This window comes from Ranitomeya variabilis, chromosome 3 (assembly GCF_051348905.1).
Source record: "Ranitomeya variabilis isolate aRanVar5 chromosome 3, aRanVar5.hap1, whole genome shotgun sequence".
Lineage (NCBI taxonomy): Eukaryota > Metazoa > Chordata > Amphibia > Anura > Dendrobatidae > Ranitomeya > Ranitomeya variabilis.
Genome location: NC_135234.1, coordinates 242,482,328 through 242,770,685, shown reverse-complemented (window position 1 = coordinate 242,770,685; position 288,358 = coordinate 242,482,328). Strand labels below are relative to the sequence as shown.

The 288,358-nt window shown below is 44.1% G+C and overlaps 1 long non-coding RNA gene and 1 other non-coding gene across 2 annotated transcripts; one reads left to right on the top strand and one right to left on the bottom strand.

The window, feature by feature from the left end:
* Nucleotides 1-92,115: 92,115 nt before the first annotated feature.
* LOC143764080 (U6 spliceosomal RNA) lies at nt 92,116-92,224 on the top strand. Its single transcript, XR_013213054.1, has one exon. It is a non-coding gene; the product is annotated as a U6 spliceosomal RNA (small nuclear RNA).
* Nucleotides 92,225-92,644: 420 nt separating this feature from the next.
* Nucleotides 92,645-238,268, bottom strand: LOC143818124 (uncharacterized). Its single transcript, XR_013224329.1, has 3 exons — nt 238,229-238,268; nt 227,714-227,766; nt 92,645-92,929 (listed from the first exon to the last, which is right to left on the bottom strand). It is a non-coding gene; the product is annotated as an uncharacterized LOC143818124 (long non-coding RNA).
* Between the last annotated feature and the right edge of the window lie 50,090 nt (nt 238,269-288,358).

Here is a 288,358-nt window from a genome sequence, read left to right as displayed (position 1 = left end):
CTTCTATTGCCACCACCCACCACCGCTACTTGTATCCCTGCCATACTAAAACAGGGACTCCCACTTTTGACAAACTATCACAGATAGCCCCAAGTGTTAGGTGTCAAGTTCCCACCACTGCACAGGGGGAATCTCGATCCACCTCAGCTGCTGTCTCCCATTCTTCTTCAGCCACAGTGGAGCCTGCTTAGTGGAGACGTTGATCCCAGCAGCTGGCTCAGTGAGATACTGTGCGCTTAGTTACTGCTGATCTTCCAGGCTCAGCCTTTGTAACCAGCACTGTTCAGCGGTGGGCAGATGCTCCTGGGACTAAGTTCTGCTTTTCCTCCACTGAGCATGCCCAAGGGACGACCTCTCATTGGAGGTCGGGGGTCACATGGTCAGGTCCTGAAGCCGTTCCTATTGGACCACTAGGAAGGTCCTGGAGAGCTTTCTCTATAAAAGGTTCACATGGCCGCACGGCCATGCGCTAGAATTAACTTATGTTCTTGTGTATGAGCCTGGCTACTTTGTGGCCTGTGTCAGCATGTGCTCAGTGTCGGCTGTATAGCCACTAGAATTCCGGCACCTCCAGAGAGGAGTTTTTGTGTGTGAATTTACGGCTGGCGTATAGCCACTAGAATTCCAGCACCTCCAGAGAGGAGTTGTTTGTGTGCTGTTGCTGACTGTATGACCACTGTATGCTACCTGCTCCGTTAGTGAGCTGTGATCCTCTGTGAGGTTAACAGAACACAGCGTTACCTTTAATCCCGGCGACTCAGTGAAGCAACAGAGTTCGCTCCTATACAGACCGGGTGATGGAACCCGTGTCTATTCAGGCCTAGTACCACCATATAGTGCCGCCATTTACTAGCAGCAGGTTCCACTCCTGCACGGTGGACCCTGGGCTGCGAACGCACCTATACTATCTCCATATTTACTCGGTGTGTTCCGCCAGCCCTAACACCAAGTTTTTAATTTTTCTAAGGGCTAATAGGAATTTTTTTTTACAACATACTGAGGTCCATTTTTTCCTAAACATGCCAATACCCTACACGTAATCGAGAAATATTTTTCAGGCACAGTGCAATGCTCAGAATGCAAGGAGCACCAGATTTTTCTGTTATGGTTTGCTGGTTTCATGACCCATTGGAAGAGCCCATGAGATACCAGAACAGCAGAACACATTTTACAAACTACATCTCTCAATGAATTCATCTAGGGGTGCAGTGATCATATTGACACTACGAGTGAGTCACAGAATTTAATGCCATTAGGAAGTTAATAAAAAATAACTACATTTTTACAAACAAAATTTTGTTTTAGCCTAGATTTTACAGGTTCTCACAAGAATTGGGTAAAATTGGCACCACAATTTCTACTGGACATGGCAATACCCCATATGTGGCTGTACAGTACTACATTGCCATATGGAGAGACTAAAGAGGAATGGAGCACTAATTGCCTCGTGGAGCGCAGATTGTCCTAGAACAGTTTGCAGATATACAGAGTTCCTAGTTGCTAGAAGAGCAGAATCCCCAACCCCCAAGTGACCGCATTTTGGAAATTATACCCCTTTGGGAATTTATCTACAGATTTATTTCCTCCTCTGTTTTGCAAGTCAACAAACTAGCTGGCCTGGACAATGTGTAATCAGCATATCAGCAAACATTGTTGTTCAATGACGCTGCATGACTGTCTTGCAAAGATAGCAGACAATAAGTGGTAGTAGCTGATATAAGATGAAAAACATTAGTCATTTATGCATTTACAAATACTGTATCAATTTAACCTACAAGAAGAGTCATCATTTCAGACTCTTGACCAACAAGAAAGAAAAACATAAATTCAAAAGTCAACATATAGATAACACTCTATTCCTCCTGGCTTGCTGAAAATAAATGTCTGATTATTTAAGAAAAAATGCTGTGTCATCACAAGGGGTAGCAAGGTTGATTTCATATTAAGTATGTGACACAATTTGAATTTGGTTCCAACAGGGGCGGACACTGACAGCTTGGGTCCCCTGTGGAAGAAATGTGTCTAGGCCACCCTCCTTTTATAGCGACAAAGCTACAGGTATAGCTTTATGTTATTTTGTCATTGTTTTCACTTGTTTTTAACTATTATTCTCTATATTTACTTCAGAATGAGTCCATTCATTTAAGCATTCCTTTCCAGTCTTCACAGGGAGAACCTCCACTTGGGATGTGGACCATATTGCCAGTGTCCAGCGGAGCCTCTGGATATTTACATTTTCACAGACATCACAAATTTCTTGGGACAAGAGAGGAAAAAATTGGACATTTAAACCTTTAAGGGGACGTCACATGACTAATAGTGTTGAGCATTCCGATACTGCAAGTATCGGGTATCGGCCGATATTTGCTGTATCGGAATTCCGATACCGAGTTCCGATATTTTTGCGATATCGGAAATCGGAATCTTAAGTGTGCAGTGCGTATGGTTCCCAGGGTCTGGAGGAGAGGAGACTCTCCTTCAGGCCCTGGGATCCATATTCATGTAAAAAATAAATAATAAAAATAAAAAATATTGATATACTCACCCCTCAGGCGGACCCTGGACCTTAGCGATGTAACCGGCAGCCTCCGTTCCTAAGAATGAGTGAGTGTAGGGCCTGCGATGACGTCGCAGCTTGTGATTGGTCGCATGAGCGGTCACATGAGCGGTCACGCGACCGATCACAAGCCGCGACGTCATCGAAGGTCCTTCACTCTGCATTCTTAGGGAACGGAGGCAGACGCTTGGACCGGTGAGAGCCGGGGCCGTCAGAGGGGTGAGTATATCAATATTTTTTATTTTTATTCTTTATTTTATACATGAATATGGATCCCAGGGCCTGAAGGAGAGTTTCCTCTCCTTCAGACCCTGGGAACCATTCCGATATTTTGTGTCCCATTGATATGCATTGGTATCGGGTATCGGTATCGGCGATATCCGATACTTTTTGGGTATCGGCCGATCCAATCCGATACCGATACCTTTGCATATCGGAAGGTATCGCTCAACACTAATGACTAATACTATATTATATTTTTAGCCATATTTAACTGTCATATTTCTAGCCTTAAGGAGATTTGATTGTCATATTATATTTTTAGATATTGTATTCCCCTTTGTCATATATTGATATCTTTCCTTATTAAGATTTAATCTTGCCATATGCTCACTAATAGCACTTCTATAATATGTACTTATAATTCCTTGAACTTTATGCACAATAAATCACTTTATTGGCACCTTGCTCATTCTTTACTATTCTCTCATATCTACACAAGTGGTCAAAATTTGTGTTACCCCTCATTTAATGACAGAAAAACCCACAATGGTCACAGAAATAGCTTGAATCTGACAACATAATAATAATTAAAAAATCTATGACATTGAACAAATGAAAGTCAGACATTGCTTTTTAACCATGCTTCCACCAAATTTTTAAAAATATAAAACTTATGCTAAAACTTCTCATCTAGCGGCTACGAACTGCAATAGACTAGGCTAATATACAGTATTTGGATTTTTGACGTGTCTAACAACTACTAATCTTGGTCATACTGTATATGAAGTAAGGCATATATACAGTATATATATATATATATATATATATATATATATATATATATATATATATATATAGCCACACATATAGGTGTGTATCTTACATACACTATGTTCCAAATTATTATGCAACTGACATTTTTATCGGATTTTCCTAAATGGTTGGTGCAAATGACAGTCAGGCTAATAAAAGTCATTACCCGTTAGATTATACATCGAATTTTATTGAAGAAACCTCCCAATGATAACAGTATAATCTCCGAAATGAATAAAACCTCAAACTGCACTGTTCCAAATTATTAGGCACAGTAGAATTTCTAAACATTTGATATGTTTTAAAGAACTGAAAATGCTCATTTGTGGAATTTGCAGCATTAGTAGGTCACATTCACTAAACAAAAAAGCTATTTAACTCCAAAACATCCTAACTAGTGTTGAGTGATACCGTCCGATACTTGAAAGTATCGGTATCGGATAGTATCGGCCGATACCCGAAAAGTATCGGATATCGCCGATACCGATACCGATACCCGATACCAATACAAGTCAATGGGACACCAAGTATCAAATGGTATCCTGATGGTTCCCAGGGTCTGAAGGAGAGGAAACTCTCCTTCAGGCCCTGGGATCCATATTACTGTGTAAAATAAAGAATTAAAATAAAAAATATTGATATACTCACCTCTCCGGAGGCCCCTGGACATCACCGCTGGTAACCGGCAGCCTTCTTTGCTTAAAATGAGCGCGTTTAGGGCCTTCCATGACGTCACGGCTTCTGATTGGTCGCGTGCCGCTCATGTGACCGCCACGCGACCAATCACAAGCCGCAATGTCATTCTCAGGTCCTACATTCCTAGAATGAGGAGTTTAGGGCCTGAGAATGACGTCACGTCTTGTGATTGGTCGCGTGGTGGTCACATGAGCGGCACGCGGCCAATCAAAAGCCGTGACATCATGGAAGGCCCTAAACGCACTCATTTTAAGCAAAGAAGGCTGCCGGTTACCAGCGGTGATGTCCAGGGGCCTTCGGAGAGGTGAGTATATCAATATTTTTTATTTTAATTCTTTATTTTACACAGTAATATGGATCCGATACCGATTCCCGATACCACAAAAGTATCGGATCTCGGTATCGGAATTCCGATACCGCAAGTATCGGCCGATACCCGATACTTGCGGTATCGGAATGCTCAACACTAATCCTAACAGTCCAAGTTACATGGTAACATAGGAACCCTTCTTTGACATCAACTTCACAATTCTTGCATCCATTGACCTTGTAAGTTTTTGGAGAGTTTCTGCTTGTATTTCTTTTCATGAAGTCAGAATAGCCTTCCAGAGCTGCTGTTTTGATGTGAACGGCCTCCCACACTCACAGATCTTTTGCTTGATGATACTCCAAAGGATCTCTATAGGGTTGTGGTCAGGGGAAGATGGCGGCCACACCATGAGTTTATCTCCTATTATGCCCATAGCAGCCAATGAGGTATTATTTTCAGCATGAGATGGTGCTTTGTCATGCATGAAGATGATTTTGCTCCTGAAGGCACGTTTCTGCTTTTTATACTTGGAGGAAAGTTGTCAGTCAGAAACTCTATACAGTATACTTTGCAGAGGTCATTTTCACACCTTCAGGAACCTTAAAGGGCCCTACCAGCTGTTTCTCCATGATTCCGGCCCAAAATATGACTCTTCCCCCTCTTTGCTGACGTTGCAGCCTTGTTGGGACATGGTGGCCATCCACCAACCATCCACTACTCCATCCATCTGGACCATCCAGGGTTGCTCGACACTCAACAGTAAACAAGACTGTTTGGAAATTAGTCTTCATGTATGTGTGGGCCCAATGCAACCATTTCTGCTTGTGAACACTGTTTAGGGGTGGCCGAATAGTAGGTTTATGCACCACAGCAAGCCTTTGAAGGATCCTACACCTTGAGGTTCGAGGGACTCCAGAGGCACCAGCAGCTTCAAATATCTTTTTGCTGCTTTGTAATGGTATTTTGGCAGCTGCTCTCTTAATCCAATGAACTTGCCTGGCAGAAATCTTCCTCATTATGCCTTTATCAGCATAAACACATCTGTTCTCATAAACAGCCACAAATCTCTTAACACTACGATGATCACGCTTAAGTTTTCGGGAAATTTCTAATTTTTTCATCCCTTCATCAAGACATTGCACTATTTGATGCTTTTCGGCAGCAGAGAGATCCTTTTTCTTTCCCATGTTACTTGAAAACTTTGACCTGCTTAATATTGTGGAACATCATTTTTAAGTAGTTTTCCTTTAATTAGAATCACCTGGAAAACCAATTATCACATGTGTTTAAGATTGATTTCAGTGATACATTGAGCCCTGAGACACAATATCATCCACGAGTTTATTTGAAAAACAAAACAATTAAATCTTTATGACACTTAAATCCAATTTGCATAATAATTTGGAACACAGTGTAGTTTCCCTTATTATGTATATTGCCGTCCCTTATTACACAGTCGCCTCTTGTTATGTACAGCACCGTCCCTTACATATTATACCATCCTGTCTTGTTAGATACAGTATATAATGCAATGATGGCTGTTGGAACATGGGAAAGCTTCTTTTCTAATGGAGGAACTGATGGACTGGTCATCTGGTCACCAGCTGCTCCATCAGCAGTTATTTTATATCCCAGAAGAGAGGAGAATATGTAATAAAAGGGGGATCTGTGAATAGCAAAAAAAACCAATAATACACTATGTAATAGACAGCACTGTACATAACAGCAGAGGAAGCTATATAATAATGGATGGTACCATATATAACTAGAAAGGATCGTATGTAACAAGGGATGGTATTTTACATAATGAAAGAGGAAACTATGTAAATAATGACTGTGTTATACATAAATGAGTACACTATATACTAAGGGACTCTGCCATACATAATAAGTAAGTACACTATATACTAAGGGACAGTGCTATACATAATGAGGCTACATTCCTGTATCCTTGTGCAGTGTCGGTGTGCTGCAAGCTTTTGCAGACACATTGAGCGCGTCCAATTCAGATCCTCAAAATTGGGTCAGAACAGAGCATTCTCTGACCCTCACGGATCTTATTTTCTGATTTGTGATTTTCATGTATGTGTGAATGGACCTATAAAAATCTATGAGTTCATTTGCCATCCGAAAAAAATATCTGGAAGCACACGGACATTTCACACTAATGTGAGAATGTAGAATAAGGGATTTTACAAAAAACATTATCACTTCACATTACACAGTGCAGATACAGAATAATATTTACATGATGGTACTTACCACTGATGTCTCGTCTGATTAGAACCGTTTTCTCCTGTTTCTTCTCCATCTGGTCAGACCTTCAGGTCGACATCTACAGAAGATCAACTCTACTCTCAAGATCATATCTCACCACCTGAGCACTTGACCCGATCCCATTCCACTTCATCCCAAACCTGAACACAGTCATCATCCCAACCCTAACCCATCTCGTCAACCTATCACTAACAACTGGTGTTTTCCCCTCAAGCATTAAACATGCCTCAATCACACCTATCCTCAAAAAGCCCTCTCTTGACCCATCCTCTGTTTCTAGCTATCACCCTATATCATTTCTCCCCTATGCCTCAAAACTACTGGAACAACACGTTCATCTTGAACTGTCCACCCACCTCCACTCCGCTGAAACTGCCCTAACTAAGGTCACCAATGACCTATTAACCGCCAAGGCCAGGCAACAATACTCTGCAAAATAAGTACGTGTGCACTACCAAGAGAGGGTGCAATAGTAGGCTCCCACACCATACAATATAAAAATGAAAAACCTTGCACTCAACTTGTAACTGCTCAAGTGAAATATTTTAATGTAGTACTCCACAAAACGTTTCGGTCCAAACATACAGGACCTTCATCAGTTACTACAACCAAAGGTGAGACACCACAGATAAATACATAAAAATGCAAACCCTATAGAAAAAAACAAGAAGATAAATAAAGTATATACAAATAGCTCGATAATGGATATGATGTCTCTGAGCAAAGAACATGTCATGATATGGACAATAAAGGTATATTTTGGACTCAACGTCCTGCTTGAAGAGAGATACCAATAATATCTGGTGCCGATATAAGTGAAGAGTGAATATGGATAAGCAAAATAGGGAAGCTAAGATCATACCGTACTGATATAAAGATAGTGGGTGCACGCTATCAGCGTGTTTCTGGGCACTGGTGCACACAGCGTCTATGGCGGACAGAAAATGGGGTGATGACCACAAATTACTGTGTGGAGATGTGCGCATGCTGACAAAAAAGTCAGAGGGGAGGCATACCTGAGGTAGAACATGGGAAGAGACCAGACCTTCTAGAGAGAGGGTAAATGAGAGTCATTAAGATTTGTGTTGTAACAATCTACCGCGGCGTACCGCCGCCAGTGAAGTGCGTCTCATCAGAGGATAATTACCTGGTGTTCGTTAGTATGCAGAGATGTGCCCAGTAAGACGCGGTATCCACCGCTCGTCTGTGTGTGCCGTGGGCGTGCGCACTATACTAAGAGAGAGGGCGTGCCCAGTGCTGCCTCTCGGCGAATAGGGGAGTGTGTTGAGATGCCGGAAGTGACGTTATGAGAAACGTCCGAGCATGTCAATCAAGGCGCTGTGTAATACGTAGGTGTCGCCCTTCCCATGGAAGAAGTGGGTCCGGACGGAATGACGTCCGTGTGCTGCCTCAATGTGGATATACTAGTTCCGCCCCACCGAGGTTACGTTCATAAAGGGGGGCTTTTAAGGGAGGAAAGGCTTAAAAAAGAGACGACACAGAAAAAAGCAGTATGTAGATAATGGTAATACGTGAGGCACAGTAGGTGTGGGTGGACCGTGCCAGTGGACCCATATTCATGCGGAGAGGTGACAGCGAAAGTGCTGCACACAGAAGGCTTCAGTAGAGGCGGCTCTAAAATGAAGAGAATCATTTGTTAGAGGAAGGAACACGTAGATAATCCATGTCTACATATATCATCCTAGAGCAAATATATATACACCCATTTTTTACAAAAGTCCCTCAGGTCCTATATAAAGATCCCCATACGAGAATTAGCTACAACATTAGCAATGGATTATGCACCATAATAATATATAACAATATATATCTCTATTCGTATTGAAGGGTCAATGTTAGAGAATAAGATAAACCAAAAGGTGGTACAGATATCTTGGATAAATGGTCAAAGACGGACTTATAATGGGATCTTAATTATCCTGCGTATTTGTCATGTTAATAGTAGAGGCATACAATGTGCAGCTGTAGGGGTATAGTACCTGGATGTACAACGTGAGGTATGAGGGTACTGGAATCCAATCCTGCATCTGGAGCCTTAAGTGTAACTTAATCAGAATATACATACTGTTATGGAAGGTATGGATATTATTACAAAAAAGCTGCCAAGTCATAATCCCTATTGAGGCCCTTCGGGGATAGTGTTTCCAAGGTATGAATCCAAAAAGCCTCCCTGCGCTTGAGTCGGTTGACCCTATTGCCTCCCCTTCTTGGTGGAGGTATGTGCTCCAAGACCTGAAATTTGAGTTGAGAAATGCTGTGGCCTAGAGTGATGAAATGTGAGGGGATGGGAAGGAGCAGTTGCTTGCAGCGTATAGTAGATTTATGCTTGGAGATTCGGTCGCGGATAGCCTGCGTTGTCTCACCCACATAGAGCAGGCCTACTAGAGGACCAAGTCAACCTATGTGTTGAGCTCTTAACCATCATTCTCACATACAACCACTTTATGTTTCAGGATGACTTTTACCTCCAGATCCGCGGGACCGCGATGGGCTCCAATGTAGCGCCCTCCTATGCAAATTGCTACATGGCAGACTTTGAGGAGAGTTCCATCTATAAGAGTCCTCTCTACATCTCCAACGTTCTCCTTTGGAGACGATATATAGATGACATCTTCTGCATATGGGGGGCCCCATTGGAAGCCCTCGCTTCCTTTTTTGAGTGGCTGAATACGGCCTGGCCTGGTATTTCATTTACTATGTCACATGACCCACACCAGGTAAACTTCCTGGATACAATGGTGATACTGAAACCGGACGGTTCTATCGCCACGGATCTGTACACAAAAAGTACAGATCGGAATAGCTTACATTTTTCTAGCTTTCATCCTCCTTCCACAATAAGATCCATTCCTAAATCACAATTTCATAGAGTCAATAGGATTGTGTCTGATCCGGATCTCCGTCCAAACAGACTACAGGAGATGGCTTCAAAATTCTCCCAACGAGGCTACCCCACCGCACTACTGCAACATGCGCTAGCACCCTCTCCACCTAGACCCAAGAGAGGCTCCCAACGGGTTCCCTTTGTCCATTCCTTCCACCCTTTTTCCTACGTACTGCACAAATCCATACGCCAACATTGGCACTTACTTTCTAAAGGCCATCCTGAGGTCCCGGAATTCCGGGAGCCTTTTCTCCCTTGCTTCAGACGAGCCCCTAACCTCAAGGACACATTAGTAAGAGCAGACGTAGGTTCCAACAAGTCCGTACCTTGCCAACGATTCCTACAAAGTCCTCGTAAGGGTACTTTTCCCTGTCTTCACTGTTCTCAGTGTCACAATGTTCTTAAAGGCCCTACTTTCCACCATCCACACTCTGGCAAAACGTTCCCTGTCCCAGACTTTTTCACCTGTGATTCATCTTGGGTCGTTTATTTAATCAAATGCCCATGCGGCTTGCTCTATGTGGGTGAGACAACGCAGGCTATCTGCGACCGAATCTCCAAGCATAAATCTACTATACGCTGCAAGCAACTGCTCCTTCCCATCCCCTCACATTTCATCACTCTAGGCCACAGCATTTCTCAACTCAAATTTCAGGTCTTGGAGCACATACCTCCACCAAGAAGGGGAGGCAATAGGGTCAACCGACTCAAGCGCAGGGAGGCTTTTTGGATTCATACCTTGGAAACACTATCCCCGAAGGGCCTCAATAGGGATTATGACTTGGCAGCTTTTTTGTAATAATATCCATACCTTCCATAACAGTATGTATATTCTGATTAAGTTACACTTAAGGCTCCAGATGCAGGATTGGATTCCAGTACCCTCATACCTCACGTTGTACATCCAGGTACTATACCCCTACAGCTGCACATTGTATGCCTCTACTATTAACATGACAAATACGCAGGATAATTAAGATCCCATTATAAGTCCGTCTTTGACCATTTATCCAAGATATCTGTACCACCTTTTGATTTATCTTATTCTCTAACATTGACCCTTCAATACGAATAGAGATATATATTGTTATATATTATTATGGTGCATAATCCATTGCTAATGTTGTAGCTAATTCTCGTATGGGGATCTTTATATAGGACCTGAGGGACTTTTGTAAAAAATGGGTGTATATATATTTGCTCTAGGATGATATATGTAGACATGGATTATCTACGTGTTCCTTCCTCTAACAAATGATTCTCTTCATTTTAGAGCCGCCTCTACTGAAGCCTTCTGTGTGCAGCACTTTCGCTGTCACCTCTCCGCATGAATATGGGTCCACTGGCACGGTCCACCCACACCTACTGTGCCTCACGTATTAGCATTATCTACATACTGCTTTTTTCTGTGTCGTCTCTTTTTTAAGCCTTTCCTCCCTTAAAAGCCCCCCTTTATGAACGTAACCTCGGTGGGGCGGAACTAGTATATCCACATTGAGGCAGCACACGGACGTCATTCCGTCCGGACCCACTTCTTCCACGGGAAGGGCGACACCTACGTATTACACAGCGCCTTGATTGACATGCTCGGACGTTTCTCATAACGTCACTTCCGGCATCTCAACACACTCCCCTATTCGCCGAAAGGCAGCACTGGGCACGCCCTCTCTCTTAGTATAGTGCGCACGCCCACGGCACACACAGATGAGCGGTGGATACCGCGTCTTACTGGGCACATCTCTGCATACTAACGAACACCAGGTAATTATCCTCTGATGAGACGCACTTCACTGGCGGCGGTACGCCGCGGTAGATTGTTACAACACAAATCTTAATGACTCTCATTTACCCCCTCTCTAGAAGGTCTGGTCTCTTCCCATGTTCTACCTCAGGTATGCCTCCCCTCTGACTTTTTTGTCAGCATGCGCACATCTCCACACAGTAATTTGTGGTCATCACCCCATTTTCTGTCCGCCATAGATGCTGTGTGCACCAGTGCCCAGAAACACGCTGATAGCGTGCACCCACTATCTTTATATCAGTACGGTATGATCTTAGCTTCCCTATTTTGCTTATCCATATTCACTCTTCACTTATATCGGCACCAGATATTATTGGTATCTCTCTTCAAGCAGGACGTTGAGTCCAAAATATACCTTTATTGTCCATATCATGACATGTTCTTTGCTCAGAGACATCATATCCATTATCGAGCTATTTGTATATACTTTATTTATCTTCTTGCTTTTTTCTATAGGGTTTGCATTTTTATGTATTTATCTGTGGTGTCTCACCTTTGGTTGTAGTAACTGATGAAGGTCCTGTATGTTTGGACCGAAACATTTTGTGGAGTACTACATTAAAATATTTCACTTGAGCAGTTACAAGTTGAGTGCAAGGTTTTTCATTTTTATATTGTATGAGGCAACAATACTCTGTCCTAGGGTTGAGCGAAACGGGTCGTTCATTTTCAAAAGTCGCCGACTTTTGGCTAAGTCGGCGTCTCATGAAACCCGATCCGACCCCTGTGCTTGTCGGCCATGCGGTACGCGACTTTCGCGCCAAAGTCGCGTTTCAATGACGCGAAAAGCGCCATTTCTCAGCCAATGAAGGTGAACGCAGAGTGTGGGCAGCGTGATGACATAGGTCCTGGTCCCCACCATCTTAGAGAAGGGCATTGCAGTGATTGGCTTGCTGTCTGCGGCGTCACAGGGGCTATAAAGGGGCGTTCCTGCCGACCGCCATCTTACTGCTGCTGATCTGAGCTTAGGGAGAGGTTGCTGCCGCTTCGTCAGAAGCAGGGATAGCGTTAGGCAGGGTCCACTAACCACCAAACCGCTTGTGCTGTAGCGATTTCCACTGTCCAACACCACCTTCGGTGTGCAGGGACAGTGGAAGCTATTTTTTATTTTTTTTTCCCTCAGCGCTGTAGCTCATTGGGCTGCCCTAGAAGGCTCCGTGATAGCTGTATTGCTGTGTGTACGCCACTGTGGAAACCAACTGCTTTTTTCAAAGCACATATCCTCTTGTTCCTTCCTTTCTGCACAGCTATCTTTTTTGTTTGTCCACACTTTTTATTTAATTTGTGCATCAGTCCACTCCTATTGCTGCCTGCCATACCTGGCTTACATTACTGCAGGGAGATAGTAATTGTAGGACAGTCCCTGTTTTTTTTTTTTTTTTTGTGGAAGATTAAGATTGGCATTTCTGCTACAGTGCCATCCCTGTGTGTGCCATCTCTCACTGAGTGGGCCATAGAAAGCCTATTTTTTTTTTCCTTGATTTGTGTTCTAAAATCTACCTCAACACAAAAACACTACATCAATCAGTGGGAGAAAAATATTGGCCTCAGTCAGGGCTTGTGTGCCACTCCTGTGTGTGCCATCTCTCATTCAGTGGGCCATACAAAGCCTATTTATTTTTTTGTTTTTTTTAATATTATTGGGTTTCTAAAGTCTCCGTGAAAAAAAAAAATACATAAAAAAACAGTGGGAGAGTAATATTGCCCTTTCAGCTTGTGTGCCAGTCTTGACTCCTGGGTGTGCCACCTCTCTCTCTCTAATTGTGGGCCATAGAAAGCCTATTTATTTTTTTGCTTTTTTTAATATTATTTGGTTTCTAAAGTCTCCCTGAAAAAAAAAAAAAAAACATAAAAAAACAGTGGGAGAGTAATATTGCCCTTTCAGCTTGTGTGCCAGTCTTGACTCCTGGGTGTGCCACCTCTCTCTCTCTAATTGTGGGCCATAGAAAGCCTATTTATTTTTTTGCTTTTTTTAATATTATTTGGTTTCTAAAGTCTCCCTGAAAAAAAAAATACATAAAAAAACAGTGGGAGAGTAATATTGCCCTTTCAGCTTGTGTGCCAGTCTTGACTCCTGGGTGTGCCACCTCTCTCTCTCTAATTGTGGGCCATAGAAAGCCTATTTATTTTTTTGCTTTTTTTAATATTATTTGGTTTCTAAAGTCTCCCTGAAAAAAAAAATACATAAAAAAACAGTGGGAGAGTAATATTGCCCTTTCAGCTTGTGTGCCAGTCTTGACTCCTGGGTGTGCCACCTCTCTCTCTCTAATTGTGGGCCATAGAAAGCCTATTTATTTTTTTGCTTTGTTTAATATTATTTGGTTTCTAAAGTCTCCCTGAAAAAAAAAAAACATAAAAAAACAGTGGGAGAGTAATATTGCCCTTTCAGCTTGTGTGCCAGTCTTGACTCCTGGGTGTGCCACCTCTCTCTCTCTAATTGTGGGCCATAGAAAGCCTATTTATTTTTTTGCTTGATTTGGGTTCTAAAATCTACCTGAAAAAAAAAAAAAACACTACATCCATCAGTGGGAGATTAATACTGTCCTCAGGGCTTGTGTGCCACTCCTGACTCCTGTGAGCGCCATCTCTCACTCAGTGGGCCATAGAAAGCCTATTTATTTTTTTGCTTGATTTGGGTTCTAAAATCTACCTGAAAAAAAAACACTACATCCATCAGTGGGAGATTAATACTGTCCTCAGGGCTTGTGTGCCACTCCTGATCCTGACTCCTGTGCGCGCCATCTCTCACTCAGTGGGCCATAGAAAGCCTATTTATTTTTTTGCTTGATTTGGGTTCTAAAATCTACCTGAAAAAAAAACACTACATCCATCAGTGGGAGATTAATACTGTACTCAGGGCTTGTGTGCCACTCCTGATCCTGACTCCTGTGAGCGCCATCTCTCACTCAGTGGGCCATAGAAAGCCTATTTATTTTTTTGCTTGATTTGGGTTCTAAAATCTACCTGAAAAAAAAAACACTACATCCATCAGTGGGAGATTAATACTGTCCTCAGGGCTTGTGTGCCACTCCTGATCCTGACTCCTGTGAGCGCCATCTCTCACTCAGTGGGCCATAGAAAGCCTATTTATTTTTTTGCTTGATTTGGGTTCTAAAATCTACCTGAAAAAAAAAACACTACATCCATCAGTGGGAGATTAATACTGTCCTCAGGGCTTGTGTGCCACTCCTGATCCTGACTCCTGTGAGCGCCATCTCTCACTCAGTGGGCCATAGAAAGCCTATTTATTTTTTTGCTTGATTTGGGTTCTAAAATCTACCTGAAAAAAAAACACTACATCCATCAGTGGGAGATTAATACTGTCCTCAGGGCTTGTGTGCCACTCCTGATCCTGTCTCCTGTGAGCGCCATCTCTCACTCAGTGGGCCATAGAAAGCCTATTTATTTTTTTGCTTGATTTGGGTTCTAAAATCTACCTGAAAAAAAAACACTACATCCATCAGTGGGAGATTAATACTGTCCTCAGGGCTTGTGTGCCACTCCTGATCCTGACTCCTGTGCGCGCCATCTCTCACTCAGTGGGCCATAGAAAGCCTATTTATTTTTTTGCTTGATTTGGGTTCTAAAATCTAACTGAAAAAAAAATCACTACATCCATCAGTGGGAGATTAATACTGTCCTCAGGGCTTGTGTGCCACTCCTGATCCTGACTCCTGTGAGCGCCATCTCTCACTCAGTGGGCCATAGAAAGCCTATTTATTTTTTTGCTTGATTTGGGTTCTAAAATCTACCTGAAAAAAAAAAAACACTACATCAATCAGTGGGAGATTAATATTGTCCTCGGGGCTTGTGTGCCACTCCTGATCCTGACTCCTGTGCGCGCCATCTCTCACTCAGTGGGCCATAGAAAGCCTATTTATTTTTTTGCTTGATTTGGGTTCTAAAATCTACCTGAAAAAAAAAAAAACACTACATCCATCAGTGGGAGATTAATACTGTCCTCAGGGCTTGTGTGCCACTCCTGATCCTGACTCCTGTGAGCGCCATCTCTCACTCAGTGGGCCATAGAAAGCCTATTTATTTTTTTGCTTGATTTGGGTTCTAAAATCTACCTGAAAAAAAAAACACTACATCCATCAGTGGGAGATTAATACTGTCCTCAGGGCTTGTGTGCCACTCCTGATCCTGACTCCTGTGAGCGCCATCTCTCACTCAGTGGGCCATAGAAAGCCTATTTATTTTTTTGCTTGATTTGGGTTCTAAAATTTACCTGAAAAAAAAACACTACATCCATCAGTGGGAGATTAATATTGTCCTCGGGGCTTGTGTGCCACTCCTGATCCTGACTCCTGTGCACGCCATCTCTCACTCAGTGGGCCATAGAAAGCCTATTTATTTTTTTGCTTGATTTGGGTTCTAAAATCTACCTGAAAAAAAAACACTACATCCATCAGTGGGAGATTAATACTGTCCTCAGGGCTTGTGTGCCACTCCTGATCCTGACTCCTGTGAGCGCCATCTCTCACTCAGTGGGCCATAGAAAGCCTATTTATTTTTTTGCTTGATTTGGGTTCTAAAATCTACCTGAAAAAAAAAATCACTACATCCATCAGTGGGAGATTAATACTGTCCTCAGGGCTTGTGTGCCACTCCTGATCCTGACTCCTGTGAGCGCCATCTCTCACTCAGTGGGCCATAGAAAGCCTATTTATTTTTTTGCTTGATTTGGGTTCTAAAATCTACCTGAAAAAAAAAAACACTACATCAATCAGTGGGAGATTAATATTGTCCTCGGGGCTTGTGTGCCACTCCTGATCCTGACTCCTGTGCGCGCCATCTCTCACTCAGTGGGCCATAGAAAGCCTATTTATTTTTTTGCTTGATTTGGGTTCTAAAATCTACCTGAAAAAAAAAAAACACTACATCCATCAGTGGGAGATTAATATTGTCCTCGGGGCTTGTGTGCCACTCCTGATCCTGACTCCTGTGCGCGCCATCTCTCACTCAGTGGGCCATAGAAAGCCTATTTATTTTTTTGCTTGATTTGGGTTCTAAAATCTACCTGAAAAAAAAAACACTACATCCATCAGTGGGAGATTAATACTGTCCTCAGGGCTTGTGTGCCACTCCTGATCCTGACTCCTGTGAGTGCCATCTCTCACTCAGTGGGCCATAGAAAGCCTATTTATTTTTTTGCTTGATTTGGGTTCTAAAATTTACCTGAAAAAAAAACACTACATCCATCAGTGGGAGATTAATATTGTCCTCGGGGCTTGTGTGCCACTCCTGATCCTGACTCCTGTGCGCGCCATCTCTCACTCAGTGGGCCATAGAAAGCCTATTTATTTTTTTGCTTGATTTGGGTTCTAAAATCTACCTGAAAAAAAAACACTACATCCATCAGTGGGAGATTAATATTGTCCTCGGGGCTTGTGTGCCACTCCTGATCCTGACTCCTGTGCGCGCCATCTCTCACTCAGTGGGCCATAGAAAGCCTATTTATTTTTTTGCTTGATTTGGGTTCTAAAATCTACCTGAAAAAAAAACACTACATCCATCAGTGGGAGATTAATACTGTCCTCAGGGCTTGTGTGCCACTCCTGATCCTGACTCCTGTGAGCGCCATCTCTCACTCAGTGGGCCATAGAAAGCCTATTTATTTTTTTGCTTGATTTGGGTTCTAAAATCTAACTGAAAAAAAAATCACTACATCCATCAGTGGGAGATTAATACTGTCCTCAGGGCTTGTGTGCCACTCCTTATCCTGACTCCTGTGTGTGCCATCTCTCACTCAGTGGGCACTGGGCCATAGAAAGCTTTTTTTTTTTTTATTATTATTATTTGGTTTCTAAATTGTCCCTGAAAAAAACAATTTATCTTACTTGGTTTCTAAAGTCTCCCTGAGGGAGGGAAAAAAAAAAAAAATAGGTGGGAGATTAATATTGACATTTGTGTTTGAGTGACATTCCTGCGTGTGTGGCATCTCTGTGATTTGGTGCCACAGAAAACAGAGTGTGTAACATTGTGCCTGATTTTCCTTGTGGTCTCACCAACCTGTTAAGGGATATTGAAATCATACTGAAGTTATAGCGCACCGTGTAAGTTGTTTGACAGCAACAAATAAAGTTACTTTGGTTAAGTTTTTAAAACAATGAGGAAGTCTGGTGCAAGAGGTCGTCGTGGGCGTTCATTGTCAGCTGGTAATGATGGTAGTGGTAGTGGAGCATCAGGTGGTCGTGGGGATAAAAATATTCCACGTAAGTCTGGAGCTGTGGAGCCAGTTTCGTCGTCTGGCTACACAAGGCCTCGAACGCTCTCTTTTCTGGGAGTAGGAAAACCGCTTTTAAAGGCGGAGCAGCAACAGCAAGTTTTGGCTTACATTGCAGACTCAGCCTCTAGCTCTTTTGCCTCCTCTTCTGAAACTGGTAAATGTAAAAGCAGCGCGTCACTTGTGGATGTCCACGGTCAGGGACAAGTCGCTTCCTTGTCCTCTTCAGCAAAAACTACAACAAGAGAGAAGGATGCAGCAGGCGACACAACGGGTTACTCCATGGAGCTCTTTACACATACCGTCCCTGGCTTACAAAGTGAAACACTTAACAGGCCATGCCCATTACAAGTTGATTCTGACATGGAGTGCACTGATGCACAGCCACAGCCAGAGTACTATGCTGCTCCTTTGACTCAGACCACCACATTGCCCTCTCAGGGTACTGATCCACAATCAGACCCTGATGAGACTATGTTGCCCCGCCACGAACGCTATACCACCGACCGACACAGTGACAGACGAAGTTGCACACGAGCTCGAAGAGGAGTTAATAGATGACCCAGTTATTGACCCCGATTGGCAGCCATTGGGGGAACAGGGTGCAGGCAGCAGTAGTTCAGAAGCGGAGGTGGAGGAGGGGCCACAGCAGGCATCAACATCGCAACAGGTTCCATCTGCCGGGCCCGTATCTGGCCCAAAACGCGTGTCAAAGCCAAAACCTGTTGGAGGACAGCGTGGCCATCCGGTTAAAGCTCAGTCTGCAATCCCTGAAAAGGGATCCGTTGCTAGGAAGAGTGCAGTCTGGCATTTTTTTAAACAACATCCAATTGATCAGCGCAAAGTCATCTGTCAAAAATGTTCAACTAGCTTAAGCAGAGGTCAGAATCTGAAAAGTCTCAATACTAGTTGCATGCATAGACACTTAACCACCATGCATTTTCAAGCCTGGACTAACTACCAAACGTCCCTTAAGGTTGTAGCACCCTCGGCCAATGAAGCTAGTCAGCAACGCAACATCCCTTCCGTCACTGTAAGGCCACCGTTTTCCGCACCACCGGCAGTATTTGTGCAGGTTTCTTTGCCAGCCAAAAGCACTCAGGGTCAGGGAATCACCAGTTTTGTAGGAGGAAATATTGCATCTAGGTCACCGGCGGAAACAATACCATCTCCAACCATCTCGCAGTCTGCCATGTCCACCGGCACACCCGCAAGTTCCACGATCTCCATCTCTCCAGTTCAGCTCACACTACATGAGACTCTGGTTAGAAAAAGGAAGTACTTATCCTCGCATCCGCGTACACAGGGTTTTAACGCCCACATAGCTAGACTAATATCGTTAGAGATGATGCCCTACCGGTTAGTTGAAAGCGAAGCTTTCAAAGCCCTGATGGAGTACGCTGAACCACGATACGAGCTACCCAGTCGACACTTTTTTTCCAGAAAAGCCATCCCGGCCCTGCACCAGCATGTTAAACAGCGCATCGTCCATGCACTCAGGCAATCTGTGAGTACAAAGGTGCACCTGAGTACAGATGCATGGACCAGTAGGCATGGCCAGGGACGTTATGTGTCCATCACGGCACACTGGGTGAATGTGGTGGATGCAGGGTCCTCAGGGGACATCAATTTCGGGACAGTTGTGCCTAGCCCACGGTCTAGGAAACAGTTGGCTGTAGGCGTTCGCACCCCCTCCTCCTCCTCCTCGTCCTCCTGCAGAAGCTACAGCTCTTCCACAGACCGCAGTCGGCCAACCACTCCATCGGCAGATGACACTGTTGCACACCAGTTGTCCCATTAATGGGCCAGCTACTGGCAAGCGTCAGCAGGCTGTATTGGCTATGAAGTGTTTGGGCGACAACAGACACACCGCGGAAGTTCTGTCCGAGTTCTTGCAACAAGAAACGCAGTCGTGGCTGGGACAGTAGATCTTGAGGCAGGCAAGGTAGTTAGTGATAACGGAAGGAATTTCATGGCTGCCATCTCCCTTTCCCAACTGAAACACATTTCTTGCCTGGCTCACACCTTAAACCTGGTGGTGCAGTGCTTATTGAAAACTTATCCTGGGTTCTCCGACCTGCTCCTCAAAGTGCGTGGACTTTGCTCACATATCCGACGTTCGCCTGTACACGCCAGCCGTATGCAGACCTATCAGCGGTCTTTGAACCTTCCCCAGCATCGCCTAATCATAGACGTTGCAACAAGGTGGAACTCAACACTGCACATTCTTCAGAGACTGTGCCAACAGAGGCGGGCTGTTATGTTTTTGTGGGAGGATACACATACACGGGCAGGCAGTAGGATGGCAGACATGGAGTTGTCAGGTGTGCAGTGGTCGAAGATACAAGACATGTGTCAAGTCCTTCAGTGTTTTGAGGAATGCACACGGCTGGTTAGTGCAGACAACGCCGTAATAAGCATGAGCATCCCCCTAATGCGTCTGCTGATGCAAAGTTTGACGCACATAAAGGAGCAGGCGTCTGCACCAGAGGAAGAGGAAAGCCTTGATGACAGTCAGCCATTGTCTGGTCAGGGCAGTGTACAGGACGAGGTAGCGGGCGAAGAGGAGGTGGAGGACGAGGAGGATGATGGGGATGAGTATATTTTTAATGCGGAACCTTTCCCGGGGGCACTGGAAATTGGTTGCGTGTCAAGGCCGGGTTCTGGTTTTTTGAGGGACACAAGTGACGTAGATTTGCCTGCAACTGCCCCTCACCCAATCACAACCGGAGATTTGACAACTGGAACTTTGGCCCACATGGTGGATTATGCCTTACGTATCCTAAAAAGGGACACACGCATAACGAAAATGATGAACGATGACGATTACTGGTTGGCCTGCCTCCTTGATCCACGCTATAAAGGCAAATTGCAAAATATTATGCCACATGAGAACTTGGAACTAATATTAGCAACCAAACAATCAACTCTTGTTGACCGTTTGCTTCAGGCATTCCCAGCACACAGCGCACGTGATCGTTCTCACACGAGCTCAAGGGGGCAACAGACTAGGAGTGTTAGGGGTGCACACATCAGAAGTGGCGTTGGACAGAGGGGTTTTCTGACCAGGTTGTGGAGTGATTTTGCTATGACCGCAGACAGGACAGGTACTGCTGCATCAATTGAAAGTGACAGGAAACAACATTTGTCCAGTATGGTTACTAACTATTTTTCATCCCTTATCGATGTTCTCCCTCAACCGTCATTCCCATTTGATTACTGGGCATCAAAATTAGACACCTGGCCAGAATTGGCAGAATATGCATTGCAGGAGCTTGCTTGCCCGGCAGCAAGTGTCCTATCAGAAAGAGTATTCAGTGCTGCAGGTTCAATATTAACCGAAAAAAGGACTCGTCTGGCTACCCAAAATGTTGACGATCTAACATTCATTAAAATGAACCACAACTGGATTTCGAAATCTTTTGCCCCACCTTGCCCGGCCGACACCTAGCTTTCCTATGAAAAGCTCTTGCCTGTGAATTACTTTTCTAATGTCTAATTTGCTGCAGCTGATTGTACAGCATACGACATGTTTACACCTCCCTAAATGGCCAAACTCCCCACACGGGGCCGTGGTATCGCAACTTGGCGCAAGCACCCGTGAGACTGCTGTTTGTCTGAAGAGGTGGGTGTGCTCGCTTTTGGTTGACGGCATTGCTACTGGGTCCCTCATAGTACAATGTAGTGTCTCTGGCGGTGGTGGTGCGCACCCAACGTCAGACACACCGTTGTAACATGAGGGGCCCTGGGGCGGTCCCGCCGGCCTCAAGAGAGTTCCCCCCTCCCCCAGCTCAAACTGTGCTCTACCACGTGCAAAATTATGTCACACAGCTCCACCAATCTTTAGTCTATTCGCTGACATCATTCAATGTCTGGCACTGACAATACAAATTTGTAGACATCTATGATGCAACTTAAAGTAGTCTGTGTCTGTGTCCTATATTGGCACCATTAAATAGTTACTGCCAAATTACTATGTCAGAAACTCAGCAGATGAGCCCACCCCTGTACCTAAGTATGCCACCTTTTTTTTTTTTTTGGTTGTTTTGCGAGACATTAACATCTATTTATATTTTGGGAGTACTGGGACAGACACTCCTTGCAATACTCCTCCACTGACCACCAAGCTGCCTGTGTGTCCATGTAACCGATGTAAAACTGCCATGAGCCTATTGTTTGTTATTTTAGGCCTTTGATAGCCTGTCTGCGGTCCCTACTTTAAATACTCCTCCACTGACCACCAAGCTGCCTGCCCGTGTATCCATGTAACCGATGTAAAACAGCCATGAGCCTATTGTTTGTTATTTTAGGCCTTTGATAGCCTGTCTGCGGTCCCTACTTTAAATACTCCTCCACTGACCACCAAGCTGCCTGTGTATCCATGTAACCGATGTAAAACTGCCATGAGCCTATTGTTTGTTATTTTAGGCCTTTGATAGCCTGTCTGCGGTCCCTACTTTAAATACTCCTCCACTGACCACCAAGCTGCCTGCCCGTGTATCCATGTAACCGATGTAAAACAGCCATGAGCCTATTGTTTGTTATTTTAGGCCTTTGATAGCCTGTCTGCGGTCCCTACTTTAAATACTCCTCCACTGACCACCAAGCTGCCTGTGTATCCATGTAACCGATGTAAAACTGCCATGAGCCTATTGTTTGTTATTTTAGGCCTTTGATAGCCTGTCTGCGGTCCCTACTTTAAATACTCCTCCACTGACCACCAAGCTGCCTGCCCGTGTATCCATGTAACCGATGTAAAACAGCCATGAGCCTATTGTTTGTTATTTTAGGCCTTTGATAGCCTGTCTGCGGTCCCTACTTTAAATACTCCTCCACTGACCACCAAGCTGCCTGTGTATCCATGTAACCGATGTAAAACTGCCATGAGCCTATTGTTTGTTATTTTAGGCCTTTGATAGCCTGTCTGCGGTCCCTACTTTAAATACTCCTCCACTGACCACTAAGCTGCCTGTGTATCCATGTAACCGATATAAAACTGCCATGAGCCTATTGTTTGTTATTTTAGGCCTTTGATAGCCTGTCTGCGGTCCCTACTTTAAATACTCCTCCACTGACCACCAAGCTGCCTGCCCGTGTATCCATGTAACCGATGTAAAACTGCAGTATTTTGCTTATAAAAAAGAAAAAACTGGAGAGATACCAAATGCAGACATTTTAACATTAAAAACAAAAACACATACAACAAAAAACTGGTACAGTACAAAAATTGTCCACCAGCTACAAAAACTTTCTCCTGCAAGTAGTTAACTGAAAGGTTTTTTTCCATTGAAAACACAGATATGGCATCCACCGAGTGTTGTCCTGTCGCGTCTTCTTTATATTATTGCCAAGAAGCTGCAACTGAATAAAGCTGTGCTTCAACCTTCTGTTCCAAATTACGAATTTTAAAAATGAAATTGGCTGTTCCGGCCTACTAAAGGTGTCTGCCCCTGCCTGGTGTTGTCCTCAACTGAATAAAGCTGAGCTTCAACCTTCAGTTCCAAATTACCATTTTTAAAAATGCCATTGGCTGTTCCGGCCTACTAAAGGTGTCTGTCTGCCCCTGCCTGGTGTTGTCCTCAACTGAATAAAGCTGAGCTTCAACCTTCAGTTCCAAACATACAACCAAAAACTGGTACAATACAAAAAGTGGCCTCCAGCTACAAAAACTTTCTCCTACAAGTAGTTAAATGACAGTTTTTTTTCCAGTGAAAACACAGATATGGCATCCAACGAGTGTTATCCTGTCTCGTCTTCTTTATATTATTGCCAAGAAGCTGCAACTGAATAAAGCTGTGCTTCAACCTTCAGTTCCAAATTACCATTTTTAAAAATGCCATTGGCTGTTCCGGCCTACTAAAGGTGTCTGTCTGCCCCTGCCTGGTGTTGTCCTCAACTGAATAAAGCTGAGCTTCAACCTTCAGTTCCAAATTACCATTTTTAAAAATGCAATTGGCTGTTCCGGCCTACTAAAGGTGTCTGTCTGCCCCTGCCTGGTGTCCTCAACTGAATAAAGCTGAGCTTCTACCTTCTGCCTCTTACTAACTGCTGTTTTTTTAAAAAAAATTGGCTGTTCCGGCCTACTAAAGGTGTCTGTCTGCCCCTGCCTGGTGTTGTCCTCAACTGAACAAAGCTGTGCTTCAACCTTCTGTTCCAAATTACCATTTTTAAAAATGCCATTGGCTGTTCCGGCCTACTAAAGGTGTCTGTCTGCCCCTGCCTGGTGTTGTCCTCAACTGAATAAAGCTGAGCTTCAACCTTCAGTTCCAAATTACCATTTTTAAAAATGCAATTGGCTGTTCCGGCCTACTAAAGGTGACTGTCTGCCCCTGCCTAGTGTTGTCCTCAACTGAATAAAGCTGAGCTTCAACCTTCAGTTCCAAATTACCATTTTTAAAAATGCCATTGGCTGTTCCGGCCTACTAAAGGTGTCTGTCTGCCCCTGCCTGGTGTTGTCCTCAACTGAATAAAGCTGAGCTTCAACCTTCAGTTCCAAATTACCATTTTTAAAAATGCAATTGGCTGTTCCGGCCTACTAAAGGTGAATGTCTGCCCCTGCCTGGTGTTGTCCTCAACTGAATAAAGCTGAGCTTCTACCTTCTGTTCCAAATTACCATTTTTAAAAATGCAATTGGCTGTTCCGGCCTACTAAAGGTGTCTGTCTGCCCCTGCCTGGTGTTGTCCTCAACTGAATAAAGCTGAGCTTCTACCTTCTGGCTCAGATTAACTGCTGTTTTTTAAAAAATTGGTGGTTCCGGCCTACTAACGGTGTCTGCCCCTGCCTGGTGTTGTCCTCAACTGAATAAAGCTGAGCTTCTACCTTCTGGCTCTGATTAAGTTGTTTTTTTTTTGTTTTTGTTTTTTTTAATTGCTGGATGGGGCCTAATACCTCTGTTTGCTGCTCCCTGTTGATTGTCCTCAACTGAATAAAGCTGAGCTTCTACCTTCTGGCTCTGATTAACTGCTGTTTTTTTAAAAATTGGTGGTTCCGGCCTACTAACGGTGTCTGCCCCTCCCTGGTGTTGCCCTCAACTGAATAAAGCTGAGCTTCTACCTTCTGGCTCTGATTAACTGCTGTTTTTTTAAAAATTGGTGGTTCCGGCCTACTAACGGTGTCTGCCCCTCCCTGGTGTTGCCCTCAACTGAATAAAGCTGAGCTTCTACCTTCTGGCTCTGATTAACTGCTGTTTTTTAAAAAATTGGTGGTTCCGGCCTACTAACGGTGTCTGCCCCTGCCTGGTGTTGTCCTCAACTGAATAAAGCTGAGCTTCTACCTTCTGGCTCTGATTAACTGCTGTTTTTTAAAAAATTGGTGGTTCCGGCCTACTAACGGTGTCTGCCCCTGCCTGGTGTTGTCCTCAACTGAATAAAGCTGAGCTTCTACCTTCTGGCTTTCGGCCTATTCTATCAGATATTAAACTGCATTTGGCCTACTAGTGTGGTTGGGCCCTTGAAACAGTGTCTGCTGCTCTTGGGTTTGCTACTCCACTGAACAAAGCAATGCCGCCTGTTTAGTCCTGTTACCAATTTTGAACTGCATTTAGCCTACTTTATTCTTTGGCCCTATATCTGTTTCCTCTTCATCCTGCCCATTGCCCAGCCACTGCTAGATGAGTCTGCTGGTACATTGACCTAGACCACTACATTCCCCTTGCACTCTACACAGCCAGAATCTGACCATGCTGAAAGTAAGGTTCCCCTTCCCGCATGTTATACCACCTTACACAGGGACAAAGAGGAAGGTGCAGATGAAAGTGCAGGTTCCTTCATCAGGTGGGCGGGGGCATACTCGTTGGCGACGTCACTGGCACAGGGCCCCTCAGAGTACGCAAAAGTGTCGCTGCTGGTGGGAGGCGCCCCCGCCATGCAAACACACCACCGTACTTTGAGGGGCCCTGTGCCAGTGCCAATGCAAACAAGTGGGCCCCCCCTGCTTGCTCAGGATCACAGCACTTGCAACGTTGAAATACTTACCTTTCCCTGCAACACCGCCGTGACGTAGTCCGCATTTCCTGGGCCCACGAAAAACTTGAGCCAGCCCTACTCCCCCCACAACTTTTGCCAAATGACCCCCAATTCCCTATGCCCAACTATTATTATAAAGTTAATTAAGATTGACAAGCTTCAGAAACAAGAATGGATGTTTTTGGCATTAAAATGGGCACTGTAGGTGTTTTCCTGGCCTCCACACTGCCGACTATGCTTCCCCATTGACTTGCATTGGGTTTCGTGTTTCGGTCGATCCCCGACTTTTAGCGATAATCGGCCGACTGCACTCGACTCGACTCTGGACAAAATCGGGTTTCACAAAACCCGACTCGATCTTAAAAAAATGAAAGTCGCTCAACTCTACTCTGTCCTCCTCCTCCTCGACCTGTCCTCTGCCTTTGACACCGTGTACCATTCCCTTTTACTACTGACGCTCTCATCTCTTGGCATCACAGACTTGGCCCTCTCTTGGATCTCATCATACCTAACAGACCGGACATTCAGAGCCTCCCACTCGCACACCACCTTCTCACCTCGCCGCCAATCTTTTGGAGTCCTGCAAGGTTCAGTCCTAGAGGCCCTGCTCTTCTCCATTTACACCTTTGGCCTCAGACAGCTCATAAAATCTCACGGCATTCAGTATCACCTATATGCGGATGACACCCAGGTCTACATCTCTGTACCAGATATCACCTACCTACTAACCAGAATCCCACAATGTCTGTCTGCTAGTTCATCTTTCTTCTCCGCTAGATTTCTAAAACTTAATATGGACAAAACAGAATTCATCATCTTTCCCCCATCCCACTCAACTCCCCCAGTGGACCTATCCATTAAAGTAAATGGCTGCCCACTCTCCCCAATCCCACAAGCTCGCTGCCTCGGGGTAATCCTTGACAATGATCTCTCTTTCAAACCACATATCCAATCCCTTTCCACTTCCTGCTGGCTTCAACTCAAAAAAATTTCACAGATCCGTACATTCCTTAACCAAGAATCTGCAAAAACACTAGTTCATGTCCTCTTGATCTCCCGCCTTGACTGCTGCAACCTCCTGCTCTGTGGCCTCCCCTCTAACACTCTCGCACCCCTCCAATCTATTCTAAACTCTGCTGCTCAACTAATCCACCTGTCCCCCCGCTATTCCCCAGCGTCTTTCCTCTTTCAATCTCTGCACTGGCTCCCCATTACACAAAGATTCCATGGCATACAAAGCCATCGACAAGCTTGTCTCCTCCATACATCTCTGACCTCGTCTCCCGGTACTTACTTAGACGCAACCTCCGATCCTCACAAGATCTCCTTCTCTACTCCACTCTTATCTCCTCTTCCCACAATCGCATACAAGATTTCTCCCGCGCATCACCCCTACTCTGGAACTCTCTACCACAACATATTAGACTTTTGTCTACCATTGAAACCTTCAAAAAGAACCTGAAGACCTACCTCTTCTGACCAGTCTACAACCTGCAGTAACTACCAATCGATCAAGCCACTGTACCACCAGCTCTACCCTCACCTACTGTATCCTCACCCGGCCCTTGCAGATTGTTAGCCCTCGCTGGCAGGGTCCTCTCTCCTCCTATACCAGTCGTGACTTATATTGTTTTAGATTGCTAAAAATAATAAATAATAATAATATGTACCCCACCATTAAAAATATAAAGTGATAAGCAGCACTGTGTCCTCCATTAAATATAATCTCTGACTCCCAATAATATAAATTATTCAGTCTGTGACTATCGCCAATTAACTGCAAGGCATTGTGCACATGTAAATTAAAGTTTAACTCCATACTGCCAGAGTAAATTTGGTACTTAATGAGCAAGCCGATTTTTACAATTCAGACCACTGTCAGTTTATGAGGTTATAGCTCTGAAATGCTTCAACATATCCCACTGATTCTGAGATTTTTTTCATGACATATTGTACTTCATGTTAGTGGTAATGATATAACTTGCATTTATTTATGAAAAAAATGAAAATTTGGCAAAATGTTTTTTTTTTATTTTTGTACCCTTAAATTAGAGAGTGGTGTCACACAAAATAGTTAATAAATAACATTACTCACATGCCTAGATTCCATCAGCACAACTTTGGAAACTTAATTTTTTTTGTTAGGACATTATAAGGGTTAAAAGTTGATCAGCGATTTCTCATTTTTTCAACAAAATTTGCAAAATCATTTTTTTAGGGACCAGCTCACATTTGAAGTGAGTTTGTGGGGGTCAATATAACAGAAAATACCCAAAAGTGAAACCACTTCTAAAAACTAGATGCATCAAGGTGCGCAAAACCACATTCACAAAGTTTATTAATGTTTCAGGTGCGTCACGACAACTAGAGCAATATGGAAAGAAAAAATGAACATTTTACTTTTTTCACAAAAAAATTACTTTGGAACCATTTTTTTTTCCACAAGGGTATCTGTTGTGAATTCCACTCTTGGGCTCCCTCCGGTGGTTATAAGTGGTAATGTTGTGAGTTCTGATCTTGGGCTCCCTCCGGTGGTTATAAGTGGTACTGCTGCTCCTTTGGATTTCAGCAATTATCAGGTGCGTCCACTTATTACCAGTTCTGATTGGGCTATTTAATCTGGCTAGACCCTTTCCTTAGTGCCACTTGTCAATTGTTCTTTGGTGGATTCACATCTCTGCTTGGATTCTCCTGCTATTCTGACCAAATCATCAAAGATAAGTCCTGGCTTGGTTTTTTGCAGTCCACATGCTGTGGACTTAATAGTTCAGTGCATTTTATGTTTTCTCTTGTCCAGCTTTGTCAGTATGGATTTATTCAGTTAAGCTGGAAGCTCTGGAGAAGCAGATTTACCCTCCACACCTTTAGTCAGGTGTGGAGATTTTTGTAATCTCTGTGGTGGATTTTTCTAGTATTTTAATACTGACCGCACAGTATTCTGTCCTGTACTTTCTATCTAGCTAGAGTGGCCTCCTTTGCTAAATCCTGGTTTCATTCTGCATTTGTTATTTTCCTCTCCTCTCACAGTCAATATTTGTGGGGGGCTGTCTATCCTTTGGGGATTTTCTCTGAGGCAAGATAGCTTTCCTGTTTCTATCTTTAGGGGTATTTAGTCCTCAGGCTGTGACGAGGTGTCTAGGCAGTGTTAGGAACATCCCACGGCTACTTCTAGTTGTTGTGTTAAGTTCAGGGTCTGCGGTCAGTACAGGTACCACCTCCTCCAGAGCACGTCCCATGTTGCTCCTAAACCACCAGATCATAACAGGTATCAGGAGAAAATGGACCACAAAATTTGTTGTGCAATGTCTCCTGAGTACGCAAATACCTCATATGTGGAAAAAAGCCATTGTTTGGGCACATGGCAGGGCTCATAAGGGAGGGAGCACCGTTTGACTTTTTGAACGCAAAATTGGCTGGTATCAATGGTGGTGCCATGTCGCGTTTGGAGAACCCCTGATGTACCTAAACAGTGGAAATCCCCCCAATTCTAACTCCAACCCTAACCCCAACACACCCAGCCATAACCACAACCCTAACCCTAGCCCAACCCTAACTCTAACCCTAGCCCAACACTAACCATAGCATTAGCCCAACCCTAACTGTAACCTTAGCCCAACCGTAACCCTAACTTCAGCCCAACCCTAACCCTAACTTTAGCTCAACTCTAACCTTTACTTTAGCCCAACCCTAAGCCTAAGTTTAGCCCAACTAACTTTAGCCCAACCCTAACCTTAACTTTAGCCCAACTCACTTTTGTTCAACCCTAACTCTAACTTTAGCCTTGTTTAGTCTTGTTCTAGTATTTGGAGGTATATCACAATATAATCTGCCCCATCTTATATTTTGTCTCTTTATATTGACATCTATAGTTAAGTCCCACTATGGGTGGGAGGAGAAAATACATACAATATGGCCGTTTATCATGTTGGTAGAATAGGCTTGCGTTCCACAGTGGAATGCATAGGGCTGAGGCCGATGATTCACATCTGGTGTGTATTAGGTACGGGCTCCATATGGGGCGTCATGCAACTTCCGGACTTGCGTAACCTGCATACAGGAACTGCGTTTGCTTTCCAGATGCAGCCCACGCGGTGAGAACAAATGAGGAGCTTCCGGCTCTGCAATTATCGAAGGTAAATACATGTTACTCCTGCACCTATGAGCATCGGTGATCCTCAATGGTGCCATTTTTTTAAATAATCTAGGGGACAAACTTCACCATTGTTGTTAGCTCAGCAATGACGTATCGACTCCATTTTGGGAGGCATTAATGTTTACCTCTAGTGAATGGAGGAAGTACAAATCTTTTTCAAGGTGATTGGGATGTCTATATTTAGAAGGAATGTGGATGGTTACCATGCAGCATCCTTACATTTGAACCTCCTGATGATCCAATATGGGGAAACGCGTAGAGGTCACTGAGAGCATCTAAAAATCGTAAGCACCTCTTTTGCTTGCTATCAGAATTATTGCTATCAGAATTATTCAGCGATCATTATGTGTCATTGAACTTTCATCTGCTCTTTATTGACATTGTTTTTTGACTGCCTATTTTTGAGCATATGACTACCCTATGGGTTTATTATATAACTATTTCATGGGTTTATTAGATAAAAACTAGGAACTCTCAGGGAGAGCCATTGTGGAGCGGAGGCGCAATATCTGCTGACAAGTAGGGTGCCTACCTCCGCTGTCAGGCAGATTTTACACCAGCAGGGAATAGCATAGCGTGGTACTAATTTATATGCAGGTGTCACTTTGTTATTGTGTGGTACTATTCACCCTATGGCACATTCCTATTATTGTTGTCTACCTTTTGCTATTAGTCCTCAATTGGCAACCCCTATGTACTCCTTTTTCCTGTGTGTGTATAATTGGTTGACTATATGATTCACTAGCACAGGGCTATCAGGGAGATTTAGGGACAGCCGCCGAGGAGCGGGGACGCCATTTGTAATTTTTCTTTTGTTTAGGGTGCCAACCTCTGCTGGTAGGTAGGATTTTGAAGTAGGAGTAATTGTGTAGGGTGTAAGTAGCCAGCACGGTTGGTTGCATGGTGATTGCTTTTATGTCTTGTGTTCGTTTTATAGGTACTCAAGTTAATTTTTATCTGATATATCATTGGGATATAAGGTTTGTCATTTGGTTTTCTTAAGGCACAGATCTGGCCAAGGTTACAACAGAATTTCTGCAGTACTCAAGATTCCTAAGAGCACAGTGGCCTCCATAATTATTAAATGGAAGAAGTTTGGGACCACCAGAAGTCTTGCCAGACCTAGCCCTCCAGCCAAACTGAGCAATCATGGGAGAAGAGCCTTGGTGAGAGAGGTAAAAAAGAACCCCAAGATCACTGTGGCTGAGCTACAGAGATACAGTAGGGAGATGGGAGAAAGTTCCACTAAGTAAACTATCACTGCAGCCCTCCACCAGTCTGGCCTTTATGGCAGAGTGGACCAACGGAAGCCCCACCTCAGTGCAAGACATATGAAAGTCCTCATAGAGTTTGTTAAAAAACACATGAAGGACTCCTAGACTGTGAGAAATAAGATGCACTGGTCTGATGAGACAAATATAGACAGTTTTTGGTGATTATTCTAAGTGGTATGTGTGGAGAAAACCAGGCACTGCTCATCACCTTCCCAATACAATCCCAACAGTGAAACATGGTGGTGGCAGCACCATGCTATGAGGGTGATTTTCAGCTGCAAGGACAGGATGACTGGTTGTTATTGAAGGAAACATGAATGTGGCCAAGTACAGAGATATCCTGGTTGAAAACCTCTTCCAGAGTGCTCTGGACCTCAGACTTGTCTGAAGGGTCACCTTCCAACAAGACAATGACCCTAAGCACACATCTAAAATAACAAAGGTGTGGCTTCAGAACAATTCTGTGACCATTCTTGACTGGCCCAGCCAGGGCCCTGACCTAAACTTAATTGAGCATCTCTGGAGAGACCTGAAATTGGCTGTCCACCAACATTCTCCATCCAACCTGACGGAACTGGAGAGGATCTGCAAGGAAGAATGGCAGAGGATCCCCAAATCCAGGTGTGAAAAACTTGTTGCATCATTCCAAAGAAGACTCATAGTTTTACTAGCTCAAAAGGATGCTTCTACTCAATACTGAGCAAAGGGACTGAATACTTATGACCATGTGATATTTCAGTTTTTCTTTTTTAATAAATTTGCAAAAATTACTACATTTCTGCTTTTTTTCAGTTGAGATAGGGTGCAGAGTGTACATTAATGAGAAAAAAATGAACTTTCTTGAATTTACCAAATGGCTGCAATGAAACACAGAGTGAAAAAATTAAATACTCTGAATACTTTCTGTACCCACTGTATGTTTGGCACAGACGTCTTGCACATAAAGACTCTGAATCAATAACAAAGTTAGAAAAAAAGGTTAAAAAGCAACTTGCTGATGGTATTACAGTTGATCTGTGTAATCAGACTATGAAATGTACTAGCTGCCTAAAGGGAAAATGTAGAAAAAATCCTTTCCTAAGAATAGTACTGCAAAATCAGAACAGCTTCTAATCAGTACAGGAGTAGGATAAATCAGATGCTGCGTTCTTCTGGCTCCTCTCTGTTGCTGTAAACACGTGACAGGTTGTCATCAAATCCGCGACCCTGCGTTCATCATTTAAAAAAAGGATAGTCAAAAACGTTTGGCAAGTGAATTCTTAGTTGACTCCTGTGCCGGAAATTTAAATCTTGAATTTACAGGTAATGACAGAATATCATCATTAAGAGGGCTAATTTTTGGACCAGTTCCAAGTTTTAAAAAGCATAAAAAGCCTTCCAATGCAAGTTGTTATTAAAGGGATTCTATCAGCATGTTTTGCTATGTAATCTGACAGCAGCATGACTTAGGGACAGATACCCTGATTCCAGCGATGTATCATATAGTTTACTGCGTGCAGAAATTGTGATTTTGTACAGTTTGTTCTCTAGTGATAATCTCCTGCTGACAAAAGCGCTGATTTAATTGAAATGAAAACACAAAGCCCCATAATCATTGGATTCAGACTCTCAGCCCATAAAATATGATGCTCTCAGGTCACGTTGCAAAAATGTTCCAAAATATTACCTTTAAACAGGGTGTTTGCTACCACCAGCTACTATATGTTTATATGTTGAAATCACGTTGACATTACTAAGCTTGTGTTTCTGTTACAAAGCTTGAAAGGAGTTCAATACCGAGCTAGAAAACCTCAGAGTTTCTCTCTTGGGCAATTGGAGGGTTTGCAGTATTATGCTTCATAGCAAATCAATTCCCTGCAAAACTATTTGCAGTATTTCTTAAAGCAGTCAACCATTTTTATTGTTTATCCTTAAGTAATCATTTTTTTTAAATATCTTCAAAAACTTTAATTTGTAAAAGCTAAAATTGTTTAAAAGTTTAGCAATATATTTACTTTAGAAATGAGCAAATTATTTAAAGTTTGAATTCACCAATTTTTCTAGGCAATTAGATATGAAGCAAATCAGTTCAACACTCATCACGTAAATATGTAATATATGAAATATGAACAGCAATACTGCTCTAAATAATAAGAAATAATTGAGATATTTAGATACTGAATGGAGATACTGATTTTTTTGGCTGCTGGGTATGCATGAAATGGCCAAATTATGTGCTAAGTGTCTCCATTCTTTCGTATTAAGAGCAGTAATGCTATTCATATTTCATATATTAGATATTTATATGCTTTAGCACTACAGAGTGCAACTTTATTTGTTTGTTTACTATAACCTACAACGTTCAAGCTCTTTAATGCATACACAGCATTAATAATGTCAAAATGATCTCAATATATGGCTATGGGTGAATAAACCACAGCTAATCTTCACTGCTGTGCTATTACAAACAATCTGTATACAACTTTGGACTTTATTTTGTTTTATGCCTTTTTCTCCCTATGTATATGGCTAAGGCTACTTTCACACATCAGGTTTTCACTGTTAGGCTCAATCCGGCATATTTAAAAAAAACGGATCTCTTTTTTTCCCCATAGACTTGTATTAGTGCCGAATTGCGCCTGATGACTTGGCGTTTCATCCGGTTTTCGCCGGATCCAGCAAATCTGACATTTCCGTTTTTTTGAAAAAAACGTCCTTAGCAACGTTTTTGTCTCCGGTGAAAAAGCCGGAAGCGCCGGATCCAGAAAATGACGGATTCCGGTGCCGGATTCCGTTTTTTTTAAACTGAGCATGCTCCAAATTTTTTTTATCCAATAATCTAGATATGCTTGCCGGATCCATTGAAAAAACGGATCCGTCGCATCAGTTTTTCACAATCTGCGCAGGATCCAGTTTTTCCAACATTCACCGGATTGTGCCTGATGCAAAAAATATGATGTGTGAAAGTAGCTTAAGCTGTGAGCTATGAAGTTCTCACAATATCCAGATTAACCCAAAATATCTGCAGCATTTTCTGAATTTGCTATTGGGTCATTCCGTGTCAAGTGGACCAGTGGTCCCCACTCGACCTTCTCCGATTTTGCTGAAAATTTATAAGGATGTACATGTATGTTTGAAAAGAGGTTCTGTAAATTTTTAGGGCCAGATCTCAAATACATTGGGCACTGTTGACCTTTCACTGGAGGTTCCACCAAGCCTGCGGCTTCAGCTAAGAGGATTTTCCAAACTTTGGCACATAGCCATTAGAGTTCTATACTGGCTATGATGCTGAAATTTGGCATACTAGCTCAACTTTTGCTGCTAAACATGATAAAATTATTACCGGCTATGACAAAACAATATTTGGGCCGCAATTTTGTGTCAAAGTAGCTTGAAAAACGCGTCGCATAAAATTTATGCCAAACTTTGCCCATATATAACTCAAGACCAAAAACCAATAGTAACTGGTGCTTTGCCCTGTACACCAAACATCTACATGACTTTGCATTGCTGCAATATCACGGTCAAAGCATATGTATTTGTGGAAATATTCACACCCACATATGATGAAAAACTTAAAAAAACTGAATTTTACCTATTTTTAGGTCAAATTTCTCAAAAATCACTATTACTGAGCAATATGAGGGAAATGTTTGTTGCCGATCGGGATCGGAATGGCCCTCAAATTGGATTTTCCAAGTTTTGTGAGCTTCGGCCAAAGTGGTGCGTAACCGTTGGATCTGCTGGAACACATTCCGTTTGTGTGTGTACCATTCACCAAAATGTCAAACTAATGCTTGAGGCATGCCCAATCAATGATGACTACAAAGAGCTCATATGCAAAATTGAATCCAAGGACTGTATGCTTGGCCGTTGTGATAAATGCCCGGGTCCTGAAGTTTTAAAAGAATTTCTAGTCAATGTGTTTGTCAACATTGACCCTGAAGATATTATTGAGTTCAAACAATGGATTCGCACTGATCGAGACACGCTTGATACCAAACAACTGACTATAGAAGATTTCATTGAAGAATTGGTTTTGAAAATTTCTAAACTTTGTAGCCATCACTACATCGCCAAGCATCAAAGTTGCTATCTGAAATCGTTGAAGGAAAATCTGAGACCTGGAGAGCTTGTGATCCTTATGGACTTTGCTGAAAATTACTCATTTATTGTTCAAGATGCCATTCAAGGTTTCCACTGGGAAAATAGTCAAGCTACAGTACACCCATTTGTAATTTACTTCATGGAGTTAAATGGTGAAGCTGCGCAGAACATCAACTTGTACATAATCAGTGACAGCTCACGACATGACACAGTTGCAGTCCACACTTTCTTAACAGTAATTGTGGAGTATCTCAAGACTCTCATCTATGGGATTCGTCATATCCACTACTGCAGCGATGGATCTGCAGCCCAGTACAAAAATTTCAAAAATGTTCTCTATTTGTGCCACCACAATGCTGATTTCAATATCAGCGCTGAATGGAATTTTTTTGGTACCAGTCATGGAAAGTCACCCTGTGATGGGATTGGAGGGACAGCAAAGAGGTTGGCAGCTCGTGCCAGTCTTCAACGCCCAACTGAAAACCAAATACTGACCCCGGTGGATTTATTCAACTTTTGCAATGAGCAACTGCATGGAATCAAGTTTTTTTTTGTTCCAAAAGAAAAAATTGACGAAATACGGGTAGTTCAAGAGGAAAGGTTCAAAGATGGACATACAATTGCTGGAACAAGAGAAAATCAACAGTTTGTGCCACTTGATGACAAAAAGATTCGCATTTCAAGGGTGTCAAATGACCCATCATCTTTCATTGCCCATGTAGATAGATCTGTCAGATCAGAAATGCCAATTGCAAACCTCCAGCCAGGGCAATACATTGCCTGCATTTACGATAGGAACTGGTGGATTGGAAATATTTCTGAAATTTCTGTCGACGAGCATGATGCATTAATAAATTTTATGCATCCTCATGGACCAGCTAGCTTCTTTCACTGGCCTGTGAGAAATGATACATGCTGGATTCCCGAGCAGTCAATCATTGCAATAGTTCCAGCACCAGCTGCAACATCAATGGGCCGACAATACAGCTTCTCTGAACCGATTATGTTGCAAATTCAGCATCAATTCCAGACCACTGAGACTGAACATTATGGCTTGGGAACCAACAAAGATACCCAATATTAGGCTTGGGATCCTAGGCAAAGACACCCACCCTCAGGCTTCGGAACCTGCAATAAAGAGACCGCCCGAGGCTCGCCTTGCACGGCTATCGGCCATGGCTCCTAGGCGATGGGGCTGCCAATTCTAGAAAGACAGCATTATTACAATTCTTAATAGGATTAAAATACCAATTCTTAGGGAATTGGTTGTGGTATAAACACCATGGACCAACGCAAGGGTTTGAATAGTGCAGTTACCATTCATTGCATATTAATAAATAACACCATGTTCAGTGGCATTTTTCATTTCTTAAACTGAGAGACTCCAAAAAAAAACCCAATGACCCTTGTAGAGAAAAATGTGCTCTTTCTAATGATATAAGAATTAATATATTTTTGGGGTACCCTTTTTGAGAAATTTGACCTAAAAATAGGTAAAATTCAGTTTTTTTAAGTTTTTCATCATATGTGGGTGTGAATATTTCCACAAATACATATGCTTTGACCGTGGTATTGCAGCAATGCAAAGTCATGTAGATGTTTGGTGTACAGGGCAAAGCACCAGTTACTATTGGTTTTTGGTCTTGAGTTATATATGGGCAAAGTTTGGCATACATTTTATGCAACGCGTTTTTCAAGCTACTTTGACACAAAATTGCGGCCCAAATATTGTTTTGTCATAGCCGGTAATAATTTTATCGTGTTTAGCAGCAAAAGTTGAGCTAGTATGCCAAATTTCAGCATCATAGCCAATATAGAATTCTAATGGCTATGTGCCAAAGTTTGGAAAATCCTCTTAGCTGAAGCCACAGGCTTGGTGGAACCCCCAGTGAAAGGTCAACAGTGGCCAATGTATTTGAGATCTGGCCCTAAAAATTTACAGAACCTCTTTTCAAACATACATGGACATCCTTATAAATTTTCAGCAAAATCGGAGAAGGTCGAGTGGGGACGATTTTTAAAACTGGTCCACTTGATGTGGAATGACCCTATTATACAGTCTATGATAGTCCCACATGATTGGATTTGATTTGCCATGTGATGTGAAAGCTGAAAAGCATTATGGGGAAGCTTCCCCGTCCAAATTCTAGGTCTTGATGCAATTTACTGCGACTGCCATTCTAGATGATTGATGTGAATTGAAGCAAAAATTGTTTACATTTCTATTAGCAAATTCCTCAAAATTTTAACACAAACTTGATGTGCATTGAATTAATTTGCTCATCACTAATTTACGTCTTTTGACATCTGAATTTAACTGCTTGCTTCACTTATCACAGAATTTTGATAAAATCTTGTATTTAAACAAAACATTGCTGCATAGTCTATGTATTTTTGAAAATGGTAGGAAACATTTTCTGTGAGCATTCAACTGCAATCAGCCATATTACATGCTTTATTTTTATTTCCCTTGTGTTTCCATTGCTGCTTTTGGGAGAGTCCCCAGCTAAAACTCAAATTTGCATTTAAATTGAGATTTTTCTTTTAATGAGCAAAACTCGTGGGGGACTAAGACTATTATGTATCCTTATGAGAGAGCCTAGAATTGTATCAACTTTTAGTGTTTGAATCAGACCTTAAACATAAAAAAAATAATCCCTTTGGTTTATGTATGCTTTTCATGCATTGCTATATCAAAGCACTGTAGGAACTATTTGTGAATGAAGGAGTTAATACTCAAAATATTACTTGGACATGTAGATGACATATCAGCAATATTAATATTCATTTATGTGTACCATTATAAAGGTATGTAACATCAACCACACACGGACGTTTTTGTTAATGAAAAAATTGACAACATTTAAAAAATGAAATCCAATCTCTTTAGAAATATTTGTGTCAGAATGACTAAAGTGTTCATTACATGATATTTTCTACTTATACAATGATATTACAATATATCGTCATGCTTAAAGCCAATTTGAAGTATACATGGGACTTATTTTATTCACTTATTTTACAGACACCTTACTTTTTGCCTCTATTTTTTCTATTTAAAGAATATGGATGCCTTCTGTATTTTGAGCTAAAAACGTTTTTTGAATTTGAGTGTTATTTTTAAATTTTACACTGGCTTTTTCAAGCTTTTTATGTCAATCCACATTACTTGCAGAATTAGCTCTGAACCTGCCAGTAAACTCTCCGGACAGAGTGTGTGTAACTATTATCAGTCTTTTCCTGATTTACTAGCACCAGAGTTATGACCACATCAAAGTTTAGGTCAACTTTGATGTGGTCCGTGGTCGTAAATCTGTATAAAATGTTTTTTGCTTTACAGCTCATTCCTATTCACTTGAGCTGCACTTCACTTGAGCTGTAAAACAAGACACAGATGTTATTAAGTAGCAACACAACTAGTTATTAGGTAAAAAAACTTAATTTTTTTAAATTTTGGACAATACCTATATTTTTTACATGTTACAATAATCCCCTACCTGACAAGAACGTTATGTGTTGTGCATGGGTTTATAGAACGGGCTCAGGATATGTGATGAAGCAGCTCTGATCACTACGCTGATCTTACTATTCTGTTATTCGATCTCTGACAGCAGCATTTATATGGTACAATAGCCATGGGACATCCGTTCCTGTGCCCAAAGCCAACTCTGGAAAATGAATCACAAGATGCCAATGGGTTGTTTCCATGCCAACCAAGAGCCTATTGATAGGCACAGAAGATCAGCACTGCAGCATATACTTTAATAATAAATTATTGTGGTTTATAGTACAACCAATGACAGTGGGTTCTAGATCCTTGGGGAATAAAAAATAAGTTCAAAATAATAAAAACAAGCATTGAAATATTAACATAATATGTTAATAAAATATTAACATAAATTAAAAATGAAGCTTAAATACACCCCTTTGCAAGATAAAAAATACAAAAACACAAAACAAAAAGAAAAACAAAATAAGTTATAAAAAAACATATTTCGAACTGCTGCAACTGGAAAAGCCCGATCTATCAAATTTTTAAATTAATTAATCCATATGATGAACATAAAAAAAAATAATTGTCAAAATTTATTTTTGGTCTCTAACTCCCCTAAAAACATACTATAAAAAGTGATCAAGCCCTTTTAATTATCCTAAGATGTTACTAACCCCTTTACACCCGAGGGGGGATTTCACATTAATAACCGGGACAATTTTTACAATTCTGACCACTGTCCATTCATGAGGTAATAACTTTGGAATACTTCAATGGATCCCGGTGATTCTGATATTGTTTTTTTGTGACATATTGTTCTTCATCATAGTGATAAAATTTCATTTATATGACTTGTGGTTATTTGTGAAAAATAACAGAAATTTGGCAAAAGTTTAGAAAATTTTGCAATTTTCCAAATTTGAATTTTTATGCCCTTAAATGACATAGATATGTCACATAAAATACTTAATAAGTAACATTTCATACATGTCTACTTTACATCAGCACAATTTTGGAATCAAATTTTTTGTTAGAAAGTTAAAAGGGTTAAAAGTTGACCAGCGATTTCTCATTTTTAGAAAATCATTTACTTTTTAGGGACCACATCACATTTGCAGTCACTTTAAGGGGTCTACATGATAGAAAATTCCCAAAAGTGACACCATTCTAAAATCTGCACTCCTCAAGGTGTTCAAAACCACATTCAAGTAGTTTATTAACCCTTGAGGTGCTTCACAGGAATTTTGAAAAAAAAATGAACATTTAACTTTTTTTCACGAAAAATTTAATTCAGATCCAACATTTTTTACTTTGACAAGGGTAAGAGGAAAAAATGTACCACAAAATTTGTTGTGCAATTTCTCCTGAGTACGCAGATACCCCATATGAGGGAGAAAACCACTATTTGGGCGCACGGCAGAGCTTGGAATAATAATTGGCGACGCCATGTCGCGTTTGGAGAGCCTCTGATGTGCCTAATCTGTGAAAATCCCCCACAATTGACCCCATTTTGGAAACTATACCCCTCAGGGAACTGATCTAGATGTGTGGTGAGCACATTGAACCCTCAGGTACTTCACAGAAGTTTATAATGTTGAGCATAAAAAATAAAAAAAAACAATTTTTCCCCACAAATATGTCTTTAGCACAAAATATTGCATTTTCATAAGGGTAGCAGGAGAAATTGCACCATACCATTTGTTTTGCATTTTTTTTCTGAGTACGCCAATACCCCATATGAGGGAGAAAACTACTGTTTGTGTGCAGAGCAGGGCTTGTAAGGGAAAGAGCGTCATTTGACTTTTTGAATGTAAAATTTTCTGGATTCATTAGCGCACATCATGTCCATTTTGGAGAGTCTCTGATGGGCCTAAGCAGTGGAAATCCTCCACAAGTGACCCCATTTTGTAAAATAGACCCCCTCAAGGAATGCATTTAGATGCATGGTGAGCACCTTGAACCACCAGGTGCTTCACAGAAGTTTATAACGTTGAGCCGTGAAAATAATAAAATCACATTTTCCTCACAAAAATGTTATTTTAGCCCCAAGTTTTTAACCCCTTCATGACCGTGGGATTTTCCATTTTTCCGTATTCGTTTTTCACTCCCCTCCTTCCCAGAGCCATAACTTTTTTATTTTTCCGTCAATTTGGCCATGTGAGGGCTTATTTTTTGCGGGACGAGTTGTACTTTTGAACAACATCATTGGTTTTACCATGTCGTGTACTAGAAAACAAGAAAAAAATTCCAAGTGCAGTAAAATTGCAAAAAAGGTGCAATCCCACACTTGTTTTTTGCTTGGCTTTTTTGCTAGGTTCACTAAATGCTAAAACTGACCTGCCATTATGAATCTCCAGGTAATTACGAGTTCATAGACACCTAACATGACTAGGTTATTTTTTACCTAAGTGGTGAAAAAAAATTCCAAACTTTGCTAAAAAAAAAAAAAATTGTGCCATTTTCCGATACTCGTAGCGTCTCCATTTTCCATGATCTGGGGTCGGTTGAGGGCTTATTTTTTGCGTGCCGAGCTGGCATTTTTAATGATACAATTTTGGTGCAGATACATTCTTTTGATCGCCCGTTATTGCATTTTAATGCAATGTCACGGCGACCAAAAAAAAGTAATTCTGGCGTTTTGGATTTTTTTCTCATTACGCCATTTAGTGATCAGGTTAATGCTTTTTTTTATTGATAGATCGGGCGATTCTGAACGCGGCGATACCAAATATGTGTAGGTTTGATTTTTTTTTATTGATTTATTTTAATTGGGGCGAAAGGGGGGTGATTTAAACTTTTATGTTTTTTTTATTTTTTTCACATTTTTTTTAACTTTTTTATTTTACTTTTGCCATGCTTCAATAGCCTCCATGGGAGGCTAGAAGCAGGCACAACTCGATCACCTCTGCTACATAACAGCGATCATCAGATCGCTGCTATGCAGCAGAAAATCAGGTGTGCTGTGAGCGCCGACCACAGGGTGGTGCTCACAGCTACCGGCGATCAGTAACCATAGAGGTCTCAAGGACCTCTATGGTTACAATACTGAAGCATTGCCGACCCCCGATCATGTGACGGGGTCGGCGATGACGTCATTTCCGGCCGCCCGGCCGGATGCGGTAGTTAAATGCCGCTGTCTGCGTTTGACAGCGGCATTTAACTAGTTAATAGCGGCGGGTGAATCGCGATTTCACCCACCGCTATTGCGGGCACATGTCAGCTGTTCAAAACAGCTGGCATGTCCCGGCTTTGATGCGGGCTCACCGCGGAGCCCTGCATCAAAGCAGCGGACCTGACGTCGGACGTACTATCCCGTCCGACGTCAGGAAGGGGTTAAATACTTTTCAGGCACAGTGCAAAGCTCAGAAGGCAAGGAGCCCCAGATTTTACTGTTATGGTTTGCAGTTGCCATGTCCCACTGGGAGAGCCCATGAGGTTCCAGAACAGCAGAAAAACCATAAGTCACCCCATTTTACAAACTACACCTGTCAATGAATTCATCTAGGGTGCAGTGATCATATTGACACCACAGGTGTGTCACAGAATTTTATACCACTGAGGAGTAAAGAAAAAATAACTAAATTTTTACCATTAAAATATAATTTTAGCCCCAGATTTTACATTTTCACACAAGTAGTGGGTAAAAATGGCACAAAAATTTGTCCTACAATTTCTACTGAACGTGGCAATACCCCATATGTGGCTGTACAGTGCTACTTAGCCATACAGAGAGACTCAGGAGGAATGAAGAGCTTTTTGCCTCCTGGAGCATAGTTTTTCCTAGGAGAATTTGCGGACTCCATATACAGATCCATTCACTATAATGAGGCAGCAGAGTTACTCTGTACTCCATCTGGCTTCTGTTCAGCGATTTTATTCTTTTCAGAAGAGCACAAATCTGTGGCCGATGACACTTTTGTGCATGCCTAAAAAGTCGGACACTGCTGGATCACAGGCCAGACGGCATCCACAGTACTTCCATCTGCCTCATTATAGGGAACCTTCCGCCAGAGTTCCTGTCTGAATAACGTATTTCAGAGATTAACACAGAAACTCCGCTGTAAGCGCTAAAAGCTGAGCAGGTGAATTTACTCTTCAGGTTGGTGCGATTACAGCGATACCAGATTTATATCGGGTTTTTATGTTTGGCTAATGGCACATACTAAAAGATGCTTTTTATTGCAAAAAATAGTTTTTGCATTACCACATTTCAGAACTATAATATTTCCATATTTTGGCCCACAGATTCATGTGATGGCTTGCTGTTTGCAGGACAAGTTGTCGTTTTTATTGGTACCATTTTCGGGCACATGACATTTTTTGTTCACTTTCTATTCCAATTTTTGTGAGGCAGAACGAGCAAAAATCAGCAATTCAGGAATTTCTTTTTAGGGGGTTATACCGTTCCACGTTTGGTAAAATTGATTAGGCAGTTTTATTTCTCGGGTCAGTACGATTACAGCGATACCCCATTAATATTTTTATTTCTGTTTTGGCGCTTTTATACAATAAAACCTATTTTATAAAAAAAAATATTCTTTTTGCATTGCTTTATTGTGAGAGCTGTAACTTTTTTATTTGTCCACTGATGGAGCTGTAAGATGGATTGTTTTTTGCAGGACAAAATCATGATTTCAGCAGTACCATGTTTATTTATATCCGTCTTTTTTATCGTGTTTTATTCCACTTTTTGCTCTGCAGTATGATGATAAAGCCTTTTCTTATTATTTTTTTATGGTGTTCACCAGAGGGGTTAAATAGTGGGACAGTTTTATAGGTCGGGTCATTGCCAACGTGGTGATTCCAAATATGTGTACTTTTATTGTTTTCTTTTCATTCAAATATTTATTTAGAGATACAATATCTTTTGTTTTTTATTATTGTTATTTTTTAATTTTTACAATTATTTAAAAAAATGTTTTTTACTTTTTTCTGACTCTTTTACGTTGTCCCGCTATGGAACAATAATTTTTTGCAGGCTGATCGCTTCAGCAGCATGGAGATGAAGCAGCATCCTCATGCTGCAGAAACTGTCAGCTCTGCACTGACAGACAAACTTGCTCATCATGCATTGGGCATGATCAGCAAGTTTGCTAGGTCTGGTATCCAGGATGACATCGGGTCACCATGGCAACATTTGGGACCCTGCATCACGCCATGGAGTCTCCGATCCAAAGGCAGAGGTGCTGTCAGCCCTTTGCCGGGTTCCGGAATGCTGTGATCGTGTTCTAGTGCCGAGTGTCAGCTGTCAGAATCAGCTGACACCTGGCAGTGATCGTCCGAACACCCCCCATGCGTGTGGGTGATCGCTCAGACACAATATTCCATCCCTGGTCAAATAGGCCAAGGGCACATGGACGGAATATTATGTCCGATGTCAGAAAGGGGTTAATAATAACTTCAGCTTGAGTCATGAAAAGCAAATCCTCAAATACTTATTTTCCACCATAATTTGCTAAATAAATCTTGCCAAATCAGACAAGGTTTTCTGGATTTGTTTTCTCATTTTGACTCTCATAGTTGTGGTCTACCTATGATGTCAATTACAGGCCTCTCATCTTTTTAAGTGGGAGAACTTGCACAATTGGTGGCTGACTACATACTTTTTTTCCCCACTGTAAGTATATGCATATAAATTAAAGGTCAGTGGATAGATCCACAAAGGATGGATTTTGAGGTGATTTCCTGAAAGATGTATTTTCACGCGAAATTGAACATTTGAGACACGATTTGCGGTTCCCCAAAAATTACTTATACAGCACCATTTCCCACACTGTCCCAGCATTAGAGAGCCATCTAATGTCATTCTGTATAGCTGCGTGAGCCTCCCTAAAATGCCCTCCAGCTATAATATCTTACAAATTATCATACCTTGAATAGTTGTGGTCTTGACATGCGCCATCTGAGATCAGCAGCTCCCAATGGAACACAGTTTGCTTAGCAGAGTCATTTTCCATCTCAATAGTCACTGATCATGTCTCTCTCTCCTGTAGAGCCTGAGTTTTTATAGTCAGTAGGGTCCTCTTTCTCTTTCTTTCTCCTGTAGAGTGTAAGCTCTTATGGTCAACGGGGTCCTCTCTCTCTTCTGTAGAGTGTAAGCTCTTATAGTCAGCGGGGTCATCTATCTTTTTCTCTCTTCTGTAGAGCATAAGCTCTTACAGTCAGCAGGGTCCTCTTTCTCTCTCTCCTGTAGAGTGTAAGCTCTAATGGTCAACGGGGATCTCTTTCTCCTGTAGAATGTAGGCTTTCATGGTCAGTGGGGTCCTCTCTCTCCTGTATTATGTAAGCTCTTTTGGTAAGTGGGTTCTCTCTCCCTCTTTCTATCACTTATAAAGTGTAAGCTCTTATGGCCAGCAGGGTTATCTCTCACACCTGTAAAGTGAAAGCTCTTATGGTCAGCTTTGGTTTCTCTTTCTTCTCTCCACCATGTGTATTATATGAGTGATTGCAAGCTTTCCAGTACTGAAATTTATTTGAGGAAAATTCAAGAAAGTTGGTGAATTATAATTTCAAAAGATTGCTCATCACTAGTGTTGAGCGATACCGTCCGATACTTGAAAGTATCGGTATCGGAAAGTATCGGCCGATACCGTCACAGTATCGGAATCCAATCCGATACCGATACCCGATACCAATACAAGTCAATGGGACTCATGTATCGGACGGTATCCCTGATGGTTCCCAGGGTCTGAAGGAGAGGAAACTCTCCTTCAGGCCCTGGGAACCATATAAATGTGTAAAAGAAAGAATTAAAATAAAAAATATTGCTATACTCACCTGTCCGACGCAGCCGGGACTTCAGCGAGGGAACCGGCAGCGTTGTTTGTTTAAAAATCGCGCTATTACTTGGTTACGTGAATTCCCGGCTTGTGATTGGTCAGGTCGGCCATGTTGCCGGGACGCGGACCAATCACAGCAAGCCGTGACGAAATTACGTCACGGCTTGCTGTGATTGGTCCGCGTCCCGGCAATATGGCCGCCCTGACCAATCACAAGCCGGGACGTCACGGGAGGCTGGACACGCGCTCATTTTAAAATGGGCGCGTGTCCAGCCTCCCGTGACGTCACGGCTTGTGATTGGTTGCGCCGCGATCAACCAATCACAAGCCGGGAGGCTGGACGCGCTCATTTTGAAATGGGCGCGTGTCCAGCCTCCCGTGACGTCACGGCTTGTGATTGGTTGCGCCGCGATCAACCAATCACAAGCCGGGAGGCTGGACGCGCTCATTTTGAAATGGGCGCGTGTCCAGCCTCCCGGCTTGTGATTGGTTGACCGCGACGCAACCAATCACAAGCCGTGACGTCACGGGAGGCTGGACACGCGCCCTTTTTAAAATGAGCGCGTTTCCAGCCTCCCGTGACGTCACGGCTTGTGATTGGTTAATGGCGGCCATGTTGCCGGGACGCGGACCAATCACAGCAAGCCGTGACGTAATTTCGTCACGGCTTGCTGTGATTGGTCCGCGGCCCGGCAACATGGCCGCCCTGACCAATCACAAGCCGGGACTTCGCGTAACCATGTAAAAGCGGGAATTTTAAACAAACAACGCTGCCGGTTCCTGCGCTGAGGTCCCGGCTGCGTCGGACAGGTGAGTATAGCGATATTTTTTATTTTAATTCTCTATTTTACACATTTTAACATTAATGTTGTTCCGATACCCGATACCCGATACCACAAGAGTATCGGAATCCCGGTATCGGAATTCCGATACAGCAAGTATCGGCCGATACCCGATACTTGCAGCATCGGAATGCTCAACACTACTCATCACTAATACAGCGGGTGAAATAAGTATTAAGCACATCACCAATTTTCTAAGTAAATATATTTTTAAAGGTGCTATTGACATGAAATTCTCACCAGATGTCAACAACCCATCCAATCCAGACAGGCAAAGAAATCTAACTAGAGCTGTCCATAAATTAAGTTATGTTTAATAATGTGAAATGACACAGTGAGAAAGAATTAAACACGCTTGCTGAAATTTAATTAATGCTTTGTACAAAAGCCTTTGATGGTGATGACAGCTTCAAAATGCCTTCTCTATGGACAACCTAGTAGCATGCATTTCTCAGGAGTGATTTTGTCCCATTCTTGCACACAAACACTCTTCAAATACTGAAGGTTCTGTGAGCTCCTTTTATGAACTGTAGTTCTTTACATACATTTTCTATTGGATTCAGGTCAGGTGATTGGCAGGGTCCTCCTAACAGCTCTATTTTTTTTCTTTGAAACTAATTGAAAGTTTCCTTAACTGTCTGTTTGAGATTATTGTCTTGCTGAAATGCCCATCCTTATTTCATATTCATCATCCTGGTAGATGGAGGAGGTTTTTTCAAGAATATCTCAGTACATTTGTCCAGTCATCCTTCCTTCACTTACATGTCGTATGTTGAAACACAGTCTCGCACTATGATGTTCCCACCTCCAATTTTCACTGTTGGTATGATGCATTTGAGGTTATGTGCAGTGCTTTTTGGCCTCCAAATATGGTGTATATTATGTCATACAAAGAGTTAAATTTTTGTCTCATCTGACCAGACTATATTCTCCCAGTATTTAACAGATTTGTCTAAATGCTGTTGAGCAAATGTAAAAACCACTTGAACTTGTTTTTTGGTCAGCAATGGAGTCTTGTGTGGTGAGCATGTATACAGGTCATGGACATTGAGAGCATTACTTATTGTTTTCCTTGAAACAATTGTATCTGCTAATTCCAGTTAATTCTGTAGCTCTCCACCGGTGGTCCTTGGCTCTTGGATAATTCTTCTGATAATTTTTTTAAGGCTCTGTCTGAAATCTTGCGGGGAGCACCTAGTCATGGCCTGTTTATGGTGAAATTATGTTCTTTCCACTTCCAGATTATGGTTCCAAAAATTAAAAAATGGGAAAAAACTTTTTTTCATCAAACGGTTGCACAGTAAGTGGAATAAAACACAATCAAAAAATTGTATGTGTAGAAAAAGGGCATCACCGAAAACATCCTGCTAACAACAAGCTCTCACTTAGCTATCTAGGCAGAAAGATTAATCCCTTCACCCCAAAGCCTGTTTTCACCTTCCTGACCAGGCCAATTTTTTTAATTCTGACCACATCAATTTATGAGGTAATAACTTTGGAACGCTTCAATGAATTCCACTGATTCTGAGAAAGCTTTTTAGTGAATTATTATACTTCATGATAGGGGTAAAATTTATTTGGTATGACTTATGTTTATTTGTGAAAAAATAGAAAATTTGGCAAAAATTTCGCAATTTTCACATTTTAATTTTTATGCCCTTAAATCAGAGCCATGTCACACTAAATAATTAATTAATAACATTACCCACATGTCTACTTTACATAAGCACAATTTTTGAAAAATAATTTTATTTTGCTAGGAAGTTGTAAGGGTTTAAAGTTGACCAGTGATGTCTCCTTTTTACAAAAAAAAATGCAAAACCGTTTTTTTAGGGACCACCTTTTTTTAGGGACCACCTTTGAAGTGATTTTGGGGGCCTATATGACAGAAAATACCCAGAAGTGACAGCATTCTAAAAACTGCACCTCTCAAGGTGCTCAAAACCACATTCAAGAAGTGTATTAACTCTTCAGGAGCTTCACAGGAATGAATGGAATGTGGAAATAAAAAATAAACATTAAACTTTCTTTCACAAAAAAATTCATATAGACTACATTTTTTTTTACTTTCGCAAGGATAACAGGAGAAAATGGACCATAAATGTGTTGTGCAATTTCTCTTGAACATGCTGATACCCCATATGTGGAGGAAAATCACTGTTTGGGCACATGGCAGAGCTCAGAAAGGGAGAGCACCATTTCACAGATAGAGTCATGTGATGGCTGCTGTCACACTGAAAGATGCTTTTTATCGCAAAAACTAGGTTTGCATCCGCATATTTTGAAAACTATAATTTTTCCATATTTCGTCCGATAGAGTCATGTGATGGCTCATTTTTTGCTGGACAAGTTGACATTTTTATTGGTAACATTTTTGGGCAAGTGACATTTTTTGATTGCTTCCTATTCTGATTTTTGGGAGGTAGAATGAAAACCAGCAATTCAGGAATTGTTTTTTTTGGGTTTTTGGTATACCATTTCGCATGTAGTAAAATTGGTAAGTTTTTAAATGTTTTGGTGCTTTTATAAAATAAAAACTATTTTTTAGAAAAAATGATTATTTTTGCATCGCTTTACTCTGAGCGCTATAACTTTTTTATTTTTCTGCTAACAGAGTTATTTCTGCTAACAGCTTGTTTTTTGCAGGACAAGATGATGTTTTCAGCGGTACCATTTTTTTTTACATTTGTCTTTTTGATCATGTTTTATTGCACTTTTTGTTCAGCGATATGATGATAATGCATTGTTTTTTGCCCAGTGTTTTTTTTACAGTGCTCACTGTAGGGGTGAACTAATGAGACAGTTTTATAGAGCGGGTCGTTCCAGATGTTGTGATTCCAAATATGTGTACTTCTTTTACATAAATAAATGTATTTATTGGATTAATATTTCTTCTTTTTTTGTTCTTTATTTATGGATTTTTTAAAAATATTTTTCACTTGCAATGATTTTTTTGTACTATTTTACATTGTTCCAGGATGCAGATCGCTGATGTGATATTCTGCAATACTTTTTGCACTGCAGAGCATCAGATCAGCTCCTGCTGTGAACAGGCACATTGAAGCCACCTACCCTGAAGGACCTCCACAGGTCATCTTGTAGCTGGGAGTCTCCATGGAGACCATCAGAAAAGCGCGATTGCATCATGTTGTCCTAATATAAGCACATAGGCGGCCCTCTCCCAGTGTGAAATCTCTTCAATGTCACTGTCACTATTGACAGAGGCATCAGAGGGGTTAAATGCCCGCCATCGATGCTAGCACCTGTTGTGGGCTTTGCTGCAGAGTGTCAGCTCTCACACAGAGAGGTTATACCTGCACCCGATCATGGTGGCGCTCAGCGTGAGCCCCCTAGATTGTGGTGATGTACATGTACTGCGCTCTGCGGGACCGCAGCTCTGTACATGTGTGGTACATGTCGTGAAGGCGTTAAAAAATAATTTTATCTATAAAATTGTTCTTAGTGTAGAAAATCTGAAAAATATAACACCAACTATATGAATCTGGTATCAATAGACTCATACCAATGTGAAGAATAAAGCAGTTTTAGCACATTTTTATATAAGATGAAAAGTGTAAGAAAAAAGTTTAATAAAAGCAACTTATGAATTGCTATTTTTTGTTCATTCTCCCAGAGAAAAATCTGAATAGACACCAATTATAAATACTATGCACCCCAAAATGGTACAAATAAAAGCTTAAACTGACTTCACAAAACAAGAACTCCCACAGCCCAGTTTGCAGAAAAATTGAAGTTTTACTGTGTTAAAGTAGCAAAATAAAAAGACGTATATAAATCAGATATTGCTATAATCATACTGACCTGAAATAGAAAAGTGATCCATCATTTATATCACATGTTGAACAGCGTAATTAAAAAATATCTTGTACTTCTGTGGATTACTTTATTCTGCTTCCCAAAAATAGCATAAAAGCTCCGTTCACTTTTATCCTTTTATACTCTAGAATATGCACTTACAGTAAGTTTGGTTTGTCATGTGATTCAGGATTCATACAGAACCCCCTGACTGAGCCATTTACTAGTGAAGCAGACGGAGTATCTTTAGACTCCATATGACCTCTGATCTTATGGTGTCCCATCATTTTAGGCATCCACAAGGGCCCATTCATCTATGCTTTTGTGTACCTTTAAAAAGATTGTCACCACTGGAATAGAAGCCAGAGTCCACATTGAGTCTATTTGCCCCTCTATAATGAATGGTTCCACTGGGAGGTCTGATTTTTCCAATGTAAATTCTCACTGAATAAATGTGAAATAAGGCTCAAAATTGTTGTGTCTCGCAAAATGGTACCAATAAAACCTTAATAAATCAGAAAAAACAAGCCCCCACTAATGCTCATCATCATCTGTCAATGGAAATACACTGGAATTCCACATTATAGTTAGCACAAAGGCTCTGGAAAAGTGACATGGCTACACCACCAACAAATCTAGCAAAATCAGCACTACCAAAATCAAATTCCCCCATCGCTGCTAAGCCCCACCATGTGCATAAGTTTTAGTTATTTTTAACATATTTGGCATTACTATAGAGGGGGAGAGCCCAATTAACACTTTACAGGAATGTACATTTTCCATATCTTGAGAATCGAAAGCTTGGGGGGGCAAAATGTATTTGACACTAAGATACCATTTTTGCAAATTTCATACTACATCACCTGTGGAGTCAAATTAGTCACGACACAAATTCTCAGAGAGATGCAGCTTTGGCCCCTTATGGGTGCTGCAGGCTATTGCAGAACAATCTGTGCACCAAACTCAAATAGCTCTCTTTTCCTTTCAAACGCTGACATTTTTCTACATAGTATTATACAACCTCATTTGCGCTACTGCCGCTTTCAGGAAACATTGTGTTACAAATGTTGCTGTCCATTATATCTTACCACGTTTGTGAAAACATAAGATCTGGATTTAAAGCATAATTGTAGAGGAGAAAACAATAATTTTTGCATCCTCATGCACCAGAAGTAAAAAATTCTGTGAAGCACCTATGGTTTGAATATGCTCAGTATAACCTAGATTAATTTATTGAAGAGTGTAGTTTGGAAAAATAATATTAGAACACTTTTTCGGGGGGAAGGGAAGGGTGGTTATGCTGTTCAGGTACTGCCAAATGTAGCAAAGCACCCACAAACTATTCCTGGAAAACTCTTACTCCAAAATGGCTCTTTTGCTCTTCTGCTTCGCAAAGTGCATTGCAGTTTTTATGGTGTATTGAGGCACTGAAGAGAAATTGTGGTACAACTTTAGCTGTCCCTTTTCTCCTATTACTGCTTGCAAAAAATAAAAAATTAGGGGCTAATGCTAAATTTTAGTGGAACCCCCCCCATAATGTTTCCAGTTTCACATCCAATGCTATAAAATTCTAAAATTCTGTGAATCACATATTCAAAATGTTCACTACAGCCCTGGATTAATTCCTTGCGAGGTTTAGTTTATAAAATAGGGTCACTTTTGTGGAGCTTCCGACATTTTGGCACCAAAAGGGAGCTCTTTTCCTGCTGCACCATCTGCTTACTAAATGTCAAGATTCCTGTTGTCCTTCTGCAGTTTGACCACTAGTGTCTGCTAGTTTTCAAGCTGGTGTTATATAGTATTCTAATTTACTGAGATAATGACTTTTGGGTTTTCGTTGACTGTAAGCCACAATCATCAACATTAACAGGAATAAACGCTTGAAATAGATCACTCTGTTTGGGGTTACTTAGTTTGGAAAAATGAAGGCTAAGGGGTGATCTTATTTTAATGTATGAATATATGAGGGGACAGTACAAAGACCTTTCTAATGATCTTTTTACTCGTAGACCTGAGAAAGGGACAAGGGGGCATCCTCTACGTCTGGAGGACAGAAGGTTTAAGCATAATAACAGACGCGGATTCTTTACTGTAAGAGCAGTGAGACTATGGAACTCTCTGCCGTATGATGTTGTCATATATGATTCGTTACTGAAATTTAAGAGGGGACAGGATGCCTTTCTTGAAAAGTATAAAGTTACAAATTATATATACTAGATTCCTTGATATTGTGTTGATCCAGGAAACTAGTCTGATTGTCGTATGTGGAGTCGGGAAGCAATTTTTCCCCAATGTGGAGCTTACTCTTTGCCATATGTTTTTTTTTTGCCTTCCTCTGGATCAACATGTTAGGGCATGTTAGGTTAGGCTATGCGTTGAACTAGATGGACTTAAAGTCTTCCTTCAACATTAATAACTATGTTACTATAACTATGTTACTATGGGCGGTACCCCATAAAATATTCAGTGGGTGCAGAAAGTATTCAGACTCCTTTAAATTTTAAAAAGGAGTGGCTTCAGAACAACCCTGTGACCGTTCTTGACTGGCCCAGCCAGAGCCCTGACCTGAACCCAATTGAGCATCTCTGGAGAGATCTAAAAATGACTGTCCACCAACGTTCACCATCCAACCTGATGGAACTGGAGATGATCTGCAAGGAAGAATGGCATCCTCAAATCCAGATGTGAAAAACTTTTGAATTTACCAAATGGCTTAAATGAAACAAAGAGTGAAAAATTTAAAGGCGTCTGAATACTTTCCGTACCCACTGTAGATACCTGATCTGAACCATTGTTGTAAAAAGATAAAATACAGATTGTGCAATATAAACTAGTAGGTGACATTAAAGGGATATTCTTGTTTTTAGTATTGATGTTCTTTAACTAGGATACCTCTACAACATCAGATTGGTGGGGTGCTGACTGCTGGTATCCACACACCAATCAGCTGAAGATGCATCGGAACTGGCACAGCTTCAAACATTGCTGAGCTGTCATGGATGATACTGTAAGTTCTCCCATATTCAACCCACACACTCTAATATGCTATAGATAGATTGTCAGAATTACTGTGAATTTTCTGCAATCCTGGAAGTAACCTATACGATATTTTCTAACATAATCAGTCTAAAAGGAAGAATCCGAGTCATTAAATTTTTTCCCACACTTTTACAATTACTTTAAAATAGATTTTGTAAGTCGCTGGTCCCTGGAGAGTATAGTATACTGGATTTTTTACTCAGCTCTTTGAATGCATCTATGAAGTATAACAGCATATAGCAATTTAAACATAAAACATGCTTTATAAAATTGTTCAACTGAGGACTAAAGGAGTGGCAAATAGTCACAAATGAGAATTATGGACATACATCCAAAGCATCGAGCAATAATATTGGAAAGGACTAAGAAAGCAAACCTTTCCTTTCAGAGCTGGCTGCTGAACAGTGGGATAATAGAGATGCCATGAAAAGGATCCCCGTGGTAAAAACTATTAGAGGCGGTGAATTATAAAACTATTAGCCCAAATGTACTGTAACTCACAATTAAAAGATGATTTAAATGTGGAATCAGATGTATGAATTTTGATTAAATAGAGTGCTATTAAGAGCCCTGGGAACCTAACGTATTCTGGCCCTTCTAAAAGTTGAAAGGCAGTTTAACATAAAAAATATATAAATTAAGGTTAATATCTATACAATATGCCTGTTAGCAGTAAAATAATGGGAAATCTTTCCCAAGAAATAGGATAGAGTCTTGACTTATACAATAGAAAACTAAAGAAGAAAAATCTATTATAATTCACTTTCAATCCAAACAATCAAGTCCCAAACTGGAAGGCTAAAAATGGCTTAAAGGGAACCTGTCACCACGTTTTTGGAAGATGGGATAAAAATAGCGTTAAATAGGGGCAGAGGTGGGCGTTACATTAGTGTGTTTGTTATGCGTTTATTACCCACCTAAGTTGCCGAAATACCTTTGCAAAGTCTCCGTTTTCGCCTGTCAATCAGTCTGGTCTGGTCAAAAGGGCGTGTTGTCTTCCCCCAGATTTTGCGTAGTTTTCCGTTGGTGGCGTAGTGGTGTGCGCATGCCCAAGGTCCCGAATCCTCTGCCAGGGGATTTAAAAGAGCGCGCTGTTCGTTATTTCATTGGTGATCGGTGGGCGCGGCCATCTTCCTTTGGCCGCGCGTGCGCAGAAGCGGCGCTCTGCTGGCTGCGGCTTCAGGAAAATGGCCGCCGCGATATCCATCTGCGCACGCGCGGCATCCCGCGGCCATTTTCCTGAAGCCGCGGCCAAAGGAAGATGGCCGCGCCCACCGATCACCAATGAAATAACGAACAGCGCGCTCTTTTAAATCCCCTGGCAGAGGATTCGGGACCTTGGGCATGCGCACACCACTACGCCACCAACGGAAAACTACGCAAAATCTGGGGGAAGACAACACGCCCTTTTGACCAGACCAGCCTGATTGACAGGCGAAAACGGAGACTTTGCAAAGGTATTTCGGCAACTTAAGTGGGTAATAAACGCATAACAAACACACTAATGTAACGCCCACCTCTGCCCCTATTTAACGCTATTTTTATCCCATCTTCCAAAAACGTGGTGACAGGTTCCCTTTAATACATTTTAAGTCTGAATATTCATCAGCTCTGTGCTTAGCACTGTAGTGTTGGGGTCCTGGGTTCAAATCCCACCAAAGAAAACAACTACAAGGAGTTTGTATGTACTCCCTGTGTTTGGGTATTCCAGCTTCCTCCTGTACTAATAATGAATTTAGATTGGGAGCCCCAATGTAGACAGTCATGATGTTGTCTTTAAAGCACTGTGAAAATTAATGGTGCCATGCAATAAAATAAATAATAATAAATAAGAATGATACTATGGCTGTAACTGAAAGTGGAAGATAAAATGTATATATCAGCAAGTGATTAGTCAGTTCTATAAAATAAATATGCTGCAAGCAGTAAAAATAAGTAGGGTTAACCCCTTAGTGACGGAGCCAATTTGCAGCTTAATTTTTACAATTCGGACCACTGTCACTTTATGAGGTAATAACTCTGGGACGCTTTAACAGATCCAGCAAATTCTGAGAATTTTTTTTCGTGACATATTGTACTTCATGTTAGTGGTAAAATTTCTTCAATATTACTTGTGTTTATTTATGAAAAAAATGGAAATACGGAGAAAATTTTTAAAATTTTGCAATTTTCAGTGTATGTGCACACGTCAGGATTTCTTCAGGAATTTTAGCGTTTTTTTTGCGGATTTCCCCAATAAAAACGCTATAATTCTGCACAAAAAACGCTTACATTATGCATCCTATCATTTAGAATGCATTCCGCAATTTTTGTGCAGATGTTGCGTTTTTTTCTGCAAAAAAAAGGCAATCCACAAAAAGAATGAACTTGTTCATTCTTTTTGCGGATTTTTTGCGGATTTCCCATGATTTTGGAGTGTCAGGAGAAAAACGCAAAAAATACGCAAAAAAACACGTAAAAAACGCACCAAAAAAGCACAAAAAACGCATGCGGATTTCTGGCAGAAATTTCCGGATTTTTGTCAGGAAAATTTCTGCAAGAAATTCTGACGTGTGCACATACCCTTAAACTTTTAATTATTATGCCCCTTAAATCAGAGAGCTATGTGACACAAAATAGTTAATAAATAACATTTCCACATGACTACTTTACATCAGCACAATTTTGGAAACAAATTTCTTTGGGGGTAGGAAGTTATAAGGGTTAAAACTTGACCAGCGATTTTTACAACACAATTCACAAAACCATTTTTTTAGGGACCATCTCACATTTAAAGTCTCTTTGAGGGTACATGACAGAAAATACCCAAAAGTGACACCATTCTAAAAACTGCACCTCTCAAGGTGCTCAAAACCACATTCGATAAGTTTATTAACCCTTTACGTGCTTCACAGGACCACAAGCAATGTGGAAGGAAAAACATTAACGTTTATCTTTTTTTACAAACATTTTACTTCAGAACCAATTTTTTTTAATTTTCACACGTAAAAAGAGAAGATGAACCACAAAATTTGTTGTGCTATTTCTCCTGAATACGCAGATACCCCATATGTGGGGTAAACCACTGTTTGGGCACACGGCAGAGCTCTTCCAAGAGAAGGAGCGCCGTTTGACTTTTTCAATGCACAATTGGCTGGAATTGAGATCGGACACCATGTCACGTTTGGAGAGCACCTGATGTGCCTAAACAGTGGAACACAAGTGACACCATAACACCATAACATAGAGTTATAAAAAGAAAAAGTATTTTTTTCACAAAAATTATATTTTTTCCCCAAAATTTTTATTTTCACAAGGGTAACAGGAGAAATTAGACCCACAAATTTGTTGTGCAATTTGTCCTGAGTACACTGATACCCCATATGTGGGGGAAACCGCTGTTTGGATGCATGGCAGAGTGTTATGATCCAATGACCCTGGAGCCACATGAGACTATCTCTGGAGTAGGTGGTACCTGTACTGAACGCAATCCTAATACTGACACCGCAACTAGAAGTAGCCGTGGGATGTACCTAACCAGGCCTAGACACCTCGACACAGCCGGAGGACTAAATACCCCTAAAGATGGAAATGGGAAATCCTATCTTGCCTCAGAGCAGAACCCCAAAGGATAGGCAGCCCCCCACAAATATTGACTGTGAGTTTAAGAGGAAATACGTACACAGGCAGAAAAAACAGAGTTTAGCAAAAGAGGCCCTTCTAGCTAGATAGAAAGGATAGGACAGAGTCCTAAGCGGTCAGTATTAAAACACTAGAAAATTCCACAGCAGAAAATACTATATACTACATCTAACTAAAGACATAGGATGTTTATCTGCATCTCCAGAGAAACCAGCATGACAGAAAAATCCAAACAAGTCAAGCTGGACAAAAACACAATAGATTGCACTGCACATAAAAGCGCACTGCACATAAAAGCACACTGCATGCGTGCTACAGAGAACCAAAACAAGGCACTTTTCTTAGCTGAAATGACAGCAGGACAGTGGAGCCAGACAGAGATGCAATCCCTCCAAGATACAATGGACAACTGGCAGGGATTGATGGATCCTACAAACCTAAATACCTAATAGAGCTGCAATAAGCAGAAGCACCTGCCCTGGCCTATAATCCAGAGACCACTGCACTACCACTAACAACCACGACACGAAGCATCTCATATAAGTTTCCAAAGTCTGGTTGGTTCGCTCGGTTTGGCCATTTGTCTGAGGATGAAATGCGGAAGAAAAAGACAAATCAATGCCCAGCCTAGCACAAAAGGCTCGCCAAAACCTAGAAACAAACTGGGAACCTCTGTCGGACACAATATTCTCCGGAATACCATGCAAACGAACCACATGCTGAAAAAAACAATGGAACCAAATCAGAAGAGGAAGGCAACTTAGGCAAAGGCACCAAATGAACCATCTTAGAAAACCGGTCACAAACCACCCAGATAACTGACATCCTCTGGGAAACCGGAAGGTCTGAAATAAAATCCATAGAAATATGCGTCCAAGGCCTCTCAGGGACCGGCAAAGACAAAAGCAACCCACTAGCACGGGAACAACAAGGCTTAGCCCGCGCACAAGTCCCACAGGACTGCACAAAAGAACGCACATCCCGCGACAAAGAAGGCCACCAAAAAGACCTACCAACCAAATCTCTGGTACCAAAAATACCAGGATGACCAGCCAACAGAGAACAATGAACCTCCGAAATCACCCTACTAGTCCATTTATCAGGAACGAACAGTTTCCCCACTGGACAGCGGTCAGGTTTGTCAGCCTGAAATTCCTGAAGGACCCGTCGTAGATCAGGGGAGATGGCAGAAAGAACCACCCCTTCCTTTAGAATGCCGACCGGTTCAAGGACCTCCGGAGAATCAGGCAAAAAGCTCCTAGAGAGGGCATCAGCTTTAATATTCTTAGAACCCGGAAGATACGAGACCACGAAATCAAAACGGGAGAAAACAAAGACCATCGAGCCTGTCTAGGATTCAGCCGCTTGGCAGACTCGAGATAAATCAGATTTTTATGATCGGTCAAAACCACAATGCGATGCTTGGCTCCCTCAAGCCAATGTCGCCATTCCTCGAACGCCCACTTCATAGCCAACAATTCCCGATTGCCGACATCATAATTACGTTCTCGGTCACAAGACCTTCATCAGAAACATCTCATATGAAACTGAAATACATAATTAATAGAAAAACCACATGTTATACAACATGAATCACATACAAAAGACCAGTATATGCACACAAGTAAAACGAATCAAAGTCCAATGGATGCTGTTTGAGAGAATACAAATGTAACATATGAAAAATATGAAAAACGACAGGTGACAACCGTGACGGTCGGGACGGATCCAGACCTCAGCTCTTCTGGTTCTACCGACAGCAGGCCTGGCATCTCAAATGCTTCTACCTCCCATTCTTTTTTAGGGAACAGCCACGGTCGCCAAAGAGGAAAACGAGGCAGGGGGGGCAATGTCGCAGGGGAATCCAGAAACCAGATGTCGACCCGATCCCAGGTAAGGACCTCCCATTGGTAATCAACATTTCTTCCAAGAATCTGGACACACATCAATTGTCACTACTTCAAAAGGGCTTATCCTTCAGCCCCATGTATAAGTTTAACTCTTTTGAACTAAACATGGACCTACAGAGGTTTTTTCGTAACCTCTGGTTACGGGTCCACTTCTCAGACAAACCACCCGTATTGACTTTACCATCTCAGGGGGGTACCCCCCTTCTTGAACTCTGGGGACTGGGACTACGTACCTCCAGTTCTTTCATGCCTCCACGGGGTAACCCACCAGTCGAGACCTTTGTGTCTCTAGTGGAAAGAGACATTCATAGATTTACTCGGGAGGTTGAACAGGGGAGGTTTCATTTCCAATCTAATCTTTCACAGTCAGAGAGGTTGTCCTTGGAGCAACTTACAATGGATAACTCACTCATAATAAAACCAGCGAATAAGGGCGGGGCCACTGTGATTATGGACAAATCTGATTATTTTGAGGAGGTCTTTAGGCAACTTAATGATACATCAGTTTTATAACAAAATAACTTACAATCCACTAAATCAGCTAGTCCAGAAAATTGAACCAATTGTGGAATATCATCTCCAGGTGAGCACAATTGACAACAAAATGAGGGATTTTCTCATCAAAACAGACCCCATTACCCCAATATTCTATATTTTGCCCAAAATACACAAGAGATTGGTTAAACCACCGGGACGTCCAATTGTTTCACTCACGGACTCCATCTTGTCACCATTAGCTATTGTGTTAGAAAAAATCCTCACTCCACTGGTCAAAACCACCCGTTCCTTTCTGCTGGATACCAATGATTTTATCAAAATTATCAGAGCCCTGGGCCCCTTACCCTCCACATGCTTCCTTATCACTTGGGATGTAAACAGCTTATACACGGCCATAGTTCATGAAAAAGGCTTAGCAGCCACTGACAGACTCCTGAGTGAGGCCGGGGTGGATATGAAAATCCGGCACTTCTGTGCTGATCTCCTGAACTTAGTACTTAAAGAGAACTATTTCATGTTCCAAGATACCTTCTACGTTCAGCAACAGGGCACAGCAATGGGCTCGCACGTAGCGCCTCCATACGCTATCGCGTACATGGCAGCCTTCGAAAATGATTTTGTCTACAGCCATCCCTTGTTCATAACTCACTGTAAAATCTGGCGGAGATATATAGATGATATCTTTTGCATATGGGATGGACCCATCGAGTCACTCCTACTGTTTGATGACCATATCAATCACATCTGGCCTGAACTTAAATTTTCTATTCAGCATGATACAAATAAGATCAGTTTTTTGGACACTTTGATTTATCGAGATAAGGGGGGCTCCCTTGGCATTGATTTATTCACCAAGCCCACTGACAGGAACGGTCTGTTACACTTTAGCAGCTGTCACCCTCCGTCCATTAAAAATTCCATCCCTAAGTCACAGTTTCTTAGAGTTAACAGGATTGTCTCCAATGAGGATACCAAGAGAGTAAGATTGACTGAAATGGAACATAAATTCTTGGCTAGGGGTTATCCACAGGGTATTCTAACAAAGGCCAAACGGGACATGACATCCAGGAAATCCCCTGATGGCTGTAAAAGGATTCCCTTTGTCACGACCTTTCACCCATTCTCTCGCCTGGTACAATCTACCATTAGGAGGCATTGGAACATACTCTCGAAAAGCTATCCACAAATTCCTGAATTCAAAGTACCCTTCCTATCATGTTTTAGACGTGCTAAAAATGTAAAGGACAGATTGGTTAGGGCAGACGTGGGCTCAGACACAATCATTCCCAGGCAGTCTTTCCTACAAACCCAAAAACGTGGTACCTTCTCCTGTCTCAATTGCCTTCAGTGCAGTCATGTGCAAAAGGGTCCCTCGGTGTTTCATCCCCACACAGGTAGGGCCATACCCATACGTGGTTTCCACACATGTGAGTCTGCATTTGTAATATATCTTATTAAATGCCCATGTGGTCTGGCCTATGTGGGAGAGACCACACAAACAGTCCGGGACAGGGTGTCCCAACATAAATCGACCATTCGTTGCAAAAAGACCCATCTCCCCCTCCCTCACCATTTTGCCGAAAAAAATCATAATATTTCCCAACTTAGATTTCAGGTTCTGGAACAAATAGACCCCCCAAGGAGGGGCCAGAACCGTATTAAGATACTTAAAAGAAGGGAGGCTTTTTGGATTTTCACACTGCAGATCTTGGAACCCAAGGGACTTAATAGGGATTATGATGTCTCAGCCTTTTTATGATATTCATTATATAATGTATTGGAGCTCCTCTGCATTTTGTACTATGTACCCTTCATGATATTATGCATTTGTACTTAATGTTGTTCTCTTTTAATTTCTTTTAGAATCGTTAATGTCACGTAAACGCACTGGGCACCGTTGGCACCACCTATGGTAGAGTATATGTGCACTATAATCCTCTTAGGGATTTTATATGTACCATGCCATCACTTTGTAGTTACTAACATGCCACTGGTTGTGGCTTCCATATGTTAGGCCAGTGTATTAATTTTAATTTTATTACCTGCTACTGTCCACCTTAGCTGCTGTCCATCATAGTGTTAATACTGCTCATCTATCACACTTATGTACGCTATCAGCAGCCCTCTCCCTTCCCTGTGTTCATACAGCATTCACGCACGCGCAGTACAACTCAGCGCAGCACCACACAGCGCTCACTCCTGGCCTTCAATATTCCATTAGCTCTGCGCAAGCGCGGCTCTGTCTGCCGCTATCACATGACCCATGATGCGGCAGGTCACATGACCTGCTTCCAGGGCGCACTTATACCCGGAAGTACCGCTGACTTACAGCGATTCCCGGCTTCACCGGCCTCACAGCGCTTCCTGGACCTGGACGTATCAGGTAAAAAATAGGGCTTTAAGACACCACAGTTTATCTCTTCATGCACAATATTAAGGGATGTTTCCCACCGTGCATTTATCTTTTAGCGCCAGTTCTCTACAGCGGGGCTCTCACCTCCCCAGTGCGCCCTACCTAGTATACCTCCCAGGACTTTCCAGGTAACCAGTTTAATTTCTCCATACACATTGTATTACCCCTTCCTCCACGGTCTCTCTGTGAGTAGTAACCATCTGCCCTTATCATACTTTCCAGGTATAATCGCCCGGTCACATTTGTGCGCAGGCCACTTGGGCCTGTACATTGCGCTGCCCTGCTTCCAGGTACCATACATACATTTAGGGGCTTGCTTACATTACTATTTCTTATACTGCGATAGCAGCACTCCAATACTGGACACTACTCGTTTATCGGGTCGGTCTTTCATATATGTTGGCTTTTATACATGATGGCTTTGTTACATAATCTTGGCTGGTACAGGCTGTTAGACTCACGGTTTCACTTTTCCTTTATAGGTGCTCACTGTGCACTTCTGTTCCCAATGCCATGACTAAGCACTCGGCGATACCTGCTATTCAGTATCCTTTGGGGGCATTTAGGTTCAATTATGTATTCTTTTTTGATAACCTTGGTATATAGTCATGTCATACCTTGTGTTCGTTTTTCTTATCCACGCTCACAGCTTTCATTTTAGCTTGAGAACTCCATGACTCACGGAGCACGTCTGGATCCGTCCCGACCGTCACGGTTGTCACCTGTCGTTTTTCATATTTTTCATATGTTACATTTGTATTCTCTCAAACAGCATCCATTGGACTTTGATTCGTTTTACTTGTGTGCATATACTGGTCTTTTGTATGTGATTCATGTTGTATAACATGTGGTTTTTCTATTAATTATGTATTTCAGTTTCATATGAGATGTTTCTGATGAAGGTCTTGTGACCGAAAACGTTTAAATCATTAATCATTGAACTGGTTGCACTAATAAACGAAAAAGTTACTTTCATCTTGGAAAAAGAACTTCTGAGTGCCAAGTTTATTATTCATTTATTGACGGGTTGGAAACCTTACTTGAGCACCACCCAGGAACCTCGAATGCCGTGTGCAACTTGTATATCATAATTACGTTCAGCAGGACTTTCGGGAAAAGAAGGCACATGGTTTCATCAAGGAACCATCAGAATTCCGCTGAGACAAAACGGCCCCTGCCCCAATCTCAGAAGCATCAACCTCAACCTAAAATGGAAGAGAAACATCTGGCTGACGCAACACTGGAGCAGAAGTAAATCGGCGTTTAAGCTCCTGAAAGACAGAGACAGCCGCAGAGGACCAATTCGTCACATCAGCGCCCTTTTTCGTCAAATCGGTCAGGGGTTTAACCACACTGGAGAAGTTAGCAATGAAACGGCGATAAAAATTAGCAAAGCCCAAAAATTTCTGAAGACTCTTCACGGACGTGGGCTGAATGGCCTGAACCTTAACCGGATCCATCTCTACAGATGACAGAGAAAAAATAAAGCCCAAAAAAGAAACCTTCTGCACTCCAAAAAGACACTTAGACCCCTTCACAAACAAAGCATTGTCACGAAGGATCTGAAAAACCATCCTGACCTGTTTCACATGAGACTCCCAATCATTGGAAAAAAATCAAAATGTCATCCAAATATACAATCATGAATTTATCAAGATAATTCCGGAAGATATCATGCATGAAGGACTGAAAAACAGATGGAGCATTAGAGAGCCCGAAGGGCATCACAAGGTATTCAAAATGGCCCTCGGGCGTATTAAATGCAGTTTTCCATTCATCACCCTGCTTAATACGAATAAGATTATATGCCCCTCGAAGGTCAATCTTAGTAAACCAACTAGCCCCCTTAATCCTAGCAAACAAATCAGAAAGCAAAGGCAAAGGGTATTGAAATTTGACCATGATCTTATTCAAGAGGCGATAATCAATACAAGGTCTCAAGGAGCCATCCTTCTTGGCAACAAAAAAAAATCCCGCTCCCAATGGTGAAGAAGATGGCCGAATATGCCCTTTCTCCAAAGACTCCTTAATATAACTCCGCATAGCGGTATGTTCAGGCACCGACAGGTTGAAAAGTCAGCCCTTAGGAAACTTACAACCTGGAATCAAGTCAATAGCACAATCACAGTCCCTATGCGGTGGAAGGGAACTGGACTTGGGCTCATTGAACACATCCTGAAAATCAGACAAGAACTCTGGAATTTCAGAAGGGGGGAAGAGGAGATTGACATCAAAGGAACGTCACCATGAACTCCCTGACAACCCCAACTAGTCACAGACATAGATTTCCAATCCAACACCGGATTATGTACCTGCAACCATGGAAAACCCAGCACAATAGCATCATGCAAACTATGCAACACCAAAAAGCGACAATCCTCCCGATGGGTTGGCGCCATGCACATGGTCACCTGTGTCCAAAACTGGGGTTTATTTTTAGCCAAAGTTGTAGCATCAATGCCCCTTAAAGGAATAGGGTTCTCCAAAGACTGCAAGGGGAAACCATGTCTAGCGAATTCAAAGTCCATTAAATTCAAAGCGGCGCCAGAATCTACAAACGCCATGACAGAAAATGACGACAATGAGCAGATCAATGTCACAGATAACAGAAATTTAGGTTGTACGGTACCAATGGTAACTGAACTAGCGATTCTCTTAATACGCTTAGGGCAGACCGAAATGACATGAGAAGCATCGCCACAGTAAAAACACAACCCATTCTGACGTCTGAATCCCCGTCGTTCAGCTCCAGACAGAATCCCATCGCACTGCATAGGCTCAGGTATCTGCTCTGAGGACAACGCCACAGCGCGCACAACTCTGCGCTCACGCAGGCGCCGATCAATCTGAATGGCCAGAGACATAGAATCGCTCAGACCAATAGGCGTGGGAAACCCCACCATAACATCTTTAACAGATTCAGAAAGACCCTTTCTGAAAATTGCCACCAAAGCATCCTCATTCCATTTAGTCAGCACAGACCATTTTCTAAATTTCTGACAATACAATTCTGCCGCTTCTTGACCCTGAAACAGGGTCAACAAGGTCTTCTCAGCATGATCCACATAATTTGGTTCATCATATAATAGCCCTAGAGCCTGAAAGAAGGCTTCTACATTAAGCAAGGCAGGATTCCCAGATTCCAGGGAAAATGCCCAATCCTGAGGATCGCCACGCAGCAGGGAGATGACTATTTTAACCTGTTGAATGGGATCACCAGAAGAACGAGGTTTCAGAGCAAAAAACAGTTTACAGTTATTTTTAAAACTCAAAATTTAGACCTGTCCCCAAAAAACAACTCAGGAGTAGTGTTGAGCGATACCGTCCGATACTTGAAAGTATCGGTATCGGAAAGTATCGGCCGATACCGGCAAAGTATCGGATCTTGCCGATACCGATACCCGATACCAATACAAGTCAATGGGACTCAAGTATTGGAAGGTATCCCTGATGGTTCCCAGGGTCTGAAGGAGAGGAAACTCTCCTTCAGGCCCTGGGATCCATATGAATGTGTAAAATAAAGAATTAAAATAAAAATATTGATATACTCACCTCTCTGACGCAGCCTGGACCTTACCGCTGTGAACCGGCAGCCTTCTTTGCTTAAAATGAGCGCGTTCAGTACCTTCCATGACGTCACGGCTTCTGATTGGTCGCGTGCCGCTCATGTGACCATTCCCTTCTAGGAATTTAGGACCTGAGGGATGACGTCACGGCTTCTGATTGGTCGCGTGGTGGTCACATGAGCGGCACGCGACCAATCAGAAGCCGTGACGTCATGGAAGGTACTGAACGCGCTCATTTTAAGCAAAGCAGGCTGCCGGTTACTACCAGGGCGCGTCAGAGGGTGAGTATATCCCTATTTTTTATTTTAATTCTTTATTTTTTACATGGATATGGATCCCAGGGCCTGAAGGAGAGTTTCCTCTCCTTCAGACCCTGGGAACCATACACTGGGAACTTCCGATTCTGATTCCCGATACCACAAAAGTATCGGATCTCGGTATCGGAATTCCGATACCGCAAGTATCGGCCGATACCCGATACTTGCGGTATCAGAATGCTCAACACTACTCAGGAGTAGGAATCTTAGGCTCTAAAACCGGAGTCTGAACAATATAATCGGAAATACCCTGTACCCTAGCAGCTAGTTGGTCTACACGAGAAGCTAATCCCTGAACATCCATGCTAGCACACAGCTCCTCAGTCACCCAGAGGAAAATAGGGAAGGAAAGACAAAACAGACTGCAGAAAAAAAAATGTCTCAGGACTTTTCTTCCCTTCTTCTGAGATGCATTTAACTCATTGTAGGCCAGTTGTACTGTTATGATCCGGTGACCCTGGAGCCGCATGAGACTCTCTGGAGTAGGTGGTACCTTTACTGACCGCAATCCTAATACTGACACCGCAACTAGAAGTAGCCGTGGGATGTACCTAACCAGGCCTAGACACCTCGACACAGCCGGAGGACTAAATACCCCTAAAGATGGAAATGAGAAATCCTATCTTGCCTCAGAGCAGAGCCCCAAAGGATAGGCAGCCCCCCACAAATATTGACTGTGAGTTTAAGAGGAAATACGTACACAGGCAGAAAAACAGAGTTTAGCAAAAGAGGCCCTTCTAGCTAGATAGAAAGGATAGGACAGAGTCCTAAGCGGTCAGTATTAAAACACTAGAAAATTCCACAGCAGAAAATACTATATACTAAATCTAACTAAAGACATAGGATGTATATCTGCATCTCCAGAGAAACCAGCATGACAGAAAAATCCAAACAAGTCAAGCTGGACAAAAACACAATAGATTGCACTGCACATAAAAGCGCACTGCACATAAAAGCACACTGCATGCGTGCTACAGAGAACCAAAACAAGGCACTTATCTTAGCTGAAATGACAGCAGGACAATGGAGCCAGATAGAGATGCAATCCCTCCAAGATACAATGGACAACTGGCAGGGATTGATGGATCCTACAAACCTAAATACCTAATAGAGCTGCAATAAGCAGAAACACCTGCCCTGGCCTATAATCCAGAGACCACTGCACTAACACTAACAACCACCGGAGGGAGCCCAAGAGCAGAATTCACAACAGCAGAGCTCAGAAGGGAAAAAGCGCCGTTTGACTTTTTCAATGCAGAATTGGCTGGAATTGAGATCAGACACCATGTCGCGTCTGAGAGCCCCTGATGTGCCTAAACAGTGGAAACTCCCCCCAAGTGACACCATAACACCATAAAGTAGAGCCATACAAATAAAAAGTATTTTTTCACAAAAATTATCTTTTCTCCCCCAAATTTTTATTTTCACAAGGGTAACAGGAGAAATTATACCCCAAATTTGTTGTGCAATTTGTCCTGAGTACACTGATACCCCATATGTGGGGGAAACCACTGTTTGGGCGCATGGAAGAGCTCAGAAGGGAAAAGCGCTATTTGACTTTTTCAATGCAGAATTGAGATTGGACCCCATGTCGTGTCTGAGAGCCCCTGATGTGTCTAAACAGTGGGAACCCCCCAAAATTGACACCATTTTGGAAACTAGACCCCTTAAGGAACTTATCTAGATGTGTTGTGAGCACTTTGAACCCCCAAGTTCTTCACAAAAGCTTATAACGTAGAGCCGTGAAAATAAAAAATCATATTTTTTCCACAAAAATTATCTTTTTGTCCCCGAATTTTTACTTTCACTAGTGTAACAGGAGAAATTAGACCACCAAAGTTTTTGTCCAGTTTGTCCTGGGTACGCCGATACCCCATGTGTGGGGGGACCACTGTTTGGGCACACATTGGGGCTCAGAAGGGAAGTAGTGACATTTTAAAATGCAGACTTTAATGGAATGGTCTGTGGGTGTCATGTTGCGTTTGCAGAGGCCCTGATGTACCTACACAATAGAAACCCCCCACAAGTGACACCATTTTGGAAACTAGATCCCCCCAAGGAGCTTATCTAGATGTGTGGTGAGCACTATGGATCCCCAAGTGCTTCACAGAAGTTTATAACGTAGAGCTGTGAAAATAAAAAAATCATATTTTTTCCACAAAAATGATCTTTTCACCCCCCATATTTTACTTTCACAAGGGTAGCAGGAGAAATTGGACCATGAAAGTTGTTGTGCAATTTGTCTTGAGTACTCTGATACCCCATATGTGAGGGGGACCACTGTTTGGGCGCATGGCAAAGCTCGGAAGGGAAGGAGAGCTGTTTTGGAATGCAGACTTTGATAGAATGGTCTGCAGGCATCATGTTGCGTTTGCAGAGCCCCTAATGTGCCTTAACAGTAAAAACTTCCCACAAGTGACCCCATTTTGGAAACTAGACCCCCCAAGGAACTTATCTAGATGTGGTGTGTGAACTTTGTACCCCCTAGTGTTTCACTAAAGTTTATAACGCAAAGCTGTGAAAATAAAAAATCTTTTTTTTCCACAAAAATTATTTTTTAGCCCGCAATTTTTTATTTTCCCAAGGGTAACAGGATAAATTAGACCCAAAAAGTTGTTGAAGAAAATGTGGGAGAAAACTACTGTCTGTGCACATGTCGGGGCTCGGAATGGAAGGAGTGCTGTTTTGGAATGTAGACTTTGATAGAATGGTCTGCAGGCATCATGTTGCGTTTGCAGAGCCCTTGATGTGCCTAAACAGTAGAAACCCCCAAGTGACCCCATTTTGGAAACTAGACCCCCCAAGGAGCTTATCTAAGTGTGTGGTGAGCTCTTTGAATGCTCAAGTGCTTCACAGGAGTTTATAACGCAGAGCTGTGAAATTAAAAAATCTTTTTTTTTCACAAAAATGATTTTTAGCCCCCAATTTTTTTTTTCTCCAAGGGTAATAGGAGAAAATGGACCCCAAAAGTTGTTGTCCAATTTGTCCTGAGTACGCTGATGCCCCATATGTGGGGGTAAACCACTGTTTGGCAGACCTCAGAAGGGAGGGAGCACCATTTAACTTTTTGAATGCAAAATTGGCTGGAATCAATGGCGCCATGTCGCAATTGGATACCCCTAATAGGCCTAAGCAGTGGAAACCCCCCAATTCTAACTCCAACCCTAACCCCAACACACCCCTAACCCTAATCCCAACCCTAGCCATAACCCTAACCCCAACACACCCCAAACCCTAATCCCAACCCAAACCATAACCCTAATCCCAACTCTAATCCCAAAACACCCTTTACCCTAATCCTAACACACTCCTAACCCTAATCCCAACCCTAATCCCAACACACCCCAATCCTAATCCCAAACCTAACCATAACCTTAATCACAAACCTAACCCCAATCCCAACCCTAACCCTAATCTCAACCCTAACCCTAATCCAAACCCTAATACCAACCCTAACCCTAATCCCAACCCTAACCCTAACCCTAATCCCAACTCTAAACCTAACTTTTGCCCCAACCTTAACCCTAATTTTAGCCCCAACTCTAACCCTAACCCTATCTTTAGCCCCACTCACTTTATTTTATTATCTTTCCCTAACTAAGTGGGCAATAAAGTTGGGGTTAATTTACTTTTTTTTATTTTGAGGGGGAAGCAGGAGGACCTAGGGACACTGGGAGACACTGGTAAGTATCAAGGGAGGATCTGGACCCTATTTCTCTGTCCTCTGATGTGCGATCACATCGGAGGTCAGAGAAATTAAATGGCAAATCTCACTTTTTTTGCGGTCGCCGTTATACGATTAATAACGGCAATCGCAACCCCTTGTTATGGTTTCCAATGGCAAGGAAACGTCAGAAGCATAGAATAAGCGGACAAGCTCTCGGGTGATGGAAACTAGAGCTGACCGCGATGCTAAACCTACACACCACACTAGAAGTAGCCAGAGGGCATTCCTGCGTTGTCTCTAGATGCCGCGCGCCAGCCGGAGAACTAACTACCCCTGGTAGAAGAAAACACAGACCTGGCTTGCCTCCAGAGAATGTCCCCACAGGAGATAGCAGCCCCCCACATATAATAACGGTGAGAGCAGATGAAAAGACACACGTAGTATGAAAGCAGATTTAGCACAGAGAGGCCCGCTAACTAAATAGCAGAAAGATACCACAGAGGACTTCGCGGTCAGCTGCAAAACCCTTCAAAACACCATCCTGAAATTACCTTAACTCATGTGACAACTCATGACACCGGAGTGGTAATTTCAGCCCAACAAGAGCTTCCAGCTGCAGAGATTCACATAAGTGCAAACTGGACAAAACATACAAAAATAGACTTAAGGACTAAAGTGTCCAACTTAGCTGAGCAGAAAACTGGGAGCAGGAACATGCAACAGAATCACTCTGGATACATTGATGGCCAGCATTAGAATGACTGAGGAGCAAGGTTAAATAGGATACTCCCACATCCTGATAGGAACAGGTGAACTGAGAAGGCAAAGCTTGCAGGACACCAGTACCACAAGAGACCACCGGGGGAGCCCACGAACCGAATCACAACAGTACCCCCCCCTTAAGGAGGGGGCACCGAACCCTCACAAGAACTACCAGGGCGATCTGGATGAGCCCTATGAAAGGCACGGACCAAATCAGAAGCATGAACATCAGAAGCTGTAACCCAAGAATTATCCTCTTGACCGTAGCCCTTCCATTTCACCAGATATTGAAGTCTCCGTCTGGAAACACGGGAGTCCAAGATTTTCTCCACCACGTACTCCAATTCACCCTCAACCAGCACAGGAGCAGGAGGCTCAACAGAAGGCACAAGTGGTACCTCATACCTCCGCAATAATGACCGATGGAAGACATTATGGATAGCAAAGGATGCTGGGAGGTCCAAACGAAAAGACACAGGGTTAAGAATTTCCAAAATCTTATAAGGACCGATGAACCGAGGCTTAAACTTAGGAGAAGAGACCCTCATAGGGACAAAACGGGAGGACAACCAAACCAAGTCCCCAACACGAAGACGAGGACCAACACGACGATGGCGATTAGCAAAACGTTGAGTCCTCTCCTGGGACAACTCCAAATTGTCCACGACCTGCCCCCAAATACGATGCAACCTATCCACCATGGTATCCACTCCAGGACAATCCGAAGCCTCCACCTGACCAGATGAAAAACGAGGATGGAACCCTGAATTGCAAAAGAAAGGGGAGACCAAAGTGGCAGAACTGGCCCGATTATTAAGGGCAAACTCAGCCAACGGCAAAAAGGAGACCCAGTCATCCTGATCAGCAGACACGAAACACCTCAAATAAGTCTCCAAGGTCTGATTAGTACGTTCCGTCTGGCCATTTGTCTGGGGATGAAATGCAGACGAAAAAGACAAATCAATGCCCATCCTGGCACAAAACGCCCGCCAAAATCTGGACACAAACTGGGATCCCCTGTCGGAAACGATATTCTCCGGAATACCATGCAGCCGAACCACATTCTTAAAAAACAGGGGCACCAACTCAGATGAGGAAGGCAGCTTGGGCAAGGGCACCAAATGAACCATCTTAGAAAAGCGGTCACACACCACCCAAATGACGGACATCTTCTGAGAAACAGGGAGATCAGAAATAAAATCCATAGAGATGTGTGTCCAAGGCCTCTTAGGAACAGGCAAGGGCAACAACAACCCACTAGCCTGAGAACAACAAGGCTTGGCCCAAGCACAAACATCGCAAGACTGCACAAAAGTACGCACGTCCCGAGACAGGGAAGGCCACCAGAAGGACCTAGCCACCAAATCTCTGGTACCAAAAATTCCCGGATGACCTGCCAACGCAGAAGAATGAACCTCCGAGATGACTCTATTGGTCCACTCATCCGGCACAAACAATCTACCAGGCGGACAACGATCAGGCCGATCCGCCTGAAACTCTTGCAAAGCACGTCGCAGGTCTGGGAAGACAGCAGACAATATCACCCCATCCTTAAGTATACCCGTAGGTTTAGAATCACCAGGGGAATCAGGTTCAAAACTCCTAGAAAGGGCATCCGCCTTCACATTCTTAGTACCTGGCAGATACGAAACCACAAAATTAAACCGGGAGAAAAACAACGACCAGCGCGCCTGTCTAGGATTCAGACGTCTGGCCGACTCAAGATAAATCAAATTTTTGTGATCAGTTAAGACCACCACCTGATGTTTAGCACCCTCAAGCCAATGACGCCACTCCTCGAATGCCCACTTCATCGCCAAAAGCTCCCGATTACCGACGTCATAATTTCGCTCGGCGGGCGAAAATTTTCGAGAAAAGAACGCACAAGGTCTCATCACTGAACAATCTGAACTTTTCTGCGACAAAACCGCCCCCGCTCCGATCTCGGAAGCATCAACTTCCACCTGAAAAGGAAGAGAAACATCAGGCTTGCACAACACCGGAGCAGAAGAAAAACGGCGCTTAAGCTCCCGAAAGGCCTCCACAGCAGCAGGAGACCAATCTGCAACATCAGCACCCTTTTTAGTCAAATCAGTCAAAGGCCTGACAACGCTAGAAAAACCAGTTATGAATCGACGATAAAAGTTAGCAAAGCCCAAAAATTTCTGAAGGCCCTTAAGAGAAGTCGGTTGCGTCCAGTCACAAATAGCCCGAACCTTCACAGGATCCATCTCAATAGAAGAGGGGGGAAAAATGTACCCCAAAAAAGAAATCTTCTGAACCCCAAAAACACACTTTGAACCTTTAACAAACAGAGAATTGGTCCGCAAAACCTGAAAAACCCTCCTAACTTGTTGAACATGAGATTCCCAGTCATCCGAAAAAATCAAGATATCGTCCAAATACACAATCATAAATTTATCCAGATACTCACGGAAAATATTGTGCATAAAAGACTGAAAGACCGAAGGGGCATTTGACAGACCAAAAGGCATCACCAAATACTCAAAATGGCCCTCGGGCGTATTAAATGCGGTTTTCCACTCATTCCCCTGCTTAATTCGCACCAAATTATACGCACCGCGAAGATCAATCTTAGAGAACCACTTCGCCCCCTCAATGCGAGCAAATAAATCTGTCAGCAATGGCAAAGGATACTGATACTTGACTGTGATCTTATTCAAGAGTCTATAATCAATACAAGGTCTCAAAGAACCATCGCTTTTAGCTACGAAAAAGAACCCCGCTCCAAGAGGAGACGAAGAAGGACGAATATGTCCCTTTTCCAAGGACTCCCTAATATACTCTCGCATGGCAGCATGTTCAGGTACAGACAGATTGAATAGACGACCCTTAGGAAATTTACTGCCAGGGATCAAATCTATGGCGCAATCGCAATCTCTGTGAGGAGGAAGAGAATTAAGAGTAGATTCCTCAAAAACCTCACGATAATCAGACAAAAACTCAGGAATTTCAGAGGGAATAGATGAAGCAATGGAGACCAAAGATGTGTCCCCATGATTTCCCTGACATCCCCAGCTTAGTACAGACATTGTTTTCCAGTCAAGGACTGGGTTATGAGTTTGCAACCATGGCAATCCCAGCACCAACACATCATGTAGATTATACAGTACAAGGAAGCGAATCACCTCTTGATGGTCTGGAGTCATACGCATAGTCACTTGTGTCCAGTATTGTGGTTTATTACTAGCCAATGGTGTAGAATCAATACCCTTTAAAGGTATAGGAACTTCCAGAGGCTCTAGATCAAACCCACAGCGCCTGGCAAAGGACCAATCCATAAGACTCAAAGCGGCGCCAGAATCCACATACGCATCCGCAACAATAGAAGATAACGAACAAATTAGAGTTACAGACAAAATAAACTTGGACTGCAAAGTGCCAATAGCAGAGGATTTATCAACTTTCTTTGTTCGTTTAGAGCATGCTGATATAACATGAGTAGAATTTCCACAATAGAAGCACAAATGATTTTTGCGCCTATAAATCTGTCGTTCGCTTCTGGACAGAAAGCTATCACATTGCATACTCTGTGGTGCCTCTTCAGAAGACACCGCCAACTGGTGCACAGGTTTGCGTTCCCGTAAACGCCGATCAATCTGAATTGCCATTGTCATGGACTCATTCAGACCAGTAGGCGCAGGAAACCCCACCATGACGTCTTTTACAGCATCAGAGAGACCTTCTCTGAAAATTGCCGCCAGAGCGCACTCATTCCACTGAGTAAGCACAGACCATTTTCAAAATTTTTGGCAATATATTTCGGCTTCATCTTGCCCCTGAGAGAGGGCTATTAGGGCTTTCTCAGCCTGAATCTCCAAATTTGGTTCCTCATAAAGCAACCCCAAAGCCAGAAAAAACGCATCCACATTGAGCAACGCAGGATCCCCTGGTGCCAATGAAAATGCCCAATTTTGGGGGTCACCCCGCAGTAAAGAAATAACAATTTTTACTTGCTGGGCAGGATCTCCAGCAGAATGAGATCTCAGCGAAAGAAACAATTTACAATTGTATTTAAAATTTAGAAAACAAGATCGATCTCCAGAAAAAAACTCCGGTATAGGAATTTTAGGTTCAGACCGAGGAGCATGTAACAAAAAATCTTGTATATTCTGAACTTTAGAGGCAAGATTATTCAAATTGGTAGCCAGACTCTGGGGATCCATATTTCAACAGATAAAGTCTGAGCCATTCAGGGGTTAAGAGGAGAGGAAAACAGGAGACTGCAATTAGAGCTGGAGTGCAACTTCAGAGGAAGGAAAAAAAAAAAAAAAAAAAAGGTTTCACACAGTTCCTTTTCTCTCCTGCTTCAGCCTATAGATTAAACATTTGGGCTGGCCATACTGTTATGGTTTCCAATGGCAAGGAAACGTCAGAAGCATAGAATAAACGGACAAGCTCTCGGGTGATGGAAACTAGAGCTGACCGCGATGCTAAACCTACACACCACACTAGAAGTAGCCAGAGGGCATTCCTGCGTTGTCTCTAGATGCCGCGCGCCAGCCGGAGAACTAACTACCCCTGGTAGAAGAAAACACAGACCTGGCTTGCCTCCAGAGAATGTCCCCACAGGAGATAGCAGCCCCCCACATATAATAACGGTGAGAGCAGATGAAAAGACACACGTAGTATGAAAGCAGATTTAGCACAGAGAGGCCCGCTAACTAAATAGCAGAAAGATACCACAGAGGACTTCGCGGTCAGCTGCAAAACCCTTCAAAACACCATCCTGAAATTACCTTAACTCATGTGACAACTCATGACACCGGAGTGGTAATTTCAGCCCAACAAGAGCTTCCAGCTGCAGAGATTCACATAAGTGCAAACTGGACAAAACATACAAAAATAGACTTAAGGACTAAAGTGTCCAACTTAGCTGAGCAGAAAACTGGGAGCAGGAACATGCAACAGAATCACTCTGGATACATTGATGGCCAGCATTAGAATGACTGAGGAGCAAGGTTAAATAGGATACTCCCACATCCTGATAGGAACAGGTGAACTGAGAAGGCAAAGCTTGCAGGACACCAGTACCACAAGAGACCACCGGGGGAGCCCACGAACCGAATCACAACACCCCTGGAGTTGGTAAAAACCAACCCAAATCATGTTCTTTGGGATCTCGGCTGCTGGGGGTAGAGAAAATCTGACTCTGGGGGGCGCTATACACTTTTTCCACAGCGCTGTTAATTAACGGCACTGTGGTTTAAGTGCCTTTAACTACTGCAGTTAAAAGGAGAATCGGCTGTCATTAAGGGGTTAAGGATCTGAGTGACAAGGACCAAACTATGATTGTTAAATGGCTAGGTCAGAGCACATAAGAAACTGCAGATAACTTAAGGTGTTTGTTATATGCAGTGGATAGGTCCTAACAAAATTTGTAAAACTTATCAACTAGCAACAGAGCCATGGATGTTTAAAACAGATGAGTTACTGTATGAAAAATTGCTAATATGTAGAGATGAGCAAACCCGCAGATGTGTGGGTTCGTTCAGCTCGACGAACACACAGTAAAAAGTTTGGTTTCGGGTTCAAGATTGACCTCAAACTTGACCCCAAAACCGAACCCAATAGCAGTCAATGGGGTGTGACAAGGTGGCACAGGGTGGTAGTCATGGGCGAGCCCACTAGGTCACAGTCAGTGAGCACCCCGGCCATTTGCACATGAAAAGACAGTTCAAGTCCCAGCCCTATGGCACAGTCAAATTATCTTAAGAACTCGGTTGCTCTCCACACAGGAACAGCATTCTCTATATGCATCACACGGCACGCTCCAGTTCCAACAGTAGAAAACTTGTTTATTAAAGATGAAATGGAGATATGACTTCCTGTGCTTTCCGTAGCCAAGTCTATCACATCAGCAGCAGCAACAGCAGCTGCAGCTCCCATTCTGCTCCTGGGAGCTAACAGTCTCTTGGAGGGCACCTCCTCAGTCCTAGTGCCCATTCCAGCTACCCAGCAGTCCTTTGGCAGCACTTTCTCCCCTCCAAGAGTGTATTCTGCTCCCATCAGGGGGAATAATGTCTTCAAAGGGAGATTTGTAGTTAAAAAGATGAATTTCAGGAGAGTATAGTTGATTCACAGTGGTTTTATTCAACGCGTTTCAGGGGTCTCATGCCCCCTTCATCAGGAAATACCACACAGAATATACAGACATCACAGGTATAAATAGTTTTGAAAGGACGCTAGGTTACAAAAAAAATGAGCGCCACCAGGTCAGATGACTCAGTGTCAAAGTTCAAAGATAACACACAATTAACAATTCAAATGATTAGAGAGGTATATACAGGTCCTTCTCAAAAAATTAGCATATAGTGTTAAATTTCATTATTTACCATAATGTACTGATTACAATTAAACTTTCATATATTATAGATTCATTATCCACCAACTGAAATTTGTCAGGTCTTTTATTGTTTTAATACTGATGATTTTGGCATACAACTCCTGATAACCCAAAAAACCTGTCTCAATAAATTAGCATATTTCACCCGTCCAATCAAATAAAAGTGTTTTTTAATAACAAACAAAAAAACCATCAAATAATAATGTTCAGTTATGCACTCAATACTTGGTCGGGAATCCTTTGGCAGAAATGACTGCTTCAATGCGGCGTGGCATGGAGGCAATCAGCCTGTGACACTGCTGAGATGTTATGGAGGCCCAGGATGCTTCAATAGCGGCCTTAAGCTCATCCAGAGTGTTGGGTCTTGTGTCTCTCAACTTTCTCTTCACAATATCCCACAGATTCTCTATGGGGTTCAGGTCAGGAGAGTTGGCAGGCCAATTGAGCACAGTAATACCATGGTCAGTAAACCATTTACCAGTGGTTTTGGCACTGTGAGCAGGTGCCAGGTCGTGCTGAAAAATGAAATCTTCATCTCCATAAAGCATTTCAGCCGATGGAAGCATGAAGTGCTCCAAAATCTCCTGATAGCTAGCTGCATTGACCCTGCCCTTGATGAAACACAGTGGACCAACACCAGCAGCTGACATGGCACCCCACACCATCACTGACTGTGGGTACTTGACACTGGACTTCAGGCATTTTGGCATTTCCTTCTCCCCAGTCTTCCTCCAGACTCTGGCACCTTGATTTCCGAATGACATGCAAAATTTGCTTTCATCAGAAAAAAGTACTTGGGACCACTTAGGTAAAGTGGCTTTACCTGGGGAATGCGGCACCTGTAGCCCATTTCCTGCACACGCCTGTGCACGGTGGCTCGGGATGTTTCCACACCAGACTCAGTCCACTGCTTCCTCAGGTTCCCCAAGGTCTGGAATCGGTCCTTCTCCACAATCTTCCTCAGGGTCCGGTCACCTCTTCTCGTTGTACAGCGTTTTCTGCCACATTTTTTCCTTCCAACAGACTTACCATTGAGGTGCCTTGATACAGCACTCTGGGAACAGCCTATTTGTTGAGAAATTTCTTTCTGGGTCTTACCCTCTTGCTTGAGGGTGTCAATGATGGCCTTCTTGACATCTGTCAGGTCGCTAGTCTTACCCATGATGGGGGTTTTGAGTAATGAACCAGGCAGGGAGTTTTTAAAAGCCTCAGGTATCTTTTGCATGTGTTTAGAGTTAATTAGTTGATTCAGAAGATTAGGGTAATAGGTCGTTTAGAGAACCTTTTCTTGATATGCTAATTTATTGAGACAGGTTTTTTGGGTTATCAGGAGTTGTATGCCAAAATCATCAGTATTAAAACAATAAAAGACCTGACAAATTTCAGTTGGTGGATAATGAATCTATAATATATGAAAGTTTAATTGTAATCATTACATTATGGTAAATAATGAAATTTAACACTATATGCTAATTTTTTGAGAAGGACCTGTATAATGAAAAAAATACAATTACTTCTTTTATATTTCTAGACAATAGTTCCAAATTTGCAATACTAAGGAGGAAATAAAAAAAAAAATAACGATCTCTACTTAAATCGCCAAGAACCTGTAAGAAAAGGAGTTACTCCAGTTCAGAAGCGAATGCCTTACAGATGAACTACCGTGTGGAATCAACAAGCTGCTATTTTCTTATCGAAAATCCATTGGAATCTTTACATTGAATGTGGAATAAAATCATGTTTTATTATTTTCCATTAAAAAATATAAATATATTTATGAAGATTAATTTGTGGTGGTTTGTGGTGATCTAAAATTACGAAACTTATAATTAGTGAGTTTAAAATTGCGTCACGTACATAAGAGTAACAATTTAAGCAGTTTAAGAATTAACAGGGGAGCTCATCTTGCCATGGGCAATCCTGCTTGGGCTCTGCTGCTGCTTCTTCCAGGCTGCTAACCCAGCCCCTTTTTGTTAACCTTTACTGTCCCTGAACTAGTCATGTTCAATGCAGTACAATGTAATACAGACATGAAATCAGGTAAACATCACACAGTACATGTACAGCATTAAAACAGTAGTTCATAACAGTAATACGTTGATACATAGCCAAACTAATCAGAGCACCGTATGGGGACACATGCCCGATATAAAGGTGAGAGGGAACACTGAGGGTCTCCACCACCTCCTTACAGGAGCATGAACTTCAGTGCTTTATAATGGCTGTAAAATGATCATAGTCAGGGATAGGGGGCTGCAAAATGAAGCTGAAAGGTGGTGAAAGCAAAACTTTTGCCCTACAAACAAATGTGAAAAGGGAAATTACTTAAAGAGGTTTTGTCTAGTGATGAGCGAGCACTAAAATGCTCTGGTGCTCATTGCTTGGGTCAAGCAAATTGGAATACTCGGGTACTCGACCCAAGCAACGAGCCCAATGTAAGTCTATGGGAAACCCGAGTATTTTTACCGTGATCCTCACCGGGGGTCCTTCTAAGGTCTAAAAATGTCTGAAAATGATGGAAACACTGCTCAAATGACATGGGAACATCATGGGGATCACCCCTGGATTTCTGACTCCAAGGTCACAGCTGTAAGCAATGTTGTCAGAGTTTCACACCATTTTTACATGTGCACCAAAAAACATACAAAAACAAAACCAAAATGGATTTTGCTGGGAAATATGTTGAGGTACATCCTTTCCAGGGTAATGACTTGTATATAAGGCAAAATAATTAACCCCAGACCAAAATGTTCCTCCACCACTTGGGCTATGTTCACACGCAGCGGTTTTGATGTGTTTTTCAACTTTAACATTGCTTTGAACCAATAAAAATGCATTCACTGGGAAATGTAATTGTAACATTTAACAATCTTAGCTGACCATGTGGTGTGTGACACATAAGGATACATATCTTGTTTTATTTATGAGCTGATATTGCCTATGCAGTGAGTAGCTTGGCTGCCAACAATTACAATGCACCCCAATACCCCTTTCACGAGAGATACAGCAGGGCTTTCTGAAAAAATATTGCATTGAATGCAAGGCCTGCCCTGCTATCAAGTCATATGCACCCCAATAAGCCTTTGAACCCAGGTACTGGATGGCCACAGGAAAACTCACTTCACATTCTTCAGTTGGTCCTGCCATACTGTTTCCTTATGCATTGAATGCAAGTTCCGCCTTGACCCAAATTTGCACACACCCCAATCACCTTTGGAAGAAACATGGAGGAGGGCCTCATAAAAAAACTGTCCTGTTACAAAGGAGTGTGTCTACTAGACTTGTAATGCCCATACACTAAGTGTATGGGCTGACAAACATTTCCCCATGGGGAATACATTTTTAAAAAATTATTTATGGGGATCATAGACGCCCTTGGCAAAAATTGAATGGCTGTAGCAGCACAGAACACGTTCACCATGGTGTTCTAGTGGCGGAGAATGATGATATGTGGAGGAAGTTAATGTTAAAAATTAGGCCAAATGTTAAGGATCATGTGTCCTAGACTTGTAATGCCTATACACTAAGTGTATGGGCTGACAAACATTTTTAAAAAATATTTAGTTGGGATCACAGACACCCTTTCCCAAAAATTGACTGTCTGTAGCAGCACGGACCACAAGAACCCTGGTGATCTAGTCGTGGAAAATGATGAGAGGTGGAGGAAAGCTTCATTAAAAACTAGGCCCAATGATAAGGAGTAGAACTACTAGGCTTGAACCGACCATGCACGAAGTGCATGGGCTGAGAAACATTTCACCATGGGGGGTACCTTTTTTAAAAATCTTTTATGGACATCATAGACAGGCTTTGCAAAAATTGTACTGCCTGTAGCATCACAGAACATGTTAAGCGTAGTGATCTAGTGGTGGAGAATGAGGAGACATTGCTGAAGGCCCAATTTAAAGGAGCAGGTCTCGTAGACTTGTAATGCCCATACACTTATGGGCTGACAAACATTTCCCCAAGTGGGGTAAATTTTTAAAAAATATCCTATGGGCATCATAGACACCCTTGCCAAAAAACTGACTGCCTGTAGCAGCACAGAAGACATTAAAGGGAACCTGTCACCCCGTTTTTTCCGTATGAGATAAAAATACTGTTAAATAGGGCCTGAGCTGTGCATTACAATAGTGTATTTTGTGGACCCCGATTCCCCACCTATGCTGCCGAAATACGTTACCAAAGTAGTCGTTTTCGCCTGTCAATCAGGCTGGTCTGGTCAGATGGGCGTGGTGTCTTCCCCCAGATCTTGCTTAGTTTTCCGTTGGTGGCGTAGTGGTGTGCGCATGCCCAAGTCCAGAATCCACTGCACAGGGGAGGGAAAATAGCGCGATCTGCGCTATTCCCCTGGTGATCGGTGGGGGCGGCCATCTTCCTGTGGCTGCACGTGCGCAGATTGAGCGCTCTGCTGCCCGGGGCTTCAGGAAAATGGCCGCGGGATGCCGCGTGTGCGCAGATGGAGATCGCGGCGGCCATTTTCCTGAAGCAGAGATGCGAACTCTGCTTCAGGAAAATGGCCGCCGCGATCTCCATCTGCGCACGCGCGGCATCCCGCGGCCATTTTCCTGAAGCCCCGGGCAGCAGAGCGCTCGATCTGCGCATGCACGACCACAGGATGATGGCCGCCCCCACTGATCACCAGGGGAATAGCCCAGATCGCGCTAATTTCCCTCCCCTGTGCAGTGGATTCTGGACTTGGGCATGTGCACACCACTACGCCACCAACGGAAAACTAAGCAAGATCTGGGGGAAGACACCACGCCCATCTGACCAGACCAGCCTGATTGACAGGCGAAAACGACTACTTTGGTAATGTATTTCGGCAGCATAGGTGGGGAATCGGGGTCCACAAATTACACTATTGTAATGCACAGCTCAGGCCCTATTTAACAGTATTTTTATCTCATACGGAAAAAACGGGGTGACAGGTTCCCTTTAAGCCTGGTGATCTAGTGGTGGAGAATGAGGAGATAAATCATAATGAAATCAAACACAAATAAAAAATGTGAAACCACCAATATGTTTGTCGCTAGCAATAGCTCAGAGACATGGCTGTAAATAAAAATATAATATAAAAGTCTTCGAATAATTTTCTATTGTAGAGGTATACACTACCTCATTACAGGACTGTCCAGAGATAGGGAAAACGGGAAATATACGAATAAATGGGAATAATAGACGTACATCTCTTTTATGATATTTCCCCCTGTGGGAGTAACATTTGTTTTGGTTTCGAATTAGTAAAGGGCATCATAAAAACACCCTTGCACAAGCAAAAATTGTGACTTTGGCATCAGGTAATCCGTTCACCCTGGTGTTCTACTGGTTGTGGATGATGAGGATAAAGAGGAGGATAACAACAAACAGATCAAATCTGGAAGCGTATACCCATGCGTGGTTGTTTAGAGTTGCATGAGAATACACCTACCCAAAAAAGTGAATGTATTAGAGGTTATGTTTTGCCTTTTTCACTTGGTGCTGTACAGAAGTCTTTCCCAATCCAGCTCTTGTTCATTTTTATAAGAGTCAGCCTGTCAGCATTTCCAGTTGACAGGCGGATGCGCTATCCGTTATAATTCCACCAGTGGCACTAAAAATCGGCTCTGTCAGAACGCTAGCAGCAGGGCAGGCCAGGACCTGCAAGGCATAGAGAGCCAGTTCATGTCACGTGTCCAGCTTGGATACCCAATAATTAAAAGGCACAGAGGAATCCCGGAGGAAGTTTGGACGATCTGCAAGGTACTCCCTCAGCATCTTCCAAATATTGTACTTCTGTGACAGAACCCCTTGCCTCTCTCCCTGCACAATGGAAGGGTCTCAGAAAACTGTCCCAGAACTTTGCCATTGTTCCCCTGCCTGAGCTGGATTGTACTTCTGTCTCTCTTGCTTGGACTCCTTGGTTGTACAACCAACTCTGACATCTTCTTCGTGCATTCTCACATGGGAATTTTCTAAGTAATTCCGCTACAAGGGCCCTCTGTTACTGCAACATTTTAGTACACCTGTCTGCCTCTGGCAGAAGAGATTGAAAGTTCTCCCTGATAACAGGCAATACTTCCGTGTCCTCCCCCTGTATGGTTCCTTGATCCATGTCCTTGTGCTCTGCCTGCAATGCATCCTCTTTAATTGTGAGCAGAGAGGTTTTCAGAATGTTGAGAAGTGGGATGGTGACACTAATTATGGCGTCATCGCCGCTTACCATCTTGGTGCAGTCCTCAAAGTTTTGTAGGATGGTACATATGTTTAACATCCATGTCCACTCCTGAGGTCTTATGTGTGGAGTCTGAACTGAATATCAACGGCCTTGTTGATATCGGTACTCAACAACTGCCCTCTTCTGCTCACAAATCCTTTCCAACATATGCAGCATAGAGTTCCAGCGTGTGGGGACATCACACACCAGTCGGTGAGCTGGAAGATGCAAATGCGGCTGAAGCACGGCAAGGGCGACTGAAGCTGTAGCTGAGTTTCTAAAATGGGAAGACAGACGTCGTACTTTCACTAGCAGATTCGGCAGCTCCGAGAAGCTTTTCAGAAAATGTTGAACCATGAGGTTAAGCACATGGGCCAAGTAAGGTACGTGTGTGAGATTACTTTGCCTCAGAGCTGCGACAAGTTTCCAACCATTGTTACACATGACCATGCCTGGCTGTAGGTTCAGCGGTGTCATCCAAATATCTGACTGCTCTTTCAGTGCTGTCTACAACTCTTCTGCATTGTGCGGTTTGTCACCTATCAGATGAGCTTCAGCATAGCCTGTTGTCACTTGGCTGATGCAGTGCTGCAGTGCTTCCAGCTTCTGACTGATGTGTTGATTTCAAAGACGGAGGCTGAGGAGAAGGAGGAGGAGGTGCAGGAGCTGCAGACTGTGGGGGCAATTCTGATTGATGCAGGACCCACAATCCTCGGCGTGGTGAGGACGTGTTTCATCCCAAGGTCCGACTGGATTCCGGCTTCCACTATGTTAACCCAGTGTGCTGTCAGTGAGACGTACCATCCCTGGCCACAAGCACTTGTCCATGTGTTCGTGGTTAGGTGGACTTTCCCAGTAACAGCATTGTTAAGGGCACGGGTAATGTTGTGGGACACATGCTGGTGTAATGCTGGTACGGCAAATCGGGATAAATAGTGTTGACTGGGGACCGAGTACCTTGGGACAGCCGCCGCCATCAGGTTGTGGAAAGCTTCCTTCTCAATGATCCTAAAAGGCAACATTTCGAGTGCAAGCAGAAGAGACATGTTAGAATTTAGGACTGTGGCCTGTGGGCCGTTGGCTGGGTATTTCCGATTGCGGTCCAATGACTACGGTATGGACAACTGAAGGCTGTGCTGGGATAAGGACATGGACGGACTCGGTGATGGTGATGGTGCTGCTTGACTGTGGGCAACAAAAGGTGCAGGGCTAGAGGCATCTTCACATGCACGCTGGCCTGGGGATTGGATTGTATGCAAAACAGTGGAAGAAGCAGTGGTGACCCTGTAGACAGGGTTCTTGGAGCCTTGGGGTCGGCCCACAAAGTCGGGTGCTTTGCTGCCATGTGTCTGATCATGCTGGTGGTGGTCAGGCTGGCAGTTTTGCTTCCTCTGTTGATGCAGGAATACAGGAGCTGCAAATGGCCTGTTTGGGGTTATAGGCAGGGTCTTTAAAAAGTAACCAGTCTTGGGATGATCTAACAGATGGAATGGCAACTTCCCTCATGTTGGTGTTACAGGGAACGGATGCACTCCTTCTGTCTGTGGCCACCACACTGCTTCTTCCTGCCTCCTTCCCCATGTGTGCTGCTATCCTCGCTCTGCATGTCCTCCTGACAGGTTGGGTCAGTCACTATGTCATCCACCACCTCGTCTTTCACATCCGCACCCTGCTCCTCCTCCTGATTTTCTGGCAATTGTTTCTCATCATCATCCACCTCTTGTGACACTTTCCCACCATTGCCTTCTTGTGACCGTGGCTCGTCAAAGCTTTGGGCATCACTACATGCGATCTCATCTGGCTCCACTTCAAGTTGACCGGCTGAGTGTACGGAATATTGAAAGGGAAAACTGAACAGCTCTTCGGAGTGGTCAAGTGTTGGATCAGTTGTTTACAGGGCACTTGGCATGGTGGGAGGAAGAAGGGTCAGGGTGAGGAATATCCAGTCCACACTCACGACTACTCAGACTTGACCGTGTGGAAGATATGGTGGTGGTGGTGGTGGCTAAGTGACTGGAAGCATTATCCACTATCCAACCAACATCCGTTTCACACTTCTCTGGCTTCAATAGTGGTGTGCTGCGATATCCTAGAAACAGGGACAGGAAGGTCGAGCGAGAAGATGTGGGTCTTTGTTGTGGTCCACTTTCAGCTTGGCCACGGCCTCATCCTCTGCATGCAACATCAGCATCACATCCACTTCTCCGTCCCTTGCCCTTGGCCTTGCCCATTTTAAATGGACTACTGAACTATTTCATAAGCTCAACACAAATTTATTTATTTGGAGCAAAATTATATCTGATCAGTATGCCTTCAAAGCTACAATTTTTCCACCACAAATACACCAGGCCTCAGCCTGACATAACAGACTGTATACATTTTTATTTTTTTTAGATAATTTTTTTATTTTATTTTTAGAACAGTGGAACAAGGCTCAGCTTGAAATAACAGACTATAATTTATTGGGGGGTTGGAGAATTTAAAAAAAAATAAAAAAAATTGGAACAAGGCTAGCAGATAGAATTATGAAACTTATGCCTGCGAAGCTGCGATTTTTCCACCACAGATACAACAGGCCTCAGCCCGACATAACAGACTGTATACATTTTTTGGGTTTTTGGAAAATTAAAAATAAAAAAGTGAATCAAGGCTAGCAGACAGAACTATGGAACTTATGCCTGCGAAGCTATGATTTTTCAAACACAGATACACCAGGCCTCAGTCTGACATAACAGACTGTATAAAATGTATTTTTTGGGGGGTGAATTTTTGAAAAAAAAAAAAAGGAGAACAAGGCTGGCACACAGAACTATCAATGATACGTATGCCAGCAAAACTATGATTTTTCCACCACCGATACACCAGCCATCAGCCTCAGATAACAGACTGATGTAAATGTGGCCTTGATTTATATTTATATATATTAAATAAGCAGCAGCAGACAGTAATGAAGCTTTTGGAGGTATGCAATTGAGTCGCCCCGCGGGCTAGGGGGACTCGGTACCGGGTCCTGCTGTTTCACAGGGGGATGTCACGGTGGCTGCCACCCGGTCCGTGGCCCTGGGCACCCATGTAAAAGGTGAAGGTCTTTAAAGGGATAAAGTTTATGTTCGTGACACCACCTGTGGTATTCGGTCCGTGGGGACCGACGCTGCTTTAAGGGGTCCGCTGGGGTGATGTTGTGGCAGCTAGATGGTATACCTTCCCACAGGGGAAGTATATCCCCAGGGCTCCCGATGTGTGGATGGCGGTATGGTGAGAGGTGCAGAGAAGAACGAGGACACAAGGTTACAGTCACTTTACCTTTACTGAAGACTTCAGCATCCACAGTCCAGGGCACCAGACCACAGGGCAAGCAGAGAAGTCCAGGCAGTCCAGAGACAAGCAAGTTCCCCTGGGTAAGTCAGGTGGGAGCCTACCACTCTGCACTTTCTGTCTCTAAGTCCCTGCTGCCACTAAGTGTCTCAACAAGGTCTTTAATCGTTCTGCTGTCCTAGGATAGGTACCTATATGGCAGGCAGCTCGGGCCATAGGTTCTGGGATCCGTTCTTTGTGACTCTGGGCTCCTAAGTGCTGCTGTGCCACAGGCAATTGTGGACAGAGTTTTGGTAATTCAATTGTATAAATTATAGGAGATAACTCAGGAGTCTCTTTGCGTGGAACAAGACAACTACAGGACACAGTTTTATAAGTGGTAAAGTCTATATTATCACAGGGTGATTCAAACTGGTGCAGAAAGAAACTCAAGTCCACAACACTTAGTGTAAATATTAAACGCAGCTTAGCAGTCTATAGGAAACTTCAGAGGAAAATGCAATCAAGCAGAAAGTCTATGAAGCACAGTTATTCTTGAAGATACTTGACACAAATAAGTCCTTGTCTTAGTCCAAACACAGATAGATATGCTTATGAGGCAGTTCAAATAATATCTTAGCTCAACCAGGGAGGCCTTGTTAATAGTCTCAGGTTCTTGCAGAGCAGCAACAGCTTACATGTCCAGCAAATGCAGATGGAAGGTAAACACGAGCAGCAGATGAAGGAGGATTACTGGAAACTGGTGTATGCAGCAGGAACTCAGAGCAGAGTAGCAGGATCTCCACACAGGTTCACAGGAGTAGGTGCAGGTGCAAAGCCAGGGAGTCGTCAGGAGCCGGATGCAAGGCAGAATACTCTAGCACAGACTGAAGGCTGGGGTGGAGTTTTATAGCAGGAAGACACAGTACACATGAGACCAAAGATGCCATCTTGGAAAAGGGCAGTAATGCACAAAAGGTAATAAAAATGTTCAGAGTCCAGACAGCAATGCCCTCTGGGTTCTGCTCCATGTTGTAGAGTCCACATGAGCCTCAGGCTCCTGGTTTCCCGGATTCTTGCGCTGTAGCTCTTCAGAGGCCTGCTCGTGACCTCCTGGAGCTCTCATTTTCCTCTGTGCTCCACTCCTGTCTGTCCTCGCACACAGACTCCTACTCCAGACTGAGCTCACTCCACCTCCAAACCAAGATCTTTATTCAGGGAAGCTGCCCTAAAACAGGGCTTGGAGCTCCCCCTCCTGGCCTGGAAGTGGAAGGTGTTGTGTGTGTGTAAACCTACCAAAGTAAATCTCACTTGTCTCCAGACATAGCACTATCCTCGCCGTGAGGAACACAGCACAACTGTGGTACCCGAACTTCTGGGGTGCCACACAATGAGAGCTATGTACTCACATACAGTGCCTGCAGGCCTTGCACTGATGTGGATATGGGCACATAGACTCCCCTGCCTACCTAGCGCTGCAATCTCTGGACCACTGAATTAGCACTTAAAAGGACTGTTGGTTTCTCAGGAGTTGTGGACTGAACAGTTGCACACCTACACTAACTATTAAAAGCATGATTCTGACCATATGTCAGCAGCAGCTCTCCCTACACTAGCTAAGTCCAGACCAGAATGCAGTGAGCAGGGTGGTCCAGGTCTCTTATAGACCTGATGATGCTGTGCGGCCAGCCAATCAATGTAATACCACAACAAAGATGGCTGTGGCATTACAATGCATGTATGACAATCCCTGCACTGTCATTGGCTCTCTAAAGAGTGCCAGATTTACAGGGCAGAGATCCAAGCTTCTGCCGAATAATCCCGGAAATACTCAGAGCTCGCCGAGTACACCGAGCATAGTGAGGCTCGGGCGAGTTACGAGTAGCGGTGAGCATGTTCGCTCATCACTAGTCCTGATGGATAAGCACATACGGTTGTTCCCTGAAAGTCTTGACCGCCTAACTTTCATTAAGATTAACAAGTCATGGATCTCCAAGGACGTTTGCACCCCAATCGCAGACTGTACAGACTAGGTGATATTGCATTTTTTTGTGTGATGCTTTAATTTCACGTAACTGCGCTCTGTGATTTCTTCTGCACTTCTCTGGCTGCTGCTGATGCTGATTAACACAAATTTGTGGAAATGTGAACATGGTTGGTCTACATCTGCTGCGTTAGCTGTAGTGGAAGACGTGTCGATCCCAATTATACTATTTCTATTCTCGCTAAAGTTATTTCACTTTGGTGGTGTCAGGCCCTCATTTTTTAAAATGTGAACACTCCAAGTTAGGTGTCCTTCTGCTTTATTGGGTGTAGTGAAAGACCTGATGGTCCCTATTAGACTATTTCTACTGTGTTGAAATTGATGCCACTTTGGTGGTGTCTGCCAATAATTTTTGATTGAGTAACCATCTGCTGGATTGGGTGTAGAGAAAGACCTGCTGGTCCCTATTCTACTATTTCTACTGTGGTGAAATTGATGCCACTTCTGTGGTGTAAGGCACTGCCAATAACTTTGGGAAATGTGAACACTCCTTGTTAGGTCTCCTTCATGCGTGTTGCCTGTAGCAGTTTGACTCCAAGACCATCAGGTGTCCACTTCCTTGTACTCAACTATGCATGTTAATATCCTTAAATTTTTCTGACAATGGTAGTCTAGAAAACTGATATTTGTTCCACCTGCGTGTGGATCAGCATGAAAGCAGGCAAAGGAGTGGCATGTGGTGTCAGGGCTCCCAGAAAAAAAGGGCCCTACACCGATCCCTCACCCACCTCGTCTTACTGTGATGTTCATTGGAAAGTTTTAAATGCTGTCCCAGACCCTGATACCTCATGCCTGGCTGATTGCTGCAGTTCCATGCTGCAATGTTTACTGTGGGTGAATTGGGGCCACTTTCCTGATGTCTGTCCCTCATTTGATGTGTTTTGGCAGCATTTGGGGCCATTCTAAGGTATTGTGCATGCGTTTGTTTTTGTCTCCCATTGACTATAATGGTGTTTGCCTATGTTTGGTGAATATTCGAAGAATTAATCGGCGAATATTGCAAAATCAGCTAACTAAATCTGAATCGAATATTGAAATATTCGCTCATCTCTATTCTTTGCATTTAAAATAGTACAGTATACCTGTTTTGTTTCCTTATTAAATGGATAATTTTTGGACTCATTAAAAAAGAAAGTTATTGCTTCTTTATTTAGCAAATACAAAGCTCTTTATACTCCCAAAGGGCTCATTCTCACTTGCGAGAAATTCATCCGAGTTTCGCAGGTTAAAACCCTGCTCTGGCGCTCCAAAGCGGAGCGTGCAGCTCCATGTATTGCTGTGCGGCCACACGCTCCGCTCTGGAGTGTCGGCGCCAGAGCAGGGTTTTAACCTGCGAGACTCGGACGTATTTCTTGCAAGTGAGAACAAACCCAAAGAGGGATAATTCTTGCACCCAACCATGTGTTCTACACATATTTTTCAGGCAATTGAAGGCTTTTTAAATATGTAATTCATGCAATTTTATTCACCGCAAATTGAGTTTTTAGGAGAAATTTGGCTAAGCTGGCAATGTTGATTTTCAAAAGATCCGCTCATCTCTAATAGAAAGGCAATACTTTACTTGAATCTGAGGCTTATACCTATGCTTATGTTACTTGCTTATGCAGCTGCTTCTGTTATCATCAGTCATATTTTATCTAATTTATATGTAGCCATAATATTACTGATGACTAGCCTGGATGCCTTATATTAGGTCCCACTTTTAAATTTATTCATCAGGTATGTAACAGGTGCAGCATCAAATTATGTCAAGATTAGTGTTGAGCATTCCGATTCTGCAAGTATCGGGAATCGGCCGATACTTGCTGTATCGGAATTCCGATACCGAGATCCGATATTTTTGTGATATCGGGTATCGGTATCGAAACAACATTAATGTAAAAATGTGTAAAAGAGAGAATTAAAATAAAAAATATTGCTATACTCACCTCTCCGACGCAGCCTGCACCTTACCGAGGGAAGCGGCAGCGTTCTATGTTTAAAATTCGCGCTTTTCTTTCCTTTACGTGAGTCCCGGCTTGTGATTGGTTGCGTGCCGCCCATGTGACCGGGACGCAACCAATCACAGCAAGCCGTGACGTAATTTCAGGTCCTTCAGGATTTTAAAATTACGTTCCGGCGTTGTGATTGGTTGCGTCGCAGTCACATGGGCGACGCAACCAATCACAGCAAGCCGTGACGTAATTTCAGGTCCTTAAGGATTTTAAAATTACGTCCCGGCTTTGTGATTGGTTGCGTCGCAGTCACATGGGAGACGCAACCAATCACAAGCCGTGACGTCACGGGAGGCTGGACACGCGCGCATTTTAAAATGGGCGCGTGTCCAGCCTCCCGTGACGTCCCGGCTTGTGATTGGTTGCGCCGCGATCAACCAATCACAAGCCGGGAGGCTGGACACGCGCCCATTTTAAAATTTTAAAATGCGCGCGTGTCCAGCCTCCCGGCTTGTGATTGGTTGACCGCGGCGCAACCAATCACAAGCCGGGACGTCACGGGAGGCTGGACACGCGCCCCTTTTTAAAAAGCGCGCGTGTCCAGCCTCCCGTGACGTCACGGCTTGTGATTGGTTAATGGCGGCCATGTTGCCGGGACGCGGACCAATCACAGCAAGCCGTGACGTAATTTCGTCACGGCTTGCTGTGATTGGTCCGCGTCCCGGCAACATGGCGCCGTGACCAATCATAAGCCGGGACGTCACTGGAGGCTGGACACGCGCGCTTTTTAAAATGGGCGCGTGTCCAGCCTCCCGTGACGTCCCGGCTTGTGATTGGTTAATGGCGGCCATGTTGCCGGGACGCGGACCAATCACAGCAAGCCGTGACGTAATTTCGTCACGGCTTGCTGTGATTGGTCCGCGTCCCGGCAACATGGCCGCCCTGACCAATCACAAGCCGGGACTTCACGTAACCAAGTAAAAGCGCGAATTTTAAACAAACAACGCTGCCGGTTCCCTCGCTGAGGTCCAGGCTGCGTCGGAGAGGTGAGTATAGCGATATTTTTTATTTTAATTCTTTCTTTTACACATTTATATGGATCCCAGGGCCTGAAGGAGAGTTTCCTCTCCTTCAGACCCTGGGAACCATCAGGAATACCGTCCGATACTTGAGTCCCATTGACTTGTATTGGTATCGGGTATCGGTATCGGATTGGATCCGATACTTTGCCGGTATCGGCCGATACTTTCCGATACCGATACTTTCAAGTATCGGACGGTATCGCTCAACACTAGTCAAGATTAGACGATAATAGTTTTCGGCCTTTACCCTATATTGTAATTTTTTTTAAAGCCTAAAATGAATATATAACATATAATCTATATATATAATTGTCTAAGGGTTTTTCCGTCTGTCTGTCTGTCTGTCTGTCTGTCTGTCTGTCTTTCTGTCTGTCTGTCTGTCTGTCTGTCTGTCTGTCCTGGAAATCACTCCATATAAGGTATGGTCTACAAACAGGATACCTTATATGGAGTGGTCGGCGGTTTGTAGACCATACCTTATATGGAGTGGTCGGCGGTTTGTAGACCATACCTTATATGGAGTGGTCGGCGGTTTGTAGACCATACCTTATATGGAGTGGTTGGCGGTTTGTAGACCATACCTTATATGGAATGGTCGACGGTTTGTCGGGCGGCCTCGACCAATCAGAGATGGGCACAGCATGGCGACGATGATGTCATAATGGTTGCCATGGCGACGATGATGTCATAAAGGTTGCCTCGACCAATCAGCGACGGGCACAGTCTGCCGCGAATCACATACTACGGGGACATGCATATTCTAGAATACCCGATGCATTAGAATCGGGCCACAATCTAGTATAACATAAAAGTGCATATAAATACTTGGCTAGTCAGTCAAAGAACAATCTTATGGTGCTAAATCATTCCACACTTAAAATAGAAAAAAATGTCTATTTATTCGTGAAATGGTAAAGACAGGTTCCTTGCATAATAATAACTTTATTGTTTGTATTGAGCAATTTAGGTGGGAATAATATAAGTGACTAATACTTTGAGGCCAAGGTGATTTCTTAAAGTGTCATAATTGTAAAAATATCTAATATTATATTACTAGATATAAATGTAAAATAAGACTGTGAACAATTCAATTATATTAGCAGTTTTTAAAGCAATTCTCATAATTAAATGTGCAAGCTGCATTCGATCATAATAATCCATATTAATGATGTAGCAAAAGCATGTATGTTTTGCAAGTGTAGCACATATGCTAAAACTGGAATAATGCAGAGAAAGATTAGCATGACCTTTGCACAAGGATGACATGCATGTTTGTGTGAATGGTTCCATATTTTTCTCTAGTCTTTTTTGTTTACTTTCCCATTTTACCTATTTCCCATGTTTTTCAAGTCATTCCAGTTATCAGGATAACCTCACACCCAATTTCATTGATCATTCAATTTTCTTTTCTAATCATGTTTTGCTTTTTCTTGATTGTTAGCAGCTCATGCAGATAAATTGCAAACATCAATGATATTAATAACATAAGGAGCATGTAACAACTTTCAAACACTGAAATCCTCACTGGCACTGTTTATATGCTCCCTAACTGGAGGCCAGCTCAGTAGCCATGCAATGCCATTTTAACACCCCATTATTAAATCATTAAACAACATATTCTATATATCATTTTTTTCACAATGATAAAACAAACACCAACTTTAAATTAGTATTTATGTATAATTTATTGTACATTTTATTTTTTATGTTGTAGAAGATCTTCGATAAGGGATTAATTTGACATTCCTCATCCCTGGTAAAATGTAATTGGGAAATTTGACATTACCAAACACAAAAAGCTTAATCGAGACCTAATTTGCAGGTAAAGATTTGTATTACAATTATTTTGCAAGGGAAAATAAATACCGCAACAAGTCTCAGTCCATTCGTCTGCATAATCACTAATTGTCAGTTGTTAATGTCAAACTTAGTTGGCATTATGGAACAATAGCTGCGCTTATACCATCATAAACTTCAATCTTCAGTTGACTTCTGTACATACTGTGGCAAAAATAAACATAAAATAAGAAAATGACATGGTATTGAAATTTTTCAGGTTGAAAATATGATTCACATTTATATTTAAAGTTTGTCGGTAATACAAATCTAATAGGATGTTTTTAATATTATTGTAGTTGAAAATTTTAAAGAATAGGGTATTTATAAAAACTAGGATCTCAAGGATCAGCATCTAGAATTTTAAGTTTGGATATCGAAATCTGAGGTTTTCATGTTTAACTATTCAACACACTATGTAAAATAAATCATAGGGAGACACAAGGCTATAGCAAAGCGTAATTCTTCCACCGAGTAAAGAAAAAAAGGTCCAGTCACAGAGTTACATGATCTAAATTCTAATCAAACATAATTTAAAGCATGTTTTATTTTGGCCTCTGGAGAAATTGTCCCCCCTTTCGCTTCTCCATGGCAACCAGTGTCTCATTTCAGAGATGTCATGCCACATTATCATCAGGCCAGCTCTCACACTCTCGCCTGACAAGTTCTCTTTTTCCCTTGCGACAACCTTTCCAGGCTTATGCTGTTTATTTTCAGTGTCAGATCGAGCACCGCAGATTGAATGGAAAGCTGAACACTTGAATAAGAAGCATCACAACCTATTTGGTAATAAGAGATAATTTGTGAAGATATTTGCCTACATGTGTATCATCAATTTTCTGTATGATAAATTCCCGGCATGTCATACCAAGTATAAAACCAGATATAGCCTATCAGAAAATGTAACCTAGCATCCTATTATTTTCCTCATAAAATAAGTGGCTGGAGATTAGAGGTTTGTGGAAATGAATGCACAAATGGTACAAATGAAATTCTGCAATACAGTTCCTACTGTAAAAGAGAATATGAGCTTATTTATCACTGCAAAATATTTAAGAATTGGCAAAAATTCTATATAAGAATGACAATATCATACATGTCACTGGCTGTGAATTGTGTGACATGGTGGTTGTTACGCTGAGAATAGTCTGCAGCTTCTTGGGAGTGATCATTAGTAGTGATGAGCGAGTGTGCTCATTACTCGAGTTTTCGAGCATGCCCGGGTGTTCTCCGAGTATCTTGGGCGTGCTCGTAGAATATGTTTGTGTTCCCTGTTGTGAACCCTATTTCTGGGCTCCCTCTTGTGGTCACAAGTGGTACTGTGTGAGTGCTGTCTTTCTGCAGGTTTGTGACTGGCATCAGCTGTCTCGTAATCTGTGGGCTGGGTTTCTATTTAAGCTCACTTGGACTCTCAGTCTATGCCTGCTGTCGTTGTATTCAGTGCTATTCTGATTGCTCCTGTCTACATCCGTTATCAGTCTCTCCATGAGAAGCTAAGTTCTGTTTGCTTATTCTTGCTCATCTATGTTCAATATGTTTCCTAGAATATTATGAGTTTTGTCCAGCTTGCTAATATGTGATTTCTCTGCTTGCTGGTAGCTCTGGGGTGCTGAGTTGCTCCCCCCACATCCTGAGTTGGTGTGGGGGTTCTCGCATTCTCTGCGTGGATATTTTTGTATAGGGTTTTTTACTGACCGCACAGATCCCTTGCTATTTTCTGCTATCTAGTGTTAGCGGGCCTCATTTGCTTAACCTGTTTCATCTCTGCGTTTGTCTTTTCCTCTTAACTCACGGTTATTATTTGTGGGGGGCTGTTCTATATCTTTGGGGTTATTTCTCTGAGGCAAGTGAGGTCTTACTTTATCTCTAGGGGTAGTCAGTTTCTCAGGCCGTGAAGAGACGTCTAGGATTTCAGGAAACGTTCCACGGCTAACTTTAGTGTGTTTGGTTAGGATCAGGTTTTGCGGTCAGTCCAGTTACCACATCCCCAGAGCTTGTCCTATTATCTCTGACTTAGCTGGTTAGATTTGTGATCCTAAGCCACTGGGATCATAACAGTTCCCACAGCTGCATGATTTGAGGCTGCTAGACAGCCTTAATACATGTGGGGATTCCGTAACAAACAGGCAATCCCTGCATGTGTTCAGGTTGTCTAACAGCTGCAAATCATGCAGCTGCGTGGACACAAACATAATCTACGAGCACGCCCAAGATAATTGGAGATCACCCGAGCATGCTCAGAAAACTTGAGTGACAAGCACACTCGCTCATCACAAATCATTTGTCTACAGCTTTTTAGGAGTGGTCTCATGACTTGGAGCACACCTACTTTTGATATTTTGTTATATTTCCATTTCTAAACAGTTTAAACTAATATAAACATTATTCCAACTTAATTGTAATACAAATGACACTATGCAGTGATCCAAAAAAAAAAAATATACAGGTCCTTCTCAAAAAATTAGCATATAGTGTTAAATTTCATTATTTACCATAATGTAATGATTACAATTAAACTTTCATATATTATAGATTCATTATCCACCAACTGAAATTTGTCAGGTCTTTTATTGTTTTAATACTGATGATTTTGGCATACAACTCCTGATAACCCAAAAAACCTGTCTCAATAAATTAGCATATCAAGAAAAGGTTCTCTAAACGACCTATTACCCTAATCTTCTGAATCAACTAATTAACTCTAAACACATGCAAAAGATACCTGAGGCTTTTAAAAACTCCCTGCCTGGTTCATTACTCAAAACCCCCATCATGGGTAAGACTAGCGACCTGACAGATGTCAAGAAGGCCATCATTGACACCCTCAAGCAAGAGGGTAAGACCCAGAAAGAAATTTCTCAACAAATAGGCTGTTCCCAGAGTGCTGTATCAAGGCACCTCAATGGTAAGTCTGTTGGAAGGAAAAAATGTGGCAGAAAACGCTGTACAACGAGAAGAGGTGACCGGACCCTGAGGAAGATTGTGGAGAAGGACCGATTCCAGACCTTGGGGAACCTGAGGAAGCAGTGGACTGAGTCTGGTGTGGAAACATCCCGAGCCACCGTGCACAGGCGTGTGCAGGAAATGGGCTACAGGTGCCGCATTCCCCAGGTAAAGCCACTTTACCTAAGTGGTCCCAAGTACTTTTTTCTGATGAAAGCAAATTTTGCATGTCATTCGGAAATCAAGGTGCCAGAGTCTGGAGGAAGACTGGGGAGAAGGAAATGCCAAAATGCCTGAAGTCCAGTGTCAAGTACCCACAGTCAGTGATGGTGTGGGGTGCCATGTCAGCTGCTGGTGTTGGTCCACTGTGTTTCATCAAGGGCAGGGTCAATGCAGCTAGCTATCAGGAGATTTTGGAGCACTTCATGCTTCCATCGGCTGAAATGCTTTATGGAGATGAAGATTTCATTTTTCAGCACGACCTGGCACCTGCTCACAGTGCCAAAACCACTGGTAAATGGTTTACTGACCATGGTATTACTGTGCTCAATTGGCCTGCCAACTCTCCTGACCTGAACCCCATAGAGAATCTGTGGGATATTGTGAAGAGAAAGTTGAGAGACACAAGACCCAACACTCTGGATGAGCTTAAGGCCGCTATTGAAGCATCCTGGGCCTCCATAACATCTCAGCAGTGTCACAGGCTGATTGCCTCCATGCCACGCCGCATTGAAGCAGTCATTTCTGCCAAAGGATTCCCGACCAAGTATTGAGTGCATAACTGAACATTATTATTTGATGGTTTTTTTGTTTGTTATTAAAAAACACTTTTATTTGATTGGACGGGTGAAATATGCTAATTTATTGAGACAGGTTTTTTGGGTTATCAGGAGTTGTATGCCAAAATCATCAGTATTAAAACAATAAAAGACCTGACAAATTTCAGTTGGTGGATAATGAATCTATAATATATGAAAGTTTAATTGTAATCAGTACATTATGGTAAATAATGAAATTTAACACTATATGCTAATTTTTTGAGAAGGACCTGTAATGCAAATTATTCTATTATTTGAGCTTCAACTAACATTCGTAGAGTAGCCGAGCCACTCTGTGCCATGAAAATAGCTTAGCACACTCTTGATATTCCCCCAAACAACTTAGCGTGATAGTCAACAATTTTGAAGAAGATCAAATGTAATTTGTGTACTTTTCAGTATATTTTCATGGACTCTCTAGTCTAACTTAGATAATTGAAAAGCCAGATTTTATTAAAGTGGGCCCCAAATAATTTCTGTAATGTAGAAGAAGAAAGCCACATAGTATTCATCGATCTCCTGGTCTCTGTGCTTTGGCAGCAGTAGTGAATTGAACTGTCAACGTGGCAACACTGCTACGGCCAAAACAATTCAACTGGAGCAGTGGCGGGTAGACTTTGCTGGAGAGTGGAAGGGAGGGTACTATCAAACTTTGTAATTTTACATTACAGGAACAGTTTCTGGTGTATTTTTTTAAAAATGGAACACTCCTTTAACCTGCTGTCAGTTAACTTTTTAAATAATTTTATGACTCTTTATTTGATAATGTACATGCTTTGAATAATTGGCTACTAATTACCGTATTTTCCGGCGTATAAGACGACTGGGCGTATAAGACGACCCCCCAACTTTACCAGTTAAAAAATAAAATCTTCTTAAAAGTCGGGGGTCTTCTTATACACCGTATGTCGTCTTATAGGGCCGGTGAATATGTGCCTTTTTTTGGGGGGGGAGTGATCCTGATGACGACGAGGGGGCGTCTCACAGGAAAGTGAGTATCCCCCATTACCTTATCATAGCGCTGCAGCGTGGGGTCTCTGTGCTGGGAGCGGCGGCTGCTGTGCTGTGGTGCGGCGGCTCCTCTTCTGCAGTGTGGGGCCTCTGTGCTGTGGGGTGGCGGCGGCGGCGTATCTTTATGCAGTCGGGGCTCCTCCGGCATCTCATTAAAGCCTGGAGGCCCCGCCGGCAACTCCATCGGTACAATGCGGTGGCCTCCGGGAAAATGGCCGCTGCTCAGATTCAGATCTCGTCCCGAGATCTCGGAAGACGAGATCTGAATCTGAGCAGCGGCCATTTTCCCGGAGGCAGCTCAATAGGTGCGATGCGGTGGCCTCCGGGAAAATGGCCGCTGGGGGCTGCGCATGCTCAGATTCAGATCTCGTCCCGAAATCTCGGGACACGAGATCTGAATCTAAGCAGCGGCCATTTTCCCGGAGGCCACCGCATTACACCGATGGAGTTGCCGGCGGGGCTTCCATTCTTTGAGATGCCGGAGGAGCCCCGACTGCATGAAGATACGCCGCCGCCACCGCCCCACAGCACCAGAGGCCCCACACTGCAGAAGAGGAGCCGCCGCACCACAGCACAGCAGCCGCCGCTCCCAGCACAGAGACCCCACGCTGCAGCGCTATGATAAGGTAATGGGGGATACTCACTTTACTGTGAGACGCCCCCTCATCATCATCAGGACCACTCCCCACCCACCATATACACCCGGCGTACAAGGCGATTCCCGGCGTACAAGACGACCCCCGACTTTTAAGAAGATTTTCAGGGGTTAAAAAGTCGTCTTGTACGCCGGAAAATACGGTACTGTTTATTCATAATTGCAATTGGTAATTTTATTTCTTGCCTGTGAGTCCCTGTTCATCTGATTACTTCCACCTATGTAACTTTGTATTTTACCATTTCTCTTTTTTGTCTATTTGAGTTACAATAAACTAATTTCTTTTTATTAGTGATTTGAGTCTTATATTTAATTTGTGTCCTACACCAATAAAAAAAAGTCTTCCTTGACTTTAATTTGTTTGAAACCACACTAATTATGGAAATACATATGCAGTTTGTGTTGCCGGTTTCGGGCCAAAGCCAGAAATGTATTCAACAGGAATTGGAAATACTACTTTTCACTTAGCATAAAAATCTACACCAAAAGCTGGACTTCAACTGTATAAAAAATGACATATGTGTTTCCAACCTAACGCCAAATTATGTTGTGTCTTCAGTTTTTGTGAGCTTATGAAGACATCTGCTCATAGACTGTTCATATAGACAAATATGGATAAAGTTCAAAAATGATACAGCATCTAAGGTAATAATTTAATATTAACATAATCTATCAACCCCATCCAGGACAGATTGTAAGTATACCATCAGGCTACTGTAAATCATCCTCTACCTGTTTGAATCGTGGGATATATTTAGCATTGAAACTAGTGCTAGCCACAGGGTAATATTAAGTATAGAAAAACAAAAAGAAAACTGAGATACAAAAGGTATCTCAAAAGGTATAAATATATTTTATTGAAATATATTAAAATACAAAGGTTAGCATGTAATGCAAAGTCTTTATGAAAAAGAGGTGGGGACAAGCCAACATCAAGAGCAAAATAGTTTACCATGAGACAAAACTACATCGACTGATGACATTATGCACATACATATACCCATAATAAATTAAGTCAAAAGTCATAATAGAAGCATAGCAGAAAGAATAAAACATTAATAAAATGCAATTTATGCAAACATATATGTGTATAAGTATCCACTAAGTATTAAAATATGGATATAGTATCCAGGAAAAAGGGAGTGGAGCATACAGTATACTAATGTAAACAGTCCATAGGGTATAAGTAGAAAGCGTTCATTATACAGTGCGGGAAATAAGTATTTGATCCCTTGCTGAATTTGTAAGTTTGCCCACTGACAAAGACATGAACAGTCTATAATTTTAAGGGTAGGTTAATTTTAACATTGAGAGACAGAATATGAAAAATAAAATCCAGAAAATCACATTGTATAAATTATATAAATGTATTTGTATTTTGCAGTGAGAAATAAGTATTTGATCCATCTGGCAAAAAAGACCTTGGTAGCAAATCCAACCCCTCACATATGAAATTAATAAATTCACGACTTTTACTAGTACTGCACAAAATCCTCTCAACGGCCTCCACTCCTGCCTTCTGAGGGATTCTCGTATATAAGCTTTCTACATCTATTGAAGCTAAAGAGTAATTCTCCTGCCATTCAAAACCTTGAATACTCAGAAGGAAGGAATTGTTGTCCTTCAAATATGCAGGGATGTCTTTAAGCAGCGGGCGCAATAACGAATCAATGTACTTGGACAGGGGCTCAGTGAGTGACCGTATCCCAGCCACGATAGGTCGCCCAGGAGGACATTGAACGGACTTGTGCACTTTAGGAATATGATACCAGTGGGGTCTGGTGGGGAACTCCGGCAGCAATTTCTCCGCCTTTCTCTGTGTAATAATACCGAGTTCCACATATTTCCTCAAATAGGACCTCAATTCTGTTTTATACTTCTGTATTGGGCTCCCTGATAGTCGCCTATATACCACACTATCTGACAGCTGCCTCTCTGCCTCGGCGATATAGTGAGATCTGGGAAGTAACACCATCTTACCCCCTGTGTCAGCCGCCCGCACTACTGTGTCTTCCCAAGAACATATCTCTCGTAGGGCCTTAATTTCCTCAACTGCCAAATTGCTAGGGGGTTTCTGATATATTAATGCCTCAATATCTTTGATGACCTGTGCCTCGAATAAATCCACTAGGTTACCAGGGGAAGTGACCGGCATAAACCTCGAGGGAACTCCTCCCCTGAAGGCAGTAATCCTGTCTCCATCTGTGTCAGCCAACACACTCGGCTCCTCATTTATGCCCAACAATAATTTTGCCTCCTCCCCCATATCGGCTAGAGCCCCTGTTCCTGCCATGAACCCCAATGGGCCAATCGAGCACGGACTCTCTCCCTCTGGGACAATGCTGGCTGAAGCTTTATTATTAAATGCTTTAAACAAGTGAATTTTACTAATGGATTTGAACAAGTCTATCTTAAAATCAGTCATATCAAACTCCTGCGGCATACAAAACCCCAAACCTTTAGATAACAACGACAAATGGGCTGGAGTCAAAACATGATCTGTCAAATTAATCACTGCGTCTTCAACCGGAGCATTTAGTATCGTCGACTCCAGGCTACATGCTTCCGTTTGCGCTGCTTTCCTGTCCTGATTCTTCCTTCTCCCCCTCCGGGTCTTTCTCCTAAAGGGGTCGACACCCCTGGGATCTCAGTCTCTGTTACTGGTAACAACTCCAACGAACCGGTCGAATTAACCACCCCATCACTCAAGCTGGATTCAGATTCAGTGGTCAAATAATCTCCTTTGCGGTATTTATGTTTATTTCCGTTCCTTTTCCTCCAATTACCGATGTTCCTGTCTCTACTGACATTTTCTTTAGTACTATTCCAAGTGAAAATACGGCCTGTGTCAAAGTCCATTTTATCACAAACAAATTTGTCTCTTTTCCTTTGTTTGACATTTACTTGGATGGGCGTGAGTCTGCTGTCCAGTTTTTTATTGAAAGCAGACCATTGACTATCAGATAGCCTGGATTTAAGTTCCGTTTGTGTTTTAATCAGTTCACCATTTAATGCATCATAACTCTGCAAATTAGTTCTCAACACCAACGCTAATAAATCTTGAGAGCACTTCAGCATAATGCTCTCCCACTCCTTTCTGAACGTGACATTATCGTTATGCTGTGATATCTGTTTCCAGATCCTTAGTCCTCGTCCTCGAGAATCCCTCAGAAGGCAGGAGCGGAGGCCATTGAGCGGATTTTGTGCACTACTAGTAAAAGTCGTGAATTTATTAATTTCATATGTGAGGGGTTGGATTTTATCCTGACTCACAATGCTTTCATGTTCTTGGATGAATGGTACGTGCAAGAAGTGGGGACTGCGATGGGGACTCCGGCAGCGTGTACTTTCGCCAATCTATTTTGGGTCTCTTTGAGGAGAAATACGTCTATTCAAACAGGAATAATTTTCTGCGGCATATTAAATTTTATCAAAGATATATCGACGATATAGTGTTGGTCTGGGACGACACAGAGGAGGTTTTCAATAATTTTGTGACACAACTGAATAGGGGCAATAGTATGAACATGGCCTTCACATCGGTGTTTGGTGGTCAGCGGTTAGAATTCCTGGACGTTTTGGTAGAGATCAAGGAAGGAAAGGTCTGTACATCACTGTATCTGAGTGATGTAATCTGAGCTGCTGTTAACCTGCGATTTCTGAGGCTGGTGACTCGGATAAACTTATCCTCAGAAGAAGAGGTGACTCTTGGTCTTCCTTTCCTGGGGCGGTCCTCATGTGAGCCAGTTTCTTTGTAGCGCTTGATGGTTTTTGCCACTGCACTTGGGGACACTTTCAAAGTGTTCCCAATTTTTCGGACTGACTGACCTTCATTTCTTAAAGTAATGATGGTCACTCGTTTTTCTTAGCCGCTTTTTTCTTGCCATAGTACAAATTCTAACAGTCTATTCAGTAGGACTATCAGCTGTGTATCCACCAGACTTCTGCACAACACAACTGATGTCCCAACCCCATTTATAAGGCAAGAAATCCCACTTATTAAACCTGGCAGGGCCACCTGTGAATTGAAAACCATTCCCGGTGACTACCTCTTGAAGCTCATCAAGAGAATGCCAAGAGTGTGCAAAGCAGTCATCAAAGCAAAAGGTGGCTACTTTGAAGAACCTAGAATATAAGACATAATTTCAGTTGTTTCACACTTTTTTGTTAAGTATATAATTTCACATGTGTTATTTCGTAGTTTTGATGCCTTCAGTGTGAATGTACAATTTTCATACTGATGTATTCATCCATTTCTTACTGATGAATACCTAATCAGAGCACATTATGAAGACACCCCCAACAGGCTCGCATCGAAGCACGAGCATATCATTAACTCAAAACTGAAAATAGGAATTAAACAACATCCACAAGACAGATTTCACCAACCCAGGTATAATTTTAATCAGCATAATGACACCGACCTGACACTGTCTGTAGGTTACTGTGCACAATCCTGCTGACAGTTTTCCTTTAAGTTGGAAGTGGAAAAACACATCAGGTGCATCTCTATGTATTAAAAAGCTTGTGCAGACCCAAATCTGCGCAGAAGTTGATTAGAAGGTTTAAAAGTGATCATAGTATTTGGTAAAGGTTCTGTTTGCATCCCCATTTATTTGCAAAATAAAATAAATAATCCAAGATATTCGAGACCTATAAGCATGACCTTTTGAGATGAAGCCACATTTGATCTATAAAACTGAAATGAGATTAACCAATATTTTAGAATGTATAAATACGGCTTACTAGGCATGAGGGAGCGCTAAAATTCTCAGATACTCATTACTTGAACCGAGCAATTTCTAATGCTCAGATGCTCGTTTCAAGTAACGACTATAATGGGAGTCAATAGGAAATCCGAGCATTTTTATGGCAGATCCTACAAGGAGTTCTGGGGAAAAGGGGCAGTGAAAATGTTGAAATGAATGGAAAAAGTGCTGAATGGAAGAAGAACAGCATGGGGGAGACCCCTGGAAGCATCTCTGTCTCACAGATCCCTGTGAGAACAATGGTGTCACACTTTTATTCCACTTTAAGGAATGACAATAAAACATTCAAAATCGATGAGAAAATGGAGTTTACAGGAAAAACAAAATGTTAATAAACATTTTCTCCTATATTTGACTTGTATGTAAGGCAAAATTTAAAAAAGGATTTAAAAAAAAAATAGAAATTTTACATATTGTATTAGACATAAAAGAGAGCCTCATACAGATTATGTTCAAATTTTCATGTAGTGATACTCCTAGACTCATAAAGGTTATGCACTAAGTGCAAAGGCTGTCAAAAATTAGAAGCAGGATAATCCATGCACTTTTCAGGGCACCAACTGTAGTGTCTCATTCATATATTGTGAACATAGTGTCTCATTCATATATTGTGAACAAAGTGTAGTTGTGGTACTCCCACACTCATAAAAGCTCTGAAGACATGCAAAGCCTGTTAAAAATTGCATGCAAGGTCATTCATATACTCTTCAGGGCATCAATTGTAGGGTCTCATTTAAATAATGTTAAAGTGTAATTGTGTTACTCCCAAACTCATAAAAGCTCTGCACCCAGTGCAAAGCCTGCAAAAGATTACATGCCTGGTCATACATAAACCCTTGAAGGCACCAACTAAAGTATCTCATTCAAATATGAACAAAGTATAGTTGTGGTACTCCCACACTTATAATGACCCGGCACACTTTGCTAAACCAGAAAACAATTATAAGGTGGGTCATCCATACACCCTTGAATGCACCAACTGGAGTGCCCCATTAAAAAAATTGAGAAAGTGTAGTTGTAGCACTTTTACACTCATAAAACCATGAAAAAATTGTAAGAAGGGTCATCCATAGACCTTTGAAGGCAACAACTGAAGGGGCTCATTCAAATATTTTAAAAGTGTAGATGATGTACTCCTACAATCATAACAACATTGCACAAAGTGCAAAGCTAGGAAAAAATGATAAGTAGGGTCATCCAGTCATCCATAGATCCTTGAAGGCAACAACTGACCTCATTTAAATATTTTAACAGTGTAGTTGATGTTCTCCTACACTCATAAAGGATTTGTACAAAGTGCAAACCCAGGAAAAAATTATAGGAAAAGTCATCCAGCTATCCAAAGACCATTGAAGGCAACTACTGGGCGGCGTCATTAAAATATTTTGAAAGTGTAGTCGATGTACTCCTACACTCATAAAACCATTGCACAAAGTGCAAAGCCAAGAAAAAATGATAAGTAGGGTCATCCATAGATCCTTGAAGGCAACAACTGACCTAATTTAAATATTTTAACAGTGTAGTTGATGTTCTCCTACACTCATAAAGGATTTGTACAAAGTGCAAAACCAGGAAAAAATTATAAGAAAAGTCATCCAGTTATCCAAAGACCATTGAAGTCAACTACTGGACGGCTTCATTAAAATATTTTGAAAGTGTAGTTGATGTACTCCTACACTCATAAAAGCATTACAAAAAGTGCAAATCCAAGGAAAAATGATAAGCATGGTCATCCAGTCATCCATAGATCCTTGAAGGCAACAACTGACCTCATGCAAATATTTTGAAAGTGTACCGCCACATAAATATTGAAGATTAAAAAAACATTTTATATGCAGCTGTCATTTGGTTGTGTGGAAAAGTCGGGCCTAATTGAGGTCTTGTTTATTTTTTTATCATAGTGAGCCTGTCAGCATTCTCAGTTGACAGCCGAAAGCACATGTCTGTTTTTGACCACCCCGATAACACTAAAAACTTGCTCAGACAATAAGCTATCAGCAGTGCAGCACAACACCTCCATGGTACAGTATAGAGGGACAGCTCATGCAAGGTGTCCAGCTTTAAGACCCAAAAGCTGAAAGTCACAGAGGGATTAGGGAGTACGTTTTATTGGACAGTTATTGCTTGACCATTTAAAATTTTTTTCCCTCCTTGTCAAAAATACCTGGTTATTAGGCCCTGGTCACTGAATTTGAAATTGGCTCATGCCTCGGTACCTCTGCTGTACCTGGTGTGTGTCGCCCTCGCTTCTCCTTCTTGGTTGGGCATGGAAGCTTTCTCCCTGCCACTAGCATTGTCTGATGGCAATTATTTCAACCTATTTTCCACAAAGGCCTTCTGGTATTGCACCATCTTATTAGACCTCTCCGCCTTAGGAAGAAGAAATGCAAGGTTCTCCTTGTAGCATGGGTTTAGCAAGGTGATTAACCAGTACTTTTTTTGGCCAAGATTAAAGTAATGTGAGGGTCACGGTAAAGGCAGTGCTACATAAGGTCATCCATTTGTGCCAAGCTTCCTACAGTCCACACTTACCTTTCTCCACCATGATGATTACTCTCCATCTCCTCCTCCATCTGTCAGGACTCTGAACATTTTTATTACCTTTTGTGCATTACTGCCCTTTTCCAAGATGGCGTCTTTGGTCTCATGTAGACTGTGTCTTCCTGCTATAAAACTCCACCCCAGCCTTCAGTCTGTGCTAGAGTATTCTGCCTTGCATCCAGCTCCTGACTCTGGTGACTCCCTGGCTATATACCTGCTCCTGTGAACCTGTGTGGTTATCCTGCTACTCTGCTCTGAGTTCCTGCTGCATACACCAGTTTCCAGTAATCCTCCTTCATCTGCTGATCGTATTTACTTCCATCTGCATTTGCTGGACATGTAAGCTGTTGCTGCTCTGCTTAAACCTGAGATTATCACCCAGGCCTTCCTGGTTGAGATAAGACATTGCTTGAACTGCCTTATAAGCATATCTATCTGTGTTTGGACTAAAACAAGGACTTATTCGTGTCAAGTATCCTTAAGAATAACTGTGCTTCATAGACTTTCTGCGTGATTGCATTTTCCTCTGAAGTTCCCTATAGACTGCTAAGCTGCGTTTAATATTTACACCAAGTGTTGTGGACTTGAGTTTCTCTCTGCACCTGTTTGAATCACCATGTGATAATATAGACTTTACCACTTATAAAACTGTGTCCTGTAGTTGTCTTGTTCCACGCAAATAGTCTCCTGAGTTATCCCCTATAATTATTACAGGATACTCTAGCCAGTAAAGAGGAGACTGCTGGAACAATGACTGCAGAAAGCAGATTAGAGCAGGTGTTGTCCATAATTAGATCACTGCAGAAAGATGTGGAAAGTCTGCAAAAGAAGTTTGGAAGCATTGAACACAATCAACAAGTGTTTGAACAAACTTTGCAGGACTTAAGCACCCGCATGGCAGCCCAGGAAAACAAACTTGCTGGCATAGAGTCCCAGTATGGACGGGCTTTTCAGGACATAAGCACGCAAATAGCTGCACAAGCGACTTTACCCTCTGGGCAACCGCCACCAGCTAGCCCACCTATGTTGCCCCATTCAGATTTAATGGTGATCGCGACAAATTTATGCTATATCAATGTATGCTATATTTTGATGTGCATGCTGACTGTTTTCCTACTGATAGATCCAAAGTTTTGTGTGTAATAATGCTGCTGACCTCATGAGCACTCGCCTGGGCGAATCCGATGATTGAGTCTCGTGACCCACGGTTAAATAACTTGGATGATTTCTTGGCCGCTATGGCATTAATGTTTGATGATCCTAATCGCCGTGCAACCGCTGAATCTGCTTTATTGTCTTTACGCCAGGCTAAACGTTCTGTTATTGAGTATGCTCCTGAATTCAGGAGATTAGCGGTAGATACTAATTGGGACAGTTATGCACAATTGCCTATTTTTAAAAGGGGTCTGTCTAGTATTGTAAAAGATGAACTAGCTCGCTCTGAGTCACCACAAGAGCTAGAGACATTTATACAGCATTGTGTGCGTATAGACATTCGCCTTACTGAGATAATTCCTGGGTTGTTGCCTCTGATGTCCATGCTGCCGATTTGGTTCGTGCCTTTCATTTGGCTCGTCCTGATCGGCCTGGGGTCTCTGGTGAGGGTTCGGTGACCCCTCCTCAAGAGGGGTGTACTGTTGTGAATTCCGTTCTCGGGCTCCCTCCTGTGGTCGTGAATGGTACTTTGTTGAGTTCTGTTCGTGGGCTCCCTCTGGTGGCTTTGAGTGATACTGCTGGTCTTTAGCTGGGCTCCAGCTGCCTCGTTTTCTGCTGTGCTGCTGCCTATTTAACTCCACCTAGATCTTTACTTGTTGCCAGCTGTCGTTGTATTCAGTATTGGTTCAGATCTCTCTGGGACTTCTCGTGTGACCTGTCTCCTCTTGGAGAAGCTAAGTTCATGCTAGTTCATTTTTGCTCACTGCTTTTGGAAAATGTTTCTCAGTATATGTTAAGTTCAGTCCAGCTTGCTTATATGCTATTTTCTTGCTAGCTGGAAGCTCTGGGGAGCAGAGTTGCTCCCTCACATCGTGAGTCGGTGTGAGGGTCTTTAGTATTCTCTGCGTGGATATTTTTGTAGTATTTTATACTGACCGCACAGTTCCCTTGCTATCTTCTTACTATTTAGTACTAGTGGGCCTCCTATGCTAAAACCTGTTTTCATTCCTATGTTTGTATTTTCCTCTGAACTCACCGTCATTATTTGTGGGGGCTGACTTTACTTTTGGGGAAATTTCTCTGAGGCAAGTGAGGCTTTTGTTTCTCTCTCTAGGGGTAGCTAGTTCTCAGGCTGTGAAGAGGCGTCTAGGGAGAGTTAGGTACGCTCCACGGCTGCCTACAGTGTGTGTGATAGGATCAGGGTTGTGGTCAGTAAAGTTTCCACGTCCCCAGAGCTTGTCCTATATTTCTGGTTTACCTATCAGGTCATCTCAAGTGTTCCTAACCACTAGGTCCATAACAGTACAGCTGGCCCATAAAGTGTTAATGCCTCACAAAAGAGGGATAAGAGAAGTTCTGAGCTCATTTTTTTTTTCTCTGCAGTGTGTTTTGCTTCTCTCCTCCCCTTAATCTCTGGGTGGTTCAGGACTCAGCTGCAGATATGAACATTCAAGATCTGTCCTCTAGTTTGGATCATCTCACTGCAAGGGTACAAAGCATTCAGGATTATGTAGTTCAGAATCCTATATTAGAGCCTAGAATACCAATTCCTGATTTATTTTCTGGAGATAGATCTAAGTTTCTGAATTTTAAAAACAATTGCAAATTGTTTCTTGCTCTGAAACCCCGCTCTTCTGGTGACCCTACTCAGCAAGTTAAAATTATTATTTCCTTGTTATGTGGCGACCATCAGGATTGGGCATTTTCCCTGGCGCCAGGAGATCCTGCATTGCTAAATGTAGATCCGTTTTTTTCTGGCGCTCGGATTGCTTTATGAGGAGCCTAATTCAGTCGACCAGGCAGAAAAGACCTTGCTGGCTCTGTCTCAGGGTCAGGATGAAGCGGAGGTTTACTGCCAGAGGTTTAGGAAGTGGTCTGTGCTCACTCAATGGAATGAGTGTGCCCTGGCAGCGATTTTCAGAAAGGGTCTTTCTGAAGCCCTTAAGGATGTTATGGTGGGGTTCCCCACGCCTGCAGGTCTGAATGAATCAATGTCCTTGGCCATTCAGATTGATCTGCGTTTGCGGGAGCGCAAACCTGTGCACCATCTGGCGGTGTTCTCTGAGCAGAAGCCTGAGTTTATGCAATGTGGTAGGATTCTGACCAGAATTGAACGGCAAGATCACAGACGTCAGAATGGGTTGTGTTTTTACTGTGGTGACTCCACTCATGCTATCTCCGAATGTCCTAAGCGCACTAAAAGGTTCGCTAAGTCGGTCACCATTGTGTTGTGTATCCGCTTTTTGGGCTCCCCTGGTGGTTGCTGGTGGTACTGGTGACTTGTTTGCACTTTGCTTCTTCTGTTCACCTGCTTCCATCAGTGTTTGGGAGTTTCCTATTTAGCCTTGCTCTCCAGTCATTTCCTTGCCGGTCATCATTGTAACCAGAGCCTTCGGTTGCATGTTCCTGCTACTAGTCTGCTGATCAGCTAAGTGGACTTTGTCCTTTTGTTTTGTACCTTTTGTCCAGTTTGCAGTTTTTGTAATTCTCTGTAGCTGGAAGCTCTTGCGGGCTGAAATTGCCACTCCTGTGTCATGAGTTGACACAGGAGTCTTAAAGTAATTTCAGGATGGTTTTTGAAAGGGTTTTCAGTTGACCGTGAAGTCCTCTTTTGTATCCTTCTACTATCTAGTAAGTGGACCTCTCTTTGCTAAATCTACTTTCATACTGTGTATGTCTTTTCCTCTTAATTCACCGTTATTACATGTGGGGGGCTGCTATCATCTTTTGGGGTATTTCCCTAGAGGTAAGCCAGGTCTGTTTCTTCCTCTACCAGGCGTAGTTAGTCCTCCGGCTGGCGCGTGGCATATAGGAAGCCGTAGGTATGCTCCCTGGCTACTGTTAGTTGTGTGGTAGATTTAGCTCACGGTCAACTCGAGTTTCCATCACCCGAGAGCTCGTTCGTTACTTATGTGTTTTTTACGTTCCCTTGCCATTGGGAACCATGACACCATTGGTACTGTACAGCCTAAATTTATTTTGTCTGTTACTTTGATTTGCTCTTTGTCATCCTACTCAGTTATGGCTTTTGTGGATTCAGGTGCTGCCCTGAATCTGATGGATTTGGATTTTGCCAGGCGCTGTGGTTTTTTCTTAGAGCCTTTGCAGTTCCCTATTCCACTAAGGGGAATTGATGCTACGCCATTGGCCAAGAATAAGCCTCAGTACTGGACTCAAGTGACCATGTGCATGACTCCTGCACATCAGGAGGATATTCGTTTTCTGGTGTTACATAATTTGCATGATGTTGTCGTCTTGGGCTTGCCATGGCTGCAGGTTCATAATCCAGTATTGGATTGGAAATCAATGTCTGTGTCTAGTTGGGGTTGTCAAGGGGTACATGGCGATGTTCCTTTGGTGTCAATTGCTGCTTCTACTCCTTCTGAAGTCACTGAATTTTTGTCGGATTACCAGTATGTATTTGATGAGCCCAAATCCGGTGCCCTACCTCCTCATAGGGATTGTGATTGTGCTATAGATTTGATTCCTGGTAGTAAGTTCCCTAAGGGTCGACTTTTCAATCTATCTGTGCCTGAACATGCTGCTATGCGGAGTTATATAAAGGAGTCCTTGGAGAAAGGACATATTCGCCCATCCTCGTCACCATTGGGAGCAGGGTTCTTTTTTGTGGCCAAGAAGGATGGTTCTTTGAGACCCTGTATTGATTATCACCTTCTTAATAAAATCACGGTCAAATTTCAGTACCCTTTGCCTCTGCTGTCCGATCTGTTTGCTCGGATTAAGAGGGCTAGTTGGTTCACCAAGATAGATCTTCGAGGAGCGTATAATCTTGTGCGTATAAAACAGGGCGATGAATGGAAAACAGCATTTAATACGCCCGAAGGCCATTTTGACTACTTGGTGATGCCATTTGGGCTTTCTAATGCCCCTTCTATGTTTCAGTCCTTTATGCACGACATCTTCCGAGAGTATCTGTATAGATTCATGATTGTATATCTGGATGATATTTTGGTCTTTTCTGATGATTAGGAATCTCATGTGAAGCAGGTCAGGATGGTATTTCAGGTCCTGTGTGCTAATGCCTTGTTTGTGAAGGGCTCTAAATGTCTCTTCGGAGTCCAGAAGGTTTCCTTTTTGGGCTTTATTTTTTCCCCTTCTACTATCGAGATGGATCCAGTTAAAGTCCAGGCCATTTATGATTGGACTCAACCTACATCTGTGAAGAGTCTTCAGAAGTTCCTGGGCTTTGCTAATTTTTACCGTCGCTTCATCACTAATTTTTCTAGTGTGGTTAAGCCTTTGACAGGTCTGACCAAAAAGGGTGCTGATGTGACTAATTGGTCTCCTGCGGCCGTTGAGGCCTTTCAGGAGCTGAAACGTCGGTTTTCTTCGGCTCCTGTCTTGCGTCAGCCGGATGTTTCTCTCCCTTTTCAGGTCGAGGTTGATGCTTCTGAGATTGGAGCAGGGGCTGTCTTGTCTCAGAGAAGCTCTGATGGCTCTATGATGAAGCCATGTGCTTTCTTTTCAAGAAAGTTTTCGCCTGCCGAGCGTAATTATGATGTTGGTAATCGGGAGTTGTTGGCAATGAAGTGGGCATCTGAAGAGTGGCGACATTGGCTTGAGGGAGCCAAGCATCGTGTGGTGGTCTTGACGGATCACAAGAATTTGATTTATCTCGAGTCAGCCAAGCGGCTGAATCCTAGACATGCTCGATGGTCACTGTTTTGCTCCCGTTTCGATTTCGTGGTTTCATACCTCCCGGGCTCTAAGAATGTGAAGGCTGATGCCCTTTCTAGGAGTTTTGTGCCTGACTCTCCGGGAGTTCCTGAACCGGCTGGTATCCTCAGAGAGGGGGTGATTTTGTCTGCCATCTCCCCTGATTTGCGGCGGGTGCTGCAGGAGTTTCAGGTCGATAGACCTGACCGTTGTCCACCGGAGAGACTGTTTGTCCCTGATAGATGGACCAGTAGAGTTATTTCCGAGGTTCATTGTTCAGTGTTGACGGGTCATCCTGGGATTTTTGGTACCAGAGATTTGGTGGCTAGGTCCTTTTGGTGGCCTTCCTTGTCACGGGATGTGCGTTCTTTTGTGCAGTCCTGTGGGATTTGTGCTCGGGCCAAGCCTTGCTGTTCTCGTGCCAGTGGTTTGCTTTTGCCTTTGCCTGTCCCAAAGAGGCCCTGGACGCATATTTCCATGGATTTTATTTCGGATCTTCCGGCCTCTCAGAGGATGTCTGTCATCTGGGTGGTTTGTGATCGTTTTTCTAAGATGGTCCATTTGGTGCCCTTGCCTAAATTACCTTCCTCCTCTGATTTGGTTCCGCTATTCTTTCAGAATGTGGTTCGTTTGCATGGTATTCCGGAGAACATTGTGTCTGACAGAGGGTCCCAGTTCGTGTCCAGATTTTGGCGATCTTTTTGTGCTAAGATGGGCATTGATTTGTCTTTTTCTTCGGCTTTCCATACTCAGACAAATGGCCAAACCGAACGAACTAATCAGACCTTAGAAACTTATCTGAGATGTTTTGTTTCTGCTGACCAGGATGATTGGGTGACTTTTTTGCCATTGACTGAGTTCGCCCTCAATAATCGGGCTAGTTCGGCTACTTTGGTTTCGCCTTTTTTTTGTAATTCTGGTTTTCATCCTCGTTTTTCCTCAGGGCAGGTTGAGCCTTCTGACTGCCCTGGTGTGGATTCTGTGGTGGACAGGTTGCAGCAGATTTGGAACCACGTAGTTGACAATTTGGCGCTGTCACAGGAGAAGGCTCAGCGCTTTGCTAACCGCCGTCGCTGTGTGGGTCCCCGACTTCGTGTGGGGGATCTGGTTTGGTTGTCTTCTCGTTATGTTCCTATGAAGGTTTCCTCTCCTAAGTTTAAGCCTCGTTTCATCGGTCCTTATAAGATTTCTGAAATCCTCAATCCTGTGTCATTTCGTTTGGACCTCCCAGCATCTTTTGCCATCCATAATGTGTTCCATAGGTCATTGTTGCGGAGGTATGTGGTGCCTGTGGTTCCTTCTGTTGATCCTCCTGCTCCAGTGTTGGTCGAGGGAGAATTGGAGTATGTGGTGGAAAAGATCTTGGATTCTCGTGTTTCGAGACAGAAGCTTCAGTACTTGGTTAAATGGAAGGGCTATGGTCAGGAGGATAATTCCTGGGTTGTTGCCTCTGATGTCCATGCTGCTGATTTGGTTCGTGCCTTTCATTTGGCTCGTCCTGATCAGCCTGGGGTCTCTGGTGAGGGTTCGGTGACCCCTCCTCAAGGGGGGGGTACTGTTGTGAATTCCGTTCTTGGGCTCCCTCCTGTGGTCGTGAATGGTACTTTGTTGAGTTCTGTTCGTGGGCTCCCTCTGGTGGCTTTGAGTGATACTGCTGGTCTTTAGCTGGGCTCCAGCTGCCTCGTTTTCTGCTGTGCTGCTGCCTATTTAACTCCACCTAGATCTTTACTTGTTGCCAGCTGTCGTTGTATTCAGTATTGGTTCAGATCTCCCTGGGACTTCTCGTGTGACCTGTCTCCTCTTGGAGAAGCTAAGTTCATGCTAGTTCATTTTTGCTCACTGCTTTTGGAAAATGTTTCTCAGTATATGTTAAGTTCAGTCCAGCTTGCTTATATGCTATTTTCTTGCTAGCTGGAAGCTCTGGGGAGCAGAGTTGCTCCCTCACATCGTGAGTCGGTGTGAGGGTCTTTAGTATTCTCTGCGTGGATATTTTTGTAGTATTTTATACTGACCGCACAGTTCCCTTGCTATCTTCTTACTATTTAGTACTAGTGGGCCTCCTATGCTAAAACCTGTTTTCATTCCTATGTTTGTATTTTCCTCTGAACTCACCGTCATTATTTGTGGGGGCTGACTTTACTTTTGGGGAAATTTCTCTGAGGCAAGTGAGGCTTTTGTTTCTCTCTAGGGGTAGCTAGTTCTCAGGCTGTGAAGAGGCATATAGGGAGAGTTAGGTACGCTCCACGGCTGCCTATAGTGTGTGTGATAGGATCAGGGTTGTGGTCAGTAAAGTTTCCACATCCCCAGAGCTTGTCCTATATTTCTGGTTTACCTATCAGGTCATCTCAAGTGTTCCTAACCACTAGGTCCATAACATACAGCATTGTGTGCGCATAGACATTCACCTTACTGAGTGTAGGCAGGAGAAGTTTGCTGCATATAACCGTATTTCTAACTTTTCCCTTCCTTCCAAAGAGCCTGCAGGTAAAACCTCTCGGAAGGTGGAGGAGGTGCACATGCAAATTGATTCCGTTCAGAGGCGCGAGATTAATGAGCGCTGGGAGCATCGCCTTTGTGAAAGTCTATGTTTCTACTGCGGTCAGTCTGACCACTTTTTAATCAACTGTCCCAAGTGTCCCAAGCGGCCTAACAAGGTGCTAGCAGCGGTAGGTGAATATGACAACTGTGATGATGAATCTGACATCTCTGAATGTAGCCTGCCTTTAAACGCTGTATTCCATTCACTTTCTATGACTTCACCCCCCAAGGAGCTGAAGAAGAAGAACTCTCACTGTTCTCTCCCTATTAAGATCCTGTGTTCAGGACAGTGGATTCCCAGTGCAGCTATGATTGACTCTGGTGTAGGTGGCAATTTCATGGATATCGCATTTGCCAAGGAACATGGTATTGAAATTCAGCAAAGAGCCTCTCCAATTACCATGGAAACAGTGGATGGGTCACCTTTAATCTCTGGGCCTGTGGATCAGGAGACCGTACCCCTTGAAATTTTGTTGGAGCCTAATCATCAGGAGCAACTTTCTTTTTGCTAATTTCTTCTCATTTTCCTGTGATTTTAGGCATTCCTTGGCTGCATTCTCAGAACCCAATTATCAACTGGGAGACCAAGGAGATTATCTTTCCAACAAGGAGCAACTCAGCGTTAACAGAAGCTGTCCCTGAGTCCACGGCTACGGAACCACATGTACAGGTATTTACTTTACATTCAGCATATAAAGAGATCTCTGACATCTGTGACAAGAAGAATGCAGATCAGCTTCCTCCACACAGGCATTATGACTGTCCCATTGAGCTGCTTCCTGGGGCAGCTATTCCTTTTGGTAACGTATACCCTTTGGCGGCACCTGAGCTTCAAGCCTTAAAGGAGTATATTGATGAAAATCTGGCCAAAGGCTTCATACGTCCTTCTTCCTCACCAGCAGGGGCACCTATATTTTTTGTAAAAAAGAAGGATGGGACCCTGTGTTGACTATCGGGAACTTAATAAGGTAACCATACGAAACCGTTACCCTTTGCCTCTGATTCCCGAATTACTGGAAAGAGTCTGCCATGCTAAGGTGTTCTCTAAACTGGATCTTCATGGGGCTTATAATTTGGTGCGTATTCGTCCAGGGGATGAGTGGAAGAAAGCATTCAGATGCCGGTATGGACACTTTGAATATCTTGTGATGCCCTTCGGGCTTTGCAACATTTCAACACCTTGCTAATGACAATTTTAGAGATTTGTTGGACCAGTTTGTGGTCATCTGAAAGAGAACCATCTGCATATTAAGCGGGAGAAATGAGAGTTCCATCGTTCTGAAATACAGTTCTTAGGATATATCATCTCTCCCCAGGGGCTGAACATGGAATCTGGTAAGATTCAGGCTATCCTTGACTGGCCGGTACCCAAGAACGTTAAGGAGGTCCAACGTTTTATTGGTTTTGCAAATTTCTACAGACGCTTCATTCAAAATTTTTCTGATATTGTCCATCCCATTACGTCCTTGACAAAGAAGGAAAAGCCCTTTAAGTGGTCATCACAGGCTCAATAAGGTTTTGAACGACTTAAGATCTGTTTCACCTCAGCACCGCTGTTGATACACCCAGATCCAACACTTTCTTTCATTGTGGAGGTGGATGCTTCTGATAATGCTTTGGGGGCTATTCTCTCCCAAAGAACTGGAGAGAAGGGTCTGCTACATCTTTGTGCTTTCTTTTCCCGTAGACTAACCTCAGCAGAGAAGAATTACGATGTGGGAGACAAGGAATTGCTGGCTATTATTGCAGCTTTCAAAGAAAGGAGGCATCATCTGCAAGGAGCTGCACAACAGATCATAGTGCTAACTGACCATCGCAATTTAGAGTTCCTTAGATCCGCTAGATGTCTTTCTCCTTGTCAGGCTCGTTGGAACTTATTTTTAAATCAATTTAACTTTGTTATCTCGTACCGTCCAGGTTCTCTTAATGGGAAGGCTGATTCTTTATCCCAAATCCATGCTGCGGATTCCATACCTGGAGCCCCATCCAAGACCATTCTATCTGATGCCAATTTCATCGGAGTTATCCACGATCAGGACTTGTGGAAGGAGTGCAGGGAGGCTTATGACGGTGATGTATTTCTGGCCAACCCACCTGTGGATATTAATCTTGTCTTTAAGGGTGGCATGTGGTTCAGAGATCGACGTATCTACGTCCCTGAGGTCGTCCATCTGCAGATCCTCAAGTTGGTACATGACTCCAAGTTGGCTGGTCACAGGGGGGTACAGAAGACACAAGAGTTCCTGAGCCGATTCTTCTGGTGGCCAACTTGCCTGAAGGACACCAAGGACTATGTTCTCTCTTGCGAGGTATGTGCTCCTTACAAGACTCCTCATGTGGCACCTGCGGGTCTTCTACAACCATTACCTGTTCTGTCCCGCCCTTGGGGGTCTATATCAATGGACTTTATTGTGGAGCTGCCTACATCGGGGGGCATGAATACAATCATGGTGGTAGTTGATCGCCTCACTAAAGCTGCTCATTTTGTTCCGTGCACCGGCCTCCCTTCAGCTAAAGATACAGTGAACTTGGTTATACAGAAAGTCTTTCGGTTGCATGGGGTCCCGGATGAGATCATCTCTGACCGTGGAGTACAGTTCACGATTCTGGAAGGGGTTTTGCTCTGCACTCAATATTAATGTCTGTCTCTCTTCCGCTTACCATCCCCAGTCAAATGGTCAGACTGAGCAGACCAACCAGACGCTGGAACAATATCTAAGATGCTATGTCAGCCATCTCCAGGATGATTGGTTGGAGTTGCTGCTGTTAGCCGAATTTTCATATAACAATTCTCAGAGCACCTCCACTAAATTAACACCTTTCTTTGCCAATCTGGGTTATCATCCGTGTATCTTACCTAGGTCTCCAATTAATTCTCTGGTTCTGGCAGTGAAGGAAAGGCTGACTGCGATGAGGCAAAATCTAGAGGTTCTGAAGGAATCCCTGACCACAGCTCAAGAACGTTATAAGAGATCGGCTAATAGATTCCGTAAACCTGCACCCATGTTCAAGGTAGGAGATTCCATGTGGTTAGCAACTAAGAATCTGAAGTTAAACATTCCTTCACAAAAACTTGGACAGAAATTCTTTGGCCCTTTCAAGATCAACTGTATTGTGAGCTCTGTGGCCTGCCGGCTGAAGCTGCCTAGGACTATGAAGGTACACCCAGTTTTTCATGTATCTTTACTAAAGCCTGTACCTCCTAATACCTTCCAGGGACGTGTTGTGCCACCTCTGCAGCCTGTGGTGATTGATGGGCAAGAACAATTTGTGGTGGAGGAAATTATTGATTCCAGGATTTGCAGGAATCGGCTCCAATATCTGATAAGATGGCAGGGATATCCCCCTGAGGAAGACTCTTGGGAACCTGTGGAAAACATCAATGCCCAGCAGAAGATTTCTCATTTTCATCAGAGATTCCCTGAGAAACCAGGTCCAGGATCATCCTGAGGCCGCTTCTAAGGAGGGAGTAATGTCAGGACTCTGAACATTTTTATTACCTTTTGTGCATTACTGCCCTTTTCCAAGATTGTTTCTTTGGTCTCATGTGCACTGTGTCTTCCTGCTATAAAACTCCACCCCAGCCTTCAGTCTGTGCTAGAGTATTCTGCCTTGCATCCAGCTCCTGACTCTGGTGACTCCCTGGCTATATACCTGCTCCTGTGAACCTGTGTGGTTATCCTGCTACTCTGCTCTGAGTTCCTGCTGCATACACCAGTTTCCAGTAATCCTCCTTCATCTGCTGCTCGTGTTTACTTCCATCTGCATTTGCTGGACATGTAAGCTGTTGCTGCTCTGCTTAAACCTGAGATTATCACCCAGGCCTTCCTGGTTGGGATAAGACATTGCTTGAACTGCCTTATAAGCATATCTATCTGTGTTTGGACTAAAACAAGGACTTATTCATGTTAAGTATCCTTAAGAATAACTGTGCTTCATAGACTTTCTGCGTGATTGCATTTTCCTCTGAAGTTCCCTATAGACTGCTAAGCTGCGTTTAACATTTACACCAAGTGTTGTGGACTTGAGTTTCTCTCTGCACCTGTTTGAATCACCGTGTGATAATATAGACATTACCACTTATAAAACTGTGTCCTGTAGTTGTCTTGTTCCACGCAAAGAGTCTCCTGAGTTATCCCCTATAATTATTACACCATCTCTTCCTTTTCATTCCCCTCCTCAGCCCATCCACGTAGGAGAGACAGGACAAAGCTTGTGTGGATACTAGCCTCTGTTGCACTAGCAACCAGCTCCTGTTTCACCTCATCCTCTTCCTCAGCCTCCACCTCCTCATTGATACCCAGTCTGTGCCAACCAGGGTACAATTGTGAACAGTGACTGTTTAAGTAGGCACAGAAGTGGGATCATTGAGCTGATTATGGCATCATCTGTTCTCACTATCTTTGTGCAGTCCTCAAAGTCTTGGAGAACCACACAAATGTCAAACATCCATGCCCACTCTTCAGTTGTTATGTGAGAAAACTGCCCAGAGTACTGACGTGTGTCTTGGAGCTAGTATTCGGCAACTGGCTTCTGCTGCTCACACAGCCCTGATAACATGTGCTGTGTGGAGTTCTAGAACATGGTGATGTTGTACACCAGTCGGTGAGCTGGCAATTGCATGTGCTGCTGCATGACTGCCAGAGTGGCAGGAGCTGTAGCCAACTTGTGGAAATGGGTGCTGATGTGGTATATCTTGGCAAATCTGGATAGGTTTTCATAAACCACTGAACCACCAAGTTTAGCATGTGGGCCAAGCATGGTATGTGTGTGAGATTGCCAAGCTTCACAGCCGCAACCAGGTTATGGCCATTATCACACATGACCATGCCTGGTGGCGGTCAGCGGTGAGAGCCATAGATGTGTCTGGTCTGTTATTTCTTTCAATAACTCTTGCCTCGGTTTGTCTCCTAGAGAAATTAGCTGCAGCAGAGGCCAATTGTAGATTCACTGAGGCAGTGCTGTAGAGCTACCAGAGCTACGTGCTTTGAGACACTAAATCGGAGATGGAGGTTGAGGAGGAGACAGAAGGGTGTAGGAACTGCTGTAGAAGGTGGAGGAAACCCTGATAGCAGTAGGGCCAACAATCCTCGACATCGGCAGCGCATGTGCTGTGCTAGGGTGGGACTAGGTCCCAACCTCCACAGTGCTCACCCAGTGTGCCATCAGGAAAATGGAGCGTCCCTGGCCACAATAACTTGTCTATGTGTCAGTCATTAAATGTACACTCCCACCAGCTGCGTTGTTAAGGGCACTAGTAATGTTCCTGGACATGTGCTGATACAGGGCGGGGACTCTACACTGGGAGAAATAGTGGTGGCTGGGTACCGAGTACTGAGGGACGGCTACTGCCATGAGTCAACAAAGTTCCTCCTCATCTACAAGCCTAAATGGCAACATTTCCAAGGCAAGCAGCATGGTTTAGTGTTTGTATCTGTGGGTGGGTGGCTTGAAACTTTCTTTTTCATTCTGAGGCCTAGGGTACGGACAGCTAAAACCTGTGCTGTCCGGCAAATATGCCTCCTCATCATCTACCTCCTTAGACAAAATTTGCCATTCTCCACAATTATCTTCTTGTGTCTGTGGCTGCTCTAAGTTTTTTGCATCACTACACAGCATCTCCTCCTGTTCCTCTTGGAACATGTAGGGTGATAGGCCACAAGCAATAAATGATATTGTAAAGAGCTCTTCTCTGTCTCCTAATGTGGGATCACTGGTCTACTGGGACTCAACATGGTGGGAGGAAGGAGGATAAGGGTGAGGATTAAGTTATCCAAACTGTTGGCTGGTGAGACTGGACCATGTGGAAGAATGGGTGGTGCTGGCAACTATGCTGGAAGAATTATCTGCTAACTGACCACCTGTTAGCACTGGTGTGGCTTCAGAAGTGGTGTAAGGTGCCTCCCTGCAAAGTGGGACAGATGTAATCACACCTCCCCCATGTCCTCGGAATCTGCATGCACCATCATCAGCACTTCTCCATCGCTTACCTCACGTTTTACACATTTTTTAATTGCTAGGTCTCTGGGGACCAAGTTTCCTTTCTAAATTGAAACTAAAATTTTTAATGAACCAAATAATTTGGTCAACTATTAGACCAAGTGGTTTTTAAAAATGTTAAACCGCCTGTTAGGAGTCGAGTTTCCTCTGCTGCACAGGGGGAATCTCGATCCGTGTCTGCTGCGGTCTCCCATTCTCCATCGGCCGCAGTGGAGCCTGCTCAGCGGAGATGTCGGCCCGAGCGTCTCACTGGGACTGATTCTGTGCAAAGGGTTACTGCTGCCTCTCCAGGCTCTGCTATTGTACCCTGCACTGATCTGCGGCGAGCAGGTTTTCTGGGACTAAGTCCTGCTTTGCACACACTGAGCATGCCCAGGGTAAGATCTCTCAGTGGAGATCAAGGGTCACATGCTCAGGTACTGCAGCCAAATCTATTGGTCCTTCTAGGAAGGTCCTGTAGGTATGCAGTCTCTGTAGCAGTCTCTCATTGGTCCTTTTAGGAAGGTCCTGTACGTGCTGCAGCTATTTAAGGCTCCCATGGCCGCATGGCCATGCGCTAGTATCTTCCAAAGTTACGTGCTTTGCGCCACTGTGGTCACGTGTTTGAATGTGTTCAGGGACCCGGCTGAAATAAGCCCCTAGAATGCTGGCACCTCCGGCGAGGAGATTGTGTTTGAGTGTATTCAGGGACCTGGCTGTAATAAGCCCCTAGAATGCTGGCACCTCTGGCGAGGAGTGTTGTGTGCATGCATGACCACTGACTGCTCTCATCTGGGTAGTTAGCCTGTGCCTCTGTGAGTCTAACAGGGCACTGAGCTTTGCTTTTGCGGCTGCTCTGTGAAGCTAACAGAGCTGGTTCATACCGCCATATTGAGCCGCCATTCACTTAGCAGCAGGTTCTTTCCTGCACGGTGGATCCCGGGTTGCGAACGCACCAATCCCATCAATAAATATATTTGGTGCGTTCCGCAAACCCTAACAGTATACTAGCGCAAGGATCTGGCTAAGTAATGGCGGATGAACAGTGATTGCAGGGGTACATCCAGCTGCTGGAGGGTCGGTTGACGTCTCTTGAATGTGCAACCTCGGCAGTGGATGTTACCGCAATAGCTGTTCAGGCTGCTGGCGTGGCTGCAGCAGCTTTACCCACTGCCACCTCTGTTCCAACCATATCTCACCTCCCATTGCCTGAGAGATACTCTGTGGACAGTAAGTCCTGTAGGGGTTTCGTGAGCCAGTGTGGTATACATCTTGAGCTCCTGGCTGCACGTTTTCCCACAGAGCGGGCAAAGGTGGGATTCATAATCTCTCTCTTGTCAGACAGGGCGTTGGAGTGGGCTACGCCGCTGTGGGAGCGCAACGTTCATGTGGTGCGAAGTGTTCCTTGGTTTCTGGACACTCTGAAACAGGTCTTTGTAGGACCTCAAGTCACCCATGATACAGCGCTCCAGCTGCTGGCTTTGAATCAGGGTTCAGACATGGTCAGCCATTTTGCGGTTCACTTCCGGACGTTAGCGTCTGAGTTAGAGTGGCCAGATAAAACCCTCATTCCCGTATTTTGGAGGGGGCTGGCTGACCATGTGAAGGACGCTTTGGCTACTAGGGAGATTCCTGCCACACCGGAGGAGCTCATAGCTGTATCAACTCGCATAGACCTTCGTTTTCACGAGCGAGGGTTGGAGCGAGCCCAGTGTAGGCAGAGGTTTCGGCTGGCTCCCACCTTCGCCAGACCTCTGGAATCTCCAGTCCAGGCATCTGAGTCACATGAGGCCATAGAGGTGACCAAAGTCCCAGTCCGCTTGTGCACATAAGCTCTGTCATGTTTGCCGGCAGTCAGGACATCTTGCCTCCAAGTGTCCTCAGCGGTCGGGGAAAAGTCAGCATCTAGTGGCAGTAGGAGGAGGTACACTAGACACGGCGACGTTTGCCTCAAAGTTGTCCTTCAAGGGGACAATTACCTTTGGCCCATCTACTCTTATGGTAGAGCTATGCGTGGACTCTGGGGCGGAGGGTAATTCTATGTCCTCCGCTTTCGCCAAGCATCACGCAATACCCCTGGTTATGCTCGCCAAACCAGTAACCGTTCGAGTGGTAAATGGGTCGACACTACCATCTCAGATTACCCACCAAACCATTCCTATCAAGCTTTCTGTGTCTCCATCACATCAGGAGATTATCTCCCTATTAGTCATTCCTGAGGGAATTGATGAGGTCCTGTTGGGGATACCATGGCTACGCTACCATTCTCCTCATATAGAGTGGTCCTCAGGGAGAATTTTGGGATGGAGTAAATCCTGCGAGGGTAGATGTCAGAGGGAGTGCGTTCAGGTTGCTACAACACAGGTACCCGCAGATCTTTTCTCTCTCCCCAAACACTATTGGCCTTTTGCAGACGTGTTCTCCAAAAGGGCTGCGGAGACCCTTCCGCCTCACCGTCCCTATGACTGTCCTATTGACCTCTTGCCTGGTGCTGAGCCTCCCCGGGGTCGAGTTTACCCGTTATCTCTCCCGGAGACGGAGGCAATGTCTCAGTACATCCAAGAGAATCTGGCAAGAGGATTCATTAGGAAGTCAGTGTCACCTGCAGGGGCAGGGTTCTTCTTCGTACAGAAGAAGACAGGAGACTTACTTCCATGCATAGATCACAGGGGTCTTAACGCTATCACCGTTAAGAACAAGTACCCATTACCCCTGATTTCTGAGCTTTTTGATGGGCTACGGGGAGCAAGGGTATTTATAAAATTAGATCTGCAGGTTGCCTACAACCTGATTCGCATCCGTAAGGGGGACGAATGGAAGACGGCTATTAACACCAGGGATGGGCATTATGAGTATCTGGTGATGCCCTTCGGGCTCTGTAATGCGCCAGCAGTTTTCCAAGACTTTGTGAACAACATTTTCCGGGATATGCTCACCACCTCGGTCGTAGTCTATCTGGATGATATTCTCATCTACTCTCCAGATACTGACTCCCATCGGAGAGATGTTCGCAAAGTCTTCGACCTCTTACGGGCAAACCCGTCTACGCCAAGTTGGAGAAGTGTGTGTTTGAGCAGGAGTCCTTGCCGTTCCTTGGTTATATCATCTCTGCCCAGGGTTTGGCTATGGATCCTGCCAAGCTACAGGCTGTGATGGACTGGCAGGAACCCCATTCTCTTAAAGCGGTGCAGCGCTTTATGGGGTTCATAAATTACTATCGCCAGTTCATTCCACACTTCTCAACTTTGGTAGCTCTCTTGGTTGCCCTCACCAAGAAGGGAGCAAATCCCAAGTTGTGGTCAGAGGAGGTCTCCAAGGCCTTTCTCTCGATTAAGTCACACTTCACTAGCGCTCCCATCCTACATCGCCCCAATGTAGATAAGCCATTTATCATGGAGGTGGATGCCTTATCCGTTGGTGCTGGAGCAGTCCTTTTCCAAAAGGATGCTCAAGGTCGGAAGCATCCTTGCTTCTTTTTCTCCAAGACCTTCACACCAGCGGAGAGGAATTATTCCATCGGGGACAGGGAGTTGCTAGCCATGAAGTTGGCTTTTTCAGAGTGGAGACACCTCTTGGAGGGAGCTCGCTTTCCCTTCCAAGTGTTCACTGACCACAAGAACTTGGTGTATATACAGACGGCCCAGCGGCTGAATTCTCGCCAGGCTAGATGGTCCCTGTTCTTCTCCCGGTTCCATTTTACTCTTCATTTTCTCTCTGGGGAGAAGAACATTCGTGCCGTCGCTCTCTCCCGCTCCGTAGTGTCATCTGAGGAGGAGGAGCCTCAGCTTATTGTCCCTTCTGAGAGCCCTAGAACTGTGGCTCCGGTTTTGCTTGAGTCCGTGCCCCCGGGCAAGACTTTCATACCAGCGAATTTGCGACCGGAGGTTCTCTCTTGGGCTCACTCGTCCAGAGTGGGTGGACATTTTGGGACCAAGAGGACATCTGAGCTTTTGGCGAGGACGTACTGATGGCCGCATATGGCTCGTGACGTCGGGGACTATATTTGGGCGTGTGTCTCCTGCGCCCAGAATCGGTCTCCTCAGCGACGGCCTGCTGGGTTACTTTACCCCATGCTGGTGGCAGACAGGCCCTGGGAAATGGTCAGGATGGACTTCGTGGTGGGCTTACCCAAGTCTCGTAGCTGCACCGTTATCTGGGTAGTCACCGATCATTTTTCTAAGATGGTGCATTTGGTGCTGCTTCCACGGTTACCTTCTGCACGGGCCTTGGCGGCGTTGTTCATTAAACATATTTTCCGCTTACATGGAATGCCTGATAAAATTGTCAGCGACCGGGGTCCCCAGTTTGCGTCTTGGTTTTGGAGAACGCTCTGCCGTTTACTCAGTATTGAGCTGAATCTCTCCTCTGCATATCATCCTGAGACGAATGGGTTGGTAGAGAGAATCAACCAGACTCTGGTGACATACTTGTGACATTTTGTCTCTGCTAGGCAGGATGACTGGGCATCTTTGCTACCTTGGGCGGAATTTGCCTTGAACAACGCCGTAGCCGATTCCACTGGTCAGACTCCTTTTCTCCTCAATTACGGCCAGCATCCGCATGTCCCTGTGCCCATGCCCATGCCCGTGTCATCCACCAATTCTAGGGTGGCAGACTGGGCGGTGGAGGCACGTGACATCTGGGACTGCACACAGGATGCCATCCGGGCCTCCAAGGATAGAATGAGGGTTTCGGCTGATACACACCGGCGCCCCGCTCTGACCTTTGCTCCTGGCGACTTAGTGTGGCTCTCCGCCCGTAACATCAGGCTGCGAGTTTAGTCTACTAAGTTTGCGCCTCGCTACATTGGCCCCTTCAAGGTTCTGGAAGAGGTCAACCCTGTGGTCTACCATTTGGCTATTCCTCCATGCCTTGGTATCACCAATACTTTTCACGTTTCCCTCTTAAAGCCCGTTCATTTGTCCCGGTTTTCTGAGTCATCTGCCGGGACATTGGGTTCATCCACGGATGAGTTTGAGGTGAATGCTATTGTGGGGTGCAAGGTGGTACGTGGCAAGAAATTGTATCTGGTGGATTGGAAGGGTCACGGTCCAGAGGATAGAACCTGGGAGCCTGTGGAGCACATTCGGGCTCCGCTGCTCATTGCAGCTTTTGAGCATAGCGAGGCTCAGGGAGAGGGGGGGCCCTAGGAGGGGGGGTAATGTTAGGAGTCGAGTTTCCTCTGCTGCACAGGGGGAATCTTGATCCGTGTCTGCTGCGGTCTCCCATCTTCCTTCGGCCACAGTGGAGCCTGCTCAGCGGAGATGTCGGCCCCAGCATCTCACTGGGACTGATTCTGTGCAAAGGGTTACTGCTGCCTCTCCAGGCTCTGCTATTGTACCCTGCACTGATCTGCAGCGAGCAGGCTTTTCTGGGACTAAGTCCTGCTTTGCACACACTGAGCATGCCCAGGGTAAGATTTCTCAGTGGAGATCAAGGGTCACATGCTCAGGTACTGCAGCCAAATCTATTGGTCTTTCTAGGAAGGTCCTGTAGGTATGCAGTCTCTGTAGCAGTCTCTCATTGGTCCTTTTAGGAAGGTCCTGTACGTGCTGCAGCTATTTAAGGCTCGCATGGCCGCACGGCCATGCGCTAGTATCTTCCAAAGTTACGTGCTTTGCGCCACTGTGGTCATGTGTTTGAATGTGTTCAGGCACCCGGCTGAAATAAGCCCCTAAGATGCTGGCACCTCCGGCGAGGAGATTGTGTTTGAGTGTATTCAGGGACCTGGCTGTAATAAGCCCCTAGAATGCTGGCACCTCCGGCGAGGAGTGTTGTGTGCATGCATGACCACTGACTGCTCTCATCTGGGTAGTTAGCCTGTTCCTCTGTGAGTCTAACAGGGCACAGAGCTTTGCTTTCGCGGCCGCTCTGTGAAGCTAACAGAGCTGGTTCATACCGCCATATTGAGCTGTCATTCACTTAGCAGCAGGTTCTTTCCTGCACGGTGGATCCGGGGTTGCGAACGCACCAATCCCATCAATAAATATATTTGGTGCGTTCCACAAACCCTAACACCGCCATAATTTTACACAAAGCAAGCTGAATCGTATCGATGACAATAGTCAATTTTTGGAAACAAAAATTTGGTCAACTGTAGCAGGCCAAGCGATTTTTAAAAATATTAAACCACCTTAATTTTACACAGACCACATTAAACTGTATAAATGACTAACTGAATTCAGAAAAAAAGTTGAACTTTTTTTTGTTTTATATACCACTGTAATGTAACACTAGCCACATTATACTCTATGGATGACTAATTGAATCCAGGACAAAAAAATTTAACTTTTTTCTGATGTTTTATATACCACTGTAATGTACCACTAACTAAGTTAAACTGTATAGCTGAATTCTTGTATCCAGAAAAAAATGTTGAATGTTTTTTGGAGTTTTATATAACACCATAATGTAACACTAACCATGTTAAACTCTATGGCTGACTGTCTCAATCCAGAAAAACGTTTTGAATGGTATTTTGGAGTTTTATATACTGCTGTTATATAACTCTAAGCACGTAAAACTGTTAGGATGACAATGTAGTACATTTTTTCACCAACAAAAAAAAGAATGTGGTCACGTGAAGCTACTACATATATGGCAACAAACTGCAAAGCTCTAAGGCTGGTTTCACATTTGCGGTTGTGTCCACTGCGTTTTGGACGCATACATCCGCATGCGTCATGTATTCCTATCTTTAAAATAAGGGATGCAGGTGCCTGTGATAGGTTGCGTTTTGCCAAGTTTGACGACGCATGCGTCACTTCGTTGTCTGCGGCTTCCTTATATTAATGTCTCAAACATTAATGTATTTATTTATTTTCTAGGTTCCAGAACGGGATGAGGACCTCATTGACAATGATATCCTCATCTCCCTGGTCCATGAGTGAGTCCTGTTGTGGGACACTCAGGTTCCGCAGCACTCGGACAATGTGATGATCCGGCGGCTATGGAATGAGGTGGCCCAAGCGATGTCGGATGGCTGGGACAATGCCCCGGCTCGTGTCCACAAGGCATTTTGTAAGTATTGCAATGCGGTGTGATGCAGCAGTGACCTTGGTGGGGATCACACAACTGTGTAATGAGAGAAACTCCAGAGAGTTTCTCTCATCACACACAGTTGTGTGATCCCAGCCAAAAGTGCATTGTCTAACCATATTTTTTTTTTTCAACAGTGCTCAAAGTCAGAACACATTGGTGTTCAATGAGGGATCGCTTCAACAAGGACCTTCGTCAAGAGAACCGGGTTCCTAGTGGTTCTGGAGCAAGGATCCGAAAATATAAATATCACTGCATCCTGCCATTTTTGAGACCGGTCCTTGCCCAGAGAGCGTAAGTATTTTTTGTGGTGTTTGGGTTGTGCTGTATTGCCTATTCTGTATTTTACTATTCCACAGGAGTTGGTGCTTTTACTATTGTAGATGTTTGGTAATAATGTTTTGTTTTTTTTCACAGCACATGGAGCAGCACTATTGACCCTGGTTCTGGAGCCGTCCTTCATCAAACAGCAATGGACCCGTCCCAGCCATCCAGCAGCGCTGCAGCAAGTGGGCCTGCAACACAGACTGGAAACCAGGAAGCTGGTCCATCAGGTGTTCCCCTGTCCCAGTCCTCTGCCTCTTCCACTTTTTTTTTTGGCTTTTCACGGCAGCATCCGAGGGCCTCGGACAGGTCACTCATGCCCGAGTTTTTGCACTTGAGTTTGGTCTTTCATGATGGACTCAAGGCGATGGGAGACTGACTGGATAGTGCCATAAACCATATGAATACACTTATCCAGGATGTAACCAGAAGCATTGACCAAGTGAAAGCCAACCTCCTGAGGCCAGCGCATCATTTTTTCAATCAAATAGAGAAGGGCATGTCGGAACTAGGGTTGAGCGAAACGGGTTGATCATTTTCAAAAGTCGCCGACTTTTGGCTAAGTCGGCGTCTCATGAAACCCGATCCGACCCCTGTGCTTGTCGGCCATGCGGTACGCGACTTTCGCGCCAAAGTCGCGTTTCAATGACGCGAAAAGTGCCATTTCTCAGCCAATGAAGGTGAACGCAGAGTGTGGGCAGCGTGATGACATAGATCCTGGTCCCCACCATCTTAGAGAAGGGCATTGCAGTGATTGGCTTGCTGTCTGCGGCGTCACAGGGGCTATAAAGGGGCGTTCCCGCCGACCGCCATCTTACTGCTGCTGATCTGAGCTTAGGGAGAGGTTGCTGCCGCTTCGTCAGAAGCAGGGATAGCGTTAGGCAGGGTCCACTAACCACCAAACCGCTTGTGCTGTAGCGATTTCCACTGTCCAACACCACCTTCGGTGTGCAGGAACAGTGGAAGCTATTTTTTTTTTTTTTCCCCTCAGCGCTGTAGCTCATTGGGCTGCCCTAGAAGGCTCCGTGATAGCTGTATTGCTGTGTGTACGCCACTGTGGAAACCAACTGCTTTTTTCAAAGCACATATCCTCTTGTTCCTTTCTGCACAGCTATCTTTTTTGTTTGTCCACACTTTTTATTTAATTTGTGCATCAGTCCACTCCTATTGCTGCCTGCCATACCTGGCTTAGATTACTGCAGGGAGATAGTAATTGTAGGACAGTCCCTGTTTGTTTTTTTTTTTGTGGGAGATTAAGATTGGCATTTCTGCTACAGTGCCATCCCTGTGTGTGCCATCTCTCACTGAGTGGGCCATAGAAAGCCTATTTATTTTTTCCGTGATTTGTGTTCTAAATTCTACCTCAACACAAAAACACTACATCAATCAGTGGTAGAAAAATATTGGCCTCAGTCAGGGCTTGTGTGCCACTGCTGTGTGTGCTATCTCTCATTCAGTGGGCTATAGAAAGCCTATTTATTTATTTTTTTTTTTTCTTATTATTTGGTTTCTAAAGTCTCCCTGAAAAAAAAATAAAAATAAAAAAACAGTGGGAGAGTAATATTGCCCTTTCAGCTTGTGTGCCAGTCTTGACTCCTGGGTGTGCCACCTCTCTCTCATTCAGTGGGCCATAGAAAGGCTATTTAATTTTTTGGTTTTTTTAATATTATTTGGTTTCTAAAGTCTCCCTGAAAATAAAAGAAAAAAAACTTAAAAAAACAGTGGGAGAGTAATATTGCCCTTTCAGCTTGTGCGCCAGTCTTGACTCCTGGGTGTGCCACCTCTCTCTCTCTAATTGTGGGCCATAGAAAGCCTTTTTTTTTTTGTTTTTTTTTTAATATTATTTGGTTTCTAAAGTCTCCCTTAAAAAACAAAAAATACATAAAAAAACAGTGGGAGAGTAATATTGCCCTTTCAGCTTGTGTGCCAGTCTTGACTCCTGGGTGTGCCACCTCTCTCTCTCATTCAGTGGGCCATAGAAAGCCTATTTATTTTTTTGGTTTTTTTTAATATTATTTGGTTTCTAAAGTCTCCCTGAAAAAAAAAAAAACATAAAAAACAGTGGGAGAGTAATATTGCCCTTTCAGCTTGTGTGCCAGTCTTGACTCCTGGGTGTGCCACCTCTCTCCCTCTCATTCAGTGGGCCATAGAAAGCCTATTTATTTTTTTTTTAAAATATTATTGGGTTTCTAAAGTCTCCCTTAAAAAACAAAAAATACATAAAAAAACAGTGGGAGAGTAATATTGCCCTTTCAGCTTGTGTGCCAGTCTTGACTCCTGGGTGTGCCACCTCTCTCATTCAGTGGGCCATAGAAAGCATTTTTTTTTTTCCTTGATTTGTGTTCTAAAATCTACCTCAACACAAAAACACTACATCAATCAGTGGGAGAAAAATATTGGCCTCAGTCAGGGCTTGTGTGCCACTGCTGTGTGTGCTATCTCTCATTCAGTGGGCTATAGAAAGCCTATTTATTTATTTATTTTTTTTCTTATTATTTGGTTTCTAAAGTCTCCCTGAAAAAAAAAAAAAAACAGTGGGAGAGTAATATTGCCCTTTCAGCTTGTGTGCCAGTCTTGACTCCTGGGTGTGCCACCACTCTCTCTCATTCAGTGGGCCATAGAAAGCCTATTTATTTTTTTGGTTTTTTTAATATTATTTGGTTTCTAAAGTCTCCCTGAAAAAAAAAAAAACATAAAAAAACAGTGGGAGAGTAATATTGCCCTTTCAGCTTGTGTGCCAGTCTTGACTCCTGGGTGTGCCACCTCTCTCATTCAGTGGGCCATAGAAAGCCTATTTATTTTTTTTTTTAAATATTATTGGGTTTCTAAAGTCTCCCTTAAAAAACAAAAAATACATAAAAAAACAGTGGGAGAGTAATATTGCCCTTTCAGCTTGTGTGCCAGTCTTGACTCCTGGGTGTGCCACCTCTCTCTCTCATTCAGTGGGCCATAGAAAGGCTATTTATTTTTTTGTTTTTTTTAATATTATTTGGTTTCTAAAGTCTCCCTTAAAAAACAAAAAATACATAAAAAAACAGTGGGAGAGTAATATTGCCCTTTCAGCTTGTGTGCCAGTCTTGACTCCTGGGTGTGCCACCTCTCTCTCTCATTCAGTGGGCCATAGAAAGCCTATTTATTTTTTTGGTTTTTTTAATATTATTTGGTTTCTAAAGTCTCCCTGAAAAAAAAAAAACATAAAAAAACAGTGGGAGAGTAATATTGCCCTTTCAGCTTGTGTGCCAGTCTTGACTCCTGGGTGTGCCACCTCTCTCATTCAGTGGGCCATAGAAAGCCTATTTATTTTTTTTAAAAATATTATTGGGTTTCTAAAGTCTCCCTTAAAAAACAAAAAATACATAAAAAAACAGTGGGAGAGTAATATTGCCCTTTCAGCTTGTGTGCCAGTCTTGACTCCTGGGTGTGCCACCTCTCTCTCTCATTCAGTGGGCCATAGAAAGACTATTTATTTTTTTGGTTTTTTTAATATTATTTGGTTTCTAAAGTCTCCCTGAAAAAAAAATAAAATAAAAAAACAGTGGGAGAGTAATATTGCCCTTTCAGCTTGTGTGCCAGTCTTGACTCCTGGGTGTGCCACCTCTCTCCCTCTCATTCAGTGGGCCATAGAAAGCCTATTTATTTTTTTTTTAAAATATTATTGGGTTTCTAAAGTCTCCCTTAAAAAACAAAAAATACATAAAAAAACAGTGGGAGAGTAATATTGCCCTTTCAGCTTGTGTGCCAGTCTTGACTCCTGGGTGTGCCACCTCTCTCTCTCATTCAGTGGGCCATAGAAAGACTATTTATTTTTTTGGTTTTTTTAATATTATTTGGTTTCTAAAGTCTCCCTGAAAAAAAAACAAACATAAAAAAACAGTGGGAGAGTAATATTGCCCTTTCAGCTTGTGTGCCAGTCTTGACTCCTGGGTGTGCCACCTCTCTCCCTCTCATTCAGTGGGCCATAGAAAGCCTATTTATTTTTTTTTTAAAATATTATTGGGTTTCTAAAGTCTCCCTTAAAAAACAAAAAATACATAAAAAAACAGTGGGAGAGTAATATTGCCCTTTCAGCTTGTGTGCCAGTCTTGACTCCTGGGTGTGCCACCTCTCTCATTCAGTGGGCCATAGAAAGCATTTTTTTTTTCCTTGATTTGTGTTCTAAAATCTACCTCAACACAAAAACACTACATCAATCAGTGGGAGAAATATATTGGCCTCAGTCAGGGCTTGTGTGCCACTGCTGTGTGTGCTATCTCTCATTCAGTGGGCTATAGAAAGCCTATTTATTTATTTATTTTTTTTCTTATTATTTGGTTTCTAAAGTCTCCCTGAAAAAAAAATAAAAAATAAAAAAACAGTGGGAGAGTAATATTGCCCTTTCAGCTTGTGTGCCAGTCTTGACTCCTGGGTGTGCCACCTCTCTCTCTCATTCAGTGGGCCATAGAAAGCCTATTTATTTTTTTGGTTTTTTTAATATTATTTGGTTTCTAAAGTCTCCCTGAAAAAAAAAAAAAAAAAAAAAAAAAAACAGTGGGAGAGTAATATTGCCCTTTCAGCTTGTGTGCCAGTCTTGACTCCTGGGTGTGCCACCTCTCTCTCTCATTCAGTGGGCCATAGAAAGGCTATTTATTTTTTTGGTTTTTTTAATAATATTTGGTTTTTAAAGTCTCCCTGAAAATAAAAGAAAAAAAACTTAAAAAAACAGTGGGAGAGTAATATTGCCCTTTCAGCTTGTGCGCCAGTCTTGACTCCTGGGTGTGCCACCTCTCTCTCATTCAGTGGGCCATAGAAAGGCTATTTATTTTTTTGGTTTTTTTAATATTATTTGGTTTCTAAAGTCTCCCTTAAAAAACAAAAAATACATAAAAAAACAGTGGGAGAGTAATATTGCCCTTTCAGCTTGTGTGCCAGTCTTGACTCCTGGGTGTGCCACCTCTCTCTCTCATTCAGTGGGCCATAGAAAGCCTATTTATTTTTTTGGTTTTTTTAATATTATTTGGTTTCTAAAGTCTCCCTGAAAATAAAAGAAAAAAAACTTAAAAAAACAGTGGGAGAGTAATATTGCCCTTTCAGCTTGTGCGCCAGTCTTGACTCCTGGGTGTGCCACCTCTCTCTCTCTAATTGTGGGCCATAGAAAGCCTTTTTTTTTTGTTTTTTTTTAAATATTATTTGGTTTCTAAAGTCTCCCTGAGAAAAAAAAATAAATAAATTAGGTGGGAGATTAATATTGACATTAGTGCTTGAGTGACAGTCCTGCGTGTGTGTCATCTCTGTGATTTTGTGCCACAGAAAACAGAGTGTGTAACATTGTGCCTGATTTTCCTTGTGGTCTCACCAACCTGTTAAGGGATATTGAAATCATACTGAAGTTATAGCTCACCGTGTAAGTTGTTTGACAGCAACAAATAAAGTTACTTTGGTTAAGATTTTAAAACAATGAGGAAGTCTGGTGCAAGAGGTCGTCGTGGGCGTTCATTGTCAGCTGGTAATGATGGTAGTGGTAGTGGAGCATCAGGTGGTCGTGGGGATAAAAATATTCCACCTAAGTCTGGAGCTGTGGAGCCAGTTTCGTCGTCAGGCTACACAAGGCCTCGAACGCTCTCTTTTCTGGGAGTAGGAAAACCGCTTTTAAAGGTGGAGCAGCAACAGCAAGTTTTGGCTTACATTGCAGACTCAGCCTCTAGCTCTTTTGCCTCCTCTTCCGAAACTGGTAAATGTAAAAGCAGTGCGTCGCTTGTGGATGTTCACGGTCAGGGACAAGTCGCTTCCTTGTCCTCCTCAGCAAAAACTACAACAAGAGAGAAGGATGCAGCAGGCGACACAACGGGTCACTCCATGGAGCTCTTTACACATACCGTCCCTGGCTTAGAAAGTGAAACATTTAACAGGCCATGCCCATTACAAGTATATTCTGACATGGAGTGCACTGATGCACAGCCACAGCCAGAGTACTATGCTGCTCCTTTGACTCAGACCACCACATTGCCCTCTCAGGGTACAGATCCACAATCAGACCCTGATGAGACTATGTTGCCCCGCCACGAACGCTATACCACCGACCGACACAGTGACACAGACGAAGTTGCACACGAGCTCGAAGAGGAGGTAATAGATGACCCAGTTATTGACCCCGATTGGCAGCCATTGGGGGAACAGGGTGCAGGCGGCAGTAGTTCAGAAGCGGAGGTGGAGGAGGGGCCGCAGCAGGCATCAACATCGCAACAGGTTCCATCTGCCGGGCCCGTATCTGGCCCAAAACGCGTGTCAAAGCCAAAACCTGTTGGAGGACAGCGTGGCCATCCGGTTAAAGCTCAGTCTGCAATCCCTGAAAAGGGATCCGAGTCTAGGAAGAGTGCAGTCTGGCATTTTTTTAAACAACATCCAACTGATCAGCGCAAAGTCATCTGTCAAAAATGTTCAACTAGCTTAAGCAGAGGTCAGAATCTGAAAAGTCTAAATACTAGTTGCATGCATAGACACTTAACCACCATGCATTTTCAAGCCTGGACTAACTACCAAACGTCCCTTAAGGTTGTAGCACCCTCGGCCAATGAAGCTAGTCAGCAACGCAACATCCCTTCCGTCACTGTAAGGCCACCATTTTCCGCACCACCGGCAGTATCTGTGCAGGTTTCTTTGCCAGCCAAAAGCAGTCAGGGTCAGGGAACCACCAGTTTTGTAGGAGGAAATATTGCATCTAGGGCACCGGCGGAAACAATACCGTCTCCAACCGTCTCTCAGTCTGCCATGTACACCGGCACACCCGAAAGTTCCACGATCTCCAGCTCTCCAGTCCAGCTCACCCTACATGAGACTCTGGTTAGAAAAAGGAAGTACTTATCCTCGCATCCGCGTACACAGGGTTTTAACGCCCACATAGCTAGACTAATCTCGTTAGAGATGATGCCCTACCGGTTAGTTGAAAGCGAAGCTTTCAAAGCCCTGATGGAGTACGCTGAACCACGATACGAGCTACCCAGTCGACACTTTTTTTCCAGAAAAGCCATCCCAGCCCTGCACCAGCATGTTAAACAGCGCATCGTCCATGCACTCAGGCAATCTGTGAGTACAAAGGTGCACCTGACTACAGATGCATGGACCAGTAGGCATGGCCAGGGACGTTATGTGTCCATCACGGCACACTGGGTGAATGTGGTGGATGCAGGGTCCACAGGCGACATCAATTTAGGGACAGTTGTGCCTAGCCCACGGTCTAGGAAACAGTTGGCTGTAGGCGTTCGCACCCCCTCCTCCTCCTCCTCCTCGTCCTCCTGCAGAAGCTACAGCTCTTCCACAGAACGCAGTCTGCCAACCACTCCATCGGCAGATGACACTGTTGCACACCAGTTGTCCCATTATGGGCCAGCTACTGCCAAGCGTCAGCAGGCTGTATTGGCTATGAAGTGTTTGGGCGACAACAGACACACCGCGGAAGTTCTATCCGAGTTCTTGCAACAAGAAACGCAGTCGTGGCTGGGCACAGTAGATCTTGAGGCAGGCAAGGTAGTGAGTGATAACGGAAGGAATTTCATGGCTGCCATCTCCCTTTCCCAACTGAAACACATTCCTTGCCTGGCTCACACCTTAAACCTGGTGGTGCAGTGCTTATTGAAAACTTATCCTGGGTTCTCCGACCTGCTCCTCAAAGTGCGTGCACTTTGCTCACATATCCGACGTTCGCCTGTACACGCCAGCCGTATGCAGACCTATCAGCGGTCTTTGAACCTTCCCCAGCATCGCCTAATCATAGACGTTGCAACAAGGTGGAACTCAACACTGCACATGCTTCAGAGACTGTGCGAACAGAGACGTGCTGTTATTTATTTGTGGGAGGATACACGGGCAGGCAGTAGGATGGCAGACATGGAGTTGTCAGGTGTGCAGTGGTCTAAGATACAAGACATGTGTCAAGTCCTTCAGTGTTTTGAGGAATGCACACGGCTGGTTAGTGCAGACAACGCCGTAATAAGCATGAGCATCCCCCTAATGCGTCTGCTGATGCAAAGTTTGACGCACATAAAGGAGCAGGCGTCTGCACCAGAGGAAGAGGAAAGCCTTGATGACAGTCAGCCATTGTCTGGTCAGGGCAGTGTACAGGACGAGGTAGCGGGCGAAGAGGAGGTGGAGGACGAGGAGGATGATGGGGATGAGTATATTTTTAATGCCGAACCTTTCCCGGGGGCACAGGAAATTGGTTGCGTGTCACGGCCGGGTTCTGGTTTTTTGAGGGACACAAGTGACGTAGATTTGCCTGCAACTGCCCCTCAACCAATCACAACCGGAGATTTGACAACTGGAACTTTGGCCCACATGGCGGATTATGCCTTACGTATCCTAAAAAGGGACACACGCATTACGAAAATGATGAACGATGACGATTACTGGTTGGCCTGCCTCCTTGATCCACGCTATAAAGGCAAATTGCAAAATATTATGCCACATGAGAACTTGGAACTAATATTAGCAACCAAACAATCAACTCTTGTTGACCGTTTGCTTCAGGCATTCCCAGCACACAGCGCACGTGATCGTTCTCACACGAGCTCCAGGGGGCAGCAGACTAGGAGTGTTAGGGGTGCACACATCAGAAGTGGCGTTGGACAGAGGGGTTTTCTGACCAGGTTGTGGAGTGATTTTGCTATGACCGCAGACAGGACAGGTACTGCTGCATCAATTGAAAGTGACAGGAGACAACATTTGTCCAGTATGGTTACTAACTATTTTTCATCCCTTATCGATGTTCTCCCTCAACCGTCATTCCCATTTGATTACTGGGCCTCCAAATTAGACACCTGGCCAGAATTGGCAGAATATGCATTGCAGGAGCTTGCTTGCCCGGCAGCAAGTGTCCTATCAGAAAGAGTATTCAGTGCTGCAGGTTCAATATTAACCGAAAAAAGGATTCGTCTGGCTACCCAAAATGTTGACGATCTAACATTCATTAAAATGAACCACAACTGGATTTCGAAATCTTTTGCCCCACCTTGCCCGGCCGACACCTAGCTTTCCTATGAAAAGCTCTTGCCTGTGAATTACTTTTCTAATGTCTAATTTGCTGCAGCTGATTGTACAGCATACGACATGTTTACACCTCCCTAAATGGCCAAACTCCCCACACGGGGCCGTGGTATCGCGACTTGGCGCAAGCACCCGTGAGACTGCTGTTTGTCTGAAGAGGTGGGTGTGCTCGCTTTTGGTTGACGGCATTGCTACTGGGTCCCTCATAGTACAATGTAGTGTCTCTGGCGGTGGTGGTGCGCACCCAACGTCAGACACACCGTTGTAACATGAGGGGCCCTGGGGCGGTCCCGCCGGCCTCAAGAGAGTTCCCCCCTACCCCAGCTCAAAATGTGCTCTACCACGTGCAAAATTATGTCGCACAGCTCCACCAATCTTTAGTCTATTCGCTGACATCATTCAATGTCTGGCACTGACAATACAAATTTGTAGACATCTATGATGCAACTTAAAGTAGTCTGTGTCTGTGTCCTATATTGGCACCATTAAATAGTTACTGCCAAATTACTATGTCAGAAACTCAGTAGATGAGCCCACCCCTGTACCTAAGTATGCCACCTTTTTTTTTGTTTTGGTTGTTTTGCGAGACATTAACATCTATTTATATTTTGGGAGTACTGGGACAGACACTCCTTGCACTACTCCTCCACTCACCACCAAGCTGCCTGTGTATCCATGTAACCGCTGTAAAGCTGCCATGAGCCTATTGTTTGTTATTTTAGGCCTTTGATAGCCTGTCTGCGGTCCCTACTTTAAATACTCCTCCACTCATCACCAGCTGCCTGCCCGTGTATCCATGTAACCGCTGTAAAGCTGCCATGAGCCTATTGTTTGTTATTTTAGGCCTTTGATAGCCTGTCTGCGGTCCCTACTTTAAATACTCCTCCACTCATCACCAGCTGCCTGCCCGTGTATCCATGTAACCGCTGTAAAACTGCCATGAGCCTATTGTTTGTTATTTTAGGCCTTTGATAGCCTGTCTGCGGTCCCTACTTTAAATACTCCTCCACTCATCACCAGCTGCCTGCCCGTGTATCCATGTAACCGCTGTAAAACTGCCATGAGCCTATTGTTTGTTATTTTAGGCCTTTGATAGCCTGTCTGCGGTCCCTACTTTAAATACTCCTCCACTCATCACCAGCTGCCTGCCCGTGTATCCATGTAACCGCTGTAAAACTGCCATGAGCCTATTGTTTGTTATTTTAGGCCTTTGATAGCCTGTCTGCGGTCCCTACTTTAAATACTCCTCCACTCATCACCAGCTGCCTGCCCGTGTATCCATGTAACCGCTGTAAAACTGCCATGAGCCTATTGTTTGTTATTTTAGGCCTTTGATAGCCTGTCTGCGGTCCCTACTTTAAATACTCCTCCACTCACCACCAAGCTGCCTGCCCGTGTATCCATGTAACCGCTGTAAAACTGCCATGAGCCTATTGTTTGTTATTTTAGGCCTTTGATAGCCTGTCTGCGGTCCCTACTTTAAATACTCCTCCACTCACCACCAAGCTGCCTGTGTATCCATGTAACCGCTGTAAAGCTGCCATGAGCCTATTGTTTGTTATTTTAGGCCTTTGATAGCCTGTCTGCGGTCCCTACTTTAAATACTCCTCCACTCATCACCAGCTGCCTGCCCGTGTATCCATGTAACCGCTGTAAAACTGCCATGAGCCTATTGTTTGTTATTTTAGGCCTTTGATAGCCTGTCTGCGGTCCCTACTTTAAATACTCCTCCACTCACCACCAAGCTGCCTGTGTATCCATGTAACCGCTGTAAAGCTGCCATGAGCCTATTGTTTGTTATTTTAGGCCTTTGATAGCCTGTCTGCGGTCCCTACTTTAAATACTCCTCCACTCACCACCAAGCTGCCTGTGTATCCATGTAACCGCTGTAAAGCTGCCATGAGCCTATTGTTTGTTATTTTAGGCCTTTGATAGCCTGTCTGCGGTCCCTACTTTAAATACTCCTCCACTCACCACCAAGCTGCCTGTGTATCCATGTAACCGATGTAAAACTGCAGTATTTTGCTTATAAAAAAGAAAATACTGGAGAGATATCAAATGCAGACATTTTAACATTAAAAACAAAAACACATACAACAAAAAACTGGTACAGTACAAAAATTGGCCACCAGCTACAAAAACTTTCTCCTGCAAGTAGTTAACTGAAAGGTTTTTTTCCATTGAAAACACAGATATGGCATCCACCGAGTGTTGTCCTGTCGCGTCTTCTTTATATTATTGCCAAGAAGCTGCAACTGAATAAAGCTGAGCTTCTACCTTCTGCCTCTTATTAACTGCTTTTTTTAAAAAAAATTGTCCACCAGCTACAAAAACTTGCTCCTGCAAGTAGTTAACTGAAAGGTTTTTTTCCATTGAAAACACAGATATGGCATCCACCGAGTGTTGTCCTGTCGCGTCTTCTTTATATTATTGCCAAGAAGCTGCAACTGAATAAAGCTGAGCTTCTACCTTCTGCCTCTTATTAACTGCTTTTTTTTAAAAAAATTGTCCACCAGCTACAAAAACTTGCTCCTGCAAGTAGTTAACTGAAAGGTTTTTTTCCATTGAAAACACAGATATGGCATCCACCGAGTGTTGTCCTGTCGCGTCTTCTTTATATTATTGCCAAGAAGCTGCAACTGAATAAAGCTGAGCTTCTACCTTCTGCCTCTTATTAACTGCTTTTTTTAAAAAAAATTGTCCACCAGCTACAAAAACTTGCTCCTGCAAGTAGTTAACTGAAAGGTTTTTTTCCATTGAAAACACAGATATGGCATCCACCGAGTGTTGTCCTGTCGCGTCTTCTTTATATTATTGCCAAGAAGCTGCAACTGAATAAAGCTGAGCTTCTACCTTCTGCCTCTTATTAACTGCTTTTTTTTTATAAAATTGGCTGTTCCGGCCTACTAAAGGTGTCTGTCTGCCCCTGCCTGGTGTTGTCCTCAACTGAATAAAGCTGAGCTTCAACCTTCAGTTCCAAATTACCATTTTTAAAAATGCAATTGGCTGTTCCGGCCTACTAAAGGTGTCTGTCTGCCCCTGCCTGGTGTTGTCCTCAACTGAATAAAGCTGAGCTTCTACCTTCTGCCTCTTACTAACTGCTGTTTTTTTAAAAAATTGGCTGTTCCGGCCTACTAAAGGTGTCTGTCTGCCCCTGCCAGGTGTTGTCCTCAACTGAATAAAGCTGAGCTTCAACCTTCAGTTCCAAATTACCATTTTTAAAAATGCCATTGGCTGTTCCGGCCTACTAAAGGTGTCTGTCTGCCCCTGCCAGGTGTTGTCCTCAACTGAATAAAGCTGAGCTTCAACCTTCAGTTCCAAATTACCATTTTTAAAAATGCCATTGGCTGTTCCGGCCTACTAAAGGTGTCTGTCTGCCCCTGCCTGGTGTTGTCCTCAACTGAATAAAGCTGAGCTTCAACCTTCAGTTCCAAATTACCATTTTTAAAAATGCAATTTGCTGTTATGGCCTACTAAAGGTGTCTGTCTGCCCCTGCCTGGTGTTGTCCTCAACTGAATAAAGCTGAGCTTCTACCTTCTGCCTCTTACTAACTGCTGTTTTTTTTAAAAAATTGGCTGTTCCGGCCTACTAAAGGTGTCTGTCTGCCCCTGCCAGGTGTTGTCCTCAACTGAATAAAGCTGAGCTTCAACCTTCAGTTCCAAATTACCATTTTTAAAAATGCAATTGGCTGTTCCGGCCTACTAAAGGTGTCTGTCTGCCCCTGCCTGGTGTTGTCCTCAACTGAATAAAGCTGAGCTTCTACCTTCTGCCTCTTACTAACTGCTGTTTTTTAAAAAAATTGGCTGTTCCGGCCTACTAAAGGTGTCTGTCTGCCCCTGCCTGGTGTTGTCCTCAACTGAATAAAGCTGAGCTTCTACCTTCTGTTCCAAATTACCATTTTTAAAAATGCCATTGGCTGTCCGGCCTACTAAAGGTGTCTGTCTGCCCCTGCCTGGTGTTGTCCTCAACTGAATAAAGCTGAGCTTCAACCTTCAGTTCCAAATTACCATTTTTAAAAATGCAATTGGCTGTTCCGGCCTACTAAAGGTGTCTGTCTGCCCCTGCCTGGTGTTGTCCTCAACTGAATAAAGCTGAGCTTCTACCTTCTGCCTCTTACTAACTGCTGTTTTTTTTAAAAATTGGCTGTTCCGGCCTACTAAAGGTGTCTGTCTGCCCCTGCCAGGTGTTGTCCTCAACTGAATAAAGCTGAGCTTCAACCTTCAGTTCCAAATTACCATTTTTAAAAATGCCATTGGCTGTTCCGGCCTACTAAAGGTGTCTGTCTGCCCCTGCCTGGTGTTGTCCTCAACTGAATAAAGCTGAGCTTCAACCTTCAGTTCCAAATTACCATTTTTAAAAATGCAATTGGCTGTTCCGGCCTACTAAAGGTGTCTGTCTGCCCCTGCCTGGTGTTGTCCTCAACTGAATAAAGCTGAGCTTCTACCTTCTGCCTCTTACTAACTGCTGTTTTTTTAAAAAATTGGCTGTTCCGGCCTACTAAAGGTGTCTGTCTGCCCCTGCCAGGTGTTGTCCTCAACTGAATAAAGCTGAGCTTCAACCTTCAGTTCCAAATTACCATTTTTAAAAATGCAATTGGCTGTTCCGGCCTACTAAAGGTGTCTGTCTGCCCCTGCTGTTATGACCCCAATGGCGAGGGTCTCAGAGGAACGTGGAAGTCTGCAGAATACAAAAATCCAGCTCATAGGGCAGTGGTAACTGGGTTGACCATATATCTACTCCTAATGCCAACACTAGAAGTAGCCGGGGATCATTCCTACGTTGATTCTAGATGACACGCGCCAGCCGGAGAATCTAGCTACCCCTAGTAGAGGAAAACAAAGACCTTTCTTGCCTCCAGAGAAGGGGACCCCAAAGCTGGATAGAAGCCCCCCACAAATAATGACGGTGAGGTAAGAGGAAATGACAAACACAGAAATGAACCAGGTTTAGCACAGAGAGGCCCGCTTACTGATAGCAGAATAAAGAAAGGTAACTTATATGGTCAACAAAAACCCTATCAAAATCCACACTGGAAATTCAAGAACCCCCGAACCGTCTAACGGTCCGGGGGGAGAACACCAGCCCCCCTAGAGCTTCCAGCAAAGGTCAGGATATAGTTTTGGAACAAGCTGGACAAAAATACAAAACCAAAACAAATAGCAAAAAGCAAAAGGCAGACTTAGCTGATATAACTGGAACCAGGATCAGTAGACAAGAGCACAGCAGACTAGCTCTGATAACTACGTTGCCAGGCATTGAACTGAAGGTCCAGGGAGCTTATATAGCAACACCCCTAACTAACGACCCAGGTGCGGATAAAAGGAATGACAGAAAAACCAGAGTCAAAAAACTAGTAACCACTAGAGGGAGCAAAAAGCAAATTCACAACAGTACCCCCCCCTTAGTGAGGGGTCACCGAACCCTCACCACGACCACCAGGGCGATCAGGATGAGCGGCATGAAAGGCACGAACTAAATCGGCCGCATGAACATCAGAGGCGACCACCCAGGAATTATCCTCCTGACCATAGCCCTTCCACTTGACCAGGTACTGAAGCCTCCGCCTGGAGAGGCGAGAATCCAAGATCTTCTCCACCACGTACTCCAACTCGCCCTCAACCAACACCGGAGCAGGAGGCTCAGCAGAAGGAACTACAGGCACAATGTACCGCCGCAACAAGGACCTATGAAATACATTGTGAATAGCAAACGACACAGGAAGATCCAGACGAAAAGATACAGGATTAAGGATTTCCAATATCTTGTAAGGCCCAATAAAACGAGGTTTAAATTTGGGAGAGGAGACCTTCATAGGAACAAAGCGGGAAGAAAGCCATACCAAATCCCCAACGCGTAGTCGGGGACCCACACCGCGGCGGCGGTTGGCAAAGCGCTGAGCCTTCTCCTGTGACAACTTCAAGTTGTCCACCACATGATTCCAGATCTGCTGCAACCTATCCACCACAGAATCCACCCCAGGACAGTCAGAAGGCTCCACATGACCCGAAGAAAAGCGAGGATGGAAACCAGAGTTGCAGAAAAAAGGTGAAACCAAGGTGGCGGAACTAGCCCGATTATTAAGGGCAAACTCAGCCAACGGCAAGAATGTCACCCAATCGTCCTGATCAGCAGAGACAAATCACCTCAAATAAGCCTCCAAAGTCTGATTGGTTCGCTCCGTCTGTCCATTAGTCTGAGGATGGAAAGCAGACGAAAACGACAAATCAATGCCCATCCTACTACAAAAGGATCGCCAGAACCTGGAAATGAACTGGGATCCTCTGTCAGACACAATATTCTCAGGGATGCCGTGCAAACGAACCACGTTCTGGAAAAACACAGGAACCAGATCGGAAGAGGAAGGCAGCTTAGGCAAAGGAACCAAATGGACCATCTTGGAGAAGCGATCACATATCACCCAGATAACGGACATGCCCTGAGATAGCGGAAGATCAGAAATGAAATCCATGGAGATATGTGTCCAAGGTCTCTTCGGGACAGGCAAGGGCAAGAGCAAACCGCTGGCACGAGAACAGCAAGGCTTAGCTCGAGCACAAGTCCCACAGGACTGCACAAATGACCGCACATCCCTTGACAAGGAAGGCCACCAAAAGGACCTGGCCACCAGATCTCTGGTGCCAAAAATTCCCGGGTGACCTGCCAACACCGAGGAATGAACCTCGGAAATGACTCTGCTGGTCCACTTATCCGGGACAAACAGTCTGTCAGGTGGACAAGACTCAGGCCTATCAGCCTGAAATCTCTGCAACACACGTCGCAGATCCGGAGAAATAGCTGACAAGATAACTCCATCTTTAAGAATACCAACAGGATCAGCGACTCCAGGAGCATCAGGCACAAAGCTCCTAGAAAGAGCATCGGCCTTCACATTCTTTGAACCAGGTAAATACGAGACAACAAAATCAAAGCGGGAGAAAAACAATGACCAGCGGGCCTGTCTCGGATTAAGGCGTTTAGCAGACTCGAGATACATCAGATTTTTGTGATCAGTCAAGACCACCACACGATGCTTAGCACCCTCGAGCCAATGACGCCACTCCTCAAATGCCCATTTCATGGCCAACAACTCCCGATTGCCCACATCATAATTTCGCTCGGCAGGCGAAAACTTCCTAGAGAAAAAGGCACAAGGTTTCATAACAGAGCAACCAGGGCCTCTCTGCGACAAAACGGCCCCTGCCCCAATCTCCGAAGCATCCACCTCAACCTGAAAGGGAAGTGAGACGTCAGGCTGGCACAAAACAGGCGCCGAAGTAAACCGGCGTTTCAACTCCTGGAAAGCCTCCACGGCAGCAGGAGCCCAGTTAGCTACATCGGAGCCCTTCTTGGTCATATCCGTCAAAGGTTTCACAATGCTAGAAAAATTAGCGATAAAACGACGGTAGAAGTTAGCGAAGCCCAAGAACTTCTGAAGACTCTTAACTGACGAGGGCTGAGTCCAATCAAGAATAGCTCGGACCTTGACTGGGTCCATCTCCACAGCAGAAGGGGAAAAAATGAACCCCAAAAAGGGAACCTTCTGTACACCAAAGAGACACTTTGAGCCCTTGACAAACAAAGAATTTTCACGCAAAATTTTAAAGACCAACCTGACCTGCTCCACATGCGAATCACAATTATCAGAAAAAACCAAAATATCATCCAGATAAACAATCAAAAATTTATCCAGATACTTCCGGAAAATGTCATGCATAAAGGACTGAAAAACTGAAGGCGCATTGGAGAGACCAAAAGGCATCACCAAGTACTCAAAATGACCTTCGGGCGTATTGAATGCGGTTTTCCATTCATCACCTTGCTTAATGCGCACAAGGTTGTACGCACCACGAAGGTCTATCTTGGTGAACCACTTGGCACCCTTAATCCGGGCAAACAAGTCAGACAACAGCGGTAAAGGATACTGAAATTTGACAGTGATCTTATTTAAAAGCCGATAATCAATACAAGGTCTCAAAGATCCGTCCTTTTTTGCCACAAAAAAGAATCCCGCACCAAGAGGGGAAGAAGACGGACGAATATGTCCTTTCTCCAGAGACTCCTTGATATATGAACGCATAGCGGTATGTTCAGGTACCGACAGATTAAACAGTCTTCCCTTAGGAAATTTACTGCCTGGGATCAAATCTATAGCACAGTCACAGTCCCTATGAGGAGGCAGTGCACTGGACTCAGACTCACTGAAGACGTCCTGATAATCAGACAAATACTCCGGAACTTCCGAAGGCGTAGAAGAAGCAATAGACACAGGCAGGGAATCCCCATGAATACCACGACAGCCCCAACTTGAGACTGACATAGCCTTCCAGTCCAGGACTGGATTATGGGTCTGTAACCATGGCAGCCCTAAAACAACCAAATCATGCATTTTATGTAAAACCAGGAAACGTATCACCTCGCGGTGTTCAGGAGTCATGCACATGGTAACCTGTGTCCAATACTGCGGTTTATTTGCAGCCAATGGTGTAGCATCAATACCCCTAAGAGGAATAGGATTTTCTAATGGTTCAAGAGTAAAACCACAGCGCTTAGCAAATGAGAGATCCATGAGACTCAGGGCAGCACCTGAATCTACAAACGCCATGACAGGATAAGATGACAGTGAGCAAATCAAAGTTACAGACAGAATAAATTTAGGTTGCAAATTACCAACGGTGACAGGACTAACAACCTTAGCTATACGTTTAGAGCATGCTGAGATAACATGTGTAGAATCACCACAGTAGTAGCACAAGCCATTCCGGCGTCTATGAATTTTCCGCTCATTTCTAGTCAGGATTCTATCACATTGCATTAAATCAGGTGTCTGTTCAGACAACACCATGAGGGAATTTGCGGTTTTTCTATCACATTGCACCGAATTAGGTGTCTGTTCAGACAACACCATGAGGGAATTTGCGGTTTTGCGCTCCCGCAACCGCCGGTCAATTTGAATAGCCAGTGCCATAGTATCATTCAGACCTGTGGGAATGGGAAAACCCACCATAACATTCTTAATGGCTTCAGAAAGGCCATTTCTAAAATTAGCGGCCAGTGCACACTCGTTCCAATGTGTCAGCACGGACCATTTCCGAAATTTTTGGCAATACACTTCAGCCTCGTCCTGCCCCTGAGACATAGCCAGCAAGGCCTTTTCTGCCTGAATCTCAAGATTGGGTTCCTCATAAAGTAAACCGAGCGCCAGAAAAAACGCATCAAGATCAGCCAATGCCGGATCTCCTGGCGCCAGTGAAAAAGCCCAATCCTGAGGGTCGCCCCGTAAGAACGAAATAACAATTTTTACTTGCTGAGCAGAATCTCCAGATGAACAGGGTCTCAGGGACAAAAACAATTTACAATTATTCACGAAATTCCTAAACTTAAACCTGTCTCCGGAAAACAGTTCAGGAATCGGTATTTTAGGTTCTGACCTAGGATTTCTGATAACATAGTCTTGTATGCCCTGCACACGAGTAGCCAGCTGGTCCACACTTGTAATCAAGGTCTGGACATTCATGTCTGCAGCAAGCATAGCCACTCTGAGGTAAAGGGGAAGAAGAAGAAAAAAAAAAAAAACTCAGAATCTTCTTTCTTATAATCCCTCTTCTGCAATGCATTAAACATTTAATACTGGCCTGGCAAACTGTTATGACCCCAATGGCGAGGGTCTCAGAGGAACGTGGAAGTCTGCAGAATACAAAAATCCAGCTCATAGGGCAGTGGTAACTGGGTTGACCATATATCTACTCCTAATGCCAACACTAGAAGTAGCCGGGGATCATTCCTACGTTGATTCTAGATGACACGCGCCAGCCGGAGAATCTAGCTACCCCTAGTAGAGGAAAACAAAGACCTTTCTTGCCTCCAGAGAAGGGGACCCCAAAGCTGGATAGAAGCCCCCCACAAATAATGACGGTGAGGTAAGAGGAAATGACAAACACAGAAATGAACCAGGTTTAGCACAGAGAGGCCCGCTTACTGATAGCAGAATAAAGAAAGGTAACTTATATGGTCAACAAAAACCCTATCAAAATCCACACTGGAAATTCAAGAACCCCCGAACCGTCTAACGGTCCGGGGGGAGAACACCAGCCCCCCTAGAGCTTCCAGCAAAGGTCAGGATATAGTTTTGGAACAAGCTGGACAAAAATACAAAACCAAAACAAATAGCAAAAAGCAAAAGGCAGACTTAGCTGATATAACTGGAACCAGGATCAGTAGACAAGAGCACAGCAGACTAGCTCTGATAACTACGTTGCCAGGCATTGAACTGAAGGTCCAGGGAGCTTATATAGCAACACCCCTAACTAACGACCCAGGTGCGGATAAAAGGAATGACAGAAAAACCAGAGTCAAAAAACTAGTAACCACTAGAGGGAGCAAAAAGCAAATTCACAACACCCTGCCTGGTGTTGTCCTCAACTGAATAAAGCTGAGCTTCTACCTTCTGCCTCTTACTAACTGCTGTTTTTTTAAAAAATTGGCTGTTCCGGCCTACTAAAGGTGTCTGTCTGCCCCTGCCTGGTGTTGTCCTCAACTGAATAAAGCTGAGCTTCAACCTTCAGTTCCAAATTACCATTTTTAAAAATGCAATTGGCTGTTCCGGCCTACTAAAGGTGTCTGTCTGCCCCTGCCTGGTGTTGTCCTCAACTGAATAAAGCTGAGCTTCTACCTTCTGCCTCTTACTAACTGCTGTTTTTTTAAAAAATTGGCTGTTCCGGCCTACTAAAGGTGAATGTCTGCCCCTGCCTGGTGTTGTCCTCAACTGAATAAAGCTGAGCTTCTACCTTCTGTTCCAAATTACCATTTTTAAAAATGCCATTGGCTGTTCCGGCCTACTAAAGGTGTCTGTCTGCCCCTGCCTGGTGTTGTCCTCAACTGAATAAAGCTGAGCTTCTACCTTCAGTTCCAAATTACCATTTTTAAAAATGCAATTGGCTGTTCCGGCCTACTAAAGGTGTCTGTCTGCCCCTGCCTGGTGTTGTCCTCAACTGAATAAAGCTGAGCTTCTACCTTCTGCCTCTTACTAACTGCTGTTTTTTTAAAAAATTGGCTGTTCCGGCCTACTAAAGGTGTCTGTCTGCCCCTGCCTGGTGTTGTCCTCAACTGAACAAAGCTGAGCTTCCACATTCTGGCTTTCGCCCTATACTATCAGATATTAAACTGCATTTGGCCTACTAGTGTGGTTAGGCCCTTGAAACAGTGTCTGCTGCTCTTGGGTTTGCTACTCCACTGAACAAAGCAATGCCACCTGTTTAGTCCTGTTACCAATTTTGAACTGCATTTAGCCTACTTTATTCTTTGGCCCTATATCTGTTTCCTCCTCATCCTGCCCATTGCCCAGCCACTGCTAGATGAGTCTGCTGGTACATTGACCTAGACCACTACATTCCCCTTATACTCTACACAGCCAGAATCTGACCCTGCTGAAAGTAAGGTTCCCCTTCCCGCATGTTATACCACCTTACACAGGGACAGAGAGGAAGGTGCAGATGAAAGTGCAGGTTCCTTCATCAGGTGGGGGGGCATACTCGTTGGCGACGTCACTGGCACAGGGCCCCTCAGAGTACGCAAAAGTGTCGCTGCTGGTGGGAGGCGCCCCCGCCATGCAAACACACATCGCTGTACTTTGAGGGGCCCTGTGCCAGTGCCAATGCGAACGAGTGGGCCCCCCCTGCTTGCTCAGGATCACAGCACTTGCAACGTTGAAATACTTACCTTTCCCTGCAACACCGCCGTGACGTAGTCCGCATTTCCTGGGCCCACGAAAAACTTGAGCCGGCCCTACTCCCCCCACAACTTTTGCCAAATGACCCCCAATTCCCTATGCCCAACTATTATTATAAAGTTAATTAAGATTGACAAGCTTCAGAAACAAGAATGGATGTTTTTGGCATTAAAATGGGCACTGTAGGTGTTTTCCTGGCCTCCACTCACTGCCGACTATGCTTCCCCATTGACTTGCATTGGGTTTCGTGTTTCGGTCGATCCCCGACTTTTAACGATAATCGGCCGACTGCACTCGACTCGACTCTGGACAAAATCGGGTTTCACAAAACCCGACTCGATCTTAAAAAAATGAAAGTCGCTCAACTCTAGTCGGAACACCTTACTCCTGATCTCCAGCTTAGTGTCATGCAGGCCTGCAATGCTGCTTACGTGCAGGCTATGCAGCAGAGTCAGTATATTCAGCAGCCAGTGGTGGCGTTTCCACCTGTGCCAATACTGTCATGCTTGACCTCAATGCCGAGCTCTGCTGCATACCACTGCACGGCCACCACCATTTCAAGCACTGCCGGGCACCATGCTGAGTGCTGTTGGACAGCCCACCATCACCACCATGCCAACTGCTGCTCCTGCTTTGACATCCTCCACTGCCACCACCATGCAGCAGCACCTAGATCAGGATAGGTCGGCCACCATCACCAGGTCCCGGCTGCAGCAGCAGCAGCACCCGGATCCTGGCATGCTTTTCAGCACCACCATGCAGCAGCAGCAGCCGGACCCTGGCATGGCCTTCCCCACCACCACCATGCAGCAGCAGCAGCAGCTGGACCCTGGCATGGCCTTCCCCACCACCACCATGCAGTAGCAGCAGCAGCCGGACCCTGGCATGGCCTTCCCCACCACCACCATGCAGCAGCATCAGCAGCTGGACCCTGGCATGGCCTTCCCCATCACCACCATGCAGCAGCAGGACCCTGACATGGCCTTCCCCCCACCACAACCATGCAGCGGCACATGGACCCTGACAGGACGGCCACCATGACCAGGCCACAACAAGTGAGCCCACCGAGGCTCACCAGACCGCAGTGCAGAGCCCAAAAAGGGAAAGGAAAACAAAAAAAACAGCGGACTATCACTATTCCTCCCCCCTCACCTGCCAATGTTTCTTTGACGTCAGGTTTGTCTCACCCTTCCAGTGTGTCTCTGCCTTTTCTGCGTCTAGCACCATTCCCGAACTCCCAGACCCCACTACTTTAATTGCCCCTTCTCCGGCAACCCCTGCGTTGTCTACAGTTAGCCAGGCCTCATAGCTACACACACCCCAGAACCGTCACTCTACCCCAAGCAGGCGCAGTTAATTTGTGGGTTTTTTTTTTAATAAATGTTAATGATTTTTGCCCCCAATACTGTTTGGTTATTTGTGCATTTTGCCGCCGGCAACACACACCATGCACCGGATAAACACACTGCGCAGTACACTTTGTTTTTTTGCCACCTCACAGCTCCAGGAGTTATTAAGTAGAACACTGCAGCTTTGTGTGTTTGGTATGGAGCTATGAGTTGTCAAAAAATAATATTACTTGTATTTTCTCCATAATCTCTTCAGTGTGCTTAATCTGTGTCACAGAATGAAGAGATAATGGCGGTAATACAAAGCAGAACTGTACTCAACAGGTCATGTGTTAAAAAACTCATTATTTATGACACCTGACCTGGTGGGTAGAGAACTGCCTTGCATAACCTCCATTTTCTCTTCAGTCTACATAATCTATTTCACACAAACTGAAGAGACGATGGTGGTCATACAAGGCATATCTATACTCACCTGGACAGGTGTCAGAAATAGTGAATTCATGAGGCTGGGTTTTGTGCTCATGAAGTCATTATTTCTTACACATGACTTGGTGAGTATAGATCTGCTTTGTATTATACCTCCATCGTCTCTTCAGTCCGCATCCAATAGATACTGCAGAACAGAATCAGGATTAGTGTTGAGCATTCCGATACCACAAGTATCGGGTATCGGCCGATACTTGCGGTATCAGAATTCCGATACCGAGATCTGATACTTTTGTGGTATCGGGAATCGGAATCGGAAGTTCCCAGTGTATGGTTCCCAGGGTCTGAAGGAGAGGAAACTCCTTCAGGCCCTGGGATCCATATCCATGTAAAAAATAAAGAATTAAAATAAAAAATATTGATATACTCACCTCTCCGGAGGCCCATGGACATCACCACTGGTAACCGGCAGCCTGCTTTGCTTAACCCTAGAATGCGTGACCATAGAAATCTACACTATTACGTACCGGGGCCTTTGAGGCCTGTTTTCAAATAACATGGAATAACTCAAAAAAAATTTTTTTTTCAAAGTTATTTGAAAGTAAGCATGCATTCCCACTAGCTCTGGGGTCCGCCTGGACGGGATTTCGTAATGGATCTGACCTCCTGGTGACCCCGGCTAAGGCTGGTAGAACGCGTACCTGGGGCCTCGCAGGCCTGTCAGGTTACTTTTTTATTATTTTCTGTAAAACTACTTTAGTTACAATTTTGAAACTCTAGGTATTCCTCAGCTATATAGTTGTTAGTAATTTCCAGTTGTTCGTATATTTTTATGTTATAGGCATTTCGTATAGCAACACTTTTTTTGTGACTACCCCATATTCACGTACCTGGGGCCTTTTAGGCCTGTGTGCAAATAACATGGAATAACTCAAATAAAAATACTTTTCAAAGTTTATTTTAAATTTGCAAAGTAAGGATGCATTCCCACTAGCGCTGGGGTCCACCAGGAGGGGATCCGTAATGGATCTGACCTCCTGGTGACCTCAGCTAAGGCTGGTGGAATCCCGGCATTCCATCAGCCTTAGCTGGAGTTACCAGGAGGTCAGATCCATTATGGATCCCATTCTGGTGAACCCCAGCGCTACTTGGAACATAGCCTAAGATGTGTATAATTCAAAAAAAAAATGATGTACATAAAACAACAAAAATGTAACTAAACGGGCACGCCCAATATATTCACTCAGTACAATTTTTTATGATGGATACATTTTTTCTTATAAAAAGTTTTTACATAAAGTCTGTAGCAAACTTGGTGCAGGAATATTTATTTTCCACTTTACATATTCCCCCGACAATTCTTGCATATTATTTTTTCTTCAGAATGTTCCCTGCATACATTTTGTCCGCAAGTAGAACAGAAACGCTCCGATTTTCTTTCTTTCTTTGCTGGACAAATATAGCAGCGCTTTCTTTTTTTTTCTCTTTGCTCTGGCTGTTCCTGAAAGCATATTCCACATCGGATCATTGCCTCTGTAATTTGCCTTGATAAGCATTTTGTGCTGCTTCTCTCTAGCATAGTAGGCATCAAAAGTTCATAACAAAGTTCTGTCAAAAATATACGTCTATTGTCCTTCCTGTTGGCATGGAATTCTGGATTAGTTTGACAATAAACAATATAGCTATTGAGGGATGACACATCAAGGATATTGGAAAAAAGGGCAACAGGCCAACGTTTAGTCTGCCTTTTACACGAATATTCAGTAATCATTTCGTCCATCTTGTCGACACCTCCTTTTGTCTTATTATAATGAAGTATAATTTCAGGTTTTTGTTTCCTGTCATTGGTGTCAATACTTTCATCGTGATGCATTGTGCTCAGTAATATCACAGATTTTTCTTTCTTGGCTTTATAGGACACCATTGTTGCCTCATTGCAGAAACCGAATACACTCTCGTAGATTGGTCGCTGTGCATTGTGCTTCATTATTGGTGGAATTTCGCGGTGGTTTGGTCTCATTGTACCAACAAGTGTTAGTTGTTTCTGAAGCAAAAAATTGGCCAGTTCTAAATTAGTAAAATAATTATCCATAGTGATATTTTTTCCAGAATGGAAAATTGGTAAAGCTAGTGTTTTCACTATGTTGGAACATATATCTTTCTGGACTGGAGCGTCAGCTTCTTTTCCACAGTAAATCATGCCGTTCATCCCATAATAAGTTGCTGAATCGCACATCCAGAAAATTTGCGTGAGCCACAGCAGTACTGTTCCAAAAAACATTTTGTTTTAGATGTTCTACTTGCACATTCTGCTGGATCCATTACTTCTTCATCATCTGAGGAATCGCTGGACGATGAAGTTGATACATTAGCTGGTGGAATATACTCTTCATCCGACAAAGAAATGTCACTGTCTTCATCACTATTGAAAATAATCGCCTCAATTTCTTGGACAGTCAATCCCCTTGATGTAGACTGTGCCATTGTAATCTTAGATGTGAGTAAACTAAAATGAAAAGTGAAAAATAAAGATTACAATCAGGCTTGTGCACTATACACTGTGTGTGCTAAGACTTTGTTAGTGTTTGTGTGCTTAGGGTAAATTACAGCCCCCCTACTCTTACCTTCAACAGATCACTTTCTTGTAAGTGTAGTAGAAGCCTCTGGTTTTGGAGCTCAGAAAGGTTCTTTGTTACAGACCAAAGAAAGCTGACTTCTTCCTCCAAAGTCTCTCCAGCAACTAGGATTTAGGACTAAAGGACCTGTACTGACATCATAATCACGTTACTTTGTGAGGGGAAACTCCCTTCCAGGATCACATTACCATGTCAGGCAGAATCCACACTCTTCCCAGCAACAGCCATCGACCAATAGTCATAAAGACTGAGTCATAAGTTCTTCCCCAACAACAGTACAGACAAAAAGACTGAGGAGTACATGTAAACCAAAGCAGGCCTCAAAGGCCCCAGGTACGTGAATCTGGGGTAGTCACAAAAAAGTGTTGCTATACGAGATGCCTATAACATAAAAATATATGAACAACTGGATATTACTAACAACTATATACCTGAGGATTGCCTTGAGTTTCAAGATTCTAACTAATGTAGTTTTACAGATAATAGAAAACAAGTAACCTAGCAGGCCTGCGAGGCCCCAGGTACGCGTTCTAGGGTTAAAATGAGCGCGTTCACTCCGTTCAGCACCTTCCATGACGTCACGGCTTCTGATTGGTCGTGTGCCGCTCATGTGACCGCCACGCGACCAATCACAAGCCGTGACGTAATTCTCAGGTCCTAAATTCCTAGAATTCGGAATTTAGGACCTGAGAATTACATCACGGCTTGTGATTGGTCGCGTGGCGGTCACATGAACGGCACGCGACCAATCAGAAGCCGTGACGTCATGGAAGGCCCTAAACGCGCTCATTTTAAGCAAAGAAGGCTGCCGGTTACCAGCGGTGATGTCCAGGGGCCTCCGGAGAGGTGAGTATATCAATATTTTTTATTTAATTCTTTATTTTACACAGTAATATGGATCCCAGGGCCTGAAGGAGAGTTTCCTCTCCTTCAGACCCTGGGAACCATCAGGATACCTTCCGATACTTGGTGTCCCATTGACTTGTATTGGTATCGGGTATCGGTATCGGCGATATCCGATACTTTTCGGGTATCGGCCGATACTATCCGATACCGATACTTTCAAGTATCGGACGGTATCGCTCAACACTAATCAGGATGTAATGACGTCAACTACCTTTCCACTAGCAACCTAAGTGATTTTTAGAGGAAAGACATAGCAGACTCAGTACAGGTATCAAAACACGTTGTTTATTAACAACAAATATTAGTAACATTTAAAACATAACTGGTACAGACCCAAACCCAACAGCACGTTTTACACAATATTATCTTGCCATGCCACACGTCCGATGTCAGAAACAAAATAGGCAGCAAATTGGTCCTGCATGTGACCAACTTCAACAGTTGACTGCAGCGGGTGATGCTGGCAATCTGGCAATGGGTTTGCAACTGGTTCATCCAGTTCAATGTTTGGTCGCTCCTTAGCCATTATGTAATTGTGGACAACCACACATGCTTTGACCACCTCATTGACTGTCTCCATTTTTAGATTAATGGCTGTCCCAAGAATGCGCCATTTTGAGACAAGAATCCCAAAGGTACACTCCACTGTTCTTCGGGCCCTGGTCAATCTGTAGTTATAAATCCTTTTAGTGTGGTTCAAGTCCCGACTGGAATATGGCTTCAGTAGGTTTTCACACATCTGAAAGGCCTCATCCCCAACCATAACAAATGGCATCGGTGGGCCTTGAGTGTTGGCGAGTTCTTGAAAGTGTGGGAGTCACTGCCACGGCCAAAAGCTCCAATGTCCACGGCAATAAAGTGACAGTGCGCATCTGCTATTGCCATAGCACTACCGAAAAATATTTTTTGTAGTTGAAGTACTCAGATCCAGTTCTGGTGTGTTTGATAATGCGTGTGTGCTTTCCATCCACCGCTCCCAAACAGTTGGGGAAATCACACACTCCTGAATTTTTCTGCAATTTCCATCCACATGTCCACAGAGGGTAGGGGGATAAATTCATCCTGGAGAATGTTCTACAAAGCCCGGCAGGTGTCCGCAACTATTCCAGACAAGGTGGAAATTCCAAAGCCGGTATTGAAAGTGGAGCGATGATAAGCTCTCTCAGGTAGCCAGGAATCTGAAATAAAATTAAAGAAAATTTACAAACAATTCTATTTATGGTGGTGTTTAGCTACAGACATAAAGGAAAATACAACTAATACATGGCAGACCAACAATAATTATGACTGCCATTTGTTTAGAATTATTACGTACCTTAATGTGACCAGGAGACGTTCCTCTGCAGGAATCGCTCTACGGAGCTGGGTGTCCTGTCTCCGGATGGCTCCTTGGACACGACCATCCTGGTATATTCCAGGAATTTGTCCGGGTTGGCATTAAGCTCGCCATATAGCATGTGGTAGGCTCCACAGCTCTCCTGGAGTTCAATAATGGGGTGTCTCCAAAAACGCCTACGCCGTGTCCTTCTCTGTCGTTCTCTATTTCTTTGTTGCTCCCAAGCAAATGCACAGGCAAGAAACAGCTTGATACTTAAATCCAGGTTGAAATAAAAGCTCTCCATCCAAAGATCCATCACGACTAGTGTTGAGCATTCCGATACCGCAAGTATCGGGTATCGGCCGATACTTGCGGGTATCGGAATTCCGATACCGAGATCCGATACTTTTGTGGTATCGGGAATCGGTATCGGGATTAATATCAATGTGTAAAAGAAAGAATTAAAATAAAAAATAGGGATATACTCACCTCTCCGACGCAGCCTGGACTTTACCGCCGTAACCGGGAGCCGTTGTACCTAAAAATGCGCGCTTGAAGGGCCTTAGATGACGTCACGGCGCTCTGATTGGTCCGTAGCAGTCGCATGACCGCTACACGACCAATCACAAAGCAGTGACGTCACCTAAGGTCTTTCAAGCGCTTGAAAGACCTTAGGTGACGTCACTGCTTTGTGATTGGTCGCATAGCGGTCACGCGACCGCTACGTGACCAATCAGAAGCTGCGGACGTCTTCTAAGGTATTTCAAGCGCTTGAAAGACCTTAGGTGATGTCACTGCTTTGTGATTGGTCGTGTAGCGGTCACGCGACCACTACGGACCAATCAGAGCGCCGTGACGTCATCTAAGGCCCTTCAAGCGCGCATTCTTAGGTACAACGGCTCCCGGTTACGGCGGTAAAGTCCAGGCTGCGTCGGAGAGGTGAGTATATCCCTATTTTTTATTTTAATTCTTTCTTTTACACATTGATATGGATCCCAGGGCCTGAAGGAGAGTTTCCTCTCCTTCAGACCCTGGGAACCATACAGGATACCGTCCGATACTTGGTGTCCCATTGACTTGTATTGGTATCGGGTATCGGTATCGGATTAGATCCGATACTTTTCCGGTATCGGCCGATACTTTCCGATATCGATACTTTCAAGTATCAGACGGTATCGCTCAACACTATTCACGACATAGGATACAGTAGTAAAATCTGTAGATTTCAGCAGTCCAAGGGTCTATATAAAGATATCCCATAATACACACCCACTGTAGTCCGATTGGCGGTGTCTGTTTATCTAGATTTTTCTCCTGTTAAATTTTCCACCATGCACACAGAAAATGCAAATGCATGCAAAATGCATAAAAAAGCGTGCAAACGCAGCGTTTTTTTTACCGCATGCGTTACCTTATGTGTCTAAAAAATTCTGCGTTTGCACGCGGTTTATCGTGCGTTTCAGGTTGCGGAATAAACGCTGCAGATTCTACCGCAAATTTGAAACTAGCCCAAACCCTGCTTAGAGACCGTATTCTACCATTCTCCCTGATCCTGCAACTGTCCCTAGGCTAAATGAAGAATGTATCTGATACATAAAGTAGAGCATAGGATTAGCCATGAGAAGGACGGTTAGTATGGTTGTTCAGCATCATCACCAGTATCACCACTAGATATCTATTATTAGGTAAACTTTGCACATACAGGCCTGGATAACTGCTCTTTACATGCTGTGCAATGGCATCAGTTTGCTGAGCTTGGCGGCACCTGTCCTTTCATATTCTCTGATGAGGTCATGCGGCCAGCCAGTCACTGTAGTGCCACTACCTATATGGCTATGGCTTTACAGTGATTGCAATCCCTGCATGTTTATTGGCTGTGTAGCAGGTGCCATACATGCGGGACAGGGATTCAGTCTTCAAATCCAAGCACCAGCCAATGTTCATCAAGTGCTGTTGAGCACATCCGATCACCCAGATACTTGAGTGATTCTCATCCCTGCTGCCTACGCATTAAAAACCCCTCCTGGTGCACAAACACATAGTCCTGATAGGTAAGAGCTTAGTCATAATTTTTAGGTCTAGAGATGGCCGGACACCTGGATGTTTGGGTCCAGCAGGTTTGGCCGAACAGTTACAAAAAGTTTGGGTTTGGGTGCCAGAACAGTTCCCAGACGCAAACCGTAACCCAGACCTCATTCACTTGAATGGGGAGCCCAAACATCCAGTGTTTGTCACGCTGTCATGTGTATGACAGTGCAGCAAACACGGCTTCTAATCAGCGGTAAAACCATCACCTCTTGTCAGACAGCTGCAGTTCCCACAATGTCCAATGACAGCATGAGCACGCAGCTATGATCAGAGGTATAAAGTTTATCTCTGGTCATTGCTGTCGGCTGATGGGACTACAGCTCCCATCAGCTGACGCTTTCTGCCACTAATAACATTTAGAGCAGGAGCGGCTGATGGGAGTAATCATCAGCTGGCTCCTGCGCTGTAAATAAATAATTTTTAAAAAGTGGCTTGGGTTTCCCTGTATTTTTGATAACCAACCAGGTAAAACTCACAGCTGGGGGCTGCAACTCTCAGCTTTCAAAGTTAGCAAGGTTGGTTATCAAGAATAGAGGGATCTCTACGATGTATTTTTAATTATTTAATTAAATAATTTAAAAAAATGGCATGGGGTCCCCTTCATTTTTGACAATCAGCTAAGCAGACAGCTGGGGGCTGGTAGTTTCAGGTTGGTAAGGAGCCATGAATATTGCCCCTCCAGCCTAAAAAAAGCAGCCTGCAGCTGCCCAGAAAAGGCGCATCTGTTAGATATGCCAATTCTGGCACTTTGCCTGGCTCTTCCCACTTGCTCTGTAGCAGTGTCAAATGGGGTTAATATTTTTGGGGTTGATGTCACCTTCGTATTTTCAGGTAACATCAAGACCATGGATTAGTAATGGAGAGGCGTCTATACTGGAACAGCATGTCCATCTTGAACTGTCCTCCCACCTCTCTTCCTGCTTACTCTTTGACCAGTTACAATCTGGTTTCCACCACATCACTCAACTGAAACTGCCCTAACTAAAGTGACCAATGACATACTAACCGCCAAGAGCAAGTGACACTACTCTGTCCTCCTCCTGGACCTGTCTTCTGCATTCCACACTATGGTCCATTCCCTCCTGTTACAGATTCTCTCATCTCTTGGCATCACAGACTTGGCCCTATACTGGTTCTCATCATATCTAACAAATCGTACATTCATTGTCTCCCTCTCCCACCCCACCTCCTCATCTCGCCCCCTGTCTGTTGGCATTCCCCAATGCTCAGTTCTAGGGCCCCTGCTCTCCTCCATCTACACCTTCGGCCTGGGACAGCTCATAGAATCCCATAGTTTACAATATCATCTCTACGCTGATGACACCAGATCTACCTATCTGAACCTGACCTCACCTCCTTACTGACCAAAATCCCACAATGTCTGTCTGCTATTTCATCTTTCTTTTCTGCTCGCTTTCTAAAACTGAACATGGACAAAACAGAATTCATCATCTTTCCCCCACCATACTCTACCCCTCCACCTGACCTATCCATCAGTGTCAATGGCTGCTCACTTTCCCCAGTCCCGCACGCTTGGTGCCTCGGGGTGATCCTTGACTCTGCCCGCTCTTTCAAGCCATATATCCAAGCCCTTGCCTCCTCCTGCCAATTCCAACTCAAAAACATTTCCCGGATCCGTGCATTCCTTGACCATGAAACCACAAAAACACTAGTACATGCCCTTATCATCTCCCACCTTGACTACTGCAACCTCCTATTCTCTGGCCTCTCCTCTAGCACTCTGTCAAGACTTCTCCTGTGCTTCCCCTATACTCTGGAACTCTCTACCATAACACATCAGGCTCTCACCTACCACGGAAACCTTCAAAAAAAACCTGAATACCCACCTCTTCCGGCAAGCCTTCAACCTGCAGCGACCCTCTGTCTGCAGAACCACCGCATGACCAACTCGACCCTCTCCTAGTGTATCCTCACCCATCCCCTGTAGACTGTGAGCCCTCACAGGCAGGGTCCTCTCTCCTCCTATACTTGTGTGTGCCTTGTTTTGCTCATGTTTACTGTACTTGTCTATATCTGCCTTGTTCACATGGCGCTATAAAAATGTATAACAATAAATAATAATAATATAAGACACCTATCCATTACTAATCCTATGTTTACATGGAAAATAATGACACAGCCAGAAAAAAAGTCTTTTATTGGAAGTATAATAAAACACACTTTTCTAATTTTTATTTAAAAATAACAAACATAGTTATACTCACCTAATGCCTAGCTCCACAGAATACTTCCTCTTCTGTAATGAAACAAAAATAAAAAAAACAATATCTATCACATGTCCGTCATTCTGTTCCACGCCATAATCCATGTGTTATGCTCACGACCCGACTGGGTGGCATGAGCGAGGGGATTATCGTCCCACTGTGCCACAAACCAGACTACCCTGGAAGGGGCGTGACTAAGCAGTTATCTTGGTGTTTGCTGGAGCCTCTGATGGTGAGGTCAGACTTGTGCGGCAGGTAGCTGCCAGGTACCACTCCTGGGTGGTGTCTGGCTGTGGCAGCTGATCCCACTAAGGGACAAAACACAAGAGACAGGTGCGAGCAAGTATGCATAGGCATGACTGGTACTCTGGCAGGCACGGCTGGCACTCTGGCAGGCACGGCTGGCACTCTGGCAGGCAGGCGGGCACGGCTGGCATGGCTGGCACTCTGGCAGGTGGGGACGGCGGGCACTCTGACAGGCAGAGGGGCACGGCTGGAAAGCTTGTCAGGCACAGCAGGCATTCTTGGCAGGCATGGTGGGCACAGCGGGCACTCTAGGCAGGCAGGAACTGGTTCAGGTAGGACAGGGACACAGGCAGGTGCTAGTAGGGAACAGATAGGAACCAGTTCAGGCTGGAGGGACAGGAACTGTTAGAAACTAGTTCAGACTGAAGGGACAGGAACTGCTTCAGGAGACATGGGAACACAGGCAGGAATGAGTAGGACAAGGGAGCATGTAGGAACCAGTACAGACTGGAGGGACAAGGACACACAGGGCACGGAGCAGGAGCAGAGCAAAGCCGCATGATGCAGAGAGCAGGACAGAGCCACAGGAGGCAAGATGGGAGTAGAGCAGAACCGCAGGAGGCGGAGCAAATAGCAGAACTGCAGGAGGTGGAGCAAAGAGCAGAACCGCAGGAGTCAGAGCAAAGAGCAGAGCCGCAGGTGGAGGAGCAAAGAGCAGAGCCGCAGGAGGCGGAGCAAAGAGCAGAAGGTGTGAACACAAGGAAACACACAGTGGAATAGGAAAGGCTACAGACAGGGATACAAACGGACACAGGTATAGGACTAAGTTCAGACAGGGTCAGGAATGGGACAAGGCACAGAAACAAAGATTCAGATCAGGGTACAAAGCCCCCGGGTGGCTGAAATGAGAGACACAGGACACAGGTACAGGCCAGAGTACAAAGCCCCCCTGGTAACTGAAACAAAAGACACAGGACACAGTACCTGGTAATTCAGCAGCAAGACACTAACTGAGTAAATATGCTGCTCAGGCATTCCCCTAGGGGTGGGAATGCCTTAAGTACCTGATGACTCTTGGCAATTGGTAGGGGAGACCTTAAGAAGGTGCACACAGTCTCTGTAAGAAGCATGAAGTGCTGGGGCCGCCGCCCTAAGCCAGGAACTATGCAGCAAGCAAGGACATGAGGCCCAGAGCATGGAGCCAGCAGAAAACAGAACTCACAGCATGGCCCGGAGTGATGAGTAAGAGGGGAGATGGGAAGCCATGCAGTGATGCCAGCAGGCCTGTTACAGTATCCCCCCTCTATGCCCCCTCTTCTTCAAGCCCACCAGGATAATCCACAGAAGAAGTATAGGGCCACTCACAGTCCAGCCCACCACGACATTCTTAGGGTAGATAGAGGCAGGCGTGACATCAGGAATCTCGGAATGCAAAGTCTCTCTGTGCCCAACAGGGTCAGCTTCCACCAAAGAAGATGCAATTATCAGAACCTCTTCCTCCTGGTTGGTAGAAAGCAGAGAAATGAGAGCTTCCACTTTGGTATCTTCACCAACTGGCCAGGTGGAAGCTGAAGGTACTCTCACAGGGTGCATCTTCTGCCCAATACCCAGAGAAAAATGTCCTAGTGGCAGAGAAGTTCCTGGGTATTGGTCACTGGTTTAATCATTGGAGATCAGTGGAGAGAACCACACCTTCTCTTGGTTGATGGAAAACCAAGAAACAAAAGCTTCAGTTCCAACATCTTCAACTGCCTGCACAAAGAATCTGAAGGCGCCCTCTCAGGATCTTTCCTCAGCCTATTGTTCAAAGGAAAACAATAAAGTGACAGGGATGTTCCTGAGAACAGATCACGGGTACCGCCATTAGAGATGTGTGAAGAGAGCACCCCTGCTTCCCTTTCTTCAGTATCGTCAGCACACCATGACTCAATGACCAGCAGATCAGGTGGAGAAGGTGATGACACTGTTGACTGACCTCAACGTATTGGAACTAGACACCTCTCTTGATTTGGTAGTTCCAAACGCAGCACCACACTGGGTCTCCAGATGGGAACGGGCAATAGAGTTCCCGGCTCTGAATGACCGATGGGCATACCGGACAGCTAGTGGAAGACAAACCTCTCCTTGTATAATGCTCCAGCTTGGAGCTGTAGTTGTCCTTTCAAAACTAGACTGCTCATAAGTAGGGCTAGGCCATCTCCAAACAACACCCCTGCCAGATTCTGGAGCTGAAGAACAGAGCTCACCCACTGACTCCGTATGGCTGGCGGCTTTATTACACCATAGCTCCCAGAAGGCAATAAAACAGTCATAGATCTAGGTGGAGAGGAGGTACTCTTACCAGGGGCAGCCTCTCCTACTGTCCCAAGGTTTGGGAGCTTAAGGTTCTCATGGCAGAGACCGTCAGGATGTTCCTCACTACGGCAGTGATACCGCATTCCTTTCTTACAACTGGATACAGGCTGCTGCTCTGCCAGACAACTCTTATCAGCCTTCTTGGGTTTGGCTTGGGTATCTACTTTGACAGGTTGAGGAACAGATGAATGTTGGATGGTCGTGGTCTGACGTGATGGCTTTCTCATGGGTTTTGCCTGTCTGGACCACCTCTGGAACCTAGAGAGGGAAGACTTTGCTGCAGAAGCTGGACTAGGCACATCAAAGGCTTAACGGAAGGCCACCAGAAAGGCTGAGCCATTCCAAGGCATCTCTAGCTAGGTAGGATATCAGAAATCCCACCTATTATTCGACCAGTGGCAAAATAGGGAGCATACACTTTGAAGTATTGCAAGCACAGCTCCAAAAACATATGGCCACTGCTTTGGATCCCCATCGAACATAGGTGGCGCTGTAGCAGGCAGGCGGGTATGGCTGGCACACTTGGCAGGCACAGCGGGCACTCTTCAAAGGCATGGCTGGCACTCTAGGCAGGCAGGCTGGCACGGCTAGTGGAACTGTTTCGAGTAGGACAGGGACTCAGGCAGGTAGGAGTAGGGAACAGAGAGGAACCAGTTCAGACTGGAGGGACAGGAACTGTTAGGAACCCGTTCAGATTGAAGGGACAGGAACTGCTTCAGGAGACATGGGAACACAAGCAGGATTGAGTAGGATAAGGGGCAGGTAGAAACCAGTACAAACTGGAGGGACACAGACACACATGGCGCGGAGCAGGAGCAGAGCAAAGCCGCACCATGAGGTGAGCAGGACAGAGCCGCAGGAGGCGAGATGGGAGTAGAGCAGAACTGCAGGAAGCGGAGCAAAGAGCAGAACCACAGGAGGAGGAACAAAGAGCAGAACCGCAGGAGGCGGAGCAAAGAGCAGAACCACAGGAGAAGGAGCAAAAAGCAGAACCGCAGGAGGAGGAGCAATGAGCAGAACTGCAGGAGTCAGAGCAAAGAGCAGAACCTCAGGAGGTGGAGCAAAGAGCAGAACCACAGGAGGCAGAGCAAAGAGCAAAGCTGCAGGAGGCGAAGCAAAGAGCAGAATCATAGGAGGCGGTGCAAAGAGCAGAACTACAGGGGGCGGGGCAAAGAGCAGAGCCACAGGAGGCAGGGCAAAGAGTAAAAGGAGCGAACACAAGGAAACTCACAGCGGAAAAGGAAAAGCTATAGACAGGGATACAAATGGACACAGGTATAGGACTAAGTCAGACAGGGTCAGGAACAGGACAAGGCACAGAAACAAGGATTCAGACCAGGGTACGAAGCCCCCTGGGTGGCTGAAACAAGAGACACAGGACCTGGTAACTCAGCAGCAAGACACTGAGTAAATATGTTGCTCAGGCATCCCCCTAGGGGTGGGAATTACTTAAGTACCCGATGCCTATTGGCAGTTGGCAGGAGACACCTTAGGAAGATGAATACAGTCTCTATAAGAAACACTAAGTGCTGGGGCCGCAGCCCCAAGCATACAGCCAGGAGATATGCAGCAAGCAAGGTCATGAGGCCCAGAGCATGGAGCCGGCAGAGAACAGAACTCACAGCATGGCCCAGAGTGGTGAGTAAGAGGGGAGATGGGAAGCCATGCAGTGATGCCAGCAGGGATATTACACCATGTCTGGGGGACAAATATTTTTCAACCTGTACAGTGCCAGGACGCGACTGTCTAGGTTGAGAACCACTGGGAGGTTGGATACTACGAGAGTGGCATCAGTGACTAGCTATGATGTCATCAAGATTACCGCAGGTCACCGAGGCTGCGTTTACAGTAGCCTAATGAACTGCGGTAGGCTCTGCACCATGATAAAAAGTCTCACGATGAAGACACGAGTTCTCTGCTGTTCAAATTCACTAAAGTGATATTCTACCTGTGAACTGCGATGAACTTGCCTCTGGAAGGTGAGACTTTTTCTTACGGTACAGAGATTAGACAGCCACGGTACCCATGCTGTCAATTGAAAGTGTGAGCATGCAGCTATGATTGGAGATATAAAGTTTACCTCCAGTCATTGCTGTGGGCTGATGGTACTACTGTTTCCATCAGCCAAAGCCTGCTGCCGCTAATAACAGTGAGAGCAGGAGCAGCTGATGGGAGTATTCATCAGCCAGCGCTTGCGCTGTGAATAAATACTGTTAAAAAAAAATGTAATGGGTTCCCCTATATTTTTCATAACCAGCCAAACAAAACTCACAGCTGAGGGCTGCAACCCTCAGCTGTCAGCTTCAGCAGGGCTGGTAATCAAGAATAGAGGGGTCCCCATGCCATATTTTTTAATTGCAGTTATATGAAAAAGTTTGGGCACCCCTATTAATCTTAAGCTTAATGTTTTATAAAAATTGTTTTTTTTGCAACAGCTACTTCAGTTTCATATATCTAATAACTGTTGGACACAGTAATGTTTCTGCCTTGAAATGAGGTTTATTGTACTAGCAGAAAATGTGCAATCTGCATTCAAACAAAATTTGACAGGTGCATAAGTATGGGCACCCTTATCATTTTCTTGTTTTAAATACTCCTACCTACTTTTTACTGACTTACTAAAGCACTTTTTTTGGTTTTGTAACCTCATTGAGCTTTGAACTTCATAGCCAGGTGTATGCAACCATGAGAAAAGCTACTTAAAGTGGCCACTTGCAAGTTGTTCTCCTGTTTGAATCTCCTCTGAAGAGTGGCTTCATGGGCTCCTCAAAACAACTGTCAAATGATCTGAAAACAAAGATTATTCAACATAATTGTTCAGGGGAAGGATACAAAATGCTGTCTAAGAGATTTAACCTGTCAATTTCCACTGTGAGGAACATAGTAAGGAAATGGAAGAACATGGGTACAGTTCTTGTTAAGGCCAGAAGTGGCAGGCCAAGAAAAACATCAGAAAGGCAGAGAAGAAGAATGGTGAGATCAGTCAAGGACAATCCTCAGACCACCTCCAGAGAGCTGCAGCATCAACTTGCTGCAGATGGTGTCACTGTGCATCGGTCAACTATACAATGCACTTTGCACAAGGAGAAGCTGTATGGGAGAGTGATGCGAAAGAAGCCGTTTCTGCAAGCACGCCACAAACAGAGTCGGCTGAAGTATGCAAAAGCACATTTGGAGAAGCCAATTTCTTTTTGGAAGAAGGTCCTGTGGACTGATGAAACCAAGATTGAGTTGTTTGGTCATAGAAAAAGGCGTTATGCATGGCGGCAAAAAACACAGCATTCCAAGAAAAACACTTGCTACCCACAGTAAAATTTGGTGGAGGTTCCATCATGCTTTGGGGCTGTGTGGCCAATGCCGGCACCGGGAATCTTGTTAAAGTTGAAGGACGCATGGATTCCTCTCAGTATCAGCAGATTCTTGACAATAATGTTCATGAATCAGTGACAAAGTTGAAGTTACGCAGGGGATGGATCTTTCAGCAAGACAATGATCCAAAACACTGCTCCAAATCTACTCAGGCATTCATGCAGAGGAACAATTACACTGTTCTGGAATGGCTATCCCAGTCCCCAGACCTGAATATCATTGAACATCTGTAGGATCATTTGAAGAGGGCTGTCCATGCTCGGCGACCATCAAACTTAACTGAACTGGAATTGTTTTGTAAAGAGGAATGGTCAAAAATACCTTCATCCAGGATCCAGGAACTCATTAAAAGCTACAGGAAGCGACTAGAGGCTGTTATTTTTGCAAAAGGAGGATCTACTAAATATTCATGTCACTTTTCTGGTGAGGTGCCCATACTTATGCACCTGTCAAATTTTGTTTGAATGCAGATTGCACATTTTCTGTTAGTACAATAAACCTCATTTCAAGGCAGAAACATTACTGTGTCCAACAGTTATTAGATATATGAAACTGAAATAGCTGTTGCAAAAAAACAATTTTTATAACACATTAAGCTTAAGATTAATAGGGGTGCCCAAACTTTTTCATATAACTGTATAACAGGTTTAACTGTGGGTCAATTGATCAGTCAACTCTTTGTATGTTCTCCCCGTGTTTGCGTGGGTTTCCTCCGGGTATTCTGGTTTCCTCCCGCATTCCAAAGACATACTTAGAATTTAGGTTGTGAGCCCCATTGGGGACAGTGATGGTAATGTGTGCAAAAGCTGTAAAGCACTGCGGAGTGTTAGCGCTATATAAAAATAAAGATTATTAATATTATTACTACCTGTGTTACTATTGTTACATTTTTCTATCAATAGTAGTCTATAAAACTGATGTTTATGCCATCTGAGTGTGGCTGGAATGAAAATAAAAAAATTAGAGGTGTTGCATGAAGTGTGAGGTCATACAGCTAAGAAGGCTTACACCACTCGCTTAACCACTAGGTCTTCATTAAAACTTCAATTCCAAGCTGTAAATGCTGGACCACAGCCTGATAACTCATGCATGGCCCATGGCTGACTGCTGCTGTGCCATTTGCAAATTTCTACTCAATTGATGTCACTTTTCCTGGTGTCTGCCCCTAATTTTAGCTATTTGGGAAGCTTTTTGTCACCCCTTAAGGTGTTTTCTATGAGATTGGTTTTGCCTTCCATTGAATCTAATGGGGTTCAGTTATGTTCGCTGAACAGTTCGGTGAACTGTTCGAAGAACAGAAGTCTGTTCAGCGAATCCAAACCGAACCTTGAAAGGTTCTCTCATCTCTACCCATCTCTGCTGAAGATGCCTGTCTGTCATTTTGTCCTGTAAAGATCAGTCATTAACGAGCTTCATGAAAGTTCAACATTTACAATGCAATATACATAAGACATCAGGATTTTTGCTTTACATACTGTAGCAGTGCATTTCTATGTATAGTACAGGCCATCAGACAATTGCAGCTTCAAGTCTCCTAAGGAGACTCTTAAATGTGGTAAAAAGTGAAAAAAAAAGGTTTAAAAAATGTATAAACCCCCATCATAACAGTTCAAGTCACCCCCTTTTTACACCATTGAAAGCAAAGCAACAAAAAAATAAAATATACACATATTTGGTATCACTATATGCAGAAATGTCCAATCTATTAAAATATACCTAAATGAATCAAATTGTAAACGGCGTAAGGAAAAAAAATAAAAAACAACAACATAATGAAATTTTTTTGCCGCTGCAGCATTGCAATAAAATGCAGCAAGAGATGATCAAAACACTGCATCAGAGTGTAAAAAAAAAGCCCTCACCCACCATAAGATACAAAAATTAAAATGCTACGAGTCTTGGAAAATGGAGACTAAGCTAGATGTTTTTTCTTACATATTTGAGAAAAAATTTTTTGCCACTTAAAGGGAACCTGTCACCCCCAAAATCAAAGGTGAGCTAAGCCCACCAGCATCAGGGACTTATCTACAGCATTGTGGAATGCTTTAGATAAGCCCCCGATGTATCTTGAAAGATGAGAAAAAGAGGTTAGATTATACTCACCCAGGGGCGGTCCCGCTGCGGTCCGGTCCGATAGGCGTCGCTGTCCGGTCCAGGGCCTCCCATCCCGGCGCCTGCGCACTGCAGTACTTTGTTGTGCCCTCAACAGGGCAGACAAAGAACACCTGCGTTGGAGCCGCAGTGTGAATACAAGAAGAGGACGTCATTGTAAGAAGATAGGAGGCCCTGGACCGGACCGCAACACCCATCGTACCAGGACCGCCCCTGGGTGAGTATAATCCAACCTCTTTTTCTCAACTTTCAGGATACATCGGGGGCTTATCTACAGCATTCCAGAATGCTGTAGATAAGCCCCTGATGTTGGTGGGCTTAGCTCACCTTCGATTGATGAGAGGTTCCCTTTGAATAAAAAAATAATCTGTACATATCTGTTACGTGCATACTTGTACTGACCTGGGGAATCATATTGCTAGGTCAGTTTTACCATATCGTGTATATGGTAAATAAAAAACCCTAAAACAATTTTACAATTGCACTTTTTTTTGCATTTTCACTGCACTTGAACTTTTTTTCATGTTTTCCAGTCCCCTATAAGGTGAAATTAATTCTGTCATCTTGTTCCGCTCAAATGGTTACATTGGAAAACAAAAAAGTTGGGAAAGAGAATGGAAAAAATGAAAGAGCAAAAATGGATAATCGCAAAGTCATGAAGGGGTTAAAGGGAACTTGTCACCACATTTGACCTACCTAAACTGTTAATATGGGCATATTGGTTATAGACTGCTAAAAGCAGTCCTACCTGTATGTCTCATATCAGATTCCTTGTTGCTGAAAAATCTTTTATCACTTTATGTAAGTGACCTCTTTCAGTCTCTGGGACGGATGGTGTCTGGAGATAACTCTGCCCCCAGAGCTTATTTTATATGAAGGGGGAGTTACCAGTGTGAGACAAGTAACCAACACAGAACAGGAGAAATGAAATTTGTCTTCTTGCAAACACATTTTTTGCTTATCCTCTGAGCCCTGCTGTATTGCAACAATATTGCTACCCTATCTGCCTGTGAGATTGATGCTGAGAGCAATCTGTAGATGCGTCAATTATAATCACACACAGCTCTGCAATGAGATCATGAGAGCAGAGAGCAGCCATTACACATCACACTGGTATCCATTACATATGATACTGGTAACCATTACGCATCACACTGGTAACCATTACATATCACACTGGTAATACTGGTAAGCATTACACATCACACTGGTAACACTGGAAACAATTATACATCACACTGGTAACACAGGTAACCATTACACATCACACCAGTAACAGTGGTAGCCATTACACATGATACTGGTAACCATTACACATCAAACTGGTTGCCATTACATATCACACTGGTAACAATTACACATCACACTGGTAACACTGGTAACCATTACATACCACACTCGAAACACTGGTAACCATTACATACCACATTGGTAAAACTGGTAATCATTACACATCACACTGGTAACCATTACACATCACACTGATAACACTGGTAACCATTACACATCACACTGGAAACAGTGTGAACCATTACACATCATACTGCTAACCATTACACATCACACTGGTAACACTGTTAACAGTGGTAACCGTTACATATCACACTGGAAACCATTACCCATCACATTGGTAACAGTGGTAACCATTACACATCACATTGTTCACAGTGGTAACCATTACACATCACATTGTTAACAGTGGTAACCATTACACATCATACTGATAATAACCATTACACATCACAATGGTAATACTTTTAACCATATACATCCCACTGGTAACCATTACACATCACACTAGTAACACTGGCAACCATTACACATGACACTGGTAGTGCCCCCTTCTATATAAAATAATCTCTGGAGGCAGTTATTCTCCAGGCACCATCTGCCACAGAGTCTGGAAGAGGTACAGTGCCTTGCGAAACTATTCATCTCCCTGGAACTTTTCAGCCTTTAACTTTGTTAAGTTGAACAAAATTTATTGGTTATTTTAAATTTTTGTGGAAATTCAAAAACTGAAAAGTGGGGTGTGCAATATTATTCGGCCCCTTTAACTTAATACTTTGTTGCGCCACCTTTTGCTGTGATTACAGCTGCAATTCGCTTGGGGTATGTCTCTATCAGTTTTGTACATTAAGAGACTGAAATTTTTGCCCATTCTTCCTTGGCAAACAGCTCGAGCTCAGTGAGGTTTGATGGAGATCATTTGTGAACAGCAGTTTTCAGCTCTTTCCACAGATTCTCAATTGGATTGAGGTCTGGACTTTGACTTGGCCATTCTAACACCTGGATACGTTTATTTGTGAACCATTCCATTGTAGATTTTGCTTTATGTTTGGGATCATTGCCTTGTTCGAAGACAAATCTCCATCCCAGTCTCAGGTCTTTTGCAGACTCCAACAGGTTTTCTTCTAGAATGGTTCTGTATTTGGCTCCATCCATCTTCCCATCAATTTTAACCATCTTCCCTGTCCCTAATGCAGAAAAGCAGGCCCAAACCATGATGCTGCCACCACCATGTTTGACAGTGGGGATGGTGTTTCCCCCCTGGTGGCTTGCTGCAAACTTTAAACAACATTTTTTTATGGATATCTTTGAGAAATGGCTTTCTTCTTGCCACTCTTCCATAATGGCCAGATTTGTGCAGTGTACGACTGATAGTTGTCCTATGGAAAGACTGTCCGCCTCAGCTGTAGATCTCTGCAGTTCATAATGGGCCTCTTGGCTGCATCTCTGATCAGTCTTCTCCTTGTTTGAGATGAAAGTTTTTGAGGGAAGGCCGGGTCTTGGTAGATTTGCAGTGGTATGACACTCCTTCCATTTCATTATGATCACCTGCACAGTGCTCCTTGTGATGTTTAAAGTTTTGGAAATTATTTTGTATCCAAATCTAGCTTTAAACTTCTCCACAACAGTATCACGTACCTGCCTGTTGTGTTCCTTGGTCTTCATGATGCTCTCTGTGCTTTAAACAGAACCCTGAGACTATCACAGAGCAGGTGCATTGATAGGGATACTTGATTATACACAGGTGGATTATATTTATCATCATTAGGCATTTAGGACAACATTGGATCATTAACAGATCCACAATGAACTTCTGGAGTGAGTTTGCTGCACTGAAAGTAAAGGGGCTGAATAGTATCGCATGCCCCACTTTTCAGTTTTTTAATTTCCACAAAAAAAAAGTTAAAATAACCAATAAATTTTGTTCAACTTCACAATTGTGTTCCACTTGTTGTTGATTCTTCACCAAAAATTTGGTATCTTTATTTTGAAGCATGATATGTGGGAAAAGGTTGAAAAGTTCCAGGGAGACGAATACTTTTGCAAGGCACTGTAATTTATATAAAGTGACAGAACATGATTTCTCCACAAGGCATCTGATATGAGGCATTCAGCTATGACTTTTTCAGCAGTCTATAGCCTGTATCCCCATGTTAATAGTTTACGGAGTCCAGTAGTCCTTCTCATACAACACTGACGGCTCCGTGCTGACTCGGTTAGACCCCTTACAAGGTCCAAAGCCATAGAAAATCCAAGATTCCGAGGCACCAGAGAAAATGGGGATAAACATAACCTTTATTCCATTACTACATCCATTACTGGGAAAATGAGAGATGTCAGGGGGAAAATGAAAGAAGTAAGGTGCTGCTGCAGTATGAGGCTGTGTATATAGAATAGTGAGGCACTGCAGGTGGAGGCTGTGTATAAGGCCACATTCACATGTTCAGTATTTGGTCAGTATTTTACCTCAGTATTTGTAAGCCAAAACCATGAGTGGGAGAAAAATACAGAAGTGGTGACGTATTTTTAATATAGTTTTCCTCTGATTGTTTTACTCCCAAGTTTTAGCTTACAAATAGTGAGGTAAAAATACTGACCAAGTTATGTGTGAACGAGGTCTAAAGGAGAAAAGTGTGGTGCTGCAGAAGAAGTAGGCAGTGTATAAAATACGCTTTATTGCAATTTTTCTCAGGATCAAGTGTTTACAATTGTATGTGGAAGAGGAGTGTGAGGTAGAGTTGAGCGACTTTCATTTTTTTAAGATCGAGTCGGGTTTTGTGAAACCCGATTTTGTCCAGAGTCGAGTCGAGTGCAGTCGGCCGATTATCGCTAAAAGTCGGGGATCGACCGAAACACGAAACCCAATGCAAGTCAATGGGGAAGCATAGTTGGCAGTGAGTGGAGGCCAGGAAAACACCTACAGTGCCCATTTTAATGCCAAAAACATCCATTCTTGTTTCTGAAGCTTGTCAATCTTAATTAACTTTATAATAATAGTTGGGCATAGGGAATTGGGGGTCATTTGGCAAAAGTTGTGGGGGGAGTAGGGCCGGCTCAAGTTTTTCGTGGGCCCAGGAAATGCGGACTACGTCACGGCGGTGTTGCAGGGAAAGGTAAGTATTTCAACATTGCAAGTGCTGTGATCTTGAGCAAGCAGGGGGGGCCCACTCGTTCGCATTGGCACTGGCACAGGGCCCCTCAAAGTACAGCGATGTGTGTTTGCATGGCGGGGGCGCCTCCCACCAGCAGCGACACTTTTGCGTACTCTGAGGGGCCCTGTGCCAGTGACGTCGCCAACGAGTATGCCCCCCCACCTGATGAAGGAACCTGCACTTTCATCTGCACCTTCCTCTCTGTCCCTGTGTAAGGTGGTATAACATGCGGGAAGGGGAACCTTACTTTCAGCAGGGTCAGATTCTGGCTGTGTAGAGTATAAGGGGAATGTAGTGGTCTAGGTCAATGTACCAGCAGACTCATCTAGCAGTGGCTGGGCAATGGGCAGGATGAGGAGGAAACAGATATAGGGCCAAAGAATAAAGTAGGCTAAATGCAGTTCAAAATTGGTAACAGGACTAAACAGGCGGCATTGCTTTGTTCAGTGGAGTAGCAAACCCAAGAGCAGCAGACACTGTTTCAAGGGCCTAACCACACTAGTAGGCCAAATGCAGTTTAATATCTGATAGTATAGGGCGAAAGCCAGAATGTGGAAGCTCAGCTTTGTTCAGTTGAGGACAACACCAGGCAGGGGCAGACAGACACCTTTAGTAGGCCGGAACAGCCAATTTTTTTAAAAAACAGCAGTTAATAAGAGGCAGAAGGTAGAAGCTCAGCTTTATTCAGTTGAGGACAACACCAGGCAGGGGCAGACCCCTTTAGTAGGCCGGAACAGCCAATTGCATTTTTAAAAATGGTAATTTGGAACAGAAGGTTGAAGCACAGCTTTATTCAGTTGCAGCTTCTTGGCAATAATATAAAGAAGACGAGACAGGACAACACTCGTTGGATGCCATATCTGTGTTTTCACTGGAAAAAAAACTGTCAGTTAACTACTTGTAGGAGAAAGTTTTTGTAGCTGGAGGCCACTTTTTGTATTGTACCAGTTTTTTGTTGTATGTTTGGAACTGAAGGTTGAAGCTCAGCTTTATTCAGTTGAGGACAACACCAGGCAGGGGCAGACCCCTTTAGTAGGCCGGAACAGCCAATTGCATTTTTAAAAATGGTAATTTGGAACTGAAGGTTGAAGCTCAGCTTTATTCAGTTGAGGCCAACACCAGGCAGGGGCAGACAGACACCTTTAGTAGGCCGGAACAGCCAATTGCATTTTTAAAAATGGTAATTTGGAACTGAAGGTTGAAGCTCAGCTTTATTCAGTTGAGGACAACACCAGGCAGGGGCAGACAGACACCTTTAGTAGGCCGGAACAGCCAATTGCATTTTTAAAAATGGTAATTTGGAACTGAAGGTTGAAGCTCAGCTTTATTCAGTTGAGGACAACACCAGGCAGGGGCAGACAGACACCTTTAGTAGGCCGGAACAGCCAATTGCATTTTTAAAAATGGTAATTTGGAACTGAAGGTTGAAGCTCAGCTTTATTCAGTTGAGGACAACACCAGGCAGGGGCAGACAGACACCTTTAGTAGGCCGGAACAGCGAATTGCATTTTTAAAAATGGTAATTTGGAACAGAAGGTTGAAGCACAGCTTTATTCAGTTGCAGCTTCTTGGCAATAATATAAAGAAGACGAGACAGGACAACACTCGTTGGATGCCATATCTGTGTTTTCACTGGAAAAAAAACTGTCAGTTAACTACTTGTAGGAGAAAGTTTTTGTAGCTGGAGGCCACTTTTTGTATTGTACCAGTTTTTTGTTGTATGTTTGGAACTGAAGGTTGAAGCTCAGCTTTATTCAGTTGAGGACAACACCAGGCAGGGGCAGACAGACACCTTTAGTAGGCCGGAACAGCCAATTGCATTTTTAAAAATGGTAATTTGGAACTGAAGGTTGAAGCTCAGCTTTATTCAGTTGAGGACAACACCAGGCAGGGGCAGACAGACACCTTTAGTAGGCCGGAACAGCGAATTGCATTTTTAAAAATGGTAATTTGGAATAGAAGGTTGAAGCACAGCTTTATTCAGTTGCAGCTTCTTGGCAATAATATAAAGAAGACGAGACAGGACAACACTCGTTGGATGCCATATCTGTGTTTTCACTGGAAAAAAAACTGTCAGTTAACTACTTGTAGGAGAAAGTTTTTGTAGCTGGAGGCCACTTTTTGTATTGTACCAGTTTTTTGTTGTATGTTTGGAACTGAAGGTTGAAGCTCAGCTTTATTCAGTTGAGGACAACACCAGGCAGGGGCAGACCCCTTTAGTAGGCCGGAACAGCCAATTGCATTTTTAAAAATGGTAATTTGGAACTGAAGGTTGAAGCACAGCTTTATTCAGTTGAGGACAACACCAGGCAGGGGCAGACAGACACCTTTAGTAGGCCGGAACAGCCAATTGCATTTTTAAAAATGGTAATTTGGAACAGAAGGTTGAAGCACAGCTTTATTCAGTTGCAGCTTCTTGGCAATAATATAAAGAAGACGAGACAGGACAACACTCGTTGGATGCCATATCTGTGTTTTCACTGGAAAAAAAACTGTCAGTTAACTACTTGTAGGAGAAAGTTTTTGTAGCTGGAGGCCACTTTTTGTATTGTACCAGTTTTTTGTTGTATGTTTGGAACTGAAGGTTGAAGCTCAGCTTTATTCAGTTGAGGACAACACCAGGCAGGGGCAGACAGACACCTTTAGTAGGCCGGAACAGCCAATTGCATTTTTAAAAATGGTAATTTGGAACAGAAGGTTGAAGCACAGCTTTATTCAGTTGAGGACAACACCAGGCAGGGGCAGACAGACACCTTTAGTAGGCCGGAACAGCCAATTGCATTTTTAAAAATGGTAATTTGGAACTGAAGGTTGAAGCACAGCTTTATTCAGTTGCAGCTTCTTGGCAATAATATAAAGAAGACGAGACAGGACAACACTCGTTGGATGCCATATCTGTGTTTTCACTGGAAAAAAAACTGTCAGTTAACTACTTGTAGGAGAAAGTTTTTGTAGCTGGAGGCCACTTTTTGTATTGTACCAGTTTTTTGTTGTATGTTTGGAACTGAAGGTTGAAGCTCAGCTTTATTCAGTTGAGGACAACACCAGGCAGGGGCAGACACCTTTAGAAGGACGGAAAAGCCAATTTTTTTAAAAACAGCAGTTAATCAGAGCCAGAAGGTAGAAGCTCAGCTTTATTCAGTTGAGGCCAACTTGAATTAGGGACTGCAGACAGACTTTGCAGGCTGTCCCCTGTGTGGACCATGCATCCAATACATTAACCCATTGAGCCACAAAGGACACGTAACCTTCCGTGGCCAGGCCTACAGGTCCATGTGTCTGTTGTCAGGTATACCTTTGGACTGACAAATTGACAGAATGCAAGGACAATGCGGTCTTTAACATGCAGGTGGAGGGGTGGGATGGCTTTTCTCGCAAAAGAATTGTCAACTGGGTAGCTCATAGCGTGGTATATCGTAGTTCATCCTGGCTTTATTAATATTAAATTAAATTAAAAAATAGGCTCTATGCACTTTATAATTGGTTCCAGGGGTACACGGGCAGCAGTGGTCTGGTCAGTGGAGGCCTAGTGGAAGGAGGGACCGCAGACAGGCTTCAAAGGCCTAACATAATTAAATTGGGCTGGCTGTAGGCACTTTATTATTAGTTACAGGGGTACACGGGCAGCAGTGGTCTGGTCAGTGGAGGCCTAGTGGAAGGAGGGACCGCAGACAGGCTTCGAAGGCCTAATATAATTAAATTGGGCTGGCTGTAGGCACTTTATTATTAGTTACAGGGGTACACGGGCAGCAGTGGTCTGGTCAGTGGAGGCCTAGTGGAAGGAGGGACCGCAGACAGGCTTCAAAGGCCTAACATAATTAAATTGGGCTGGCTGTAGGCACTTTATTATTAGTTACAGGGGTACACGGGCAGCAGTGGTCTGGTCAGTGGAGGCCTAGTGGAAGGAGGGACCGCAGACAGGCTTCGAAGGCCTAATATAATTAAATTGGGCTGGCTGTAGGCACTTTATTATTAGTTACAGGGGTACACGGGCAGCAGTGGTCTGGTCAGTGGAGGCCTAGTGGAAGGAGGGACCGCAGACAGGCTTCGAAGGCCTAACATAATTAAATTGGGCTGGCTGTAGGCACTTTATTATTAGTTACAGGGGTACACGGGCAGCAGTGGTCTGGTCAGTGGAGGCCTAGTGGAAGGAGGGAGCGCAGAAAGGCTTCGAAGGCCTAACATAATTAAATTGGGCTGGCTGTAGGCACTTTATTATTAGTTACAGGGGTACACGGGCAACAGTGGTCTGGTCAGTGGAGGCCTAGTGGAAGGAGGGACCGCAGACAGGCTTCGAAGGCCTAATATAATTAAATTGGGCTGGCTGTAGGCACTTTATTATTAGTTACAGGGGTACACGGGCAGCAGTGGTCTGGTCAGTGGAGGCCTAGTGGAAGGAGGGACCGCAGACAGGCTTCGAAGGCCTAACATAATTAAATTGGGCTGGCTGTAGGCACTTTATTATTAGTTACAGGGGTACACGGGCAGCAGTGGTCTGGTCAGTGGAGGCCTAGTGGAAGGAGGGACCGCAGACAGGCTTCGAAGGCCTAATATAATTAAATTGGGCTGGCTGTAGGCACTTTATTATTAGTTACAGGGGTACACGGGCAGCAGTGGTCTGGTCAACGGAGGCCGATTGTAATGAGTGTCTGCCAGTTAGTAGTCCAAAACAACAACTAAATGTGAATGTCTCGCATTAAAACAAAACAAAAACACTAAAGGGTGCAATCATTAGGTTCAGGGGTGGGATCCTCTGCGTTGTTTCAGACCTCCTAATTTAGCGCAAAGTATTTACTGTGGTAAATAGAGGACACTGCCCCTGACTATGTTAAGTACCATCATACATGTCAACACAATGGTATTGTCAGTGGCAGGTATGGAAGGATGTCAGCGCATAGACTTAACATTGGTGGAAGTGTGAGAGATAACTGTGGAAGTGGTAGAGCAATGTTTGACCTGGGGGTGGGTGAACTCTCTTGTGGCCGGCGTTACAGGCCCAAGGCCCCTCATGTTACAACAGTGTGTCTGACGTTGGGTGCGCACCACCACCGCCAGAGACACTTTATTGTACTATGAGGAACCCAGTAGCAATGCCGTCGACCAAAAGCGAGTACACCCACCTCTTCAGACAAACAGCAGTCTCACGGGTGCTTGCGCCAAGTCGTGATACCACGGCCCCGTGTGGGGAGTTTGGCCATTTAGGGAGGTGTAAACATGTCGTATGCTGGACAATCAGCTGCAGCAAATTAGACATTAGAAAAGTAATTCACAGTAGTCCACAGGCAAGAGCTTTTCATAGGAAAGCTAGGTGTCGGCCGGGCAAGGTGGGGCAAAAGATTTCGAAATCCAGTTGTGGTTCATTTTAATGAATGTTAGATCGTCAACATTTTGGGTAGCCAGACGAGTCCTTTTTTCGGTTAATATTGAACCTGCAGCACTGAATACTCTTTCTGATAGGACACTTGCTGCCGGGCAAGCAAGCTCCTGCAATGCATATTCTGCCAATTCTGGCCAGGTGTCTAATTTTGATGCCCAGTAATCAAATGGGAATGACGGTTGAGGGAGAACATCGATAAGGGATGAAAAATAGTTAGTAACCATACTGGACAAATGTTGTCTCCTGTCACTTTCAATTGATGCAGCAGTACCTGTCCTGTCTGCGGTCATAGCAAAATCACTCCACAACCTGGTCAGAAAACCCCTCTGTCCAACGCCACTTCTGATGTGTGCACCCCTAACACTCCTAGTCTGTTGCCCCCTTGAGCTCGTGTGAGAACGATCACGTGCGCTGTGTGCTGGGAATGCCTGAAGCAAACGGTCAACAAGAGTTGATTGTTTGGTTGCTAATATTAGTTCCAAGTTCTCATGTGGCATAATATTTTGCAATTTGCCTTTATAGCGTGGATCAAGGAGGCAGGCCAACCAGTAATCGTCATCGTTCATCATTTTCGTAATGCGTGTGTCCCTTTTTAGGATACGTAAGGCATAATCCGCCATGTGGGCCAAAGTTCCAGTTGTCAAATCTCCGGTTGTGATTGGGTGAGGGGCAGTTGCAGGCAAATCTACGTCACTTGTGTCCCTCAAAAAACCAGAACCCGGCCTTGACACGCAACCAATTTCCAGTGCCCCCGGGAAAGGTTCCGCATTAAAAATATACTCATCCCCATCATCCTCCTCGTCCTCCACCTCCTCTTCGCCCGCTACCTCGTCCTGTACACTGCCCTGACCAGACAATGGCTGACTGTCATCAAGGCTTTCCTCTTCCTCTGGTGCAGACTGCGGTCTGTGGAAGAGCTGTAGCTTCTGCAGGAGGACGAGGAGGAGGAGGAGGAGGGGGTGCGAACGCCTACAGCCAACTGTTTCCTAGACCGTGGGCTAGGCACAACTGTCCCTAAATTAATGTCCCCTGTGGACCCTGCATCCACCACATTCACCCAGTGTGCCGTGATGAACACATAACGTCCCTGGCCATGCCTACTGGTCCATGCATCTGTAGTCAGGTGCACCTTTGTACTCACAGATTGCCTGAGTGCATGGACGATGCGCTGTTTAACATGCTGGTGCAGGGCTGGGATGGCTTTTCTGGAAAAAAAGTGTCGACTGGGTAGCTCGTATCGTGGTTCAGCGTACTCCATCAGGGCTTTGAAAGCTTCGCTTTCAACTAACCGGTAGGGCATCATCTCTAACGAGATTAGTCTAGCTATGTGGGCGTTAAAACCCTGTGTACGCGGATGCGAGGATAAGTACTTCCTTTTTCTAACCAGAGTCTCATGTAGTGTGAGCTGAACTGGAGAGACGGAGATCGTGGAACTTGCGGGTGTGCCGGTGGACATGGCAGACTGAGAGACGGTTGGAGACGGTATTGTTTCCGCCGGTGCCCTAGATGCAATATTTCCGCCTACAAAACTGGTGATTCCCTGACCCTGACTGCTTTTGGCTGGCAAAGAAACCTGCACAGATACTGCCGGTGGTGCGGAAAATGGTGGCCTTACAGTGACGGAAGGGATGTTGCGTTGATGACTAGCTTCATTGGCCGAGGGTGCTACAACCTTAAGGGACGTTTGGTAGTTAGTCCAGGCTTGAAAATGCATGGTGGTTAAGTGTCTATGCATGCAACTAGTATTGAGACTTTTCAGATTCTGACCTCTGCTTAAGCTAGTAGAACATTTTTGACAGATGACTTTGCGCTGATCAATTGGATGTTGTTTAAAAAAATGCCAGACTGCACTCTTCCTAGCATCGGATCCCTTTTCAGGGATTGCAGACTGAGCTTTAACCGGATGGCAACGCTGTGCTCCAACAGGTTTTGGCTTTGACACGCGTTTTGGGCCAGATAGGGGCCCGGCAGATGGAACCTGTTGCGATGTTGATGCCTGCTGCGGCCCCTCCTCCACCTCCACTTCTGAACTACTGCTGCCTGCACCCTGTTCCCCCAATGTGTTGTGAATTTGGATTCTGGGCTCCCCCGGTGGCTACTGGTGGAATTGAACTTGTGACATCATCTTCCCTGTTCACCTGTTCTGATTAGATCTGGGTGTCGCTATATAACCTGGCTTCTCTGTTAGATGCTTGCCGGTCAACAATGTAATCAGAAGCCTCTCTGTGCTTGTTCCTGCTCCCAGACATCTACTAGATAAGTTGGACATTCGTCCATGTTTTGTTTTTGTATTTTGGTTCCAGTTCACAGCTGCAGTTTCGTTACTGTGTCTGGAAAGCTCTTGTTGATCAGGAATTGCCACTCTGGTATTATGAGTTAATGCCAGAGTCCTAAAGTAATTTCTGGATGTGTTTTGTTAGGGTTTTCTACTGACCATGAAAGTATGCTTTCTGTCTTCTGCTATCTAGAAAGCGGACCTCAAATTTGCTAAAACTATTTTCCTGCTGCGTTTGTTGTTTCATCTCATATCACCGCCAATATATGTGGGGGGCTTCTGTCTCCTTTTTTTGGGCATTTCTCTAGAGGTGAGTCAGGTCTTATATTTCCCTCTGCTAGCATTATTTAGTTCTCCGGCCGGCGCTGGGCATATAGGGATAAAAAGTAGGACATGCTACCTGGCTACTTCTAGATGATGCGGTAGGTTTAGTTCATGGTCAGTATAGTTACATCTTCCAAGAGCTTGTTCCTATAGAGGCTTATGCTAGTTCTCTGGCCATGGAGATCATGACAGTTTGACCGGCCCACTAAAGGGTTAAAATCCTTGGCTGAGAAAGGAGAGAAATAAGAAGTCTGCTGAGAGTTTTTTTTTTTTTCCCTCTGTGCTCTTGATTGGATCACTTGCCAGTCTGTCTATGCTGCAGTCTTTCTTTTTTTTCTCTCTCCTTATAATCTTTGAATGGCTTTGTGTTCACCTGTTAATAATGGATCTTCAGAGTGTAACTGCAGGTTTGAATAATCTCACCACGAAAGTACAAAATTTGCAAGATTTTATTATTCATGCTCCGGTATCTGAGCCGAGAATTCCTTTGCCGGAATTCTTCTCAGGGAATAGATCTAGCTTTCAGAATTTTAGAAATAATTGTAAGCTATTTTTGTCCCTGAAATCTCGTTCTGCTGGAGACCCTGCACAGCAGGTTGGGATTGTGATTTCCTTGCTCCGCGGCGACCCTCAAGACTGGGCTTTTGCATTGGCACCAGGGGATCCTGCGTTGCGCAATGTGGATGCGTTTTTTTTGGCCTTGGGCTTGCTGTATGAGGAACCTCATTTGGAACTTCAGGCAGAAAAAACTTTGATGTCCCTATCGCAGGGGCAAGATGAAGCTGAAATTTACTGCCAAAGATTCCGTAAATGGTCTGTGCTTACTCAGTGGAATGAGTGTGCCTTGGCGGCTACTTTCAGAGAGGGTCTCTCTGATGCCATTAAGGATGTTATGGTGGGGTTCCCTGTGCCTGCGGGTCTGAATGAGTCCATGACAATGGCCATTCAGATCGATAGGCGTCTGCGGGAGCGCAAACCAGTGCACCATCTGGCGGTGTCCACTGAGAAGACGCCAGAAAGCATGCAGTGTGATAGAATTCTGTCCAGAAGCGAGCGGCAGAATTTTAGACGGAAAAATGGGTTGTGTTTCTATTGTGGGGATTCTACTCATGTTATATCAGCATGCTCTAAGCGTACTAAAAAGCTTGATAAATCCGTTTCCATTGGCACTTTACAGTCTAAATTTATTTTGTCTGTGACCCTGATTTGCTCTTTGTCATCTATTACTACTGACGCCTATATCGACTCTGGCGCCGCTTTGAGTCTTATGGATTGGTCCTTTGCCAATCGTTGTGGGTATGATTTAGAGCCTTTGGAAACTCTTATTCCTCTGAAGGGGATTGACTCCACCCCATTGGCTAATAATAAACCACAATACTGGACACAAGTGACTATGTGTATTAATCCGGATCACCAGGAGACTATTCGTTTTCTAGTGCTGTATAATCTACATGAGGATTTGGTGCTGGGATTGCCATGGCTGCAGTCTCACAACCCAGTCCTTGACTGGAGAGCTATGTCTGTGTTGAGCAGGGGGATGAGTGGAAAACCGCATTTAATACGCCCGAGGGCCACTTTGAAGGGGCATTAGAAAGACCAAAAGGCATCACCAAATACTCAGTCTTCCAGTCCTTTATGCATGATATTTTCCGCGATTTTTTGGATAAATTTATGATAGTGTATCTGGATGATATTCTGATTTTTTCGGATGACTGGGACTCTCATGTCCGGCAAGTTAAGAGGGTTTTTCAGGTTTTGCGGTCTAATTCTCTGTGTGTCAAGGGTTCTAAGTGCGTTTTTGGGGTTCAGAGAATTTCCTTTTTGGGATATATTTTTTCTCCCTCTTCCATTGAGATGGATCCTGTCAAGGTTCAAGCTATTTGTGATTGGACGCAGCCCTCTTCTCTTAAAAGTCTTCAGAAATTTTTGGGCTTTGCCAACTTTTATCGTCGATTTATTTCTGGTTTTTCGGATGTCGTTAAGCCATTGACCGATTTGACTAGACAGGGTGCTGATGTTGCTAATTGGTCCCCTGATGCTGTGGAGGCCTTTCAGGAGCTTAAGCGCTGTTTTTCTTCTGCCCCTGTGTTGCGTCAGCCTGATGTGACTCTTCCTTTTCAGGTTGAGGTCGACGCTTCTGAGATCGGAGCTGGGGCAGTGTTGTCGCAGAAAAGTTCTGACTGCGCCGTGATGAGGCCTTGTGCCTTCTTTTCCCGTAAATTTTCGCCCGCTGAGCGGAATTATGATGTTGGGAATCGGGAGCTTTTGGCCATGAAGTGGGCGTTTGAGGAGTGGCGCCATTGGCTCGAGGGGGCCAGACATCAGGTGGTGGTATTGACTGACCACAAAAATTTGATTTATCTTGAGACCGCCAGGCGCCTGAATCCTAGACAGGCGCGCTGGTCATTATTTTTTTCTCGGTTTAATTTTGTGGTATCGTACCTACCAGGTTCTAAGAATGTTAAGGCGGATGCCCTTTCTAGGAGTTTTGAGCCTGATTCACCTGGCAACTCTGACCCCACAGGTATTCTTAAGGAGGGAGTTATCTTGTCAGCCGTTTCTCCAGACCTGCGGCGGGCCTTGCAGGAGTTTCAGGCGGATAGACCGGATCGTTGTCCGCCTGATAGGCTGTTTGTTCCTGATGATTGGACCAGTAAAGTCATCTCTGAGGTGCATTCTTCTGCGTTGGCAGGTCATCCTGGAATTTTTGGTACCAGGGATTTGGTGGCAAGATCCTTCTGGTGGCCTTCCCTGTCACGAGATGTGCGAGGCTTTGTGCAGTCTTGTGACGTTTGTGCTCGGGCCAAGCCTTGTTGTTCTCGGGCTAGTGGATTATTGTTGCCCTTGCCTATTCCTAAGAGGCCTTGGACACACATCTCGATGGATTTTATTTCAGATCTGCCTGTTTCTCAGAAGATGTCTGTCATCTGGGTGGTGTGTGACCGTTTTTCTAAGATGGTTCATTTGGTTCCCCTGCCCAAATTGCCTTCTTCTTCCGAGTTGGTGCCCCTGTTTTTTCAAAATGTTGTTCGTTTGCATGGTATTCCTGAGAATATCGTTTCTGACAGAGGAACCCAATTTGTGTCTAGATTTTGGCGGGCATTTTGTGCTAGGATGGGCATAGATTTGTCTTTTTCGTCTGCTTTTCACCCTCAGACTAATGGCCAGACCGAGCGGACTAATCAGACCCTGGAGACATATCTGAGGTGTTTTGTGTCTGCTGACCAGGATGATTGGGTTGCTTTTTTGCCATTGGCGGAGTTCGCCCTCAATAATCGGGCCAGCTCTGCCACCTTGGTTTCCCCGTTTTTCTGTAATTCGGGGTTCCATCCTCGATTTTCCTCCGGTCAGATGGAATCCTCGGATTGTCCTGGAGTGGATGCGGTGGTGGAGAGATTGCATCATATCTGGGGGCAGGTGATGGACAATTTAAAGTTGTCCCAGGAGAAGACTCAGCTTTTTGCCAACCGTCACCGTCGTGTTGGTCCTCGGCTTTGTGTTGGAGATTTGGTGTGGTTGTCTTCTCGTTTTGTCCCTATGAGGGTCTCATCTCCTAAGTTTAAGCCTCGGTTCATCGGTCCGTATAAAATATTGGAGATTCTTAACCCTGTTTCCTTCCGTTTGGACCTCCCTGCATCCTTTTCTATTCATAACGTTTTTCATCGGTCGTTATTGCGCAGGTATGAGGCACCGGTTGTGCCTTCCGTTGAGCCTCCTGCTCCGGTGTTGGTTGAGGGTGAGTTGGAGTACGTTGTGGAAAAAATCCTAGACTCCCGTGTTTCCAGACGGAGACTCCAGTATCTGGTCAAGTGGAAGGGATATGGCCAGGAGGATAATTCTTGGGTCACTGCATCTGATGTTCATGCCTCTGATCTGGTTCGTGCCTTTCATAGGGCCCATCCTGATCGCCCTGGTGGTTCTGGTGAGGGTTCGGTGCCCCCTCCTTGAGGGGGGGGTACTGTTGTGAATTTGGATTCTGGGCTCCCCCGGTGGCTACTGGTGGAATTGAACTTGTGACATCATCTTCCCTGTTCACCTGTTCTGATTAGATCTGGGTGTCGCTATATAACCTGGCTTCTCTGTTAGATGCTTGCCGGTCAACAATGTAATCAGAAGCCTCTCTGTGCTTGTTCCTGCTCCCAGACATCTACTAGATAAGTTGGACATTCGTCCATGTTTTGTTTTTGTATTTTGGTTCCAGTTCACAGCTGCAGTTTCGTTACTGTGTCTGGAAAGCTCTTGTTGATCAGGAATTGCCACTCTGGTATTATGAGTTAATGCCAGAGTCCTAAAGTAATTTCTGGATGTGTTTTGTTAGGGTTTTCTACTGACCATGAAAGTATGCTTTCTGTCTTCTGCTATCTAGAAAGCGGACCTCAAATTTGCTAAAACTATTTTCCTGCTGCGTTTGTTGTTTCATCTCATATCACCGCCAATATATGTGGGGGGCTTCTGTCTCCTTTTTTTGGGCATTTCTCTAGAGGTGAGTCAGGTCTTATATTTCCCTCTGCTAGCATTATTTAGTTCTCCGGCCGGCGCTGGGCATATAGGGATAAAAAGTAGGACATGCTACCTGGCTACTTCTAGATGATGCGGTAGGTTTAGTTCATGGTCAGTATAGTTACATCTTCCAAGAGCTTGTTCCTATAGAGGCTTATGCTAGTTCTCTGGCCATGGAGATCATGACACCAATGGCTGCCAATCGGGGTCAACAACCGGGTCATCTATTACCTCCTCTTCGAGCTCGTGTGCAACTTCGTCTGTGTCACTGTGTCGGTCTGTGGTATAGCGTTCGTGGCGGGGCAACATAGTCTCATCAGGGTCTGATTGTGGATCTGTACCCTGAGAGGGCAATGTGGTGGTCTGAGTCAAAGGAGCAGCATAGTACTCTGGCTGTGGCTGTGCATCAGTGCACTCCATGTCAGAATCTACTTGTAATGGGCATGGCCTGTTAAGTGTTTCACTTTCTAAGCCAGGGACGGTATGTGTAAAGAGCTCCATGGAGTGACCCGTTGTGTCGCCTGCTGCATCCTTCTCTCTTGTTGTAGTTTTTGCTGAGGAGGACAAGGAAGCGACTTGTCCCTGACCGTGAACATCCACAAGCGACGCGCTGCTTTTACATTTACCAGTTTCAGAAGAGGAGGCAAAAGAGCTAGAGGCTGAGTCTGCAATGTAAGCAGTGGCGTAACTACAAAGTTATGGGCCCCGGTGCGAACTTCCAAATGGGGCCCCCCCCCTACCCCCCCCCACCTTCCCCCGCCCCCACAACCCCCCCACCTTCCCCTGCCCCGCTTCCCCTAGATACGCCTCGGACTGTTGCAGGATTCTCCTGCACTGCAACATGGTGTTGGGTGCCAGCACAGCCCGCACAGTGGTATATCCAGCACAGCCCGCACAGTGGTATATCCAGCACAGCCCGCACAGTGGTATATCCAGCACAGACCGCACAGTGGTATATCCAGCACAGACCGCACAGTGGTATATCCAGCACAGCCCGCACAGTGGTATATCCAGCACAGCCCTCACAGTGGTATATCCAGCACAGCCCGCACAGGGGTATATACAGCACAGCCCGCACAGGGGTATATACAGCACAGCCAGCACAGGGGGTATATAGAGCACAGCCCTCACAGTGGTATATCCAGCACAGACCGCACAGTGGTATATCCAGCACAGCCCGCACAGTGGTATATCCAGCACAGCCCTCACAGTGGTATATCCAGCACAGCCCTCACAGTGGTATATCCAGCACAGACCGCACAGTGGTATATCCAGCACAGACCGCACAGTGGTATATCCAGCACAGACCGCACAGTGGTATATCCAGCACAGCCCTCACAGTGGTATATCCAGCACAGCCCGCACAGGGGTAAATACAGCACAGCCCGCACAGGGGTATATACAGCACAGCCCGCACAGGGGTATATACAGCACAGCCCGCACAGGGGTATATACAGCACAGCCAGCACAGGGGGTATATAGAGCACAGCCCTCACAGTGGTATATCCAGCACAGACCGCACAGTGGTATATCCAGCACAGACCGCACAGTGGTATATCCAGCACAGACCGCACAGTGGTATATCCAGCACAGCCCTCACAGTGGTATATCCAGCACAGACCGCACAGTGGTATATCCAGCACAGACCGCACAGTGGTATATCCAGCACAGCCCGCACAGGGGTATATACAGCACAGCCCGCACAGTGGTATATACAGCACAGCCCGCACAGTGGTATATACAGCACAGCCCGCACAGTGTTATATACAGCAGAGCCCGCACAGTGGTATATAGAGCACAGCCCGCACAGTGGTATATACAGCACAGCCCGCACAGTGGTATATACAGCACAGCCCGCAGTGGTATATAGAGCACAGCCCGCACAGTGGTATATAGAGCACAGCCCGCACAGTGTTATATACAGCAGAGCCCGCACAGTGGTATATAGAGCACAGCCCGCACAGTGGTATATACAGCACAGCCCGCACAGTGTTATATACAGCAGAGCCCGCACAGTGGTATATAGAGCACAGCCCGCACAGTGTTATATACAGCAGAGCCCGCACATGGGTATATACAGCACAGCCCGCACAGTGTTATATACAGCAGAGCCCGCACAGTGGTATATCCAGCACAGCCCGCACAGTGTTATATACAGCAGAGCCCGCACAGGGATATATACAGCAGAGCCCGCACAGTGGTATATACAGCAGAGCCCGCACAGTGGTATATACAGCAGAGCCCGCACAGTGGTATATACAGCAGAGCCCGCACAGTGGTATATACAGCAGAGCCCGCACAGTGGTATATACAGCAGAGCCCGCACAGTGGTATATACAGCAGAGCCCGCACAGGGATATATACAGCAGAGCCCGCACAGGGATATATACAGCACAGCCCCCACAGGGGTATATACAGCAGAGCTCCCACAGGGGTATATACAGCAGAGCCCCCACAGGGGTATATAGAGCACAGCCCACATCTCATCCCCCCCCCCCCCGATAATGGCCCCACAGTCCGGTTAAAAAGAAAAAAAAAAAAAACTCTCCTCACCTTTCCTTTTGCCCGCGCTGCTCCTGGCGGCTGCAGTCTGCCCAGGACACTGCAGGTGCGCGATGATATGACGTCATCGCGCACCCGCAGTGTACTGTCAGAGGCAGAGCGGGGAATGATGGGAGAGGAAGCGTCAGGTGACGCTCTCTCCTCCCATCATTGCATTGAACTATACCGGTGTCATAGACGCCGGTATAGTTAAATGCGGCGGCGGCGGCGGCACTGGGGGGGGGTTCCGGGGGAGGAACAGTGCAGCGGCCCACTACTGGCATCGGCTCTTCTGGCATTTGCCAGAAGTGCCCGATGGCCAGCCTGGCCCTGCTCAGACCTGCCGGCCCGGGGCCCCTGACCTGCGGGGCCCGGTCGCAATGGCGACCGCTGCGACCGCGGTAGTTACGCCCCTGAATGTAAGCCAAAACTTGCTGTTGCTGCTCCGGCTTTAAAAGCGTTTTTCCTACTCCCAGAAAAGAGAGCGTTCGAGGCCTTGTGTAGCCAGACGACGAAACTGGCTCCACAGCTCCAGACTTAGGTGGAATATTTTTATCCCCATGACCACCTGATGCTCCACTACCACTACCATCATTACCAGCTGACAATGAACGCCCACGGCCACGACCTCTTGCACCAGACTTCCTCATTGTTTTAAAAAATTAACCAAAGTAACTTTATTTGTTGCTGTCAAACAACTTACACGGTGAGCTATAACTTCAGTATGATTTCTATATCCCTTAACAGGTTGGTGAGACCACAAGGAAAATCAGGCACAATGTTACACACTCTGTTTTCTGTGGCACAAAATCACAGAGATGACACACACGCAGGACTGTCACTCAAGCACTAATGTCAATATTATTCTCCCACCTAATTTTTTTATTTTTTTTTCTCAGGGAGACTTTAGAAACCAAATAAGATAAAATGTTTTTTTCAGGGACAATTTAGAAACCAAATACTAATAAAAAAATAAATAAAAAAAAATAGCCTTTCTATGGCCCACAATTAGAGAGAGAGAGGTGGCACACCCAGGAGTCAAGACTGGCACACAAGCTAAAAGGGCAATATTACTCTCCCACTGTTTTTTTATGTATTTTTTTTTTTCAGGGAGACTTTAGAAACCCAATAATATTAAAAAAAACAAAAAAATAAATAGGCTTTGTATGGCCCACTGAATGAGAGATGGCACACACAGGAGTGGCACACAAGCCCTGACTGAGGCCAATATTTTTCTCCCACTGATTGATGTAGTGTTTTTGTGTTGAGGTAGATTTTAGAACACAAATCTAGGAAAAAAATAAATAGGCTTTCTATGGCCCACAATTAGAGAGAGAGAGGTGGCACACCCAGGAGTCAAGACTGGCACACAAGCTGAAAGGGCAATATTACTCTCCCACTGTTTTTTTATGTATTTTTTTTTTTTCAGGGAGACTTTAGAAACCAAATAATATTAAAAAAAGCAAAAAAATAAATAGGCTTTCTATGGCCCACAATTAGAGAGAGAGAGAGGTGGCACACCCAGGAGTCAAGACTGACACACAAGCTGAAAGGGCAATATTACTCTCCCACTGTTTTTTTATGTATTTTTTTTTTTTCACGGAGACTTTAGAAACTCAATAATATTAAAAAAAACAAAAAAATAAATAGGCTTTCTATGGCCCACAATTAGAGAGAGAGAGGTGGCACACCCAGGAGTCAAGACTGGCACACAAGCTGAAAGGGCAATATTACTCTCCCACTGTTTTTTTATGTATTTTTTTTTTCAGGGAGACTTTAGAAACCCAATAATATTAAAAAAAGCAAAAAAATAAATAGGCTTTCTATGGCCCACAATTAGAGAGAGAGAGAGGTGGCACACCCAGGAGTCAAGACTGGCACACAAGCTGAAAGGGCAATATTACTCTCCCACTGTTTTTTTATGTATTTTTTTTTTTTCAGGGAGACTTTAGAAACCCAATAATATTAAAAAAAACAAAAAAATAAATAGGCTTTGTATGGGCCACTGAATGAGAGATGGCACACACAGGAGTGGCACACAAGCCCTGACTGAGGCCAATATTTTTCTCCCACTGATTGATGTAGTGTTTTTGTGTTGAGGTAGATTTTAGAACACAAATCTAGGAAAAAAATAAATAGGCTTTCTATGGCCCACAATTAGAGAGAGAGAGGTGGCACACCCAGGAGTCAAGACTGGCACACAAGCTGAAAGGGCAATATTACTCTCCCACTGTTTTTTTATGTAATTTTTTTTTTTTCAGGGAGACTTTAGAAACCAAATAATATTAAAAAAGCAAAAAAATAAATAGGCTTTCTATGGCCCACAATTAGAGAGAGAGAGGTGGCACACCCAGGAGTCAAGATTGGCACACAAGCTGAAAGGGCAATATTACTCTCCCACTGTTTTTTTATGTTTTTTTTTTTTTTTTTCAGGGAGACTTTAGAAACCCAATAATATTAAAAAAAACAAAAAAATAAATAGGCTTTGTATGGCCCACTGAATGAGAGATGGCACACACAGGAGTGGCACACAAGCCCTGACTGAGGCCAATATTTTTCTCCCACTGATTGATGTAGTGTTTTTGTGTTGAGGTAGATTTTAGAACACAAATCTAGGAAAAAAATAAATAGGCTTTCTATGGCCCACAATTAGAGAGAGAGAGGTGGCACACCCAGGAGTCAAGACTGGCACACAAGCTGAAAGGGCAATATTACTCTCCCACTGTTTTTTTATGTATTTTTTTTTTTCAGGGAGACTTTAGAAACCAAATAATATTAAAAAAAAATAAATAAATAAATAGGCTTTCTATGGCCCACAATTAGAGAGAGAGGTGGCACACCCAGGAGTCAAGACTGGCACACAAGCTGAAAGGGCAATATTACTCTCCCACTGTTTTTTTATGTATTTTTTTTTTCACGGAGACTTTAGAAACCCAATAATATTAAAAAAAACAAAAAAATAAATAGGCTTTGTATGGCCCACTGAATGAGAGATGGCACACACAGGAGTGGCACACAAGCCCTGACTGAGGCCAATATTTTTCTCCCACTGATTGATGTAGTGTTTTTGTGTTGAGGTAGATTTTAGAACACAAATCAAGGAAAAAAATAAATAGGCTTTCTATGGCCCACTCAGTGAGAGATGGCACACACAGGGATGGCACTGTAGCAGAAATGCCAATCTTAATCTTCCACAAAAAAAAAAAAAAAACAGGGACTGTCCTACAATTACTATCTCCCTGCAGTAATGTAAGCCAGGTATGGCAGGCAGCAATAGGAGTGGACTGATGCACAAATTAAATAAAAAGTGTGGACAAACAAAAAAGATAGCTGTGCAGAAAGGAAGGAACAAGAGGATATGTGCTCTGAAAAAAGCCGGATTACTCACCGGTAATGCTCTTTTAGTGAGTCCACGACAGCACCCTACTGGAGAGAGGGATCCGCCCCGCAGGAACAGGAAACCTATTGAGAAATAAATGGAGGCGGTCCGCCTCTCCTCCTCAGTTTTGATTTCAGAGTACCCGGAGGACCGCCAGTATTAGGCAAATATCATTTATTTCATTGTTTAAACTTATTTGCTTATGATTAAAAGGATTTTACTCAAATAATATGTATTATATTAATCTAGGGAGGGATGTAAGAGGGTGCTGTCGTGGACTCACTAAAAGAGCATTACCGGTGAGTAATCCGGCTTTTTACTCTTCGCCACGACAGCACCCTACTGGAGATCTTTCAGAGACCATCACCTAGGGAGGGGACCACCGTGCTGAGGACAGTCCTGCCAAAGTCTAGGTCAGAAGTTGACGATAGGTCTAGCCTATAGTGGTTATAAAATGTAGAAGGGTTTGACCACGTTGCCGCCTTACATATAGTTTCAATCGGGACGTCTCCCCTCTCTGCCCAGGAGGATGCCATCGCTCTGGTAGAGTGTGCCGTTATGCCTTCCGGAGGGTTTTCTTTCCTCGCGGAGTAAGCCAGTCTGATAGCCTCTCTGATCCACCGGGATAAGGTGCTTTTTGTTACTCCATGACCCTTCTTGACGCCCTGGAAGGAAATAAACAGAGCCCTACTCTGTCGCCAGCTGCTGGTCTTTTCAATGTATTTTAACACTACTCTTTTAACGTCTAGAGTGTGATATTTTTGTTCTTCAGGAGTGGATGGATTACTGAAGAAAGTGGGCAAGATTATTTCTTGTGACCTGTGGAATTTTTTTGCTACTTTGGGCAGGTAGGAAGGGTCTGGTTTAAGAATTAGCTTATCCTGAAAGGTTAACAAAAAAGGTGGATCTATAGAGAGTGCTTGGATGTCACTGATTCTCCTAGCTGAAGTCAGTGCTACCAAGAGGGCCGTTTTTAGTGATAGACATTTAATTGGTATTGAGTCTATTGGCTCGAATGGAGAGTCTGTTAGGGCTTGTAAGACTAAATTTAAATCCCAGGGTGGAATCCTAGGTATGTTAACTGGATTCATTCTTTCGCAGGCCGTAATAAATCTGGATACCCATCTATCCCCCGCGATGTTATGGCCATAGAGGGCTCCTAGCGCTGAAACATGAACCTTTAAGGTGTTTACAGTTAGACCTAGTTCTCTCCCTTTTTGAAGAAACTCCAGGATAGAATGTATCGGAATTTCTGATGTGTCGGTAGATGTATGGAATTGAAAAAATTTTCTCCATACTCTTGTATAGATTTTTGTGGTGGAGGGTTTTCTACTATGGAGAAGCGTATCAATTAAACCCCCCGAGAATCCTCTTGATCTTAACATCTGCCTCTCAAGTTCCAGGCCGTCAGGTGTAGATTGTCCACCTGAGGGTGGAAAAACGGACCCTGGAAGAGAAGGTTGGGCGTTGAGGGGAGGACCCAAGGATCTGAGACCGACATGGTCTGTAACCATGAGAACCATGGTCTCTTGGGCCAGAATGGAGCTATCAGTACAACTCTCGCCCCTTCTTCCCTGATTTTGCGTATAACTTGAGGAAGCAATATGATCGGAGGAAACGCGTACGCCAGACTGAACTGCCAAGGGGCTTGGAGAGCGTCCAGAATGTCCGGATGATCCGCTGGAGATAGAGAAGCAAATCTCCGGACTTTTCTGTTTTTCCTTGTGGCGAAGAGATCTATCTGAGGACGGCCCCAAAGAGATATTATGTCCAGAAATATCTGCTGGTTTAGACACCACTCTCCTTGCCTCAGGGTGTGTCTGCTTAAGAAGTCCGCCTGCTGATTGCTTGCTCCCCTTATGTGCAATGCAGTAAGGGATGTTAGGTGACTTTCTGCTAGATTTAAGATTTCCGTAGCAGAAGACATCAGAGTCTCTGATCGCGTACCTCCTTGCCGATTTAGATACGCCACCGTGGTGGTGTTGTCGGACAGGACTCTGACGTCTTTTCCCCGAATCTGTGGGAGGAAATGGTATAAGGCGTATTTTACAGCATTCAGTTCTTTAAAGTTAGAGGAGCTGCAATTTTCTTCCCTGCTCCATAAACCCTGGCAATAATCGTTCCCCATATGAGCGCCCCATCCATGAGGACTGGCGTCAGTGGTTATGGTGTGAGATGGCGTTATTACCCATGGAACCCCACTCAACAAATGGTTTGAGTCTAGCCACCACTCTAAGGAAGTTAAAACCTCCTGAGATAAGGTTATTTTTGTATTTAGGTGACCAAATAACCATCTATCCTCTTGTAAAATTTGATGTTGTAGGACTCGAGTGTGGTGTTGAGCCCATCTCACTGCTGGTATACAAGAGATAAGAGACCCTAGTAACGACATAGCTTGTCTTAGGGATATACGAGGATTAGTTATTGCGGCTAGGACTTTGTGTCTGATCAGTAGGATTTTTACCTGCGGCAGGAGACACTTTTGAGATATGGAGTCTAACTGGAACCCCAAAAACGCCTGACGGGAAAGCGGAGTGAGTCTGGATTTGTCGGTATTGATTATCCAGCCCAGGTCCTGTAGAGAGGAAATTGCGTGAGCCAAACGATCGGCACATTGAGTAACTGAATTTCCTATTACCAAAAAGTCATCCAGATAGGGCACAATCAAAGTTTCCTTCTGGCGTAGGTATGCCATCACCTCTAGCATTATCTTGGTGAAGATCCTCGGTGCTGTTGAGAGGCCGAAGGGTAAGGCCGCATACTGGAAGTGACGAACCTCGTTGTTGATTTTTACCGCCACTCTGAGGAATTTTTGGTATCTGTTATGAATGGGGAGATGATAGTAAGCATCCTTTAGATCAATGCCCCCCATCATACAGTTTGGGAAGAGGAGTTTTATGGTGGACCTAATGGACTCCATTTTAAATGTATAATTTTCAATGAATGAATTGAGTTTTTTAAGGTTTATGATGGTTCTGAAAGAACCGTCGGGCTTAGAGATTAAGAATAGGGGAGAATAGAATCCCCTACCCTCCTGTCCCACTGGCACTTGGACTAGGACCCGTTTTGATATTAGGGTTTGAATTTCAAGCTCTAAAGCCTGTTGCTGTATAGGCGAGCTGAGAGTTGTTATAATATAAGACTCGTGGGGTACACGAGAGAATTTTAATTTAATTCCATCTCGGACGATATTTAAAACCCACGAGCTAGATGTTATCTTCTCCCATTGGGTGGTGAAAAATTTAAGTCTGCCCCCAACTGGTATGTCCTCAGTATTTGTCTTTTGGGGGGTTGGGTCTTCTAAACATGGTACCTCTCTGCTTGTCGTCTTTAGGGGTCCATGTTGTAGACCTATCCGTTTGCCTCCTTTTGCCAAACGGCCTCCTTTTAAAGGCTCTCCTGTAAAACGGAATAGAGGTTTCAGGAAAAGCTTTCTTCCTGTCCTTTGCCTTTTTGAGTATCTCATCTAAGGTTTTACCAAAGAGGTACTCACCCTCACATGGGATTGCGCATATTTTAGACTTAGATTGCGCGTCCCCTTTCCAACTCTTCATCCATAGGGCTCTTCTTGCGTTATTTACAAGGCCCGCAGATCTTGCTGCTAAACGGAGTGAGTCGGCGGAGGCGTCTGCCAGAAAGGCCGCTGCTCCTCGTATCAAAGGGATGGCTGCTCTTAGTTTTTCCCTCGAGCTTTTCTTTTCAATTTGCTGGTCTAACTGATCAATCCAGATGATCATTGACCGGGCCGCGCAAGTGCTGGCTACTGCAGGTTTGAATATCCCTGTAGCCGCTTCCCAGGAACGTTTAAGGGATGATTCAGCCTTACGATCCAAAGGATCGACCAATAGTCCCGCATCCTCCACAGGTAGAGTGGATTGTTTGGAGGTAGAGGCTACAGCTGCGTCGACCTTAGGGACTTTGGTCCAAGTAAGAAGCTCCTCGTCACTAAACGGATATTTGCGTTTTGAGGCTGAGGGTAGAAAGCCTCTCTGATCTTGCTTCTCCCACTCTCTTTTAATCAATGTTTTCACTGCTGGAATAACCGGAAAACATCTCCTCTTTCTGTCTGCCAAACCCGCGAACATTATTTCTTGCGCGGTTTGCGCACCCTTAGACTCCTCACACCCCATGGTATTTCGAATAGATTTTACCAAGTTGTCCACACTGTCCAAGGGGAAACATGAGCGTCCCTCAATCTCTGATGAGGATGATGACGCTGGACATGATGATAGGGAGGCATCTGACAGTATCGGTTGGTCACTGTCGGAGTCTGACACAAGTGTTGGCGTTTTAGATTTAGAACTACGCGGTTTTTCCTGGGTCATATTTTTTAGTTCTTCTCTAATAATGGCCCGTAGGTCCGTAATGGACACTGCTGCTCCCTGTGTTTCTTTTAAACAGTCCTCACAAAGTTTTTTGGGGTATGAGTCAGGGAGGGGCTGGTTACACAAGGCACATTCCCTGTGCTTCGTTTTTTGTCGTTTTTTGCTCTAAGCGTGTAAGTAGAGAGAGAGAAAGGGAAAAGAGAGAGATAGGGAGACAGCGTTAGCTTAATAGGTAGAGTTCACAACTCACCCAGTGAAGCAAATAATACCGGATCAGAAGGCCGAGATCCTGTTCTGGAACCGTCGCTTTTACGAGCGGTGTCCGAGGATCCTCTGGCGTGATCTTTGGCGGGGGGTACTGGAACTCCGGTTGTAGGGTCCATGGCACCTGGGGATGACATCTCTGCATCGCCGATTCAGCGTTAGTGAGCGCTTTAAATAGAGCGCCAAAACGTTTTTTTTTTTTTTTTTTCTTGCGCATGCGCAGATCAGTGCCGGCTCCCCCGCCCTGGATCCGGCCTAGGCGCCCCGGAAGTCCAAGAACCACTTCCGGGGTAGCCTGTATGTGCGGCGGTCGGCGCACGCGCGGCCCGGGATTCAACGCCGGCCGCTGGAAGGTCACCTTACCCGGCTCCTGCTGCCGTACCGCACGCTGGGAAGGACGCCGGTCGGCCTTTCCCGGACCCGGCCGTCTGCCCGCTCCATCAGACGAGGGGGGAGCCGTCTAACGGAACTCCCCCGACGCTGCTTCTGAGCCGCAGCCCCTGCCGTTCTCACGGATACTGCGCAGGCGGCATGCAAGCCCAGGTATGTCTTCTCAGTAAGAGTCCTGTCGTTCCCGCAGGAACAGGAAACCTAAACTGAGGAGGAGAGGCGGACCGCCTCCATTTATTTCTCAATAGGTTTCCTGTTCCTGCGGGGCGGATCCCTCTCTCCAGTAGGGTGCTGTCGTGGCGAAGAGTAAAAAGCAGTTGGTTTCCACAGTGGCGTACACACAGCAATACAGCTATCACGGAGCCTTCTAGGGCAGCCCAATGAGCTACAGCGCTGAGGGAAAAAAAAAAAAAAATAGCTTCCACTGTCCCTGCACACCAAAGGTGGTGTTGGACAGTGGAAATCGCTACAGCACAAGCGGTTTGGTGGTTAGTGGACCCTGCCTAACGCTATCCCTACTTCTGACGAAGCGGCAGCTCGTCCCTAAGCTCAGATCAGCAGCAGTAAGATGGCGGTCGGCGGGAACGCCCCTTTATAGCCCCTGTGACGCCGCAGACAGCAAGCCAATCACTGCAATGCCCTTCTCTAAGATGGTGGGGACCAGGACCTATGTCATCACGCTGCCCACACTCTGCGTTCACCTTCATTGGCTGAGAAATGGCGCTTTTCGCGTCATTGAAACGCGACTTTGGCGCGAAAGTCGCGTACCGCATGGCCGACAAGCACAGGGGTCGGATCGGGTTTCATGAGACGCCGACTTAGCCAAAAGTCGGCGACTTTTGAAAATGAACGACCCGTTTCGCTCAACCCTAGTGTGAGGTACTGCCGGAGGAGGCGACTATAAAGGAGAAAAGCTGTGCTGCAGAAAAATGCTGTGTATAAAGGAGGAGTGTGAGGTGCAGGAGGAGGCTGTGTAAAAAGAAGGAGCATGAGGTGAAATAGGAATAAGGCCCCTTAACTACCGCTGTTAAAAATCATATCGGCAGTCATTAAGGGGTTAATATTGAGTTAAAAAAACCTTTTGCTTCAACAAAATGGCACCGGTAAACCTGCGAGACGCAACACAAACCGCAGAGCAGGATATACTATGTACAGGGGGAGCTGACATACCGGTATATACTATATACTTGAGGAGATGACATACAGGTATATACTATATACAGGAGGAGATGACATACAGGTATATACTATATACAGGAGGAGATGACACAGGTATAAAATATATACAGGAAAAGATGACATACAGGTATATACTATATGCAGGGGAGATGACATACAGATATATACTGAGGGGAAAATGAGAGGTGTTAAATGGTGAAAATGAAGAAGTGTGAGTGCAAAATGAGAGGAGTGAGAGGAAAATAGTGGAGTGATCAGAAAATGACAGGTGTGATGTCAAAATGACAGGTGTTGGGAGGAAAATGAGAGGAGTGAGGGCAAAAATGAGAGTTGTGAGGTTGAAAATGAGAGATGTGAGGGAGAAAATGAGAGGCGTGATAGGAAAATGAGGGAAGTGAGGTGCTTTAAATTACTACAGTTAGTTACTATGCCCGGGCAACGCCGGGCTCTTCAGCTAGTTTTAAGATAAAAATGAAAAATAATTGCCTAGTTAACACAGATATCTGGTTGTTAAAAGGTATGATTTCATTTTTTTCTCTTCACATATACTGTATGCAAACATGGAGTATGCAAAATATACCCTTGTATTTAAATATGTATTGTACAGTGGCTTGCAAAAGTATTCACCCTCTTGCATTCAATATTTAGAAAAGGAAACAGCACTCACCAGTGCTTCTTAAAAAAGGTTAATGTCCTTTATTCCATGTGGCAGGACAATCCTTTAACATGCAGGAGGAGCAGGGAAGTGAAGGAGGACAGCAGCCATTTCGCGCCTATCCCAGGGCTTCTGCAAGTCCAAGACTCGCAGAAGTGCTGGGATAGGTGCAAAACCCTGCTCCCTCTGCATGTTAAAAGACTGTCCTGCCACATGGAATAAAGGACATTAACCTTTTTTAAGAAGCAATGGTGAGTGCTGTTTCCTTTTCTTAATATACTAAAAATCCACACTGTATAATGGCCTTCCACGAGCCCTCCAAACAGTATAATAGCCCCCACATTTCTCTCCAAACAGTATAATGGCTCCTCACTAAGCCCTCCAAATAGTGCAATGGACTTCCACATAGCCCTCTAAAAAGTATAATGTACCTCACATAGTTCTGCAAAAGGAATAATGGCCCACCACATAGCCCTCCATACAGTATAACTGCCCACCACATAACCCTCCAAACAGTATACACCCAATATAGCCCTAAAACACTGTAATGCCAACCACAAAGGCCTCCAAAGAGTATAATGGGCACCAAATGGTCCTCCAAACAGTATAATTGCCTACTATATAGCCCTGAAAAGAGTATAATGCCCCTACATAGCCACCCAAACACTATAATAAGCACCACAAAGTCTTGCAAACAGTATAATTCCGCACACATATTATAATGACCCCCTGACATAGACCTCTATTTAATATAAAGGTTCCCACATAGCCCTTCATGTAGTGTAATTGCCCCCACAGAGCCCTACAAATATGATCAAGTCCTGCACTTAGCCCTCCATATAGTATAATACCCCCCATATAGCCCTCCTTGTAGTATAATGGGCCCCATATAGCCTTCCATATAGTATAATGGGCTCCCATATAGAATTCCTTGTAGTATAATGTGCACGGCATAGCCTTCCATATAGTATAATGGGCCCCACATAGCTTTTCAAATTGTATGATGGGCTGAACACAGCCTTCCATGTAGTATAATGGGCCCCACATAGACTTTCATTTAATGGGCCCCACATAGACTTTCATTTAATGGGCGATGCTGGGTGGGGGGAAAGTGCCACAGCTGGCACTGGACCCACCAAACTCACAGGCCCCATAGCGTACACATGGTCTTCTGCTATTGGAGGTAAACCACTGGTCAACAGATCTGTGACCAGTCCACGTATAACGGACAGTGACACAAGGATGTGTGAATAGAGCATTACTGCTATAATTATTATTACTACTTTTTCTTCATAAGCCTGTGTAAATGTACTCAAGATAGACAGAAACCTGCGTTATTTTCACAAAACAGTTCAATGGTAGTTTAAAATTGTGCAAAATTAATGAATAGTGATCTGATAAAAAGGACAGGACACAGACATATGGACTAAAAACAGATGAATATGAGATTCAGAAAACTTATGAAAATTGTTTTTTTTATTAGAACAAAATCTGAATTCGGACACTATCTCCTCCTAAAAAAATGAAATAAAAGGACAAATGCTGATCTGCTGTGACAACAACCAAATACAAGGATGCAGCAGCACTCTTTTGTCATTCAGACAATTCAGATGCTGAGAATCTTAAAGCTGGCCTTGCGGTATGAGAGACAAATTAAGTAAGTGCTAAGCTGGCCAATGATACAGCCAGTCAGAGGAGGTGCTTAAAGCTGGATGCAATAGATGAGTGAAACATTATAAAGTCGATCATTCTTCAATGGGTCTTTCATTGGGTTTACTAGACCTAGCATTTTAAAATCATATATACAATCTCTGGTTATAAGGATTTGTTGTAATAGTCAAATTTATTTTTTTACTTTGGCAATTATTACACACATAGCATCACAGTTTATGCACAGATTTAAAAGTGTTTTAATGTGGACATTACATTTTATTCTTATTAACTTAACTATATAGTGTTTCTTCTGAATGTCCTCTTACGTTTCCATCCTCAGTTGCATATTGGTTTCTGAAAAGTATCCATTCATTACAAATTTCCAGCGCAGTCTAATCTGGAGGGATATTAAACATTATGATTAGTGATGAGCGAGTGTTCTCATTACTCGAGTTTTCCGAGTATGCTCAAGTCTCATCCGAGTATGGCCGATGCTCGGATCCCTGCCCGGAATGGTTTGTGGCTGTAATACAGCCAATAAACATGGCTACAGTTGAACCGTGTATGGCAGGCAATCCCTGCATCTTTCTTTAAGCCACAAAACATGCGGGGCATGGATCTGAGCATTGCATCCGAGCAAAGGCAATACTTGGATGAGACTCGAGCATGCTCAGAAAACTCGAGTAAAGAGCACACTCGCTCATCACTAATTATGATTACTTTACATTGAAAATGTAATTTCATTCAAAATACTGAAACAATAGATCAAAACTGTCTAACAGAGCAATATTTGAAAAAAAGAGAATTAGTTACCAGTTGCTGGAATCAAGCAATGTTCTCTGGTTCACACCTCAATATTCCTCCTTAGGATCTCTGTAGCGTGGTGCACTCACATAGGTATCATCAAGGTAAAACATAAGAAATTGAAAGAATTGGAGCACTCACCCAGATCTAGATCTTCGGGTCCATGGACCCGTAGAAGTGCTAAGCAAGCGCGAAACGGGCGTAGTCCGTCAGGCTCTCTTATCTGCATAGCTCCCCTGCTACCTGCACTCAGCACTTTGATATGATTTGATGTCACGTTTCACCATGGAATAAAATTGCACATCAAGGAGAATCTGGGTGAGTGCTCCAATTCTTTCAATTGTATGTAGAACAGTAATTGAACTTCATGGTTAAAGCAACCTATCAGAGTTCAGCTTAGATTTCTTTAAGGGAATATCGAGCATAGAAGGCAGGTACATACGGCACTCACTAGTCAAATTTGGAATTAATAAAATGCACCTTATTCTATAAATGTGCATAACTTTCTCAAGGCATCAATGGAAAAAGGCCCTTGACTGTCTGCTTTATATTTCCTTTTAACTGTGTATATGAAAAAAGGTGCATTTTATTGCTTCGAAATCTGGCTATAGAGTGTCGCATCTACCTACCTTCTATGTGGGATATTTAACTATTGGCTCTACATGCAAGCTAATTCAATGACAATCCTGAAGTGTTGTGCAAATGATCAGTAAATTTCCTTTGAGTATTTGCATCGCATTTTTTTCTGCAGCATGTCAATTCTTTGTGCGGATTTTTAGCGTTTTCCACACATTGACTTCAATTGAGTCAGTCAAATCCGTAAAAATATTCAGGCATAAAAATGTTTGCTGATTTGCTGAGTTTTGTTTGCGTTTTTAATAGCTTCCTATGGTGTTTCCCGCACTGTCATCTGAGTGACAGCGTGGGAAAGACTGGAGTGGTGGTTCTTATCGGCGGTACCGCTACCGCTGGTAAGACCGTCGGTCAAAGTACTGCTGGGTCATGCTGTCAGATGTCAGCATGACTACGTAGCTGTGACTGTGACCCACAGTTGTGACCCATGGTAAAAAGCTTACCACAGGTCAGCAGACGTAGTCTGAGGAGGCTACTCCTGCTATCAGGCTCTGCTGTCACTGATAAAAGTGATGGCTGGAGCCGCTGATGTGAGAAGTAGTCTCTCGTCAGCTGGCAGCTGCATTTACACTTAAAAAAAACATGTAAAATAATTTTAAAAATATTCAAATGAAAAAAACACATAATACTCACCTAACACCAAATCCCTGATGTCCTCGTCTCCTAGAATAAACGTAAAATAAAAAAACAACATATACTCACCTTAAAGCCAATCCCCGATGCCAGTATCTAATATAAAGTATAGGAAATAATAAACCACCATATACTCACCTGTCTGCCATAGTCCTTGTAATTCCGAGTGTCCCATGGCAATATCACTTGTAGAACAGTCACGTTGGGGATGTGAGTGCTTTACCCGGCAGCTGGCAATACATTGACAGGAGGTAATTGCTCCCACAGTGTATTACTGAGCTGCCATGAGAAAGTTCACTGGCATTCATCAGCTGATCAGCTCCGGTGCTCTCACTTAGGGCACCACGCTGCGTGAGAACGTTCTCACGCAGCAGTGGTGCCATAAGGGAGATAACCGTAGCTCATCAGCTGATGAAGTCCAGTGAATTATCTCATGGCAACTCAGTGCTATGCACTGCGGGAGTGATTATTTTCTGACAGTGTATCACCGGCTGTCTTTGAGAGCAGTCACATCAGTCACTGCTCTCAAAGTCATCAGAATCGTCATGGGACATGATGGATTATCTTCTCTGTGGACAGGTGAGGAATATTGTGGTTTATTATTTTATTTTTGCTGCAGGAGATGTTGGCTTTAGTGGATTAGGCGTTCAGTAATTATGGTTTAATTTAGATTTAATAAAGGAGTCTGTGTCATTATTTCAAATAAAGGACTTTATTTTGGGTGTGTGTGTCTATAATATCAATATTAATGGAGGTGTGCTATAGACACCTCTCCATTACAAACCTGTGGGCTTGATGTCAATACAAAGGTGACATTTAAGATATCAACCATTACCCTACTTGCCATCACTACAGGGCAAGTGGGAAGAGTGAGAATAAGTGCCAGATTTGGTGCATCTAATAGATGCGCCTTTACTGTTGTGGCTGAGAGCTGATGTTTTTAGTTTTGGGGGGGCTCCTTCCTAGGCTATTAATATCAGCCTGCAGCTGTCTGCATAGCCTTTGCTGGTTAAATTTTATAAGGTGACTCTACGTCAATTTTTTTTCTGGGGTCCCCCTGTAAACTAGCCAGTAAAGGCTAATCCGACAGCTGTCAGTTGATATTAACCTCTTATCATCCAATGACGGGTATATCCAACATTGAACGCCTCTCCCTATTTGGTGCACGCTCCGGCGATGAGCTCGCTTCTTTTCCGGTACATGACAGCTGATCAGATAAGCTGTCATGTGCCCCCAACAGCCGTGGGTGGAATCACAATCAAATTCTGACAGTGGCATTTAACATGCATGTGCAGGGAGTGTGTCATTAACACCGCCCATTGGCACCTGTGTCACATGACTGTGGGTCGCCAATGGGTTGGCATTATAACCAGGGTTGGTGCTCATAGCAAGTTAGCTTTTCTGCTACATAGAGCAGAAAATATTTAAAAATATAAAAAAATAAAAGTTCAAATTACCTCCCATTCACCCAATTCAAAATAAAACAATAAAAAAAACAAATATACACATATTTGGTATCGACACGTTCAGAATTCCAGATCTATCACTATATAAAAACAATCCAATCGGTAAAAGGCGTAGCGAGAAAAAAATCAAAACTCCAGAATTACGCTTTTTTGGTCGCTGCAACACTGCAATAAAATGCAATAATGGGCAATCAAAAGATCGTATACACACCAAAATGGTATCAATAAAAATGTCCATCCAGCGTTCAAAAATAAGCCCTCACCCGGCCCCAGATCCCGAAAAATGGAGACACTATGGGTCTCGGAAAATTGCAACTTTAAAAAAAAAAAAACTTTGGATTTTTTTTCACCACTTAAATAAGGCCTGTTTCACACGTCAGTGGCTCCGGTACGTGTGGTGACAGTTTTCTCACGTACCGGAGACACTGACTCACGTAGACCGTGTGTCCGTTTGAAAAACACGGAGACACGTCAGTGTTCGTGGGAGCGCACGGGAACCGGGAACTTTATTTCAACCGCAAAAAAAATAAAAAAAACAATGATTTTTCATTCCTTCTCTGCAGCGAACGCTGCTGGAGAGAAGAAATGAATGGCGGCTTCAGCACCGAAAGCAGGGGACAGCGCTTACTGTAGCGCTGTCTCCTGCATGGTCCGTGTGGTACCCAGTTGGCACACGGCTGCCGCACGTGTGCCACACGGCTGCCGCACGTGTGCCACACTGATGTGCCATGTGAGCACACGGACACGGATAACTCCGGTACCGATTTTTCCGGTACCAGAATTATCTGGACGTGTGAGACTGGCCTAAAAGAGAACCTAGGCATGTTCACATGTCTGTGAACTCATAATGACCAGGAAAATCATAATGGCAAGTCAGTTTTAGCATTTAATGAACATGGTAAAAAAAAATCCAAAAGACAATTGTGGAATTGCACTTTTTTTGCTATTTAATCGCATTTGGAATTTTTTCCTGTTTTCCAGTACACGATATAGTAAAATGAATTGTGCAATTTGTCCTGCAAAAAACAAGCTCTCACATGGCCATATTGATGGAAAACTATAAAAAAAAAACTATAAAAGTTATAGCTGTGGGAAGAAGGGGAGCAAAAAATGGAAACGCAAAAACGGAAATACCCCTGCTCCTCAAGGGGTTAATAGCCTGAGAACTTTTATAGCTATTGGCTCCTTCCCAGAATATTAACATCAGCCCTCAGCCGTGGGTTTTCCCTTTGATGGTTATGAAAATTACGTAAAAGCCCACGCAATTTTTTCTTCTTTTTTTTTAATTAAGAGTTGCTGTTTGGTTGCAGCCTATGTAGGTTCATTCTGTTAATGCTCCTACATAGGCTAGTGACCATGTGTGTGTGTGTGTGTGTGTGTGTGTGTTTGTTTGGTTTGTGTGTTTGTGTTTACTTGTCTGGCTGAAACCTGTTCATTACTAAGCCTAGGACTTGGTATCAATGACAGCTGCTGACACCAAGCCCTAATCCCATTACTCTGATACAACTGCATCAGCATGAAAAAGGTGGTGTTGAAACAAGAAATTATATCATAAAACATTTTTTTTATTATCTTTATTTAGCTCAAAAATGCCTTCACTGCTCTACAAAAACACATGGAAAAAGCGCAAGCAAAAAACACATACAAAAAAGCGGCAAAAACTCACCAAAATTGAGGCAAAATGCACTTTTTTTGCTACAGCATTTTTGCTGCCAAGAGGTGCAGAAGCTTTATGGAAATTTCTGCAAGCAAATACTCAGCATGCGCACATACCCTTACATGTCTCTGACCGGAGAAAGCTGATCTATGTTATTTTTCCTTTTCAGTATGATGCTCTTGCTTATGATTTGTTAATGTCATAAAGGGGAAGAAGGACAAACCTCCAGAGGAAGATCTCTGATAATGCTCATTTGGGCTTGTCATAATTTATAACCTAAACTTTACAAGCTAATATGTCCACAATGAAAAGAAGAAATTAAAGGATAAATAGATATGTTACTTAGCAGCCAATATTCCATGATGTGGTCAGATTAACATGCTAAAATTGGTGAAAGGTCATATTTAGAGATTTATGCCTTATTAACTAAGGAATAGGATACAAAAAAACAGACAAATTTACAATTTGCATTTCCTGAATGAACTGCCAGAGAAGTAAATGTTACCACTTGTAGTGTTGAGCGATACCGTCCGATACTTGAAAGTATCGGTATCGGAAAGTATCGGCCGATACCGGCAAAGTATCGGATCTAATCCGATACCGATACCCGATACCAATACAAGTCAATGGGACTCAAGTATCGGACGGTATTCCTGATGGTTCCCAGGGTCTGAAGGAGAGGAAACTCTCCTTCAGGCCCTGGGATCCATATAAATGTGTAAAAGAAAGAATTAAAATAAAAAATATCGCTATACTCACCCTCCGACGCAGCCTGGACCTCAGCGAGGGAACCGGCAGCGTTGTTTGTTTAAAATTCGCGCTTTTACTTGGTTACGTGAAGTCCCGGCTTGTGATTGGTCAGGGCGGCCATGTTGCCGGGACGCGGACCAATCACAGCAAGCCGTGACGAAATTACGTCACGGCTTGCTGTGATTGGTCCGCGTCCCGGCAACATGGCCGCCATTAACCAATCACAAGCCGTGACGTCACGGGAGGCTGGACACGCGCGCTTTTTAAAATGCACGCATGTCCAGCCTCCCGTGACGTCACGGCTTGTGATTGGTTGCGTCTCCCATGTGACTGCGACGCAACCAATCACAAAGCCGGGACGTAATTTTAAAATCCTTAAGGACCTGAAATTACGTCACGGCTTGCTGTGATTGGTTGCGTCGCCCATGTGACTGCGACGCAACCAATCACAACGCCGGAACGTAATTTTAAAATCCTGAAGGACCTGAAATTACGTCACGGCTTGCTGTGATTGGTTGCGTCCCGGTCACATGGGCGGCACGCAACCAATCACAAGCCGGGACTCACGTAAAGGAAAGAAAAGCGCAAATTTTAAACAAAGAACGCTGCCGCTTCCCTCGGTAAGGTGCAGGCTGCGTCGGAGAGGTGAGTATAGCAATATTTTTTATTTTAATTCTCTCTTTTACACATTTTTACATTAATTTTGTTTCGATACCGATACCCGATATCACAAAAATATCGGATCTCGGTATCGGAATTCCGATACAGCAAGTATCGGCCGATACCCGATACTTGCAGTATCGGAATGCTCAACACTAGTTACCAGCCCATTACCATAAAATTAAAGCACTACTCCAGGATTTCTTTATTTTATTGCAGTGGTGGAGTGGTGTCACTAATATCATTAATATTATCAAAAATATTATACTCACCACCAGCCATCGTGTACATGTTTTATCAACTCTGCTCTGGTTAGTCATCATCAGTTTGTGATCTGCTGTATACCTCCTGTGTTTGCAGGGCTATCTGGAAGTTGCAACTCAATGCAAGTTTCTGAGAGCCAAAACAAAGTTCTCATAGAGTTACATTTTACATTAAGAACTTTTGACCGTTACCTCTGACTTGAGGTCGGTCTGAAGTTGCGGTCACAAGATGGCGATGCGGGACTGAAGAGGCACTGGGAACAGCTGAAGATGGCGGCTGGAAGTCTAATAAAAGGCTCAGAAAAATAACGTTGTTGGCACCACTCCAGTGCTGAAAAGAGAAATGCTGACGTGGTGCTATAAAAAATTTTCTGCCATACTTATGCATGCATTTTTTAGGTTAAGGCCAAAGGGACACATACAGGGTTCGCTCACACAAATTTATAAATAATCGGTCCCATTCTCATCCAGGAGAGTGGGGCAATTTTTTTCTCACTTGTCATCTCTGTGCTGTCTGTATACAATCCATTTTTTCACTCAGCATTTGTTAATCTCTTACAGGACCATTTACAGTTTCCTATGCTACAGCATTATAATGTATCTGTAAAAATCAGATGCCACTCTGATGGTCCGTATGGCAAGCAATTTTTTTCTTGCACTGTCCGATTTTGGAGTGAAATTGCAGCATGTGGTTATTTTTCTCTCTTGCCAAATATAGCTGAAAAAAACACGAATATCTGCACTGCCTCATTGAATAACATTAGTCTGAGAGCAATTTGATATCTTATCAGATTGCGCTCATCCGATTTATAAGCAAGCGTGAGCGACCCCTAAATCAGATGAGTGCAATCTGGAAAAAAAAGGGAACCGATTAATTATTCACACCCTAAAAAGGTTCAAATATGAAAGTTTTATCAACTGTGACACTTCCAGTTTTATTGACATGCATGTTCAAATCTCTCAAACAAATCAAGTCAACATTTTTAAGTTAGTGGATAGTGTAATTCATTTATCAGAAACGGCTAATTGTAAAAATGGCATTGTTACCCATAGCAACCAACGACAATGCAGCTTTCAGTTTTCAACAATAGTTGATAAAATGGAACAATCAAAAAGCTAACGGTCACTTCTAAACAGAAAAGGACAAGTGTAAACAGGTGCAAGCTAGGAGAAAACTCTATATACAGTATATACTCGAGTATAAGCCGAGTTTTTCAGCACATTTTTTGTGTGCTGAAAACATCTCCCTTGGCTTATACTCAAGTGAGGTGTCCAGAAGATAGAGAGGGAGCGGCGGCGGTGGAGCGGCGGGTCACAGGAGGCAAGAGTCGACTGCTGTGGCTAAAGCCTGTGCCCGCTGATAAAATAAAATGAATATTCACTGCTCTGGCAGCCACTCCCATGGGCATAGAGAGAGTTGAATATTAATTTCCTTTAAGTAGTGGGCACATGTGGCCGCCTGGTGGCTGACACTGTGCGCGCTACTTAATAGTAATGAATGCTCACTGCCCTACACGCACATAGTTCCAGTGTGGGGAACGGTGACTATTCTGGCAGCTGTGCTCTGCTTGTGAGCAGCACATGATGTCCCTGACATGCCCTACTTGCAAGCATAAAGTAGCTGCTCACATCGGAACAAGATGCTGCGAGGGAGTGCAGGAAGGTAAGTATAATGGTTTATTTTTTATGTTTTTTGATGAGAGCCAATTATACCAGGATAAGGATGGGGCCATGCATAAACAGATAGGAATGGAGCCAGGTATACAAGGATAGGGATGGAGCCATGTATGCAATGATAGGGATGGAGCCATGCATTCAAGTATAGGGGTGGGGCTATGCATACAAGGATAGGGATATAGCCATGCATACAAGGATAGGGATGAGGAGACAATGCCTACCAGAATAGGAATGAGGAGCCATGCATACCAGGATAGGGATGAGGAGCCATGCATATCACGCTAGGGATGAGGAGCCATGCATACAAGGATAGGGATGAGGAGCCATGCATACCAGGATAGGGATGAAGAGGCTGTGCAGACCAAGATGGGGATGATGAGGCCATGCATACCAGATTGGTGATGAGGGGACAATGCATACCAGTCTTATACTGGAGTCAATAAGTTTTCCAAGACTTTTTGTGGTAAAATTAGGTGCCTTGGCTTATACTCGGGTCAGCTTATACTCGAGTATATACGGTAAGTAACAAATGAACACTTAAATGACTGCCAATAAGCATGAAAACAGCAGGCGTTAATGTGCCTTATTCCCTCATTGCCATTTTAAAACGGAGATCGTGAATAAGGCTGTAGTGCCTCACAGATTTGGAAAACCTCTGGTGTTTTGACTACGGAAGATGGCTGAGACCTTGGAGAATGTGATCAGGGATCGATTTTTCAGTCCCCAATCACATTATTCAGTGAATAACAGCAGTCACAAAAAAAAGTGTGCCCTCTGTTACAATGATTTATCTCTCTTCTGGTATGATATACATTTCAGAGGAGAGAAATTATGCCCCTTGAGCACCCCTGATACCATCGCCCTTCCTGGGTCCTCCTGATCCATCCCCCGGCCCTCTGCATCATCTTCCTGGAAAAAATAATGGTGGGGGGGCATGAGCAGCGCATCATCGAGATCTGCCGAATAGTGGATTTTTTTAAATGGTGCCTTTTGATCACTGCTCGAGTATATAGAGTATCGCGGATCCCCGCATGTTTTTTTTGGGTGTCTAGCAGCCGCAAAACATACAGGGTAAGAATTTAGCTTGTCACTCAAGCACAATATTCGGTGAATACCCAAGCACCCGATGCAAACTGGAGTAGCGAGCACTTGCGCTCAACACTACTAACAACATATTCAAGATGTCAACCCAATTTTTTTAAATTCTTTGTCATATCTGTGGGTTCAAAATGCTCACTATACCCTGGATAAATTCTGTGAGGGATGTGTTTTCCAAAATAGCATCACTTATGGCGGGTTTCCACTGTTTAGGCACATCAGAGACTCTCCAAATGCTATTTATTCCAGAAAATTTTACATTCAAAAAGCCAAATGCATCTTCTTCAGTTACGAGCCCTGCCCATGCCCAAACATATATAACCACCGACTTACAAAAGTAGTCCAAAGAAGTGAACCATATGATAATAAAGTACACAGCTTTATTTTAAATATATTTTAAAAAATGCATCAAAATAACTAAAGAAATTAAACAAAAATGTCCAGAAGGGGGGCCCTCAACTTAGTGTACACAAAATTACACAGAAGGAATAGTAAATATAAAGCTCTAAAATTCAATAGCAATATTAATTAGAGTAAGTACTAGTGATGAGCGAGCACTAAAATGCTCAGTTGCTCGGGTCGAGCAAATTGGAGTACTCGGGTACTCGACCCGAGCAACGAGCTCAATGTAACTCTATGAGAAACCCGAGTATTTTTACCGTGATCCCCCCCTGGGGTCCTTTTAAGGTCTAAAAACGTCTGAAAATTATGGAAACACTGCTCAAATGACATGGGAACATCATGGGGATTGCCCCTGGAAGCATTTCTGACTCCAAGTTCACAGCTGTAAGCAATGTTGTCAGAGTTTCACACCATTTTTACAGGTGCACCAAAAAACATACAGAAACAAAACCAAAATGGATTTTGCTGTGAAATATGTAAAGGTACATCCTTTCCAGGGTAATGACTTGTATAGAAGGCAAAATATTTAACCCCAGACCAAAATGTTCCTCCACCACTTGGGCTATGTTCATACGCAGCGTTTTTGATGCGTTTTACAACTTTTACATTGCTTTCAACCAATACAAATGCATTCACTGGGAAATGTCCTTGGATCATTTAACAACCCTAGCTGGCCATGTGGTGTGTGACAGATAAGGAGACACATCTTGTTTCATTTATGAAAAACACCAAAAAAGGAACAATCCAAGAAAAAACACCAAAAACAGGCAGAGATGCTTACCTGTCTGAATAGGCCTCAATACTAATGCACAAGCAGGATGCAGCGGACCCAAATGAAATAGCAAATGCACAGGTGCAATACCTGATGAGACAGCCAGCCTTCAATAAGGGTTTGGCCGTGTGGTGCACCCGTGCACTAAGATAAAAACTGTATGTGGCGTGTTCACACAGGGAATGCAGGCATCTGGCTCCAGCCTATTAATAACGCCCTATGGCGGGCTGCCCAGTGCCAAAATGCATCCCGTGTGAACAGAGGCCACAGTGTACAGAACCAATTGGGCCCAGCTGCACCCTGCAAAAAGATATACGTGCAAAAACAAAACATATAAATATATGTAAGGTATTGGTTGATATTCTGGCCATAATATGGAAGCTGGCAACCCACGTCAAGGGTCCTTACTTATTGCCAGTCCTACACTAACATGAAAAACACCAAAAAAGGAACAATCCAAGAAAAAACACCAAAAACAGGCAGAGATGCTTACCTGTCTGAATAGGCCTCAATACTAATGCACAAGCAGGATGCAGCGGACCCAAATGAAATAGCAAATGCACAGGTGCAATACCTGATGAGACAGCCAGCCTTCAATAAGGGTTTGGCCGTGTGGTGCACCCGTGCACTAAGATAAAAACTGTATGTGGCGTGTTCACACAGGGAATGCAGGCATCTGGCTCCAGCCTATTAATAACGCCCTATGGCGGGCTGCCCAGTGCCAAAATGCATCCCGTGTGAACAGAGGCCACAGTGTACAGAACCAATTGGGCCCAGCTGCACCCTGCAAAAAGATATACGTGCAAAAACACGTTCTGTACACTGTGGCCTCTGTTCACACGGGATGCATTTTGGCACTGGGCAGCCCGCCATAGGGCGTTATTAATAGGCTGGAGCCAGATGCCTGCATTCCCTGTGTGAACACGCCACATACAGTTTTTATCTTAGTGCACGGGTGCACCACACGGCCAAACCCTTATTGAAGGCTGGCTGTCTCATCAGGTATTGCACCTGTGCATTTGCTATTTCATTTGGGTCCGCTGCATCCTGCTTGTGCATTAGTATTGAGGCCTATTCAGACAGGTAAGCATCTCTGCCTGTTTTTGGTGTTTTTTCTTGTTTCATTTATGAAAGGGGGACTGTCTTAAAGTCTCAAAGCCTATTTTTAGAGGGGCATCAGGTGGCATTAATATTCTTAAAGGGCCATTATTAAACAGTGGGTCTCCTATGCTGTTATGGCCTATGAAGTGAATGGCTTGGCTGCCAACAATTACAACGTTCCCCAATACCCCTTTCACGAGAGGTACAGGAGGGCTTCCTGAAAAAATGTTGCATTGAATGCAAGGCCTGCCCTGCTATCAAGTTATATGCACCCCAATAAGCCTTTGAACCCAGGTACTGGATGGCCACAGGAAACCCCACTTCACAGTCTTCAGTTTGTCCTGCCATACTGTTTTCTTATGTATTACCTGCAAGTAGGGTTGAGCGACTTTTACTTTTTCAGGATTGAGTCGGGTTTCGCGAAACCCAACTTTTTCAAAAGTCGGGTCGGGTGAAATCGGCCGATTATTTAGAAAAGTCGGGGATCCGACCGAAACACGAAACCCAATGCAAGTCAATGGAGAATCAAAGTTGGCAGTGAGTGGAGGACAGGAAAACACCAACAGAGCCCATTTTAATGCTAAAAACATCAATTCTTGTTACTTAAGCTTGTCAATCTTAATTTACCTTATAATAATAGTTAGCCATTGAAAATTTGGGGGTCATTTGGCAACAGTTGTGGGGGGAGTAGGGCTGGCTCAAGTTTTTCGTGGGCCCAGGAAACGCGGACTACGTCACGGCGGTGGAGCAGGGAGAGGTAAGTATTTCAACTTTGCAAGTGCTGTGATCCTGAGCAAGCAGGGGGGGCACACTCGTTCGCATTGCCACTGGCACAGGGCCCCTCAAAGTACGGCGTTATGATTGATGGCGGGGGCGCCTCCCACCGGCAGAGACACTTTTGCATACTATGAGGGGTCCTGTGCCAGTGACGTCGCCAATGAGTATGCCCCCCCACCTGTTGAAGGAACCTGCACTTTCATCTGCACCTTCCTCTTTGTCCCCATGTAAGGTGGTATAGTATGCGGGAAGGGGAACCTGAGTTTCAGCAGGGTCAGATTCAGGCTGTGTAGAGTGCAAGGGGAATGCAGTGGTCTGTGTCAATGTACCAGCAGACTCATCTAGCAGTGGCTGGGCAATGGGCAGGAATGAGGAGGAAACACAGATATAGGCCCAAAATTAAAAAAAGTAGGCTAAAAGCTGTTAAAAATTGGTAACAGGAGTAAACAGGCGGCATTGGTTTGTTCAGTGGAGGAGAACAACAATCAGCGGCAGACACCGTTAGTAGGCCCAACCAAACAAGTAGGCCAAATGCAGTTTCATATTCTAAATATAGGCCGAAAGCCTGAAGATTGAAGCTCAGCTTTGTGTAGTAGAGGAAAACAAGAGGCAGCAGCAGACAACGTTACTAGGCCCAAACCAAGAACTAGGCCAAATGTAGTTTCATATTGTTGTTACAGGCCGAAAGCCTGAAGCTTCAAGCTCAGCTTTGTTTAGTAGAGGAAAACAAGAGGCGGCAGCAGACAATGTTACTAGGCCCAACCCAACAAGTAGGCCAAATGCAGTTTAATATAAAAAATATTTAAACGAAAACTTGAAGATTGAAGCGCAAGAAAAATAAACCAGGAGAACACCAAGGAGCGGCAGACACCGTTAGTAGGCCCCAACCCAACAAGTAGGCCAAATGCAGTTTAATATTTGAAACGGGACAACAGTTGAAGTTCCGCATTGTTCAGTGAAGGAAAAAAAAGAAGTAGCGGCAGACACCGTTATTACGCCCAAATAATAAAGACAGTGGTAGTAGGCGCAAAGTATTAAATGGAGGCCAGGGCCCCTGCATATTTTAACTATCATCTATCATTTCAAATAATTCGTAATGGCAGTGCCAATCAAAGTTTTAACCGCACAGACTACACAGTGGTGGAGCTGGGAGAGGTAGTATTGCAAGTGGTAGAGCACTGTTCAAGCTGGGGGGGGAACACTCTCTCGTGGGCGGCGGTACTGGCACAGGGCCCCTCATATTACGATGGTGTAATATGAGTTGTGGTTCTGTCTCCCCCCAAAAAATGAGGAAGTCTGGTGGAAGAGGCCGTGGGCGGGGGTTGCCAGCTGGTACTGATGTTGCTGGTGGTGCTGCATCTCGTGGTAGTGGCAAAAGCACAGTAGCACCTAAGGCTGGAGGTGTTCAGCCTGCGTCATCGTCTGGCTACACAAGGCCTCGAAGGCTCCCTTACCTGGGAGTAGGAAAACAGCTTTTAAAGCCGGAGAAGCAGGAAAAAGTGTTGTCTTTCCTTGCTGACTCACCCTCTAGCTCTTTCGCCTCCTCTTCCCAAAGTTCTAAATGTAAGAGCAGCCAGTCGTCAGTGGATGCTCCCGGTCAGGAAAAAGACGTTTCCTTGTGTCCTCCCAAACCAAAAGTGAAGGATGCATCAGGCGACACTACAGGTTACTCCATGGAGCTCTTTACACATACTGTGCCTGGGTTAGAAAGGGAAATTGTACACTGCTAATTACAAGAAGAATCGGACATGGAGTGCACTGATGCACAGCCACAGCTAGATGGTGATGCTGTTCCATTGACTCTGATCACTACATTGCCCTCGCAGTTTACTGAGCCAGAATGTGACCCTGATGAGACTATGGTGCCCTGTCCCGAACGCTATAGCACCTTACACGGTGACACTGAGGAAGGTGCACATGACATTGAGGAGGAGGTGATAGATGACCCAGTTGTTGACCCAGATTGTCAGCCATTGGGGGAAGAGGGTGCTGCTGCCACTAGCTCAGAAGCGGAGGAGGATGATCCGCAGCAGCCATCTACATTGCAACAGCTGTCATCTGGCAGGCCTGTATCAGGCCAAAAATGTTTGCTAAAAACAAAAACAGTTTTAGGAGAGCGTGGCCATTCGGTGAAAGTAGCACAGTGCACAATGCCTGAAAAGGTTTTCGATAGTAGGAAGAGTGTAGTGTAGCAATTTTTTAACCAAGATCAGAATGATCAGTCAAAAGTTATCTGTAAGAAATGCTCAAAGACCTTTAGCAGAGAGAAGAATCCTCAAAATTTAAATACAACATGCATGCTTAGACATTTAACCAGCATGCACTTGCAAGCCTGGACTAACTACCAAACTTCCTGTACCATTGGTGCACCTGCTCGGAATGAAGGTAGTCAGCAATGCTACGTTGCTTCCCTCACTGTAAGCCCACCGGTTAGGACACCACCAGCAGCAAATGTGGAGGTATCGTCGTAAGGCCAAAGCAGTCAGGGAATCACAAGGTTATTGGTAGGAAAGACTGTATGTAGGCCAACAACAAGAATACCATAACAAACTCTCTCTCAATCCGCCATGTCCACCACCACCACCACTAGTTCCACCATATGCAGCTCTCCAGTCCAGCTCACCCTACAAGAGACTCTCGTTAGGAAAAGAAAGTACTCATCCTCTCATCCGCGTACACAGGATTTGAACGCCCACATTGCTATACTTATCTCATAACAGATGATGCCCTACCATTTGGTTGAAAGCAAAGCTTTCAAAGACCTGATGGCCCACGCAGTACCACGCTATGACCTATCCAGTCGCCACTTCTTTGCGAGAAAAGCCATCCCAGCCCTCCACCAGCATGTCAAAGACCGCATTGTCCATGCCTTGAGCAATCAGTCAGTGGAAAGGTGCACCTCACAACAGATGCATGGACCAGTAGGCATGGCCGGGGACGTTACATGGCTGAGTATGCCTTGCGTATCCTAAAAAGGGACCCCCGCATTGTTAAAATGATGACCGCTGACGACAACTGGTTGGCCTGCCTCCTGGATACAAGATATAAAGGAAAACTGCAAAATATCATGCCACATGAGAACCTAGGTCAAATATCGGCTACCAAACAAGCAACTCTTGTAGACCGTTTGGTTCAGGCATTCCCATCACACAGCGGCGGTGATGGTTCTCACACGAGCTGCAGGGGGCAACATGGCAGAGGTGCTAGAGGTGCAGAAATCTGAAGTGGCGTTGGACAGAGGGGTTTTATGACAAGGTTGTGGAATGATTTTGCAATGACCGCTGACACGACAGGGACAGCTGCATCGATTCAAAGTGAAAGGAGACAGCATTTGTCCAGTATGGTTACAAACTACTTTTCCGCCCTTATCGATGTTCTTCATCACAGGTCATTCCCCTTTGATTACTGGGCATCTAAACTAGACACCTGGCCTGAATTGCCAGAATATGGATTACAGGACCTCGATTGCCCTGCTGTCAGTGTGCTTTCAGAAAGAGTGTTCAGTGCTGCTGGTTCAATACTGACCGAAAAAAGGACACGTCTGGCTACCAAAAATGTGGATTAGCTAACTTTCATTTAAATTAACCAATCATGGATTTCACATTCTTTTGCCCCACCTTCCCCTGCTGACACGTAGCTTGCCTGAAAGATGACTTGCTTTTGGGGGGAGACACAGAACCGCAACTCTGGCCCTGTGGTATAACACAACACTATGAACGTGGCAGAAAGTGGCTGCCTGATATACGACGCACTAGCAGTACAGCTGAATATACACTGTGTGAGAATTTGAATCTCCATTTTTTTGGGGGAGACACTGAACCCTAACTCTGGCCCTGTGGTATAACACAACACTGTGAACGTGGCAGAAAGTGGCTGCCTGATATACGACGCACTAGCAGTACAACTGAATATACACTGTGTGAGAATTTGAATCTCCATTTTTTGGGGGGAGACACAACCCTAACTCTGGCCCTGTGGTATAACACAACACTATGAACATGGCAGAAAGTGGCTGCCTGATATACGATGCACTAGCAGTACAGCTGAATATACACTGTGTGAGAATTTGAATCTTCATTTTTTGGGGGGAGACACTGAACCCTAACTCTGGCCCTGTGGTATAAAACAACACTATGAACGTGGCAGAAAGTGGCTGCCTGATATATGACGCACTAGCAGTACAGCTGAATATACACTGTGTGAGAATTTGAATCTCCATTTTTTGGGGGGAGACACTGAACCCTAACTCTGGCCCTGTGGTATAACACAACACTTTGAACGTGGCAGAAAGTGGCTGCCTGATATACGACGCACTAGCAGTACAGCTGAATATACACTGTTTGAGAATTTGAATCTCCATTTTTTGGGGGGAGACACTGAACCCTAACTCTGGCCCTGTGGTATAACACAACACTATGAACGTGGCAGAAAGTGGCTGCCTGATATACAATGCACTAGCAGTACAGCTGAATATACACTGTGTGAGAATTTGAATCTCCATTTTTTGGGGGGAGACACTGAACCCTAACTCTGGCCCTGTGGTATAACACAACACTATGAATGTGGCAGAAAGTGGCTGCCTGATATACGATGCACTAGCAGTACAGCTGAATATACACTGTGTGAGAATTTGAATCTCCATTTTTGGGGGGGAGACACTGAACCCTAACTCTGGCCCTGTGGTATAACACAACATTATGAACGTGGCAGAAAGTGGCTGCCTGATATACGACGCACTAGCAGTACAGCTGAATATACACTGTGTGAGAATTTGAATCTCCATTTTTTGGGGGGAGACACTGAAACCTAACTCTGGCCCTGTGGTATAACACAACACTATGAATGTGGCAGAAAGTGGCTGGAATTATTATAAAGGAAAAAAAAAAGGTACTGCAATAACACGCTCCCTAGTCCCTACAATGATCTCAGGACAAGTATGGCAGCAATAAAATGGACTTCAGAACAAAAAAGTGTGGACAAATAAACAAGACAGGTAACTGTGCAGAAAGGAGCAACAGGATTTTTGCTTTCAAAAAAGCAGTTGGTTTGCACAGCACCGTGCACACAGCTATGCAGCTGATGCACTAAAATACGACCTCCACTGTCCCTGGACAAAAAGGTGGTTTTGGACAGTGGAAATCGCTACAGCACAAGCGGTTTGGGGGTTAATCTTCCCTCCCTAACTATATACCTTCTTCTGATGAAGCTGCAGCAACCTCTCCCTATGCTAAGATCGGCAGAAGTAAAATGGCTGTCAGCGTGCACACCCCTTTATAGCCCCTGTGACGCCGCAGAAAGCCAGCCAATCACTGTCATGCCCTTCTCTAAGATGGTGGGGACCGAGACCTATGTCATCACGCTGCCCACACTCTGCGTCCTCCTTCATTGGATGAAAAACGGCGGTAACAGCGTCATACGAAATGCGACTTTGGCGCTCTGATCGCCGACCGCGTGGCCGATCCCACACTAGGATCGGTTCGGGTTTCATGAAACCCAACTTTGCCTAAAAGTCGACGATTTATGAAAATGACCGATCCGTTTCGCTCAACGCTACCTGCAAGGCCTGTCCTGCTATCAAGTTATATGCACCCCAATGAGCTTTTTGAATCCAGGTACTGGATGGCAACAGGAAAACCCACTTCACATTCTTCAGTTGGTCCTGCCATACTGTTTTCTTATGTATTACCTGCAAGGCCTGCCCTGCTATCAAGTCATATGCACTCCGGTAAGCTTTTGAACCCAGGTACTGGATGGCCACAGGAAAACCCACTTCACAATTTCAGATGGTCCTGCCATACTGTTTCCTTATGCTTTGAATGCAAGGGCCACCTTGACCAAAATTTGCATGCACCCCAATCCCCCTTGGAAGAAACATGGAGGAGAGCCACATAAAAAAACTGTCCCCTAGACTCGTAATACCCATACACTAAGTGTTTGGGCTGACAAACATTTCCCCATGGGGGGTACATTTTTAAAAATTATTTAATGGGGATCACAGACACCCTTGCTAAAAAATTGACTGTCTGTAGCAGCATGGAACACATGAACCCTGGTGATCTAGTAGTGGAAAATGATGAGAGGTGGAGGAAGGCTTCATTAAAAACTAGGCCCAATGATAAGGAGCGGGATTACTAGGCTTGTAATGACCATACACGAAGTGCATGGGCTGAGAAACAATTCACCATGGAGGGTACCTTTTTTAAAATCTTTTATGGACATCATAGACAGGCTTGGCAAAAATTGGACTGCCTGAAGCATCACAGAACAAGTTAAGCATGGTGATCTAGTGGTGGAGAATGAGAAGACATTGCTGAAGGCCTCATGAAAAAATAGGCACAATGTAAAGGAGTGTGTCTCCTACGCTTGTAATGCCCATACACGCAGTGCATGGTCTGACAAACATTTTCCCAAGGGGGATACATTTTTTAAAAATATACTATGGGCATCATAGACACCCTTGCCAAAAATTGGAGTGCCTGTAGCAGCACAGAATATGTTAAGCCTGGTGATCTATTGGTAGAGAATGAGGAGACATTGCTGAAGGCCTCATAAAAGACTACGCACAATGTAAAGGAGTGTGTCTCCTAGACTTGTAATGCCCATAAACGCAGTGCATGGGCTGACAAACATTTCCCCAAGGGGGATACATGTTTAAAAATATACTATGGGCATCATAGACACCCTTGCCAAAAATTGGACTGCCTGTGGCGGCACAGAATACGTTAAGCCTGGTGATCTAGTGGTGGAGAATGAGGAAACATTGCTGAAGGCCTCAGTAAAAACTAGGCCCAATGTAAAGGAGTGTGTCTCCTAGACTTGTAATGCCTATACACGCAGTGCATGGTCTGACAAACATTTCCCCAAAGGGGGATACATTTTTAAAAAATATACTATGGACATCATAGACACCCTTGCCAAAAATGTGACTGCCTGTAGTGGCACAGAAGATGTTAAGCCTTGTGAACTAGTGGTGGAGAATGAGGAGACTTTGCTGAAGGCCTCATGAAAAAATAGGCACAATGTAAAGTAGTGTGTCTCCTAGACTTGTAATGCCCTGGTCTGGCAAACATTTCCCCAAGGGTGATACATTTTTAAAAAATATGCTATGAGAAACATAGACACCTTTGACAAAAATTGGACTGCCTGTAGCGGCACAGAAGACGTTAAGCCTGGTGATCTAGTGGTGGAGAATGAGGAAACATAAAGAAAAATCATACTGAAATAAAAAAAGAAAAAAGGATGTGAATCCACCAATGAAAGTAAATTACAAAAGGGAGGGGCGAACACAGGTTCATATATATGATGCCAGATTGTGTCAAACAAGATATGTTTGTCCCTAGCAACAGCTCAGAGACAGGGATATAAAAAAATATAATAGTATTTAAATATTTTCATATTGTAGAGGTATACACTTGGTCATAAAAGGACGGTGCAGAGATATTAAAACTGGAATATATAAGAATAAATGGGAAAAATATACGTACATCTCATTTTGATGACAGTTCCCCTTGGGGGAGTTTATTTTGGTTTCTAATTAGTAATGGGCATCTGAAAAACACCCTTGCAGAAAAATTTAGAGACTTTTGCATCACAGAATACGTTCACCCTTGTGTTGTACTGGTTGTGGATGATGAGGATGTGGATAAGAAGGATAACACCAAACAGATGAAATCAGGAAGCGGATAGCCATGTGTGGTTGGGGAGAAGTGCATGACAATACACCTCCACAAAAAAGACAATGCATTACAAGTTATGTTTTGCTGTTTTCACTTGGTCGTGTACAGAAATCTTGCCCAATCCAGCCCTTGTTCATTTTTATAAGAGTCAGCCTGTCAGCATTTTCAGTTGACAGGCGGATGCGCTTATCTGTTATAATTCCACCAGCTGCACTAAAAACACGCTCTGACAGAACGCTAGCAGCAGAGTAGGCCAGGACCTCCAAGGCATAGAGAGCCAGTTCATGCCACGTGTCCAGCTTGGATACCCAATAATTAAAAGGCACAGAGAAATCACGGAGGACATTCGTACGATCTGCAAGGTACTCCCTCAGCACCTTCCCAAACATTGCACTTCTTGTGACAGCACCCGTTGCCTCTGTGCCAGCACGATGGAAGGGTCTGAGAAAACTGTCCCAGAACTTTGCCAATGTTCCCCTGCCTGAGCTGGATTGTACTTCTGTCTCTCTCGCTTGGACTCCTTGGTTGTACAACAAACTCTGACGTCTGCTGCCAGTGTTCTCACATGGGAATTTTCTTAGTAATTCCGCTACAAGGGCCCTCTGGTGCTGCAACATTTTAGTACATCTCTCTGCCTCTGGCAGAAAAGATTGAAAGTTCTCCTTGTAGTATGGGTCTAGAAAAGTCACCAACCAGTAATGAGTGTCACCAAAATTTTTTATAATGCGAGGGTCACGTGAAAAGCAGTGCAACATAAAGTCAGCCATGCATGCCAGACTGCTAACAGGCAAGACTTCCATGTCCTCACCAACAGGATGACTGATCATGCTGTCCTCCTCCTCTTCATCCTCATCCTCCTCCTCCCTGTCCTCAGGCCAACCCCGCTGAACAGATGGTATAACAGCTGTGTTTGTAGTACTGTCTATAGAGCATGAAAGTAGCTCCCGTTCCTCCTCCACCTCATTGCCTACCAATCCACGTTGGGAAGACATGAGGCTGGGCTGAGTGTAATCCTCCTGTATGTTCCTTGGTCCATGTGCTCTGCCAGTAATGCATCCTCTTTAATTGTGAGCAGAGAGGTTTTCAGAATGCTGAGAAGTGGGATGGCGACGCTGTTTATGGCGTCATCGCCGCTCACCATCTTGGTGCAGTCCTAAAAGTTTTGTAGGATGGTACATATGTCTGACATCCATGTCCACTCCTGTGGTCTAATGTGTGGAGTCTGAACTGAATATTCTGAATATTGATGGCCTTGCTGATGTTGGTAGTCAACAACTGACCTCCTCTGCTCGCAAATCCTTTCCAACATATGCAGTGTAGAGTTCCAGTGCGGGTGGACATCACACACCAGTCAGTGAGCCATAAGCTGCAAATGCTGCTGAAGCACCGCAAGGGCGGCTAAAGGTGTAGCTGACTTTCTAAAATGGGCAGCCAGATGGCGTACTTTCACTAGCAGCTCCGGGAAGCTTTTCAGAAAACATTGAACAATGAGGTTAAGCACATGGGCCAGGCAAGGTACGTGTGTGAGCTGACCTTGCCTCAGAGGCACCACCAGGTTCCAGCCATTGTCACACACGACCATGCCTGGCTGTAGGTTCAGCAGTGTCATCCAAATATCTGACTGCTCTTTCAGCACTGTCCACAACTCTTCTACATTGTGCGGTTTGTCACCTATGCAGATTAGCTTAATCACAGCCTATTGCCACTTGGCTGAGGCAGTGCTGCAGTGCTTCCAGCTTCTGACTGATGTGTTGATTTCAGGCTGAAGAAGAGGAGGAGGAGGTGCAAGAGCTGTAAACTGTGGGGGCAACCCTGATTGATGTAGGGTCCACAATCCTTGGGGTTGGGAGGACGTGCATCATGCTGGTGGTGGTCAGGCTGGTAGTTTTGCTACCCCTGCTGTTTGGGGTTATCTTCAGAGTCTTTAAAAAACAATTAGTCTCGTAAAGACCTTACAGTTGGACTGGCAACTTCTGTCAGATTGGTGTTGTGTGGAACGGTTGCCCGCCTTCTGTCTGCAGACAACACACAGCGTCTTCCTGCCTGTTGGGTTGCTATGCCTTCATCCCCCTGCATGATCCTGTCCTTGCTCTTCATGTCCTCCTGTCAGGTTGGGTCAGTTACTATATCATCCACCACCTTTTCATCCATTTCCGCCCCTGGTCCTCCTCCTGAGTTTCTGGCAATTGTGTTTCATCATCGTCCACCTCTTGTGACACGCCTTCATGTGACTGTGGCTGCTCAAATATTTGGGCATCATTACAAGGAATCTCATCTTGCCTTGCTTCAAGTGGACCGGGAGAGAGGCACGAATCGATAAATGGAAAAGTGAACAACTCTTCGGAGTTTCCAAGTGGTGGATCGGTTGTCTCAGGATACTCATCATGTTGGGAGGAAGGAGGAACAGGGTGAGGAATATGCGGTGCAGGGTCACAGCTACTCAGGCTTGACCATGTGGAAGACAGGGTGCTGGTGGTGGTGGCAAAGTGACTGGAAGCATTATCCGCCATCCAACCAACTACCTTTTCACGCTGCTCAGGTGTCAAGAGTGCTGTTCTGTCGTGCCCTATGAATTCTGACAGGAATCTGTTGCGAGAAGATGTTGGTGTTTGTTGTGGTTCACTTTCAGCTTGCCCATAGCCTCGACCTCTGCATGCACCATCATCATTACGTCCACTTCCCTGCTCCTTGCCATGTGCCTTGCCCATTTTAATAAAAAGGTGAATGCAAGCATCGACTCTAATCTAATGACACAATTTGTAGGCCACAGATAGATGAGACGTGTCACAGAGATACCAGACTGTTCAATACATGGCCTGTATTTTTTTTATTTTTTACCCCAAAATAGTGTATAGACCTAGGGAAGCAGATAGCCAAAAAAGTGGAATGTAGTCCTGAAAAGCAACTAATTCTAGAGCACAGATAGACCAGGAATCTGACGGAGATAACAGACTGTTCAATACGTGACCTGTATTTTTTTATTTTTTTTATTTTTTACCCCAAAATAGTGTATAGACCTATTGTAGCAGACAGCAAAAAAAGTGGAATATAGTCCTGAAAAGCAACTATTTGTAGAGCACAGATAGACCAGGCGTCTGACAGAGATAACAGACTGTTCAATATGTGGCCTGTATGTTTTATTTTTTACCCCAAAATAGTGTATAGACCTAGAGTAGCAGACAGCCAAAAAAGTGGAATGTAGGCCTGAAAATGAACTATTTGTAGAGCACAGATAGACCAGTAGTCTGCCGGAGATATCACACTCTTCAATATGTGGCCTGGAGTTTTTTGAGCCCATCAAAATTGTGTCAATCAGTAGGCTAAGACACTAAAAAAAAATGTTGGAGTACTAAAATTGTTAAATGTTTAGAAGGATGATATGCGATGCATGTGGCGTACAAAACAGTGATAAATATAAGAACTGTAGCTAAATATTTTTTGGCCAGATAAAGATTTTTTTGGTCCTCAAAATGGTGTCCAAAAATGTAAGACACTCCAAAAAATACTACAGTACCAAAAAAAGGCCAGAATTTTCTGTGCACTCACATCTGATGCCTGGGACAAAAAAAAACAGTTTTAGGGTATGTGTCCACCTTCAGGATGGCCGGCGGTATGGACGGAGCGGCAAACCCACTCCACCCTAAGCCCCGCCCCTTCTGTGACGCGAGGATGCTGGATGTGTTAATTGCACACATCCGGCATCATCGCACCCCACACATAGGGCCCTGTGATATACCTTGCGGCGGCGCAGGGCTGCCGGGTGCGTGTTACCACGCATAGTGGAGACGGGATTTGATAAAATCCCCTCCACTATGCTGTAACATCTGGACGCTACGTGTTTGATGCTGCAGCTCTGCGCAGCGTCAAACACGCAGCGTTTCCTACACATGGACACATACCCTAAAATTGCTAGATTTTCAGGCTGTTGTATTAAAATGACCTGGCTGTAGTCTGCAGCGTGACAAAGCAAATAAATGTAGAAAAAAAAGGGGCTCTGGATTGCTTTGTAATAAAAATAGCAGGATTCAGGTGCCAAAAAATTTAATCCTAGCCACAGAAACCTGCAGCTAGGTGTATATAAAACCAACAGCAGCAGACAGTAATGGACCTGCTTGATGTATTCAGTGAGATCTCTATACTCACATACAGTGCCTGCATGCCTTGCACTGCTGTGGATATGTGCACATAGACTCCCCTGCCTACCTAGCACTGCAATCAATATACTCCCTAATTAGCCCTAAAAAGGACTGTTGCTTTATGTGGATTTGAGGATTCTGTGATGGTAGACCCACACTAACTAATAAAAGAACAAATCTGACCCTATCTCAGCAGCAGCTCTCCCTACACTAGCCGAGTCCGGAGCTGAAGGCGCTGATCAGGGCGGCATCCGGTCTCTTATACCTGATGCCTTACAGGCATGCTCAGTTTAAAAAAAATGGAGTCTGTCGCTGGATTCCGTCTTTTGAAACACAGCGACAGATCCTGTGTCCATAGGCTTCCATTATTGCCTATGCCGGACAGTGCAGGATCCGTTGCTGCACAATTTTCTGAAAAACACAAAAAACGTTTCTAGCTGCGTTATCTCAGCCCGACAGACACAGAATTTACAACGGATCAGTCATATGACGGATGAAACGGAAGGCCATCCGTCACAATCCATCACTAATATAAGTCTATGAGAAAAAAAAAAACGATCCAGCACCAACTTTTGCTGGATCCGTTTTTTTCACAAAATAACGGATTGTGATGGAAACAAAAAGTCTGAAGTGTTAAAGAGGCCAAACAGTGCATGGCAGACAATCCCTGTATGTTCTACAGAGCGTCAGAATTGCAGGGCAGAGACCCGAGCTCCCACCGAATAATCCCGGAAATGCTCGGTGCTCGCCGAGTACACCTAGAACAGTGATTCTCGGGTGAGTAACAAGCAGTGGTGAGCACGTTCGCTCATCTCTAGTTACGCCTTGTCACTGGCTGTTGGGCTCAGACAACTTGGCCAATTTGTGTGCTAAGTACCTACACTTTTTTTTTTTTTAATTATTTAAGAGAATTTTTTGAAAATATAACATAACAGCATCCTATAGAGTAACCAACAGTGGCTGATCACAGAATAAACAATGAAGATTTGTATTACACGGTTGATCCAGAGGATAACGAATATAGCATTACATCGAGATGAGGAACATTCAGATCAAACAGCAAGTGAATAGCCAGGTAGATACCAAAAAAAGAATTGTATAAGCAAGGGGGAAAACAGTATTCCAGGAAGTAAGAGCAAATGGTTATAGAGAAGTCTCCAACAAGACCGAAACCGTATCTTCCGGAGACCTGTAAGAATGAGTCAGTAAGACACAAAAGGTAATTAGAGGCAAACACACATCTTGCGAGCAGACAATAAAAGCATAGCAGAATAACTAAATAAGTTGTTAGTTGAGGTCGGGCTCCGCACCTTGGCTCTAGTGGAGTCTAATGATTGAGGAAGGCTCAGGAAGTGAATGGGCAATGAATGAGTGTATGACATTCATGGGAGGGGGTGGTCAATGCTAACCCAAGGTCCCCAGGAAAGTAGAATTTTTTCATGTGTGTGTGATTCCCAGCTTGACAATTCTTCCATTCTATAAATATCTTGGACTTTATTAATCCACTCGTTCAAAGTGGGGGGGGGACGCTTGTCTCCAATGAAGTGAAATCAGATGCTTTGCCGCTGCCAACAAAAGAGGGAGTAAATCATGTTTTGGGGGTTTAAACACGTGTGTAGGGAGCGAGAGTAAAACTTCTTGAGGTGATAGATCCTGTGTAATCAAGCTTAAGTGACGGAGGTATTTATTAATATCTAACCAGTATTTGGAGATAATAGGGCACATCTAAAAAATATGTGACAGGAAGCCCACCGAATTTGAACACCTCCAGCATAGAGGAGAGGAAGATAAACCCATGTTCCATAATATTTCGGGTGTTCTATACCAGCGTGATAGAATTTTAAAGGAGTTTTCCTGTAGCGAGATACATCTTGAGAGGCCGTGGGAATTACTCAAAATTTGGTTTGATTCTTGAGGGGACAAAGAAAGCTTTAATTCTGATTCCCATGAAGATAAATAGAGTGGTTTGAACTAAGTGGGTGGACAAATGAGGTTAGCGTACATTTTTGAAATTAGCTTGGAGGGAGGAGATCTAAGGCCTACTAAAAATTCTAGCCAGAGCCACTCAGAGTTATTTTTTTGTACTGATTTGAGTTTGGAAAGTATAAAAGTTACATGGTGCTTTTGTAGAAGGTCGTGGGGTCATCTCTTGGCATCCCTTGGCCAAGCATCTATACAGGGGATTTGGTTGGAAAGGAGGTGTGAGATTGGAAGGTTAGGTAACGAGTCCCAAAGACCAAAAACATCAGTGTAATTGGGGTCAGTAAGCCAAGGGATGATCTTCAGTGGGATATTATCTAAAAAGTAGCAATGAGGTACTTTGTTAGGAACTAGAGAGCGTCGAATGGCTAAGGTGTTGTGAGTAATAGCATCGAGTGAGTGAGAGGGAGGAGCACAGGAGGACCATAGAATGATATCAGCATTATTACCCATCAGAGTGATTTCGAAGTTAGGAGTTTTAGGATCTATAATAGACTTAACCAGACGTAACCATCTAGCAAGGTGAATTGCGTGGTAGTAGGTCTTAAAGTTGGGAGGCCAAGTCCACCTTTATTTTTAGGTAGATAAAGAATTTTAGGGGGAAGTCTGGCTCTTTTAGATCTACAAAGATAATTTGCAACCAATTTAATCACGGAGGTGAAGAAAGAATTAGGGATAGGGATGGGGACCATATTCATTACATAAAAATTTTTGGGGAGAATGTAGGATTTGATAACATTAACCCTCCACATCCAGGAAAGATAAGGTAAGTCATAAGATTTGAGTAGAGTTTGTATCTTGGTTAGTAAGGGTAAAAAGTTAAATTTAAAGAGTGAAGTAGGGTCTGTAGGGTCTGTAGCGAGATATATCCCTAGGAATTTTAATTTCTCTGGGGGCCAGTTAAAAGGGGTAGTTTGTTTAAGTATCTTGGATACTTTAGCTGGAATTGAGATATTCAAAACTTCCGACTTGTTCATGTTGATTTTAAAGTGTGAGACAATACCAAATTCATTAAATACATTTAAAAGACTGGAGAAGGCTGTTTTGGGATTCGAGATCAAGAGAAGAAGGTCATCAGCAAACGCAGCTGTCTTGAATTCATATTGGCCCACGGTTAAGCCTCTAATATCCAGTTCTTGCCTAATTCTCTGGATCAAGGTCTCCATCACCAACACGAAAAGGGAAGGGGAGAGAGGGCAGCCCTGTCTAGTTCCATTTCTGATCCTGAAGGAATTTGAAAATTAACCATTCACTCTGACCTTAGCAGATGGAGTCGTGTAAAGGGTCATGATAGCCTCTATGAATGGAGGAGGAAACTCAAATTTTTTTAAGGTGCAAATCAGATAGTGCCAGCTGATTCTATTGAAGGCCTTCTCGGCGTCTGTCGACAGAATGGCAAGGGGGATGCCAGAGTGCTTAGCATGAGAGATAGCCAGAAGAGTTTTGATAGAGTTGACCTTACCCTCTCTTCCTCTAACAAAGCCAACTTGGTCAGGATGTATTAGTGTTTCTAGAACACCATTAATTCTGGCAGCCAGAATCTTTGCCCATAATTTTAGATCGGTATTGAGCAAGGAGATAGGCCTATAATTACTACAGAGGCCGCTGTCTCTGCCCTCCTTGGGAATAACAGTGATATACGCCTCTAGGGATTGAGTAGGAGGACCCTTCCCTTCCAGAAATGAGTTGAATAGGACAACTAGGTGGGGGAGAAGAATGTCTGAAAACTTTCTGTAGTAACTCACAGGGAAACCGTCTGGACCTGGGGTTTTGTTATTTGGTATGGTTTGAAGGTAGTCTTTAATTTCTTGAATAGTAATTTTAGAGAGAAGAGCTAAGTGATCCTTGGGGAGGACTTTGGGGAGGGAGAGGGGAGCTAAGAAACTGTGGATCCTGTCCTCAGCAGCAGGGCACTCTCTCATAGGTTCAGGTAGGTCTAGATTGTAGAGTGATTCATAATATTGTCTAAAAGCTTCAGCAATCTTGTCGGAGCCAGCCACTCTCTTGCCCGCCTCGGTGTGAATATGTTTTAAAAACGTTCTCCCTCTGTTTTTTAGCATAGGAAGCAATAGAAATTAATTCCCCTCTGAGGACCGCTTTATGGGCTTCCCATATATTAGGGGTGAGTTGGTTCTTAGTGTTGTTTTCAGCAAAATACTGCAATAGTACGGTTTTTATTTTTCCCATATTATCTGGAGAGTCCAGAAGAGATTCGTTTAATCTCCAAGTTAAGGCAGGTCGGGGTAGTGATTTGATAATGAGATCCATAAAGATAGGAGCATGGTCCGAGATGGAAATGACTCCTATATTGGTGTCTTTTATTAGTGGTAGGGCCTGAGCATGGATTAGGAAAAGGTCAATTCGGTGATATGAGGAGTGAGGAGGGGAGAAGAATGTGTAGTCTTTTGTGGTAGGGTGAGAAAGGCGCCAAGGGTCTATGAGTTGAAGGGTTTCTAGTTTATTCAAGAGTTTATGTCATAATGTGAGGGAGATGGGGAGGAACCACTAGAGGTATCTATCTCGGGTTGTAGTGTTAAATTGAAATCTCCCCCTACGATCAGAAGTCCTTTTTTAAAGAGTTGTAGAGTGTCTAATGTGTTTGTGATCCATTTCACTTGGTGAATGTTAGGGGCGTATAGATTCACAAAGGTTACCATAGTATTAGCAATCCACTTAGGCAATCTTTTAGTGAGAATGGTAGGCCTTTTCTAAGAGCTATACTCACTCCTTTAGGGGAGGAAGGACTACAGCTGTTAAACCAGATGGGATAGGGGGAAAAGGACGTATTTGGGACTCTACCGACTTTAAAATGGGTTTCCTGTAGGAAGATAATTTGTGAATGTTATCGTTTTAAAAGGGTAAAGATTTGGTTACGTTTAGCTGGGGAATTCAGACCTTTGACGTTGAAAGAAGCCAAGGTGACAGAGCCCGGACCAACCTGACTACTCGCAGTTAGCTTCATTCTTGAGGAATTCTGACTCAGCTGAGAACCTGGAAAAGGGAGAGAACAAGGTAATCAGCAAACTTTTTACAAACATAGGCTAGCCTAACATGGGGGGGGGGGGCTAGAAAGACCCAAACATAGGCGAGGGAGTCCAAGTTGCAAACTAGATAATGAGAGAAGGTAAGGGAAGGGGAGAGAGAAAAGGGAAAGAATTTGAATTGCAGATGGAGTGCAAACAGTAAAATTGCAGACATAGGATAAAGACATTTTGCCCGTAAAACTTTAGTAGGCAAGTAAAAACAGGAACAGTGCTTTTAATATTGTGAAATCAAGGTGGGTGTTTCTTGGGATCCTGCTTCTTGATTTTAGGGGAAGCGTGTTTCTTCTTCAAAGACCAATCCTGAGGTCTAGATATTGAAGGGAGAGTCCAGTTGGTGTCAATCGGCAACCAAGAAGGTAAATCAATCGGAGGGATGCCTAAGGAGTCCCAAGCATTCCAAAGGTCTTCCGGTGAGCGAATGGAAATTTGTCGGCCTCCTAAGTTGATAGCAAGGCCAAAAGGATACAGCCATTTATAGTTCAGATTCTTGGCTCTTAAAACTGACAGAAGGGGTCTAAGAATCCTTCTTTTTGCAAGAGTGGAAGGAGCCAGGTCCTGAAAAAGTTGGAGTTGTGAATTGTCATACAAGATTTTGTCCTGTTCTCTGGCACTTGCTAGGATGGCTGTTGTGTCCACATAGCTGAGGAGACCACAGATAACGTCCCTGGGGGGTTCATCCTGCTTTGGTTTAGGTCTCAGAGCTCGATGTACTCTCTCAATAGTGATTGTGGCAGCTCTGTCTTGGCTGATGAGATTGGCAAAGATATCTCGTATTACGTTTTCCAGAGCTTCATGTGCGAAGGACTCAGGGATGCCTCTTATACGGACGTTCTTCCTTCTGCTCCTGTTCTCCTGGTCCTCTGATGCTAGTAAATCAGCATAGAGGTGATGTTGTTGATTAATTATTTGTTCATTGAGACAGTTAAGAGCATCAACAGTCTCTGTATTGGCAGATTCCAAAGCTTCGACTCTGTGTCCCAGTTGTTGAAGGTCCGAGCGCACACCCGTCAACTCTTCCAAAGTGGGCTTCATATTTTGGGCCATTAATTTTTTCATAAAAGCTCTGGAGATAGGGGCGGGATCATCCATCATGGAGTTGATATCCGAGTCGTCTCCGCTGAGGTCAGTCTCCTCCAGAATATCAAAAGAGGTAGATTTTTTAAAGGATCTTCTTGCCGGGGACTGTGAGTTGTCAGATTTCTTCTTTAGATATTTGTCTAGATCCCCATGCACATTTTTTTTTTGTTCGTCTGCAGTGGCTTTGTTCGCTGTTTTTTCACGTTCTTTCTGAGATTTGACCATTGTGGGTGCTTTTAATGTGAGAGGCTTTGTTTACAACTTGTTCTGGATCACTGCGTTGAGAAACACGTGATGGTGTCTCCGCAGTGTTGGATGTTTTGATCTCCCCGACGTCATTCATCCTTATGTTTATTGTTTACAACTTGGACATATGTAAAACTGGTTAATTATGCATTGGAAGTTGCAGCGTAGTACCCAACATGTGCACTAGGTGCCGCTATAAGAGCATGAGAGAGCAAAAAAAAAAGAGAAAAAAGAGAAAAGAAAACTGATATGGCTGCATTGGTTTTAGAGGCAAAAAACAAAACAAAAAAAATGTAAATAAAATGAGTCCTGAAGCAGGTGAAAGGCCCAATGTAAGCTCCTTTTATTGTGGCTAATAGGGCGTCCTGAGAATGTCCAGCCCCAGCTCCAGCTAGATAAATAACAACAGAGGGTGTGAGTTGTTTACTTGAGGTAAAAGTAGCACCGCAGGAAGGAGACAGTGTGCTGGCTGGGCATAAGAACAAATCAGCGACAGTATATAGATTATTTATGGAAAGTGCAGAAAATAGCCATAAAGAGAAAATCATCCAGGTCCCTGCAGCTTCAGTCCAGGCGATGAAGGGTTAACGTATGCAGGACCAGCTATGCTGGATTATCAGGGGTATGCTATAATCCGGGTATGGGGCAGCAGGTGAGAAGGCCAGTGAGAGAAGCAGGGGGTACAGGTGATCCTAGCCCCGGCCTCAAGATCAGCAGTCGCAGCGGGCGGCAGCGTACTCAGTTGCAGAGCATAAGTCAAGATGACGCCGGCTGTGGTGGGAAACAATTCCAAGGCCCGCCTCTCTCCACACCGTGACTCCCGAGCGCCGACCAAGCCCGGGGCCACCAGACGAGGATCCAGCCCCACGTCTGACCGCCGAGCGTGCCACCCACACACCGGAGTGCGTCCCGCCAGAGCGGCAGCAAACAGGGAGCACGAGAGCAAGCAGCCACATCCAGAAAGGCGCGGCACCACCGGAGCCGCACATCAGTACCGCTGGAGCCGAGGGGGTGACAGGAGAGGTAAGCGGCAGGGCAAAGAGGGAGCGAAGGGGAGTGTATCCAGATCCGGGAACGACTGTACCTCCACAGGGTCTCCTCCGTCCACCAAATATGCTGGGGCCAAGGTGGCGCACACCCACTCACACGGCACCACGCTGCAGCTCAAATTCCCAGGCGGAGGTTGCACAGAAATAGGGGCACCGCTGGTATAAAGTCTCCCCAGGAGAAGTGTCGCAGTCCTGATCTTATAAAAGATCAAAAACAGGCTCCGGTGAGGAGTAAAAGGCCTTTGAAGGAAGGGTTGAGAAGGAGCTCCTGATGTGTGCGACTGATCTCTTCCGCAGTCAGGCCACGCCCCCAAGTACCTACACTTTTAACATGTTTTCTACAGCAGTAATGAAATTTGAATTTTATATATTCAATGTTTACATACTACAGCGTTAGAGTGCAGCTTTAACCTCTTAGTGACCAAGCCAATTTAGACCTTAATGACCAAGCCAAATTTTACAATTCTGTCCAGTCTCAGTTCATGTGGTAATAACTTTGGAATGCTTCAAAGTGAAGCATTAATTGGTTAGTTGTGTAGAAAAATATTTAGAATTGAGAGTCCTCAGTGGTTGCAACCACTGAAGACTCTCAATTCTAAATATTTTTCTATCTACTGGCTAACACGGTACCAAGATATTTATCTTTCCTGTATCAAATTAGTTGTGTAGAGGGACTCTCTTAGCTTGCAACTGTTCACACATATGTTTTTTGTTTGTAAGCACATGTCATTTTTTTAATATTTGCAGTACACACCCTGTTACTGAGCTCTCCTCTCATCAGCCTAAGGCATTTTTAAATAGATTTTGATCCTATCTGCCAAAATAATTGTAGTCTTTTAGCACAGAATAGGTTTCATGTTAGGTTTACGGTCCCAACAAAGTGGTATGGCTTGTCGCTTGCTGTTGGACTCACACAAATTGGCCAATTTGTGCGCTACATACTTTCATTTTTTAATATATTTTCTAGAGCAGTAATGCAGTTCCTATTTCATATATTTGATTTTTACACACTATAGCATTTCAGAGTGCAGCTTTAATCTGTTAGTTAATGAAATGGAAGAAAAGCTGTGATTGGTTGCTATGGACAAGAAGGCCAGTTTTACTTTTAGACAGTCTTGATAACAAATCCAATACATTTTTTTTTTCTGGTCATAACTATCTAGACAATCTGTTTTTTACCTAAACTCATATTGTCAACTACATTCATTGCAAAAATATATTATTACTCATAAGGAAAATGTATGGAATTTTATGGATGCCTCAACAACTATTTTGTGCAATTAAGTTATATAAAAAAAATTTCAATGTGTTTGGTGGAACATACTTTTTGTTTTTAATGCAAGGTTTTAAACCTCCATGTGTATTGACCCTCAGTGAATATAGTCTTTTTCTGGAACAATTACAATTATTTTTTATTTATGAGCTTTTTGTATTCTAGCCACCAATAATCTACTGTAGTACTGTATAACAAGCCTGAAGACCAGGGATTTATCAAGCTAATAAAATGGATGAAATTCTATGTTTTGTTAAAAGAATTTGAAAAAATACACTGTGACTTTCATCACCTAGCAGAGACCAAATTTTCACTTGCTTGCGTGTCTCTTCTCTTGGCATGCTAAGACCTGTTACCATTCCGGATCTCACCAGGACAGTGTGACTTTGATTTTTGACTGCTGGGCAATCTTTTTCACTAGATGGAGTGGATCAGAAGGTGGAAATTAGGTGTCCTTACATCTTCCCCTCTTTTAGCAATAAGGAATACATTGCTCTGGTGATTTCTGTTGAATGCTTATTATCAAATTACATGGTATTCTTTCTATCAATTATTTGTATTCAAATGAGACATAGAACTGAGACAGAGATATCATATACATAATTACCACTATAATAGATCATTTTAAGCTGACTTCTCAACTCTATACAAATTTAATGTGAAATTTGTTCAAGAAATGTGTATTTAGATTGCATGATTTATTTGTAGAATAACATATTATTGGTTAGTTATAGCAATATGCTATTTAAGTTATAGAATTTTACTCCTACACTCTATATCCTACGCTTAAGCAAGCCTAGCAGCAGCAAAATATCCAGGGATATGATCCAAGTCAAATAATCAATCTACAGACAACTGTTGATGTGTATTTACCACTCGTCAGCGCAGAGTAACATTTGGCTGAACTAAAATATTAGAATAACTTTTGTGTTGACTAGCTCTTTTTAATACCCTTAGTCACAGTGCATTTTTTACCTGTGATTCATGTAAAACTGCAGCATTTTCTGCAATACCTTTTAAAAACACCCCCAAAATGCAATGTGATTGCAGTGTGCGAGCACAGCCTTAGCCTCCAAGCTGGTATGTAAGACTACACAAGTAGCTGGCTGGCAAATTTTAGTCTATAGGGAGTCAAGCACACAGCAACAGCATATAACAACCCTCTGCCTTTGGATCGGAGATCCCACTGCGTGACGTGGGGTCCTGATCATTGGCATGGTGACTTGATATTGTTATGATGACATCTGGGTCACCAGACCTAGGAAACTTGCTGATCATGCCCAGTGCACGATGAGCAAGTTTGTCTGTCAGTACAGAGCTGACAGTCTCTACAGCATGGGGATGCTGCTGTATCCCCATGCTGTAGAAACGATCAGCCTGCAATTAATGACTGTCCTATAGTAGGACAAAGTAAAAAAGTTTAAATAATTGTAAAAATATAAAAAAAATCTAAAATAATAATAAAAAATCAAAAGATATTGTGTCGCTAAGTACATATTTCAATGGAAAAAAAAAAAAGTACACATATTCAGTATCGCCACGTCCACAATGACCCGAGCTATAAAACTGTCCCACTAGTTAGCCCCTTTAGTGAACACCATAAAAAATTAAATAAAAAACAAAGGAAAAAGCAATGCTTATCATCATCATGGTACCGATGAAAACGTAATTTTGTCCTGCAAAAAACAAGCTGCCATACAGCTCCATAAGTGGAAAAATAAAGAAGTTATAGCTCTCAAAATAAAGCGATGCAAAAATAATTATTTTTTCTATAAAATAATTTTTATTGTATAAAAGCACCAAAACATAAAAAAAGATATAAATGAGGTATCGCTGCAATTTGACTGAACAGAAGAAAAAAACTTCTGTATCAAACTTATCACACACGTAATGGCATAAACCACCCCCCCAAAAGAAATTCCTGAATTGCTGATTTGATTTTTGTTCATTCTGCCTCACAAAAAGCAGTATAGAAATTGATCAAAAAATGTCTTGTGCCCAAAAATGGTACCAATAATAACGTCAACTCCATTCACTAAATACAAGACCTCACATGACTCTGTGGGCCAAAATATGGAAATATTATATCTCTCAAAATGTGGTGATGCAAAAACAATTTTTAGCAATAAAAAGCATATTTTAGTGAGTGACAGCTGTCAAACATAAAAATCCAATATACAGGGGGTACGGAAAGTATTCAGCCCCCTTTAGATTTTTCTTTCTTTGTTTCATTGCAGCCATTTGGTAAATTCAAAAAAGTACATTTTTTTCTCATTAATGTATACTCTGCACCTCATCTTGACTGAAAAAAAACAGAATTGAAGAATTTTTTGCAAATATATATATAAAAAAACCCTGAAATATCATATGGTCATAAGTATTCAGACCCCTTGCTCAGACACTCATATTTAAGTCACATGCTGTCCATTTCCTTATGATCCTCCTTGAGATTGTTCTACTCCTTCATTGGAGTCAAGCTGTGTTCAATTAAACTGATAGGACTTGATTTGGAAAGGCACACACCTCTCTATATAAGACCTCACAGCTCACAGTGCATGTCAGACCAAAAGAGAATCATGAGGTCAAAGGAACTTGTCAAGGAGCTCAGAGACAGAATTGTGGCAAGGCACAGATCTGGCCAAGGTTACAAAATAATTTCTGCAGTACTCAAGGTTCCTAAGAGCACAGTGGCCTTTATAATCCTTAAATGGAAGAAGTATGGGACCACCAGAAGTCTTCCTAGACCTGGCTGTCCAGCCAAACTGAGCAATCATGGGAGAAGAGTCTTGGTGAGTGAGGTAAAGAAGAAATCCAAGATCACTGTTGTTGAGCTGCAGATTCAGTAGGGAGATGGGAGAAAGTTCCACAAAGTCAACCATCACTGCAGCCCTCCACCAGGCAAAGTGGCCAGATGGAAGCCTCTCCTCTGTGCAAGACATATGAAAGTCCACATAGAGTTTGCTAAAGAAAACACACGAAGGACTCCCAGACTATGAGAAATAAGATTCTCTGGTCTGATGAGATGAAGATAGACCTTTTTGGTGATAATTCTAAGCAGTATGTGTGGAGAAAACCAGGCACTGCTCATCACCTGCCCAATACAATCCCAACATAGTGGTGGCAGCATCATGCTATGGAGGTTTTTTTAGCTGCAGGGACAGGATGACTGGTTGCCATTGAAGGAAACATGAATGCGGCCAAGTACAGAGATATTCTGGATGAAAACCTCTTCTAGAGTGCTCTGCACATCAGACTTGGCCAAAGGTTCACCTTCCAAAAAGGCAATGACTTTAAGCACACAGCTAAAATAACAAAGGAGTGGCTTCAGAACAACTCTGCGACCATTCTTGACTGGCCCATCCAGAGCCCTGACCTAAACCCAATTGAGCATCTCTGGAGAGTCCTGAAAATGGCTGTCCACCAACGTTCACCATCCATCCTGACAGAACTGGAGAGGGTCTGCAAGGAAGAATGGCAGAGGATCCCCAAATCCAGGTGTGCAAAACTTGTTGCATCATTCCCAAGAAGACTCATGGCTTGTGGCCTACGAATGAGCACACTGGGACTGGGACACTGCTTGTCTGTAAAGTGCCAGAGCGAAACTGAACAGCAGCTGTGTTCTGACATGTGCTCTGCAGCACTTTACATATATTGAGTCGCATAGTATGGTTCAGGTGTTAACAGTCTGTGTAGGATTCCGTATGCTGATGTCTGTGGTCGCTCTGCTGGGGCACAGTGTGATTTATTGCAGGAGACTCAATTTTCCTGCATATTGGGTGACTCTGGAGCCAATGAATCCCACTAACAGTGCCAACTGATCTACATCAAACTCAGACTCCTGCAAAAACTCACAAACATTCTAAGCAGAGAGGCCTGATGACCAGAAAACAGAGAATCCTTTGTGAGCTTATCAGGATTTGAGCAGCATCCTTCCTGCTACCCCTTCACTCAAGACCTCCTGCCCTGGCACTATGATGACCTCATATTTACCACTGTGGTCTCGTTTACGAATCACAAGCTCCTCTATGGCAGGAAGAAGGGAAGAAGCAGAACCAGGAGCGCTGAGTGATGTCACTCAAGTAGATGCAACCCACAAAGTCTGCATCACTCTGATGTGCCAGGCCAGTACCTAAACATATTCAAATGTACAGTGTGGACCTGGACAGCATCTTGGGAACCAGCATATGCCCCTCTGACCCCTGACCAGTCTGCTCCTGCTCCACGCTCAGTGTACTAGATTGGTTTTCTGTCTTAGCTTAATATTCCAAGTTATGTCGCAAGGCCCATTAAAGGGTCAGACGTTGACTTATAGGTAATCGCTAAAACATTGTCTTAATAGACAACCCCAAATATTTGCATTTAGCAACTGAGAACTACTCCAAAATATAATATACAGCCAATCAACAGAAATCAGTGTATAATGATAGTAAAAAAATAATCATGCGTAAGAGGAAGTAGCATCATAGTATAAATGAAGCCTTGTTTTGTAGACAACAGAAATGCTTCCCTGGCTACATGTAGGAATCACAACAAAAACTGTAATTCTCAAAGTGTTAGAAAAGGAATAGTTGCTTTGAATAAGTAAAACAACAAAACGCCCAAATGTATGCCTTGATCTGGTCCATCAGTGGTTTTTTTGCTATTCATGTCTGTTTTAACTGGCTCTTTGATAATGATTTTACATGAGCTACATGTACTTATTTCTGCTCATTGACTTATAAGGTAGCTTCTTCCAATAGTTTTCTTTTCTCCTGGCGACAGAAAATTTGAAGTCTGATTTAGAAAAGCTTCTGTTATCTTTATATAATTTATAATGATGTGGTGTTTGAAATAATATAATCAGTTTTTTTCCAGCATGATGTTATTTACCCTAACATCATGCCATTTGGCCTCATCGTTGCTCATTCATGTCATGCTATCATGCACATGGACATGGTTTGCTGAAGGCACCAGTCACACAAATATGTATAGTTTAGTGTCTGGTTTGCAGCCTAAGATGTTGCCCATACAATTAGATCTCGCCAGCACTACATACATACACCCCACAGGGACAGACAACTCAATTTCCCAGGCCAACACTAGAAAGCTGGTCGATACTATTACCAAAATATGAAAGCTCGCAACCCACATGGATAAAGCTTGTACAGTGTCACACAGATACATGTATGGTGCATTGTCTGGTCTACAGTCTATCAGTGAAGCCCATCCTATTAGATCGGGAGGGTATAAGTGCACCCCGCAGGGACAATCACCCCAGTTTCTCCAGCTAACACTAAACGCACACCTCTTAATGAATTTGACACAACTTACTGCAGCACACAGTTTATCACGACTGGCTTATTAAATGCCAGTCTTGCTTTATTGAGCCTATATTCCGAGTCTCTTGACTATTCTAAAGGCCTCACACTAGATATAAAAGGACAGTAAATGGTTACTACATATTGTCATCCCTTGGTTCTGATCACAGATTCAGAAGATAGTGGTGAACTAGTGGCTGCAGAACTCAGGATACAGATTTATAAGGTATTGGCTACCGAATAGCCTTCTCATTAAAATCCAGTTGCAAACCTGTTGTGAATTTACCTTTTGGCTCCCTCTAGTGGTTACTAGTGTTTTTACTCTGGGTATGTCTTTCATCCCTTGTATGCTCACCTGGGTCGTTAGGTCAGGGGTGTTGCTATATTAGCTCCCTGGACCTTCAGTTCAATGCCTGGCAACGTTGATATCAGAGCTAATCTGTAGTGCTCTTGTCTTCTGATCCTGGTTCCTGCTTGATTAAGCTAAGTCTGCTTTCTTGCTTTTTGCTATTGTTTTTTGTTTGCATTTTTGTCCAGCTTGTACATAATCTGTATCCTATCCTTGCTGGAAGCTCTAGGGAGGCTGGAGTTCTCCCCCCGGGCCGTTAGACGGTTCGGGGGTTCTTGAATCTCCAGTGTGGATTTTTGTAGGGTTTTTGTTGACCATATAAGTTATCTTACTACATTCTGCTATTAGTGAGTGGGCCTCTCTTTGCTAAAACTAGTTCATCTCTGTGTTTGTCATTTCCTCTTACCTCACCGTTATTATTTGTGGGGGGCTTGTATCCAACTTTTGGGGTCTATTCTCTGGAGGCAAGAGAGGTCTTTGTTTTCCTCTTCTAGGGGTAGTTAGTCCTCCGGCTGGCGCGAGACATCTAGCGACCAACGTAGGCATGTTCCCCGGCTACTTCTAGTGTTGGCGTTAGGAGTAGATATATGGTCAACCCAGTTACCACTGCCCTATGAGCTGGATTTTTGTACTTCGCAGACTTGCTGATATCTCTGAGACCCTCGCCATTGGGGTCATAACACAAACCTCAATAAATGTATCAGTTTAACCTGTTTTCTGTGACAAAACTGATCAAACAGTTGCAAGATGCAGGTTGAGAATACTTTCCCAAAAAAAGTCTCTATTCAAAAATTGATGCTGACTGCTGCTTCTTCCAAACCCAGCAATTATTCAGATGAAATCAATTATCTAATCGCGGAAATTATTAATAGCGCTACCAATATACATTGAATAACTGTCAGGCAAATGTACACGTTTATTGCAATTGGAGAGTGGAATAAGATGCTTTCAGACATCTTTGGCATCAGCTGTAGGTGAATGAAAGTTTTCCATGCTGGTGGAGGATAACTTGGTTTTCTTGGATGCGACAAAGCCAGCAGATTAGCTAAATCCCTTCTCTGACAGTATATTGCAGGCTGGATATGTCAGTATTAATTTATTTATTTTATTATACTCACTTATGCAGCATCCTTAATCCCATGAAAATGTTTCCTTTTCTGGTATGTGTAATGCAGTGACTGCACATGCAGGGAATTGTTGACTCTGCAGAGAGAAGGAAATACATGCGGTCATCCACCGTTCGCAATGCAAAAACTTGACCGATTAAGAATACACACATTTTTTAAAAAAATTTAAGGATGAAAACGGCAATCATAGTCATAGAAGCAAAATGATTTTGGATTCATACTTTAATTTAATTTTAATATTTTTTGACCTTTCTGACATGTATTCCTTTCTGCCCTGCGCAAGGGCCAAACATAATGGGAAGTGTAGTATGCAGTGAGTTGAGAAAGAGTGGTCAGACATACTGTATGATCAGCAACCAGTCACTGTGCAAAAGCTTCACAGATTAAGGAGCACAAGTTTTCCTGGTAATGCAACAATTTCCATGACACAAAGAAATTTGAATTAAATTTGAGTGAAACTAGGAAAAGTCACCCCAGATGCAGTCATAATAAATTTGAATTTCACCCCAAATTAGGAAGAAGGTGAGTTGTATGGAAAAATTATGTATATAACACCATATATTTTTTTGAAAAAAAAATTGCATTATGTGCCCAAACCCGGCATGGACAAAGTTTTAGCACTACAAGTAATAGTGACTAGGTATCTTCCATAGAAGTGCTCATTATTCCACTAAAGGCAGTACAATAAAGGTAGTCTGCCATCAAATGGTGAACTTCGACATGTGAGTACAATTTGCACATAATTGAATGATTGACCACGTTTCTTGGGCACACAAATGGAGAACTGGCGATTCAACAGAGGTGGAGGAGGGGGTGTATGAAAAGCAGTAGGTGTTGATGAAGCTGATGACAAGGACAAGGTACTATTTATGCATGCAGACTAGTTGTTAGGGCTAGCAGAACGCACCAGATAATAAGAAAGATAGAGTAAGGTGCGTTCGCAGCCCGGGGTCCACCGTGCAGAGATGGAACCTGCTGCCAAGTAATGACGGACTATATGGCGGTACAATGTGGATACACTCATGGGTTAACTTCACCCTGTGTGAAGGAAGCGAACCCTGTAGTGTCACAGGGCCGCAGTACCGCACCAAGAGCGCAAGCAAGGAGCCTCAGAACTCAATCTCAAGACACAGGATTTGAGTCTATATAGACCTCTTGTGCTCGACACCGCAACTGGGGTGTCAGAGTGAACGAAATAATAATAAAGATGCACGAGAGTGTGTGCGGTGCCGCACTGGCGGACGCCACTAACCACCCAGGTTTGGGCCAGGAAAGCGCTGTGAAAGCGCACGGCGCCGCACTAGCGGTCACAGCAGTTAGATGCTGTATTGTGTGTCACGTGCTGATGGCTAAGTCGGGCGCTAGATAGCAATCATCCACCTTACGCGAGCAGTCATACACAAGGGAGGGGATAATTAATGAACGACTTTCACACATCAACACACACATGTTTACAAGTTTACACTAACGCATGGCCGTGCGGTCATGCAAAGCTTATATAGCTGCAGCATGAACAGGACCTTCCAAAAAAGGACCAATGGGAAGCTGCCACAGAAGTTGAGCACCTTCAGGACCTTCCTGCTGCAGTATCTGAGCATGTGACCCTCGATCTCCAACAGGAGATCTTGCCCTGGGCATGCTCAGAAGGGGAAAAGCAGGACTTAGTCCCAAATGCGTCTGCTCGCCACTGCCCAGCACTGGCTTCAATGGCAGAAGCTGGAAAAGCAGTAGTAACCCTATGCACAGAGTGGGACTGAGCAAGACGCTGGGACCGACATCTCCGCTGAGCAGACTCCACTGCAGCTGGAAAAGAATGGGAGACCGCAGCAGACATGGTTCGAGATTCCCCCTGTGCAGCGGCGGGAACTCGACTCCTAACACTAGTTACCAGAAAAAGTATAAGGGCTCATACCCATATGTGTGAAAAAAAACATTCCGATGTCAGGACCGAAAAAACAGGCAAGTGTCATGCGAGTTTCATGCGATTTTTTAAACAGAACATCCGTATGTCATGCATATGCAATCCATATGCAATGCATTTTTCTACGGAGATAGAAGGCACAAATTTCATTTGTGTGCTAGCCCTATATAAAGTCATTAAACATGAGTGATGGGGAGCACATCCATATTTTCATCAGGATTGAATTGTCAGATTTTTTTGTTTTTTCTGTTGGCATTAACACCAAGCAAGTATGGCTGCTAGGAATCTGAGTTTGGATCCTACTGAGGAGCTCCTCTTCAACTGGGTGTTTTCCAGAGAGTATGAGGTTGAATTTTCCCCTGTTTTTGCTCAGAGGAGGTGACGTAGATTTTGGGTGCATCCACTCCTCACCCAGCGTCCTGTAAGAGGGCATGTATGAACATCTCCACATGCACCGTGACAATTTTTTTGCCTGCACGAGGATGTCACTTGAGCCATTTGACATTCTACTGGCTGAGCTTCGTCCAGCCATAACATTTCAAATGTCCCGTTTTCGCCCATGAATTTCAGCGGAACAATGGCTTCTGCTTACCCTGAGGTAATTTTTATTTTAATTTTGACATATGTGAAGCATATATTAATCTATGTTAGGAAAGTAGTGAAGTAGTATGTTGTTTTATGTAATCTTTGAATATTTTATGCGATAATTCTTAACATGGCTACAAGTACAATGTCTGCCATTCGTCTACATCACTGTGTGCCTTCCTATAATTTTTAACTGCATTTTCATTTTAGGTTTCTTGCAACGGGAGAGTCTTATGCTGCCCTCCATTTAGATTTTCTCCTTGGATGAACAACCATCTCCAATATTGTGAAGCACATCTGTTCACAAATCTGGGATCACCTTAAGGAGAAAGTTATACCGGAGCCAACCCCTGAACACTGGGAACGCATCTCATATGGTCTCATTTTGCCTCATGTATGCTGTCCTTAAATGCAGTTTGTGGGTGGTCTTATCTCTCTGCGGCGACTGACGTCATATCTCATTATGCATTCATCAGACTCCCTATTAGTATTACTTATTTAGGCTCATACCCGAACTTACACAGCTTATTTTGGGTTACTGTTTGGTTATTGGGATGCATATAGAGTCCTTACAGCTGACGATCTCTTATCGACAAGGAAAGTTCAAACCCGCCAGTTCACTTCCGCCTATTAAACCGCACTGTGTTCCCTCTTGGAACGCATGTGTGACGTAACTTCCGGTCACCTGACGGCAGGTCCTATAGCTGAATCCATATCTCGTCTTCACAAATGGTCACCTGACCGCAGGTCCTACTGCCCGATCAGGATTCATCTCCAAACGTGTAACATGGATACCGCATTAATTTTCTAAAGTCTCTATTAGTGATGAGCGAGTATACTCATTGCTCGGGTTTTCCCGAGCACGCTCGGGTGGTCTCTGAGTATTTGTGACTGTTCGGAGATTTTGTTGACTCAGCTGCATGATTTATGGAAGATAGCCAGCCTGAGTACATGTGGGGGTTGCCTGGTTGCTTGGGAATCCCCACATGTAATCAAGCTGTCTAGTAACTGCAAATCATGCAGCTGCAGCAAGGAAAACTAAATCTCCGAGCAGCCACAAATACTCGGAGACCACCCGAGCGAGCTTGGGAAAACCCGAGCAACGAGTATGCTTGCTCATCACTAGTCTCTATTAGTTCCCCCATGGTGGGCATGTTGTAAAGAAAATTACCAACCATGGGGTACAGATTTCCATAAATAAGAAACCGTAGAACCGCCCTAAGTAATATATTTAGCCACATGTCTCCATTATTTCATAGTATTGGCATATATTGTTTTTTACCTTTACTATTAGTTATCAGAAAAGGGAGACTAAACTGGATTGTGTTGTAAATAAAGCCCAGTATAGTATTCCCAAAAGATGTTTTTAAAGGTCTTGCCCCTAGAATCCCTGAACTTGTACTTCATCCTAAATTAGTAAGATACTGTTTAAATAAAAGGGTTAATAGTGAGTGGGGGTGAAAAATGGAGAGGACCATAAATTAATTGGGACCAGGGAAAGACATATTTCCCCTTTCCACATTACTACAGTGTTTATAAGAAACAACTGTAATTCAGTTGCTCATTGAGCCCTATCGGTTGTTGTGTGTCCAGCTGGAATATCCATCTGCATTCTCTTTGTAACACCATTTTGTCAAAATTCACACCTCTCGGTGGTTGCTCAACCTTGTCGATGCCTTTGAATTTAATGGCTCCCAAATTTTCCCCATGATGACCATTCACATGCTTAGCCAACGGCGTGTCTCTTTGGTTACATATATACCCAGATGTTCCCTAACTCTTTTTCTAAATTCTCTGATTGTCTTTCCCACATATGATTTTCCACAGTCACATATGGCCTTATATATGACCCCATGCTGTCTTACAATTAATGAATTACTTAATCTGAAACTTTTAACAGCTTAGTACAAAAATACATGAAAAATCCGATAAGAAAAATTGTACACAAGAACCAAAGATATAAAAAAAATAAAAATTTTATTGAAAGGAAACCAAAAAAACAAAATTACAAAGATAATAGGCATTAAAAAGTGGGAAACCAAAAATTGGCAAAGGAACCCACCATACTGTCAAAAAGAGGTACTATAAAGAACCAAACAAGCCAATGTAATGGACATGGTTAGACGTCAAACACCAAAAACCACAAATATAGTATCAAAAATCTTTAGACGTGGAAATACTCATCAAAGAGTTCCAATAATAATGTGCAAATAGTTACCTCTGGTGGGTGCCAACGCCAATGACCATTCACATGCTTAGCCAACGGCGTGTCTCTTTGGTTACATATATCCCCAGATGTTCCCTAACTCTTTTTCTAAATTCTCTGATTGTCTTTCCCACATATGATTTTCCACAGTCACATATGGCCTTATATATGACCCCATGCTGTCTTACAATTAATGAATTGCTTAATCTGAAACTTTTCATGTGTGTGATCATTTTCAAATACCTTTCCTGTCAGAATTGTACCACATTTGTAGCATCCATTCGGTTTCTTAGGTAACCAAGTGCTTTTCCTTTGGCGTTTCAAGAAATTACTATGTACTAGTCTATCATTTAGGGACTTATTTTTTCTATATGTGATCTGCGGTGACTCGTCAATCACATCCACAATATCCCTGTCCATCTGAAGTATACTACAATGCTTTTTGAGTATATTTCTGACTTGTGGTGCTCCATTATCAAAACTCGTGATCAGATGGACACATTTCTCACTATCTTTCATTTTCACCCTTGGTACCAACAAGTTTTCCCTTTTTTGTCATTGTGCCTATTGAAATGCATCTCTCAACACCCCATCAGGGTACCCCTTCTCGAAAATCTCTCTCTCAAATCATCTGCCTTATCCTTGAAATCCTTATTGTCAGAGCAATTGTGTTTTAATCTTAAGTATTGCCCTTTCCGGATTCCTCTCCTCTGTGTGAAAGGGTGATGGCTGTCCCACCTTAATAGGGAATTGGTTGAGGTGGGTTTGCAAAAAATGGACTTAGAGTGTCCCCATTCATTGTTTTACTAATTTGTACATCAAGAAATGACAGAGTTTTTGCTTCTATTTCAGAAGTAAAGCGTAAGCCTATCCTGTTGGTGTTGAGCTTGCTCTGAGCAGGCGCTGGTAAGCCACCTCCCTGCAGGACCCGGATGTAGCCACGCGGCCATTTTGGATCCGGGGCCTGCAGGGAGGAGACGCTTGGTACAAGGTGAGCACATGGCCTTGTACCGAGGGTCTCAGGGAAGCACACAGGGAGCCTCCTCCCTGCACGATGCTTCCCTGTACCACCGGAATGCTGTGATCATGTTTGATTGCAGTGTTCCGAGGGTTAATGTGCCAGGGGCGGTCCGTGACCGCTCCTGGCACATAGTGCCGGATGTCAGCTGCGATAGCTGACACACGGCCGCTATCGTGGTATTGTACACTGCATGGAAAATTGCTGCGGATCCGCACGGCCAAATCCGCTGCAGATCCTCAGCCAAATCCGCAACGTGTGCACATACCCTTATAGTCTCAAAGGCTGACATATCTGTGGTAGGTATAAAAGAAAGTCCTTTGCTTAGAACTGTCATCTCTACCTCCGTTAGATGTCTTTGTGACAAGTTAATAACCTGTAAATCTAGTCCTTGTGAAAGGAGTTGCGGTTCCTCAGGGGATATGCCCGGCCTAAAAAACCTCTCCTGGATAAAGAGGAAGTGTAACGATCCCTTCCAGAAAAAAACCCTATTTTTTCCTCTTTGTTGTCCCCTAAAGGTTGTTTGTCTTGTTTCACTATCTAAATGTTCAGTTTCGGTTGAGAATAGGTCCGTTTCCCTTTCCCTTTCTTGTCTGCTCCCCGAGAACTGATAAATCTTATTGTCTTTAAAATCTTGCAGATCCCTACAAATTTGTTTCTTTAACGCTGAAATCAGTTTCAGTGCTAAATTTTTTGGTGATTTCAATTTGTTCTTTTAATTTCTCATTGAGAATTTCAAAATTAGATTTTCCTTCACTAAGGAGAATCTGCATCAATCTTAGAGAGCTTGCGGTTGCTTCTTTTTACCACTTACTCATCAATTGAGGGGTTCTACACCATTGGGCCAGTAAAAGAGTAATATGCAGACCCCTAGGCACTATATTATTTTTTATATAATTATACAAACTTTGTATTTCCCACCAGGAGGAGATCTGCTCTTTATAGACTTTTGTGAGGTCATTAAAGGCTGCCGTGTATGTGGGGGTATACTTTTTTGTGAGAAAGCCAGCCATAACATCTATTTATATAATTGCCTTAAATTTTCTGTCATCCACTTCCGTCTGGATGTCCTCGAATCCCAAAATCCACCGCGCTGCACCGGAAGTACGCCACCGCCATATTGGAACATCCAAGTGATGGGTTTTCCAATATGGCACCCGCTGGTGGTACCAAGCCCTTGCGCAGTACCACCTGCGGGTCATTGCCAGACCTTCCGGGTTGGCGGGGGAGGGGGAGCGGCAGATGTCCATCATACTCATCTGCTCCCAGCGCGTCTCTGCATTTCCCTGCTTCTCCTGCTCTGGCAGTACGATGTGACTGCTGAACATAGGAAGAAGCTGCTGGCTCCAGGAGACCATCTGTCAGTGAGGAGCTGCCAGGGACCGCGCCGGGAGCAGGTGAGTATAATGGTGGAGGGTAAGCATTCCACTATTCACCTGTCCCCATTCCACCACAGCGCGCTGCTCCGTCTTCCGCATCCTCTTGCTGTGACATTCAGATCAAAGGGCGTGATGACATGTTTAGTGTGCGTGCTGCCCTCTGCCTGAACAGTCACTGCAGAGGACGTGGAAGACAGAGCGGCGCCCAGCGGTGGAACAGGGATGTCACGATATTGTATGAAATATCATATAAGTTTAGTTTCTCTTGTTAGCCCAGGCTGTGGGCTAAAAAAAAACCCTTCCCTTTAACTCAGGCAAGAGCTTGCCTTGTCAATGTGTGTGAAGCTTTTCTTTTCAATGGGGTGGAAGAGCTTTTATTGCTCTGGCTGTAAACCCAGGACTTTGAGCAACTCACTCTGCAGGCCCCTCCCAAAATAATTTTTACGATCGCTTGGGTAGGCTCAAACTTTCCTCCAGCTAGAACTAGATTAGAAGTCTCTAGAATCCATGAGGCTCTTTGTCATATCGTCCATCGACGCATCTATCCATGACTGTAAGCATGAGCTTCTAACTCCATCAGGTAAAAAATAGGGATTTCTCTGTAATTATGAATCACAAATAGGACATATTTGATCTCATTAGAATGCCAACGTTAATACGAGATGAATGCTGGGTGTGTTATGTTATGATTCTGACATGTTCTGTAGTGGAGATACAGGCATTAGACAAACTTGTGGGAAATCTACTAAGACTGAAGAGAGAGGAGGGTCTGGATAAGCCAGTCCTGTTGGTGATGTCACCGAGCTACACTTTATAAGTTTCTACCCTCACCCCAGCCTAGAGTCTGTCTGTCTGCTGGAGTCTGTGTGAGCCTGGTCTTATTCCAGACCCCTGATGAATTGGGACATTTGGGAACTCCGCCCACTAGCCTGGTTGCCTCAAATGATCTGACCACATGTAAGTGTTATTTTTTATTTACTCCCTGTTTGTTTTTTATAATTACCTTTGTACATATTTTCAATTGCCTCATTTTGTAACATCCTTGTAATATTTTTATATAAACACTGCCTTAAAACTTTATGAAGTATAATATTTAATACTAGTTCATTCTTCCTGTTCTAAAACATACCCTAAGTCTTCTGAAGGGAATTACGCTACTGTTTTGGGATAGCTTCGGACCCGTTTAATCGAAGCTGGTGGCAGCAATACCGTGCACTTTGCCTTTGGGAGTCGTTGTAGCGACGGCGACATTGATAATTATTGTTCCTGCCTGAGCGGGAGTAGTTTAATCGCCTTGCTGCAGTGTGCCCAATAGCCAGTACACAGCAGGCAGCCTTTCTGGCGACTAATTATCCTAGGTGCAGTACCTAATCTGACCTGAGGGTAAAGGGGGCGCCAGAGAGCTGCAGGTTTCAAGTGGAACTGTAAGCGGGATAAACATAAATCCCTGTAGTTCGTGGTATATTGAAGAGCAGTGGGATACCTAAAATAAGCCCCTGCTGTAAACTAAGAGGTCAATAGCCTTGTGTGTGTTTTTCATCACATTGTAGCAGTGGAGGGATAACTAAGATAAGCCCCCCTGCACAGGTGATAGCCGTCTGTTGGCCTAAAGTCACCCCGATCCGTGACGTAGCGGTGACGGTCACGGGGTGAATCATGACATATTGGCAGCAGAGGTGTGGATTTGTGACAACTTGGTGGCAAGGCGGTGGGATATTAGAGTATTAGTGATTTGGTTTGAGCAATCATTCCTCTCACTAAAAACTTGCAGAAAGTTCTTGCGAGGACTCTGCGCAAATGAGTTTGGAGAACGAACTCCGCGTTTATTAGTCCTGAGAAAATTGTGTACTGGTAATAATCCCCTCCCTTTCTCTTCGTTTTTCTATCCTATCTTTTATTTGGCAACCATGGCTGCGAAAGGAGAAGCCTGGTATGCCCAGCAGAAGAAGGACGCTCTTGCTGGTATATGCACGTACCATGGCCTGAACTCCCAGGGCAAGTCCAAGGCTCAAATGGTCGCTGAACTGGTGCAATTTGAAGCAGACCAAGCCAGGCCACAGAGCCCAGTGTCCGCAGAAGCCAGCACCAGCGAACATGGTGCTGCAGCAGAGGTCCAACCACTGAATGCCGGCCCTATTAGAAATCAGGGCGAATTGGACCCCCACCTGCTGGCGGTCTTGGAACTACTCCCCGCCGATGACAGTGATGGACGTCGGCAGCTGATCCAGCAATACCAGGAGCGAGCCGAGCGAGAGGCCCGAGCCGAGTGGCAAGCAGAGCGGGAGTACCAGCTGCAGTTAGCCCGACTGCAAATGCAGGGGTCGACCCAGTCCAGCCGTGAGCCTAGCAGCGCTCAGATACCAAAGCCGCGGCCCGATCACTTCCCTGTTATGGAAAAGGACGGGGACTTGGACACTTTTCTGCGGGCATTTGAGAAAGCCTGCAGACAGTACCGACTGCCTACAGATGAATGGGCCCGGTACCTGACACCAGGGCTGAGAGGCAAAGCTCTGGAGGCGTTTGCTGCACTCCCTCAAGAACAAGATGGTGACTATGAGGCCATCAAGCAGGCCCTGGTAACAAAGTACCAGCTTACACCTGAGGTTCACCGTAGAAAGTTCCGGAACCTCCAACGAGGCCCACACGACAGCTACGGCAATGTGGTGCATGAACTCAGGACCCACTTTCACCAGTGGAGCCAAGGACTGTCAGTGACCACCTTTGAGCAGCTGGAAGACCTGATGATCAAAGACCAGTTCTTACATCTTTGTCCAGCTGAGGTGCGACAGTTCGTGATGGACCGAGAACCCAAAGACGTGACGAAAGCAGCGCAGATTGCCGATGCCTATGAGGCCAACCGTAGATCGGAAGTGCGGGAGCCAGTCACCACCAGCTGGAGAGGGGGTAAGCCTGCAACCAACGCCAGTATCCCTGCCAGCCAACACACCAGAGGTCCTGTCCCCGTAACCAACAGCATCAGACCTATCACTGAACCCCGCCAGTGTTACTTCTGCAACCGGACTGGTCATATCAGTCCCTACTGTCCAGACAATCCGAAGAAACCCCCATCCAAGGCTCCAGGGCCTAATGCAGCAGTTCTTTTGGTGGGTGAAGTGGCTGGGAGGGGGTGTGACAACGTACAGCACGTCACCGTGGGAGGCCATGTTGCTAAAGGCCTCAAAGACACCGGGGCTGAACGAACCCTCATCTGACCCGAACTGGCAGCCCCTGAAGAAATCATTCCGGGGAAAACCCTAACTGTTACTGGGATTGGGGGCATCAGCTGTCCCTTGCCAATGGCCCAGGTTTATATTGATTGGGGTGCCGGGAGCGGGGTGAAAGAAGTAGGGCTGTCTGATAATTTGCCCACTGATGTTTTTTTGGGGACTGATTTGGGGAGGATGGTTGCATACTATGTCCCTAACACCCCTCCCCAATCTGCTAATAAGGGTAACGTTAACCCTGATGATGATGGTGGGAAACCGCATGTGTTACCTGACCATGCTTTATCTTATAATGATGCATCTGATAACCATTTTTTCCCTTGGAGTGATGGTGAAAATGTTGTACCTGTGCCAACTGAACCTGATCATGATTTTTCTGTGAGAGTTGATGTGTCCATAGGTACAGGAGTGCTCAGTCACGTCACTCTGTGGAGTGTGATGGCTGAGGAACCCCTGGCAGGGGCAAGTGTCGGTGCTACAGGAAATGGGGAGATACATGGGAACTGTGAGGAAGGTGATGCCATGCAATTGACCAGTGCCACCGAGGAAGGTAACTGGCCCATAGGTAGCAATGCTCCTGAGGTAATGGGGGTGGATGGGGAGGTAGAGCCCATAACAGAGTCGGCTGATGGGTCAGTAGAAATCCCCGGGAAGACAGCCTACGTAGCTGCTGTCACCCGCAGTCAGAGTGCCCGGAACGCAGATAACTGTCTGCCTTCCGGACCCTCCTCAGTCATCATTGTGACTGAACCAGAGGTGGACCCAGAGCAGGTCCCAGAGGGTTCCCATGGGGAAGGGACCCTGACGTCGCTTCTGGCTTCCCCTAGCCAGGAGTTTCAGGCCGTTCTGCACACAGATGCGAGCCTAGAGAGTTTGAGACAACTCGCCGAGACGACCATCTCCAAGACTGATAAGGAGAGGGTGTTCTGGGATCGAGGAAGGTTGTACCGGGAGACAGTACCCGGAGAATCACAAAAGGAGTGGTTGAGGGAAAACCAGCTGGTCGTCCCGCAGCAATTCCGGGATGAGTTGTTAGGGATTACCCATGAGATCCCGCTCGCTGGACACTTGGGGATCAGCAAAACAAAGGCCCGGCTGTCTCAACACTTCTATTGGCCTAAGATGGGGACAGATGTGTCAAACTACTGCCGCTCCTGTATCACCTGTCAAAGAGTGGGGAAGGCGGGGCCTGCTCTTAAGGCTCCCTTGATCCCTTTGCCAGTGATAGAGGAGCCTTTCCAGAGGATCGCAGTGGACATTGTGGGCCTGCTGGCCGTCCCCAGCAGCTCTGGAAAGCAATACATCCTTACTGTGGTAGACTACGCTACCCGATACCCAGAGGTAGTAGCTCTGTCTTCAACTAGGGCAGATAAGGTGGCGGATGCCCTGTTGGCTATCTTTGCACGTGTAGGATTTCCCAGGGAGATGCTTACTGATCAAGGGACCCAATTCATGTCTCGCCTAATGGAGGCTCTCTGTAAAAGAATGCAGGTGAAGCACCTGGTATCGAGTGCGTATCAACCCCAGACCAATGGCTTGCGTGAACGCTTCAATGGTAACCTCAAACAGATGCTACGCATGCTCGTTGAGACACAAGGGCGCGACTGGGAGCGGTACCTCCCACACATGATGTTCGCTTACCAAGAGGTTCCACAGGCTTCGACGGGGTTCTCCCCCTTCGAGCTCCTGTACGGCAGGTGAGTCCGGGGACCCCTTGGGTTGGTAAGAGAATCCTGGGAAGAGGAGCCGAACCCTTCTGAAGTGTCCATAGTGGAGTATGTCATGCGCTTCCGTGACAAGATGCAGACCTTGACGCAGTTGGTGCATGACAACATGACGCAGGCTCAGGCTGATCAGAAGCACTGGTACGACCAGAACACCCGGGAGCGGACCTACCACATGGGTCAAAAGGTGTAAGTGCTGGTCCCCGTACCAACGGATAAGCTTCAGGCAGCCTGGGAGGGCCCATACGTCATCCACCAACAGCTCAACCCGGTCACCTACGTGGTCACGCTTGACCACGCTCGGGGTAGGCGAAAGGCCTTTCACGTCAACATGATGAAGGCTCATCACGAATGTGAACCTTTCATCGTACCGGACTGCAGCGTGCCCGAAGACAGGGAGGAGGACACCCTCCTGGACATGCTGGCCCAAGCCAAGGCCGGTGGGTCCATCGAGGATGTGGAGGTAAGCGCTTCGCTAACTGAGCCACAGCGGTTGCAGTTGCAAACCACACTGGAACCCTTCCGGGTCGTGTTCTCCAACCGGCCTGGAAGGACTGAGTTAGAAGTCCACGAGGTGGACACCGGGAATCATGCCCCACTACGGTGAACACCCTATTGAATCTCCGACCAGGTGCAGCAGGTTATGCGCCAGGAGATCGATGAGATGTTACAGCTGGGGGTGATTCGACGGTCAAAGAGTGTGTGGGCCTCACCCGTAGTTCTCGTGCCAAAGAAGGACCGGACCACCCGGTTCTGCGTGGACTACAAGGGGCTCAATGCCATTACAGCCTCCGACGCGCACCCAATGCCGCGCATCGAGAAGATGCTTGAGAAGCTAGCTGGCGCAAAATACCTGACAATAATGGATCTGAGTCGAGGATACTGGCAGATTCCCCTGAGCCCCGAGGCGCAGGAGAAGTCTGCCTTTATCACACCCTTTGGACTGTACGAGTCCACGGTCATGCCCTTCGGCATGAAGAATGCCCCTGCCACTTTCCAGCGGATGGTCAACCTCCTACTTCAGGGACTGGAGAAGTACGCAGTGGCGTACTTGGATGACATTGCCACTGACTATCAAACCCGGAAATTGCCAGATGGGCATGAGGGAGGTCCACTACCTGGGTTACCGGGTAGGCGGAGGCACCCTAATGCCAGAGCCTGAGAAAGTGGGCCCGATCGTGAACTGGCCCACTCCCGGGACCAAGAAACAGGTGATGTCCTTCCTGGGCACTGCAGGGTACTATAGGCGCTTCGTACAGCACTATAGTAGCCTGGCAAATCCTTTGATGGACCTCACCAGGAAGAAGCTACCCCACATTGTCAACTGGACCGATGGCTGTGAGGGGGCCTTCCAGGCGTTGAAAACCGCACTGTGCAACGCCCCTGTGTTGAAAGCAGTCGACAGCAGTCAACCGTTCTTGGTACAGACTGATGCCAGCAAGTTTGGCCTCGGTGCTGTGCTCAGCCAGGTTGACTCGGAGGACCAAGAGCACCCTGTGTTGTACCTGAGCCAGAAACTTTTGCCGAGGGAAGTGGCCTACTCCACCATTGAGAAGGAGTGCCTGGCCATAGTCTGAGCCCTGCAGCGCTTGCAGCCCTACTTGTACGGTCACACCTTCACCGTGGTGACCGACCACAACCCTCTGCGCTGGCTAAACGCCATGTGTGGAACCAACGGCAGGTTGCTACGCTGGAGCCTTGCCCTTCAGCAGTTTGACTTCACCATTGAACACAAAACGGGCAGGGAGCATGGGAATGCAGATGAACTGTCCCGCACGGGTGCACCTACTGAGGTGCGCATGGAGGCATACCGAGAGGTTCTGCCTCCATAGCGCACACCAAAAGGGGGAGGTGTCACAATATTGTATGAAATATCATATAAGTTTAGTTTCTCTTGCTAGCCCAGGTTGTGGGCTAAAAAAAACCCCTTCCCTTTCACTCAGGCAAGAGCTTGCCTTGTCAATGTGTGTGAAGCTTTTCTTTTCAATGGGGGTGGAAGAGCTTTTATTGCTCTGGCTGTAAACTCAGGACTTTGAGCAACTCACTCTGCAGACCCCTCCCAAAAGAATTTTTACGATCGCTTGGGTAGGCTCAAACTTTCCTCCAGCTAGAACTGGATTAGAAGTCTCTAGAATCCATATTGCTCTTTGTCATATTATTGTAAGATATTGGGCCAACCATTTAAGCTAGAAAAATACTACGTCCAGTTTGTGAATCTCCATCAATGCATCTATCCATCACTGTAAGCATGAGCTTCTAACTCCATCAGGAAAAAATAGGGATTTCTCTGTAATTATGCATCACAAATAGGACATATTTAATCTCATTAGAATGCCAACGTTAATACAAGATGAATGCTGGGTGTGTTATGATTCTGACATGTACTGTAGCGGAGATACAGGCATTAGACAAACTTGTGGGAAATCTACTAAGACTGAAGAGAGAAGAGGGTCTGGATAAGCCAGCCCTGTTGGTGATGTCACCGAGCTACACTTTATAAGTTTCTACCCACACCCCAGCCTAGAGTCTGTCTGTCTGCTGGAGTCTGTGTGAGCCTGGTCTTATTCCAGACCCCTGATGAATTGGGACATTTGGGAACTCCGCCCACTAGCCTGGTTGCCTCAAATGATCTGACCACATGTAAGTGTTATTTCTCATTTACTCCCTGTTTGTTTTATAATTACTTTTGTACATATTTTCAATTGTCTCATTTTGTAACATCCTTGTAATATTTTTATATAAACACTGCCTTAAAAATTTATGGAGTATAATATTTAATACTAGTTCGTTCTTCCTGTTCTAAAATGTACCCTAAGTCTTCTGAAGGGAATTACGCTACTGTTTTGGGTTAGCTTCGGACCCATTTAATCAAAGCTGGTGGCAGCAATACTGTGCACTGTGCCTTTGGCAGTCATTGTAGCGATGGCGACATTGATAATTATTGTTCCTGCCTGAGCGGGAGTAGTTTAATTGCCTCGCTGCAGCGTGCCCAATAGCCAGTACACAGCAGGCAGCCTTTCTGGCGACTAATTATCCTAGGTGCAGTACCTAATCTGACCTGAGGGTAAAGGGGGCGCCAGAGAGCTGCAGGTTTCAATTGGAACTGTAGGCGGGATAAACATAAATCCCTGCAGTTCGTGGTATATTTTAGAGCAGTGGGATACCTAAAATAAGCCCCTGCTGTAAACTAAGAGGTCAATAGCCTTGTGTGTGTTTTTCATCACATTGTAGCAGTGGAGGGATAACTAAGATAAGCCCCCCTGCCCAGGTGATAGCCGTCTGTTGGCCTAAAGTCACCCCGATCCGTAACGTAGGGATGACGGTCACGGGGTGAATCGTGACATATTGGCGGCAGAGGTGTGAATCTGTGATGGGGACAAGTGAATATCGCAAAAAATTGACTGTCTGTAGCAGCACAGAAGACGTTAATCCTGGTGATCTAGTGGTGGAGAATGAGGAGACATAAAGATAAATCATAATGAAATAAAGCAAATACATAAAAATGTGAATATACCAATGAAAGTAAATAACAAAAGGGAGGGTTGAACACAGGTTCATATATTTGAAGCCAAAATGTGTCCAGCGAGATGGTTGTCCCTAGCAACAGCTCACATAGACAGGGCTATAAATAAAAATTTAACCCCTTCCCGACCTTTGACACCACGTAGGCATCATGAAAGTCGGTGCCAATCCGACCTGTGACGCCTATGTGGCGTCATGGAATGATCGCGTCCCTGCAGATCGGGTGAAAGGGTTAACTCCAATTTCACCCGATCTGCAGGGATAGGGGGAGTGGTACTTCAGCCCAGGAGGGGTGGCTTCACCCCCCCATGGCTACGATCGCTCTGATTGGCTGTTGAAAGTGAAACAGCCAATCAGAGCGATTTGTAATATTTCACTATGAAAACTGGTGAAATATTACAATCCAGCCATGGCCGATGCTGCAATATCATCGGCCATGGCTGGAAACACAGGTCTGCACCCCCCCACTGACATCAATCACCCCCCCAGTCCTCCATCCTGTGCTCCGCTCCCCTCTGTCGTCCTGTCCACTCCCCAGTCCTCCTGTCCGCTCCCCCCGTGCTCCTATCCCACCCCCCTCTCCGATCACCCCCCCGTGCTCCGATCCCCACCTCATACTTACCGAGCTTTCCGGTGTCCGTCTGTCTTCTCCATGGGCGCCACCATCTTACGGCCAGCAGATTCGTTCCAGCTACATTTTGATCACTGTGATAAAACCTATCACAGTGATCGAAATAAAAAATTAGTAAATGACCCCCCCCCTTTATCACCCCCATACGTAGGGACAATAATAAAATAAAGAAAATATTTTTTTTTCCACTAGGGTTAGAACTAGGGTTAGGGTTAGGGGTAGGGGTAGGGTTAGGAGTAGGGTTAGGGTTAGAACTAGGGTTAGCATCAGAATTAGGCTATGTGCACATGGTGCGGATTTGGCTGCGGATCCGCAGCGGATTGGCCGCTGCGGATTCGTAGCAGTGTTCCATCAGGTTTACAGTTCCATCCGCTGTGCCCATGGTGCGGAAAATACCGCGCGGAAATGCTGTGTTGTATTTTCCGCAGCATGTTAATTCTTTGTGCGGATTCTGCAGCGTTTTACACCTCTTCCTCAATAGGAATCTGCAGGTGAAATCTGCATAAAAAACACTGGAAATCCACGGTAAATCCGCAGGTAAAACGCAGTGCCTTTTACCTGCGGATTTTTCAAAAATGGTGCGGAAAAATCTCACACGAATCCGCAACGTGGGCACATAGCCTTAGGGTTGGAATAAGAGTTAGGGTTGGAATTAGGGCTAGGGTTGGAAATAGGGTTAAGAATAGGCTTGTCGTTAGGGTTATGGTTAGGGGTGTGTTGGGGTTAAAGTTGTGGTTAGGGTTGGGGTTAGGGTTAGGGTTAGGGTTGGGATTAGGGTTAGGATTAGGGTTAGGATTAGGGTTAGGGTTGGGATTAGGGTTAGGGTTGTGGTTAGGAGTGTGTTGGGGTTAGGGTTGGGATTAGGGTTATGGCTAGAGTTGGGATTAGGGTTAGGGGTGTGTTGGGGTTAGCGTTGGAGTTAGAATTGAGGGGTTTCCACTGTTTAGGCACATCAGGGGTCTCCATACGCAACATGGCGCCACCATTGATTCCAGCCAATCTTGAGTTCAAAAAGTCAAATGGTGCTCCCTCCCTTCCGAGCCCTGACGTGCGCCCAAACAGTGGTTTACCCCCCATATGGGGTACCAACATACTCAGGACAAACTGGGTAACAACTATTGGGGTCTAATTTCTCCTGTTAGCCTTGTGAAAATAAAAAATTGCTTGCTAATACATAATTTTTGAGGAAATAAAAATTATTTATTATTTTCACGGCTCTGCGTTATAAACTTCTGTGAAGCCTTTAGGGGTTCAAAGTGCTCACCACACATCTAGATAAGTTCCTTGGAGGGTCTAGTTTCCAAAATGGGGTCACTTTTGGGGGGTTTCTACTGTTTAGGCACATCAGGGGCTCCGCAAACGCAACGTGATGCCCGCAGACCATTCCATCAAAGTCTGCATTTCAAAACGTCACTTCTTCCTTTCCGAGCCACGACGTGTGCCCAAACAATGGTTTACCCCCACATATGGGGTATCAGTGTACTCAGGACAAACTGGGCAACAACTTTTGGGGTCCAATTTCTCCTGTTACCCTTGTGAAAATAAAAAATTGCTTGCTAAAACATTATTTTTGAGGAAAGAAAAATGATTTTTTATTTTCACGGCTCTGCGTTGTAACCTTATCTGAAGCACTTTGGGGTTCAAAGTGCTCACTACACATCTAGATAAGTTCCATGGGGGGTCTAGTTTCCAAAATGGGGTCAATTGTGGGGGGTTTCTACTGCTTAGGCATATCAGGGGCTATGCAAACGTAACATGATGCCCGTAGACCATTCCATCAAAGTCTGCATTCCAAAACGTCACTACTTCCCTTCCGAGCCCCGGCATGTGCCCAAACAGTGGTTTACCCCCACATATGGGGTATCAGCATACTCAGGAGAAACTGGGCAACAACATTGGTGTCCAATTTCTCCTGTTACCCTTGGGAAAATAAAAAATTGTGGGTTAAAAAATCATTTTTGAGAAAATAAAAATTATTTTTTATTTTCATGGCTCTGCATTATAAACTTCTGTGAAGCACTTGGGGGTTCAAAGTGCTCACCACACATCTAAATTAGTTCCTTGGGTGGTCTAGTTTCCAAAATGGGGTCACTTGTGCGGGAGCTCCAATGTTTAGGCACACAGGGGCTCTCCAAACCTGACATGGTGTCCGCTAATGATTGGAGCTAATTTTCCATTCAAAAAGCCAAATGGCGTGCCTTCCCTTCCGAGCCCTGCCATGCTCCAAAACAGTGGTTTACCCCCACATATGGGGTATCAACGTACTCAGAACAAACTGGACAACAACATTTGTGGTCCAATTTCTCCTGTTACCCTTGGGAAAATAAAAATTTCCGGGCTAAAATTCATTTTTGAGGAAAGAAAAAATATTTTTTTATTTTCATGGCTCAGCGTTATAAACTTCTGTGAAGCACCTGGGGGTTTAATGTGCTCACTATGCATCTAGATAAGTTCCTTGGGGGGACTAGTTTCCAAAATGGGTTCACTTGTAGGGGAGCTCCAATGTTTAGGCACACAGGGGCACTCCAAACGCGACATGGTGTCCGCTAACGATTGGAGCTAATTTTCCATTCAAAAAGTCAAATGGCGCGCCTTCCCTTCCGAGCCTTGCCGTGCATCCAAACAGTGGTTTACCCCCACATATGAGGTATCAGCGTACTCAGGAGAAATTGCCCAACAAATATTAGGATCCATTTTATCCTGTTGCCCATGTGAAAATGAAAAAATTGAGGCTAAAAAAAATTTTGTGTGAAAAAAAAGTACTTTTTCATTTTTACGGATCAATTTGTGAAGCATCTGAAGGTTTAAAGTGCTCATAATGCTCTAGATAAGTTCCTTGGGGGATCTAGTTTCCAAAATGGGGTCACTTGTTGGGGAGCTCCAATGTTTAGGCACACGGGGGCTCTCCAAACGTGACATGGTGTCCGCTAAAGATTGGAGCCAATTTTTCATTCAAAAAGTCAAATGGCGCTCCTTCCCTTCCGAGCCCTGCCGTGCGCCCAAACAGTGGTTTACCCCCACATATGAGGTATCAGCGTACTCAGGACAAATTGTGCAACAACGTTCGTGGTCCAGTTTCTCCTTTTACTGTTGGGAAAAAAAAAATTGTTGCTAAAAGATCATTTTTGTGACTAAAAAGTTAAATGTTCATTTTTTCCTTCCATGTTGCTTCTGCTGCTGGGAAACACCTGAAGGGTTAATAAACTTCTTGAATGTGGTTTTGAGCACCTTGAGGGGTGCAGTTTTTAGAATGGTGTCACTTTTGGGTATTTTCAGCCATATAGAACCATCAAACTGACTTCAAATGTGAGGTGGTCCCTAAAAAAAATGGTTTTGTAAATTTTGTTGTAAAAATGAGAAATCACTGGTCAAATTTTAACCCTTGTAACTTCCTAGCAAAAAAAAATTTTGGTTCCAAAATTGTGCTGATGTAAAGTAGACATGTGGGAAATGTTATTTATTAACTATTTTGTGTCACATAACTCTCTGGTTTAACAGAATAAAAATTCAAAATGTGAAAATTGCGAAATTTTCAAAATTTTCGCCAAATTTCCATTTTTTTCACAAATAAACTCAAAAATGATTGACCTAAATTTATGACTAACATGAAGCCCAATATGTCATGAAAAAACAATCTCAGAACCGCAAGGATCCGTTGAAGCGTTCCTGAGTTATTACCTCATAAAGGGACACTGGTCAGAATTGCAAAAAACGGCCAGGTCATTAAGGTCAAAATAGGCTGGGTCATGAAGGGGATAATATAAAAGTCTTTGAATTATTTTCTATTGTAGAGGTATACACTACCTCATTAAAGAACTGTCCAGAGATAGGGAAAATGGAAAATACAAGAATAAATGGGAATAATAGACGTACATCTCTTTTTTATGACATTTTTTCCTGTGGGAGTTACAATTGTTTTGGTGTCCAATTAGTAACGAACATCATAAAAACACCCTTGCACAAAAAAAATTGTGAATTTGGCATCCTGGAATCCATTCACAATGGTGTTGTACTGGTTGTGGATGATGAGGATGAGAATAAGGAGGAGGATAGCAACAAACAGACCAAATCTGGAAGCGTATACCCATGTGTGGTTGTGAAGAGGTGCATGAGAATACACCTCCTCAAAAAAGAGAATGTATTAGAGGATATGTTTCGCTGTTTTCACTTGGTGGTATACAGAAGTCTTTCCCAATCCGGCCCTTGTTCATTTTTATAAGAGTCAGCCTGTCAGCATTTTCATTTGACAGGCGGATGCACTTACCAATCCAGCCCTTGTTCATTTTTATAAGAGTCAGCCTGTCAGCATTTTCAGTTGACAGGTGGATGCGCTTATCTGTTATAATTCCACCAGCGACACTAAAAACCCGCTCGGACAGAATGCTAGCAGCAGGGCAGGCCAGGACCTCCAAGGCGTAGAGAGCCAGATCATGCAATGTGTCCAGCTTGGCTACCCAATAGTTAAAAGGCACAGAGGAATCACTGAGGACGTTTGTACGATCTGCAAGGTACTCCCTCAGCATCTTCCCAAACGTTGCACTTCTTGTGACAGCACCCATTGCCTCTGTCCCGGCACGATGGGAGGGTCTGAAAAAACTGTCCCAGAACTTTGCCATTGTTCCCCTGCCTGAGCTGGATTGTACTTCTATCTCTCTAGCTTGGACTCCTTGGTTGTACAACAAACTCTGATGGCTGCTGCCAGAGTTCTCACATGGGAATTTTCTAAGTAATTACGCTACAAGTGCCCTCTGGTACTGCAACATTTTAGTAAATCTCTCAGGCAGAAGAGATTGAAAGTTCTCCTTGTGTCATGGGTCTAGAAGTGTCACCAACCAGTAATGAGTGTTGCCAAAAAATTTTATAATGCGAAGGTCATGTGAAATGCAGAGCAACATAAAGTCAGCCATGAGTGCCAGACTGCTAAAAAGCAAGATTTCCGTGTCCTCATCAACAGGACGACTGACCATGCTGTCCTCCTCATCCTCATCCTCCTCCTCCCTGTCCTCAGGTCATCCCTGCTGAACAGACGGTATGACAGCTGTGCTTGTAGTACTGTCTATAGCGCATGAAAGTAGCTCCTGTTCTTCCTCCTCCTCCTCATTGCCTACCAATCCACATTGGCCATTGTCACACACAACCAATCCTGGCTGTAGGTTCAGCAGTGTCATCCAAATATTTGAATGCTCTTTCAGCATTGTTCACAAGTCTTCAGCATTGTGCGGTTTGTCACCTATGCAGATCATCTTCATCACAGCCTGTTGCTGCTTGGCTGAGGCAGTACTGCAATGCTTCCAGCTTCTGACTGATGTGTTGATTTCAGAGATGGAGGCTGAAGAGGAGGAGGTGCAGGAGCTGTAGACTGTGGAGACAACCCTTATTGACGTAGTGCCTGCAATCCTCGGCGAGGGGAGGATGTGTTCCATCCCAAGGTCCAACTGGGTCCCTTCTTCCACTATGTTAACCCAGTGTGCCATCAGTTAGATGTACCATTCCTGCCCACAAGCACTTGTCCACGTGTCCGTGGTTAGGTGGACTTTCCCATTAACAGCATTTTTGAGGGCACGGGTAAAGTTGTAGGACACATGCTGATGTAATGTCAGTATGGCACACTGGGAGAAATAGTGGGACTGGGAACCGAGTACCTTGGGATGGCCGCCGCCATCAGGTTACAGAAAGCTTCAATCTCAACTAGCCTAAAAGGCAACATTTCGAGCGCAAGCAGAAGAGAATTGTTAGAATTTAGGACTGTCGTCTGTAGGGAGTTGGCTGGGTATTTCCGCTTGCATTCCAGTGACTGGGATATAGACAACTGAAGGCTGTGCTGGGACAAAAACGTGGAAGGGCTTGATGATGGTGCTGCTTGACTATGGGCAACAACAGGTGCAGGGCTAGAGGCATCTTCACATGCATGGTGGACTGGGGATTGGCTGCTACGAAAACAGTGGAAGAAGCAGTGTTGTCCCCTGCAGACAATGTTCCTGGAGCCTGGGAGTCGGCCCACAAAGTCGGGGGCTTTTCTGCCATGTGCCTGATCATGCTGGTGATATTCAGGCTGGTTGTTTTGCTACCCCTGGTGATACGGGCCTGGATGGTGCTGCAAATGGCCTGTTTGGGGTTATCAGCAGAGTCTTTAAAAAATAGCCAGTCTCGGGAAGATCTCACAGGTGGAATGGCAACTTCCCTCATGTTGGTATTATGTGGAACGGATGCATGCCTTCTGTCTGTGGCCACCACACTGCTTCTTCCTGCTTGTAGGTGTGATATGCCTCCTTTTCCATGTGTGCTGCTGTCCTCACTCTGAATGTCCTCCTGCCAGGTTGGGTCAGTCACTATGTCATCCACCACCTCGTCTTCCACATCCGCACCGTGCTCCTCCTCCTGACTTTCTGGCAATTGTGTCTCATCATCGTCCACCTCTTGTGACACTTTCCCACCATCGCCTTCGTGTGACCATGGCTGGTCAAAGATTTGGGCCTCGCTACATGCGATCTCATCTGGCCCAACTTCAAGTTGACCGGCTGAGAGTCCGAAATCTTGAATGGGAAAACTGAACAGCTCTTCGGGGCATCCAAGTGTGGGATCAATTGTCTCAGGGCGCTCAGCATGGAGGGAGGAAGGAGGATCAGGGTGAGGAATATCTGGTCCACACTCACGGCTACTCAGACTTGACCATGTGGAAGACATGGTGGTGGTGGTGGTGGCTAACTGACTGGAAGCATTATCCGATATCCAACCAACAACCGTTTAACACTGCTCTGGCTTCAATAGTTGTGTGCTAAGGTCCCCTAGTAACTGGGACAGGAACATTGAACGAGAAGATGTCAGTCTTTCAGCTTGGCCACGGCCTTGTCCTCTGCATGCACCATCAACATCACATCCACTTCCCCATCCCTTGCCCCTTGACTTGCCCATTTTAAATGGAGTACTGAACTATTTCAAAAGCTCAACACAAATTTGGAGTTAAATTATATCTGATCAGTATGCCTTCAAAGCTACAATTTTTCCACCACAGACAGAACAGGCCTCAGACACAGATAACAGAATGTATATATTTTTTTCTCTTGTATGTGAAATTTTGCAAAAAATTAAAAATGAGTACAACAAGGATAGCAGACAGAACTATGAAACTTATGCCTTCGAAGCTACGATTTTTCCACCACAGATACAACAGGCCTCAGCCTGACATAACAGACTGTATTAAATTTTTTTGGGGGGTTTGGAGAATTTTTAAAATAGAAAAAAAAAGAGTGGAACAAGGCTAGCAGACAGAACTATGAAACTTATGCCTGTCAAGCTAAGATTTTTCCAGCACAGATACAAGAGGACTCAGCTTGACATAACAGACTGTATTAAATTTTTAGAGGTTTTGGAGATTTTTTAAATTAGAAAAAAGAGTGGAACAAGGCTAGCAGACAGAACTATGAAACTTATGCCTGCGAAGCTATGATTTTTCCACCACAGATACAACATCCCTCAGCCTGACATAACAGACTGTATTACATTTTTTGCGGTTTTGGAGAATTTTTAAATAAAAAAAAAGAGTGAAACAAGGCTAGGAGACTGTACTATGAAACTTATGCCTGCGAAGCTACAATTTTTCCACCACAGATACAACAGGCCTCAGCCTGACATAACAGACTGTATAAACATTTTGGGGGTGGGGTTTGTAGAATTTTTAAAATAAAAAAAAGAGTGGAACAAGGCTAGCAGACAGAACTATGAAACTTATGCCTGCAAAGCTACAATTTTTCCACCACAGATACAACAGACCTCAGCTTGACATAGCAGACTGTATTAAATTTTGGGGGGGTTTTAGAGAATTTTTAAAATAAAAAAAAATGAGTGGAACAAGGCTAGCAGACAGAACTATGAAACTTATGCCTGCTAAGCTTTGACTTTTCCACCACACATACAACAGGCCTCAGCCTGACATAACAGAGTGTATTACATTTTTGGGGAGTTTTGGAGAATTTTCAAAATAAAAAATAAGAGTGGAACAAGGCTAGCAGACAGAACTATGCTACGTTTGCCTGGGGAAATGCGATTTTTCAAAAACAGGAACACCAGCCCTCAGCCTGACATAACAGACTGTATTACATTTTTTTTTGCTTTTGGGTGAGTTTATGAAAAAAAAATGAGTAGAACAAGGCTAGCACACAGAACTATGCTATGTATGCCTGCAAAACTATGATTTTAAAACAGATACACCAGGCCTCAGTCTGACATAGCAGACTGTATATTTTTTTGGGGGGGGAATTTTTGAAAAAAAAAAAGAAAACTGCAGCTAAGTATATGGTAAATAAGCAGCAGCAGGCAGTTATGGAGCTTTGGAAGGGATGCAGTGGGAGCTGTGTAAGCACATACAGTGCCTGCAGGCCTTGCACTGATGTGGATATGCTGTGCCCTGCCTACCTAGCGCTGCAATCTCGGGACCCACGAATTAGCCCTAATAAGGACTGTTGGTTTCTCAAGAGTTGTTGACTGAACAGTTGCAGACCTACATTAACTACTAAAAGCACAATTCTGACCCTATCTCTGCAGCAGCTCTCCCTACACTCACTGAATCCGGAACTGAATGCATCGAGCAAGGTGGCGCCAGGTCTCTTATACTTGTGATGATGCTGTGCGGCCAAGCCAAACACTGTACGACCACAACAACAATGGCTGCGGCATTTTGTGGCCTGGCAGACAATCCCTGCAGTGTGATTGGGTCTCTAAAGTCCAAATATAGAAATAGCAAAAAGGTTGAAAGCCAACCAAACTTAAAGAAAAAGGGGGTTACCCAAAAAATGTTTAAGTAAATAGCAAGAAGGGAACCTAAAACATAATATTTATTACATATATTAAAATAACAAGCCACAACATGTAAAATCAAACAAGTGTATTAACCAATCGTTAATCAAACAATGGACCGATTATTAAAAGAGATCCAAACAACAGTATTCAGGACAGGCTGGTTTCCTATATTTCTAAAGCAATTATAAGCCCAACAAAGGTTCAGCAAGGAAACCAGATGCACAAATCTACATAGATATCAGTGCTACTGTCCGTGCCGGCATAATCTCTATGTGAATGTTAGTGATGGCGGAGCATCTTATCATCATGACTACTATTTGACTGCCTTGTCCCCTGATGATTCCCCTCAGGGATGAAACTCGTTGGGAGGTGGTCCTGAACAGGAATGGTCTATGGAGTCATGTAATGATCCACTAGATTGCTGACTGATTGAATAGGAGGGTGCATCCTTCGTGTGGTGTCTTCATCATTTGGTGAGATTGTTCCATATTACTTTGTTATGCAGCCCCATTCAGATGTGTAGGCATACTAAGGGTGATCATCAGTGGTACTTTTTTTTAACGCTTTGGAGTATGGGTATGCCTGCACAGACAGTAGCACTGATATCTATGTAGATTTGTGCATCTGGTTTCCTTGCTGAACCTTTGTTGGGCTTATAGTTGATTTAGAAATATAGGAAACCAGCCTGTCCTGAATAGTGTTGTTTGGATATCTTTTAATAATCAGTCCATTGTTTGATTAACGATTAGTTAATACACATATTTGCTTTTACATGTTGTGTCTTGTTATTTTAATAGATGTAATAAATATTATGTTCGGGTCTCTAAAGTCCGCCAAAAATGCTGGGTGGAGACACCAGTTCCTGCTGAGTAATCCCGGAAATGCTCGGTGCTTGCCGAGTATGATGAGTACCGTGATACTCGGGTGAGTAACGAGTAGTGGCGAGCGCGTTCGCCTATCACTACTGGCTATACCTACGCTCTGACCACAGTGGACCATTACTCAAGGTTCCTGGTAGTCGTGCCTGTCAAAGACCAAACAGCAAAGACGGCAGCCAAAACATTTCAAGAACACTTTTGTGGACCACACAGTTACCCTGAACAATTGCTCACCGACCAAGGCCCAGCTTTTGAGGCAGAAGTGTTCCAGGAGTTCTGTAACCTGTACTGCTGCAAGAAAATCAGGACAACGCCATACCATCCGCAGACAAATGGCATGTGCGAGAAAATGAACCAGATGGTAATTGACCTGTTGAAGACCTTGCCCCTGTAAGAGCAAAACCAGTGGCCAGAGAAGTTGCCAGACTTGGTAGATCTGTACAATCATATCCCAGTAAATTCCACCAACTGTACTCCGGCCTACCTGATGAGAGCGAGACCTGGCAAGTTACCCATTCACTTGGACATGGGAGTCTTAACACCTGAAAGAACATCATCATATGCAGACTGAGATACAGAGGGGCAGCAGCAATACCGCAAAGTGCAAGAATGCATAGAGAAGTGTTTGTCCCAAGCAAGACAGAGACAGGAAAGAAATTATAATCAGTATGCCCTGCAGTTCCCTTGCCACCTGGAGAACAGGTACTCAAGAGGAAGAGACGAGTTCACAAACTAGATGTTCAGTGGGAGGCTGAACCATACACCGTCATGCCTTCAAACTTTGATAATACCAAGGTATGCCTCGTCAGTAACGATGGAGGAGAAACCTCAGCAGCAGTGTCGACGGATTATCTGAAAATATGCCCCAACCAATTGAGAAACAAAGAGGAAAACCAAGATGCCCCTCAACCCATAGAAGAGGGGGAAGAGAAGATCCATACCATTCTTTGAGACTTTCCCCAGTTTTGGACGCAGGTGAATCATGCCATCGTAGTACCTGTCCTGATCTTTCCCCAGCCTACTGCTCCTGAAGCAGCAGAGACTCTAGACCCGTCAGCTCCGGTAACAGATGCCACATCTGCAGTGGAACGTGAACATCTACCCCCTGCTAGTGGTGAATCTGTCAGACCCATGGTGAGCCTAGGAAGTCGCAGATGGTTGCCCAGTTTACCCTTAAAATGCAGGCCTACCAGCAGGACAGATGCTAGTAGGTTCACAACATCAGCGACAAACACACTAGACCAAGTTAGATCATTAGAAATACCTGTACTGCGTAGATCCACCCATACTGTAGTACAAGAGGTCAGGTCCCAGCCCGGTATAGGGACTAAAATATAAATGTGTTGATATTGTAAATAAGTTAATAATGTGTGTAATTGCAACCGTTAAGCATGAGAGCCTGCAGAGACTTGCTGAATGAACTTTTACATATTCATAATAACCTGTTGAAGGAAGGACAACTGGGCCACAAGACTATGTGTGGCCATGACCTCACTTGCATATAGTTACCAACTTGGCTCAGGAATGACCAATGGACAACAACGCATGGACTAATCATCGCCAGGACAATTTTTGAGCTTTGGTTTTTGTAATTTTTATTTTTGAAATATTGGAAATAGTTGCAATTGTTCACCTGTTAACATGTTTATGCTTCCCTAGTCCAGGAGTACTGAATTTCACTAGGGGGAATGTGGCACCCCAGGAGTCCAGTTGCCACAGTGGCATTGCTTCCCTCACAGGGGGTGATGTCATGTCTAGAAGCAAGGAGGGGTCCCCTTACCAGGTAACATAAGCATACGACACCCTTCCTGACTCCAGACAAGAAGGGGAAGTTCTAACACCTGGTTTCAGGGGAGCTTCCCTATAAGTTCTGGCCTGGAGGCGGGGTTAGTCAGTGAGTAGCTAGTCTGAGAGGGAGCATGAGAAGAGAGAAGTTGAGGAGAACCTGGGAAGTGGAGCTGTAACTAAGCTCACCCCAGAACAGAGCACTAACAAAAGGACGCCAGAGTCCTTTGCTGTGTGGGTGCTGTATGCCCCGACAGCTGAAGCTGGAGGGCAGGGGACTGCAAGCTCCCTGGCCACACCAAACACCCAGAGGCACCGCTGCAGACCAAGAGCCCAGTCTGCAACATGCAGGAGATGAACTTGAGCAGAGCTTAAAGCAGCAAAGACCTAACAGAACAGCGCAGTAGGAAGACCTCCAATCCCACCTGGCTAGGTGGATCCTAAGTTGCTTCCAGGCTGCCTGGAATTCCAGTGTCATCTGTTACCCGTGCCCAGGACTGCACCTTCAACTACCAAGTAAAGGTAAAGAAAACAAGAATCCTTGTGTCCTCCAATCTATTCCCGCACCCTCAGTCCTGCACCCCAGCATCCACGATTCCTTGCAAACTTATACCGGTAGCCCTAGGGCCCTGCTCCACCTGTGGGAAGCAGAAACATTCCAGCTGCTTCACCATCGGCACCAGCTGTCTCCTTAAGCAGCGTGGGCCACTTATTGCAGAACACCACAGGTGGCATCACGATAAATCACTTGCAAACTGTGCCTCATCATTTTTATTGTGCGCCCAGGGCCACCGACCGGGTCACCACTGCCGTGACAACTCCCTGAAGAACTGTCTGACCTGGTTCCGAGTACCCCATGGCCTTAGTGGGCGTCGAAATAGGGCGCACTAAAATCTGTCAATTAGATGTATGGGTGGGATTAAACAGAGCTTTCATTCAGAGAACTGAAAACTGAATTGCAGTATATAAAATAGTGACCTTATAAAATCTTTAGCAAGCAGCCAAGTAAATGAAATATCATTAATAAATTAGTATATCTGTCCCTACCTTATGCTGCTTTTAGAAGGGGTAGCAAAAACCTGGTCGGTGCCAAGATGCGACCATCCAGACTTGGGACCACTAGTGAATGAGCTGCTGCGAGCACAGTGTTAGTGACTAGCGGTGACTTCATCAAGTCTACTGCCAGTCACTGAAGCTGCGCTCACAGCCGGCAAATGAACTATGGCGACTTCTGCAATGTGAGAAAAAAGTCTCACAGTGCTGAGGCGAATTCACAGCAGTTCAAATTCAGCACAGTGAAATTCTACCTGTGAACTACGGTGAACTCACCTCTACACCATGAGATTAAAAGCGTTAAATTAAAATTTACCCCAAGAAATTAGGACTACAACTTGCATAGTTTTAGGCACTCCCTAAAAACATCTGTTTAGGGAAGCCTATCATGTTCCCTAATCTAACTCCCTTTATATATAACCCATTCTCTACTTCTCTGAACATAACTATCCATCAAACACCACCACACCCAACAGCACTACAAATACTGGCTGGTGACTAGCTCATGCAGCCTTTATCTATCCCCCTTTTCCTCAAGACGGCTGGACCATCAATGCAAGTAAGCACCTGTACTTTGTCACCCTCACCTCATTGTACATTATAAGCTCTTACAAGCAGAGTCGTCATTATCTTTGCTTTAATTATAGTATCGCCTTTAACTTTGCTACATATTACTGTTGTGTATGAACTGTTGAATTGTAAAGAGCTGGTGAGTATGTTAGCACTATATAAATAAAGATTATTATTATTATTATTAATAAGATTAAGCTATTTCATCCATTGTTTTATGACCATTTCTAAACAATTGCTAAATACATTTGGACGATGGCAGGAAAATATCCTGTACAATTAAATGATTCATTAGGGAAGTCTAAAGGACTCACTAATGAATAATTACAGTGGTCAATCCAATTTAAGGTCAATCCACTGAGACAATAGTTTTTGTTTTGTTTGTGGCCATTAATGAAATACCAATAAAATGTTTACCTACATAATCTCATTTATTCCTTTCTATGATGATTAATTATTATAGGATTGGCAGAGAATTATCTGAAGATTCTCCGTTGTTTGGTACAGTGATTTCAAATTATTTAAGCAGGTACCTTTATTTTGATAAAATTATTGCACATTGCAGATTAAGATGTTCACACTGAATATCCATTCTACACTTAGAACGTGCTGCAGGAATTGCTCTTTGTCTCGGGTATTTTCATGTCAATTTTTATCCTAAAGCATTTTTGTTAACGTTTTGTTAACATTTCTGGAAGAGTTTTGTTAACAGTTTCTATCTGAATTTTCTGTATTTTTTTCTTTGCTTTTAATCTTTTTCGATTTGTTTTTTTTTTGGGGGGGGAGACAATTTTATGGACAATTTTGACATCCTAAAACAAAAAATTAAACACTAGCGTTATGAAGGAAAAAAAATACAAATATTCAATCAGAAGAGCAAGTGTCTTCTATTTTCTTTTAGCCATTCTATTGACTTCTATTTTAAAATATGAAATGTATTCCTAGAAGAAAATGGCTGAAGAATGAACATGTCACTTTTATTAAATGTTTCGCGGATTTGAAAGCCTTAAGTGTTTAAAAGACATGTAATATCACTTATGAACAGCAAATCATTTTTCCATAAGAAATACAGGTGTCTCTCACAAAATTAGAATATCATCAAAAATTAATTTATTTCAGTTCTTCAATACAATAAGTGAAACGCATAAATTATACAGAGTCATTACAAACAGAGTGATCTATTTCAAGTGTTTATTTCTGTTAATGTCTATGATTTTGGCATACGAGTGAAAACCTCAAAGTCATTATCTCAATAAATTAGAATACTTTATAAAACCTAAATATAAATATATTGGCCTGCACTCTATGATAAATCAGGGTGCTGGTGCCACAGACCTTGAGGTCCAACTACCAGTATTATATTCAATCCACCGCACTCCCTCAGTGGAATATCTTATGCAGAAATGTAAAATGATTTTTTTGAAAATGCTAATTTATTCGAGTAGAGAAAAAAAAGATCAAGTACATTGGATCAAACAGAAGGCAATTATTACACAATGTGCAAGCGACTCAGAATGTTGATGTTTCGACCCTCTTAATCTAAGGTCGCACTTAGTGAATAATTCCTATAATAGGAAAAACGTCATCCCTGTGGTATCCAGGGGCAGGTACATTTCTTTAGTAGTAAATATGGCCTGATGAGTGATCCGTGTATAACCTTATTTAATGGTAACAGTGGCGCATCAGCGTCTTGCTGGTTATAGTCTAGGCTTTTAAAGCATAAACTTGGTCTAGTGAGTGGTACTTCTCTGGGTTCAACCTTGTCTGGGAGTAGTAGCGGCGCATCAGCGTCTTGCTATCGAGTTTGCATCTCGGCTTCAGGAATATGGCCGCCGCGATCAGCATCTGCGCACGCGCGGCATCCCGCGGCCATTTTCCTGTAGCCCCGGGCAGCAGAGCGCTCCATCTGCACACGCGCGGCCTCAGGAAGATGGCCGCCCCCACCTATCACCAGGGGAATAGCGCAGATCGCGCTCTTTTTCCTCACCTGTGCAGTGGATTCGGCAGTTGGGCATGCGCAAACCACTACGCCACCAACGGAAAAATAAGCAAGATCTGGGGGAAGAAACAGCGATGTCACCACGCCCATTTGACCAGACCAGCCTGATTGACAGGCGAAAACGGCGACTTTGGTAACGTATTTCGGCAGCATAGGTGGGGAATCAGGGTACACAAAATACACTATTGTAACGCACAGCTCAGGCCCTATTTAACGGTATTTTTATCTCATATGGAAAAAACGGGGTGACAGGTTCCTTTAACCCAGGTATTGGTACTGTTGGCAGTGTGGATAGGTGCCAAGTCCTGCTGGAGAATTACATTTCCATCTCCACAAAACTTGTTGGCAGAGGGAAGTATGAAGTGCTCTAAAATGTCCTGGTAGATGGCTGCACTGGTTTTGGTCATAAAATACAGTGGACCTACATCAGTACATAACATGGATCTCCAAACCATCACTGTTTGTGGAAACTTCACACTAGACATCAAGGAGCTTGGATTGTGTGCCTCTCCACTCTGCCTCCAGTCTCTGGGACATTGATTTCCAAATGAAATGCAAAATTTACTTTCATCTGAAAACAACGCCTTGGACCACTAAGCAACAGTCCAGTTCTTTTTCTCCTGAATTGCTGATCTTTACTCATTCTGCCTCCCAAAAGTCTGAATAGAAAGCAATCAAAAATATATTGTTCTCTAAAATGTCAACTCGTGCAGCAAAAAAAAATCCTCACATGACTCTATCAGTAGACATATAGACAAATTATAGCTCTCATAATATGGGGATGCAAAAACTTGTTTCTGTATAAAAGCGTCTTTTAGTGTGTTACAGCAGCCAAACATAAAAACCAATATAAATTTGGCACAACACGAAAAATAAAGTCGCCTAATCAACTATACCGCATGAGAAATGGTGTAAAAAATATATGCAGCCAATTCTTAACCTGCTGTTGATTTGTTCATTCTGCCGTCCAAAGATCTTACATTTATTTTGCTCTCTATGATGAGCGCTTACACTTGGGTTTCCATTTAAATCTTTGAAATACATGATTGAGATGCAACCCCCAGCAGAAGATTCCCTTTAATGAGACAGACTGAAACACTGTGGACGACATCTGGCCTATGATCTTTTGGTGTCCGTTCCTTTAAGTGTGTATAAATGCACAGTTGATCACAGTTTTGTTCACCTCTGCAAAGAAGCACACTGCTCAACAGAGGCCAGATGGAGTGCAGAGTAACTCTGCTGCCTCATTATAGTGAATGGATCAGTCTGGGGTTTCATCTGAATGACGCCATTTGAACATTTAGATGGAAATTCTGATGCAAATGCTCAGAGTAGTGCACAAAATAAATGCAATACAAAATGTTATGTAAAATATTCCCAATAAAAGCTTCCAACTCCCACAAAAAAGTACGAAAAAATGCAAGTCTCCACTCACATCCATCATCAAGGAAATATAGGAGGCTTCCACATTACTAGTGGCAAAAAAGCTTTGGAAAACCATTATGGCTCCGCCCCACCCCCAAAAAATAAATTAAATTTATTACTGCTTGTCTCTGGAGAACACCCATGGAGTCAAAAACATCATTACACCTGTAGATAAATTCCCAGAGTGCTATTTCCAAAATTGTGTCACTTGATTTTGCTCTTATGGCACTTAAGGGCTCTGTATATGGAGTCCTCAAATTATTCTAACAAAATTTGGGCTCCAAGAGTCCAAAATGAAGCTCCTTTCCCTCCTTCCTCCCTAGTCATACCGTGTGGCTATGCAGTACTTTACAGCCACATATATGGTACTGCCATGTTTAGCTGAAATTCTTTGACAAATTTTAGTGCAATTTTTACATATTGTAATATCTGGGACAAACTATTTTTTGCGGTAAAAATCTGTTTATTTTTTCTTCACCACCCAATGGTTTAAACTTCTGTGACACAGTTGTGGTGTCAATATGATCATTGCTCCCCTAGATTAATTAATTGAGAGATGCAGTTTGTGAAATTTAGTCAAATTGTACAGTTAATTTTCTCCTATAATTCCTTTCGAAAATTACAAACTTGGGGCCAAAGCAGCATTTTAGTGGAAAAAATTACCTATTAGGTATATACTCACCCTCGGACGCGCCCTGCTTCTTTCCGGCAGCCTTCCTTCCTAAGAATGAGCGCGTGAAGGACCTTAGATGACGTTGCGGCTTGTGATTGGTCGCGTGACCGCCCATGTGAACGCTCGCGACAAATCACAAGCCGCGACGTCACCGCAGGTCATTCACGCGCTCATTCTTAGGAAGGAAGGCTGCCGGTTAGTACCAGGGCGCGTCCGAGGGTGAGAATATCAATATTTTTTATTTTGATTCTTTATTTAACACTTAAATATGGATTCCGATACAGATTCCCGATATCGCAAACATATCGGAACTCGGTATCAGAATTCCGATACCAGATTCAGAAGATCGCCGACCTCATGGCCGACCCCCCACACTTTGCCAAAAGTCGGCGACTTCTGAAAATGGCTGACCCGTTTCGCTCAACCCTAATTGAGAGGTGTAGTTTCCAAAATGGAAATGGACATTTGTTGGGGTTTCCGCTGTTTTGGCATGTTGAAGGCTCTTCAAATATGACATGGCGTCCATAACCGTGACGTGTGCCCAAACAAGTTTTCTAATTCATATGTGGCATCAGCCTGCTCAGGAGAAATTGCACAACAAATTGTATGTCCATTTTCTTCTGTTGCCCATGTAAAAATAAAAAATGGAGGCTAAACCAACATTTTTGTAAAAAAAATGCAATTTTTTTATTTTCACAGCTCAAAATGATGTGAAGTACCTGCTGGTTCAAAGTGCCTAACACACATCTATATGAATTGCTTGAGGGGTATATTATCCAAAATGGGGTCACTTGTGAGGATTTTCACTGCTTAGGGGAGCTGCAAATGTGACTTGTTTCCTCCTATCTGTTCCAGCCAATTTTTCATTCCAAAAGTCAAATAATGCTTCTTCCCTTCCAAGCATTGCCATGCACTCAAACAGTAGTTTCCCACCATATATGGGTTAGCAGCATACTCAGGAGAAATTGCACAGCAAAATTTGCTGCTCATTTTCGTCTGTTAGTCTTGTGAAAATGGAAAATGCAGTCAGTGAGACCACATGCATGTGTTGAGTATTTGGTGAGTTTTTTTTACCTCAGTATTTGTAAGCCAAAACTAGGAGTGAAACAGTCAGAGGAAAAGTATAATAGAAACCATAGTGTACCATTTCTGCATTTTTACCCACTCCTGGTTTTGGCTCTCAAACACTGACATAAAAAAACTCAGTAACACACAACGAGTACATGTGTCCTGTGGTTCTGACTCTTGGTACTTCTGCCAATCAACTGGATATTTCAGCAGTATTCCATAAGGTATAACCACAAAAATGCGGAGCAAAAACGTCCACTTAAACATAGTTGTATAAAAATATTCGAAATGTTTATTAATTTATAACAATCACATAAATGCATCAATGCATAAAATACAAAATATGTGTGCTATCAGCACAACCATATGACAGGAGACACAAAAACAAGAAACGTGACAGTAACCAAGTAAGAGGGGGAATACTCTAGTACACCCTTCAGGTAGCAGCATAAGTCCATAGTCTAAGATTTCATATATGTGTATCTACATCATTATATCCAATAATACATATTCCAAGGCCACCCTATATACACAATCACATATTTATGTATAGTTGCTGCAAACATAAAGTGCTTGACAGCACAATAAACACTCGTGGCTCTGATCAACAATAAGATTAATACCACCGGTAAGAGTGCTTCAGCTCCCATGCTGTCAAATGACAGCATGAGCCCACAGCTGTCACCGGAGGTAAAAAGTTTACCTCCGGTCACAGGCAATGGCTGATGGGACTACTACTCTCATCAGCCTACGCCTGCTGCTGCTAATAACTGTGAGAGCGGGCAGCGGCTGATGGGAGATTTCATAAGCTGGTATCTGGGCTATGAATAAATACATTTAAAAAAAATATTGTAGATTCCCCTTTATTTATTTTTGATAACCAGTCAGGCAAAACCCACAGCTGTCAGCTTTATCTTGATTGGTTATCAAAAATAGAGGGATCTCCACATTTTTGTCTAAATTATTGAAATAAATAATTAAAAAAATAGTGTGGAGTCACTCAGGCTGTGGTCTCATCCAGGCCCCTGAACTGCGGTGACCTCAGTGACATCACTGCTTCAACCATGAGAAAAAGTCTGATGGTGCAGCGCTGAGCTCAGTGAGTTCACAGTGAGAAATTTCTCACAGTGAAATACAGTGAACCCTCTGAGCTCAGCGCTGCACCATGAGACTTTTTCTCATGGTGCTAGCGTTGATCTCACTGAGGTCACTGCAGTTCAGGGGGCCCAGCTGGGAACACAACTTTAGTGACCTGCGGTAACCTTGATGACATCACCGCTAGTCACTGAGGCTGAACTTGCAGCAGCTCATTCTGCCATGGTTTTCAGCCTGGACGGTTGCGTCAGGCAGGTGAGGGATATGGTTGCTTTTTATTTTTGTTTTTTTACAATAGAGGATGGCTTCAAAGGAATGGGCGTTAGGTGAGTATAATTGTGTTTGTTATTTTTAAATAAAAAAATAAAAGTGTGATTTTTATTTTCAATAAAGGACTTTATTCTTGCTGTGTGATAATTTGCAATATAACTATAGAGTTACTAATGGATAGGCAAAATCCATGGTCTCTTATCAGCCTGAGAATACCAGCCCCCAGCTGCTGCTTTAGCTCTGGTTGTCAAAAATGGGGGAACCCCACACCATGTTTTTCAATTGTTTATTACCAGCTGTCAGTTTTGCCTTGCTGGTTATCAAAAATACAGGTAAACTCACTCCATTTTTTTCATATTTATTTATTTATAGTGCAGGTGTCGGCTGATGAATACTCCCATCAGCTACCGCCTGCTCTCGCTGTCATTAGTGACAGCATGCGCAGCTTGATGAGAGTAGTAGTCCCATCAGCGGATGCCTCTTTCACCAGAGGTAAAATTTTTATCGCCGGTGACATCTGCGGGCTCATGCTGCCATCTGACAGCATGAGAACCGTGAATCTCTAACCGGCGGCAATAATGTTACCGCTGATAAGAGCTGCCGGTGTTTCTTGCACTGTCATGTAGGTGTTGGGTACGTACCTTGAATATTATTGTTCAGGTTCGCCCATCTCTAATCATAACATATCAAAAGAGACAAAAAATGAAGTCACAAAAATGTGATCAGCATTTCCTGCGCTGTCAAGCACATGACAGCATGGAAAACACTGGTTGTTTGGGCACTCCCATTCATGTGAATAGTGTTTGGATACTCAAAAAGGAATAGCGGGCACCACAGATACAAGTACATCAGGGATCAACCAAATGCATATAAAAAGGCAATCAAACAATTAGAAAAGAAAAGATATGCATAACAATGGGATCAACCATCAAAAAATTACAGCTTTATTCATACAAAAAGGCACAGCAGAGCATGACAAACATTTAAAAACAATTAAAAACCACAGAAAAACAGTATATGGCAAATAAGCCACATGCACCCCCCCAGACAGATGAAAACAAATACATCCAGCACCTAGTAATTCAAAAAGCATTAAATAGCCAAATAATGCATGTACACACATATAGACATGAGCACTAATATATATCCATCTGCTGCCAGCTATACCCTATAGGCATGAAGCACATAAAATGCATAGTAAATTCCACCTCCCAGACCTATATATTCCATATAGAACAAGATGTCACAGTTCCAGAAAAGACTGGGAAAAGGACAACCATATATAAGTCACCAGGCAATATATCACCTACGGCGCTGGGAATAAGGCGAACAACCAGCCCCAAGAAAGCTGCACAAGGTGCAAAATACGGCAGCAGTAGTGCAATAGAAGGTGAAAAAAGGAGAAAAGGAGCCGCACAGCCACTCAAATCAGAGCGAAGGACATGAAGTCCATATATGGTGTGTCTTATAGGAAACTCTTCGTTTAATGCCGGAGGTGCTCGCATATAGTAAAGTCTGTAACAACATGTGTATCATAGAAAAAAGATGCGGCAGCACTCACCAGCATGATGCGTTGACAGTCCTTTATTAGCAAGCAGAAGTTAAAATGACATCTTCACGGCTACGGGGGACGTGCAGAGGAAGCGGTGAGCAGGGAACGACGACGGCAACCGTTTCGCGCTAATCCAGCGCTTCTACGGGTCTCAGTAGCTTCTACGTCCCCCGTAGCCGTGAAGATGTCATTTTAACTTCTGCTTGCTAATAAAGGACTGTCAACGCACCATGCTGGTGAGTGCTGCCGCATCTTTTTTCTATGATACACAAAGTGCAATAGAAGGTGCTTGTGCTGGGGGAGACCTGAGCCCCACGCGTATCGACACTACAAGAGCGGCTTCATCAGGGGTAATGTGAAGTAGAAAGTCAATACTCACTTTTATATAGCCAAATATAATATAATATGGATCACCTGTGAGGGAACATCAGCGTGTGGTTCCCTGGCAGCGTGTACAGACCAGCATATACTTCCGGGTCGGCAGATGTGACCCTGCCACGCTTGCGCAGTGTGTCACTGTAGTACTCCCAAGGCTGTAGTGAGAGTAATCTCGGCTGCAGGGTTGCCATGGGAGCATCAAATATGGCACGCCTACATGGGCATGCCCCTGGTGGCCGGACACTTACATTACATACTATTGCTGCTAAACTCCCGAGGCTGTGACAAGTGCAGCCTCGGCTTAAGAAATATCATGGGCACAGTAACGTTGATATAATACGGACTTACTGCCAAAGATCAAAGAGTTAAGGGAGTATGCATCTGCGCAGTAGGGTAAAGTAAACGCATACACATTAGAATAACTGCAGTCTCAACTAAAAGAGCTTCCATAGAAGCAGTGACATAAATATGATAGAGAAATACGTCCGCGCGAGCATGGTCGCAAAAGTCATGCACTTGCCCAGAATAGAGCTGTTGCTGTACAGACGAGGCTGTAGTAAGCACAGTCTCGAATTGAAGATTTGCCAGTAAAGTTAGAATGATCAGGAAACGTGCCTAAATAGACAGGCCTCCTAACATCAAAAGTGATCAGAACAATATGCGCCTGCCTATTACGGTAAATGTGGCACACAAATCCGTGTGTAATTCCGTGCAGAAACGCACATATCATAGGCAGGCACCCACTGCTAAATAAATACGAAACACAGCACAATTTTGAGGGTTACCATAAATATAGTCCCCCGCATACACCAGAGGCCCCTGTTATGAACTGGTGGTTTAGGAGCAACATGGGACCTGCTCTGGAGGAGGTGGTACCTGTACTGACCGCAGTTCCTGAGCTTAACACAACACTAGAAGTAGCCGTGGGATGTTCCTGTCACTCCCTAGACACCTCGTCACAGCTGGAGGACTAACTACCCCTAAAGATAGAAACTGGAAAGCTATCTTGCCTCAGAGAAAAAACCCAAAGGACAGACAGCCCCCCACAAATATTGACTGTGAGTGGAGAGGGAAATTACATACACAGAATGAAACCAGGATGTAGCAAAAGGAGGCCACTCTAGCTAGATAGATAGAACAGGACAGAATACTGTGCGGTCAGTATTAAAAACTAGAAAAATCCACCACAGAGTTTACAAAAATCTCCACACCTGACTAAAGGTGTGGAGGGTAAATCTGCTTCCCAGAGCTTCCAGCTTAACTGAATAAATCCATACTGACAAGCTGGACTAGAAAAAAAACATAGAATGTGCTGAAAGATTAAGTCCACAACAAGTGGACTATGTCATGATTCCCAATGGCAGGGAAACATCAGAACACAAAAATAACGGACGAGCTCTGGGTGATGGAATCTCGAGCTGACCGTGAGCTAAATCTACCACACAACTAATAGTAGCCAGGGAGCATACCTACGACTTCCTAGATGCCACGCGCCAGCCGGAGGACTAACTACGCCTGGTAGAGGAAGGAACAGACCTGGCTTACCTCTAGGGAAATACCCCAAAAGATGATAGCAGCCCCCACATGTAATAACGGTGAGTTAAGAGGAAAAGACATACACAGTATGAAAGTAGATTTAGCAAAGAGAGGTCCACTTACTAGATAGCAGAAGGATACAAAAGAGGACTTCACGGTCAACTGAAAACCCTTTCAAAAAACCATCCTGAAATTACTTTAAGACTCCTGTGTCAACTCATGACACAGGAGTGGCAATTTCAGCCCGCAAGAGCTTCCAGCTACAGAGAATAACAAAAACTGCAAACTGGACAAAAGATACAAAACAAAAGGACAAAGTCCACTTAGCTGATCAGCAGACTAGTAGCAGGAACATGCAACCGAAGGCTCTGGTTACAATGATGACCGGCAAGGAAATGACTGGAGAGCAAGGCTAAATAGGAAACTCCCAAACACTGATGGGAGCAGGTGAACTGAGACAGCAAAGCACACACAAGTCACCAGTACCACCAGCAACCACCAGGGGAGCCCAAAAAACGGATTCACAACAGTACTGCAAAAGAACAAAGCAAGGACTTATCTTTGCTGAACTGGTCAGAATATCAGGGAAATCCAAGAGAGATGTGAATCCAACCAGGAACCATTGACAACTGGCACAGGCTGAAGGATAGAGCCAGGATAAATAGCCGAGCCAGAAAGATGATCAGTGGAAGCAGCTGCTGACTGCTAAATCCAAGGAGCAGCAGTTCCACTCAAAACCACCGGAGGGAGCCCAAGAGCAGAACTCACAAAAGTGCCACTTACAACCACTGGAGGGAGCCCAAGAGCGGAATTCACAACAGGCCCCCATCCGCCCAGAGACCCAAGGCAGAATACCTACAGAGTGCTGACATCATATTTAAGAAATGTGAGTAAAATCCAAATGCAAACTGTTATGGTTCTGGTGGTAAGAACACATGAACTGACCTGAAAGGTAAACCAAAACATAGGACAAGCTCTGGGGATGTGGGAACTTTACTGACCGGAATCCTGATCCTATCAACACACACACTATAGGCAGCCGTGGAGCGTACCTAACTAGGCCTAGACGCCTCAGCACAGCCTGAGAAACTAGCTACCCCTAGAGAGAAACAAAGCCTCACTTGCCTCAGAGAAATTTTCCCCAAAGTGAGAGCAGCCCCCACAAATAATGACGGTGAGTTAAGAGGAAAACACAAACATAGAAATGAAATAGGATTAAGCAAATGAGGCCCGATAATAACTAAATAGTCAGAGGATAGCAAGGAATCTGTGCGGTCAGTATAAAATACTACAAAAATTATCCACGCAGAGAATACAAAAGACCCCCACACGACTCACGATGTGAGGGGCGCAACTCCGCACCCCAGAGCTTCCAGCTAGCAATCAAATAGCATATAAGCAAGCTGGACTGAACTCATCATATACTGAGAAACAAATAGCAATGAGCAAAAATAGACTAGGATGAACTTAGCTTCTCCACGAGGAGACAGGTGACAAGGGAAGTCCCAGAGAGATCTGAACCAGTACTGAATACAACGACAGCAGGCAACAAGTAAAGGTCCAGGTGGAGTTAAATAGGCAGCAAGCCTAGCAGAAAACGAGGCAGCTGGAGTCCAGCTACAGTCCAGCCGTAACACTAAAAGCCACCAGAGGGAGCCCAAGAACAGAACTCACAAAGTACCACTCATGACCACAGGAGGGAGCCCGAGAAAAATTCACAACAGTACCCCCCCTTGAGGAGGGGTCACCGAACCCTCACCAGAGCCCCCAGGCCGATCAGGACGAGCCAAATGAAAGGCACAAACCAAATCGGCAGCATGGACATCAGAGGCAACAACCCAGGAATTATCCTCCTGACCATAGCCCTTCCACTTAACCAGGTACTGAAGCTTCCATCTCGAAATACGAGAATCCAAGATCTTCTCCACCACATACTCCAATTCTCCCTCGACCAACACCGGAGCAGGAGGATCAACAGAAGGAACCACAGGCACCACATACCTCCGCAACAATGACCTATGGAACACATTATGAATGGCAAAAGATGCTGGGAGGTCCAAACGGAATGACACAGGATTGAGGACTTCTGAAATTTTATAAGGACCGATGAAACGAGGTTTAAACTTAGGAGAGGAAACCTTCATAGGAACGTAACAAGATGACAACCATACCAAATCCCCCACACGAAGTCGGGGACCCACACAGCGACGGCGATTAGCAAAGCGCTGAGCCTTCTCCTGTGACAACGTCAAATTGTCCACTACGTGGTTCTAAATCTGCTGCAACCTATCCACCACAGAATCCACCCCAGGACAGTCAGAAGGCTCAACCTGAGCTGAGGAAAAACGAGGATGAAAACCAGAATTACAAAAAAAAGGCGAAACCAAAGTAGCAGAACTAGCCCGATTATTGAGGGCGAACTCAGCCAATGGCAAAAAAGTCACCCAATCATCCTGATCAGCAGAAACAAAACATCTCAGATAAGCTTCCAAGGTCTGATTAGTTCGTTCGGTTTGGCCATTTGTCTGAGGATGGAAGGCCGAAGAAAAAGACAAATCAATGCCCATCTTAGCACAAAAGGACCGCCAAAATCTGGACACAAACTGGGATCCTCTGTCAGACACAATGTTCTCCGGAATACCATGCAAACGAACCACATTCTGAAAAAACAGCGGAACCAAATCAGAGGAGGAGGGCAACTTAGGCAAGGGCACCAAATGGACCATTTTAGAAAAACGATCACAAACCACCCAGATGACAGACATCCTCTGAGAGACTGGAAGATCCGAAATGAAATCCATGGAAATATGCGTCCAAGGCCTCTTCGGGACAGGCAAAGGCAAAAGCAATCCACTGGCACGAGAACAGCAAGGCTTGGCCCGAGCACAAATCCCACAGGACTGCACAAAGGAACGCACATCCCGCGACAAGGAAGGCCACCAAAAGGACCTGGCCACCAGATCCCTGGTACCAAAAATCCCAGGATGACCCGCCAGCACCGAAGAATGAACCTCAGAAATAACTCTACTGGTCCATCTATCCGGGACAAACAGTCTCTCCGGTGGACAACGGTCAGGTCTATCGGCCTGAAATTCCTGCAGCACCCGCCGCAAATCAGGGGAGATGGCAGAAAGCCCAAAAGGCATCACCAAGTACTCAAAATGACCTTCGGGCGTATTAAATACTGTTTTCCATTCATCGCCCTGCTTTATACGGACAAGTTTATAAGCTCCTCGAAGATCTATCTTGGTGAACCAACTAGCCCCCCTAATCCGAGCAAACAGATCGGACAGCAGAGGCAAAGGGTACTGAAATTTGACCGTGATTTTATTTAGAGGGCGATAATCTATACAGGGTCTCAGAGAACCATCCTTCTTGGCCACAAAAAAGAACCCTGCACCCAAAGGTGACGAGGACGGACAAATATGCCCTTTCTCCAAAGACTCCTTTATATAAGTCCGCATAGCGGTATGTTCTGGTACAGATAAATGAAAAAGTCGACCCTTAGGGAACTTACTACCAGGAATCAAATTTATAGCACAATCACAATCCCTATGAGGAGGTAGGGCACTGGATATGGGCTCATCAAATACATCCTGGTAATCCGACAAAAATTCAGGGACTTCAGAAGGAGTAGAAGAAGCAATTGACACCAAAGGAACATCGTCATGTACCTCTTGACAACCCCAACTTGACACAGACATTGCTTTCCAATCCAGGACTGGATTATGAACCTGCAGCCATGGCAGACCCAACACGACAACATCATGCAAATTATGTAACACCAGAAAGCGAATAACCTCCTGATGTGCAGGAGTCATGCACATAGTCACTTGAGTCCAGTACTGAGGCTTATTCTTGGCCAATGGCGTAGCATCAATCCCCTTTAGTGGAATAGGGAATTGCAATGGCTCCAAGATAAAACCACAGCGCCTGGCAAATAACAAATCCATCAAATTCAGGGCAGCACCCGAATCCACAAAAGCCATAACAGAGTCGGATGACAGAGAGCAAATCAAAGTAACAGACAAAATGAATTTAGGCTGTACAGTACCAATGGTGACAGACTTAGCGAACCTTTTTGTGCGCTTAGAACAGTCAGAGATAACATGAGTGGAGTCACCACAGTAAAAGCACAACCCATTCTGACGTCTATGATTTTGCCGTTCAATTCTGGTCAGAATCCTGTCACATTGCATAGACTCAGTCTTCTGTTCAGAAAAAAACGCCAGATGGTGCACCGGTTTGCGCTCCTGCAAATGCCGATCAATCTGAATGGCCAAAGACATTGACTCATTCAGACCCGCAGGCGTGGGGAACCCCACCATAACATCCTTAAGGGCTTCAGAAACACCCTTTCTGAAAATCGCTGCCAGGGCACACTCATTCCACTGAGTGAGCACAGACCACTTCCTAAACTTCTGACAGTAAACCTCTGCTTCATCCTGACCCTGAGAGAGAGTCAGCAAAATCTTTTCTGCCTGGTCCACTAGATTAGGTTCCTCATAAAGCAATCCAAGCGCCAGAAAAAACGCATCCACATTTAGCAATGCAGGATCTCCTGGCGCCAGGGAGAATGCCCAATCTTGAGGGTCACCACGTAACAAAGAAATAATAATTTTAACTTGCTGAGCAGGGTCACCAGAGGAACGAGGTCTCAGAGAAAGAAACAATTTGCAATTATTTTTGAAATTCAAAAACCTAGACCTATCTCCAGAGAACAGCTCAGGAATTGGTATTTTAGGTTCTGACTAGTGTTGAGCATTCCGATACCGCAAGTATCGGGTATCGGCCGATACTTGCGGGTATCGGAATTCCGATACCGAGATCCGATACTTTTGTGGTATCGGGTATCGGTATCGAAACAACATTAATGTGTAAAATAAAGAATTAAAATAAAAAATATTGCTATACTCACCTCTCCGACGCAGCCTGGACCTCACCGAGGGAACCGGCAGCGTTCTTTGCTTAAAATGCGCGCGTTTACTTCCTTCTGTGACGTCACGGCTTGTGATTGGTCGCGTGCCGCCCATGTGGCCGCGACGCGACCAATCACAGCAAGCCGTGACGTAATTTTCAGGTCCTCAATGCCTAATTCTAGGCATTCAGGATTTTAAAATTACGATCCGGCTTGTGATTGGTCGCGTCGCGGTCACATGGGCGACGCGACCAATCACAAGCCGTGACATCACGGGAGGCAGGAATTATTTTAAAATTACGTCACGGCTTGTGATTGGTTGCGTGCCGCCCATGTGACCGCGACGCGACCAATCACAGCAAGCCGTGACGTAATTTCAGGTCCTGAATGCAGAATTAGGCATACAGGACCTGAAATTACGTCACGTCAAAAAAGAAATGAGGGGCACTAAAAGTTCCCGACATATGGCATATCTGGCAGCAGACACAGATATTCAAATAAGCAGAGTAAGCGTCCAGAAAGACAGACAACGCTGATGATCCAATGACCGGGAAACCAGCAGTTATGGGGATGCAAAAAAGCCTCTTCATGTGCCACCTTGGAGGGTCAAACAGGAAGAGCATAAAGTCCAACAAGAATCTAAAAGAGGGAGATACAAACATATAAGACTTAGTACAAATAAGGAAAAGAAAGAAACGGCCAAAGGGGCAGAGAGTGCCTCATATCTGTTTGTAAAAACCCGTGTATAAGAGTTCTTCATTCATGCCCACCGGAGCCAAGCTATTGAGATTATAAATCCACTTGAACTCCTTCCTTAGGAGTTCGGGCACTATGCTCCCACCTCTAATATCCATTTTAACCCCCTCCAGGCCCATAACCCTTAGCCCCCTTGGTGATCCCCCATGATGGTGTAAGAAATGTGCAGCCACTGAGGACAACTTCTTACCCTTTCCAGAGTCCTTCTGGGCCGTACTGATGTTTGAGAGATGCTGCTGCGTCCGGCGTCTAAGTTCCTGCGTAGTATATCCGATATAGATCTTCGGGCAACTGCAAATTAAAGCATAAACAAGGTTCCTCGTGCGACAATTAAAGTAGCCAGGCACCTGGATTCTCTCTGGGCTATGTGGAAAAAATATTCCACTATCAGCAATCAAATAGCTGCAGACATTACACCTGCCACAGGGATAAGATCCATGGATGTTACTACCTGTCCCTGTCTTGGTGGTAGCACGTCTAAAATGACTTGACACAAGTTCATCCCTTAAATTACAGGACCTCCTGGCCACCATTCTAGGGATATTGGAAAGCCACGGCGGGAGCTTGGGCTCTGTCAACAAGATATGCCAGTTCTTTCTTAGAATCATGTATACCTCATTCCACTGGTTGTGGTATGTGGTGACAAAGTTGAGAGTACGTGCCTGTGGCCTATTCCTAGGCTTTAAAGTCGCTTCTCGTGTCACCTGCTGGGAATGCTGAAATGCCTGGGATATAACCTTATGAGGATATCCCCTGACCCGAAATCTCTCTGTCAATTTCCGTGATTCCTCCTGGAAGTCTGGTAAGGTGGTGCAATTCCTCCTCACTCTGAGGAATTGGCCCTTCGGTATGCTATTACGTAAATGAGCTGGATGTGCACTTGTATAGTGGAGCAAACTATTTGTATCCATTTTCTTGCGATATAAACTCGTGACCAAGCCATTCCCTCTAATTAGGATTTTCAGATCTAAGAAATCCACCATTGTAGTAGAGATATTCGAGGTCAATTTGATCCGCCAAGGATTATCGTTGAGCTGGGTAATGAAGAGATTACAGTCATTGAGGGTATCGGTCCACAAAAACAAGACATCGTCTATGAATCTATACCATTTAGGTATAAATTCCTGAAAGGGCTGAAGCTGGTAGGCATGCATGAATGAAGAACTCATACACGGGTTTTTACAAACAGATATGAGGCACTCTCTGCCCCTTTGCCCGTTTGTTTCTTTTCCTTATTTGTACTAACTCTTATATGTTTGTATCCCCCTCTTTTAGATTCTTGTTGGACTTTATGCTCTTCCTGTTTGACCCTCCAAGGTGGCACATGAAGAGGCTTTTTTGCATCCCCATAACTGCTGGTTTCCCGGTCATTGGATCATCGGCTTTGTCTGTCTTTCGGGACGCTTACTCTGCTTTTTTGAATATCTGTGTCTGCTGCCAGATATGCCATATGTCGGGAACTTTTAGTGCCCCTTTTTTCTTTTCTCTTTTTTGATTGGGTATGCTGATCTAACCCAACGTTGTTTGCATTTGGATTTTACTCACATTTCTTAAATATGATGTCAGCACTCTGTAGGTATTCTGTCTTGGGTCTCTGGGTGGATGGGGGCCTCTGGTGTATGCGGGGGACTATATTTATGGTAACCCTCAAAACTGTGCTGCGTTTCGTATTTATTTAGCAGTGGGTGCCTGCCTATGATATGTGCATTTCTGCACGGAATTACACACGGATTTGTGCACCACATTTACCATACTAGGCAGGCGCATATTGTTCTGATCACTTTTGATGTTAGGAGGCCTGTCTATTTAGGCACGTTTCCTGATCATTCTAACTTTACTGGCAAATCTTCAATTCGAGACTGTGCTTTCTACAGCCTCGTCAGTACAGCAACAGCTCTATTCTGCGCAAGTGCATGACTTTTGCGACCATGCTCGCGCGGACGTATTTCTCTATCATATTTATGTCACTGCTTCTATGGAAGCTCTTTTAGTTGAGACTGCATTTATTCTAATGTGTATGCGTTTACTTTACCCTACTGCACAGACGCATACTCCCTTAACTCTTTGATCTTTGGCAGTAAGTCCGTATTATATCAACGTTACTGTGCCCATGATATTTCTTAAGCCGAGGCTGCACTTGTCACAGCCTCGGGAGTTTAGCAGCAACAGTATGTAATGTAAGTGTCCAGCCACCAGGGGCATGCCCATGTAGGCGTGCCATGTTTGATGCTCCCATGGCAACCCTGCAGCAGAGATTACTCTCACTACAGCCTTGGGAGTACTACGGTGACACACTGCGCAAGCGCGGCAGGGTCACATCTGCCAACATCGGAAGTATATGCTGGCCTGTACACGCTGCCAGGGAACCACACGCCGATGTTCCCTCACAGGTGATCCGTATTATATTATATTTGGCTATATAAAAGTGAGTATTGACTTTCTACTTCACATTACCCCTGATAAAGACGCTCTTATAGCGTCGATACGCGTGGGGCTCGGGTCCCCCCCAACACAAGCACCTTCTATTGCACTACTGCTGCCGTATTTTGCACCTTGTGCAGCTTTCTTGGAGCTGGTTGTTCACCTTATTACCAGCGCCGTAGGTGATATATTGCCTGGTGACTTATATATGGTTGTCCTTTTCCCAGTCTTTTATGGAACTGTGACATCTTGTTCTATATAGAGTATATAGGTCTGGGAGATGGAATTTACTATGCATTTTATGTGCTTCATGCCTATAGGGTATAGCTGGCAGCAGATGGATATATATTAGTGCTCATGTCTATATGTGTGTACATGCATTATTTGGCTATTTAATGCTTTTTGAATTACTAGGTGCTGGATGTATTTGTTTTCATCTGTCTGGGGAGGTGCATGTGGCTTATTTGCCATATGCTGTTTTTCAGTGGTTTTTAATTGTATTTAAATGTTTGTCATGCTCTGCTGTGCCTTTTTGTATGAATAAAGCTGTAATTTTTTGATGGTTGATTCCATTGTTATGCATATCTTTTCTTTTCTAATTGTTTTAATGTTTGGATACTGTTCTGGTACCCGAACTAAAACGTTTTTAACTGTTTGGCCAAACCTGCCCGACCTGAACATCCAGGGGTTCGCCCATCACTAGTTATGATTTAAATAAAGCTGCTTTGTTTTTGATACTTCCTTTTATTTGGCTTTGACAAAGCTTTATTGATACAGTTATGTGCAATTTACATGCATTTTTGATGTGTTTCCACAGAGGAAATGTGTTTTTTACTTGCAGATTTTCCACATCTAGTGCAAGTCTATGGAGGAATTCTGCAAAGAAAAGTCAGCATATCCACAAGAGAAATTAACATGTTGCGGATTTGAAATGCGCAAAGCAGGTCAGTTTACAAGCAGTGGGCATGACATTTCTTCACTTTGATGGAACGGTAAGATGTTGCATTTTCGAAGCAATGAAAAAACCGAGCATCAAAAACTCTCCAATATCTCATCCTGGGCACACAGCCTTGAAGTCAGTATTATAACATGGCAATATCTAACACCAACTATTATGAAGCCATGTGCAGTAAGTAGGAAAAGAGGCTGAATTTGTCTCCAAGTTTTGCACTGTCAAACAGCTACCACCAGGGGCGGATTATAATTAGGTCAATCTAGGCGGTAGCCCAGGGCCCAGTGGTGTGGGGGGGCCCTGGGAAACCGCTCAGATTGACCACCGCTAATAGAGCATTACTGCCCTGACTGGCGTATGGGCCCGGTGGGCAGAGGGGGCCCACATCGGGCCCCGTCTCATCTGCTCACCGGGCCCCTAACGGCGCTGCGGCAGTTTAATGCTATTGACGTGCGGGCACGTGCCCACATGTCAATAGTTAACAGCCGCCAGCCAATCAAAGGCAGGCAGCTGACGTCGGCTGCAGCGCGCATGTCTCCGGCGTCTGATGTCATTGTAAGTCACCAGCGAGTGCGCGCTGCTGGAGAGAGCTTCGCCGAAGGAGCGCGGACTGGTGAGGAAACCTCGTTTTTTTTATTGCGAACGGCAACATGGGGGGCCCGGGCCAGAATGCTGGAGACACTGGCGGCAGAGATGTTGGAAACACTGCAGGCAATATGCTGGAGACACTGGGGCAGATTGCTGGACACACTGGGGGCAATATGCTGGAGACGCTGGGGCAGATTGCTGGACACACTGGGGCAATATGCTGGAGACACTGGGGCAGATTGCTGGACACACTGGGGGCAAAGATGCTGGACACTGGGGACAGAGATGCTGGACACTTGGGGCAGAGATGCTAGACACACTGGGGGCAGGACTGGAGACAGATGGGACAGGATTGGAGACATGGGCAGAATGTAGATATGGGGCATGATTGGAGACATGGGGCAGAATGAAAGACATAGTGCAGGATTGGAGACAGATCATGCAGGATCATGGGGCAGGATGGATACGATGGAGACTGATGGGGCAGGATGGGGAGATCATATGGGACAGGATGGATACTCATGAGGGCAAGATGGGAGGACATATGGCTGACACCAGGAATGAGATGCATGGGGCCAGGATGGGGATATTATTATTACCATAGGGGCTAATTAAGGGATAGTATTACTGCAATGATGTATTTATTTTATTTTTTGAGGACACTGTTTTAAATGGGGGGGCGGTCCTGTTACTGTGTAGAGTGACACTATGTTGCCTCTTTTTCTTCATGTGGTGTAATGTAGAAGTTGGGAAAAATTAAGTAATGTGTTCTGCAAGCGGAGCTCAAGATAACTGTGTTATTTCTTGCAGAGACAAGTCCTGGCTGGATGAAGTGATGGTGGTCTGTGCTGGATGAAAGATGAAGGACTTCACCTAGAGACATCACTGGTGAGTCAGTGTTACCTATACACTGACACTATACACTGTATACTATATACACCGGTCCTGTATATAATGTCACCAGTGATCACTGTATTACCTATACACTATATACAGAGCTCCTGTGTATAATGTCACCGGTAATCAATGTAATACCTCTACACAGACACTGCATACTAAGTACAGATCTCCTGTGAATACTGGCACTTATGGTGATAGTATTGTGTTTTCTTTACTTCCTAACTGAAGGGTAAATTGACTAGATCAATGGATGTTTGACAGGTTATAGTTTCACACAGCAACTATTTTTCTGGAATAA